Source organism: Rhinopithecus roxellana, chromosome 6, assembly GCF_007565055.1.
Source record: "Rhinopithecus roxellana isolate Shanxi Qingling chromosome 6, ASM756505v1, whole genome shotgun sequence".
In the NCBI taxonomy this organism is placed as follows: domain Eukaryota; kingdom Metazoa; phylum Chordata; class Mammalia; order Primates; family Cercopithecidae; genus Rhinopithecus; species Rhinopithecus roxellana.
The window spans coordinates 49,296,354-49,515,013 of record NC_044554.1 but is presented as its reverse complement, the minus strand read 5'-3'; the positions used below and the strand labels follow the sequence as shown (position 1 = coordinate 49,515,013).

General features: G+C 41.4%; 5 protein-coding genes, 2 long non-coding RNA genes, 1 other non-coding gene and 1 pseudogene across 13 annotated transcripts; 6 read left to right on the top strand and 3 right to left on the bottom strand.

Annotated features, from left to right (window-relative positions):
- Window positions 1–1,538: 1,538 nt before the first annotated feature.
- On the bottom strand, window positions 1,539–17,404 carry EPHA1 (EPH receptor A1). Its single transcript, XM_030931872.1, has 17 exons — window positions 17,243–17,404; window positions 16,133–16,200; window positions 9,526–9,807; window positions 7,850–8,252; window positions 7,458–7,613; window positions 6,804–7,148; window positions 6,526–6,653; window positions 6,125–6,275; window positions 5,767–5,863; window positions 5,493–5,551; window positions 4,578–4,703; window positions 3,513–3,698; window positions 3,315–3,376; window positions 3,002–3,208; window positions 2,404–2,553; window positions 1,901–2,094; window positions 1,539–1,617 (listed from the first exon to the last, which is right to left on the bottom strand). Exons 1-17 carry the CDS (start codon window positions 17,322–17,324, stop codon window positions 1,539–1,541), a joined length of 2,775 nt encoding a protein of 924 aa, XP_030787732.1. The 5' UTR covers window positions 17,325–17,404.
- A 17,703-nt stretch (window positions 17,405–35,107) lies between these two features.
- LOC115898337 lies at window positions 35,108–164,896 on the top strand. The gene is made up of 4 exons (XR_004058050.1): window positions 35,108–35,352; window positions 79,766–79,863; window positions 163,873–163,987; window positions 164,531–164,896. It is a non-coding gene; the product is annotated as an uncharacterized LOC115898337 (long non-coding RNA).
- TAS2R60 (taste 2 receptor member 60) lies at window positions 51,195–52,151 on the top strand. The gene is given in 1 exon segment (XM_010379403.1): window positions 51,195–52,151. A coding segment is annotated over 1 exon segment (957 nt).
- Window positions 99,201–100,124, top strand: TAS2R41 (taste 2 receptor member 41). The gene has a single exon (XM_010379404.1). It carries the CDS (start codon window positions 99,201–99,203, stop codon window positions 100,122–100,124), a length of 924 nt encoding a protein of 307 aa, XP_010377706.1.
- LOC104674927 (olfactory receptor 10AC1) lies at window positions 156,364–157,495 on the bottom strand. The gene has a single exon (XM_010379406.2). The coding sequence runs from the start codon at window positions 157,399–157,401 to the stop codon at window positions 156,424–156,426; it is 978 nt and encodes a 325-aa protein (XP_010377708.2). The 5' UTR covers window positions 157,402–157,495; the 3' UTR covers window positions 156,364–156,423.
- Window positions 164,897–165,367: 471 nt separating the features above from the next.
- On the top strand, window positions 165,368–170,760 carry LOC115898338. Of its 2 annotated transcripts, none has more exons than XR_004058052.1 (3): window positions 165,368–165,486; window positions 168,440–168,564; window positions 170,608–170,760. It is a non-coding gene; the product is annotated as an uncharacterized LOC115898338 (long non-coding RNA). The 2 variants fall into 2 exon arrangements; XR_004058051.1 differs by having other exon boundaries at window positions 165,374–165,486; window positions 168,477–168,564.
- Window positions 170,761–184,294: 13,534 nt separating this feature from the next.
- LOC104674950 lies at window positions 184,295–185,468 on the bottom strand (annotated as a pseudogene). The gene has a single exon (XR_004058049.1). The product of XR_004058049.1 is annotated as a multifunctional protein ADE2 pseudogene (transcript).
- Window positions 185,469–209,866: 24,398 nt separating this feature from the next.
- LOC104674928 (cTAGE family member 8-like) lies at window positions 209,867–212,206 on the top strand. Of its 4 annotated transcripts, XM_030932990.1 has the most exons (3): window positions 209,879–210,199; window positions 210,263–211,415; window positions 211,545–212,206. In XM_030932990.1, exons 1-3 carry the CDS (start codon window positions 209,879–209,881, stop codon window positions 212,204–212,206), a joined length of 2,136 nt encoding a protein of 711 aa, XP_030788850.1. The 4 variants fall into 4 exon arrangements, with proteins under 4 accessions (XP_010377710.2, XP_030788850.1, XP_030788848.1 ...); XM_030932988.1 differs by having other exon boundaries at window positions 210,263–212,206; XM_030932989.1 differs by having other exon boundaries at window positions 209,879–211,415.
- A 585-nt stretch (window positions 212,207–212,791) lies between these two features.
- On the top strand, window positions 212,792–212,894 carry LOC115898432. The gene has a single exon (XR_004058166.1). It is a non-coding gene; the product is annotated as a U6 spliceosomal RNA (small nuclear RNA).
- Window positions 212,895–218,660: the final 5,766 nt, after the last annotated feature.

Genomic DNA, 218,660 nt, shown 5'->3' with positions numbered 1-218,660 from the left:
TGGGATATGGGCTCGTCAGTGACACGGGAGTACAGGGGCTGATCTGGTTGGCCTTAGCCTCTGAGCATCAGCGGCCAGCACTGAAGTTCGGTGTCTGGGCACAGAGATCATCTAGACTGTGGATTGACCCCACCATTATCTCTGAGCCCATTTCCTGGCCTGTTTCCTGGTGTGCTCACAACAGTGGACTGGCTGACAGTTCTGCTATGTCGACAGACCTATGGAAAGGGACTGCCCTGGAAGCCCCAACAGAAGTGGATCACCAGCCTGTCTCCTACTGGAGTGGCCGGTTCTGGGCACCTGACTGGGGGCTGGTTAAGACATGGAAGTCTCCTGTCTGAGAGGAAGCTGAAGGTAGAACAGAGGCCCTGGCACCCGGGCGTGGTCCTGCCTTTTTTCATAGTGGCTGCTTGAGTTCTGGGAGCAGTCCTTCCTCACCACCTTCAACTTCGGTTGTTATTCTTGCACCCACAATACAATGAATGTTCCTGTACTAAAGCTCACCAGAGCCAAAAACCATTAGCAAAGTAAATCTGCTGGGGGAAAAAATATCCAGCATTCCAGAAAGATTAGCACATGCAGTCTCCAGTGTATGAGGGAGTTGCGCTCCAAAAGATAGTTTCAAAAGTTGGAACTTAGAGCATGTTTTCTCCCAGAAACAAGGTTATATATGGTGGTTGGATACAGAGGTCATTTGGCCACGCTGGCTACCCAATAAAGCACGTGTACAGCCTTGCCTGTCTCTCTGACCTGAGTGCCCCACCTACCCCTGCCCATCAGTTCGTTCTCTACATTCAGGCCATATTTTTGGTAAAATACAACTCTGACCATGTCCCCTCCTGTGGAGAGTTTTTAAGAATTCGTTCTCTAGGCCAGGCCAGGTGGCTCACACCTGTAATCCCAGCACTTTGGGAGGCTGAGGCGGGCGGATCACAAGGTCAGGAGTTCAAGACCAGCCTGGCCAACATGGTGAAACCGTGTCTCTACTGAAAGTACAAAAATTAGCCGGGCGTGGTGGTATGTGCCAGTAACCCTAGCTACTCAGGAGGCTGAGTCAGGAGAATCACTTTAACCCTGGAGGTGGAGGTTGCAGTGAGCTGAGATTGTGCCATGTTACTCCTGCTTGGGTGACAGAGCAAGAACCCCATCTCGGGGGAAAAAGAAAAAAAGAATTGGTTCTTTGTACTCAAGGTAAAGTCCAAACTTCTCAACAGGGTTGGTCCTCTTTGTGTTGACTCTGGTTGTCTCTCCAGCCTCATGGATGCTATTTCTAAAGACGATGCTGCAGTCATCCTGCACTATCTGCAACCTACCAGCCCTCAGCTCCCCACAAACTAGCCATGTGATCCAGGAGCATTCCCAAACCCTGCAAGGCTGCTCCTGCCTACCCTACCCCAGCCTGGCTGCCCAAGCTCCCTGGAGCAGGTACCAGGTCATAAGTGCAGCTGTATCTCCAATGTCCAGCAAACACCTTGCACCAGTCAGTCCTCCAAACCTTCGTGAATGGATGACCCTTTCCTCCACATGCAGAAATATTTCTATGGGGAAGAGGATGCATCCCAAGACTGGGCCACAGTACAACGCAGTGGGATTGGCAAGGATGACTCCGGGAGTGTCCTAGGTGAAGCAACCAGAGAAGGGAAAAGATGGGACCCCCCAACCTCGAGCCCAGGTGAAGTGAGGGAACCGGGGCCCAGATGTAACTGATTTTCTGCAAATATGCATGATCTAAAGCTGACCTCTTGGACTTTTCTCCAAGGGCACGTCTGTGGTCTTGCCTCATACACTGGACTTGGTCCAGAGCTCCCCAGGCCCAGCACTCGGAGGATGTGGCTGAATGCCCATTTCCACTCTCCTAGCACTGCTTCTGGGTTCCCTAGTCCTTCCCCCACATGGTTACCTGGGGTCAAAGTTGGCAATGGTCCGCAGGGAGTGGGGGTTGGCATGCATTTGCTCCAGATGTGCCTGAAGCTTCTGGAAGTGTGGCCGGCGGGCACGGTCATATGCCCAGCAGTTCTTCATGAGCTCATACAGAGGGGCAGGGCAGTCCACAGGAGGGGGCAACCGGTACCCATCCTCAATGCTCTTCATAACCTGCACGGCAGGACAGGAGGATGCTCTAGAGTAGCAAGCTAACCTGGAGGCCCATGAGAAACCGAGGGTCACACAAGATAATTGCAGTGGAGATTTTAGGCAGGATGGGAGGATCACAGTGGGAGGATCAGGGTGGGAGCAGTAAAGAGAACAGGGCATGAGGTAAAGGACCAGAGGAGCCAGGAGTACAGAAAAACCAAGGGTCATCAATAAATAAAGACATTTGCAGGAAAAGGCCATGGGAGGACCTTGGGAGGGAATAAGAGGTGTGAGTTGGAGATGAGATGAGGAAGGATATTCTGGGCTCACCTCCTGATTGCTCATCTCCCCATAAGGCTTGTCCCCAAAGCTCAGCACCTCCCACATCACAATCCCAAAGCTCCACACATCGCTGGCCGTGGTGAAGATCCTATGGGCAATGGCTTCAGGGGCTGTCCAACGGATAGGGATCTTTCCTCCCTAAGAAGGCACATGGGTCAGGGACGGAAAGTTATGGTGTCCACCTGAGCACGAGTCTTTTGCTTATTTTATTTTAATTTTTATTTTTGAGACGGAGTCTCCCTCTGTTGCTAGGCTGCTGTGCAGTGGCACAATCTCGGTTCACTGCAACCTCCATCTCCTGGGTTCAAGTGATTCTCCGGCCTCAGCCTCCCGAGTAGCTGGGACTACAGGTGCGCGCCACCACCCCTGGCTAATTTTTTGTATTTTTAGCAGAGAGAGGGTTTCACCATGTTGGCCAGGCTGGTCTCGATCTCCTGACCTCGTGATCCACCCACCTCAGCCTTCCAAAGTGCTGAGATTACAGGTGTGAGCCACTGCGCCTGGCCAAGTCTTTATGCACGTGACTGTGTGAATGGCATGTTATGGGGCAATGTGAATGTGCATTGGGTTTGTACCGGGCTCTCACCTGAGTTTCATATGTGCCATCAAAGTCATCCAGGAGGCGAGTCAGGCCAAAGTCAGACACCTTGCAGCACAGGTCTTGATTTACCAAGATGTTCCTGGCAGCCAGGTCCCGGTGGACATAATTGTGATTACTGAGGTAGTTCATGCCAGATGCTATGCCCTGCAGCATGGCCACTAGCTGCCCAGGGACCAGCTGGTCCTCCTGCTCCTGTAGCAGGGTGAGCGGGTGAGTCAGGGAATGGGCCGGGTCTCCTCCCAGTGCCCAGGGCACCATGGTGCATCCCCCTCCCCAGCTAGTCCTCTGCCCTCCTCACCCTCAGGAAAGCATCCAGGGCTCCATTCTCCATAAATTCTGTGATGATCATGATCGGCTTTCCTGAGACACAGACACACGTATCACACTCAGAAGCAGGCTTCCTGCCCCTGGCCGCACATCCTCCCTCCACTTTCAGTGGTTTCGCCCCTCCTTCCTGCATTTCCCACCCCCAGCTGAGGGAGAGCGCTCCTCATACTCTTTGTGACGACGCCTTCCAGATGTAGAATGTGCGGGTGGCTAAACTGGCCCATGATAGTTGCCTCTCGAAGGAAGTTCCACCACTGGCCACCTGGGGATGTGTCTTTTAAGGTCTTAATGGCCACAGTCTTGCAGTCCTGGCTGGGGAGCCTCAGGGTTCCTCGATAGACTTCCCCAAACTCTCCTGGGTAGAAAGAAAATAGGCTGTGGCCCGATGCACTGCAGGGCTCCTCCAGGCGACAGGCAGCAACTCCTCCAGTCCTCTGGCCCTTTTCTTTTCTGGAGAATCAGAAGCATGGAGTGCCCTTCCTGGGACAGGGCGTGGGCTGTCCTTCCTGGGGAAGGTCAGAGTCTGGAGCTGGAGTGCAATGCTGTGACCTGTTCACCACTGTCTCCCAGTGTTTGCACAATTCTTGGCTCACAATAGGCGCTTGGTAACCGAAGGGTGAATGAACCCTGTGGAGCGGGACTAGGCCGTGCTCATGAAGAACAAGCCAGTCTGGGGCTAGTACCCAAGTGGCAGGGACGCTGGCTATGGCCGCCTCTCTTCTGTGAGCTCCTCTGGTCCCAGCTCGCCTGGCTCAGCTGCACAATTGGCAAGGACACCACCAAGCTTTGTTCTCCACTGAGACCCATTTCCTCTGGTGACCCAAGGGATCAGGGCAGCCCAAGGACACTGGGCCTCTGATAGGGTGGAATGCCAGGCTAGGGAGGGAATGGCTCCTACATTTGGGCATTATCAGAGAACATCCGGGCCCTCAGCACAGCAACACTTCTATGGATGAAACAATGTGTTCAATGCCCTTTATGAGAAACTCCAAAACCACAGAAGCAAGTGTGTAGGAGACAGGGGTTGCTCCAGGGCACCTGATGAGGGGTTTTTAACAAGAACACAATGGTTCAAAGAGGATACAGAGCAGAGCAGAGAGTGAGTCCATCTGGTAACTTTTGGACCAGAGAAGCCAGCTGGGCTCCCCAGAGAAGCGCTGGAAGGAAGGGGCCTGCTGGTGGCTCTGTGCTGCCCCACAGGGGGGGTCCTGCTGTGGTGCACAGCAGGACTCACCTTCTCCTATGACAGTGTCCACCATCAGCCATGCTGGATCGAGCTCCCGGGTAAAGTCCAAGGCTCCCTGTGCAGGGTCCTCGTATGCCTGGAGGTCCACATAGGGCTTCAGCCACAGCTTGTCCTCTATGGGCAGAACAGGGGGTTGGGGAGTACCAACATCAGGGCTCAGGAGTATGGGGATCAGGAGAAGGCCCAGCAGCAGACCACACACTTCTCCACACCTCCCTGTTTCCCAAGGTGACTCCTGTTTGGGCTGAGGTGGGAGAAAGTCTCCATTTAGCAACTAAGCCTTTCTTCTCCCTGTCTATGCTCCAAGCTCCGCTGTCCTTACTTCACAAGGTCCAGGGCGGTGGCCAGGATCCAAACCCAAAGAGCATATTTGCTGCCTGAGTTGCCCAATCTTCTCAGCGCCCGGTCCCCAACTACTCTGGTCAGTCGCACCTCGTTCACATTCCCAGACAGAGCCGTGCCTGGCTCCCACCCCAGTTGCCCAGATGGACCACTCACTCTCCCCTTTGTGGGTCACCTAATGAGGTGACAAGCAGGAAGCTCACAAGCCTCTGAGGACATCAATCCTCCTCCCGCCTGGCCTCGGCCCACAGGCCTGGCCTCCAGGATGGGGAGGGCTGTCCAGAGCCCAAGGTGACAAGACAGCCGCACCAGCAGCGAACGGACGCTAACAGAAAATTGCATCAGAGCCACTGGGGGGCATCAGTACAAAGTTAATTAACCAAAGTTAATTAGGTAGCAAAACACAAGAGCTCCGGGGACAACAAACCCCACATGTCCCCCCAGAGTTGGCCTAGCAACTATGTCCCTTGATCCCTTCCCAGTGGCACCTCCCAACACACACACACACACACACAGGTGTGCACACACATGTGGGGACATACGCAGGTGCACCCAGCTCACCTCGATCCACATCAGTGGCGTGGTCACGGTGCCTCTGCTGCCTCTGCTGCTGGGCTCTCCTGCGGGGGTTGGGGACCAGCTCCTTCAGGGCCCCAGGACCACCTCAGGGGTCCGAGGGACTCTGGCTGAATCTTCCCCAGAAATGGGGTGGGAGTGCAGGATGGGTGTGAGGACTCACTGAGCTTTGGTACTAGGGGATGGGAGGGTCGTTAGGGCTGCAGTCAGGGGCTTCTGACCCAGGGTTGGTGGTTGGGGAGGGGGCAGAAGCTGGCACCTGGACCGGAAAACGAGAATCCCCAGCAGCAAGGCTGCACCAAGCAGCAGCCCAAAGATGACAGCTACGATCTCTCCTCCAGACAGGCCCCTGGACACTGTAGGCACAAAGGGGTGAGGAAGTGTTGGGACTCACAGTCCGTAGAAATGAGGGGGGTTAAAGGACAGGGCCCTGGGTACACCTAGGGTCAGATCTTTCAGTATGCATCAGATCGGTGTCTGTCCCCTACCCCGGGAGAAGGGAATGTGTGTGCATGTGTGTAGAGGAAGAGGAAGGGTCACTATGTGGAACAGGAGCTGAGTTGCCTCAGTGGGGCAACAGGTGTATGTGTGTTGGGGCAGAACACAGGATACCCCACCTGGTGGGCTGGTCCGAAATTCATGATCAGGGGAGAAAGGGCCAGGACCCAGTGGGGTCAGCATTCGGACTCTGACGATGTATGTGGTGTCGGGCTGCAGCTCTGTCAGCAAGACCCTGGGTTCTAGAACCATTTGGTACCGTTCTTCATCCTGTGGGTTGGAGTTGCATTAAGCGGGCAGTGTTGAACCAGAGCCGGGTGGATGTGATGGACAGCATCAGAGCACATGGGGAGGGGCTGGAGAGCAGAATGGTTAGGACAGGGTTCTTCACAGCCTTTTGTCCTGAGAAAGCCACACAGTGGACTTCGGGTGGATTCCTCCCACCCCACACCCCAGGCTAGGAATGTTGGGGTGTGCCTGGGCACGGACACTGAAGACCGTCTCTCAGTAGCATCCTGACCTGGTTCAGCACGTGCAGCTCATAGCTCAGGTTCCCCCCAGGGCTTCGGGGCCGGGATCCCGCCCAGGTCAGCTCTAGTTGCCTCGGTTCTTTCTTCACCAGTCTCAGAGACAGGCCCGACAGTGACTCTGGGGGTCCGGAGGAATAAGGTTGGATATGTAAGGAAAAAGGAAATAACCTTAGTAACTTTTCTATGGCTTCTTGCCCACCAATCTGTCCCTGTGGTCTTAAGCCCTTCTTAAGCCAGGTCCCTGTCCCAGCCCCTCTCAGCCTCTCACCTGCATGCCCCATGCTGATGCTGACTGAGGTGCTGGCATGGCCAGAGCTGCCCAGCCCTGACACTCCATTTTGGGCTTCCACGTTAAAGGTGTAGTTGGCGTAAGGTTCAAGGCCACTGACATGCACTGCAGATGTGATGAGCCCCCGGGCCCCTGGCGAGAAGTGCACGCCTACCCCACAGGGCTGGCAGGGCCCCCCGTCCTGTGCTGTGCCCTGACACTGGGAACACCTCACACTGTATCTGACATCCTGGCGTCCCCCCATATCTGCTGGGGGTTCCCAGCGCAGGGAGAGTTGAGTCCCTGATGCCGAGGAGCTCAGGTTTTGGGGGGCCGAGGGCGGACCTGTGGGAGAAGAGGAGCCATCAGTAGAAGCCAACCACGCTGTCACCCAAGCTGCTGGTCCCCGGCCTCCACCACCCAATCCTCGATGTCCTCTGAAGTCCTCCTAGGGAGATTTGATTTCTACTGGGTTTGACTACATCTCTGCATTCTTCTAGGGAGAGCAGGGTGCCAGGGCAGGGGCTAAAAGTGCCTGACACCCTGGACCATCTCCAATATCTGACAGACTCTGGAAAAATCCAACCCTGACAAAATCTCAGCGAAGATCCAGCCCCTCCCTCCAGATGGTCACGCCCCACCCCCTGGACTCACGTGTGCATGCCACCTGGGGGCCCTCCCCGGGAGCTCTGTAATGGCCGCTCTCACAGGTACAGATGGTGGCCCCCTCAGACTCAGCTGTGCTGTGCTGGGGGCACGTGAGACAATGGGGTGTGTCCATGTTCGTCCGGTAGGAGCCGCTAGGGCAGGCTGGAGAGAGAACGCAGCAGAGCAGTGGTTCTGTAAATGTTTTTACAGGCAGACCACCACTACCCCTTCCTGCCCCAATCCCTTCTACTGGAAACATCTCTGCATGTGTGTGTCTGCAGCTCTGGGACACTCAGGTTAAAAACCCACTGAGGCAGAGCACTGGCCTCCTTCTCTGCCGGGGTACTCCTGCAATCCTCCCGAGTGGTTCCTCAGGTTCTCACCGCCTCCATTCTTACCAACACATCCCTTGCCACTGCCACCTTCCTCATAGCCAGGCTCACAGTGGCACCGTCCTACAGGCACCAGCCACTCGCCATCAGGGCTGCAGTGCATTCGGGGTGCACCTGAGGGCCTGGGGCTGGCCTGCGCGTGGGGCAAGCAGGTCCCTGCCACTTCCACCAACCCAGCGGGGCCAGGCAGAGTGTCAGGGAACTGGGCCAAGCCATTCAGGGTCTCAGGACAGCGCTGGTAGAAGACCCGGACAGACACCAGGGCCACACAGGCACCTGGGTTGTGGAAAGCGAGGTAGAGGCCACGGCGGGTCAGGTGGCCCAGGGAGCAGCGCTCCACATTCAGCTTCATGGAGCCAGATGCGAGGTCTCGAATGGTGAAGCTCTGGTCTGCAGCCACTGTGGTTACCTGGGTAGAGGGTGGGGAAGAAAGGGGAACAATGGCAAAGTCCTGCTTCTTTCCCACATAACAGAAACAATTGTTTGCTTAATACTTTACACAACCATGAACAATGAGCTTTGTATGTGTGAGGTGCCAGGCTAAGCAGTTATGTGCATTATGCTATTTAGCTCATGCAATCCTCTTATGAGGCAGGATGGCTTATTGTCTCTATTTAATAGATGAGGAAACCAAGGCTAATAGAAGTTAAAGACCTTGTATAAGATCACACAGTGACCACATCATGGGGCTAGGACTGGAATCCAGGCATTGGGACTCTACAGTCCATAACATTTTTACTATTCAGAGGCATTCCCTAAACCCAGTGCCAATAACATGATGAGTTATAGAGCATGTCATTATCAGTTTCTTACTAGTAACAAATTTTACAACATTTTCTCTTTGGAAAGAAACAAGAGCACATCATATCATAAAATGCTCCTTCCTCTTCTGCATCCCAGGATGTTTTTTTGAGTAGGAAAGAAAGAGATGTGTTAGAGAGTACTAGCCTGCAGGGAATTGTCTTGCTACGTGACTCCAGTGATACTAACGGAGTAGGTTGCTCATGAACATCACGGGTATCGATAGGAAAAGGCTGAATAACTCTGTGCTACACTTCCCCCCTCCACCATGGCATCCTGTGATCTCAGTGGATGCTTATAAAAGCCTATAAAATAGATATAGCTAGCCCTATTACTGTCACTATTTTATGACTAGGCAACAAAAGCTGGAGAGGTTAAATGACATCCCCGAAGTCAGGGCACAGCAGAGAAGGTACTCAAAATTCAGCCCTTCTGATTTCCAATGCCACATTGTTCTTTGTTTCTTTAGAGACAGGATCTTGCTCTGTTGCCCATGCTGGAGTGCAGTGGCACAGTCACAGATCACTGCAGCCTCAAACTCCTGGGTTCAAGTGATCCTCCTGCCTCAGTCTCCTGAGTAGCTGGAACTACAGGTATGGACCACCATGCCCAGGTGATTTTTAATTTTTTGCAGAGATGAAGTTTTGCCATGTTGCCCAGGCTGGTCTCAAGCTCCTGGCCTCAAGTGATCTTCCCACATCGGTTTCCCAAAGCACTGGAATTACAGGCACAAGCCACCATCCCCAGGCCTCAAGTGCCAAATGCTTTTCATGATTCTACCTCTGCACCTTCTTCCTGTCTCTGCAACCTTCTCTGGCACCCAATAAGAAGCCTGGCAGGGATCTGCACCAGGACCCAGATGGCATGGAGGGAAGCAGCACCTTCTGGAACAAGGGCCGTCGGAGCTGAATGCCCACATCCTGGTCACTCTCCATGTACAGAAGGTTGAAGGTCTCCTTGCAGCCCAGAGGCCCGGCTCCCCCAGGGAAACTCTTGCAGTCCCGCAAGGTGAACTGCAGCTCCACGTGGACCCGGGAAGCCTCCTCCCCACGGTAGATCCAGTTGGAGCGAAGCCAGTGGTCAGTGTCTCTGCGTCCTTGCACTGGGCAGTCCTGGTACATGTACAGGGGTGTCCCATTCAGTATCTGTTGCCGTTCACTCCACTGCAAGGAGGGAATCAGAGTCAGGGACTAGACTTGGTTTAAAAACCCTTGGTTTTAGAGCTGATGGAGAAGCAGCTGTGTCAGAGCCCCTCAGGTTTATGCTACTTGTCCTGCCTCTCCCCACCCCTCAGCTCTAGGATAGTAGACTGAGTGTTTAGGGTTGGGGATTTATTTGATTATAAGATGGGTAAGACAAGAGTCTCTTAACATCCCCAGTTGATCCTGGTCCCTTCAGTTAGTCTGGTCCCTTATTTCATCAGCAGAGCTGTCAGGTACCCCCAAGGCAAAGCTCATTTACAAAACCCTTCTGTTTGTTCAAGAGCATATTGATGAGTTTTTTTGTTTTTCAGAGACAGGGTCTCGTTCTGTTGGCCATGCAGTAGCATAATCAAAGCTCACTATAGCGTCAGACTCCTGGGCTCAGTCTCCCAAGCAGCTGGGACTACAGGTGTCTGCCAACACACTGGGTTATTTCATTTTATTTATTTATTTATTTATTTATTTATTTATTTATTTATTTATTTTTGAGACGGAGTCTTGCTCTGTCGCCCAGGCTGGAGTGCAGTGGCCGGATCTCAGCTCACTGCAAGCTCTGCCTCCCGGGTTCACGCCATTCTCCTGCCTCAGCCTCCTGAGTAGCTGGGACTACAGGCGCCCGCCACCACGCCCGGCTCGTTTTTTGTATTTTTTTAGTAGAGACGGGGTTTCACCGTGTTAGCCAGGATGGTCTTGATCTCCTGACCTCATGATCCGCCCATCTCGGCCTCCCAAAGTGCTGGGATTACAGGCTTGAGCCACCGCGCCCGGCCTTTTATTTTATTTTTTTAAGTAGAGATGAGGTCTTACTACGTTGTCCAAGCTGATCTCAAACACCAGGACTCAGATGATCCTCCTGCTTGGCCTGCCAAAGTGTGTGAGCTACCACACGCAGGCCAAGATTTATTTTTAATTATTAAAACCCCTTAGATTTGGAGGGTAAGAACAAGCACGGAACTGTAAGGGGATTCTCACCTTCTCCAATATTTCAATTATAGCCATCATCAAAATCAACAATTGACAGATTTGGCTGGACTTCTTGATACTCCCCTTAACTTTTTGTTTGTTTGTTCGAGGCAAAGGTCTCACTCTGTCGCCCAGGCTGGAGTGCAGTGGCATAATCTTGGCTCACTGTAACCTCTGCTACTCAGGTTCAAGCGATTCTCCCACCTCAGGCTCCTGAGTAGTTGGGATTATAGGCATGCACCACCACACCCAGCTAATTTTTTGTATTTTTAGTGGAGACAAGGTTTTGCCATGTTGGCCAGGCTGTTAGCTTCTTCTATCTGAAAAGAACTTTTAAACTTAGTAATATTAATGGCTAGCACTAACATAGTGCTTACTGTGGCCCAGTCACCAGTTTAAACACTTTCCACGAGGAAACTGAGGCACAGGGAGGTCGAGTGACTTGCCAAGGTATTCAGCTAGGAGAGGCAGAGCTGGAAAATAAGCCAGGCATTCTGGGCTCCAGAATTCATGCTCTTAATCATTATACCTCTGTGTGCTTATTGTGAAAAGTCAAAAAGTAAAGACTTACACAGAAAAAAGTTTAATTCCCTCACCCTCATCCTTCCACTCTCATTCTCAGAGGAAGCCACTCTCAACAATTTTTAGCAAAACTTTCCAGACCATTTTCAATGCCTCCAGAGAACTGCTTGAATGTTTCTGAGTTTTGCTTTCAACACGGGATCACACAAGTGTTATTTTGTAACCTACTTTCTGTTTTCACAAATAGTAAGTATTTGAGGGCCGGGAGTGGTGGCTCACGCCTGTAATCCTAGCACTTTGGGAGGCCGAGGCAGGCAGATTCCCTGAGGTCAGGAATTCAAGACCAGCCTGGCCAACAGGGTGAAACCCCCCCCCGTCTCTACTAAAAATACAAAAAAATTACCCGGGTATGGTGGCACCTGCCTGTAATTCCAGCTACTTGGGAGGCTGAGGCAGGAGAATTGCTTGAACCCAGGAGGTGGAGGTTGCAGTGAGCCAAGATCTTGCCACTGTACTCCAGCATGGGCGACAAAGCGAGACTACCTCTCAAAAAAGTCTTTGAAAGACAGCCACAAAAGTGTATGTAGAGCTATCTTACTTTTTTTTTTTCTTTAGCAAACGATAAGTAATACTCCATTGTAGAGAAGGCCATAATTTATTTAGTCATTCACCTATTGTTGGATATTTAGACATCTTCTAGTTTTTTTTTCTTTTTAAAGAAATCATGTACAGATTGATGTAAGATTTCCATGGAACTGCCATATCAAAGGGTAGACATACTAGAAGTTTTACAAGATACTGTCAAATTGTCTTCCAAAAAAGGTTTATCAATTTACACTTCCACCAGCAACACAAGAGGGCTCATTTTCTCAAAACTTCATCAACAAAGAATATTAATAACCTTTTTGCTTTCTGCCAATCCTAGGGTCAAAATACAGCTTCTTAGCATGTTAATTTACATTTCTTAGAGGAGGAAGTTGTATATTTCTCTTTTGTTCATTGGCTGTTGGCATGTTTATGCAATTATCTGTCTATAACCTTTGCATGAGATTCTATTGTCTTTTTTTTTTTTTTTTTTGACATTCTATTGTCTTTTGATTATTCATTTGGATGAGTTTTTTTTTAAACATATTATAGACATGAATCATTTCCTTCAAATGTATGTTGCTAATATTTTCTCCCTGTCTGCCATACCAGTTAGCTTTGCTAATGATGTTTTGATGTGGACATACATTCTAAATTTCTTCCATAATCACATCTACAGTATTTCCCTTCATGATTTCTGGGTTGTATATTTTACTTGGGAAGTTTTCCTATCTCAAGATTATAATGATCTATGTTTTCTCCTAAGGTTTGTGTAGGTTGGCTTTTAGGTTTAGATTTTAGCTTTCTTAGAATGAATTTTGTGTATAATGGAGAGATATATCTTTATATTTTTATTTAAAAATGATGCATATTTAACTATCAGTTTATTGACTAGTTGTTACTTTCCATATTGATTTGCAATTCCAATGCTATCACATACTAAAATCTCATATATGTCGGCTTGTTTTTGGACTTTCTATTCTGTCCCATTAACCTGAGTGACCTTATGCAAGCCATATGTTTTAGTTATAGCTGATGGTTCTGATATCTGCTTGTCAGACAAGTCTCCCATTTCATTCTTCAAAAACTCTTCTCAACCATTCTTTTTTTTTTTTTTTTTTTGAGACAGAGTCTCGCTCTGTCGCCCAAACTGGAGTGCAGTGGCCGGATCTCAGCTCACTCTAAGCTCTGCCTTTCGGGTTCACGCCATTCTCCTGCCTCAGCCTCCCGAGTAGCTGGGACTATAGGCGCCCGCCACCTCGCCCGGCTAGTTTTTTGTATTTTTTAGCAGAGACGGGGTTTCACCGGGTTAGCCAGGATGGTCTCGATCTCCTGACCTTGTGATCTGCCCGTCTCGGCCTCCCAAAGTGCTGGGATTACAGGCTTGAGCCACCGTGCCCAGCCCTCGACCTTCTTAAGTATTTCCTCTGTCAGATAAATTTTCAAAAGCTCTCAAATTCTATAAAGTATTCTATTGATATTTTTGTTGCAACCCTGTAATTTAATGCAGAATAGATTGAGGCCCTTAGAAAGTTCACTTTCCCCAGGTTTTTACTCCATTATAATACAGGGGCCCTCATCTCTACCCTCAGCTCTGGGAAAAGGCAAAAAAAATCACTAATCAAAAATTTGGGGTGAGGTGGGGCAGAAACAGAAGCTGCTATGAAGCACACATTTCTGCATTATGTTAGGGTGTTCAAAGATTGGGCAAGGGGTATCTAAAAGGCAAGGAAGCTGGAATGAAAAAGGCACCAAGAGTCTGCTCCTAAGGAAGGCTGTGCTGGGACAGCCCAAGTGGAAGGCACTGGCGGGGGTCAGGTGGACAGGGTGGCGGGTGGTTAATGTGCAGCTCATTAGCCAGATTGCCGCGGCTGCAGCTGGAGCCAGGAGAAGCAGATGTTCCCAGCTGTGACTTCCCTCTCCCAGTTCCAAGAGTGACAGATGGGCGAGAGCCAGCTGTCCAGGGTCAGCAGTAAGGATCCTTTTGCTTATCACTCAGGCGCTGCTGGCTGCCACATGGGTGCATTCTGGACCTGAACGCCTGCATGTGCATGTGTGTGTGTGTGTTTTGAAAAGATGGGGAGAAGGAGGGGGACAAGGTAGATAGTGGGAGTGTGTGACTGCTGGCTGTCTCTTTGCCCTCCCAGCATGCAGGACTATTTTGTCTGAGCTGAGAAAGGGGCCTTGCTGCCATTCCAGTCAAATTAGGAAAGAGTTATTTGGGTGGAGGCGTCAACGGCCCACGGAAGGCCCATGGGAGCCAGCAGATGGACCTGCAGCTATCACTGTGGGTGATTAGCTGGTTTATGAGGTAAGTCACCTAATAGGGCTGGATCTTCCAAACAGCCCCTCCTGGAGGATCCACTATGGTTTAGTCTATTAGCTCTAATTACAGGCTACTCTGTGGGAGAACAGAGAACAGAGAATGGAGCCAGGACTGTAGGACCCAGAGGGAAAGAAAGCAAGTAACCCTGACCCCAGAAACAGAGGCTGGATTGAAGTCTCAAGTACTGGGGTAAGGAAGGAAACCCTGAGAGAAGGGGTTCCAGAGCCAGAGTTGTAGATGCTCCAGTAACTTAGGCAGCCCCCTGTGGTTCTGTGGCCAGCTGTGCTGCTGGCAGAAAGGGCGCTGTGAATTGTAAAATATATATTTGGTCTTTGTTCTCATTTCCTGGCAAACAACCCCTAAAACGCTCAAAATCCCCAAAGCGACAAATGTCTTTTTATATGCTAATGAGCTGACTGACGGGGATGGGAACTAGACTGGGGTCGGGGAGGCCTGGGTGGCAGAAGCAACCTTGTGATTGGAGTTGGGACTTTCAACCCCACCCCCAACTTGCAGGAAAGGTAGAGGCTGAAGGTTGAGCTGATAACCAAGGGCCAATGATCTAATCAATCACGCCTATGTAATGAAGCCTCCATAAAAGCCCCTAAGGACAGGGTTTGGAGGGCTTCTGGACAGCCAAAGATGATTAGGTTGCTGCAGGGTGGCTCTCCTCCTTCACATATACCTTACCCCATGCAGCTATTCCATCTGGTGTTCACGGTATCATTTGTAATATCCGTTATCATAAGCCAGTAAACGTAAGTCAATGTTTCCCTGAGTTCTGAGAGCCATCCTAGCAAACTAATTGAACCCGAGGAGGGTGGTCAGGTAAACCTGATTACATCTGATGGAACAGAAGTATAGGGGGCAACCTGTTACTTGTGATTGGTGTCTAGAGGGGGGCAGTTTTGTGGGGCTGGGCCCTCAACCTGAGGCTATCTCCAGGTAGATAGAGTAAGAACTGAATAAGATTAGAGGACACTTAGCTACTGTCCAGTGAAGAATCTGCCAGAGAACTCACTGCAGGCAGGAGGAATCCCTCCACGCATTTTGGTGACCACAGGTCACCGAAGTGATCTGTGTTGAGAGTGCAGTAGGAAAAAACTGAGTTTGAGTTTTCGTACATCATCAGAGGTGCTCTCTGCATTTGAGTCTGAATATGCTGTCTCGGACTCACCCCACAACCTGTTCACTGAGTCTTAGGAACATCCAAGGAAGGAAGGGAATTGGAAAAAGCTCTGACCCTTTCGAACAGCTGGAATGCATGGTGTGCATGGAGTCAGCCTGAGGAGGTGTGGAGGATGAGTTAAGGGCTCAGAAACGTTTAGGGGAGCAGCTTTTAACTTTGGAGGAGTCAAAGACCCTTTGAAGAATCTGATGAAAGTTTTGGCTGGCCTCTCTAGGGAAAAAAAATGCCCGCTTACATATACAGAATTTAGAGTACACTTTCATGGGGTTTCCCCAGCCCCTGAAACCTATCAATGCAACTTCATTGGGATGAATGGATCTCAGATTGAGGATGCTTTTCTGCCTTTTCTGTCCCTCCCCAAGCAAAGCACTGGTCTCAGTCTTCAACTGTCCCCAGCATGGTGCATTCTCTCCCTGGGTATGTGAGCTCCTCTCCCCCTCACAAGTATCAACTTGCATTCACAATATTCCGAAGTATTCACTGGAGGAGCCAGGCCATTCAAGCGTTCATCTTGGGGTGAAGTCTGACCCCCCCACCCCTTGTCCCATTCAGGAGGCTCTGACTCAGCCTCCTCTCCCCCTCCCTGAGGAGACACTTCCAGTTTTTCCTGCTCTTTTCTCTGTTCCTCCACCCACCTCTCCACCCCATTTCCCACTGGCCTTCAGGAGTCTTCCAAGATCCTTCCCTCCCCTGACACTTACCCCATCTTTTGGGGGATCCAGCAGCCAGCCCAGCTCTCCCTGTGCCTTGCTTGTGTCCATCAGAGTAACTGAAAGTGGGAGAAAAGAAGTCTGTCACCTCTGGGGGAGGAGGTGCCCCTGCAGCTCACATTCCTCATTCTGGGGCCCCAGCCCCAGGCTGCAACATCCTGTTCCTAAAAGCTGTGACTTCCTGAGACTTAGGGGAGAAAAAGGGGTCAGGACTGAGGAGTGAAGAGCTCCAGGGATTTCACTCTTTCTGTGTGTGAAGGAAGGAAGGCAGAGTGGGACAAGGTTTGGAGGGCTGGGTCTTTCACCAAAGTCAATGCATTAAGAGCAGCCCCACAAAACTCTTAGTTACCCAGGCTGCTGCGGCCTGGGGCACCCATCAGCTGCAGGATTGGAACGGGTGCAGGGCAGGAGGAGCTCACCTATGCTAGCCAGGAGTGGGTAGGGTGGACCGGGACCTCGGAAGTGGTTTCGTGGGTAGGGAGGCTCACCTCCAGTGTCCGAAGCCTGCTTTGGCCTGACCTGGCCAGTGATCAGAACCGTGAAGTGGGGAGAAGAGGCACAGCTCCCTGCCTGGGAAGTGGTGGGGAGTAGGGCCGGAGAGGGTGTTCCAGCTTTCACATGGAATATTCGACTCGGACAACTGGGAACCCCTGTGGCGTCAGTCCTAACCCTTCCCCCGGAGGCGGGTCCCTCTGTCCCTGGCCTAGGTTGGCAGAAGGCGACTTGCCACCTTCAACTTCCAAGGGCTCAGAACTCTGGGGTGGACACCTGAAGCTGGAACTATCTGGGAATGCAGGCAGCGGTGCGGGTGCAGGTGCTGCTTTCTGGCAAGGGTCAGGAACTCCCTCCTCACTTCCAGGCGCCGATTGCTGGCCTGCGGGAGTTGGGGTGACTGACCCGGGAGAGCAGCCGCTTGGGGTTAAAGACCAAAGATGGGCCTGGCCAGTCGATAGCCCGGCGGTCGGGCGCAGCGAGAGAGCTGGCGAGGGTCGCTGGGAACAGGGCCTCCTGAGGAATGCCGGCTTCTGCAGGGGGGTGCTGGCCTGGCCCCGGGAGGGGGTGGGGACGCGGGGGCGGGGTCGCGAGGGCGGGGGTCGGTACCTTCCTTGGTGCGCGCCCCCGGGGGCAGCGGGGTGCAGAGCAGCAGCACCAGCCCGAGCCTCAGGGACCAGCGCCGCTCCATGGCTCCGGGCCGGGACCTGGGACAGCGGCCTGGACGGCAGGGTCTGGTCGCAAGGGACTGGGGGAGCCGGGCGGGCCGGGCGGGGGAGGGGGGCGGGGCCAGTGCCGGGGGCGGAGTCCCGGCCTCACCTGGTTCACCTTCTTAAAGGGACAGCAGGGCAGGAAAAAAACTTGCTAGACTGGTAATCAAATTCAAGAACCGGAGGCGTCTTGACCCTAATGAGACTGCGGGCGCCGCCTAGTAGGTGGGATTAAGAATTGATGAACCTTTTCCCAATTCTAATCCTAAACTCAACCCAGTCTTGATCCAGCTTTTAACCTAATTCTACCTCTGACTTGAATTACACTCCTATATTCCTCTTTCTCTCTTTCTGCAGACCCCAGAGCTGGGTAATAGGACCGGAGAAGGCAGGGGTAAGAGTCACATCTTCACCCTCTAGCAGGGGAGGCTTGGATGACCACAGTGCAAAGTGGGATACAACCCGCAGTGAAGCATCTGGAGGTTAGAAGAGGAAGCAAGCCCAGTCATCGGAGCACGTTAGTTGAGTCTTCAGGGAGAGCTGGTGTGACCTGGGTTTTCAGTGGCAGAGATTGGGAAAGGCACTAGCAAGGGCCTGAAGGCAGGGAGCCTCAAGGTGCGCCCAGGGAGTGGTGAATGGACCAGTTTGACTGCTGGAGCGCAGGATTTGTCTTGGGAATCAGGGCAGAAAGGCAGGTGCGGGCCAGGGCTAGGTAAACAAGAAAAGGAGTTTGAACCTTGCCATGCACTTCCACAGCAGACATGAATATCTGGTTAAGGTTCCAGCCACAGGTGGCAGGGAAGAATATTTTAACCCATCTTAGTGGTGTCAAGCCACTAAGAAGGTGCCCTCTAACCTTCTTGCAGACTTTCTTACATTCTTTTTCTTTTTTGAGATGGAATCTCGCTCTGTGGCCCAGGCTGGAGTGCAGTGGCGCGATGTTGACTCACTGCAACCTCTGCCTCCCGGGTTCAAACGATCCTCCTGCCTCAGCCTCCCGAGTAATTGGGATTACAAGCGTCAAGTGTGCACCATCACACCCAGCTAATTTGTCTATTTTTAGTAGAGACGGTGTTTCACCATGTTGGCCAGGCTGGTCTCGAACTCCTGACCTCAAGTGTTCCTCCTGACCTCAAGTGATCTCCCTGCCTCTGCCTCCCAACGTGTTGGAATTACAGGCCTGACTTACTGCGCTCTGCTGAGACTTCCTTATGTTCTATTTAGTAAATATTTGTTCAGTTTCTACTATGCATGTAGGAAGCTCTAGAAGCACCTAAGAACAGGACAATGTCTGCCCTATATAAGCTATTACTTTGGGGATGCTGGGAGTTGAGACATAAATAATTGCACAGATGATTGAAATGGCAGGCAGGAGTGGACCCCAAGCAAGGTACACACAGGAGCCACAGTGGCTCAAAGGGGAGTGATGCATTTACTAAAGAGGCTAGGAGTCCACTCCTGGCCCCTCCTTCTTTCACTCCTCCTTGGCTCCATCCCATTTGGGTAAATTGTTCATAATTTTTCGATCATTTACATTGTTGCACATTTCGGTACTGTGAATGAAGGGAGGTGGTGGATTATAGGTGCTTTTTCTCATTTCCAAAATTTAATGCTTCTCAGGTTTTTTTTTTCTTTCTTTCTTATGCAGGTACGCATATGACAAACACAGCCCACCAGTTCTTGGCTCAGACTATCTTTATTTGCATAAATAAATGTAATTCATGTGCATGGGTTAGGAAATTCATGTTGAACATACAGAAACAAAATGGAAAGTAGAACCCTCTGCCCTCCAACCCTCTAATTTCTGTTCCCCAAGTTAACCACCATCAACTGTTTCTTGTAAGTCCTCCTAGGATTCCTTCCTCACGTGTGTCAGGCCTCTGAGCCCAAGCCAAGCCATCACATCCCCTGTGACATGCACGTATATGCCCAGATGGCCTGAAGTAACTGAAGAATCACAAAAGAAGTGCAAATGCCCTGCCCCGCCTTAACTGATGACATTCCACCACAAATGAAGTGAAAATGGCCGGTCCTTGCCTTAAGTGATGACATTACCTTGTGAAATTCCTTTTCCTGGCTCATCCTGGCTCAAAAAGCTCCCCCACTGAGCACCTTGTGACCCCCACTCCTGCCCGCCAGAGAACAACCCCCTTTGACTGTAATTTTCCTTTACCTACCGAAATCCTACAAAATGGCCCTACCCTTATCTCCCTTCGCTGACTCTCTTTTCGGACTCAGCCCGCCTGCACCCAGGTAATTGAAAAGCTTTATTGCTCACACAAAACTTGTTTGGTGGTCTCTTCACATGGACGCGCATGACACTGTGTACACACCATCGTGTATTTTTCCCTCTCTCTTTCCCTCTACTCCCACACTTACATGCTTTTAAAATGTGTATACAGAGGGGCCATCTGATACACATTGCTCTGCACCAGAAGCCTCTTTTCTAATGTTAAGGACTCCAGGAAGGAGGAGGAGGCTCACACTGGCTGGCAGGGGTCAGAGCTTTGTGATTTCAGCAGGGAGGAATGGGCGAAGGGTGCAAAGCCAACAGAAGGGGGGAAATGGAGCAAGCTTTGGACAATTGCTGCTAGGAAATAAGCCAGACTGTGGTGAGGTAATGCGTGTGCTTGCTGCTGCAGTTTGTTAAAGTTACAAGACCCTTGGGACTCCAGGGGGTGGGTGGGTGGGTGGAGTGGGGGAGACTGCTCCGTGCAGTGAGACATGGAGTCTAGAGCCCTGGAAAAAAAGGTCTTGCTTTTTGTTTTAGGATTGGCTCTTTATCCTGGTCTGAAAGTCTCTGCATATGGGGAATGAATGCCCACTTTCTGTTTCCTTTCAGGATTATCTTGATTTGACATTTTCTGGTTGGTTTGTCATGAGAGGAGGCACACCTTCAAGTTTAGTATGTGTTCTTAACTAGCAGTACAACTTTTGTCAAATTATTTATGCTCTCTGGACCATGGTTTCAGTTTCCCTAGACCTGGATGATTTCTGAGGCTATATTCAGGGGTGGTCTCAGAAAATAAAAAGATAGCAGGATTTTGAGTCAGGAGACTTTGGCCAGTTCCCTTAGCCATAATGTGCCTCAGCTTCCTTAGCTATGAAATGAGATTAATCATGTCCAGCCCACAGAGTCGGTGTAATGATCAAAAGAGGAGAAAGTACTTTATTAACTGTAAGGTACTGAGCAAACATTAATTGGCTAGGAGAATGGTGGAGGCTGGGAATTGCTGGAGTTCTCCTGCAGGCCTCCCAGCTTGCTCCCAGAGCAGAACAACCTCAACGACTGAGACATCATTATTTTTCCATTCCAAAATCAACTTTATTGAGGGATAACTTGCATAAAATAAATTGCAGTCATTCCAAGTGTATGGTTTAATGGGCTTTCACAAATGTAGATGCACCACCACCTCAGTCAAGATGCAGAGCACTTTCATCATCTAAAAACATTCCCTGGTGCTCCTGTGAATCAATCCCAACTCCAGCCTTAGGGTGTCTGTCCATTTGGGTAAGTTTTGTCCTTTCCAGAATTTTCTGCAGTCTCTGGACTCTGGGTCTTTCTCTTTAGCATGATGCTCCCAAGATCCATCCTTCTAAGATTCATCCTTCTACAATCCATCTTTCTTGTTGCCTCCATCAGCAGTTTCTCTTTTTCGATGCTGGGCAGTATTCCCTATAGAGATACCCTAAGACATCATTTAACAGTACAAAATCAAACCCCAAAACTGTGCTCTGATCCCCTAGGAACCATAGGCCTCGCAGCAGACGGGGCCTCCCAGAGGGACACCTCTTTCCCCTTCTGACGTCTGGCCCTGTTCTTCTTCTGCAGTCAGAAAGGAAAGCCTGCAGAGTCCCTGCAGCCCAGGTTGTGGCTTGTTCTTGCAACCTTGACCTTAACATTACCCTGTTCATATTATTCACCTTCGACTCCCTACCCAGCTCCTTTCTGACTGAGGATAAGGTGAAATTACACCCAGCCTAGGTCATGGTCTTGTATGTCCACAGGCTCTGGTTAAAATGCAACCAACATCACCAGCAGCGTAACCCAGTATGTTGCTAGCAGCTACTGTGAGAGAATTAGTACAAATTAATTTCTTGGACTAGTATTGTCAGAGGCATATGAACCAGAGCAACTCCATCTTGAGTAGGGGCTGGTTGAAATGAGGCTGAGATCTACTGGGCTGCATTCCCAGACAGTGAAGGCATTCTAAGTGACAGGATGAGATAGGAGGTCGGCACAAGGTACAGGTCATAAAAACCTTGCTTATAAAACAGGTTGTGGTAAAGAAGTTGGCCAAAACCCACCAAAACCAATATGGCCACAAGAGTGTCCTAGTGTCGTCTTCACTGCTACACTCCGCCCAGAACCAACGACAGTTTACAAATGCCATGGCAACTTGAGGAAGTTACCCTATATGGTCTAAAAAGGAGAGACATGAATAACCCACCCCTTGTTTAGCATATAATCAATAAATAATCATAAAAATGGGCAACCAGCAGCCCTCGGGGCTGCTCTGTCTACTCTGTCTATGGAGTAGCCATTCTTTATTCCTTTACTTTCTTTTTTTTTTGAGATGGAGTCTCGCTCTGCCCCCTGGGCTGGAATGCAGTGGCCGGATCTCAGCTCACTTCAGCTCACTGCAAGCTCCGCCTCCCGGGTTCACGCCATTCTCCTGCCTCAGCCTCCCGAGTAGCTGGGACTACAGGCGCCCGCCACCACGCCCGGCTAGTTTTTTGTATTTTTTAGTAGAGACGGGGTCTCACCGTGTTAGCCAGGATAGTCTCGATCTCCTGACCTCGTGATCCACCCGTCTCAGCCTCCCAAAGTGCTGGGATTACAGGCTTGAGCCACCGCGCCCGGCCCCTTTACTTTCTTAATAAGCTTGCTTTTACTTTACTCTATGGACTCGCCCTGAATTCTTTCTTGTGTGAGATCTAATAACCCTGTCTTGGGATCTGGATCCAGACCCCTTTCCTGTAACAGTATCAGGGCCCCTAGCAAGGGCCCGCATGGATGGGACCCAACCGACTTTGGTTGACTGTTTTGGGCCAGCCCAAACTTGCAGGCAGCAAAATCCAGGAGACCTTGTGGGCTGTGGGAGGGAGGAAATGGCACTCGCCAGGACAGCCTTCTGGTGGATTCTGCACATCTTTAATCATAAGTCTAGTTAGGTCCTTCCCTTTCCTTCTTGTCTGTGCTCTTACCTATCTGTTCTCTGATCCCATTTACCACCAGGCAACAGGGGTGGGGATAATAACAGTTACCACTTATTACAGCACCTACGCAGGCTGCCGCACTTCACATACATGACTTTCATTGACTTCTCACACCAACCCTTGGAGGAAGGTATCATTAGTCTCATTTTATAGGTGGAAAAATCTGAGACACAGGGAATTAAAGTAGTTCAAAGACACTCAACTGCAGAACCAGGATTTAAACCTAGTTCTGTCTGACTCCCAGTCCTGTGTCCTAACCTCTATTTGGAGTTTCAAGAAGCAGAGATGTTAGCAAACACCTCACTTTTGTTTTACTATCCCGCCCCCCACCTGACTTAAAACACTATGGAGTAGATTTGCCTGTTTTTAAACTTTATAAAATGGAATCATCTGATATGCATTCTTTGGTGTCTGAGTTCTTTACCATTACATTTGGAAGATGTATTCCTTGGCTGTGTGTGGATTCATTCTCATTGCTGTATGGTATCCCACTGTATAAAGAACACCTTAGTTTTAAAAACCTGTTGACCTGTGGTTAAACGGGTTCAGGTTCTACCCTTGAATTGCTACATTGGACGACTTCCATGGTTTGTACAGCTTGTCTGTGTGTCTCTGAGAGGCTTAATCTTTCCAAACAAAACGTACTTCCTTTTTTAAAGTAGACTTTTGCTAACCCAAATGACTCTCTCTCTCTTTTTTCTTTTTTGAGATGGAGTCTCACTCTGTTGCCCAGGCTGAAGTGCAGTGGCATGATCTCGGCTCACTGCAACTTCCGCCTCCCAGGTTCAAGCGATTCTCCGGCTTCAGCCTCCTGAGTAGCTGGGATTATAGGTACCTGCGACCATGCCCAGCTAATTTTTGTATTTTTAGTAGAGATGGGGTTTCACCATGTTGGCCAGGCTGGTCTCAAACTCCTGACCTCAAGTAATTCCCCCGCCTTGGCCTCCCTAAGTGCTGAAATTACAGGAGTGAGCCATGACACCCAGCCTCCTAACGACTCTTTAATTGATTAAAAGTATGCAGAGGCGGTCTGTGAGCAGTGCCACAGGTCCCAATCATCCACCCTCCCCCTGAAACCCTGCGTGTCCTTCCTTCTTCCAGTCAGTTTGCTAAGAGGAAGACACCTGATACAGTTTAGGAAGCTGTCTCCTTGCTAGAAATAGAACTGTTTTGAGATAGAGGTGGTTGGAAGTTTTCTCTGAAGTGTCAAAGGCAAAGCTATCTTTTAGAAGATTTTAATATCGTCACTTCACAGCCAAGTGGTCTTGGGCAAATCACCTAGCTGTTTCGAGCCTTTGCTTCTTCATCTGCAAAATGGGGGAAATGATGATAATGTGGTTGGTCACAGTATATGAGGAAAGTACAAACATGAGAACGTGTACAAGCAAAAGCTTCTGGTGGCACCATGCAATTTAAGGATACATGTTTTTTATTTTTGTGTCCTCCTGTACAGGTTTATTTGCAAGACGGGTTTGAGGGAAGTAAGGATAAAGTCTGCTGAAAGTAGCACCAGCCCCTGGATTAAAAGGGATGTTTGGATGAAGCTTCGATCTCAAGAAGAGGCAAGAGAAAACTAAAGAAAAAGCTAAGAGAGCCGGGTGTGGTAGCGGGCGCCTATAATCCTAGCTACTAAGGAGGCTGAGGCAGGATAATTGCTTGAACCTGGAAGGTGGAGGCTGCAGTGAGCCGAGATCGTGCCACTGCACTCCAGCCTGGGCAACAAGAGCAAAACTCCGTCTCGAAAAAAAAAAAAAAAGAAAGAAAAAGAAAAAATTGCTAAGAGAGATCACTTTCCATCCATTTACATTATGATGCAATATGAAAATAAATACCACTCTAACACTTTCAGGACATATGGCAATTCTCCCTGCGCTGATTTTTTTTTTTTTAATCCAGTATCTACCTCTGCAATATTAACATCCTCTTCTCAATACCTTCTTTACCCCCATTCTGCACAGATCTCATACCAAAGTACAAGTAAAACCATTCCCAATTGTCCTAATATTTCATTTGATTTCTTGAGTCATGAAATGAAAATGTGGAGGGGTTAGTCATGTGAAGTGGCTGTGACTCAAGTATCTTACGATGATATTTGTCCGTGTCTCATGAGAAAGCATTGTGTTTCTACCTGAACTTGTTTGCTTGACTGCCTGAGAAGATAGTGTTGCTAACCTGAGAAGTTAATATGCTGCCTTAATGCTTGGGCAGGTAGAAGCGAGGGAGGGAAAGGAAGAGAACAAATGTGTCTCAGTGAACTAGGGCATGTCAGAAATTTAATAAGAACAGGTTGAGACAAGTGTTAAATACCGGAATCCCCCGGGAGCACAGCGATAGCTTGGTCCTTGTCAAAAAGTTTACTTGTTGGAGCTCGGGAGGGGAAGAGAAAGTGATAAACCAGCCATGTCTTGAAGTCCATTTTAGTTTAGCAAGCCTGGGAGAAGAGGGCGCTGAAATAAATTATCAGCTTTGTCTTCTGGATTAAGCAAGCATAATTTATTTGAAAAACATTCAGTGTTATTTCTAGCTAGGCTAGGAGTTCTTGTAACTTCTACAGAGGGTTGGGAAGAAGACGGGCATAACCCATATTTACTATTTGAAGTTACTTGTTCTGTTGTCAGGAGGTACTATTATATCGTTGTCTTACAAAAGAAGCCTTTGGGCCAGGTACGGTGGCTCATGCCTGTAATCCCAGCACTTTGGGATGCCGAGGCAAGCGGATCACCTGAGGTCAGGAGTTCGAGACCAGCCTGACCAACATGGAGAAACTCGTCTCTACTAAAAATACAAAATTAGCTAGGCATGGTGGTGCATGCCTATAATCCCAGCTACTCTGGAGGCGGAGGCAGGAGAATCGCTTGAACCTGGGAGGTGGAGGTTGCGATGAGCTGAGATTGTGCCATTGCACTCCAGCACTCCAGCCTGGGCAACAAGAGCAAAACTCTGTCTCAAAAATAAATAAATAAATAAATAAATAAATAAATAAATAAATAATAAAGAATTTGATAAATATGGGACCTCTTAATTGGGCACAGACTGGATTTCTTTTACATTTCGCTTTGAAGAAGTTATTTATAAAGGGATTGGTAATAGGATAATTTATATGTTTTTCTAACAAGTTCTAGTTAGAAAGTATTATAAATCTACTTACCCAGACACAGACACATTTGAACATATAGATAACAACCACCTCTGATATTTGCAAATCTATCCCTGAGTTTAGGAGACCCAGGCCATGCATGGTTCATAAAATATGAGAGCCACCTAGTGGGAAAATTTGATAGTTGCACCTATATCTTCAAATTCCGGGTGTGAGAACCACAGATAATTTCTGTTTATACAATCTTAGAATACTATGGGAATATTTATCAACATGATATGAAAGTGACAGCGATTTTTATATATTCCTATTATTATAAAGATGGTAGGCTCTTAGGCTAGAAAGTAGCTTTCTTAACTTGACGTAGTCATCACAGTAATAATAGCCTTTTGACCAGGTGAGGCAGGGAGGGAGGGGTGTGCCACCATGTTGTCTCACTTTTGGGCTTTCTGCTTCGGATATGTACAAAAAACCAGAAACCAAGTCATCTAGGAGGCGCTGGCTGGGAAAAAATGGTGCCCACTGTTTGTAGTGTATCTGTTAGGTTGTAAGCGAGAGAGATATACTTACACTCTGATAAACTTTTTCTTTTTTTCTTTTCTTTTTTTTTTTTTTTTTTTTTTGAGACGGAGTCTCGCTCTGTCTCCCAGGCTGGAGTGCAGTGGCCGGATCTCAGCTCACTGCAAGCTCCGCCTCCCAGGTTTACGCCATTCTCCTGCCTCAGCCTCCCGAGTAGCTGGGACTACATTAGCTGGGACTACAGGCGCCCGCCACCTTGCCCGGCTAGTTTTTTGTATTTTTTAGTAGAGACGGGGTTTCACCGTGTTAGCCAGGATGGTCTTCATCTCCTGACCCCGTGATCCGCCCGTCTCAGCCTCCCAAAGTGCTGGGATTACAGGCTTGAGCCACCGCGCCCGGCCCTAACTTTTTTTCTTAAGAGATGAGCTGTCACTATGTTGCCAGGCTGGTCTCCAACTCCTGGCTTTAAGCAATCTTTTTTTTTTTTTTTTTTGAGACAGAGTTTCACTCTTGTTGCCCAGGCTGGAGTGCAATGGCACCATCTCGGCTCACTGAAACCTCCGCCTCCCAGGTTCAAGCGATTGTCCTGTCTCAGCCTCCCAAGTAGCTGGGATTACAGGCATGTGCCACCATGCCTGGCTACTTTTTTGTATTTTTAGTAGAGATTGGGTTTCTCCATGTAGGTCAGGCTGGTCTGGTCAGGCTGCTCTGCAAACTTCCGACCTCAGGTGATCCGCCTGCCTCGGCCTCCCAAAGTGCTGGGATTACAGGTATGAGCCACCGCACCTGGCCCTGATTAAGTCTTCTTACACTGAAACTGCTGTGTTTTCTGAACAGAGCCTCAATTAAGAAGTGACTGAAGCTTTTCCCCTCCCTCACTCCCTCCCTTTCTTTCTTCCTTCTTTTCTTCTTTCTTTCAACAGGTCTGGGGAAGTACTAAATATTAGACTAAAATTAAAACCTGACACCCACTGTACTGAGTGTTTGCTTCGAAAGTTCTTGTTTGTTTTTGAGAAGCACTAGGAGTTAATGGAATGGGTATTTAGTAGCCTTTGGATTCTGTAGACTCCTAGCTTTCTGTCTCCTATGTGTAAGACCTTGGACATTTCTCTTAACCTCACTGAGACTGAGCTTCTTCACAGGCAAATGGGCTCATTTACCTTCCAGGAGCACCTCTGTGGGAGGGGGATGCACTGTGTGAAAGGGGTGAGCCCTAAGGTGGAGGCAGAAGCAAGTGGCCAAGAAATACAGTAGGCTAATTTTGACAGGAACAGTATGGGAGAAGGTGGCCTTTGTGTTGAGCCTATAGAATGACTTCAACAGGCAGTTTTTATTCATTCATTCAACAAAAATTTATTGAGATCCTATTATGAGTCAGGCACTGTTCTAAGTGCTGGGGATATACCAGCAAACAACAAAATTGAAAAAAACAAAAAAAAAAAACCAAAAAAACACAAAACCCAAACCCCACCCTCCCTGAGCGTACATTCTAGGGGGAGGAGCCAGATGGTACATAAATGAATAACAAAATGCATTCTTCAGATGGTGAGACATACTGGGAGAAAAATTAAAACAGGGTAAGGGGAATGGGAATTGCAAAAGGAGGGCTCTATTATACAGATATGGTAACTCTTGAGCAAAGAATTGAAGGAGGGAAAGAATGGGCTACAAAAGTCATCGGAGAGAAGAGCAATCCAGGCCAAGGAAACAGCCCTAAAGCCCAAGGCAGGCATGCGTGGGGTTCATGGAAAGACAGGGAGGCCAGAGCTTTAGGAGGGAGATGGTCATAGGTGTTGGATGGGGAGCAGCACACCTAAGGTCTCCCAGGCCATTTCACAGATTTTTGCTTTGACTTTGAGTGAGATGGAAACCATTAGAGGGAGTCCAGTAAAACAAGATGCATATTCTCTGACTTACCTTTGAAGAGATCAACCTGCCCAGCGTGCAGAACACAGATGGGGCAAGGCGGGGGAGGGCTGAGGGCAGAAGCATGGGTAGGTTAGGAGGCTGTTGTCTTGGTCCAAATAAGAGATGAGAGGGCTTGAAGCAGGTTGTCTAGGACTGTGCAGGGGCTGGGAAGGGTCAGCTGTGCAGCAAATGTTTCAGGCCCACACAAGCATCAGCTCAATACCTGTATGAAATGGGAAAATGGCCTCTGTCCAAGGAATGGCATGCAGGGTGGTGTGACCAGCTGGATTGGGGTAAAGAGGGGAAATTGGGAGATAGGCTAAGGCTGGAGTCAGCATTGGTGACCAGACTAGACTCTGAACTTTCCTCCCTATCTAACCTGGAACCAGGAAAAGTTTTGAATATAGGAGACACGTGCTCAGAGGAGCATTTTGGGCTCTGGTGGCTGAACGGGGGAAGAGCTGGAAGAGGCAGCAACTGAAATCAGAGAGATAATTGTCCAGGGAAGAAACAGTAAGGGCTCAAACTTGGTCAATGAGTGGATGAGTGACATTTTACTTGTAGTATGACAGAGTGTGTTGGCTGCTTAGACATGGAGGTGAGAGAAATTAACCGATACTCATATTCAGATTGGTAGTTATATTTTTGGTTCAAAAAAATCTCATCTCAGTGTGAACGTAGAGGTGCTGGAAATAAATTTCTGCCCTCTGGGAAAATGCTTTAGAGACAATGGTGACAAATTAGGGTTTTGTTTGGCGGATGGGAGACTTTGAGTGATGGGGTTGGCAATGGAAACCTAGAGGCAGGGAACCAGAAAAGCCTGGATGAGGATTGTTGAGAAAAACCCAGGAAGCAGGCAGAGACATGTCAGATGCTCAGGAGGAGAGCATTGGTCAAAAACAGCCAAGATGCGGAAGGGGCATTTATGAAGATTTGCAGTGGGTTGTGGGAGGGAATGCATCCTCTGTCTCTGTCCCCCAGCAATACCTTCTATAAAAACTATATCATCATGCAGTGCTTTTGGATTTAGAGTCTTGATTTTCTTGGAAGGATGGGATTCCAAAGACTAAGTACAGTTACCCATGACTAAGACAGTCTTTTTGTTTTCCTCTGCTGCTTGTCACCTGGTAGGAGAACAAAATGAATGAAAATTTTAGTGAAGTCCTGATATTTTTCTTTCCTTTCCTCTGTTGATATGTTCTCTTCCTGCTGTCTGCTCTTCTAATCCTCCTATTTTGCTCTATGCTTCTGCTCTGTGACGTGAATTTCACATTGTGTCTCTCAATAGTCTAGCGGGATTAAATATAAAAGTCACTTTCTGATGGTGCCTTTGCTCTCCAGTTCTCTCCAGCAGCACCAACACCTCCCGCCGTCCTCCCTGAGGGTCTGGCCTTCTGCCAAAAGGTTGTATTTGTTCAGAAGGGGCTCTGAGGTTCACTCAGTTCTTTCTTCAGTTCTTCACTGGCCTTTTATTTCCTTGTGAGGATTTGTTCTGTTTTTCTTCATTGCTCTTATTCCAGCTTGAAATGCATCCCTCACTGCCTTTTTGCAACTTTCAGAACTAAAATACCTAAATAAAACAAACAATAGGATAATAGAAAAATGGCCCTTGTTATTACCATATTTAGTGTTACCTTTATCACCAAGTCTTTATGCAGCACCTAATTGTAAGTGGCTGGTGAGGAGAGCAACGGACAAACATAACTACTTTAAGAAACTCTCGTGGCACTTAAGGAGTTAAGAGTCCATCACCAAGAACCATGGACACTCACATGCAATGGAAATGGCCACAAGTCCCAACATTCTTGGGTAAATCAAAGCCTTTTGGCTTTGATCCTTCATCTTTTACTGGGCATGCAATCTTAGGCAATTCTGTTGATTTCATTTGGCTTTGAATGGGGATAATAAGATCTTCTCTAGGCCGGGCGCAGTGGCTCAAGCCTGTAATCCCAGCACTTTGGGAGGCCGAGACGGGTGGATCACGAGGTCAGGAGATCGAGACCATCCTGGCTAACACGGTGAAACCCCGTCTCTACTAAAAAATACAAAAAACTAGCCGGGCGACGTGGCGGCGCCTGTAGTCCCAGCTACCCGGGAGGCTGAGACAGGAGAATGGCGTAAACTCGGGAGGCGGAGCTTGCAGTGAGCTGAGATCCGGCCACTGCACTCCAGCCTGGGCGATAGAGCGAGACTCCATCTCAAAAAAAAAAAAAAAAAAAAAAAAAAAGATCTTATCTAAAGTCATGGGCAGGACTACATAATCTCCCAAGGGCCCTTTAACGTTAAGATCTAAAATTTTGTGAATGCCATTGTATTAGTCTGTTTTCATGCTGCTGATAAAGACATACCCAAGACTGGGCAATTTACAAAAGAACAAGGTTTATTGGACTTACAGTTCCACATGGCTGGGAAGGCCTCACAATCATGGCAGAAGGTGAAAGGCAAGGAGGAGCAAGTCAGATCTTACATGGATGGCAGCAGGCACAGAGAGCTTGTGCAGGGAAACTCCCCCTTATAATACCATCAGATCTTGTGAGACTTATTTGCTATTCTGAAAACAGCATGGGAAAGACCTACCCCCATGATTTGATTGCCTCCCACTGGGTCTCTCCCACAACACATGGAAATTCAAGATGAGATTTGGGTGGGGACACAGTCAAACCATATCAGCTGTTTACTTGAAGTTCTCAGAAACAAAGTCACAATTGATCCAATATAATTTTTTTCTTTCTTTTTTTTTTTGAGATGGAGTTTCACTCTTGTTGCCCAGGCTGGAGTGCAATGGCACAATCTTGGCTCACCACAACCTCTGCCTCCTGGGTTCAAGTGATTCTCCTGCCTCAGCCTCCTGAGTAGCTGGGATTACAGGCATGTACCACCACACCAGGCAATTTTGTATTTTTAATAGAGATGGGGTTTCTTCATGTTGGTCAGGCTGGTCTTGAACTCCCAACCTCAGGTGATCCACCCTCCTCGGCCTCCCCAAGTGCTGGGATTACAGGCATGAGCCACTGAGCCTGGCCAGATCCAATATAATTTTAGAATTCTTACTCTGAAGAAGAGTTCAGAGATAAAAAGGCAATACTAACATGAAGCAGTATATAGGGCATAATACAGCCTTTAAGATGCACATTGCTGTGTGGAAAAGTTGGAACAGGGCCTTTATCTGTACGTCTCTCTAGGTGGCTCTGGGACAGAACACTGACAGCTGTTTTGCAGTTCTTATATGAACTAGCACCATGTCAAGCCCTTCACATACATTGCCATTCAATCTTATGAGAACTCATGTGGTTTGCTCATTTTACTGATAAATAAACTGAAATCAAGGTCATTCAGCTAGGAATAGTCAAGGTGACCTTCAAACCCAGAAGGTCGGACACCAGAACTCACACTCAATTGCTGCATTTAACTCTCACCACTCTGTGTAGACACCAGGAATCTTATTTATGCAAAGGCCTTGGTAGCGATGGCTACGTTCTGAAGACTCTGGGATTTAAATGGTGTACAAAGTAAAGGAGCATTAAAGAATGTTGCCTCATTGGATGCCTGGAAGGCAGGAAACTTGAATCCAGAGTTGGAGAGAATGCAGATATGTGAGCTAAAATGGGACACTGACCTTGTCATCCAGGAAGTTTCCTCAGAGTGTCTGCTTTCTGAGATACCCATTGAAAGTATGTCTTCTATGGGGAAAAAAGGTCTGTGTGATCCCTTAAAGACTCGACTACCTAAAGCTAATGGAAAGAGCACAGTTCTCAGAGTTAAGACCACTCCTCTAAGGCTGAGAGCTGCAGGAGGTTGGTGGCAGGTCACGGGCAGGCCGAGCAGCGGTGGAGACGGACAGCAACAGCAGGCAGCAGAGCCGCTGTGGGAGCAGAGTCCGGGACAGCTGTGCAGGGGCTGGATGCCCATGAGAGGGCTGGATCTGGAGACCCACAGACCAAGCTGGCAGGGCGCACAGGGCCTAGTGCCATTGCGATGTGTCATTTGTCCCCCACGCTGGGGGGACCTGGGGAAATGACTGTACAAATTGATCTTTTATGTATAAAACCTCTTCCTCCAAACTGGGCTTGGGAAATATACTGGTCTGTTGCTGTAGCTGCCTTACCAGAAGGTGAGTTCTAGTTTTTCTGTTGCAGTTGATATTGACAATGAGCCCCATGAGCTTCTGTAAGGGAGTTCTTTATGCTGACCATAACCCCTGAGATGGCTATGACATAGTCATGTAGGATGCGGTGCCTCCTTCTTCCTCAGAGTGCACCAAGCCCTCCACCTTATAGCAATGGCAGGAGACCCAGGAGTTCACTCTAACTCTCCTCTGGTACTCCACCCCCGATCCTCTTATGTCTCTGGGTATCCTAATGCTTATTAGAGTCTTGATCTGGAAGAGGGTGGGAGCCCAGTTTGATGGCTGCAAAGTAATTGCTTTAAAACCCAAAAGCCAGTGAAGCTCCATGCCTTCTTTATGGCTAATGATGATAATGCAATGCTGCTCACTGGCCTGGCTCACCTCAGCACTGGACTGCTCCTTCCCCCAAGGTTATACTCAGTGGAGGGCGCCACCCGGACTAAGCTGGGTTTTAAGTCAAAGGGCAGTGTGCACAAGAATGCAGGGGTCTGATATGGCTGCCCAGTGCTGTGGGGCATCAGGGTGCTGTGGGCTGGGCTCAGAGAGGCTCAAGAATGCCAGGCTCGGTGAGCTCCCTCCAGTAACCAGGAGATGCTGGGACCAGCATCTTCTGGTAGACACTATGCCAAGAGGCTGTTCCTATAGAAAGCCACTCTTCAGTGGGACTGTTTCCGTCACCCAGGAATACTGAGTGACAACCATGAAAGCTTGAGCACAGCTTTTTTTTCCTGGCAATTCTTTTCAACATTTCTGTTTTACCAGTTTTTTTTTTTTTTTTCACTTATGTAATGAATACCTGCATACGTTCTCTTTGTACACATTCCAGCATTACAAATAAAGCAGAAATTCACCTTAACTACCATTCCTGATTCAATCCCCTGGGTATCAGTTTATTTTTAAACTTTCAGACTTCCCCCCATGCTTTTTCTTTGTCTCTTTCTCTCTAATTACGCATAGTGTGTTTTTATATGTATAGATTTTTATATAATTGATATCAGCTGTACACGCTGTATACATTTTTCTGAAACAACTTTTCTTAATTTGACTGTCTTGGAGCTTTCTCCACATCAGTATATATAGATTTAGCTAATCCTTTTAACTGTGGCAGGGTATTCCACAGTATAACGTATCATATTTTATGTAATTAAACATAATGTGTCTGAGCCGGGTGTGGTGGCTCACACCTGTATTCCTAGCACTTTGGGAGGCGGAGGTGGGTGGATGGCCTGAGGTCAGGAGTTCGAGACCAGCCTGGCCAACATGGCGAAACCCCATCTCTACTAAAAATACAAAAATTAGCCAGGCATGGTGGTGGGCACATGTAGTCTCAGCTACTCAGGAGGCGGAGGCTTGAGAATTGCTTGAACCTGGGAGGCAGAGGTTGCAGTGAGCTGAGATGGTGCCACTGTACTCCAGCCTGGGTGACAAAGCAAGACTCCATCTCAAAAAAAAAAAAAAAAAAAGTTACTGTGTCTGGACCAATGCCTCCTTTTACAAAAATGTTGGGGGAGCTGGGCGTGGTGGCTCAAGCCTGTAATCCCAGCACTTTGGGAGGCCGAGACGGGCGGATCACAAGGTCAGGAGATCGAGACCATCCTGGCTAACACGGTGAAACCCCCTCTCTACTAAAAAATACAAAAAACTAGCCGGGCGAGGTGGCAGGCGCCTGTAGTCCCAGCTACTCAGGAGGCTGAGGCAGGAGAATGGCGTAAACCCGGGAGGCGGAGCTTGCAGTGAGCTGAGATCCGGCCACTGCACTCCAGCCTGGGCGACAGAGCGAGACTCTGTCTCACAAAAAAAAAAAAAAAAAAAATGTTGGGGGAATGACCCCCATACTATGGTGAACTGAAATTCATAAACTCTATTAATTTACCTAAAATGATTAAAACTCAATATGATGTCCTAATTGAATATAAGAATATAAAGGAAAGCAATTTATAATAAAAATAATTTGCGTTTTGATATATAAATAGTTCACATATGATAGGTAAGTGGTACACTGTAGTAGATAACATAATGAAATAGACAGGTGCTTGCCCCTATAGGGAGATGCAAGGGAATGTGACAGATCCAAATCTAGACAGATTTAGGTGTGTTTTGTTACTGATTTAAATAATGTGTGTGGTGTTGCCATCAACTTCATGATTTTTCTGAGATGATAAATAACTCATGGTAAAGATTCAAATTAAAGTTCCAGAGTCTTTCAATTTATTTGATGGTTTCATCTTTAGGAGAGTCATTGTATATTAAAAGTGTGCAAGAATTACTTTATATATAGTGTAGTTAAATTCTTGGCTCAGATGTTTTTCACCCACATGAATGCCTGGCAGGACACCCAAAGTCCTTGCTGGATGGGGTAAAATTCTTCGTTTTGTGGTGCATCCTGGCTGCAACCAATAACTGTCAATAGTAATCCCGAAGACGGTGACCACCACAAACACTCACATAAATTTCCTAAATACCTTTTAGGGGGAGGCACTATTCACATTAAGAACCAATGATTTAATGATCATGCTTACGCTCTTTTCCCCCTCTAGAGGATTGCGGCAAGGAGCACCCTTCTCTATGCCTTTTTGTGTGCATGTCAGGACAATTCCTCAGGGAAGAATATTGTTTCAACTTAGGGGCTCTCACTAGGCGGAGGCATGAAGTGTGACTTCTCCAGAGGATGGCTGTTTCATTTTCTGTTTCTCTTCTCTATGTGATCTCCAGACCTGGGATGGAGCAAATTCCAGTTCACTCAGAAAACCCAGAGTTATGACCTTTCTTTTATCTCTGGGAATCCAGCCTTCCTTAGGGGAGGTCACGCTGACTGGGCCTTCTCAGAGGAGTGTCTCACTCATGATCTCAAAGAGCTCACCCTACTCTTCCAAGAAGGGCCTCCTCAGCTAGTCTGACTTGTTTGTAAACTAAACACACTGTGAGATTTAATCTCTGGTAAGACAGCTTTTGGATGGGGATGCCACTACTTAGACAAATGTCAGGTTCAGAATAGGAACAAAATAAGCAGAAGCTATTATTATTAGATTCATTGATTAGCAAGGTATTTTAATTTAAAATTGTCAGTAGCTTGAAGGCATTTCTTGAAGAGATGGTAAAGCTGGACTTCGTCCCAGAGAGACTGATGAAAAGGAAAGAGGTAAGTACTTAGACAGTGATTGAGAAAGAGAAAGTCGGAATCCTGGAATCTTAGGCTGGCAGGGAACTTGGAAGATATTTAGCTCAAAGTCTTTGATGCCCATTGCAGGATTCAAAATATTAAGACAATGCTGTTACCAGATTTGAGATATGTTTGTTAGTAAGAAATAAGAATACCTCCTTCTTTATTTATTATTTATTATTTTTATTTGAGATGGAGTCATGCTGTGTCACCCAGGCTGGAGTACAGTGACGTGATCTCGGCTCATGCAACCTCTTCTTCCAGGGTTCAAGCAATTCTCCTCAGTCTCCTGAGTAGTTAGGACTACAGGCATGTGCCACCACGCCCGGCTAACTTTTTTTTTTTTTTTTGTATTTTTAGTAGGGTCAGGATTTTGCCACGTTTGCCAGGCTGGTCTCGAACTCTTCCTGACCTCAGCTTATCCCCCAGCCTTGGCCTCCCAAGGTGCTGGGATTACAGGCGTGAGCCACCGCGCCCGGGCCCGCTTTATTTTTATTTTTATTTTATTTTTTTGAGACGGAGTCTCACTCTGTCGCCCAGGCTGGAGTAGTGGAGTAATCTCGGCTCACTGCAACCTTCGCCTCCTGGATTCAAGTGATTCTCCTGCCTCAGCCTCCTGAGTAGCTGGGATTACAAGCACATGCCACCATGCCTGGCTACTTTTTGTATTTTTAATAGAGATGGGGTTTCACCACGTTGGCCAGGCTGGTCTTGAACTCCTGACCTCAGGTGATACACCCGTCTCAGCCTCCCAAAGGGCTGGGATTACAGACATGAGCCGCTGTGCCTGGCTACACACATATCTTTATGTATCTTGCCTTATCAAATGTTCCTGACGTTGCCAAGTACTTCTTATTACATTTGTACACATAAAATTTGAAAACAAGGGAGAGATTTATCCTAGGTTACATCTTGAGAAAGTGAAAAAGTATAACTGAAGCCCAGTTCTTCTGAATCTAAATTATATGCACTTTTTAACAGACCAATGCTAAATTAATTTAAAATGGTAGAATGTCGTGATGAACATTTTATTTTTGCAACTTTCCTTGCAATGTCACCCTATTTTCTGATTCTTTTAAATATTTGCCTGCATGGGCGTATTTACTCATTGCCACCTGGTGATATAATTATGAAATATTATGGGAAAAAGGAAAAACAGGGAAGGTGAGAAAACACTTGTTAGTTATTCAGAACAGCAATCTTGGTTCCGAAGTTTGAGGTTTAATCACTGAGAAGTGGCACAGAAACAAAGCTGGTTTCTTTGGGTTCCATCAGGCAATGTGAAATATCGTGAAGCGTGGTGGTATCATGGAGTTCCATCCAGGGCAAATGTAGAATGGCGGCAGCGTCACTACATTTTTCTGAGAAAAACAGAGGCATAGACAGTGTATCTCATAAAAAAGAGCAAATCCTGGAGTGCATACGATATCCTTAAACAAGATTACATGCAAAAATGATGGATGTGAATGTGTTTAGCACAATGTCAGCTTCATATTAGATTTTTATTTAATGTTGGCTTAATTTGAGGTTGTATCTTTTTTCTGGAACTACTTAATGTCTTGTGGTTTTTTATTTCTTTCTTTTTTTTTTTTTTTGAGACGGAGTCTTGCTCTGTAGCCCGGGCTGGAGTGCAGTGGCCGGATCTCAGCTCACTGCAAGCTCCGCCTCCCGGGTTTACGCCATTCTCCTGCCTCAGCCTCCCGAGTAGCTGGGACTACAGGCGCCTGCCACCTCGCCCGGCTAGTTTTTTGTATTTTTTAGTAGAGACGGGGTTTCACCGTGTTAGCCAGGATGGTCTCAATCTCCTGACCTCGTGATCCACCCATCTTGGCCTCCCAAAGTGCTGGGATTACAGGCATGAGCCACCGCGACCGGCCAGCCTTGTGATTTTTTTAAAAAACATTTTTTTCTTACTTTTGTTCCCATTATCTGATGGAGGAAGAAAATGAACTCATCTATCAACCGACTTACTGGGAGCCTGGTGCTCATTTCCTATTGGTTCCACATTCACTCCTTAGTGCTCCTGCAGCCACTCTGAAATCCCTTCCTAGTTTTACCCCGCTGGAAATGCCACCACCTTAGCCACACTGAAGTTCCTCTACATTCTTCATTTCTGCACGTGCAGGCAAGTGAAACGATAGGGATTTCTGTGGGCGTTGTCAGGAGCTGAAAGATTGGGAATGCTTTTTAAAACTCCTTCTCCATTGAGTTTAAGAGGAAATGGGCTAGTTTTCCCATTATTTTGGAAAGACAGCGGATGCCTCTTCATTTACCTCTTTATTTTACCCTCCCATGCCCAGTTCTGTCCTACCACTAAGAGTGAGTATGTAGGTTGCCGCATTCTGGCCTTGCCCTAAGAAGAATTGTTTCATAATCTACCACCACCAATACTCCCCTCACCCCTGGTGCCTTAAGGAAGGGCTGGGCTGCTGAGTGGCGGGTGGGGTCTGTCTGAGGATGGGAGGGGGAAATAAGATGGAACAGGGTGGAGATAAAAAGAATCAGGAGAAAAATTATTATTTGAGAAATGGAAATCTTGGATTAGGATTTTTTTTTTGCAAGATGATTAAGCCATTTTAGAAACATGACTCATATTGTCTTCTGCCCTTTCTTCCTTCAAGTAATTATGAAGAACACACACTTGGAAGATTCTAATAAAATTATGAGCAATATTAGATCACTTTAATTCCTGTTTACAGAGGACAGCAGTCCAGTATCTAACTGTGAGAGGAAAATGAATCTTTGCTTCTAGGAGGCACCATCATTTACGAAAACCAAAGAGGACCAATTTGACTGTTTTTACTTGTACCCCTTTCCTTTTTGACTTTTCTCATTTTTTTCCTTAAGATTTTATCAAAGTGATATATGCATCTAGACTAAAGAGCCAGGTATTTCTACTTAAAGCGCCAGATATTTCTCTGTTTATTTTTTTAAAAATAGAGGCTTTAGTTTCCATCCTCCTCCAATTCCTGTTTCCCAAGGCAACTACTTTCAACTCTTTTACCTGGTGTGTGTGTGTGTGTTTATGTGTGTGTGCATGTGCACGTGTGTGTGTGCATGTGTGCTTTCCACTGTGGAATATGAACCCTTAGTTCTTCCTCACCTTCATTCCCCTGGCAAACCCCTTCTGTCTCCCACTTTTCAGTATAGTTTTATTGTAATGGTAAAATCAATATTTAGTGTTTAAAGTATTATGCCAATGCAAATGCTATTCGTGGTGAAATCATGTATTAAACTGCAATTAATTTTTCTTTCCTGTACACATTTTTGTTTCCATTGATTTAACAATTACCTTGTTTTGTTTGCTTTTTGTTCTCAATTCCATCATCAAGTATCCTCAAATTTTACTTGCCTGAGAAAGTTTCTCCTGGAGGTTCATATCCTGCTCCAGTCTGGACTTACACTCAGGCTTGATGCACCTCCCTCCATCCTGGGTCTGCCTTTACAGTCCTCATGGTGGTCTCCTCTGCCTGTCTGTCACCTTTCACCTCATGTTGCCTGGACTCATGTCTTCCTTTATCGTGCCTACCCTCCCACTTTGGAAGGACATATTCTCCAGCATCCTCCTGAAAAACAGAACATAGAAAATTAACTTTATTTGGAGACTTTGCTTGTCTGAAAAGTCTTTATGTTGTCCTTGTACTTGAGTATCCAGATAGAGAATTCCAAGGTAGAGATAATTTTCCTTCTGCATATTGAAGACATTGCTCTGTTGCCTTCTAGCTTCCAAAATTACTATGGAAAAGTCTAAAATAACTTGAATTCCTAATATTATATTTTGAATTTAGTATTTTTCCTCTCCTGTTTTTTCCTCTCTAAAAGCTTGTAGGAACTTCTCTTTGTGCTCAGTTTTCTAAAAGTATATGAAAAGAGACAGAAACTTGGTGAGTCTTTCTAATATGAAGAGTCATGTTCTTTAGCTTTGGGAACTTTTCTTCTATTTTGTTGATTTTTTTTCGCCCATTTATGACATCTCTCTGTTTAGAACTCCTATTTCTTGGTTATTAGACATCCCGGATTGGCATTCTCTTTTGTTTTTAACCTATGGGTTTATTTCCTCTCTTTTCTGAGATATTTAATAAATTTTAGCTTTCACCTCTTCTATTGACATTTAATCTCAGATATTGTCATTTTAATTCCAAGAACTTTCTTTTAAAAAATTTTGAGGCCGGGCGCAGTGGCTCACGCCTGTAATCCCAGCACTTTGGGAGGCCAAGGTGGGCGGATCACGAGGTCAGGAGATCGATACCATCCTGGCTAACACAGTAAAACCCCATCTCTACTAAAAATACAAAAAATTAGCCGGGCGTGGTGGCGGGCGCCTGTAGTCCCAGCTACTTGGGAGGCTGAGGCAGGAGAATGGCGTGAACCCAGGAGGCAGAGCTTGCAGTGAGCCGAGATTGCACCACTGCATTCCAGCCTGAGTGACAGAGCGAGACTCCATCTCAAAAAAAAAAATTTTTTTTTGAGTAATTTTAAACAGTAATCTGTTGTTTTGTATGTTATTATTATATTCTCATAAACCTAAGAATACTGATATCATTTTGGGAAAGCGTTCTTCTTCTTGCATTGTTTTCTTCCTCCAAATACCTGTTTTGTTTTGGTCTTATTTTCCATGCTAGGTGCCATTCTCAGATGTCGCAAGCTCCTTGTTGCCTGCTCCTGTTGCAAAAGAGATGGAAAGGCTGACTGGAAACTCTGAACTCATGAATGGGACTTGTTAACTATGGGCTTCACTATAAAGTGATTGGCTAGACCAATTATTTGAGGAATATCTGATATTGTCTTTATGTCTTCCTTTTAGAATGTTTGAGTTCTTGGAAAAGACTATACTCATCTGCCTGTAGGGTAAAAGCCTGGGTTCCAGGTTCTAAAAACCACGTGAGAGGAGAGCATTTGCTCACCTAATGTCCCTGTTTCAGTATAGTACCCTTGTCTCAACTGTGCTATAGATGTATCCAGCTCAGTGATCCTGTTTTATCCTTTCCAGAGAATACTAGGGTGAAAGAGTGGTGGTTGCCCAGGTATACAAAAGGGGAACAGTGATTTGGGAATCTGAATCTTAAAACTGACTTTTAACAAATTTTTCTCTAGAGGAACCTGGTATGGCAAATCTTGGGTAAAACTCAGGTTCATTCTTGACTTTTCCTTCTGCTTGGATAGGATTCTGTTTTCATAGGGCTGTTGTATCTTTGATCACTCTTCCAACTATTTTATTTGGATTTATGCCTTAATTTCAATTTTTTTTTTTTTTTTTTTTGAGACGGAGTCTCTCTCTGTAGGTCAAGCTGGAATGTGGCGTGATCTTGGCTCACTGCAACCTCTGCCTCCCAGGTTCTGGTTCAAGCAATTCTCCTGCCTCAGCCTCCCGAGTAGCTGGGATTACAGGCACACGCCACCATGCCCAGCTGATTTTTTTTTGTATTTTTAGTAGAGACAGGATTTCACCATGTTAGCCAGGCTGATCTTGAATGCCTGACCTTGTGATCCACCCGCCTTGGCCTCCCAAAGTGTTGGGATTACAGGCGTGAGCCACTGTACCCGGCCTCAAAAATCTTTCACAGTTAATTTAGAAGAGTTTTGGGGAGGAAAGGAAAGAAGGTGCGTTGATGCAATCTGTCCTTACCGCTCATGTTGACTTTGGATCTATCTATGGCAGCAGTTTAAATTTGTTTCTTGCAATGGAGTTCTTTCTTTGAAATAGTATGTAGAAGCTCAGTATATAAAATACATATAAGCAGGACTGCTCTGTTTGAAAAGGAAATGAGGGTTTGTGGTTCTACTTTCTCAGTTCTCCTCTTACCCTTTCCCTACCATGAGAACTCCCTGGAAAGCATAATTTGTAAACCACTGATTTAAAAGTTACTGGACATAACTTATCCCTCCAGTAGATGTTAGACATTGAGTGAAGTTCATGGCATTATGGAAAGAACATTCGATTTATTCCTTTAGATATTAATATTATTGTTTCTAAATGCTCGAATGGAGCGAGGCAAAGAGAAAGATTCATTCTAAAGATCTTTTAGTTGAAATAGAATTGGACTCAACTTCCTTGCAGGCTAACTTTATGATGATAAAAAATAACTATCAAATGCTATTTTTATCTGAGAGGAAAGTCTGTAGATTTACCTGAGTATTAAACAATATTTAACTATACAATCACATTTTGATAATGGAAGATGTTAGAAATTCCCAAATTTACTTTCAGAAAGCTAAAATTCTCTTTTATGCTGGATTGCTATTAGAGCCAATGTTTATTCTAAATTACTTACTTAAATATAAGAGTCAGATGAGGTCTTCAGGGTGTGAAAAAATATTTAGGACTTGTCCTGCAGGGAAATCATTATTAAATTTGTGCATAGTTTAGCTTAACATTTATGCACAGCCTAGCCATTAAAAACATTGTTATTTCCTTCTTCTTCCACTTTTCCTGGAGTGGGCCATCAGTTACCTGATAATGCCATGCAAATATGTGGAAGTATTTATGCAATGCACGTCACTCAAAGGTCCAGTTGGGAATGGGTACCAAGATTGAGAAACCTTGTCAAATGAAATGTATTTTTGTATGTCTCTAAGATGAACCAATGTATTCTTGAATGTGATAAGAAAATAAAAACAAAAAACAAATGAATCAACAGAAACCAAAAAGCACTTTACTAGTGTCGAGGGCTAACGTGAGGGAAGTGCTAGTAGCTCTTTGCAGAATCTTCCATTTTAATCCAGTCTTCTGCTGTTACTTGTTTACTATTACTGCCATTTCACAGAAGACTCAGGCTTCATCCTAAAAAAAAAATCTCCAATCATGCTGCAGAAAAGAATTCGTTAGCTTCAGCTGTAGGAATGAGACACCTTTAAAAAAAAAGAAATGTGACCCAAACTTTTGTGAGAAACAACTTGTATTTTGATTGCTATTTCATATTTGGAGGAGTCTTGAAAAACTGAGAAAACTTAAAACATCGTCTTGCTTATGACCTCTTTTGGTTGCAGACTATGAATGGTACATGGGACCCCCATAAGATATATCTAGCGAAGCATTGAGAGATAGATAAACAGGTGCCTGTGGGAAAGGTACTCTGTCAGCCTTCTTATAGAAGAGTATTGAAACAGGAGAAAATGTTTACTTTCTAGAGCTATCAACTGTAGGAAAGGGAAAGTCCTGGGGAAGACTTGTTCTGGCAAAGTGCACACTTTGGCACCTCTGCAGAGAACATGAACGTTGCCCGCAAACATTGAATGTCTACTTGGTTACACGCAACAGGGCGTGTGTACCATGGCCTCAGCTCGCTTCTTGATGACATCATGAAGCTGGGCTCTGGCCAAAGGATTTTGAGACGAGCCAAAATGTTGTGGAGCATGCAGAAGCCACTCATTGCTGTTGTCTTCAAGAAGCCAGAGGAAGACATGCAAATAATTAAATAAAGACACTGAAGCTGTGTTACAAAACAGTTGATCAGGTTGAATTATCTGCTCTCTAACAATCTTTTGAGAGTTCAATAAAAACTAGCAGCTCTTCAACTAGTCGGGCGTGGTGGCAGCACCTGTAATCCTAGCTACTCCGGAGGTTGAGGCAGGAGAATGGCATGAACCCAGGAGGTGGAGCTTGCAGTGAGGCAAGATCGAACCACTGCGCTCCAGCCTGGGCAACAGAGCGAGACTCCGTCTCAAAACAAACACACAAACAAACAAACAAACAGCTCTTCAAGCAATTGCTGTATTCAAGAACTGAACCTCTTTTTCTTGAAGTTGCCATCATAAATGTTTGTACTTGTTTTTATTTCTCTTTAATCTTTCAGACACAGGCCTGTCTCACCTGTAGAATCTTGAGTGAGACCATGGGAAGTAGGCAAGGCCATTTTCTATGACTCATCTTGGTGGAGAGCCCTGACTCCAAGATCTGAGACATTTGCCGGGGGAGTCCCTTCCCTGTTTTTCTACCCACACCTGTGCTTTCTTCTACCCTCCTTCTCTCTCTTCCCTCTTAACCTTTTTGTTTTTACTTTTTCCATGTTCATAGGCATTCTTTCCTCAGTTGAACCTGTCCTCATGGCTCCCTGAGCCTTGGTTGGCTGATCTGAACCAGTGTCATTTTGTGTGGTTGTTAGTAAAGGCGAAATGTAACATGTGTGAAATCACTTTTAAAATGACAAGGTGGGGCCGTGTGCAGTGGCTCACACCTGTAATCCCAGCACTTTGGGAGGCCAAGTTGGGCAGATCGCAAGGTCAAGAGATCGAGACCATCCTGGCCAACATGATGAAACCCTGTCTCTACTAAAAATACAAAAATTAGCCAGGTGTGGTGGTGCATGCCTGTAGTCCCAGCTACTCAGGAGGCTCAGGAGAATTGCTTGAACCCGGGAGGCGGAGGTTGCAGTGAGCCGAGATCACATCACTGCACTCCAGTCTGGCGACAGAGCGAGACTCTATCTCAAAAAAAAGAGACAAGGTGTTCCAGCAGGATGGTTTTTACTATTATATCTTCAGGATTGTTATAGGACAGGGCTCAGTCCACATAAAGCAGAACTTACTGTGTGGCCCAGCTTTGCCCTGAGCTCCTCTTGTCATTCCACCAACTCTTGCTTCCCCCAGCTCCTATGGTGATGTCCTCTCTGGGTCAGTTTCCCTTCTCTGTCTTTCTTGTCTTCTCATTATGACTTATCTACTCTCTCTCATTTCCTCAGAGGCTTCTTAGGAACTGATTACTTTTGGTTGATCAAGCACACTGGAGCCAAGGGGATAACAGTTAATAGATTTGATGGTAACACATCAGAGAAATCCACATTTTAATTGGAGATTTCATGAACTCCAATATGGAGCTTGACAGTGAAATTTTAGGCAACATGAGAGGTCAGTGGTTAGGGAGCCTTTTCTTGGTAATCTGAAGCCTTGTGCATGTGAATGATTTTTCTGTTCCACCCATTCAGGAGGTGAGCTAAGGCAGTGTATAGAGGCTACTGAATAAAATATTAAGGCAGGATGCGAAGGGAAGATTTGTGGTTTGGGGAGAACAATAAGAGTAACAAAGTCTTTTAAAGAAGAGTTAGGAAAGAAATAGTACAGTTAAGACATAATGTACAAAATGTGAGTATTTTCAGTCACCCCGGCAGCCTCTATTCTGTTAACATTTCCCTGTATCTGGCTCTGAGAAAGGATAGGCAAATACAGGTTATGCAAATAGAGACGGTGTCATTTAGCTGGTAGTGGTTTGCATGCCAAAGGAGATTGCAGAAATTATCTTTTCAAATGTTGGGGACTGGGGGTGTTTGCTGGTGGCTGGGATTTTCTATGAATCCAGGGACAAGGGCTTCTGAGTCTCTGGTGTCAACAGGGTGGCTTGACTTGGCCAGGGAGGCTGTTTTTCCCTGCAGATGTGTCCCAGTCCTCTGCAGTAGGAGCCGAGACTTAGCAGAACCTCCCTGGAGAAGATGCCCTCCTCGCTCACATTGATCTTCATGGCCATCTTTTGCCTGGAGTCATTGGCTGCAATGGTGCAGAATGGCTTCTTGGTCACAGTGCTGGGCAGGGAGTGGGTAAGGTGCCGGACGCTGTCCACAAGTGACATGATTGTGGCCTGTCTCGCTGCCTCCCGGTTCTGCCTACATGGGGTAGCCATGGCGAACAACTTCCTGGCCTCCCTAGATTTTTGGCGCACAGCTCCCTATGTGAACACCTTCTGGGACCTTTTCAATGCCCTCACTTTGTGGTTTACTGCCTTGCTTGCTGCTTTCTACTGTGTGAAGATCTCATCTTTCTCCCACCCCACCTTCGCCTGGCTGAAGTGGAGGATCTCTCGATTAGTGCCCAGGCTGATCCAGGTCTCCCTGATCATCTGTGGCCTGGAAGTCATCTCATCAGCCACTGGGAATATACTGTTTCGTCCAAGGAAGGTCTCCCTGAATTCCTACGGAAACGAAACTCTAGTTTATACAGTGCAGGCTTCATATGAGCTCTACTTTTTCCTTTATGAAGGGTTTGTGTTGTCGATTCCATTCCTCCTGTTCCTAGTGTCCACTGTCTTGCTCATAGTCTCACTGTGCTGGCACTTGGGGCAGATGAGGGACCACAGGTCCGGGCCCTGTCATCCCAGCACCCAGGCTTACACCATGGCTCTAAAGTCACTCACCTTTTCCCTCATTTTCTGTACACTGTACTTCCTGTTCTTGTTTGTTTCTGCTTTGAAAATCGTAAACTTTCAGAATCACTGGCACTGGGCCTGGGAAGTGCTAATCTATGCCAACATCTGTCTGCACTCTACCTTCCTGGTGCTGAGGAGCCCCAAACTGAAAAAGGGCCTGAAGACATGGCCTCAGCTGCAGTGCCCACGTGCTGCTGGCTCATAGGGCTTTGGAAGGTGCTGGCCATAGGGTGGTTCTGCTCCTGAGTTATCTGTGTCAATAACCAGTCCTGTGACGAATGATCCTGGTTCTGGCAGGAATGCATATGGTTTGGGTTCTTTTTCTTTCCGGTTTCTTCTTTCTCTCCCACTTTGTCTATGCTTCAGAATCCCTTTTCCATCTTGCTGTCTGTGTTCTTACCATCCCCTCCACTGCTGTGAGTCTCTAGTCCTATCCTTCAATCACCTTGGCCTTTGCTGGTGGCCTCATTTCCTCATGGAGCCCCACGAATCTACAAGTAAGCAACCCTAATATTTGCCAAGCATCATTTTGGTCTGTATGCCCTTTATAGAGAACTGTAACTGTCAGCAGTTGTCTTTGTTGGCAAACTGAAGCTTGTTTTTAATATATTTTATTTTACTTCTGAGATGGAGTCTTACTCTGTTGCCCAGGCTGTAGTGCAGTGGCGTGATCTCATCGCGCCTCCATCTCCCGTGTTCAAGCAATTCTCCTGCCTCAGCCTCCCGAGTAGCTGAGACTACAGGCATGCACCATCACACCTGGCTAATTTTTGTATTTTTAGTAGAGACGGAGTTTCACCATGTTGGCCAGGCTGCTGTCAATCTCCTCATCTCGAGTGATTCACCCACCTCTGGGATTACAGGTGTGAGCCACCGCGCCCTGCCCTTGAAGCTTATTTTTTTTATAGTGACATGGATTGTCTAGCATCATCCACTTGACATCGCCTGCCCTTCTGCTCCACGCCTGTGCTCTCAGCCTCGTCTCTCCACTTCAGCCCAATAAATCTTCCCCTCTTCCCCCAAGTCCTTTTCTTCCTCATGTGCTTCTTGGGCCCACGCAATACTTCCTTCTTTCCTTTCTCTGCCAGTCTCCACCATTTCCTTCCTTTGTGCTCTGCTTAAGACTGATTCCACCCAAGGAACTTTTCCAGCTGGATCTCACAGAAGGCTAAGGACACATAGTAGTTTGGTGCCACTGTCTGTCACATCCATAACTTCATGTGTTCATGTCAAATGAAAAGGAATTGTCTGATGTAAAAATGCTTTTAGGTTTTGGCCAACAGAAGATAGATGGAAAACAAAGGAAATGTCCTACGGTTCTTAATTTTGATGATCCTACTCTTCCTGTCTGCTCACCCAGGAGGTGGATCCCAGATGCTGCTGCTGAGGGTGGGAATCTCCAGATTGGGATGTCTGCATCCCAGGGCTTGTGCAAGATGATCCACTAGGCTTGTAGCAATTTCAGTTTCAATTTATATCTTTCTTTTCCTTTTAGTCCCTATTTTTGGGGGGTATTTTATGATGCACATAACGTATTAGTAAATTATACACGCATATAATTAAAAGTAAACATGCATATGGTAGTGTCTTAGCCTAGGCTGCTGTGACAGAATACCATAAACTGGGTGTTTTTGCAACAGACATTTATTTCTCACAGTTCTGGAGCCTGAAACTGAGGGTGCCAGCATGGCTGGGTTCTGGTGAGGGCCCTCTTCTGGGTTGCAGACAGATATCTTCTTGTTGTGTTCTCACATGGCAGACAGACTTATCTGTCTTGTGTTTCTTCTTATAAGGACACTAATCCCATTCATGAGGGCTTCACCCATATGAACTAATTACCTCCTGAAAGCCTTATCTCTAAATGTTATCACATTGAGGGTTAAGGTTTTAGTGTATGAATTTTGGGAGGACACAAACATTCAATTCATAGCTAGTGGGTTGCATGTTCATATGTATATATATTTTACTGATGGAATTTATGATAAAAAAAGTATGGAGACCAATAGACTAAAAGAGATTGGGAAAAACTCTACACATAGTTAAGAGAGATTCATAGATTTGAACTAGTCAAACTAGAAGCAGTAAATAACAGGACAGAACCGAGGTTACAAAGAATTTTCAAATAGATAAATGCATTTATAGTCAAATGTCCAATAATACTGGGAAGCTGAGGCCCCAAAACATTATGCTACAATGCTAGCTGGAGGCCAGGATATGGCAAGAGAAGAGAGAGGGATGACCAGAGGCAAGATAACAAGATCAAGAATTTTCTCTTGCAAGAAGATGATTAAAGGTTTAAAAGAGGAGATTCTCAAGTTGCTGGTGAGGAACCCAGGGGGATTTCCCCAGAGGGTAGAGCGAGGGTGAGGCAGGATGGAGGAACCTGTGGGAAGCTGGCACTTATGGCCGGGCTTTAAATTAAATAGACACCTAAAGTCTATGAATTATCCCACCTCGAGAACAGGTATTATTCTCATCATCAATCATGAAGACTTTTTCTTTTTCTTTGTAGCAACATGAGCGAGTTAATGACTTCCTACAGGTAGATTAATAATAAATTAAGGGGCTGAGCCTTGGGGCTCAAGCCACAAGTTGGTTGGAGGCAGGGAAGGCAGGAGCACGGCGAGGGTGGGGAGATCTTTCTCCTGTATCACTTCTACTCAATTGTGAGCACCTGGAAGAATGCCCTTCCCTTGGGCAGAGCTCCAGAAGTTTACCGAAGGTGTTTGGACGGGGAGTGGGTGGTGATTCAACGCTCATGTTCTACTCCATCTTCACAGCTGAGTGATACCAGGTTAAGTGGACTTGTCTCAGGAGTTCCTAATTGATTGATGTTCTCAGTCTCCTTTTTTAAACTCTAGCTCATAAAAGCCCCAAAACACTTGGTGGCTCTATCTTGACTAAAGATACAATCTAATATCTCATCAAGGCTTCCAAAAATTTCTGTGATCTCGCTCCAGCCTACCTTTTTGGCTTGATATGCCATCTTCTCTGTGTAAGTCCTCTGTTGTGGCTAAATGTATCTAATTTTTCTGGATATAATCATGTACCCCTCCTCCTTTACTGATGCCTCATCTTTTTCCTTCCAACATACAAGACAGCATCTTTGTTGTCTCACAATTATGGGGCTGTTACTGCTAAACTCTTCTGAGAAATCTTGGGATGGGAATAGCGTGATCCCTAACACACAGAGCCACAGACTGGGAGTCACTTGTTGAGAGTACTGAGTTGAAGGTATTCCATATAGAGAGCCAACTCAGAATCCCTATCCTACTATCCTCATGATTACACTTGTAAAGACTGATTATGAAAAGTTAAAAACTCTCAGACTTGGCTTTTACCTAAGAAGATAAATCTAGACATGAGAAAGCCAAATGCAACAGACAAACAACAAAAGAATCACCACGAAACACATTGCATATTTAAATTCAAATGATTATTCCCTCTTTTGAATTAACTTACTCTGCACATAGTATACATCCAGTAAATGTTTGTAGTTTATGTTTAGCCCATAAAAATGCTTTGAGGGCAGATATCTGATTCATTGTTGTAGCCCAATGTCTTTCAAAGGGTTATCATGGCATGTAGGATATGCTTAATAAATTATTATTAAATGAACTGAAGGTTAAATGCACATCTTTATCATTGAAGGTGTGGGAGGTGGATGAAAAAGATTCAAGTTTTCCACATGGGAGGTTTGTAGGTGGCCATACTCCAGAACTATAAGCCTGGAGTTTGCCCCGTGTCTCCAAGTTCCAAGAGAAGATAGCCAAATGTCAGCCAGAAGAAAAAGGGCAAGGAAGAGAGCAGTTGGGAACTCTATCTCCTGGAAATTTGCATCTTCACAGAAAGGCAGAGTGAGTTACCTTAGTTCATCTGCTTTCATTTACCCAGAAGAACTGTGTCCACTATGGTTGGCCTATCTGTTAAAGAAACAATTTCATCTGGAAGTGGACTGGGAACTGGGAAGTGGACTGAGAACTGGAAAGAGATGCTGACATGCATTTTATTCCCTTTTTGTGGGGGTCCTATATACGGAACTGGTAGGTTGTGGTGCCAGCCAGAAGATGTGTATTCTATTAAAAACCCCCTTACTGTCATGTTACTTGATCCTGAGCCTTCAATATTGCTGTATTTGACCCAGAACAATTTCTGCTTTTCTGTCTCCCTGTGACACATTAACCTACTTACACTCACCTGGGTGTTGATTGCTGATTTTTTTTTGACTCTTTGAAGCTCATTTCCATAACGAATGAGGTCTTTTTTTACTCTGCCCTTCTCTGGTTGATGTCAATGGTCTGACATTTGGTGCCCTGAACTTCTGTTGCATTCCTGATGCTCTCCTGAATTCTCCTTATGCTACTTATTATGCCACAGGATGGATGGAATAGAAGACAGCCATTCTAATAAAGTCATTGTCATCATCATCATTGCTGCTTTTCCATATGCAGAGATCCATAGTTTCCAATATATTTACCATATTCATAGTCATATTTATTTGTGATCCATATTTTTTATAGGTGAAGAAAGGTGGGTGTTCAGAGAGGTTAACCGCTTGAAGATCTGTAGTGATTGTGACAAGACTCAAAACTTTGGGCTTCTGAGTTCAGCTAGGGATGAAGAAGGTGGAGATGTAACATGTATTGCTAATCATGGCAGAGATTCCTGGTCCTGGAATCAGTTTGGATCTTGTTCTTTCCTCTGCATAACTGTGACTTTAGGTGGGAGTCTTAATATATAATTTGGGGCCTTATTTCTTTTATCTGTAAGATTATCTTTAATATCTTCTTTTATTCTAAGCTGAGATTCTAAGACATCTTTGTGAATTAGAACATAGGATACTTTTCATATTTTATAGATGGACAAAATGAGGGGCAGAGGGGCTGACATATCCAACAACTCACAATAAGGGGTGAAGCTTGGACTAAAGGCTGTCTTGACTCCTAGTACAGGGCTCATTCTGCCATATCCCATGGGCTTATCGCTACTGGGGGTTCCTCTGTGAATTGCTATTTTAGAGGCCACCAGTTATAAAATATGTATTTTTAAATTTTGAAAAAAGTTGCCTGCCTCATAATGTATAATTGTCTCCTGTGTTCTTTTTTATGATGATGGTCACTGTAATAAGACTTGAATTAACCTTTCTCTGTAAAGGTTTGCTCAGTTTTCTCTCTGTCTTGGTTAAAGGGGTCTTGCCATACCACTTCCCTCATAGAGTTGTTGTGAGAACTAAGGAGAGCACTCAGAACAATGTCTGCAACATAACAATCAGCCCCCTCTGTGGATGTGAGCGCTGTCTCAGTAGTGGGTGTGTCCTACTGAGCCAGCAGGTGCATGGTCCTGTCTTAGGTGTCAGCTTAGAGAAGTATAACCTCCTGTGTAAGGACACTAAATGCCAGGGCCTGATATATTATCCACTTTGATGTTGACCTGGGCAGAGAATAGGCAGAAGAGCAGGCAAATTTTTGGGCAGGTATGGGGACTTTGAAAATTGAGCCTTGACAATATTTGCATCTACTCTGAGAAGAAAAAACGTCTCCACCCTCTGCTGATAGCCTGTGTCCTCTACTCTGGCCTAGCCTCTGCACTCGGGGCAGGTGGAGGGACAACCATATCCTACAAGACCTTCCAGGGCAACCCAACAGAAAGAGCCCTTGAAGCTTTGGGACCCATCTTGTCCACCGGAGAGATGAATGGAGACCACATGGTTCTAGGATCTTCGGTGACTGATGAGAAGGCCATCATCTTGGTTATCATTTTACTCCTTTTGTGCCTGGTAGCAATAGCAGGCAATGGCTTCATCACTGCTGCTTTGGGTATGGAGTGGGTGCTACGGAGAACGTTGTTGCCTTGTGATAAGTTACTGGTTAGCCTAGGGTCCTTTAGCTTTTGTCTGCAGTAGGTGGTAATGGGCAAGACCATTTATGTTTTGCTGTATCCGATGGCCTTCCCATACAACCCTGTACTGCAGTTTCTAGCTTTCCAGTGGGACTTCCTGAATGCTGCCACCCTGTGGTTCTCTAGCTGGCTCAGTGTCTTCTATTGTGTGAAAATTGCCACCTTCACCCACCCTGTCTTCCTCTGGCTAAAGCACAAGTTGTTTGAGTGGGTACCATGGATGCTCTTCAGCTCTGTAGGGCTCTCCAGCTTCACCACCATTCTATTTTTCATAGGCAACCACAGAATATATCAGAATTATTTAAGGAACCATCTGCAACCTTGGAATGTCACTGGCAATAGCATATGGAGCTACTGTGAGAAATTCTACCTTTTCCCTCTAAAAATGATTACTTGGACAATGTCCACTGCTGTCTTTTTCATTTGCATGATTTTGCTCATCACGTCCCTGGGAAAACACATGGAGAAGGCTCTCCTTACAACCTCAGGATTCCGAGAACCCAGTGTGCAGGCACACGTAAAGGCTCTGCTGGCTCTCCTTTCTTTTGCCATGCTCTTCATCTCATATTTCCTGTCACTGGTGTTCAGTGCCGCAGGTATTTTTCCACCTCTGGACTTTAAATTCTGGGTAGGGGAGTCAGTGATTTATCTGTGTGCAGCAGTTCACCCCATCATTCTGCTCTTCAGCAACTGCAGGCTGAGAGCTGTGCTGGAGAGGTGCCGTTCCTCAAGGTGCGGGACACCTTGAGCCACAGCTGGTGAAAAACTTCAAGGAGATTCCTGTGGAGAAGGCATGGACTCAAAGGGTCATAGCTTCTCTCTTTGCCACATTGAATGTTTTCTCCCTGTTGCTATAGTTAACGATTAGAAAAATGACTTCAATGAAATAGGATTCAAGGTGAGAGTAAAGGTCCTGAAATATGGGCTAGTGTCACGTTATGTACTCAGCAAGTGTGTAGTTCACATGTCCATGGTTCCTGTGGGACTTGATGTGGAGCCTTTATTTTTCCTGTGATCGATCTCTTGGTGTTTAAAATAGTCATTCTGGGAACTGGATACAAAGATCCTCAAACATCATGCAATATTTTACCTGTTGAATCGAACTGGGGCATAGTTTTGGAATGCAGTTTTCTCAGGCTTTGTCCTGTGAACCATCTTTCCCTTCTCATCAATTCACAGTTTTCCGGCCATCTACTGTGATGCCGCTCTCCTTTCCATGGAAGAGTTTCTGGTGTTTAAACTCTGTACACAGAGCATAGTGTAATTGGTGCATGTGTGCAGCAGAGTGTGTTGTCAGGGGTGTGTGTATTCTCCGACGACCTTTGGAGATCCCTCTGAGTGCTAGGGGTCTATGATTTTTATGTGGTTCATGTTCTCTATAATAGCCCAGCCTGTTAGTCTCTTCTGTATTTGTTAAGGTCTGTGGGTTCAGATGTAACTTCTTTTGGTTGATATTGGGGCCTATTGTAATTCCCCTACTCACATGGGGAAATTTATCTACATCTGCCTAAGACCTAAGATTTAAGAAGAAAAAGCCTTTGTGTTTGCTGAACAATGTGCAGGCTGCCTTTCTGCTTTCCCCAGCTCCTCTCACACGTTCCTTAAGTTCAGCTATCCCTTGAATCATTCATACCGGACAACCCTCAACTCTCCTCCATTCACTTTAAAATCTCTCGGCCTCCTTTCCTAGTTTTTACCTCACCACACTCCTCTACATTAGAGGACTGGTCTCTGTTTTTGGCTTTTCAAGGCTGACATCTGTGCTCCTAGCCCACCTGCTCCTGCCCGTTTTCTCTCTGCTGCTAGGTCAAGAATTTCTACTTCTACACAAATCTTCGAACTTTTCCTCTTTATTGTCCTTCCCTTCTTCAACAAATATGCCTCTAAACTTTTTCCCTGAAAACAATCCCCTTATATGTCTCGCTCCTCCCCGACCCTGTGCCCCTGTGCCCCTGTGCCCCTTTGCTCCTGTGCCCCGTGCCCTGTGCCCCTATGCTCCTGTGCCCCTGTGCTCCTGTGCCCCTGTGCTCCTGTGCCCTGTGCCCCTGTGCCCCTGTGCCCCGTGCCCCGTGCCCCTGTGCCCCGTGCCCCTGTGCCCCCATGCCCCTGTGCCCCCGTGCCTCTGTGCTGCCAATGAGTCACTTGCAGGATCCTCCCGTGTGCCTTCCAATCCTCTCCTGCTTCCCTGTTCTGCTGAAACATGTTTATTTCTACAGGGGCACACATGATCTCTTTGTCACTAAATGTGATATTGTCCCCAGCTCTTCTCCTCCCATATCTCTGTGGTATTTGCCTCTGTAGATAACAAATGATTTCTTTAAAATAAACTGATTAAAAATATTTTTACAAAAGTACTACTGGTTTTGGTGAAAGATTTTTTTAAAAAAAGGAAAATAGGCCGGGCGCAGTGGCTCACGCCTGTAATCCCAGCACTTTGGGAGGCCAAGGCTGGCGGATTACCTGAGGTTGGAAGTTGGATACCAGCCTGACCAACATGGTGAAACCTCGTCTCTACTAAAAATACAAAATTAGCTGGGTGTGGTGGCGTATGCCTGTAATCTCAGCTACTCGGGAGGCTGAGGCAGGAGAATCGCTTGAACCCGGGAGGCGGAGGTTGCGGTGAGCCAAGATCGTGCCATTGCACTCCAGCCTGGGCAACAAGAACAAACCTCTGTCTCAAAAAAAAAAAAAAAAAAAAAGGGAAACCTCACCCTATAATTGCCCATCTGCACATCTTTCTAAAAGTTGTTCTCTTGGCAATGGATACCAGGATCTCCTTCCAGTTCCCACTGCTTCTTTTTGTGTCCCCTTCACTGACTACTCATCCTCCTGCCTCTTGGTTCTGTCCTTAGCCAGCCCTCTTCTTCTTTTAAGATGATATCTCATCTCTTTCCTTTGTGTTTGAATCTACTCACATGCCTTCAATTATGCCCTTCATTTGACCTTTCTCTAAACTCCAATCCTATATTTTCTTCCACTTATTGGACATTACCACCTGATAGTACCATGAGCAAATTTAGCAAGTTCAAAGTATTTCCTTCTTCTTCATTTCCTCCTCCTCTTCTTTTCCCTCCCTCCTCTTCTCACCAGCACGTCCCCTGCTCAGATGAATCCGTCCATCTATTACAGCTATTCAGTAAATCAGGCTATCAACCTCTGAGTTAATTTTCACCCCCTTCTCTCTGCTGAGCCCTTGTACCTAATAGGTAACCATTTTCAAATTTTACCTCTGTGATGTCCCCATCATCTGTCTGCTTCTTCCCATTCCTGATCCTTGTTGAGATTAGACTATCTTCCTCTTCGGCCTGCACTGCTGAGATTTCTTCTTCCCTACTTGCTTCATTTCATGGCTTGCTGCCACTCCAGTCAGAACTATCATTTCCAGATTAATCTCCTGAAGGTGTATCACCTGAATCATCTCTCAGTGCCTTTTTTTTTTTTTTTTTTAAAGACACAGCCTTGCTCTGTCACCCAGGCTGGCATGCAGTGGCATGATCTTGGCTCACTGCTACCCGATTTTGGTTCACTGCAACCTTCACCTCCTGGGTTCAAGTGATTCTCTTGCCTCAGCCTCCTTAGTAGCTGGAATTATGGTGCATACCGCCATGTCTAGCTGGTTTTTGTATTTTTAGTAGAGACAGCGTTTTGCCATGTTGGCCAGGCTGGTTTCAAACTCCTGACCTCAAGTGACCTACCTGCCTCAGCCTCTCAAAGTGCTGGGATTACAGGCATAAGCCACCACACCCAGCCTCTCAGTGCCTATTAAATGAAGCACAGGCCCCCTAAATGTGGCATTCAAGAACCTCCACAGTCTGGCAGCAACTTCATCTTTCACTGTCATTCTAGTAGAATCCTATCTTGCAGCAAATTTGGATTATTGTTCTGGGCATGTCTAAAACTTCCTTCCTGATATCCTAAAAAGCACTCCCTATTCCCCCATGCACCTGTCAAAAATCTGACTTAACATTTTTCTTTTCTGTTTAACTCTTATTAATTCAAATGGTGTCTCTTCAGTGAAGCTTTCCTGGATGCCCCGCAAGCCTTAATCCTTCCCACCTTTGAGGACATATAAGTTGCAGTTCCTCAGTTGTGACATTAGTCCTGCCTGTGATGTTGCTGTTTGCATAGTTGTCTCTCCCACCCTAGAAGATCTTAAACTTCTTAACGGCATGGGCTGCCTCATACTCTTCCATGCATCCTCTGAAGCACTTACAAGTACTTGCTGCACTGAGCAGAATGGTTCTATAAGCTGGAATCCAGCTAGAAGCACATGTACTTCTATCTGTACATTTATCTCTGGGGTACCTACTATATTTTTATGCCTATGTTTGAGCTGCATTTCCTTTACTGTCTGGCTGGCTTATTTTTTGGCAGTCACACTTTGACTTATGCACAACGTAGAAATAATAAATGGGTGAGTGAGAGAGTAAAATTTGCCTGATTTTATGATGTCTTTGACTTCTTTCTTGTACATTTGCCTGTTGCTAAGCAACTGTGAACAGCAGGCTTTCAGTCTTTCCTATGGGAAACTTAGTGGAGTGCCAGCTCTCCTCTTTGTTACTGACCCAATCTCCCTTTCCATAGCGTCCTACATAAGCTACTCTTTGTTCCTTCCGCTGTTCACACCATTAGCCTAGGAGAACAGAGCATCTTCCAGAATCTGAATGATCTCTTCACAGGGACAAGTTCCCTTGGAGCTTGAACACACAGGGAGAAGTAAAAGAGAAGCAAGGGTAGTTGTATTTTGAAAATATTTGGTAACTTATTATCGTAAATTTTTGCCATCTAATCTCATCATGAATTATGAGTTGTAATAAAAATTATGAATTATAATTCATTATTACCTTCATTATATAATTATGAATTATAATATAATTCATTATCTTCATTATATAAGTATGCATTATAATATAATTCATTATTACCTTCATTATATAATTATGAATTATAATTCTTTATTACCTCCATTATATAATTATGAAATATAGTAACAGCCATTTATTGAATGTCTATTTTGTGTGAGGAACAGGACTAGAACACTGATTTACTGAGTCTTTTATGTAATGTTTCTTAAAACAACAATGTAAAAAAATGAGACTTAGAGAGGTTTACTGAGATCTCATGGTCAGTGAGTGGTAGAATTTGGGACACTTTAGTGCTGTAGTATTTAAAACAGTGTGATACTGATGTAGACAATAAGGTAATAGAATATAATAAAGGAAGTGAATAGACAAGCACATCAACAGACAGCCCAGACAACAGTTACATGAAATCTATATATATATGATAAATAAAGCTTTTTTTTTTTTTTGAGACAGAGTCTCGCTCTGTGGCCCAGGTTGGAGTGCAGTGGCAGGATCTCGGCTCACTGCAAGCTCCGCCTCCCGGGTTCACACCATTCTCCTGCCTCAGCCTCCTAAGTAGCTGGGACTACAGGCGCCCCCTACCGCGCCCGGCTAATTTTTTGTATTTTTAGTAGAGATGGGGTTTCACCGTGGTCTCGATCTCCTGACCTTGTGATCTGCCCGCCTCAGTCTCCCAAAGTGCTGGGATTACAGGCCTGAGCCACCACGCCCTGCCATGAAGCATTTTAAATCAGTGAGGAAAAGATGGTCATTTAGTGTTGTGGTATACTGGTACTCCAACTGGAAAACCAAAATGTTAGAACTAGCATTTAATCATAAATTCCAGATGGATAATCTTTTTTAAAAATTTAAAATTAAAAAAAATTTTTTGAGACAGGGTCTTGCTCTGTTGCCCAGGCTGGGGGGCAGTGGTGTGATCTCAGCTCACTGCAATCCCTGCCTCCCGAGTGCAAGTGATTCTCCTGCCTCAGCCTCTGGAGTAGCTGGGACTATAGGTTGGTTCCACCACACCTGGCTAATTGTGTTTTCTGTAGAGACGGGGTTTCACCATGTTGCCCAGGCTGGTCTCAAACTCCTGGACTCAAGAGATCCACCCACCTAGGCCTCCCAAAGTGCTGGGAATACAGGTGTGAGCTGCTTCCAGCCTTTTTTTTTTTTTTTTTTAATTGCTGGGTGTAAGAAGGCATACATTTTAACTTTTGGTGGGTACTACCAAATCGTCCTTGGAAAAGATGTTGGTCCAGTTTATGTTGATGTCAGCAATGGATGAAAATGAATGCTTATTTTCTCACCTCCTCCTCATTTCTAGATTTTATCCATTTTTATGATAAATGAAAATAGCATCTTTTATTTTTATTTCCTTTGATTTTGTTTAACTAAGATCAATATTTTTAACCATTTTCTATAAGGAGATTATAAACTAGTGGTTTTCTTTGCATTTAAACTTCACTTTCAAATTGATTTTAATAGGCAGTTTCTTGTGGCAAGTAATCCTTCTCTGGTATAGGTAGATGATCTTTAATCTAAATATTAATTTTTAAAAATCCTTTTTAACTTTTAAGAATAATTCAATTTTTGTATATTTTATTCTATGAAATACAACCTTTCAATGTTAAAGGAATGTTTCCTTTGCTCTCCCATCTTCTTGGATGTCATTGTAGAATGTGTACACACTCTTCCACAAACCAGAGAAGCTCTATTTTTTCAAGGCCTTCTTAAGCAAGTCCAGAAATATCAAGTCATAATAAAATAATTAGCAACTGTGAGTACAGAAGGGTTAAACACTTTTTTAAAATGAAAAAAACAAAACAAAACAAAACAAAAAACACTATGTAAGTAGTAACCACCAAAGTCCTTTTAAAAGACAAGCAATAGACTTCCAGAAAATATTAAAGAAACAGACTTCCAGAAAATATTTACAAACATTTTTAAAAGATAAAAGCTAATGTCTGTAATATACAAAGAGCTCCTACAAACCAATAAAAAACTCAGCAAATTAATAGAATGGTGGTTAAATGACAAAAGTAGATAATTCACAGAGAAGGAAATACAAATTGCCAAGTAAACTTGGAAAAGAAACTTTAATCAGGGAAGTTCAAATTAAAAGATTAATAAATGTTCTGCTGTAAACACAGATATGTAAGTCGGTAGTTTTTCCCTTCTTTCACTAGAAATCACATAAGAGAAACAAGAAGGTTGAAAAAGATCCTGGAAGCTCTATTTTAATGAAGCTGCAAGACAGGTAATTCACAAATTCCAAATTATGTGAAATCACTATCAATCACAGATGGGATCAGATAGAATCAAGAAAGAAAGTGAAAAGAAGTAGAAAGAGAAGTGAGAGAGCCTAGTGGGGACAGAGCTAAGAAAAATCCAGCAAAAATATACTTTCTGCAGAAAAGAGGCTCATCCTGAAATGTAAATCCCCTTAGTAAGCATGCATTAGTTTTCTATTGCTGTATAACAAATTGCCTCAACACTTAGTGGCTTATAACATTTATCAACTCAGTTTCTGTGGATCAGGAAAGCAGGTGTGCCTCACCATGTCTTCTGGCTCTGGGCCTCACATGGCTGCAGTCATGTCCAGGCTCAGCTGGGAAGGGTCCACTTCCCCGCTCACTCATGTGGTTATTGGCAGAATTCAGTTCCTCCTGGGTTGTTGGACAGAGGCCTCAGTTCCTTATGAGCTATGGGCTGAGCCTCCTTTATCTCCTTGCCAAGTGGCCCTCTCCTCAATGTCTCACTTCCTCAGAGTGAACAATTAACAGAGCATCAGAGAGTGCTAGCAAGATGGAAAGGCACAGACTTTTACAATCTAGTCAATTATTATTTTCTCATCATATTGGACATACAATTAAATAAACATATGTCCAACATATTGGACATACAATTAAATAAAAATGGGCTTTATACCTAAAACAGGACAGTCTTCAGATTGCCTCTAAAGACAAAACACAACTGTAATATTTATAAGCCATAAATAAAACAAAGTTATAGAAAGGCTAAAAATAAAATAACAAAAAACAATGTTAGTTAAATGTGAAAAAGGAATTCATGACAAAATCATTAAATGAGCTAACAAGATAAATTTTTAATATTAAGAGGTAAAATACAAAATAAAGACAAAAGTGGTATGAATACCTATGTGTGCTAAATAGTATAGCATCCATAATGATGAAACAGAAATTACAAGAAATAGTAAAACATATAGGCAGAAACACCAAAAGCAAATGGCTTCAATTATCTTTGCCAAGAAGACAAAAAGTAAGTACAGTAAGTAACCTCATCTACAGGTTCTTAGAAACCTTGACTTTAAGTGAAACCACGTATAATGAAACCAGTTCTATCACAGGCTAATTGACATAAACAAGAGTTAAGTTTCTACAGGATATTTCTGGTCACAAAAACAACACCAAATTTCTAAATAAAGACCCAAAACACTCCTAATATTAAAATGGAAATAAATGTGAGATACACACACATTTAAGAAAAATAAAAACTGGTAAGATAGTTCTTTTCCTAATTTTTGGTGCATCAGTGAGTGGTGGTGGGTTAAATCAAGGGATAAATGTTGGCAAAGCAAAAATTGTAAGGAGCACCTCCTACCACCACAGTTTAAAATAAAGCAGTAACAAGTAGGGCAGGCTCACTGAGTGCTCTCATACTGCATCGTTTATTGTCATGCATTTGTACAATTATCATACACTTTACAAATTTTTATTTTACAATGATTTTAGTTCACTCCTTTATTTGTCAACCCACTTATTCCAGGTCGGGGGTGGGGGAGGTGGGTGGCTGGAGCCTCTACTGGTAGCTCAGAGCGCAAGGCAGGACCCAACTCTGGACAGGACACCATTCCACCGCAGGGCGCACTCACACTCACACACCCACACTCACTCAGACTGAGACTGTGCTGACACAGCGGTTAACCTAATATGCCTCCGGGAGGAAATCCCAGCACCCAGAGACCCACCTGCGCAGACATTAGGAGAACTTGCAAACCCTACAACTGGTGGCCCCGCCAGGGATCAACATTTTTTTTCCTCATCAATGTTATAACAAACGACATTATTCAAGGACCTGCTGTATAAACAAATAAGTTAGCTCTTATTGATAGTTATTAAACTTTGCACGTGCCCAGAAAATACAACTTCCTTGCAAATATCAATGAAATGGTCATGAAAACTGAGAAAATGAAAATTGCATAAAAGAGAAAACTACAACCTAATCTCACTAATGTATGGAAAATCCTAAATAAAATATTAGAAAACACAGTCCAACAGTGCATTACACATTATATCATTTCCAAGCAGAATTTAATCTAAGAATTTAAGGATGATTCAATATTAGAAAAGTCATTAACATAACATATTGATACTTGTAAAAGAAATGTAACATAATCACCTCCAAAGATGCTAAAAGGCAATTAAAAATTTAATACTAAGTTTGGATAAAGTGCTCAATAATATAAATATTTAATAACATGAAAAAATATATCCACCTTACCCAAAAACCTGCAGCCTATATAATGTATCCAGAGACATTCTTACACAACTCAAGAATATGAAAGGAAGGAGGATTATCACCACAATTTGTATCTTAATGGTGAAAACATTTGATTTAATTAAGAGAAATAAATTTTAGTTATAAACATCAGAAAGGAGAGCTATATATATTCTTGTATAGTTGGAAAATCCAAACAATTAACATCAACATAAAAGCTACTACAGACCGATATGAACTTAGTAAGGTGGTGGGATGCAAAACAAAGATACAGAAATGAGCATTTTCTAATATACAAAAGTAACCACCAGTTAGGATAGAATGAAAGAAAAGATTTTATTGCAATAAGAACAAAAAAGATAAAATACTAGAATTAAATTTTACAAAAAGTGTATTAGGTCGACCTGAAGGAAACTTAAAAATACTCAGAAAGACTTGAAAGTCGACATGAACTAATGAAATCCTACATTGCCTTCTTAGATAAGAAGATTTTGTACCATAAAGATGTTAAGTATTCTTTCCTCTCTCCTTTCTTCCTCTCTTTCTTTCTCTCTCTCTTTCTCTCTTTCTTTACTCCCTCCCTCCCTCCCTCCCTCCCTCCCTTCCTTCCTTCCTTCCTACCTTCCTTCCTACCTTCCTTCCTTTTCTTCTTCTTTCTTTCCTTCTGTCTTTCTATAGTCTTTCTCTGTTGCCTAGGCTGGAGTGCAGTGGCGTGATCTTGGCTCAATGCAACCTCTGCCTCCCAGGTTCAAGTGATTCTCATGTCTGAGTGTATCAAGTAGCTGGGACTACAGGCATGGACCACCATGCCCGGCTAATTTTTGTATTTTTAGTAGAGACAAGGTTTCACCATGTTGCCCAGGCTGGTCTAGAACTCCTGGCCTCAAGTGATTCCTCTGCCTCAGCCTCCCAAAGTGCTGAGATTACAGGTGTGAGCCATGGTGCCTAGCAAGATGTTAATTATTCTTAAGTTAATTTGCTAATTTAGTATAAGACCTACAAAGTACTCTTTTCTTCTTTTTAAACCTATAAAAATAAGACTAACATATTTTAAGCTTATTATAGAAATTGAACGAAGTCAGAAAAGGTAGGCAGGCTCTATTATATCTTAAAATATAGCATGAGCCTCAAAATTTAGAAGTGTGTGTGAATATACACCATAGAAGAGATAGTCCAGAAAATGAATTCATGTACATATGGTAATTTAATATAAATTCAGTATAGATAAAAGTAATATTTCATATGAGAGAAAAATTCAATAACTGATGTTGAGGTAACAATAGTCATCTAAAAAATGTTGCCATATTTTAAATCCTATGCCAGGATAAAGTCCAAACGTATCAATGTTAAAGGTTAAAATGAAACAATACAATTGCTGGGAATAAATGGGAGAAGAGGGATTCTTTTAATATCTTGGGATGTGGAAAGTCTTTTAAGCTCATAAAGAAAAAGATTAATTTTAATTTTAAAAATTCTGTGTGGCAAAAATTTATAAGAAAATTACAAAAAAAAAAACAAGCTGGGAAAATACTTGCAACCCATATTATAATAAAGATTTAATTTCCAACCTATAAAGAGCTCTTAGAAATGATAGGTAAAGGATCAATCCAAAGGAAAAGGAGAAAAGGCAATAAATATGAATATGAACTTCACAGAAAAGGAAATACAAATGGCTTCTTAAACACAGGAAAGATACTCAACTGGATTTATAATAAGAGAAATGCAAATTAAAACTCTGTTGGGCTACATTGTTTAAACTATCCACTTGGCAAAACTTTGAAAACATGCTCTTTTGCCAAGTGATTGGAGAAACATGCTCTTTTCCACATTGCTGATGGAGCATAATTAGTGTACTTTGTAGGGAAATTTAGCAATATACATCAAATTTACTAATGCATGCACCCTTGGATGCAGCCATCCTCCTTGGGATTTTGGTGCATAGAACACCCTCCATGTGGGTCACAATATGGCCTCACTCTCTTGGACCAGCTGGGACATGAGACTGGTCATAGGTCTAGAAATGACGTGGGGTGGAAGTATGATCATTTCAGGATCCGCAGTGCCTTGCAAAGAAACTGCTTGAAGTAAGTCCCTTACAGGCCTTCTGGAGGAAAGAAGTGATCTATCTCCTCAGATAGAGTAGAAAGGGCTGCTTCTATCAGTAAAGAAAATTTGGCAGAATTTAGGAGTTCATGTTTCTAGTTTTACTGGAATCTGCCCATTTCTCTCCACACCAGTTTTCTGGGCCAGACCCCTAGCTGATGAATACCCTAACTTTTTCAAGAGACCCTGCAAGGTTGGAAGTTAATGTGACATTGTAATTCATCCACCCACACAACAGATTTTTTTTTTTTTTTTTTTTTTTTTTGAGACGGAGTCTCGCTCTGTCACCCGGGTTGGAGTGCAGTGGCCGGATCTCAGCTCACTGCAAGCTCCGCCTCCCGGGTTTACGCCATTCTCCTGCCTCAGCCTCCCGAGTAGCTGGGACTACAGGCGCCCACCACCTCGCCTGGCTAGTTTTTTTTTTGTATTTTTTTAGTAGAGACGGGGTTTCACCATGTTAGCCAGGATGGTCTCGATCTCCTGACCTCGTGATCCGCCCGTCTCGGCCTCCCAAAGTGCTGGGATTACAGGCTTGAGCCACCGCGCCCGGCCACACAACAGATTTTAGGTTTGTTTTTCAAAAATCTCAACTCCACGATCAGAAGTGAAAAGGGATTTTTTTTTGTCACAGTCATAGAAATTTTCTGGTTCTTTGCTGGATCTTGAGCTGGGAATACCAAGCCCTGAACCACCATTTTCTCTCTGCCATATTCTCTAGTATACTTGCAGGCACCAGCCACACCAGCTGGAAACTGCCTGTTTCTGAAAGAGCTGGAATGACCTTTGGAATGTGTAGCTGAGGCACCAACTTTGAGATGACATTTTTTGTGGAGGTGAGTTGTTGCCCTTAAAATGTGGAATATACTGCAAATGAATGGCCATTATTTTGTGCTGTGTCTCCAACACAGACCACATGGGTCTAGGACTCAAGGAATGGAAGTAGAGGTGGCCCTGCTCACCATATCTCCTGGAGACCCTCTTGGAGAATTTGTGCTTCCCATGCTTTTAGCTTTATGCTTTGTGTGTATAGAGGCTGGTTCCCAGAGTCTGAACTCTTGGTTCTCAGAGTGGGGAGCATTTCCAAAGGGGGACACAAGAAAAGTCCTAATAAAATTATAGCTGCCACCTGGTCATTTTGAGCTCCTGATCCCAGAATACCAGGAGGCTAGGAAAAGAGTTACCAACTCGCAGGAATAATTGGCTATGATCATAATGTGGAAATAGGGGCTGGGAAGAGTATGTGAAGCACTCATGTGACCATTAGGTCATCTCTTAGCACTTCCATGGCTAATTCTACTACAAATAGGCAGATACAGCAAGCACTGCTGATAAGGACATGGCAGTCAGGACTTAGATCTCTCAGGGATGAGGGTTTGGGACTCCTCATCAGGACAGCCACCTATACTGCATTAAGTGCTAGTCAAGAGTAAAAGATATTTGGAGTGGGTGGTAGACGAAGACAGTGATGTGTATTAGTCATGGCCTCATGATCAGCTGCAGCAGTTGGAGCTATATATGGTTTGCATCACTAAATCTCTGTCAGTTTCTCCAGAAATTTCAGCTGGCCAGAATCCTGGAGAAGCTTTGACCAGGTGGAGTGAACCTAATGTGAGAGTATGCTAAAACTGAGTGGTACAAGGGGTAGATTACAACAGATGCTCTTGGTGCACCCTCCCTCCAACCGAATCCACTGAATTTACAGGGTTGGTATACCCATTGTTACCTGCCAGATGTTGGCTGCTAATGACTGCTAATGGTTCCCAAGGGTTGCCTTTGATTGATGGAAGCCAGTCCACCCAAAGAAGTCTGATTGTTACATCCCCGTCTTTCTGCAGTTCTTGGCTAATGACTGTCTAATGCAGGCTTATAACAGCTCCGCTTCTTTGCCTTCAAATGGGACAACCTTTGGGGTCAAACTGCACTCCAAATCTCCCCATGGGATCAAAGTGACTACATATTGATCTAGAAACCACTTTTTTTTTTTTTTTTTTTTTTTTTTTTTTTTTTTTTTTTGAGACGGAGTCTTGCTCTGTCGCCCGGGCTGGAGTGCAGTGGCCGGATCTCAGCTCACTGCAAGCTCCGCCTCCCGGGTTTATGCCATTCTCCTGCCTCAGCCTCCGGAGTAGCTGGGACTACAGGCGCCCGCCACCTCGCCCGGCTATTTTTTTGTATTTTTAGTAGAGACGGGGTTTCACCGTGTTAGCCAGGATGGTCTCGATCTCCTGACCTCGTGATCCGCCCGTCTCGGCCTCCCAAAGTGCTGGGATTACAGGCTTGAGCCACCGCGCCCGGCCTAGAAACCACTTTAAAAAAAAAATTTAGTTTCTTCTCTTCTCCTATTCTGTGTCTCTTATTTTCCTACAGTTTTTTTTTTTCTCCTAGTTTCTTCTCTTCTCCTATTCTGTGTCTCTTATTTTCCTACAGTTTTTTTTTTTCTCCTGAAAGCAACAACTCAAAATAGAACTTGCACAAGAATCTCCATCTCAGACTCTGCTTCTGTAAAGTGTTATCTCAGACATAAAGATAGGAACACTGGACACTAGGGAGTTCAAAAGGAGGGAAGGAGTGGGGGCAAGGGCTGAAAAACTTGCTGTTGAGTACTATGTTCACTATCTGGGTGACAGGATCAACAGGAGCCCAAACCTCAGCATCATACATTATACCCTCATAACAAACCTGTACATTTACTCCCTGAATCTAAAATAAAAATTAAAATTAAAATAAGAGACATATACAGAGCTTTACAGAGTCTCACTTGAACCCCTCCTGGAGGCTAAAAGACATGCAAAGCAAAAGACCACTCACACACACACAAATTAAAATTAAAAGTTAAATTAAAAAATAAAAGTGTGATCTAAGTGGTCTGATTTTCAGGCTATATCTCTCTGATTCACACTTGTATCGCCCTTTTTACATATGTACATACATGTCTGATTTTAAAACTTATATCTAAAACTGAACTCCTGATACTCTCTGACCTCCCACTCCAACATGCTTCTCTCACTGTTTTTTCTGGTTCTGCCACTCCATTCTTCCAATCTCTTTGGACAAAACCTTTTGTATTCCATGTACAATCATTCAGGAATCCTGATGCTAGACCATTTAACCTAGAGCTAAAGCATTGGTAGATGACCTGCTTCTGGGTTGTAGTTTCATATGGAGAAAGCTGTTCTTTCACTCCAATCTTTTGAAAGCCAGACCTTGACACAAGGGTTTGAAAAAGTCAGGGTTAGAGTTGAGTTTGTTCACTCAACCTTCAAAATGAACCTGTAACTCTACTACTTATCATTACCTCCATTGCTACTGCTTTGATGCAAGCCACTCTTAACTCTAGCTTGAATTATTGCAATGGCTTCCTAACTGGTTTTGCAGCTTCTGCTCTTGTTTGCCTTTGGTCTATTTCCAATACAACAGCCAGCAGGATCCCTGAAAAATATAAATCATATGTCACATCTCTTTCATAATCCTGGATTTGCTTTTCATCCTAGAGTAAAAGCTTAAGACTTCATAATGAACTAAAATGCTCTCTATAATCTATGTCGCCCATCTCATGTTTCTGAACTCATCTGTTGCTGTTCTACCCTCCTGTCACACTGAGCTCATCCCTTTGGCTTTCTTGACGTTCCTTGAATTTGTCCAAAGTCTTTGCATTTTCTGTACTTGGAATGCTATTCCCAGATACTGGCATGGCTCACTCCCTCACTTATTTCAGGAATTGTCATGGCCACTGTATCTAAATTGCAATACCCCATACTACTATTCCCTGTCCTGTTTTTTTCTCCTTAGCATTACCACTATCTCTTTTACTTACTTATTTTTTTTATGGTTTATTTCCCCAACTCTAATATAAGCTTCTCAAAGACAGGGATTTGTGTCTGCTTTGTTTTTACTGGCAAATTGTAGGCACTCAATAAATATTTGCTGAACACATAGACACATTATTTTATTATAATTAATTAGACTACTATTGTTATGCAACAGGTCATCATTTCTATGCTTGGAGAAATGAGTGTGGCTGCTAGAAGCTGGATCATCAATTGACATTCTCTTACACATTCAGAAACTTTGGTGATTTTGCCGGTTCGCTGATAAAACACTGAGCTTCCACATTTTTTACAGTTGTTGTTAGAGAGGAGTAATTGCTTCCATATTCATATACATCTTAACAAGCATTTATTGATCACCTTGATATGGAGGTCTAGGTGTACATCTCTGCTAAGTGCAATGGGGTTATAGAAGTAGGATCTTAGCATTCAAGAAATTTACCATGCAACATATATACACCAGTTAAAGGAGTATGAAGCAGTGAAGAGCTAAAGTGACCACTAATGAAGTATAATAGTTCATATTTGACTCTAGTAACGAGAGAATTATAAAATGGAAACTAATCGGATATAGTCCATTATTTAGTATTACCTATTTGCAATATTTTGCTGCAAATTTTGTACTTTTCAAATACTTGATATTGGGGTTTCTGTTTATCTTTGATAGCAATCTATTAGATTTGACATTTCTTAAAGTCACGCATGGCCTCCTTTTCTGAACTCTTGTCTACTTAGGCCCGTATCGCTGGCCACTCTATTGTGATTCTCTCAGGTGAATGGGGGTAATCTTGAGATTAAAAAAGTCACAAGAACAAGACCTCAGGTAGGATGAGAGTTGCGAGGGAAACTGAATCTTTGAAGTGAAATCAGAATTGTGAGGCAGAGAGGGAGCTTCTGCGCATGGGGTTGGCCTCTGTCACAGGCTTGTAATGAATCTGAGTGTCAGTGGTTTGGATGGCTGGCCTTGGTGACAGATAAAAGCTTTCAAAACTGGGCTTTAGCAGTAGGCAGCTGAATGCATTTGGGACTTTAGTTAGCTGAGCTGACGGATGCATCTTTTAACTATAAATAATACTTGTTCCGGACTATAGTGATGGAAATCGAAGGCTAGGTGGGGGTAGGGGACTGTGTGTGGGGACAGTTCTTTTTGAAAACTTTGATTTCTCTTTCAGTAAGTCGAACAATTTTTAAAAAGAGGTTGAATAAATGATTTAAAATACACTATTTACATAATACTTTCATTATCTATTTTGCTCAAGGTGATATATTATTTTTAATATGAAACTGCTCTTATGTCCTCAGATTTTTATACCTTTTACATCAAAACTAAATTGCAATAGCTTGTTTGGTCGTTTGGTTTTCAGACAAGGTCTCACTCTGTTCCCCAGGCTGAGCATAGTGGTGCCATTGTGGCTTACTGCAGCTTCAAACTCCTGGGCTCAAAGGATCCTCCCACCTCAGCCTCCTTGAGTAGCTGAGACTATAGGCGCATACCACCACGCCCTACTACTTATTTTTTATTTTTTGTAGAGATGTAGTTTTGCCCTGTTGTGCAGGCTGTCTCAAACTCCTGGTCTTAAGTGATCCACCTGCCTCAATCTCTCAAAGTACTGAGATTACAGGCATGAACCACCATGCCCGACCAAGTGCAATAGTTTTTGAGGACAAGATAGATTTCTGCCTCCAGTGGCACTATAATTTTCTTTTTTTTTTTTTTTTGAGACGGAGTCTGGCTCTGTCTCCCAGGCTGGAGTGCAGTGGCCGGATCTCAGCTCACTGCAAGCTCCGCCTCCCGGGTTTACGCCATTCTCCTGCCTCAGCCTCCCGAGTAGCTGGGACTACAGGCGCCCGCCACTCGCCCGGCTAGTTTTTTGTATCTTTTAGTAGAGACAGGGTTTCACCGTGTTAGCCAGGATGGTCTCGATCTCCTGACCTTGTGATCCGCCCGTCTCGGCCTCCCAAAGTGCTGGGATTATAGGCTTGAGCCACCGCGCCCGGCCTAATTTTCATAAAATAAGGGATTAGGACTTTACTTTTAAAAGTTGGTGACTTCCAGCTCTGCTGACAGACTCATTGAGGGGCTATGATTTGGGTCCACACCAAAAACAGCATCTGTTTAATTCTGTAGAGATCAAGTACAAGAAGACTATCTTCTTTATTGTTGGAAAGTTTCAAATGGAGAAGAAAAGTAGCTGATCCAAATTGGTTGAAATTGGACCAGCTACTTTAGAAGCGGGAAGCACTTAAATTTTAACTCCTCTGTACTATAATTGAGGAATCTGTAAGAAAGTTGGGGGAAAAGCTGCATTTCTCAAGTTAAAGTCAATGGCTTATATTTATCTGAGTCAATAACATTACATTTTTCCATTATCTGTGTTTGGGAGTTTTTATTACAGGTCTTCTTATGGTGAGTTTTTACTGATCCATTATTTTTTAATTTTAGTTTTGAAAAACGTCACCACCAACGTGTGGTGATGGGACCAGATATATTCAGGGGTTCCAACAAGTAAGAGCGAAAATGTCTTTGTATGTACAACCTACTCTGCAGACATTCCAATAGCCCATGGCTTTAGGTGAGGAGGATCATGAAGATGAAAATGTACACATGTTTCTTCTCAACCTATCCAAGCTAAATGCAAGCTTTACTGCTTCTACCATAGCATCTATTTAAAGTTTTGCCAACTCAGTCTCCTTGAATAACCAAATATTGAAAGCATCTGTACCAAAATATGTAGTGACACATCAAGATTATTTTAAAAAGGAAAAGCAACTAACCTCATTCATTCAACAAATATTTCCTTTGTGCCACTATGTGGGGGATGCAGGGATTGAAGAAGATCCTTGTCCCTTGAGAGAACGACATGTGTCTCCCTATAAAACAAAGAGAAATCTCTGAAATTAAAGCATGTATTTAAATGATTAAGACTTTATACTGTGTTCAGCAAACATTCCTTGAGCAAATCCTTTTGAGAATCCGAAGATGAGTGATCATGAACACTTTGTGAGGAAGAATCAGTGAGGCACAGAGGCTGATGAGTGAAAGAATCATAAACTTTATGAATACTTAAATATTTTTACTAGAGCAGTGAAAGAGAGAAATATTGCATAGTCTTGGCTATAAAGAATGTATAGTCCTTCAGATACAGGGAGCAGCTCAGTAGTTGCTTAGTTGCTCGTGGAACGTTTTAGAACTACAGAATGACCCAGAGGCAGAGCCACATGCCTTGCTGCAGTTTCAGGTACATGCACCCAACAGCATGTCCACGGACCCTGCTCTCTTCCGGAGGGTCCATGTAGCAGAAGCTCTGGTTCTGTCACATCAAGAAGGACCTTAAATTCTGGAGGAATGGCTCATGCCTATAATCTCAGCACTTTGAGAGGCTGATGCAGGCAGATCACTTGAGTCCAGGAGTTCCAGCCCAGCCTGGGCAACATAGCAAAACCCTGTCTCTACAAAAAGTACAATTAGCCAGGCATGGTGGCATGTGCCTGTGGTCCCAGCTACTCAGGAGGCTGAGATGGGAGGATTGCTTGAGCTCAGGGAGGTCAAGGCTGCAGTGAGCTGTGATCACACCATTGTACTCCAGTCTGGGTGAGAGAGTGCAGTTCCTGTCCTAAAATTAACAGCATTCTCATTTGGGTAAAAAATAATTAAATCTTGAGATGTTTTCCTGTGCTTTCCTATGCTCTCCATTCACATTTCTTTGCTGAGTTTAAACTGTGGACTCTAAATTCTGCTTAAGTTCTACTGTCTTATAGATAATCTGAAAAGTGAAGTGGTTTCCCAAGGAGGACTCTGCTCCTGGGCTGTTTGCTCCAGCTTGGTCTAGCCCTATTATTGTTGTCTTTGACTCTCTCCTTGACTTGCCGTATTGATCTACATTGGTCTGTGCTTGTTTTTGACATCATCATACTTTATGAACTAGCATGGTTTCTGTTCCCGTTTCTCTGGACCAGCCCAGTCCTGCAGCAACCGGTAGTAACCCAGCTCTGAGAAGTGAAATTGCAAAAGCCTCAAAGAAACTTCCTTTCTTTTGCCTTGATTTGAAATTTGTAAATGGCTTTCCTGAACTTAAGAGAATCCTGAGTCAGAACCCAGAAATTTGGAATAAGTTAGTCTAGTGCCCTAATCACAGTCAGATGCCCTTCTAATCACTAATTCCCAAGATCAAATGAAGGTCAAACACTTTCTTGCACCACCCCTGTCATTATACTGTAGGCACCCTCGTCCTTGCCATACACTAGCAGAGATTTGGGAAGGGGAGGCTATCAGGGTTCTAATTTTGGCCCTTATCTTCAAAATTAAAAGGCTTCCCAGGCATGAAATTGGTGATGAAAAGAACTAAACCAGATGACACAAGGACCCTTAAAGAATGCGTTAGTGTCTTCGAGTCAAGACCTAAGTTTAAGTGTTCATTCTCTTCTGCCTCTTATTTTGTGGCTTTGGAAAGTAATTACCCTTACAGGGTCTCATTTTTTGTGTCTGTAGGATGGGAATGGGGGCTGAATTCCTTAGGTTATGATGGTGGTGGCAACATGGTCCTGCTGGTACTAGCAGTGGCAGCATGTGTTTGCAGGAAAAGGCAGGGCAGACGTGCTGAAAGGTTTAATTGGATCAATTAGTCAAACATTCAATATTTATAGAGACAGTTCTCCAGAAGACAACAGTAATTACGTCTTTAGAAGATTAATATACAACTCTGTGTAATGGTGAGACTTTAAATACTGTGACCAGTTCTGTCTTGCTCTGCCCTTCCTCCAACTAGATATCCTTCAAGCCAGATAAATCAGTTCTTAATAGCCTCAAATCTAGTCTTGCAGGTTAAGGCTAATGGAGAGATACAGTTATTTAGATTTCCTTAAAAACATTTGTCTTAGTCTCTTCTTGCTGTTATAACAAAATACTTGAGACTGAGTTACTTAGAAACAACAGTAATTTATTTTTTCATCATTCTGAGGCTGGGAAGTCTAAGATCAAGGCACTGGCAAGTTCAGTGTCTGGTGAGGAACTGCTCTATGGATGGCATCATCTCTTGGTGCCATTCTCACCCGGCAGAAGCGATGGGAGAGCAAAAAGGCAAAAGAGCAAAAGGTATGTGGACACTCCCTTCAATTTCTTTTGTAAGTACACTGATCTGTTCATGAGGCTCCACCCTCATGAATGGATTAGTGCTCTTCTAAAACCCATTCATGGCTTTATCACTTCCCCAAAGGCCCAGTCTCTTAATGTGATCGCATTGGTGATTACATTTCAACATGTGCATTTTGAGGGACACATTTAAACCATAGCAATATCACAAAGCATTCATTAGTTTTAAAACTTAAATATTATTTTTGATAGTATGTGATTCTTGCAGAAAATATGGAAAACACACCATTATTAAAAAGTTAAAAATCCCTCACGTTCACTATACAGAGATAATCACAGTTGGCACTCATGGCTCCTTCCAGATATATTTTCTCACCCTGAATTATGCTCATTGTACAAAAACATACAATGCCAACATATCAACCATAAAAACATACTTTTACAAAATTAGAATACTAACTTTATATTTTTTCATATATTGTGACTATTTCCTTTATCTATAATGACAGACACAAGGCCTTTCCAAAGTATAAAAAGAGACTCTGAAATACAAAATAGACGAAAAAGCATGAACAATATAAAATGATGAATAAGCAAAGGAATTCTTACCATTTCACATGAGGAATCATCATTAGTTTTCATGGACTGCAAACTTCTAGAATACCCACATATAGAAAAGTATGAAACAGAACAAAAAGAATAAACCTTAAGAGTAAAATATTTGATTAAATTAGTTACTAAGCAGAATTTTATTCTAGGTCCTTCACAGCAATTTTAAATGGACCACGATAAAATAGATTCGGTGATGTTGTTTCAGAATTATTCTACCATGGTGATGTTCCCCTCTCCTAGGTCCAGCAGGATAGTCTGGACAGGGATAGAATCTAAACATTTTGTTTCTGGCAAAATCTTTATGTGTTTGCTCATTGTTTTCCTATCTATGTTGTAACAACTGTTGTTATAAACATTCCATCCTTTTCTCTTTGAGGCAGAAATCATAGGCCAGTCCTACCCAAGGTTCTCAGCCAACACTATTCTGCATTACAACATTATCTTCCAAGGAGCATGCTTTCAATATATTGACTTTTTACATTTACTATTTTTAACTACTATGGACAAATGTTATATTATGTAAGACTGTCTCAGTTACGATATTTGTTGATTCTTAGTCACTTTGGGGAAATTTATTATAACCATTTTATTTTGCATAGTTTTGCATAGTTTCAGTGGTTTCCTTTTTTTCCCTCACACACATACACACACACACAGAGCTGGCAGATTACATGAGATTGAAATGGCATCATTCATCTGGGGTAATACCTGAGGTTCGTTGTCTCACAGCCACAGAAAACTAGGACGTGGACACACAAAGAGTGAGGTTCAGAGTGGAAATTTAATAGACCAAAGAAAGAGAAGTGCTCTCTGCTGCAGAGATGGGTCCCAAAAAATGGGTTGTCAGTCCTGCAGTGAAATGTAGGGGGTTTTATAGATGAGCTTGAGGAGGTGGTGTCCGATTTACATAGGGCACAAAAGGTTGGTCAGACCTGGTGTGCCACTTTCACAGGGCACAAAACACTGGTTAAGGCTGCCTGGCTGGCATCACGTTGCCTGTGTCTTCATTGTACATGTGGTAACAAAGAAAAGGGAAGATAGAGCCTCCATGTTGGACAGGCCTGGCCCCCGGGTAACCCTTTTCTCTGGGCATAGCTGCTAGCAGTTCCCCCATGCAAGCTTCCAATGTGCTTATCTATGTTTGCAATTCGATTTTTCCCTTTGTTAGAAACAAATAATTTATTGGGCTGCTTTTTGTTAAAGGGGAAGCTCTGCTGAGGACTTTTCTACCCTCACTATCTGCTTAATAATTTCTTTCTACCTCCTGTATCAATATTGATGTGTAGAGGACAGAGCACAGGACTCAGAATAACATCTTATTCAGAAAATCTTCCTTAACCATCTTGAATAAGTCACTTAAACTCTGAGCATACATTTTCTGTTATATAATTATGATAATTCTTATTTTGCTCTTGGTTGTGAGAATAAAATGTGATGATCGTGATGAGACGCTTAGCATAGTGCTTGATTGATATAAGCACTTTGTGAATTCTTAGAATCTAGAGGATGAGGTTTCCAAATTAAGGTATGCCTGTGTCAATACCATACCAAAGCATCTAAATAAAAATATTTGCAAAATTTACTTAAATTTTAATCTAAATATTGGGGGTAACAGGCAACCAATATACTCTTTTTTGTACATTCTTAGAACGAATCAGGGGTAAAATTAAGAACTGTAGTTAATTCTGCAATGGGTTATTCTTGCCCACTTCCCAGAAAAGTCAGTACACTGAGAACAGCAGATTTTTTTTCAGTAGAGGAAATTTACTTAACATAGAGCTAGCCAAATGAAAGGACAGAAGTTTGTTAATCAAATCAGCCTCCCTGAGAACTCAGAGGCTGGGGATTTATGAATCTGGTGGGCAGGGGGCTAGAGAATGGGTGCTGCTGATTGTTAGAGATGAAATCATAGAGGTGTGGAAAATAGTCCTCATGTGTTAAGCCCACCTCTGGATGGGGGCCACAGGACCAGTTGAGTCATGAGTCATTCCTAGAGGTGTCAATCAGTTGCCAGAATGCAAAAGTCTGAAAAAATAAAACATCTCAAAAAGCCAATCTTAGGCTGTACAGTAGTGATGTTATCTATAGCAGCAATAGGGCAAGTCACAAATATTGTGACCTTTGGCCACATGAGTCCCCAGCTGTGAGGGATTATAAAAACTACGCCTATATGTTAGCAGAACTCAGGCCCCCTCCCTTAGTTATAATCTCATGGCCTTTTGTGTCCGGAATTGGTGGGTTCTTGGTCTTGCTGACTTCAAGAATGAAGCCGCCGACCCTGGTGGTGAGTGTTACAGTTCTTAAAGATGGTGTGTCTGAAGTTTGTTCCTTCAAATGTTCAGACGTGTCTGGAGCTTCTTCCTTCTGGTAGGCTGGTGGTCTCGCTGACAGGAATGAAACTGCAGATCTGTGCGGTGAGTGTTACAGCTCTTAAACCCAGCATGAACCCAGAGAAAGAGAAACAACAAGATTTATTGCAAAGCCTGAAAGAATAAACCTTCCACAGTGTGAAAGTGAACCTCAGTGCTTTACCGCTGGCTTGCTCAGGCAGCCTGCTTTTATTCCCTTATCTGGCCCCACCCACATCCTGCTGATTGATCCATTTTACAGAGAGCTGATTGGTCCATTTTACAGAGAACTGATTGGTTTGTTCTGACAGAGTGCTGATTGGTGCATTTACAATCCCTGAGCTAGACACAGAGTGCTAGACAGAAACGTTCTCCAAGTCCCCACTAGGTTAGCTAGATACAGAGTACTGATTGGTGTATTTACAAACCTTGAGCTAGACACAGAGTGCTGACTGGTGTATTTGCAATCCGTTAACTAGACATAAAAGTTCTCCAAGTCCCCACTAGACTCCGGAGCCCAATTGGCTTCATCTAGTGGATCCAGCACCAGGGCTGCAGGCAGAGCTGCCTGCCAGTCCTGCGCCATGCACCTGCACTCTTCAGTCCCTGGGCGGTTGATGGGACGGGGGGAGGGGGGGCACCACAGAACAGGGGGCCGTGCTCTTCGGGGAGGCTTGGGCCTCTCAGGAGCCAACTGCGCGGGGTCCGGGGAGTGGGGAGGCGTTGGGGCATGGCGGGCTGCAGGTCCTGAGCCCTGCCCCGCAGGGAGGCAGCTGAGGCCTGGCGAGAACTGGAGCGCAGTGCCAGCGGCCCGGCACTGCTGGGGGACCCGGCACACCCTCTGCAGCTGCTGGCCCGGGTGCTAAGCCTGTCACTGCCCTGGGCTGGTGGCTCCAGCAGGCCGCTCCAAGTGCGGGGCCCCCCGAGCACGTGCCCCCACCCTCACCCGCCGGAACTCGCGCTGACTGTGAGCGTTGGGTGCAGCCGCGGTTCCCACCTGTGCCTCTCCCTCCACACCTCCCTACAAGCAGAGGGAGCCGGCTTCCGCCTCCGCCAACCCAGAGAGGGGCTCCCACAGTGCAGTGGCGGGCTGAAGGGCTGCTCAACCACCACCAGAGTGGACACCGAGGTAGAGGAGGCGCCGAGAGCGAGGGCTGCTAGCATGTTGTCACCTCTCACTTTAATTAGTTTTACAAAGGTTGTTTTGGTCCCTGAGCAAGGAGGGGACCACTTTTTAGGGAGGGACAATTATCATCCTTACTTCAAAGTTAAACTATAAACAACGTTCCTGCCACGGTTAGCTTGACCCACACTCAGGAATGAGCCAGGACAGCCAGCTTGTGAGACTAGAAGCAAGATGGAATCAGTCATGCTAGACTTCTCTCTGTCATAATCTTTGCAAGGGTGGTTTCAATTGGCTTCAGAGAACTGGTAAGGAGACTGTATTAGTCTAATATAGCTGTATAACAAATTTCTACAAAATTTAATGGCTTAAATAGCACTAATATTATTAGCTCACGTTTCTGTCAGTCAGAAGTTAAGGTCCTGCTTGACTAGAAGCCCTGCTTTAGAATCTCTCTGGATTGAAATTAAAGTGTTGGCTGGAATTATGTTTTTGTTTTTTTTTTCAAGGAATTTTATTTTATTTTTCATCTTTTAGTTTCCGGGCGCACATGTGTAAGTTTGTTACCTGAATAAATTGTGTGTTGCTGGGGTCTGGTGTACAATTGATTTTGTCACTCAGGTAATGCGCACAGTACCTGATAGGTAGTTTTTCAATCCTTACCCTCCTCCCCTCCTCCCACCCTCCACTCTCAAGTAAGCCCCAGGATCTATTGTTCCCCTCTTTGTGTCTACTCAATATTTACCTCCCACTTATAAGTAAAAACATGTGGTATTTGGTTTTCTGTTTCTGTGTTAATTTGCTTAGGATAATGGCCTCTAGCTGCATCCATGTTGCTGCAAAGAACATAACTGCATTCTGTTTTTATGGCTGCATAGTATCCCATGTATATGTATCACATTTTCTTTATCCAGTCCACCATTGATGGGCATCTAGGTTGATCTCATGTATTTGCTATTGTGAAAAGTGTTGTGATGAACATATGCATGCGTGTGTCTTTATGGTAGAACAATTTTTATTCTTTATATAACCAGCAACGGAATTTCTGGGTTGAATGGTAGTCTGTTGTAAGTTCTTTGAGAAATCCCTAAACTGCTCCCATGGCAGCTGAACTAATTTACATTCCTGCAGCAGTGCATGAGTGTTCTCTTTTCTTCACAACCTTGCCAACATTTGCTATTTTTTTTTTTTTTTTTTTGCTTATTAGTAATATTGGCTGGGAATTTGATTCTTATTTGGGACTTGCAGTTCTCTTCCTAATCTCACTGATTATTGGAAGAATTTATTTCCTCAGTTGTAAGACCAAGGTCCCCATTTTTTGATAGCTGTTGGCCAGAAATTGCTCTAAGCGTTTAGAAGCCACCCTCAATTCCCTGAAACTTGGCTGTCATGGGCAAGTTACAACATAAATGCTTGCTTTATTGCAGGCCAGACTGAGTGTGTCTTTCTTACTTCCTCTTCTGCCACCCGTTGGAGAAGATTCTCTGCTTTTAAAAGGCAAGTGTGATTAAGCCATGCCACTTTGATAATCCTATTTTAAGGTCAATTGATTTGGATATTTGATTACATCTGCAAAATTCCTTCACAGCAGTACCTAGATTTGTGCTTGACTGAATAACTGAGAGAAGGTCTGTGCAAATCAGGAGCTAGAAATCTTGGGGTCATCTTAGAATTGTGTTTACTGTAGAAGCATAATCTTACTCTTTTTTTCCCACATGTTCTACTGTTTTTCTCTGGGTAAATTTAGAGAAATTTTTTTTTCCTTGGGTATTAGCCAGGGGTCTTTTAGACACAAGTGGCAAAAGAATTCCACCTCAAGAAAGCAAGGGAATTTTTGGACATTCATAGATAGGAAATCTAGACATGTCATTCTGTTATGAACATGACACTATCTAGTGGTTCACACAGTGTCTTCAGGGCTTTGCCCTTGCCTTTTCTTTGCATTTGGTTTTTGTCAAACGCATCTTGCAGATGCATTATTCCATGGGGCTAGGGAAGATGGTAGCTGGCAGCTAGAACTCACACTCTCAAAGGGAGAGAAACCTTCTCTCTCAGCAGGACTAATACAGCAAATTATAGGGAAGCTCTAGATTGGCCCAGTATGGAATAGATGCCCTTTCCTGATCCAGTATCTCTGACCTGGGGCTAAAATACTCTGACTGGCCAGCCTGGGTCATTGTGCAGCCAGAGTTATGATTGGAATGTGAGGCATAGTGGTAGAATTCTCAAAACCAGATGGAGGGGAGGGGAGTTTCCCAAAGGCAAAGCAGAATACTGTAATCTTGGAACTCAAATTGGGCACTTGTGAGAAGGTTATCAGGGTGAGAACCATCAATATGATAGTGGCTTTTCTGAAGTAGAAATTATTTCAATTCCTACAAATGATGGATCCATCGTGGTTGGAATAGTCTTGGAAATTATAAACATAACTGGTAGATCTAGAGTTGGCAAATGTATGACTATAAAATAAACTGTCATTAACTATTATGCCCAAATTATAATGGCTAATGTAGCCATCCTTAATTTCTGGTCCTCAGTGCTCCTGCCCTCTCTCCTCTGTAAACTATTTCCCCAGTTACTTTTGTAATGGTGGTGGTTAGAAGTGGCTCCAATCGTCTATATTTCATGTTTTCTTGCAACGGGTACCATATGGCTTATTCTTCCTCTCCAAGTCTGCCTCTCTGGTTGATGTCTGTGTCCATAAGCTCCCTAAAGGGGAGCTGTCCCTATGGGACATCCACTTGTAAGACCACCAGCATCCATATCACAGGGGCTGTGTCGCAACGTACCTGTATCACCAGTTCCCAGGATACTAGAGCAGTGCTGGCTCTGTGCAGCTGTAGCAAAATGACCCCGTTGAACTAGACCCCAAACCACCCTTCCCTTGACTGTGTTGAGAGAGTTACAAATGCAAGAGTTGGCTTCAAATCAAAATTTTCTTCCTTTGATTGATCATGTTTCCAAAAATGATTTTCTGTAAACTTCAAACACGTGATAACAGCATGCCAGGAACTTTGCGATCTGGCCCCTGCCTGCCTCTCTGGCATCACCTCTTGACATCTGCTCCCTTCTTCTCCCTTTTCATATAATTCACCTCCTGTCATTCTGAATTACCTTGATATCTCTCCCTCTCTGCGCTTTTTCCTATCATGATCCTTTTCCCTTAGCTTACCTCCTTTCCTTTCCATCCTCAGTTGCCTCGCTAAATATGTGAAATTCAAGATTCATGTCAAGCATTATACTTTCCTGCAATACCTCACCAACATCCACCTTCTCTTACCGTTTCCCCTCCACATCCTACCAGATTTTGTGCACTTTTTTAAGGCTTTCAGAGCTAAGACAGGATATTGCAATGGTGAAAAAATACAGGCTTTGTAGCTAGACTGCCTGAATTGAAATCCTAGTTCTGCCATTTATTATGGGTATGACTATGAAAAGTTACTTCTCACTTACCTGTGTTTCCTTATTTGTAAAATGAGGACAGGAATAGTACCTGTCCCACTTGATTTCTTTTATATGCATTATTTTAAATTTCAATGCTCAATTTTCCCCAAATTTGATCAGCAGGCAGACTCCCTGTGTCTTTGAAATATGTCCATCAGTTTTTAAAAGCCGTTTTATTGAGATGTAACTTACATATAATGCAATGCATCCATCAGCATTTCATTTCTTTTTCTTGCCAAATAATATTCTATTACATGAATGTACACCTTTTTTTGTCCGTTCATTGGTTGATGAACATGTCCGTTGTTTCCACTTTGGAGATTTTGTGAATAATGCTTCTGTGAACATCAACGTACAAGTTTCTATGTGGAAATATGTTTTCATTTTTCTTGAGAGTATACCTACAAATGGAATTTTTGAATCATGTGGTAACTCTGTTTAACATTTGCAGGAGCTGCACCCAAACAGCTTTCCAGAGCAGCAGCACCATTCCATAATCCCGCCAACAGTCTGTTAGGGATCTGATTTCTCCCATCCTTGCCAACTCTTGTAAGTATCTGTCTTTTTGGTTTTAACTACCACAGTGGGTGAGAAATGGTATCTTGTGGTTTTTATTTGCGTTTTCCTAATGACAATCTGGAACATTTTTTCAGGTGCTTATTGGGTGTTTTTTTTAGCATCTTTGGAGAAATGTCTATTCAAATCCTTTGCCTATTTCTTAATTGGGTTACTTCCCTTTTTGTTTGGAATGTTAAGTGTTCTTTGTATTTTTGGATGCAAATTCCTTACCAGATACATAATTTGTAAATATTTTCTCCCACTATGTGGTTGTTTCTCACTTTATCAATAATGTCCTTTGATGCACGTTTTTAATTTTTATGAAGTCCAATTTCTCCATTTTTTCCTTTAGAAATTTGTACTTTCAGTATCATATCTAAGAAGGCTTTGTCTAACCCAAGATCATGAAGATTTACTATTATGATTTCTTCTAAGAGTTTTGGAATTTTAGCTCTTACATTTAGATTTATGATCCACTTTATTTTTTATGTATGTTGTGAGGAAGCAACTTCATTATTTCATATGTAGATATCTAATTGTCTCAGAATCACCTTTGAAATTCATTTTTTTGTGAGAATAACAATATTAACGCATTTAAAGCACTTAGAATAACACATGAGGATGCATAGCAACACTGAGTATATATTAGTTATTATTTTATCATTTATTACACTAAGTTGTCATTATATGTATACTTGTCTTTCTTCCTCAAGACACTATTTTAATCTTTGTACTTATGTGCCTGGTCTAATGTCTGACAGATAGTATTATATATGGTGAGTAGGTTTTGTTGAATGAATGGGTGATGAATAGTCCTTCTTTGCTGAGGCAAGCAGTGGTAAGCACAGGGCAGATGCCAATCTTAATGCTGATATGCTACTGTGCTAAATTTGGGTTGCAACCCAAGGATCTCTCAAACATTAGAACATGTTAATATTGTCTAATTTCCCCAGTGAGCATAGCACACAACTCCTGGCTGCAGATCATCCTGGAGATCTAGAATTTTTTCAGTATGTTTTTCATTCCAGTGTTGCCATGCTTACGTTTTTATTTTCTCTTTCCCTTGTCCCTGAGTATGAGCTCAGGGAATGGAATTCCTCTCTAGTATCAGTCTCAGCCAAATCTCCTTTGCAGGGAGGGTCTCCTGGTTTTCAACCCCCAAAAGTTGAAGGTGCAAGACTTGCTCTCAGCGTTTTTGCAGTCTCCATCTATGTTCTTTCCCTAGATGATCTCATCTAGTTTAATGGCTTTAAATACCATGTAAGTGTAGATGACTCCAAAACCTGTTCCTCCAGCTTTAACTCTTCACTGGAATCCAGATTTACATTTCAGTTGTCTACTTCATGTCACAACTTAGAAATCTGATAGACATCTTAAACTTAATATGACCAAAACAGATTTCGCCCATCAATATATTCCTCTCTCAGTCTTCCTCATCTCCATAAATGGCTCCATAAAATTCTTCAGGTTACTGAAATTAAAAATGTAGAATCTGTCCTTGATTCCTCTTTCTCTCACCTCTCTTTATCGTGTAAATTCTATTGAATTCACCTTCAAAATATGTCAGCATCTTATCACTTTTCATGACCTCTAGCGCTTCCACCAGAAGACAAGCTACCATCTCCTTGTACATGGGCTAATGCAGTAGGCTCTACTGTTCTCTTCCACCTTTACCTCTCCCTAGTTCTATTCTCTATATAGACAATAGAAGATATGCTTAAAACCATAAATTATATCATGTTACTCCTTACGGTGGCTTATGCCTGTAATCCCAGCACTTTGGGAGGCTGAGGTGGGCAGATCACAAGGTCAGGAGTTTGAGACAAGTCTGGCCAACACAGTGAAACCCCATCTCTACTAAAAATACAAAAACTTAGCTGGGTGTGGTGGTGTGCACCTGTAATCCCAGCTACTCGGGAGGCTGAGGCAGCAGAATTGCATGAACCTGGGAGGCAGAGGTTGCAGTGAGCTGATATCACACCATTGCTCTCCAACCCAGGTGACAGTGTGAGACTCTGTCTCAAACAAAACAAAACAAAACACCCCAAAACAACAACAAAAAACCCTCCAATACTTTCCATTACATTACACTAGAATAATATCCAAATTTCTTTCTTTCTTTTCTTTTTTTTTTTTTGAGACGGAGTCTTACTCTGTTACTTATGCCAGAGTGCAGCAGCACGATCTTGGCTCACTGCAATCTCCGCCTCCTGGGTTCAGACAATTAATTCTCTGCCTCAGCCTCCCGAGTAGCTGGGATTACAGGTGTCCACCACCACGCCTGGCTAATTTTTTTTTTTTTTTTGTATTTTTAGTAGAAATGGGGTTTCACTATCTTGGCCAGGCTAGTTTTGAACTCCTGACCTTGTGACCCACTGCCTCAGCCTCCCAAAGTGCTGGGATTACAGGGGCACACCCCACACCTGTAACAGCCCAGAATATCCACATTTCTCATCATGATCAACATGACTTGGTTGATCTTTCCCTTTAAGTAAAAGATTTTTTTTAAAACTAAGTACAGCTATTTAATGATACGAGATTTCAAGCTGAGCTGCCAGTTCCCTATATTCAGATTTTCAAAGGAAATGGACATAAACCTGTTTTATAACTTTTGAAACTCTTTGATAAAGTGAAAGAGTTTAGACAGTTGAGAATTTTATGAGAATAAGTATTTAGAAAAATTCATGCTGTGTGTCCCATCTGATATTCCACTGAGGAGGATGAGAAATCTTTTCCCCTCACCTCAGGAGCTTCAGTGAGGCCACTCACGAAGCTTACCATGCTATTTCTTTAGTTGAGAGGTATAGTAAACTGGCATCTTGCTTCTTCCTGGCAGATGTAGAGGATGAAAGGCAGACTGACCAGCTAACTTTTGGGAAGAGGCAAAAGAATGTGGCTACATTAGGATTGTTGGAGCAAGGTGAGGAGACGAGCTGTGGGCCATTAGAGGGTGCTATGATCTGAATATCCCCACAAATTCATGTACTGAAACTTAATCATCAATGTGATAGTACTGAGATGGGGCATTTAGGAGGTGATTATGTCACAAGGGCTCCACCCTGTTAGGTGACATTAATCACATATAAAAGGGCTGGAGAAAACTAGATAGAACATTTTTTGCCCTTCTGCCTTCTACAATGTAAGACTGCAGCAAAGAGCATCATCTTTGAAGCAGAGAGTAGCCCTCAACAGACACCAAATCTGTTGGCACTATAATCTTGGATTCCGCAGCCTCCAGAACTGTGAGAAAAATACATTTCTGTTCCTTATAAATTATCCAGTCTCAGATATTTTGTCACAGAAGCACAAATAGACAAAGGCAGGGAGAGAGCGTGTGTGAGAGGCTGTCTTGAGACTTGACTGATAGAAATGCTGGTGGAGTGTGAAAGCTCCAGCAGCAAAAATTTCGTGGCATATGCCTAGGGGCTGAGAAAGGAGTCACAAAGGATCACCCCAAATAGAGATGCTTTCTCTCTAATGAATAGAACTGCAGGAGAGAGGGCCCAGCAGGAATCATCCAGAGCTCTGAAAATTTCACATGAAGGAGAAAGTCAGCACTAAATAATTACCAGGCCCAGAAAGCACAAAGCCAGATTCTTTTTGTACTAGTCCAAGTGAGACCTTTCCTACCCCTTTTCCAATCTCCGTATGCATTAGCCAATCTCAGAGTGGTTGAAGCTATTGTTATCTTGTTATTTTGTATGCATAAACTGGACTGGAATCTCTAATTTTTGATTTGAGGCTGTTTTGTTACTTGAAGTGATCTTGTGGCTTGAAGTACTCTTGTAACAATCTATTTGATAAGAGTGAAAAAGCATCACTCATCCTGCTGAAATTCTTAGTCTTTAGCCTGAGCAGTTTCCCCTGTGAATAAAGTTTGGTGGAGGAGAATGAATAAAATTTTGATTTGATAATATTATCAGGGATATACATACAAGGCAAAGGCTCTAATTGCTTGGGCTCCTCAACCCACATGTCACCTCCTGAGAAAGCTGCTTTCGGCTCTCAGGTGTATGGTGGCAACATTTTCTTTTCCAGTCAGTCTCCAGAAATCTAACCCTTCTATTGTCTTCATAGAATTGATTATTATCTGAAAGTATTTTGCTTTTGTTTTTGCTTATTGTCACTTACCTTCTATTGGACTGCAAGTTCCATAAAAGCTGGGATCCTGTCTGCCTAGTGACTAGAATAGTGTCCAGCAAATATAAATGCTCAATAAATATTTGATGAATGAATGAGTGAATGAATGAAAACAGTAAAAGAAATATACACCTGAAGTCAGAAAAATGCATATATATTCAACATCAATGAGATCTCTCTCTCTCTCTCTCTCTCTCTCTCTCTTTTTTTGATGGAGTTTCACTCTTGTTGCCCAGGCTGGAGTACAATGGCATGATCTCGGCTCCCGCAACCTCCACCTCCTGGGTTCAAGCGATTCTCCTGCTTCAGCCTCCCAAGTAGCTGGCACTACAGGCATGCGCCACCACGTCTGGCTAATTTTTGTATTTTTAGTAGATGGGGTTTCATCATCTTGGCCAAGCTGGTCTCGAACTTCTGACCTCACGATCCACCTGCCTCGGCTTCCCGAAGTGCTGGATTACAAGCATGAGCCACCACATCTGGCAGATCACTCTCTTTTTTTTTGCTATGTGTTATTAATTTTAATACGACTATACATTTCTGCTGTGGTAGTAACAACTTCCACGTTATTTGTATGACTAATTTTCTCAGTTGACTCTTTTATAACAAAGGCACAGTTCAAAAGGATACACCAACTTTAAAAACAGTTTTAAACAAATGTGGAGAAAGAATATATTTGAAGTATTAAGTAGAAAACATTTAAATGTGGATCAACTTGAATGTATTTTCATTCGAGAAAATATTTTTGGAGCAAGATGGTCAACCAGGAGTCCCAATTTGTGTCTCCCTACGAAACAATTTAAAAACTATCCACTGATGAAAACAGGAGAGCTCTGGAATACTATGAAGAAAATGCAGCAACCTAGTAGAGCATAAATGACTAGGATGGCTACATAGAAAAGCACAGGAATCATTTTATCTTGTCAATCCTTCCCACTGCTTGGCATGGCGCAGTGCCAAAAGGGACACATTTACCTGCAATCTTTCCCCACTGGGGTAAAGGAGGGAAGGAGGATCTCAGCAACCTTCAACACTGAGGACTCCAGCAGCTTTTGCTGTAACCACAGACACCTGCAGCTTTTCCCACCAAAGACCCTTGCAGTTTTTGCCAATGACGATTCCAGCTGATGGAGCTATTCAGAGTCCATACCATGTGATACTCCGCTCTTACACTGGGCACAAATTTACCATACTACCTTGAAGCTGGAGCTACCATTTCTCCTACACCCATGTGGGAGCTGTTGCATGCCACCCTGCCAGCACCCTAAAACCCACCCATATATAAAATTCTTTCTCCACCTAAACCAGTTTTTAGAGTTTAGAAAAGGTTATTGCTCCTTCAAGTGTGCAGTCATCAACACGAGGCTAAAAGGAACATAAAAAACCAAGGAAACATGACATCACGAAAGAAACACAATAAATTTCCAGTAACCAACCTCAAATAATTGGATATATACAACCTACCTGACAAAGAATTCAAAATAATTATTTGAAAGAAGCTCAGTGAGCCACAAGATAACACAGACAATGCAACAATATCAGGAAAATAATACATAAACAAGTTCAAAAAAGATCCAGGAATCATAAAAAGGAACCATGCAAGAATTCTAGAGTTGAAGAATATAATTAATGAAATGAAAAATGTAATGGAGAGCCTCAACAGCAGACTTAATTGTGGGAAAGAGAGTTTCTGGGGTGCCAGTTGAGTTGGTCTCCCCTGTGTGAGACACCCATGGGAAGCCATGGGCTGCCTCTGAGGAGAAAAGTCTCCTTATTGCCTTCATGTCTTTATGCCCTGAGAGCATAACTGCTCAGCGGCATTCCACAGGTTTCTCAGGGAGATAACACTCCCTTGAAGCAGTGGAGTATAATCAAACGTCCTGGCTCCTCCTGAAATCTGCTCCCACCTGTTTCAGTCCTGATAAGTTAAAGATCTTAAGTAGTTTAGAGACACGCCTTTGCTCAAGGAAATTCACAGAAACCGCCACTGCTATACATCTTATCGAATGACTCACAAGTTCTCCTTCACTGATTAATCCTTTTCCTCATCACTTCCTCCCCCTCCCATCTGTCCTAAGAACAAAGAGCTTGTAAACCAATAAATTGGGCCAAGCCGAGAGCTCTGGGCGGTGAGCAAGCCTCCAACTGAGCAAGCCTCCGATGCTCCGGTCCGTCCCCTGGACCTGCCTTTTAAATGCTTATTCTGTCTCTTTCTAACTCCCTTGTCTCTGCCGGACTTGGGGTACCTGCTGGGTAGTGTGGGGCTGGCTTCCCCAACACTTAATCAAGCAGAAGTCTGCAAACTTGACAGATCATTTGAAATTATCCAATCATAGAAGAATATAGAAAAAAGGAATGAAAAAGAGTAAAGAAAACCTATGAGATTTATGGAACACCATCAGGTAAACAAATATATACAGAATGGTAGTCTTGGTAGGAAAATAGAGAGAAAGAGAGAGATGACAGAAAACATATTTAAGTAAAGAATGGCTGAAAACACCCCAAATCTTGGGAAGGAAACAGACATCTGGATTCACAAAACTCAAAGAACACTAAAAAATTTTCACCCAAAGAGGACTACATGAAGACAAATTATAATCAAATTGTTAAAAGTCAAGGACAAAGAGAATTTTGAAAGCAGCAAGAGAAAAGCTATCATACTTAACAGTACACCCATAAAACTATCAACAATTTTCTTAGCAAAGGTCTTGCCAGAAGAGAGTTGGGTATGTTCCATACACTGGAGAAAAATTCCAACTAAGAGTACTACATCCCACAAGACTATTTTGTTTTGTTTTAAATGAAGAAGAGGTAAAGTCTTTCTCAGACAAATACAAACTGCGAAGGTTCATCACCACCAGATCTGCCATACAGTAAATGCCTAAAAGAGTTCTTCAAATTGAAATAAAAATGTGCTATACAGCAATGAAAAAATATATGAAAGCATAGATAGCACCAGTAAGGGCAAATATGTAGACAAATACAGAATAATGTAACACTGCAATAATGGTATAGAAATTACTTTTAATTCTAATATAATAGTTAAAAGATAAAAATTTGTTAATGGATACACAATATAAAAAGAAGCAGGCCGGACGCGGTGGCTCATGCCTGTAATCCCAGCACTTTGGGAGGCCGAGACGGGCGGATTACGAGGTCAGGAGATCGAGACCATCCTGGGTAACACGGTGAAACCCCGTCTCTACTAAAAATACAAAAATTAGCCGGGCGCGGTGGTGGGTGCCTGTCGTCCCAGCTACATGGGAGCCTGAGGCAGCAGAATGGTGTGAACCCAGGAGGCGGAGCTTGCAGTGAGTGGAGATCACACCACTGCACTCCAGCCTGGGTGACAGAGCGAGACACTGTCTCAAAAAAAATAAAATAAAATAAAATAAAAAACAAAAAGAAGCACACTGACTACAAAGGCACAAAGTATGGGTGGGGGAAAGTAAAAATGTAGAATTTTAATATGCAATTGAAGTTAAGTTGTTAACATAAAATAGATACTTAAAACTACAAGGTATTTTATATAAACCTCGAGTTAGCCACAAAGAAAAAAACCTATGAAAGATACACAAATATAAAGGGAACATAAAAAATGAAGAGTTAAAGCAAATCACTACAAAAATCATCAAATGACAAAGCAAGACAGCAAAAGAGGAAGAGAGTAACAAAATAACAGTAAAACAAAGAACAATTATTGCTGTATTTGACATTATTGCAAAAGGGTACTCAGCTATCAATAATTGCTTTAAATAAAAATGGATTAAACTACCCAATAAAAAGGCAAAGAGTGGGAAATAAATTAAAAACAACAAGATCCAGAGATAACGCTGTTTATAAGATATCACTTTAAGACACACATAAGATGAAACTGAAGGGATAGAAAAGATATTTCATGCAAATAGTAACCAAAAGAAATCAGGAGTGGTTATATTTATACCCAACAAAATAGAATTTAACTAAAAAACTGTCTCTAGAGACAAATAAGTCATTATATAATAATAAAAGGGCCAACTCAACAGGAAGATAAGATAATGATAAAAATATATGTGCTCAACTTCAGAATATATAAAGCAAATATTGACAGTTCAGACAATATTAATAGCAACACAATAATAGTAGGAGACTTCAATAACTGACTTAACATAATGAATAGAACATTCAGACAAAAATGAATAAAGAGTTTGCTTGAACAACACTACAGACTAAGTATACCTTTTCACCCAAGAACAGCAGAACACCCATTCTTCTCAAGGGACATGCAACATTCTCCAGGATAGGTCCCGTGTTAGGTCACAAAATAAGTCTTAACACATTTAAGAAGATTGAAATTATTCCAACTATCTGTTCTGACCACAAAAATTAAACTAGAGGTCAATAACAGTAAGACAACAAAAAAATTCAGAAATGCATGGAAACTAAACACATTTTGAATAATTATTGAGTCGAAGAGAAAATCAAAAGGTAATCTGAGAAGTATTTCAAGACAGATGAAAACAAAAACACAACATACCAACACTTAGAGGAATGCAGTAGTAGAGGGAAATTTATAGTGATAAATACATTAAAAGAAGAAATAACTCAAATAAACAACCTAATTTTACACCTCAAGGAACTAGGAAAAGAACAAACTAAGCCCAAAGTTAGCAGAAGGAAGGAAATAATAAAGACTAGAATATAAATAAATGATGTAGCAATAAAAAAACAATGGAAAAATGAAATAAAACTCATTGTCAGGTGTTTTAAAAAGAAAACACAATTGCTAAGCCCTTAGCTAGACTACCTCAAAAAAGAGAGAGGATTCAAATGAATAAAATCAGAAAGGAAGGAGGAAACATTACAACAATTCATCAGAAATGAAAAGGATGGTGGAATTGCATTACCATCGTGGTGGAACAGAAAGTTCCTGACTCTCCCTCCACCCTGGATGCACCAAGTACACTTCTATTCACAGATCAGTTTCCTCTGAGAGAAAGTCAGACACCAGTTGAGTGACTTCTGTCCACTGGACAACTGAGAAAACATTCATATTGAACAGGTAGAAAAGCTGTAGGTACACTTGAGCACGGACCCCAACCAGGCACTGTGCCACACAATCAAGAAAGGAATCCCCAACACCCAGCTGCTTTCTGTGCAGAGAAGGGTTTAGACTTCATATATGACACCTTAACTCTAAAGTTCTCTGTGGTTTGATTCTTAATTCACCAACTCTGTGAGCAGAGGGGACTAGACACACATGAGTCTCTCTAACCATGCGTTGATTTGATATGGATACGCAGACATTCCAAGGGGCTTTACTCCCTGGGAACAGTGCAGACTGGGCTTTAAAAAATGCAGTTTTCCTTTTCTTGTTAGGAGTGGTTTACAACATATTCTTTCAGTGGCTACTTGTTGGCCTGGCTTCTAACTAACTTGCACTGGGGAGTTAAAAATGGAGACAAATATTAACCCACTGCTGCCAACCTGAGAAGTAGATATGTACTTGCTTCCAGAGTCTTCTCTCCTGGTTCACATCAGTGATAACTCCAGGTCTATTAGTCCTTCCTGGAAGAAATGTGTGTCTGTCCACACATTGAGTGTCCCAGCTTTTATAGATTCCATCCAAGGGACTACATTCCTAGCTCTGGGAGCAAAGGAGATGGTCATATGCATGTTTGTGTAGACCACAGGAAAGAAGTAGCAGTTTTATGTGGATGCACAAACACTTACAGGCACTTCTTTCCTCAGGAGCAGTACAGAGAAGAGGCTTGAAAAATGCAGCCCCATTTCTCCCTGAAAGGGGCTTATGATAGTCTTTCAGTGGCTACTTGCTGGCCTGGCTTCTAACTAACCTGCACTGGGGAGTTACAGAGGAGCCAAATGTTATTCCTCTGGCAGTCTGAGAAGCAGTTTGGTACTTCCTACAGGTCATCCGAGGGATAACTCCAGGTCTATTGATGTCTTCTGGAAGGAGTTTGTCCATACATTGAACACCCCAACTTTTACAGCTTCTAACCAAGGGATTGCATCCTAAACCTCTTAGCTCTAGGAGAGGAAGGGACTAGGCATATATGAGTATCCCTAGATTACAAAACAGAGGTGGCTTTAAACAGGCATACAAACACTTCCAGGAGCTACGCCCCCTTGGAACAATGCAGAAAAGGAGCAGGAATGTGCAGCTTTCATTTTCTCTCCAGAAGGGGCTTATGAAACACATTTCCAGTGGCTATTTGATAGCTTAGCTTCTAAAAAAATTGTATTGAGGAAGTAACAAGAAACACTAAAATAGCCCTCCTGCAGCTGGAGCCAGAGCTTCACAGGCTTCTCTCTGGCTCTCCCACTCCAGTAATAAATCCAGACTTACACATTCTTCCTGGAAGAAGTTTGATCTTACACTGAGTGCCACAACTTATATAGTTCTCACCTAAGGGACTGTCTTTTTAACAACCTCACTTTGAAATTTGATGGAGCTTTGCATTTCTGAGTGACATTAGACCACAGAAAACAAGGAAGTGGACATACATATGATGGACCTGTTTCCAGCAGCTATCTTCGCGGGATCAGAGGGTGCAGCTTGAATGTGAGTACCGGCATTTGCCACAGATTCTGTCCTTGACTTACTGCAGAAAGAGTGGGAGATAAATGCCTGTGCTTAGCTTCACCATGAAGATAGAAAGAACTGAAACACACACCCAATAGCCCAACCTTTCCAGCTACATCTAGAGAGTTTGGCTCCTACTTTACTGATCTCGGGCTATAACAGGATGTGGTTCATTCTAAGCCCCAGGGGCCCACCAAACACAGAGATTTAAGAAATAGCTTAAAATATCTCTCCAGATGGATTGGTGTTGCACTTCTACACAAGGCTTTTGTGATATTTCTACACAAGATACTTTTGACAAGACTTGGAGAGGTAGTTATCTTATCTAACGCATAGAAACCAACAGAGAGTCATTGACAATGAAGAAACAAGGAAGTATATTCTAAATAAAAGAACAAAATAAATCTCCAGAAACTGACAATGAATGAAGGGAAATAAGTGATTTACTCAACAGGAAGTTGAAAATAATGGTCACAAAAATAGTCACCAAGATCAAGAGAGCAATATAAGGACAAACTGAGAATTTTAACGAAGAGATAAAAACTATTGAAAAAAATCAAACAGAAATTGTGGAGCTGAAGAATAGGGTAACTAAACTGAAAATTTCAGTAGAGGAGTTCAACAACAGAATAGCACAAACAGAAGACAGGATCAGTGAACTTAAAGATAGATCATCAGAAATCATACAATCTGAGGTGGAAAAAGAAAAAAAGAGTAAAAAAGGGTGAGGATAGTTTAAGAAACTTGTGGGACACCATCAAGTGTAACAACTTTTGCATTACTAGTGATTCAGAAAGAGCAGAGAGAGACAAAGAGACAGAAAACATATTTAAAAAATAATGGCAGAAAACTTTCCAAGCCTCAGGAAGAAAATAGAAATCCAGATTATGGAAGCCCACAGGATACCAAATGAATCTAAATAATGGAGCAATATGGAGACATACCATAATAAAATTGTTGAGTCAAAGACAAAGTGTGTTTTGAAAGCTGCAAGGAAAAAGCAAATTTTTATGTGCAAGGAAATCCCCATATGATTATCAGTAGATTTTTCAGCAGATATGTCACAGACCAGAAGACAGTGAAATAATATATTCAAAATCCCAAAAGAAAATAATTGGCAACCCAAAATACTATACCCAGCAATATTAGCTTTCACAAGTGAAGGGGTGATAATAACTTTCTCAGACAAACAAAAGCTGAGAGATTTTATTACCACTTGCTCTGCCTTATAAGAAATGCTAAAGGGAGCTCTTTGAGCTGAAAAAAAGTGGGCACTAATTAGCTACATAAAAACATATAAAAGTATAAAATTCACTGGTAAATATATGTACATTGTCAAATTGAGAACACTGTAATACTGAAATGGCAGTGGGAAAATAAAATATGTCTCTATTATAATGGTTAAAAATCAAATATATTAAAAATAAAGCTGTAATAATTTGTAAAGGATGCAGATTATTTTAAAAATTTAAATTGTCCACCAAAACACAAAATGTGAAAGGAGGAGTAAAAGTGTAGAGTTTGTGTGTGAAATTGAAATTAAGTTGTCACCACCTTAAACTAGCCAGTTATCAGTATAAGATGTTTTATGTAAGCCTCAGGGTAACCACAAAGCAAAAGCCTGTAATAGATATAGAAAAGATAAAAATAAAAGGATACCACTAAAGAAAGTTATCAAATCCAAAGGAAAAAAGCAATAGAGAAAGAAAGGAACAAATGATCTACAAAACAAAACAAAAAAATATAAAAAATAATACTAGTAAGTTCTTACCTATCAATAATTACTTTGAATGTAAATGGTTTAAATTGTCTAATGAAAAGGCAGAGAGTGAGTGAATGGATTTAAAAAAGATCCAACTATATGCAGCCTACAAGAGACTCACTTCACCTTAAAGGAAACTCCTAGACTGAAAGTGAAGGTGTAAAAAAAGATATTCCAGCTGGGCACTGTGGCTCACACCTGTAATCCCAGCACTTTGGGAGGCCAAGATGGGCAGATCACAAGACCAGGAGATCGAGACCATCCTGGCCAATATGATGAAACCCTGTCTCTATTAAAATACAAAAAATTAGCCAGGCATGGTGGTGCATGCCTGTAGTCCCAGCTACTCGGGAGACTGAGACAGAGGAATCTGTTGAACCCAGGAGGTGGAGATTGCAGTGAGCCAAGATAGCACCACTGCATTCCAACCTGGCAACAGAGTAAGACTGCATCTCAATATATATATATATATATATATATGTATATATATGTGTGTATATATATATGTGTATATATATGTGTGTATATATATATATATGTATTCCATGCAAATGGAAACAAACAAAAACAACTGGAGTAGCTATACTTATTTCAGAGAAAATAGACTAACTTTAGGTCAAAAACTATATAAAGAAACAAAAAAAGTCATTATATAGTGGTAAAGAGATCAATTTGTTGAGAGTATCTAACAAGAGTAAATATATATACATCCAACACTGAAACACCTAAATATATGAAGCAAACATTAATAAATCTTGAGGAGACATATAGCAGAACACAATAATAGTAGGAGATTTCAATAACCCACTTTCAACATTGGAAAGATTAGCCAGACAGAAAATCAAAAAGGAAACATTAGACTTGAACTGCACTTCAGATCAAATGGACCTAACAGATATACAGAACTTTCTACCCAACAACAATAGAATACACATTCTTTTCAACTGCACACAGAAGATTCTCCAGGAGAGACTGGATTGTATGTTAAGCCACAAAACAAGTCTTAACAAATTTAAGAAGATTGAAATTATATCAGGTATCTTTTCTTACCCCAATGGTATGAAGCTAGAAATAAATAACAGGAACAATCATGGAAAATTAACAAATACGTGGAAATAAAACAATGTGCTCCTGAATAATTATTGGGTCAAAGAATAAATTAAAGGGGAAATTCAAAAATGAGAGAAATAAACATGGAAACACAACATACCAAAATTTATGGAATGCAGAAAAAGCAATTCTAAGAGGGAAGTTTTTAGCAATAAATGCCTATATCAAAAAAAGAAAAAGAGTCAGGTGGTGATGATGTGTGCCTATCATCCTAGTCACTGTAGAGGCATGGGTGGGAGCATTGCTTGAGTCCAGGAGTTTGAGACTAGCATAAACAACATAGCAAGACTCCATTTCAAAAAGAAAAAGAAGACAGATGTCGAATAAACACTTTATTAGTCTGTTTTCACACTGCTATGAAGAACTACCTGAGACTGGGTAAATTATGAAGAAAAGAGGTTTAATTGACTCACACTTCCCCAGGCTTAATAGGAAATACGACTGGGAAGCCTCAGGAAACTTACAATCATGGTAGAAGGTGAAGGGGAAGCAAGCACATCTTACCATGATAGAGCAGGAGAGAGAGAGAGAGAGAAGAAAGGAAGTGCCACACACTTTCAAACAACCAGGTATCGTGAGAACTCACTCACTATCATGAGAACAGCAAGGTGGGCAGTCCGGGGTTGATGATTCAATCACCTCCCATCAGGCCCCTCCCCTGACATGTGGGAATTACAATTTGAGATGAGATTTGGGTGGGGGCACAGAGCCATAGCATATCCACAACCTGATGTTACACCTCAAGGAACTAGAAACAGAATAACAAACGAATCCTAAAGTTAGCAGAATGAAGGAAAGAAAATAACAAAGATCAGAGCAGAAATAAATAAATAGAGAATAGAAAAGATCAATGGAACTAAGAATTGGTTTTTTAAAAGGTAAACAGCTGGGCGTGGTAGTTTATGCCTGTAATCCCAGAACTTTGGGAGGCTAAGGTGGGTGGATTACTTGAGGTCAGGAGTTTGAGACCAGCCTGGCCAACACGGTGAAATCCTGTCTCCACTCAAAATACAAAAATTAGCTTGACATGGCAGCATGTGCCTATAATCTCAGCTACTTGGGAGGCTGAAGCAGGAGAGTTGCTTGAACCCAGGAGACAGAGGTTCCAGTGAACCGAGATTGCACCATGGCACTCCAGCCTGGGCGACACAGTAAGTCTTCATCTCAAAAAACAAAAACAAAAAACAAAAACAAACAATAAATTTCCAAACCCTTCTCTAGACTAAGAAAAAAAGAGAAAAGAGTCAGATAAATAAAAGCAGGGATAAGAGTCATCACCATTAATAACATAGAAATACAAAGGATCATAAAAGACTACTATAAACAATATATTCCAATGAATTGAGCAACCTAGAAGAAATGGATAAATTCCTAGAAACATATAACATAACAAGACTGAGTCATAAATAAATTGGAAATTTGAACAGGCCAATAATGAGTAAGAAGATCGAGTCATTATTAAAAGTGTCCTGTCAGAGAAAAGCCCAGGGCCATATGGCTTCACATCAGAATTCTACCAAATATTTAAGGAGAGCTTTTAACAATCCTTCTCAAGTTTATTCAAAAAATTGAAGAGGAGGAAATACTTCCAAATTCCCTTTGCAAGGTGAGCATTACCCTAGTACCAAAACTAGACAAAGACAATACAAAAAACCACAGGCCAATATCACTAATGAACATAGATGCAAAAATTCTCAAAAAATCCTAGCCAATCATATTCAACAGCATATTCCAAGGATCATTCACCATGATGAAGTGGGATTTATCCTTGGGATGTATGGTTGGTTTAAAATACAGAAATCAATACATGTAATTCACCAGATTAATACAATGAAGGATAAAAATCTTATGACCATTTCAGTAGTGAGTCAGACAAGGCATTTGATAAAATTTAACATCCTTTCATGGTAAAAACTGTCAACAAATTAGGTTTAGAAGGAATGCTCTCTCGCCCGGCTAATTAGCCAGGCATGGTGGCAGGCACCTGTAGTCCCAGCTACTTGGGAGGCTGAGGCAGGAGAATGGCATGAACCCGGGGGGCAGAGCTTGCAGTGAGCGGAGATTGCGCCACTGCCCTCCAGCCTGGGCGACAGAGTGAGACTCTGTCTCAAAAAAAAAAAAAAAAAAAAAAAAAAAAAAAAAGAGATGGAATGCTCCTCAACACAATAAAGACCCTATATTATAAGCCCACTACTAATGTCGTACTCAACTGTGAAAAGTTGAAGGCTTTTCTTCTTATATCAGGAATAAGACACGAATGTCTTCTCTTACCATTTTTGTTCCACATGATACCGGATACCCTAACCAGATCAATTAGACTAGAGAAACATAAAAAGCATTGAAATAGGAATGGATGAAGTAAAATTTTCTCTGTTTGCTGATGATACAATCTTATGTATAAAAAATCCTGCAGATACCACCAAAAACTATTAAAATGGAATGAATTTAGTAAAGTTGCAGGATATGAAGTTAGCTTACAAAAATCAGAAGCATTTCTATGCACTAGCAATAAACTGAAAAAGAAATTAAGAAAAAATCCTATTTATAATAGCATAAAAAATAAAATACTTAGGAGTAAAGTTAACCGGGGAAGTGAAAGATCTGTATACTGAAACATAAAACACTGATGAAAGAAATTGAAGAGGACACAAATAAATGGAAAAATATCTTATGTTCATGGATTGGAAAAATAAATATTGTCAAAATATCCAAACTATCCAAAGTAATCTACGGATTTCATGTAACTCCTATAAGAATTCCAATATCACTCTTCACAGAAATAGAAATAAAATCCTAAAATTCATGTGGAATCACAAAGGACCCTGAATAACTAAAGCCATTTTGACTGAAAAGAACACAGCTGTATGTATCACACTACTGGATTTCAAAATATATTACAAAACGATAGCAATCAAAACAGCATGGTTCTGGCAAAAAAAAAAAAAAAAAAACAGACACATTGACCAATGGAGTAGGATTGAAAGCCCATATATAAAACTACACATCTGTGGTCAATTGATTTTTGACAAAGTGACAAGAATACACAGTGGGGAAAAGATAGTCTCCTCAATAAATGAGGTTGGAAAAACTGGGTATCCACATGCAGAAGAATGAAATTTGATCCTCTTCTTACACCATATGTAAAGTTAAATCAAAATATATTAAATATTTAAATGCAAGACCTGAAATCATAAAACTCTTAGAAGGACACATAGGAAAAGAGCTTCTTGACACTGGTTTGGGTAATGACTTATAGAAAATTACACCAAAAGCACAGGCAAGAATTCAGCTAAATAAAAATAGACAAATGGGATTGCATCAAAATAAAAAGCTGCAAAGCAAAGAAAACAACCAGCAGAATGGAAATTGGGAGAATTCCATTCTCTCAAATTCATAAACCACATATGTAATAAGTGTTTATTTCCAAAATATATAAGGAACTTTGGCTGGGTGCCCTGGCTCACGCCTGTAATCTCGACATTTGAGGATGCCAAGGCAGAAAGATTGCATGAGCCCAGTAGTTTGAGACTAGCCTGGGCAACATAGTGAAACTCTGTCTGTACAAAAAATAAAAAAAAATCTAACTGGGTGTGGCAGTGCATGCCTGTAGTCCCAGCTACCCGGAAGGCTGAGGTGGGAAGATTGGATCATCCTTCCTACTTTGAGGCTCCAGTGAGCTGTAATGGTGCTACTGCACTCCAGCCTGGGTGACATAGTGAGACCCCATCTGAAAAAATAAATAAATAAATAAAACAAATAATAAAAATATAAGGAACTTATTCAACTATATTGCAAAAACAAACAAAAAACCCAAATAACCTGATTTTAAAATGGGCAAAGGACCTGAATAACATCTCTCAAAATAATACAAAAAGTGTATGAAAATATGTTTAATATCACAAATCAACTGAGAAATGCAAATCAAAACCACAATGAGATATCACCTTACATGTGTTAGAATGGCTGTTACCAAAAAGATGAAGGATAACAAGTGTTGGCAAAAATACAGAAAAAAGCAACTCTTTCACTCTGTTGACAGGAATATAAATTACAGAAAACAGTATAAAGATTTCTCAGAAAATTAAAAACACACCTACCTTATGTTCCAGTAATTCCACTTTTAGGTGGATATTCAAAGGAAATGAAATTAGTATCCTGAAGAGATATCTGCACTCCCACGTTCATTGAAAATTATTCACAATAGCCAGGACATGAAAACAATCTAAAACCCCATTAACAGATGAATGAACAAAGAAAATGTGGTGTGCATACACAATGGAATATGATTCAGTCTTAGAAAAGGTGATTCTGCCATTTGCAACAACATAGACAGAACTGGAGGACATTATACTATGTGAAATACTCCAGACAGAAATACATGTATTATATGATCTTACTTACTTGTGGAATCTAAAAAAACAAACCCACAGAAGTAGAGAGTAGATTGGTGGTTGCCAGGGTTCGGGAAGGGGAAATGGGGAGATATTGGTCAAGGGGTATGAAGTTTCAGTTATGCTAAGTGAACATGCTTTGGAAACCTAATGTATGGTAGTATGAGTATAGTAAACAATACTGCACTGTATACTTGAACTTTCATCAGAGGGTAGATCTTAAGTGTTCTCACTATACATGAAAAAACTGAAAATAGGAACTATGTGAGGTGGTAGATATATTTTAAAAGGAAATATTTTTACTTTCAACATGGTCTTATAGGGACCTCTTTTTGATGTTGGTGTTAGACTCACATATGCCTTGGGTACCTCGGGGTGGCAGACAGACTGTAAAGTGGCCCTGCCTGTCCCTCAACCCTGGTATTGGGCCTTTGTGTAACCTCCTTCTTCTGAGTGTTGTTGGTGACTGTGACTTGCTGCTAGCCAATAGAATATGGCAAAGGTGATAGGCTGTCACTCCAATGATTGTGTTATGTTATTTAAGACCCCGTCTTGTTAGCAGACTCCCTGTAGAGACTGCTGACTTGACGTGAGTGGCCATGCTGAAACAGCTCACTTGGCAGAGACTGTGAGAGGCCTCTAGGACCAGAGAGCAGCCTCCCACCAACACCCAGCAAGAAACAGGGGCTCTCAGTCCTGCTTCGGAAGGCCCCTCAACCACAGGATAAGGAATTCTCTCACTGGAAATACAAAACCCGCTTAAACAATTATCATTTACATCTTGGGATTCATGGAGGATCTAAGTAGAGATTTGGATGGAGAGGTAGAAAAGGTATTTGATTTTGAAGGGATTTGTGCGCAAAGGCAGCAAGGTAAGCGTGGATGTGTGACAGGGAAGTGCTGACACAGAATTCTTTGGTGTCACTATTTTTCCTAGGTATCTCCTATACTTGTCTCTGCATTTAAAGTTTTGAGAATGTTCTGATGGGAAGAGGAGCATTCATATGGCCTGAGGATAGAACTCAGTCACAGAGACCCAGACAAATCATAGACATTGATACTAACCATGGCAGCATGCAGGCAAAACTGGACAAGGCAAATTAGAGTAGTTTGCAGGCCTAATGGTAACTGACACTAGGAGAAATTTGCATCCTGTCTGAGCCAAGAGCACACCTCTCCTCTTTAGCCTGAGCATCCTCCTCTTTAAGTGAGCTCTGGTTCAGATGCAGAGCCTGACCACTCTTTAGCACTCCTAGGAAAGATTAAAAGCAGGACTGTGGCTAGGGGCAGGGAGGAGGCCAGGGACCAAGGCACTCAAGTGGGGACTGCAGGAGGGGTCAGAATGCAAGCAGCACTGAGGGTCTTCTTCATGTTGCTCTTTAGCCTGCTGAGTCTTCTGGGGATTGCAGCAAATGGCTTCATTGTGCTGGTGCTGGGCAGGGAGTGGCTGCGATATGGCAGGCTGCTACCCTTGGACATGATCCTCATTAGCTTGGGTGACTTCCGCTTCTACCTGCAGTTGGTTGGGACAGGGTGCAACTTCTATTACTCTGCCCATGTGGTCAAGCACTCTGGGGGTCTCAGCCAACAGTTCTTCTATCTACACTGGCACTTCCTGAACTCAGTCACCTTCTGGTTTTGCAGCTGGCTCAGCGTCCTGTTCTGTGTGAAGATTGCTAACATCACCCACCCCATCTTCCTGTGGCTGAAGTGGAGGTTCCCAGGGTGGGTGCCCTGGCTCCTGTTGGGCTCTGTCCTGATCTCCTTCATCATAGCCCTGCTGTTGTTTTGGGTGAACTACTCTGCATATCAACAATTTTTAATTAGAAAATTTTCTGGGAACATGACCTACGAGTGGAATACAACGACAGAAATTTACTATTTCCCGTTCGTGCAACTGGTCATCTGGTCAATTCCTTGTTCTGTTTTTCTGGTCTCAATTATGCTGCTAATTAATTCTCTGAGGAGGCATACTTGGAGAATGCAGCACAACGGCCACAGCCTGCAGGACCCCAGCACCCAGGCTCACACCAGAGCTCTGAAGTTCCTCATCTCCTTTCTCATTCTTTATGTTCTGTCCTTTCTGTCCCTGATCATTAATGCCACAAAATTTATCTCCATGCAGAACAACTTTTACTGGCCATGGCAAATTGCAGTCTACCTGAGCGTATCTGTCCATCCCTTCATTCTCATCTTCAACAACCTCAAGCTTCAAAGTGTGTTCTGGCAGCTCCTGCTGTTGGCAAGGGGCTTCTGGGTGGCCTAGATGGCATGGTCTCCTTATCTAGATTCCCGGAAAAGAAAGGTGAGGATGGCAGAGCTGTGGCCCACCGACATGGAGGTGTTTTCATAGGTAGATGAATACTGGGTCGTGCTATGGGGTGCCTCCTCTGGGAAGCGGAGGAGACAAGGAATTCTGGGAACTCTCAGCATGCTTCCCTTCTGTGGAATATTATTAAGATGCAATCCCATGGATTCCAGAGAGCCAGTCTTGCTCAGAAGTTCAGAAGATGTTAATACCATGCCATGCTATCTTTATGTTTGTACCCCTTTGTTATGTGGAAGGCTTCGGTTAAAAGTGTTGATTAACTGTGCCGTTCCATCTCCACTGCCTTTCAGAAAGTTAAGAGCAAGTATTTGTCTCTATGGCTGAACTGAGATGTGGATAGGGAAGCGACAGCCTTCTTGAGGACAAATGTCATGGTTACTATGAGAGCCCCAAGGGACAGGCAGTTGTGGCAGGCGGTGGCCTGGGCTGTGAGTTCTGATTGCCCTTTACTGCATGAAGATACTTTGTCTCCACACAAACTGGGATAATCTGGTTTTAATTTTATTAAGTGTACTGGAAGATTTCTTTACACCACCCGGTCTGTTTTCTCATGAACATTTCTGACTTCAATTTTCTCTTCTCTGAAGTCTGAGTAGTAGCCAGACTTTTTTCTTGTTTATCATTCCTTTAGAGAAAAGACACATTGTGGCTTTCTTTTCTTCCTTAAGCATATGTCACAGAGTCACATCTGCATGGAATAAACATGTACTTTTCAATCTGAAAAAGACTTAGGAATTTCATTAGACTGAAAGTGGTGATGTCTGTAATCCTAACACTTTGGGAGGCTGAGGCAGGCAGACTGCTCAAGCTCAGGAGTTCAAGAGCAGCCTGGGCAAGATAGTGAGACCTCCTCTCTACTAAAAATTCAAAAAAAAAAAAAAAAAAAGATCACCCAGGTGTGGTGGTGTACACCTGTGGTCCTAGATACTCGTGAGTCTGAGGTGGGAGGATCACTTGAGCCCAGGAGATAGAGGCTGCAATGAGCTGTGATCGCAACAATGTACTCCAGCCTGGGCAACAGAGTGAGACCCTGTCTTAAAAAAAATCATTAGTTTGTATCTAAACACTACTTAAATGTCGTTTTAAAAGGAACCACCCTGTTCAAAATTTTATGTTTAAATACTGTTTTAAAATAACTTGCTCCAATTACTATGCAAATGATTTTAGAAATAATTTTGGAAAAAAATTTATTTAGAGATGAGTGCCTCTAAGATAGCTTAAACGTTTTTGCTAAAGGGCATCAATGTGCAAATTTCAGAGACTAGCTTGCAGCTGAATTCCTGTTAGAAAGAAAGTGTAATTTCCTCTAAGAGTGAAGGTTTCCTTATTGATTAGGGGATGCACCGATGAGTGGATGAATACTCACGAACAGTAATCTTTGGGCACATGGCTCTACATTTTTAATTTAAGCATTTATTTTTAAAAATAGGTAATATATTTTCATGGCTGAAAATTCAAAACCTATTGAAGAGTATGTATAGAAAATCTCCTTCCTATCTGTTCCATCCTGAGGCATTCTTACCAGTTTTATGTCTATCCTTGCAGAGATATTTTATTCTATACCGAAAGCCCCTAATACTTAATGAACCAGTCAACTAACTTACACACTGGTATATTCTATACTAGTACCTAACTAGCTACCAGTCAAATAACTTATAATGTCTCCATCTTTCCACACAATGGTTGCAGAATACACACATTGCCTTGCTCCTTGCTCTTTTCACCTTATAACATATCTTGGAGAGCTATGTATGTGGACATGCATAGTATTTCCTCACTTTAAAAATTTTGCACTGATGTATCACAATTTCTTTAGCCATGTGTTTGTGGTCATTTAGGTTACTTCCTGTTTTTTGTTGTTATAATAATGCTATAATGAATAATCTTCTGCATATGTAATTTTGCACATGTGCAAAGTAATTACAGGATAAGTCTCATGAAATGGAATTACTCAGTTAAATGGAACGTGCATTTCTAATTTTGACAGATATCACCCTTTATTGGTTTGCATCAATTTACTTTTCCACCAGCAATTTATTAGAGAACTTTTTTCACACTTTTTGTTTTTTCTAATCTGTTAGGCTAAAAAAAAAAAAAACACATTAGCTGTCATTTGCATGACTCTTACTATGAGTGAGTGTTTATAATTATTTTATTTGGTTAGAGCCATTTATGTTTATTTCCTGAGAACAGTCTGTATCTTTTTTGGATTTGATTTTGGCCTTTTTCTTATTGGTTTTGAGGAGCCCTTTATATCCTAGAGGAATTAGCTCTTTATTTGTGATATAAACAGCAAAGCAATTCCCTACTCCCAGTGTTTTTTATTTCATTTTTTCTTAATTCTAATGTTAGTTTTAAAAGCTGTTTTATTTTGAAATAATGATAGACTCACATGAAGTTGCAAAAATAGCATAAATCTTCATCCAGCTTCCCCCAGTGGTGACATCTTATATAGCTGTGGTATAACAAAACTAGAAAATTGACATTGCTACAATTACTGTTAGTCTACGGAACTTATTCAATTTTCACTACTTTAAAAACTTATATTTGTGTGCTTGTGTGCTTGTGTGTGTAGTTTTGTGCAATTTTATCCTATTTAGAGACTTGTGTAATTACAATCAAGATACAGAACCATTCCATCAACATAAAAGAACTCCTTCATGCTTTGCATTTGTACCTACTTCCTTTGTGGTTTGTCCCCACCCAAATTTCGTCTCCAATTGTAATCCCCTTGCATTGAGAGAGAGACCTGGTGGTATGTTATTGAATCATGGGGGTTGTTTCTCCTGTGATATTCTCATGATAGTGAATTCTCACAAGATCTGATGGTTTAAAACTGTGGTACTTCCTTCTTTGCTGTCTCTCTCCTGCTGTCATGTGAAGAAGGTACTTTCCTCCCTTTCACCTTCTGCCATGACTAAGTTTCCTGAGGCTTCCCAGCCATATGGAACTGTGAGTCAATTAAACCTCTTTCCTTTATAAATTACCCAGTCTCAGGTAGTTCTTTATAGCAGTGTGAAGATGGACTAATACAGATAATTGGTACCAGGAGTGGAGTACTGCTCTAAAGATAACCTGAAAATTTGGAATCGACTTAGGACCTGCATAGCAGGCAGAGGCTGGGACAGTTTGAAGGGCTCAGAAGAAGACAGGAAGATGTGGGAGAGTTTAGAACTTCCTAGAAGCTTGTTGAATGGTTTTAACCAAATTGCTAACGGTGATATGGACAATGAAGTCCAGGCTGACATTGTCTCAGATGGAGATGAGGAAATTATTGGGAATTGGAGTAAAGGTCACTCATGCTATGCTTTAGCAAAGAGAGTTGGTGGTATTTTGGCCCTGCCCTAGAGATCTGTGGAACTTTGAACTTGAGGGAGATAATTTAGGGTATATGCTGGAAAAAATTTCTAAGCAGCAAAGCATTCAAGAGGTGACCTGGCTGATTCTGAAAGCATTTCGTCATATGCATTCATGGAGATTATCTTAAACTGAAACTTTTATTTAAAAGGCAAACACAGCATAAAAGTTTGGAAAATTTGCAGCCTGATCATGAGGTAGAAAATAAAAATCCATTTTCTGGGAGAAATTCAAGCTGGCTGCAGAAATTTGCATAAGTAATGAGGAGCTGAATGTTAATAGCCAAAACAATAGGGAAAATGTCTCCAAGGCATGTCAGAGATTTTTGTGGCAGCCCTTCCCATCACAAGCCTGGAGGCCTAGGAGGATGATATGGTTTCATGGGCTAGCCCTACGGCCCTGCTGCTGCTCTGTGCAGCCTCAGGACTTGGTGCCCTGCATCCCAACTGCCCCAGTTCCAGCCATGGCTAAAAGAGGCCAAGGTACAGCTTGGACTGTTACTTCAGAGCATGCAAGCCCCAACCCTTGGCAGCTTCCACATGGTGTTGAGTGTGTAGGTGCACAGAAAGCAAGAATTGAGGATTGAGAACTTTTGCCTAGATTTCAGAGGATGTATGAAAATAACTGGATGTCCAGGCATAGGTCTGCTGCATGGGAAAAGCCCTCTACTAGGGCAGTGCAAAGGGAAAATGTGGGGTTGGAGTCCCCAAAGAGAGTCCCCACTGGGCCACTGCCTAGTGGAGCTGTGACAAGAGGGCCACTGTCCTCCAGACTCCAGAATGTCCTCCAGTCTCCAGAATCCACCAACAGCTTGTGCTATGGGCCTGGAGAAGCTATAGGCACTTGATGCCAGCCCATGAAATCAGCCACAGGGCCTGTACCCTGCAGAGCCACAGAGGTGGATCTGCCCAAGGCTATGGGAGCCTACCACTTGCATCAGCGTGCCCTGGATGTGAGACATGGAGTCAAAGAAAATCATTTTGGACTTTTAAGATTTAATGACAGCCTGCTGTGCTTTGGACTTGCATGAGGCCTGTGGCTCCTTTGTTTTGGAAAATTTCACCCATTTGAAATGGGAACATTTACCCAATGCCTGTACCTACTCTGTATCTTGGAAGTAACTCACTTGTTTTTGAATTTACAGGCTCATAGGCAGAAGGGACTTGCCTTGTCTCAGATGAGACTTTGGAATTGGACTTTTGAGTTAATGCTATAATGAGTTAAGACCCTGGGGGACTGTTGCGAAGGTGCGGTTGGTTTTGAAATGTGAAAGGGACATGAGATTTGGGAAGAGCCAGAGGTGGAATGATATGGTTTGGCTCTGTGTTCCCACCCAAATCTCATCTCAAATTGTAATACCCATATGTCAAAGGAGGGACCTGGTGGGAAGTGATTGAATCATGAGGGTGATTTCCCCCTGGTGTTCTCATAATAGTTAGTGAGTTCTCATAAGATATGATGGTTTAAAAGCGTTGCACTTCCTCCTTCACTCACTCTCTCTTTCCTGCCACCATGTGAAGAAGGTACTTGCTTTCCCTTCACCTTCTGCCATGATTGTCATAAGTTTCCTGAGGCCTCCTGGCCATGTGGAACTGTGAGTAAATTAAACCCCTTTCCTTTATAAATTACCCAGTGTCAGGTAGTTCTTTATAGAAGTGTGAAAACTACTATATAGTAGTGTGAAAACTATAGTAGTGTGAAGACTAATACGCCATCTGTATTTTTGTTTGTTTTTACTTTTACAGTAATGGCTTGTGATATACAGAAATTTTAGCTGATTTCATCCAAAAAAGTTTAATGACTTCTGGGATTTTGCCTCATAATTAGCAGGCAGTCCTCATGTTCTTATCATAAATATTCTCTTTTATTTTCTTCTTGTACTTTTACATTTTCATTCTTACACTTAAATATTTTAAATCCTGATATAAGGTATATTTTTTTGATAAATTTTATTTTTTCAGATTATTAACTTGTTGTCTTAATGCTATTTATTGGATTTTTTTCTCCACTGATCTAAAGTGCTACTTTTTATGATGTATTAAATTATTGTGTATTTTGGCTTATTTCTAGACTGTCTGTTCTGTTTCACTGCCTTGGTGTAAGCATGTGCTTTGACTATAGCATTTTAATTGTTTTAGGTTTAAAATATGTTTTAAATATCTGGTGAACTAGTCCTTCTTCATTAATCTTTTTCAGAAATGTTTTGATTATTATTTCTAGAATAATTTTGTGTGGTCTCAAAAATAAATTTCTTTTAAAAAATTAATTGGGATCCTGTTATATATGCAATTTAACATAAGGAGATGTATATCTCCATTATGTTGGCTCTTCCTATGTAAGAATTGGTCTGCCTTTCCATTTTTTCAGATTTCTTTTTTTATTACTTTCAGTAGGTTTTAATTCTTTAAAAATGTAGATCTTGTAATGTGTATCCTTATAGGTATACATCATGCCTTAGTTTCCTGATATGTTAAGTGGAGTAGCAGCTGTGAGGATGAAATAAATAATATATGTACATGACACATAAGTAGTACTCATTATAACTTTTTAATAGTAATTGTAACTGAATATTATTATTATTTTCCATCTCTGCATCAATATGAAGGGAGCAAAGAAACCACAGTTAGGCAATAGCTTTTCTAGTTATTCTAGACTAGGCTAGCAAAGACTAGTTATTCTTTTACTTTTTCTTTCTCTGATATATTTTTTCCCCAATTTTTTCAGCATTTTCTGCTTTTTTTCAGTTGTCAAACAAGGCAAATATACTGTATATGACTGAGATAAACAAAAACCACTCATGATGGATGAGTAATCATTGGGCAGGATTTCTGACACTGAAATCAGCCTGGAGCTCAGTAGAGATTTACTTGAGGGTGTGGTTCTACGAGAAAAGTTCACTTAAGTCACATTTTTATATCAGCTGATGGATGTGAGAGAAAAGAGCCAAGGTGGTGGTTTATTTATTTATTTTTTCTTTGAAGGAAGGGGAAAGGAAGAAATAATAGGAATATTATGAGAGTTATTAAATTTCACCTAGCTATTATCTTTAAACTTTATTCTCTGTCATGTTTTGTGAGGTTGCTATATTGAATGGTTATATTTAGGAAAGAAATGAAAAGACTAAAAATGCATTGGAAATCACATTAGATCAATGGTAAATCAGGTTTACCGATGGACCTCTGACCATGGGCTAGAAGCTCCACTGCCCTCTTCTGGTAGAGTTGCCTAATGGCAAGTCCATTTCCTGGGTGTCTGGAAAGCTTATCTAAAACACGTGTCTTATCAATCAACACCAAGTATCACAGTTGGCTACTAAAGGTTTTCAAAAAGACATTTTATAGGATATGAACAGACACTTCTCAAAAGAAGACATTCATACAGCCAACAGACACATGAAAAAATGCTCTTCATCACTTGCCATCAGAGAAATGCAAATCAAAACCACAATGAGATACCATCTCACACCAGTTAGAATGGCAATCATTAAAAAATCAGGAAACAACAGGTGCTGGAGAGGATGTGGAGAAATAGGAACACTTTTACACTGTTAGTGGGACTGTAAACTAGTTCAACCATTGTGGAAAACAGTGTGGCGATTCCTCAAGGATCTAGAACTAGAAATACCATCTGACCCAGCCATCCCATTACTGGTATATACCCAAAGGATTATAAATCATACTGCTATAAAGACACTTGCACACGTATGTTTATTGCGGCACTATTCACAATAGCAAAGACCTGGAATCAACCTAAATGTCCTCAGTGACAGACTGGATTAAGAAAATGTGGCACATATACACCATGGAATACTATGCAGCTATAAAAAAGGATGAGTTTGTGTCCTTTGTAGGGACATGGATGCAGCTGCAAACCATCATTCTCAGCAAACTGTCGCAAGAACAGAAAACCAAACACCGCATGTTTTCACTCATAGGTGGGAATTGAACAATGAGATCACTTGGACACAGGAAGGGGAACATCACACACTGGGTCCTATTGTGGGGAGGGGGTAGAGGGGAGGGATAGCATTAGGAGATATACCTAATGTAAATGACGAGTTAATGGGTGCAGCACACCACCATGGCACATATATATATATGTAACAAACTTGCACGTTGTGCACATGTACCCTAGAACTTAAAGTATAATAATAATAAAAAAAAATTTATAAAATGTAAAAAAACATATTCATACAGACCAGTTTGTAAATCAGAAGGTGTTCACCACAGATTGTTTGAGAACTGATTAAGTTAACAGTACATTTAAAAAAGAATTTCAATAGGGTTTTGGGGAACAGGCAGTGTTTGGTCACATGGATAAGTTCTTCAGTGGTGATTTCTGAGATTTTGGTGCACCCATCACCCAAGCAGTGTACACTGTACCCAATGTGTAGTCTTTTATCCCTCGCCTCCCTCCCACCCTTCCCCTTAAGTCTCCAAAGTCCGTTATCTCATTCTTATGTTTTTGCATCCTTATAGTTTAGCTCCCACTTATAAGTGAGAACATACAATATTTGATTTTCCATTCTTGAGTTACTTCACTTAGAATAATGCTCTCCAACTCCATCCAGGTTGCTGCTGGGGTTTTGAGTGATTATGTGAGGGCAATTCTCTATGCTGGAAATAAAGCGGTGATCATCACAGGCACAGCCTCGACCCTCCTGGAGTTTGCAGTCTTGTGGGGAGTCAGGGATGACGCATCTAGTCATACTGGTAAGCCTATTGTTACAAACTGGGAAGAGTCTATGAAGGGTAAACAGCGAGGTCTATCAGTGTGTATAACAGGAAGCAATAGTGTTATTTGGCAGAATCTTGGAGTGAGGACATCAGAGTCGTATTCCCTTAGGAAGTGGTGAAACTGTAGATGAGGTAACATTTTAAAACATAATTTCCGTAATCCATATGCTGAAACCTATGAATAGCTCTAGGCCAAGAATCCCTGCTCTCTGTAGTGGCATTTTTTTGGGCCTGTGATTTATGTGGAACCAAGTGTGCTATGTGGGGAGATTTTGCTTTGGATAGAAGAGGTTGGGTTGATGCTCTCCTGCTCTTCTGGAGGAGCAGTGGGGTCCTGCTGTCAGAGGGCCCCTACATGTGTGTTCCCAGGCATGTTCAGAACAGCCACGGGATGTGGTTTTGTCATATCCATTTGCTTTCTGCCTCATCTCTAAGATTCTAGAGCCGCTCTCCTAATTCTACTTCCTATTCCCTCCCTTCTCTTCCTTTATTCTTCAGAGGACTGAGCCATTACTCACTGTGTGAACTTGGACCCTGAGTTTTGCTCTCAGCGGTATCATGCATTGATTTATTCTTCATTTAAAAAGAAAAAAGTTTCGAAGGCTTTCCCAGGCTAGTGCCTTTGGTGAGGTTTAGACTTTGTTTTATGATTCAGTATCAGAAAAGCCAACTCAGAGTCCCTCCCTAACCAGGATGGGACCTGTCCAACCAGGAGTTTGCCTTTTGAGATGTGGCAAGAGATCAGACATGGGTTGATATCACAGATGACACTTACAGAACACACCAAGTAAACTGTTTATTTTTGAGGAGTTATCAGAGTGTTACTCAGATGGCATGGCATCCTCTTGCCTTCAAAACAACAGCAACAAAAAATGAAACAGGAAAGTAAAAGGCACTTTGTCTACAGTTATACCCTTTGTCCAATTCTCAACCTCAGTATCTGTTCATTCATTTTTACTTCTAACATTTCTCCATGTTCTAAATAACTTCCCTTGTAGATACTCTGGCTTCCAGCTCTTTAGGCTTTGAACCCTACCTTAAGCTCTGCCTGGTCTACAAAGTCTGCCTTAATTACGGAAAGCTGCATTATAAATAGTTGATTCCCTTACTCCTTCCATTTATGCATGAATTAGTTAATTTTTGTCTCAATTAGTCTAATAGGTCTGGTAGAGAGAAAGAGGATAGCTTCTAGAACGCTGTATTCAATGTTCTATTCCCCGTATAAAAAACCCTGCTCTCTTGCCATTGTAGCTTCCTTGACTTTGTTTTCAAGCCCTCTTTCCAGACAGCTCATTTTCATAATGCCTCAAAACAAAATCTTTGTTCTAACCAAACTAGTTTGCTTACTCTCCCTCAGATATACTTTCCTTTTTTTTCTGCCTCCTCCTGGGTTATGTCATTCTCCCATTTACCAAGAATGAATTCTTTCTTTCTACTCTCTCACCTATCCAAATTTTACCATTTTTAAAGACACAATTTAATTTTTTTCTTCCCCTTTAATTCCTTTGCAAACCATATTGATTTCTCCCCTCTGTAGGATAATTCTATGAATTCAATAAGGCTTCTAATCTGTTTCATATTTGGAGATTAATCAAATTTTGCAAACACTGTACTGTTTTGCATTGTTGGAGTATGTCATAATTTTTTTTTTTAGTTTTTGGTATTTAGCTCTTATTTTTCCAAACAATCTCTTGGTTGTGGGGAAGGATCTCCTATTAGATGTCTTGTGTCTCTTGAAGCACCTGTCACAGTGTATTGCTTCATGGGACTCGACACAATTTGTTTACTGATTGTTACTTCTTTCCAAAATCTGCATGATGTCTCAGCCTCTAAGATGCTTTCAATACTTACAAAGAAGGCAGTTTACACTGGAGATAATGGGAAACAGGGTTGAGTATAGAAAAAAATGTTCATTAAATGTGATATTTGATTGATTTCAGATGATGAAACTGATACTTAGGACAATGATAGCAATGATTATGATAAACATGCTTATGTTCACTCAGTCAACAAACACTTAACATTTCTGATAGGCGTAGATTGCTATTGAGTCTTGTTGGAACAAGGCTGGTGCCACCAATAATATTCCAGAATCATAAACAAAGTCTAAGACATTATTTATTAATGCCTTCAAAAGCAAAGAGTACATCTTTCCAACATGGGCACAGAGACAGACATATACACACACATACACACACACACACACACACACAGATGTACACTTGTACAAACACTTTATCTCTTAGTATATTTTTCAATGTACTGCTATGTACTATAAGGGAAAAACCTTCTCTTTTCACTTCTGAGTTCTTATGTATTTTTCTCCTTCTAAAACTGAGTTATTATCCAGCATTCAGCTCAGGGCACAAGCAGCCACTACTACACTGGAACCCACCATGACAACCTGGTGAGCATGACATGCTCACAGGCTATATAGTTCTGCACGTTGTGCCTGCAGGTGGGCAGGTGCATGGTGACTGCTGTCTCTGTAGCAGAATTAGCTAGGCTCACTAGCCAAGAGACAGCTGCCAGTGCCATGCGGAGCCTTGGACTCATCACTGCCATGTAATGCAGGGGGTCACAAACGGCCACATAGTGGTCATAGGCCACTGAGGCAAGCAGCAGGAACTCGGCCCCCCCGAAGGCCAGGGAGAAGAAGAACCGGGTCCCACATTGGACAAAGATGGTCTTCTACTTTAGGAGGAAGTACACCAACTCTGAGGGACCTGCTGGAGGTGTAGCAGATGTCCATGAGTGAGAGGTCGCAGAGGAAGATGTACATATGTAGATGGAGCTGCACATCCAGCCAGATCAGGAGCAAGATGAGCCCATTTCCCAGTAGGGTCAGCAGGTAGGTGGCCCCAGATAAGACAGAGTCCAGCCTGGGTCTGCCCGTCATTGGAGAGACCGATTAGTGTGAACTCATTTACCCACATCACCTTGTTTCTTCCCATGGAGGAGGTGAGTCAGGCTGCTAGGGAAAAAGGTGGGTTACAGAAGCCTAATCAGAATCAGAATTCACACTGAACAAAGGGCTGTAAAGAGGACTGCAAGTACTTGTATACTGTCTCCATTAGATTGTGAGCTCCTTGAAGTCAGACATCTCTTCTGATTTTTAAAATATGAAGATTCCTAACAAGTGTTTCACAAATAATGTTTGTTGGGTCCATAAATATAAATGTTTAAAGTGTTTTTGAGGATTATTCTCTGATCCCAATATGTAAATGTGTGTCCGGGAATTCACCCTCGTTCTTATTACTCAGCCTGGGGCCAGTGGCTCTTCCTGCTTCTCCCGTAATCCAGGTTGGACCAATGATAGAGAGAATTGCTCACTTGGTTCTCAGCATACTGATCAATCAGGTTTAGTTTTAGGTTAATAAAATCAGGACCTCATTGTAGAACATTATGTCATCTATAATTATGTCCCCACTTCATAAGATAATGCTGCTTCTTTGGTGAAATGTTGGCATTTGTTTGAATTTTAAAGTAAGTAATTAATAAAAGATGAATGCACACATCACTTATTTGCAGTGGCAACACTTGGAAACTGATGTCGCCCACGGATGAAGTCAGTAAGAGAGTGCCTGCGCAATCCTTTGAGCTTTGTTCTGGGTAAACCCTTCTGTCACAGCAAAGACATGTTTGCCTTTGGAGCACCTCCCTGTTTACTTCGCTTGTCTGCAGCCCCTCTTGAAAGATATAGATGTCATTTTTTTTTCATGCGCTAAGAAATTTTATAGTTTTTATTTCTTTATGAATAGTAAGCTCCCATAGCCCCATTTCAGTATTCACCTTGTTTCTTTGCAACATGGTGGGAGAAAGTAGTGCTGATGATTATCACGAGAATAAAGAGAGACCACAGGGATGCAGAGAAGGGTCTGACAGGTGGAATAGCCCATTTGGATGCTCATTAGGGGAGGATTGAAAGAGAAGGAAAAAAAATCCAGAAATTAGGGTCGCCTCTGAAAATCCCAATATGGATACCAGATCAGAGCTTTCAACATTGGTTGCACATTAAAATCACCTGGGAAGCTTTGAAAATTTTAGATGCCCAGATTACAGTCCAGAGACATTAAGCCACCATCTCAGGTGGGTAAAACCCAGATATTAGCATATTTGTAACTTTTAATGTTTCTCGGGCAATTATGATGTGAAGCTAAGTTAGAGGATCACTGCTTTATTTTAATCTTCAATTTTTGAAGCAGCCTCGCGCTTTCTGGTGTGGAGAGAATCACTGCTTTTGAGGGAACACTTAACCTTATTTTTGAAGGCTTAAGACATGGTTTTTTGAGAGAGGAATATGTGTTGAGATAAAGCTAGAAGAGTCTTTGAGAAGGAATGATCTTTTGGACTGAACTCCTCATTCTTCATTTGAAAAAGTTGAGGCCAAGAGAATTTAGATAATCTGCCTCAAATTACATTGTAAATCGGTGAAAAAATTATTCTGTGTATCTTGCCTTTGTGTGCTGGGAACCTCTTAGCCTTAGTTACTTAAAAAAATTGTTTTTTCAACTTTTATTTTAAGTTCATTGGGACATGTGCAGGATGTGCAGGTTTCTTACACAGGTAAGCATGTGCCATGGTGGTTTGCTGTACAGATCATCCCATCACCCAGGTATTAAGCTCAGCATCCATTAGGTATTCTTCCTAATGCTGTCCCTCCTCCAACCCTCCACCCTCCAACAGGCCCCAGCGTGTGTTGTTCCCTACCATGTGTCCATGTGTTCTCATCATTCAACTCCCACTTGTAAGTGAGAACATGTGGTATTTGGTTTTCTGCTCCTGCATTAGTTTGCCAAGGATAATGGCCTCCAGTTCCATCCATGTCCCTGCAAAGGACATGATCACATTCCTTTTTATGTCTGCATAGTATTCCATGGTATATATGTACCACATTTTCTTTATCCAGTTTATCATTGATGGACAGTTAGATTGATTCCATGTCTTTGCTATTGTGAATAGTGCCCTGCAAAGGATATAATCGCATTCCTTTTTATGGCTGCATAGTATTCCATGGTGTATATGTACCACATTTTCTTTATCTAGTTTATCATTGATGGGCATTTAGATTGATTCCATGTTTTTGCTATTGTGAATAGTGCTACAATGAACATATGCGTGTATGTATATTTATAGTAAAATGATTTACATACTTTGGGTATGTACCCAGTAATGGGATTGTTGGGTCAAATGGTATTTCTGCTTCTAGGTCTTTGAAGAATTGCCACACTATCTTCCACAAGGGTTGAACTAATTTACACTCCCATCCACATTGTAAAATCATTCATTTTTCTCTACAACCTCACCAGCATCTGTTGTTTTTTGACTTTTTAGTAATAGCCATTCTTAATGGTATGAGATGGTATCACATTGTGGTTTTGATTTGCATTTCTCTAATCATTAGTGATGTTGAGCTATATATATATATATATATATATATATATATATATATATATAGCTGGATGTATGTCTTCTTTTGAGAAGTGTCTGTTTGTGTCCTTTGCCCACTTTTTAGTAAAATTGGTTATTTTTCTTGTCAATTTAAGTTCCTTATAGATGCTGGATATTAGACCTTTGTCAGATGGATAGATTGCAAATTTTTCTCCTATTATGTAGGTTGTCTGTTTACTCTGTTGATAGCTTCTTTTGCTGTGTAGAAGCTTTTTAGTTTGGTTAGATCTCATTTGTCAATTTTCGCTTTTGTTCCGATTGCTTTTGGTGTCTTTGTCATGAAATCTTTGCCCATGCCTATGTCCTGAATGACATTGCCTAGGTTTTCTTCTAGGGTTTGTATAGTTTGGAGTTTTACATTTACATATTTAATGTATCTTGAGTTGATTTTTGTATATGGTGTAAGGAAGGAGTCCAGTTTCAATTTTCTGCATGTGGCTAGCCAGTTCTTCCCACACCATTTATTAAATAGGGAATTCTTTCCCTGTTGCTTGTTTTTGTCAGGTTTGTCAAAGATCAGATGGTTGTAGGTATGTGGCCTTATTTCTGGGTTCTCTATTCTGCTTCATTGGTCCATGTGTCTGTTCTTGTACTAGTATCATGATGTTTTGGTTACTGTAGCCCTGTAGTGTAGTTTGAGGTCAGGTAGCCTGATACCTTTACCTTTGTTCTTTTTGCTTAGAGTTGCCTTGGCTATTCAGGCTGTTTTTTGGTTCCATATGAATTAAAATTTTTTTTTTCTAATTCCATGAAGAGTGTCAATGGTAGTTTAATGGGAATAGCGTTGAATCTATAAATTGCTTTGGGCAGTGTGACCATTTTCACCATATTGCTTCTTCCTATCCATGAGAATGGAATGTTTTTCTATTGGTTTGGATAATTTCTGATTTGAGCAGTGGTTTGTAGTTCTTCTTGAAGAGGTCCTTTGCTTCTCTTATTAGCTGCCTTCCTAGGCATTTTATTCTTTTTGTGGCAATTGTGAATGGGAGTTCATTCATGATTTGGCTCTCAGCTTGCCTGTTGTTGGTGTGTAGGAATGCTAGTGATTTTTCCATATTGATTTTGTATCTTGAGACTTTGCTGAAGTTACTTACCCTTCAGAAGCTTTTGGGTTGAGACAAGGGGGTTTTCTAGATATAGGATCATGTCATCTGCAAACAAAGATAGTTTGACTTCCTCTCTTCCTATTTGGATAGTGATATGGTTTGGCTGTGTCTCCACCCAAATCTCATCTTGAATTGTAGCTCCCACAATTCTCATGTGTTGTGGGAGGGACCTGGTGGGAGGTAATTGAGTCATGGGAGTGGGTCTTTCCCATGCTGCTCTTATGATAGGGAATGAGTCTTATGAGATCTGATGGTTTTATAAGCAGGAGTTTCCCTGCACAAGCTCTCTCTTTGCCTGCTACCATCCATGTAAGACATGACTTGCTTCTCTTTACCTTCCACTATGATTGTGAGGCCTCCCCAGTCATGTGGAACTGTGAATCCATTAAACCTATTTCCTGTATACATTACCCAGTCTTGGGTATGTCTTTATTAGCAGCATAAAAAGGGGCCAATGCAAATATCTTTTATTTCTTTCTCTTGCCTGACTGCCCGGGCAAGAACTTCCAATACTACATTGAATAGGAATAGTGAGAGAGGACAACCTTGTCTTGTGCTGGTTTTCAAGGGAAATGCTTCCAGTTTTTGTCCATTCAGTATGATATTGGTTGTGGGTTTGTCATCTATGGCTCTTATTATTTTGAGGTATGTTCCTTCAATACCTGGTTTATTGAGAGTTTTTAACATGAAGGGATGTTGAATTTTACCAAAGGCTTTTTTTTTTGCATTTATTGAGATAATCATGTGGTTTTTGTTTTTAGTTCTGTTTATGTGATAAATCACATTTCTTGATTTGGGTATGTTGAACCAGCCTTGCATCCTGAGGATGAAGTCTACTTGATCATGGTGGATAAGCTTTTTGATGTGCTGCTGGATTTGGTTTTCCAGTATTTTGTTGAAAATTTTTGCATCAATGTTGATTAAGTATATTGGCCTAAAGTTTTCTTTTTTTGTTGAATCTCTGCCAGGTTTTGGTATGAGGACTATATTGGCCTCATAGAATGAGTTAGGGAGGAGTCCCTCCTTTTCAATTTTTTGGAATAGTTTCAGTAGGAATGGCACCACCTCTTCTTGGTATCTCTGGTAGAATTCAGCTGTGACTCTGTCTGGTTCTGGGCTTTCTTTTGGTTGGTAGGCTATTTATTACTACCTCAATTTCAGAACTCATTGATCTATTCAGGAATTCAGATTCTTACTGGTTCACTCTTCAGAGGGTGTATGTGTCCAGGAAATTATCGATTTCTTCTGGATTATCTAGTTTATGTGCATAGAGGTGTTTATAGTATTCTCTGATGATTGTTTGTATTTCTGTGGAGTCAGTGGTGATATCCTCCTTATCATTTCTGATTGGGTCTATTTGATTGTTCTCTCTTTTCTTCTTTATTAGTCTACCAAGTGGTCTATTTTATTAATTTTTTAAGAAAACCAGCCCCTGAATTAGTTGATTTTTTGAAGGGCTTTTTGTGTCTCTCCTTCAGTTTATCTCTGATCTTGGTTATTTCTTGTTTTCTGTTAGTTTTAGCGTTTGTTTGCTCTTGGTTTTCTCGTTATTTTCGTTGTGATGTTAGGTTGTTAACTCTAGATCTTTCTAGCTTTATGATATGGGCATTTAGTGCTATAAATTCACCTCTTAACACTGCTTTAGCTGCATCCAAGAGATTCTGGTATGTTATATCTTTGTTTTCATTTGTTTCAAAAAACAAATGATTTCTGCCTTAATTTTATTATTTACCCAAAAGTCATTCAGGAGCAGGTTGTTCAATTTGCATGTACTTGTATGATTTTGAATGAATTTTTAAATCTTGAGTTCTAATTTGATTGCACTGTGGTATGAGAGAATGCTTGTTATGACCTCAGTTCTTTTGCATTTGCTGGAGGAGTGTTTTACTTCCAATTATGTGATCAATTTTAGAGTAAGAGCCATGTGGCAATGAGGAGAATGTATATTCTGTAGTTTTTGGGCAGAGAGTTTTGTAGATATCTGTCAGGTCCACTTGATCCAGAGCTGAGTTCAGATCTTGAATATCTTTGTTAATTTTCTGTCTTGATGATCTATCTAATATTGTCTGTGGGGTGTTACAGTCTCCTACTATTATTATGTGGGAGTTTATAAGTCTTTAGGTATCTAGGAACTTGCTTTATGAATCTTTATGTATTGGGGGCATATATATTTAGGACAGTTAACTCTTCTTGTTGAATTGAACCTTCTACCATTATGTAATGCCCTTCTTTGTCTTTTTTGATCTTTGTTGACTTAAAGTCTGTTTTATCAGCAACTAGGATTGTACCCTGCTTTTTTCTGTTTCCCATTTGCTTGGTAAATTTTCCTCCATCCCTTTATTTTGAGCTTATGCATGTCTTTGCATATGAAATGGGTCTCTTGAGGGCAGCATAGTGATGGGTCTTGGTTCTTTATCCAGCTTGCTATTCTGTGTCTTTTAATTGGGGCATTTGGTCCATTTACATTTAAAGTTAGTATTGTTATGTGTGGATTTGATCCTGTCATCATAATGCTAGATGGTTATTTTGTAGACTTGTTTATGTGGTTGCTTTATAGTGCTACTTGTTTGTATACTTCAGCATGTTTTTGTAGTGGCTGGTAATGGATTTTCCTCTCCATATTTAGTGGTTCTTTCAGGAGCTCTTGTAAGGCAAGTCTGGTGGTCATGAATTCCCTCAGCATTTGCTTGTCTGAAAAGGTTCTTATTTCTCCTTCGCTTATGAGGCTTAGTTTGATTAGATATGAAATTCTGTGTTGGAAATTACTTTCTTTAATAACATTGAATATTGGCCCCCAATATTTTCTTGCTAGTAGGACTTCTACTGAGAGGTCCATGGTTAGTCTGAGGGGCTTCCCTTTGTAGGTGACCTGGCTTTTCTCTCTGTTTGCTCTTAATATATATTTTTTTCTTTCATTTTGATCTTGGAGAATCTGATGATGATTATGTGTCTTGGGGATGATCTTTTTGTGGAGTATCTTATTGGGGTTCTCAGCATTTCCTGAATTTGAATATTGGCCTATCTTGCTAGGTTGAAAAAGTTCTCCTGGATGGTATGTTTCCCAACTTGGTTCTGTTCTTCCCATCTCTTTCAGGTACCCCAATCTGTCACAGATTGTGTCTTTACATACTATCGTATTTTCAGAGGTTTTATTCATTTCTTTTCATTCTTTTTTTCCATTCTTGTCTGCCTGTCTTAATTCAGAAAGCCAGTCTTCAAGCTCTGAGATTCTTTCCTCCACTTGGTCTATTCTGCTATTAATACTTGTGATTGAATTGTGAAGTTATTGTGGGGTGTTTTTCAGCTCTAACAAGTGAGTTATGTTCTCTCCAAACTGGCTATTTTGACTGTCAGCTCCTGCATTGTTTTATCATGGTTTTCAACTTCTTTGCATTGGGTTATGACATGCTCCTTTAGCTCAGCGAAGTTCATTTTTATCCACATCCTGAAGCCTAATTATGTCATTTCAGCCATCTCAGCCTCAGCTTAGTTCTGAACCCTTGCTGAAGAGGTGTTGCAGTCGTTTGGAGGAAAAGGGCTGCTCTGGCTTTTTGAGTTTTCATCATTTGTGTTGATTATTTCTCATCTTGCTGGGCTTTCCTACATTCAATCTTTGAGGTTGCTGACATTTGGATGGGTTTTTTTGTGGGTTTTCTTTGTTGTTATTGCTTTCTGTTTGCTTGTTTTAACAATTTGGCCACTCTTCTGCAAGCCTGCTGTGGTTTGCTGGGGGTCTGTCCAGCTGCTAGTCACCTCAGCTTTTCCTGTACCTGGAGGTATCACCAGTGAAAGCTGTGAAACATCAAAGATGGTAGCCTGCCCTCTCCTCTCTGGAAGCTCCATCCCAGTGGAGTACTGACCTGTTGCAGGCCCTGAACGCACCTGTAGGAGGTGGCTGGAGATTGCAGTTGAAAGGTGTCACTCAGTCACAATGAACAGGATCAGGGACCCACTTAAAGGAGCAGTCTGACTGCTTTTTGGTACAGCAGCTGTGTTGTTTTGGGGATCCCTTCAGCCCCAAGTTGGTTTGGGCTCTCCAAGGCACACAGGCTGGACTGGTTGAGATGCCCAAAAGCCAAGGTGAAGGCCTTCCCCAACTCATGGGCACTCCATCCCAGGGAGAAATTAGAACTCTGTCAGCTATAGAATATGGGTGAGGGTGGCTGGAGGCTTCAGCTAGGAGGTCTCCCCCCGTGAAGAGAAATGGATTGGGGTTCTATGTAAAGAAGCAGTCTGGCCACACCTCAACAAAATAGTGTGTGGTGTGAAGAACCACCTCTGCCCTGTCAGCTTGGACTCTCCAAAGTCTGCAGGCTAGAGTCTGAGTCTTCCAAACAGCAAAGATAGTGGCCCTCCCCTTCCCCTGGGGGCGCTGTCTTAGGGAGACAGCAGAGCTCTTTCCATAGAATATGGGTAGGAGAGTTGGCTGGAGTCCTGGGTGGGAGTGACTGGAGGCCCCAGCAGGGAGGTCCTCCCCATTGTGGAGGAATGGATCAGGGTCCCACTTAAAGAAGCAGTCTAGCCACCTTCTGGCAAAGCAGCTGTGCTGTGCTGGGGGGACCCTTCCTCCCAGACCATTTTGGCTCTCCAAAGCTCACAGGCTGGAATGGCTGAGTTGATCAAACAGCAGAGATGATGGCTTGCCCCTCTCTTGGGTCCTCCATCCCATCTCAGGCAGACACTACCCTGTTGCTGGTGGTTGGCTGGAATTCCAAGCCTGTAAGTCTTATCTTATGAGGTGCTGTGGAAGCGAGGCCTACAGACTGATGTTGCTCGGCTCCCTGAATTCAGCCCCCTTCCTAGGGGTATGCACTGGCCTCTGGCCTTACCTGAGCTGCACACACCCTTGTCAGGGATCCCAGGGCTGGAGTATGTAAAGCTCTTGGGTCTTTGTGTGTGCCTGAGCAGCTGCTCTGCAGAGACTTCACACACCTCTGGGTTTGGACCCAAGGCCCACATTGCATGGGCCCATGAGGGGGCCTCCTGATCCATGTGTTACAAAGATCCATGGGAGAAGTGCGGTTTCTCAGAATCACACAACCACTCACTGATTCCCTTGGCTGGTGGTGGGCAGTTATTTTCAGTCTGGTCCAAAAATGATGTTTTAATATATCTTAGACTGAAGGTAAGAACATTGTAAACATTAGTGAGTATCAAATGAAGTAATGTGTAAAAAAACCCTTCATAAACACATTATCCAAATGAAAAAGCTTTGTATGAAGGATATGAGAGATGGAACACAGAATCTAATGAAACACACATGACAACAATTTAACCCAAGTCTTTCTAATGGGTTTGGGAGGATGTGACTGCAGGGCAGAGCAGTTGGATGCCATCCTCTGGCTCTCTGGTTGGAACCCTATCCTTCTCTTTTTTTCATTTCTTCTGTGGCCAAAAGGAGGCACTGTAGAAATTGCCAAGAACAGAAGCTGGCTCTGGTACCTACCTAGCTGTTGAGTTCCTGAGCTCTGCACCTGGGAGCCCATGACTTTCCACAGAGCCTGTATCTTTGGTTAGCACTGTCAAGAACCAAACTTTGGTGACTCCTGAGTGCTCCTGATAGTCTCACAACTGAAAGGAGTAAAATGCAAAAGAGAATCATAGGAAAGAATAAAACCTGGATGGAACTTTTAGGATTATCATTTCAACCTTGTCATCTTCCTCAAGAAATGAGGAAATTGAGGCTCAGAGAGCAAGGGTGATTGACTAAGGGTTATTGGCTAGTTAGGAGCAGGACTGGAAATTCTCTGGAATCTGAGGATCACAAGACCCATTTTCTTCCTGCGACATCCCACTAGGTGATCACTCATGGGCATGGGGAATGCGTCACGGTGGCTAGTGAGGGCAGCACGGGACAGGTTTGACTTTTGGATGGGGAGGAGGATGTCAAGAAAGGCTTAGTGTTTGGGATGTCTTTCCAGGGGGTCCAGTGGGAGGCCTTGGACTGACACCACACTTTGTGGGAAACCAGGTTGAAGAGTGCTTGGTAATGGCCGGTGGCCTGGAGGTCCAGTTCACCGAATCAGCTTTCCTCTTTTAGTTTTATCTGCAAAAGGGAAACATCCACCCCATAGTTTTAGTAAGGGTATGAATCTCACACACCCGGACTTTCCACTTTTTCTGCAGCCGGGAGGTAGAACTGGAAAAAAAAATCTCTACCAAGTCAGACTCCTTTGCTTCTCTTTTCTTACTTCTAACAAACTAACTGAAAGGTAGAGAGGGCGTTTTCTCTTTTTATTGTACCCTTTTCTAGTTTCTAAACTGAGCCTGATATCTAGACTTGGGGGACTAACTGACTGACTGAACATCACACTGAGTAGTGGCTTCTTAAAATTCATCCTCTCATCTAGGTGGTGAGGGAAGCCAAAGAGCTATAATTTGTGAGGGAAACAGGGGTGGGAATCCTCAGGAAATCCTTTCCCTTATTGGCCCCCACCTTATCTGTTCCCAGGGTTTGCATTCCCTTGTGCTGAGATCTCATTCTGAAAGAAGTGTCAGCCAGCACATTCTACAGAACATATATTTTAAAAGTTTATTCTTATTTTTATGAAAGTAGTATAATGTTATTTTAAAAAATTATAAACAGTACACAAAAATTTAAGGAAAAATAAAATGCCTCCGTCTTTCTTCATTCTTCTCTCCATTATATATTTTACCAGACATAATCAATGTTAATATTAGTAATTGGTTAATATTAGTTAATTGGTAATATATGGTACAATCATCCATATATTAACATATGCTTTATGGGATGGGATTTACACAATTTTTTTTCTTTTATGGTTCATGATTTTATATCTACCTTAAGAAATCTTTGCCATCCTAAGATCACAAAGATTTTCTTGTTGTTTTTCTAGAAGCTTTATGGTTTTACCTCTTACATTTAGGTTTTTTATCCATTTCATGTTAATTTCATATATGAAGTGACGTAAGGGTTGAGGTTCATTTTCGCCCTTTATGTATATACAAATGTTTTAGCACTGTTTGTTGAAAAGACATACCACAAATTTTGATAGACAGTGTTGTGTTTTCATTTTTATTTAGTTCAAATGATTTTCCAATTTCCCTTTTCATTTTTGCTTTGGCCAATGGGTTAATCAAAGAAGTGGTGTTTAATATCTAAATATTTGTGAGATCTTCCAGTTATCTTTCTGGCATTAATTTCAAATTTAATTCTATTGTGATTAGAGAACATAGTCTGCATGATTTCAGTCTTTTAACATTTCTTGAGATTTGCTTCATGGCCCAGTGGATTATCAGTCCTGATGAATGCTCCATGTGCACTTGAAAAGAATGTGTGTTCTGCTGATGTTGGATGGAGTGTTCTATAAATGTCAGCTAGGTCAGTAGTTGATAGCATTGTTCAGGTCTTCTACATGCTCTGTATCCTTATGGATTTTCTGTCTAGTTGTTCTTTTACTGAGAGGCAAGTGTTGAATTATTCTACTCTAATTGTGTATTTTTTTATTTTAATTTTAATTTTTAGACAGAGTCTGGCTCTGTCATGCAGGCTACAGTGCAGTGGCTCAATCACAGCTCACCGCAACCTCTGCCTCCCGGGCTCAAGCAATCCTCCCACCTCAGCCTTTGGAGTAGCTGGGACCACAGGCATGCACCACCATGCCGGGCTGATTTTTTAATTTTTTGTAGAGACAGTGTCTCACAATGTTGCCCAGACTAGTTTCAAACTCCTAAGCTCAAGTGATCCACCTGCTTTGGCTACCCAAAGTGCTGAGATCACAGCATTTTGGGCCATTGGGACTGGCCTGATACCTTTTTAAATTTCTGTCCTTTTTTTGCTGCATATGTTTTGACACTCTGCTGTTGGAAGCTTATACATTCAGGAGGTCAAGCTTACTGTTATTTTATTTTACAGTGCCTAAACTATTGTTAATTCCATCTAGTGAAATTTAAGTTTTATGTATTTTATTCTTCATCTTTACAAGTCCTATTTAGTTTCTTCTGTTTCTAGGCCTGTGTTTGTTGACTGATCTGTTGCAGGTTATGAATCTTATTTTCCTGTTTTTTTTAAGGTCTAGTAATTTTTTAATTGAATGTTATATATTAGAAATCTTAAGTCATTTAATACTTGGTTCTGTTGTATTCTATTGAAACGTTGTAGACTTTTTCTGACAGTTACTTGTAAGTTAGTTTGATGCTTTTGATTTTTTAAAAAGTGAATTTAGGGTAGGTCTATGGTAGTCTTTTTCTAGGACTAATTTTGCTCAACTTCTAAGACATAGCATCTTTGCAACTCATATGGAGTGCTTTGTATATTCAGTAACGTTTCTTCACTCTGGCCAAAGAGTGCTAAAATGAATCCTGGCCCCGGAGGAGTTCTGGGAATTGTTTGTTTTATAGCACTCCAGCAATTTTTCTTTCTTTGGAGGTTGTTTTTTTCTCAGTCTTACAGAGTTTCACGCTACTTACATACGGATTGGTGTTTAGCCAAGGACTCAAAGACTGATTTCTGGAACCATTTTCCTGTGTAGCTTATTTTTCCCTCTAATCTCTGGATCCTTCACTGAGCAAGATTTCCAGGTCTGTTTAAATTCCCTCTCTTTGTGCTACAGTCTGGATATTGCCTCCTGGCAGAAAGTCTGGCTGATTGTAAGAAGCACCTCATTATTTTTCCTTCTCACAGGAATCACGGTTTTGCCCTGTCTGTTTTTTAATATCTGAAAACAACGTTTTAAAACTGTTTTCCAGTTTTCTAGTTGCTTGTGGTAGCTGGGTAATTCTGTCCTGTTACTTCTTCACGTCTGGGAGTAGAAGGGCTGTATTATTTTTAAATCCCTATTATTCTATACTCTTAGAGAGTTCTTTCACTTTATCTTTCAACCATCTTACTGATTTTTAAAAAAAGGTTTCAGCAATAAGAATGTCCTGTTTAGCCGGGTGCGGTGGCTCACGCCTGTAATCCCAGCACTTTGGGAGGCCGAGGTGGGTGGATCACGAGGTCAGGATATGGAGACCATCCTGGCTAACACGGTGAAACCCCGTCTCTACTAAAAATACAAAAAATTAGTCGGGCGTGGTGGTGGACGCCTGTAGTCCCAGCTACTCAGGAGGCTGAGACAGGAGAATGGCCTGAACCCAGCAGGCAGAGCTTGCGGTGAGCCGAGATCGCGCCACTGCACTCCAGCCTGGGCGACAGAGCGAGACTCCATCTCAAATAAATAAATAAGTAAAATACATTTAAAAAAAAAAAGGAAAGAAAAGAAGAATGTCCTGTTTACATGTAAGAAGGAAGGACTGTGTAGTAACTGTGGATTTACTCTGCAATTGTGTAGGTAGGACTATGTTGGGATGAGTTTTTGTCTTGGATGAGCAGTCTTACCAGCACTGTATGCATTTAAATTGAGGATAAATTATATCAAGTGGTAGAGTTCACTTTAGGATGAGCAGGGAGGGAATTGATAAGAAAACTACTAGTTTCTACAGCACCATAATAGGTGATATTTACTTGGTGAAAACAACACCAATACTACACTACAGGTTCTAGCATTTCCCAGAAATTTCATCTTATGTGTTAGAGAAAAAAAAAAAAAAAAGCCTCTGCTCCTTTTTTTTTTTTTTTTTCAGAGGATAAAGGCTGAGGTGTTGATTCTGGTGGCAGAGAGTGGTAGAGGAGCTGATCTGTGCAGCTAAGCGCCTTCTATCATAAATGCCAAATCAGAATTTGTAACATCTCTCGAGTTCTAATAATTAATCAATTGCTCATTCAACTATAGCATTCTGTTTCTATATTCTAGTTGTGACAACCTCCTTTTTATCAATATAGTTTAACCTTATATTCAGGCATTTGTTGAACTCTCTAATCCAACATAATCCCTTGCATTCCCTTCAATTTTATATTTTTAATTTGTTTTTATTTTCCTATCCTTTAAAGAAGTACAAAATTGACTCAACACAGTTGAGCCGTGCATATAAGAAAGTGTCTGCTTGTTTAGGTCATACTTTCAGGACCGTTTGGCTGGATGTAATATTTTTGGATTATACTTTCTTGCCCTCAAAACCTAGTAGAAAATTATTTCATTACTTTCCTGTCATTCCTTATTGTGCATTATTGTAGAGGAAACGTTCCACACCAGCCTGACTGTTGGTTTTCCTTGGGGAATCTACTATTCTTACATGTTTGCTCTTGGATTTTTTCATATATACTTAAAATTTAAAATTGGTTCAGGATGTGTTCACATGTGAGTCACTTTGAATGATTATATTTTTCTAAAACCTCTGGTGAGCCCTTTCCTTTTTCTTTTCTTACGTTCTTTTTCTTTTTCTTTCTTTCTTTCTTTTTTTTTTTTTTTTGGAAGCCGAGTCACTCTAGCCCCTGCTGGAGTGTAGTGGCACCATCTTGACTCAGGAAACAACAGGTGCTGGAGAGGATGTGGAGAAATAGGAACACTTTTACACTGTTGGTGGGACTGTAAACTAGTTCAACCATTGTGGAAAACAGTGTGGCGATTCTTCAAGGATCTAGAACTAGAAATACCATTTGACCCAGCCATCCCATTACTGGGTATATACCCAAAGGATTATAAATCATGCTGCTATAAAGACACATGCACATGTATGTTTATTGTGGCACTGTTCACAATAGTAAAGACTTGGAACCAACCCAAATGTCCATCAACGATAGACTGGATTAAGAAAATGTGCCACATATACACCATGGAATACTATGCAGCCATAAAAAAGAATGAGTTCATGTCCTGTTGTGGGTTGGGGGTAGGGGGGAGGGATATCATTAGGAGATATATCTAATGTAAATGACGAGTTAATGGGTGCAGCACACCAACATGACACATGTATAAATATGTAACAAACCTGCACATTGTGCACGTGTACCCTAGAACATAAAGTATAATAATATTTTTTAAAAAAACAACGAACAATGAAATACCCAAGATCAACTCTCACCTCTTCTACCTTCTGGTAGTATGGCCTTTCTCAGAATAGTTAAATGCACCATGTTATACTATCACCCCTCTTCTCTTATTCTTGACTGCCCTATTAGTCTCTTGAGAATTGCTTTCTGCAGTTGTTTATGAGATGCAGTCTGTAGAGCAATGTCTCAGCTGCCTCAAAAAGCAGAAGTCCAAAGTAGAAGGACAAGTGTTATGTTCTTTGATAGTAGTATCCTTGGGTTTCTGTGAATTATTTGGCTATTAGGAAAAAGTCTTCTCAGGATATAGTAATTCACTGGATGATTATCTTTTAAACATTTTTAGAAGTGCTTATCTTTCTTGGCATTATCACATAGCTTGTATTAGAGTTAAGATCTTTCTGGGGGATCAGATGCCATTTTAATCAAAAGTCGGAGCATGAATTTTTTTAAGATTAGTTTTGAGTCAAGGTCTAGCTATGCAGCCCTGGCTCAAGCTCAGTGGCATGACTGCAGCTGACTGTAGTTTGAACTCCCGAGTCAGGCAGTCCTCTTTCTCAGCCTCCTGAGTAGCTGGGACTGCAAGTACACTATAACACCTGGCTATTTTTTTTTTTTTTTAGACCAGGTCTCACTCTGTCGCCAGGCTGGAGTGCAGTGGCACAATCTCAGGTCACTGCAATCTCTGCCTCCCAGATTCAAGTCATTCTCCTGCCTCAGCCTGTCAAGGAGCTGGGACCACAGGCACTTGTCACCACACCCAGCTAATATTTGTATTTTTAGTGGAGACAGGGTTTCACCATGTTGGCCAGGATGGTCTCGATTCATCTGTATCAGCCTCCAAACTGGCTAATTTTTAAACTTTTTATTTTTAGAGACAGGATCTTGCTATGGCATTACGGTGTCCAAGCTAGTCTAAGGCTTTTGATAAGTATAATTAAAGTATCCACTGTCAATATTTTCTTTGCAAATTAAATAGCTTAATATAGCTTATTATTTTAGTTTGTATTTCTTTGTTGTTGAGACTATTTTTTTCATATGCTAAATGTTATAAAACAAGTTCTACCTTTGTATTTATTTTATTTCTCCATTTTTCTGTTTGCATGTTCACCATTTTCCTATTGATTGGTAAGTGCCCTTTAAATTAACATATAGTGAAATTGACTTTTTGGGGTATATTAGTTCATTTTCATGTTGCTGATAAAGACATATCCGAGACTGGGAAGAAAAAGAGGTTTTATTGGACCTACAGTTCCATTTGGCTGGGGAAGTCTCAGAATCATGGCGGGAGGCGAAAGGCACTTCTTACATGGCGGCAGGGAAAATTAGGAAGAAGTAAAAGCAGAAACCCCTGATAAACCCATCAGATCTTGTGAGTCTTATTAACTACCATGAGAACAGCATGGGAAAGACCAGCTACAGTCAACAGAACTGAAATAGTAAGTTTGGTGAGACTGTGAAGAAACTGGAATCCTTGTTCATCGCTGGTTCTTGTGCTAGTGGGAATGTAAAATGGTTCGGCTGTGGTGGAGAACAGTTTGGCAGCTTCTTTAAAAAGTTGAACATACAATTATCATATGACCTAGTGCTTCCACTCCTGGGTAAATATTCAAAAGAATTGAAAACAGGTATTCAAACAAAAATTTGTACATGAATGTTCATAGTAGCACTATTCACAATAGCAAAAAGGTAGAAACAATTCAAATGTCTGCTATCTGATGATCGAATAAACAAATGTGTTATATCCATACAATAGAATATTATTCAACCATAAGAAGAAGCGAAAGCACTACTACATACTACAATATGGAAAGACCTCAAAAACATGCTAAGTGAGAAGTTAGACACAAAAGGCCACATATTGCATGATTCCCTTTATATGAAATGTCCAAAACTGGCATATCCATAGAGACAGAAAGCAGGATAGTGGTGGTCAGGACTGCTTAATGAACGTGGGGTATGCTTTTGGGGTGTTGAATGTGTTTGGGGGCAGATAGAGATGAGGTTGCACAACACTGTGAATTCATTGACTAGATGTCAATGAAATGTCCGCTTTAAAATGGCAAAAACTGTGAATCATGTGATATGTGAGCTGTACCTCAAAATGTTTTAATAGCAATTTTAAAGGGTGCTCTTCATTTCCTGTTTTTCAACCCTTTAGCTTTGTTGCAATAGATTGAGTAAAAGTTTGAACTGTTCTCAATTTATGTTTTTTTTGTTGTTGTTGTTTCTTTGCTTGTTTTGGTTTGTTTGTTTTCTTTTGTGGTCAAGACAAACCAGAGATTCATAATATTTAGTTAAGGAGATGTTTTATTTAGTCTGACTTTAAAAGATTATTTTAAACACTTTTCAGAATAAATTATCACTGCTTTGCTTTATAATCTAGGATTTTAGAGCTCAAAAATTTGTGTATTAAAAGGGCAGAACAAAACTATCCCCAATGAGGAAGCAGGATTCTTTCTTGGCTGAATCCCATGGCTCACGCTAAGCATGCATAGCATGGCCTCCCAGTCAGGATGAGCTCTGAGCACAGCCCTCAGTGTTCACAAGAGGATATCCTTAGATCTGATTGTGTACAAGATGTTTGTTTGAGGTCCTGCACATCTGACTTTCTGGCCAGCAATTTGCCACCACTGCAACTTTGAAAGGGAAACAAGCAGAGGGACACTCATGTGACTGGCACACAGCCCAGTCATACTTATCAGAACTGAGAGATCATTACTGTGACTTTGGCTCCAAACCCATGGGTGAATCCCCCACCCTAGTGAGCCGGGCTGGACCATGTGTGAGTTACTGGGGTGGCCTTTGCATCTCTGACCTAAGGCCTGTTTGATCCCATGGGCACAGTGAACTTTGTAACTTAAAGCACAGTGAACTTTGTAACTTAATCCCTCCTTTTCTCACTTACTACAGAAACATATATTTAAATATTTTTACCAAGAAATAGACTTTTGGAATATGTTTTGTGCACTGCCCTGACTTCTAATTTAATCTTTCTTCCTAATTCATGTACACTGGTATATCTTTTCTCCTCCCTCCCCCTTCCTTTCATTTAAGAAAACGAATATATTTCATTTAACTTTCTGTAGGGTGCATGTATTTTTAAGTTGTTGTAATTCACATTGGGAATAAGGCATGGGCCAAAGATAAAGTCCGGATAAAATCCATTTTTCTATTACCTCAAAAGAGAGTGGTACAGATTCCCTTACACACACACATACACATACACACACATGCAGATGCACACACGTACACACACATGCGTACACACGTTATACTGGAGAGCACAGTCCAATGCCCACTGTCTCCAGAGTGAGGCCCTCTCGTTACCCAAACCACTCTCTAATGTTTTAATTCAGAGCTCATCATCAGAACTCGACTCAGAGCTGCCTTCACATCCTTGTTCTGCAGACTGTATATGAGAGGATTCAACATGGGGGTCGCCACAGTATAAAAGAGCACCACTACCTTTTCCTGCTCAGCTGAGGCCATGGAACAAGGCTGCATGTAGGTGAAGAGGGCCATCCCATAGGATATTGAGACCACAGTGAGGTGGGAGGCACAGGTCCCGAAGGCCTTGTGGCACCCCTGGGTGGAGCGGATCCGCAGGATGGCAACTATGATGTGGGTGTAGGAGAGTGAGACCAGGCAGCCGGGCACCAGCAGCACCACCACACTGGAGGCCACTATGACCACCTGATTGAAGGTGACGTCCACACAGGCCAACCTGACCAGTGCCAGTGTCTCACAGGCCACATGGTTCAACACGTTGTGCCCACAGGTGGGCAGGTGCATGGTCAGTGCCGTCTCCATAGCAGAATTAGCCAGGCCCACTAGCCAAGAGACAGCTGCCAGTGCCATGCAGAGCCTTGGGCTCATCACTGCTATGTAACACAGGGGGTCGCAGACAGCCACGTAGCGGTCATAGGCCATTGTGGCCAGCAGCAAAAACTCAGTCCCTCCGAGGGCCAGGGAGAAAAAGAGCTGGGTCCCACATCGGGCAAAGGAGATGGTCTTCTTCTCCAGGAGGAAGTGCACCAGCATCTGAGGGACCCCGCTGGAGGTGTAGCAGATGTCCACGAGTGAGAGGTGGCAGAGGAAGAAATACATGGGCAGGTGGAGTCTCACATCCAACCAGATCAGGAGCAGGATGAGCCCGTTGCCCAGCAGGGTCAGCAGGTAGGTGGCCCCAAATAAGACAAAGAGTCCAGCCTGGGTTTGCCTGTCACTGGAGAGACCCATTAGGATGAACTCACTCACCCAGATCACGTTGTCCCTTCCCAATTGGGACATTGAACCTCACTTCTTCAATCTAGGTGGTTAGGACGGAATGCAAAGGTCTTGGCAGAAAGAACATTTGGTTTCTGACACTAAACCAAATTCTGAGAGATTCTGAAGGACAAAGTCCCCGTTTTGGCCATTCTTTCACGTCTAGGACTGAGCAGTTACAGTTGTGTAGGAGGTAATCTATCAATGTAGAAAGAATGATATAGAAGAAAGGATGAGAGAAGGAAAGAAAAACTAAGGAAAGACAATAGAAAAATGGAAAAGGAGAGAAGGAACGTGGAAGATAGGAAAGAAAGGAAGGATTCTTCACTGTGGGGTAGCAATGGGTAAAGTATTGTAATCAGACACTTGAGAACCATAGGGATGTCCTGGGCTTTCTCAGCTCATTTCTTAACTCTGGACTGGGCTGCTGTTCATGCTTCTTCTAGGGCCTACCAAGTCCAGACAGGAATCCTCTCACATCCTTTTCATTTCTCCCACAAGTCCAGATAAAGCTGAAGTCCTTGAAACCAATATCTACTAATCCCCAGCTGGTGTGCCAGGGTCTGTGCCAGGCATTGGTTACCTGCCTGTGAGCAAGAAAGATAGAAACATGGGCCCTTGCTTTCTTGGTTCTTATAATTTATCTAGGGACATACAGATTACATCCACAATTACAAACAATTAATTAAGTATAATTGTGCTAAGTGCTATGAAGGAGAAGAAGAACAAGGTTAGTATTTGGCTAATTAAATTTGGAGCTTTGTAATTAAATTACTGTGGTAGTTATGTCTTACTCCTTAATAACATGCAATTTATATAGTGAGTTTCAGGCATTTAGATGTTTAAACAAGTGATTAACAAAGTAATGTGATGCAAGTGTTTGAAAACCAATGATAGTCATGTGTTACTACTGAGTATGAGGTCATGGAAACCCCCTGAAACTTTTCAGAGTGAATTCTCTCTTGTCAGCTAAGGTTGTACCAGGTCCTCTCTCTTCTACCATGCTGACTGGTCCTCTTGAAAAATAGAATTAAGTGCCATCACTTTTTCTTAATAGAAATATAATCTCCAGGTATATTTCCTGCTCTTAAAAATATTTAATTAATAAACTAATTCATTTATTAGCACATTATTGAGTATATCAGGCACTATGCTTTCAACCAACCTCTAGGAAATTCCACCTTTCAATATTAGGAATTTGTGTTTAGAAAATCAGCAGTGCCAGAGGATCAAATAATAAATAAAAAAAAATGGATTTTGGTCAAATCTGAGAATCTAATGAGAGCGTGTTTGTGCAAGCCACTACAGCCAGAGAACAAATGCTGTACATCAGCATTAAGAAAACCAGAGCAGAAACGTAGAATAAAATGCAAGAGAGCTGAAATGCATAATTCAATTTATATTTCTTTTGGCTGGAAACATTGGTGGAGGGAGAGAGCAGAGAGGACCTGGATGGAGTTGGCATCTTGTCTCCATTCAGCCCTGGCCCTGCAGTGGGCAGAAGGTGTCACTGTAGAAACTGCTAAGAATAGAAACTGGCCTTGGGTTTGCAAGGTTGGAGGTCAGTTTCTAGGGTCAGAGCCAGGGGCTGGAATTTTGACTACTGCCCCAGGGAGATGGTTCCCTTGCATCAACAGAAGAAGTAACTCAATGCTGATCTACTGTGATCGGTAGGCTGCTTGTTACTACAGAGAGAATCTTCACCTTCAGAGCTGGCTTCATGGATTGAGATACCCTCCAGAAGGTAACCACAACTTTTTAAAAAGAAAAGAAATATAGAGGCTAAGTGTTTCATTCCTTTCATTTTACAAACAAGGAAACCAAGGAATAGGGCTAAGGTGATTTACCCAGGTCTCAGATCTACCTGGAGACTACGCTGGAACAAGGGTCAGGGCTGCCCTGCACATCTAGCTCTCTCCAAGCCTGTGAGTGAAAGGCGGGAAGGAGTTCTGAAAAGCTGTGGTCTAGGAAGGGAGGCACCTGAGGAACCTCAGTCGGGAAGCTCAGGACAGCCATCTGTCCTTGAAGAGAAAAACATGTGGTGTGTGGGTAAAGCTTTAAATGAGAAGTCAAGGGGTCTGAGTTTGAGTTTGCCTCTTCCATTAGTCTGCTACGTGCACCTTACTAGACCTCTCTGAGCCACAGTTTCTTCATTTGAAATGCATGAATGATAATAATGCTTATCTCACAATATCTTAAGATCAGATGAACAAATGAATATGAATGTGCTTTGTAAAGTGCTAAGTAAACATAAGTGGCTGTTACTATGCTCAACAAGTCCAAATTACAGAGGTAAAGTCTACCCAGTGCCATGGGGACGAGAAACAATATGAATATGTGCTATAAAGGTCAGAAAGTTAACAGAATGTGGGTCATAAAGCCCCTTGAAATGTATTATATTCTTAAACCACCTAAATACGGAGAGCTTGTTAAATATAGTGAAGAATCAAAGTAGAGGATTCACCTGTACTCAACGGGTAGGTAGTGCATGCTCTGCACACAGTGTGAGCTTAGTACTATTTTATTCCAATACATTTTGGTGATGTCTTTAGATGATGAAAAACTATTTTTATGGATCAGTGGCCCTGTTCTTAGCTTTTTGGGACAGAGAATTTTATTCCACTTTTCTCACCTTGGTAAACATGTACGGAGCACTGATCAGTGCCTGGTCCAGTGGAAGGTACTGGGATAACAAATCAATCGGTCTGGTCTCCCTCTTAGGAACTCAGCCTGCAGGGAGAATAGAAAGAGTGAGTCATCATGACCTTATCAGAGAGTTTTCAGAGGAAGCTTGATGAAGACATCTGGTGAGAGGAGACATAGAGTCTGGCTATGTAATCAGCTTAGCAGATCTGTGGAAATAATAAAATAGAAATAAAAAACAAAACAAAAACAAGAAATAGTGCTCTTCCCTCTTGAAAAAGTAGAAGAGGTTTAAGGCATGCTAAGATTCATATAAGGAGGCCTGGGCTTCAAGCTGTATCAGTAAACCATCTACATATCCATTGGGTACATTACTACATTTTAAAGTCACAGTTTCTTCATCTACAGAATGAGCAAGTTAGATTAGGTTAGATTTCTTCCAGCTCTAAAGATTTGTGATAAGTGAATATACATAATCTGTGGTTTAAAACAGTATAGAAGGGAAAAATAGATCCTTTGGTTTTTGGTTGCTCTAAGCATGCATAGCTAGTGGGACTGTAGGCAATGAGATATGAGTTAATGGGTTTTGGGTTCAAAGGATTCAGATCGCACACATAGCTGATTGGGGAGGTGTCAGTGAACGGGACTAATTGACTCAAAACCAGAGACTAAGGAAACGGGGAAGAGGACTACACCAGTAGAAATGGCAAAACTACTTGGGCCAAGGCTGAAAGGCTAGTAGCCTTCTGATATGTAAGCCTCCTTCCAAAGTTTGTCCCTAAGTGCTATGAAGGAGAAGAAGAACAAGGTTAGTATTTGGCTAATTAAATTTGGAGCTTTGTAATTAAATTACTGTGGTAGTTATGTCTTACTCCTTAATAACATGCAATTTATATAGTGAGTTTCAGGCATTTATTTAGATGTTTAAACAAGTGATTAACAAAGTAATGTGATGCAAGTGTTTGAAAACCAATGATAGTCATGTGTTACTACTGAGTATGAGGTCATGGAAACCCCCTGAAACTTTTCAGAGTGAATTCCCTCTTGTCAGCTAAGGTTGTACCAGGTCCTCTCTCTTCTACCATGCTGACTGGTCCTCTTGAAAAATAGAATTAAGTGCCATCACTTTTTCTTAATAGAAATATAATCTCCAAGTATATTTCCTGCTCTTAAAAATATTTAATTAATAAACTAATTGATTTGATGACTGACAAGAACTAGGATTCTATCAAGTGGCTTGAAAACACTGATATGTGTCATCTAGGTCCTGGGAAGAATTCAAAGAGCCTCCAACTACAACCAGTGAGAAAAACACAGTGGAGGATCACAAAACAGTCCCGGATGCTCCCAGGGATTTGGGCTTTATCCTTCCACCACCTTCTCTTAGCCTTCCTTGTGGGTGACTCACCAAGGCTGAGTGCTCAAGTGCTCACTTCATGCACAGGACATATTGAGTGTGGAGATGTACATCTCTTGGAAAGTCCTTGATACAGTTGTTCATCCTCTTCTTGGGGATGCAGGTTTTACTTTGTCAGTTTTAGCTGATAACTTTTCAGAATTTAGGCTTCCCCAGAGGGCAATTACTTGCTCTTGGTGTGTTTCTTAGTCATTCTTCCCCACAGCTACTTCTCTGCAACCACAGCTCCCCTCTCTGCTGAGTTCCCTGTGGAATACATATTCTAAAAACATTTTATTCCAACTTTTAATTGTCCTTCTAGTTCCTAGCATAATGAGCCATTCTCTGACTCTTTTATATCTTTTACTTCCCTTCAGTGCTGTAGCATCACTGAGGACTTTTGGTAGAAGTCAAGAGACAGAAACATTTACTTTCCTGATCTGGTGGAAGGGACTGAAAGTAATTGAGAAAGAAAAGAGAAAGTAAAATTTTAGAACCCGGTCCCCTTCCTAAAGGAAGAAAATGAAAGCACCTTCGCTCCTCCTCCCACACACCAAGTTTTAGTGACAGTGACATCTAGTTTTAGAGTGGTGAGGATGCATTCCAATAGTAAGTAAGTTCTCACAAGATCTGGATGTTTGAAAGTGTGTGGCACCTCCCTACTCTCTCTCTCTTCCTCCTGCTCCGGCTGTGTAAGACGAGCCTGCTTTGCCTTCGCCTTCCACCATGATTATAAGTTTCCTGAGGCCTCCGCTCCATGCTTCCTGAACAGCCTGTGGACTGTGAGTCAATTAAACCTCTTTTCATTATAAATTACCAGTCTCAAGTAGTTCTTTATAGCAATGCAAGAACAAGCTAATACAAATATTTTTAAATGTTTATAATAAGCACATATTTTCCTCTAATAGGAATCCAAATGAAATTTTTAAAAGTCACATATCTGATAGAGACATAGCACACTGAGATTGTGATATTAGGAAATCAACTTGCTGTCTTAATGCCTGGCACTACTAAATAGCCTTTGGCAACATACGTGAGCGTTCAAGGGTAGAGAAAATATACAATTAAAATTGTATCTCAGCAAAGTAGATGTAACTATAGGTTTTGGACTATTTATATCATAAAAGATAAATCTGTAAATATCCTCTAGTGGCAAACACCCTGGACTAGAGGCAGGACAACGGGTTTTACTATGGCTTTAGTACAAATAGCTCTGTGACTTTTGACAAGTCACCTAATCTCCCTGGGTCTTAGTTTCTTAGTTTGTAAAACAAAGTAGTTGGTTTGGACCTAAAGGTCCTGCAGTTTTGGAAGTCTGTATTTTTCAGTGTGTACATTACAACATTTTCCTTTCGTTCTAGATTCTAGATTCTGAGGTCTAATACTAAAGTCATTCGACCACGAGTTCCAAACTGGACTTAAGGAGACAGGAAGAATCATTTCCTTTGAGATTGACCAATATCAGGAGTTTCATTGAAGAAGGCAATGAAAGACCCACAGCCTTGGACATAATTGATTTCCTGTGATATCTCTGTGGGCCCAGGCCTGCTACTTACCTGGATCTTTGCCCTCTTTCACTCCTTTGGAACTGCCCCACCACTACCTACTTTCCCACTCTCTCCTTCCCCACCCCAATATCTCCTTGCCAGAAGACTTTCCTGTTTCTAGCAATAGTTTAGTTCACTCCCAGGGAACTACTATATCTGGTTCTCAGTTACTAACCTTTCCATTCAGTTCTTTCCATTCCATTTTTTTACCAGAATTAATGTTTCTTTATCTTTCCCCAGTGAAATGTAAAAGGTACCTTCTGGGAAGCATTTTGCTGGAACTGATGACTGCTGTGCTTGACAGCAGCTTCAACAGCCTCAGATACAACTCATCATGAATTCGCTCTGCCATGACTGGGTTAGAATACTGTTCTGTTTCCTATCTCTACATGTAGGAAAAATTTAAAGTGGAGTTTCTATGCTTTGGTCTTTTCTCTGTACATACCCAATAATGACTTAGGGGAAAGCACTTAAGTGACAGTGATGGGGATGAGTAACTAAAATTCAATGAACACTAAAAGCTTTATAAGAATCATCTCATTGAAACTTTACGTAATTTCCTTATTATGTATTAACATTGAATAGGCACTATACATTCCATTCCTAGAAAAGAAGTCTTTCCATAATAAATTACAAGTGCAAACATGAAGTCCAGGACAATTTTTACTTCAAGATCAACTTGTCTATATGCTAGGATAATGAATTTGAATACTCTTTACTGGTATTCCCTGAAGACGTAGCTATTTTTTTTTTTCTATAATGATCTTACCTTCTTGAGTCTCCATTCTGTTGGGTACTGTAGAAAGAAGACAAAAAGCAAACCATATAATATACCAATTAAAGCGTATCTTAGGTTTTTTTTTTTTTTTTTTACAGTGTAAATGGTCTCTATTAACTTAAAATGATCTTTCCAGGTAAATATTTAATTAATTTGAAGTTCTACCTTATATCAGAGTGGTTTATTTCTTTTTCTTCTTTATCAACAGGGCTTCTGGGTATGAGACAAAACCTGATAGTACTGACTCGTGGGGCTTTGGATGGATATGTAGAATCACTCTTATTCAATGCGGGTCCTGGTGCTGGTTTCTGCAACTGGACAACCACTCTTATCTTTGCATATTCACTTGGCAGGTTTCTGTTGAGACACAGTTTTTGTGGATCCAGCCTGTGTCATCCACTGTTGGAGGCTGTGGCCAAGGAACCCATGGAGTGTATGTTGTCTTGGCTTTGTCAGGGCTTGGTGGCCATCTTCTTGTTGAAATGATCCCACTTCTGGTTTTCCAATGCTGTGATGCCCCCAAACACACATACATCACCTCCCAGACATGACTGATTTCTTCTGGAACCCTGAGTTGGGAAGTCCATTCTGTAGCCCTCAGTGATATGGCCACATTTTCTCCACCAAATTGATCCCATCTGGCACGTTCTTTGATTGAGCTTCCAGCTGCTTTCTGTATCTGCACCTCACATTTGAGGCAAACAGGAGCTTGAGGCCTGCATTCCATAGTCTAGGGAGCCAGGAGCATGCTCAGATTGACTTGCCTGCCACCCTCCTTCACTGCTGCTTTTCTATCATCCCTCAACACCTTTGGAGTTTCTGGGTCACCCTGAACAACAGTCTCTTGGTAGGACTCTGAATGGTGATCAGGAAAGTATTTCTACCTTTGGCCTTTTCTTATCCTACCTCTTCATCCTTAGGGCCTCAGTCCCTTGGAGGGCTGGTTAGAACACATATATTTGATTGTCTGCTTCTTCTACTTTTCTCTTCCTTTATTTATTCCCAAGTCTGTGTCAGAAAGAGAAGGTTTTGCCCCCTAATGAAATGGAAGATTTCCCTTATGTCATATCCTAAATTCCCTAGTTTATCAAAATCTCAATGTTCAAATTCAAAGCTTGTGGGTTTTGAGGTAGGTGCCTCAGGACTTCAGAAATTTGGAATTAATAAAGAAAAAATAGATTGATCTATTTTTCTCTAAGTGTTATCCTTGTGCCTGCAATTCTCCATATGGTGTCCATCTTGGACAGGGAATTGGGCATCTCTTCTTTTTGTTATTTAACTTGTCCTGCTGAAACTCAGCCAGGACAGGGCACAGTGCAGCACCAAGTGGCTACAAGGTAATCAGATTCTGAGCACTAAACACAAGGCACATATTTTCCTTTCCTTTTCTTTCTTTTCTTTTCTTTTTTTTTAAATTAATTAATTTTTTTGAGACAGAGTCTTCAACCAGGCTGGAATGCAGTGATGCAATCTCGGCTCACTGCAGCCTCCGCCTCCTGGGTTCAAGTGATTATCCTGCCTCAGCCTCCTGAGTAGTTGGGATTACAGGCACCTGCCACCACGCCTGGATAATTTGTTTTTATTATTATACTTTAAGTTCTAGGTTTCTTACATATGTATACATATGCCATGTTGGTGTGCTGCACCCATTAAGTTGTCATTTACATTAGGTGTATCTCCTAATGCCATCCCTCCCCCCTCCCCCCACCCCACTACAGGCCCCAGTGTGTAATGTTCTCCTTCCTGTGTCCAAGTGTTCTCTTCGTTCAATTCCCACCTATAAGTGAGAACATGCAGTGTTTGGTTTTTTGTCTTTGTGATAGTTTGCTGAGAATGATGGTTTCCAGCTTCATCCATGTCACTACAAAGGACATGAACTCATCCTTTTTTATGGCTGCATAGTATTCCATGGTGTATATGTGGCACATTTTCTTAATCCAGTCTATCGTTGATGGACATTTGGGTTGGTTCCAAGTCTTTGCTATTGTGAACAGTGCCACAATAAACATACGTGTGCATGTGTCTTGATAGCAGCATGATTTATAATCCTTTGGGTATATTCCCAGCAATGGGATGGCTGGGTCAACTGGTATTTCTAGTTCTAGATCCTTGAGGAATTGCCACACTGTCTTCCACAATGGTTGAACTAGTTTACAGTCCCACCAACAGTGTAAAAGTGTTCCTATTTCTCCACATCCTCTCTAGCACCTGTTGTTTCCTGACTTTTTAATGATTGCCATTCTAACTGCTGTGAGATGGTATCTCATTGTGGTTTTGATATGCATTTCTCTGATGGCCAGTGATGATGAGCATTTTTTCATGTGTCTGTTGGCTGTATGAATGTCTTCTTTTGAGAAGTGTCTGTTCATATCCTTTGCCCACTTTTTAATGGGGTTGTTTGTTTTTTTTTTTTTCTTGTACATTTGTTTGAGTTCTTTGTAGATTTTGGATATTAGCCCTCTGTCAGATGAGTAGATTGCAAAAATTTTCTCCCATTCTGTAGGTTGCCAGTTCACTCTGATGGTAGTTTCTTTTGCTGTGCAGAAGCTCTTTAGTTTAATTAGGTCCCATTTGTCAATTTTGGCTTTTGTTGCCATTGCTTTTGGTGTTTTAGACATGAAGTCCTTGCCCATGCCTATGTCCTGAATGGTATTGCCTAGGTTTTCTTCTATGGTTTTTATAGTTTTAGGTCTAACATTTAAGTCTTTAATCCATCTTGAATTACACCTGGATAATTTTTGTCTATTTAGTAGAGATGGGGTTTCATCATGTTGGCCCCGCTGGTCTTGAACTCCTGACCTCAGGTGATCGGCCCATCTTGGCCTCCCAAAGTGCTGGGATTATAGGCTTGAGCCACCACACCTGGCCGACATGGAATATTTTTCTAAAGCAGACTGTTTGATGCTTTTTGAAAGGTCCTTCTCAGTTTCCCCAGCCTGATATGGGCTCATTTCTAAAGACAGGACAGAGTCTGTGTCATGTCTCAAGAGTGAGGAAAGGAAAACGTTGTTCTGTCACATTCAGAACAATTCTACAAGGTGGACAGAGACTGGGCCAGAGGTAGATAGCTGGTAAAGAGCCAGTCAAGATGGGATATGCCTGATGTCAAATTTCAAATATTGGACATTTTTCACTAGACCATGGTGCCTCTCACATTGCTTTATAAAAGAAAGTGGTTGCAAACAGCTAGGCACGGTTCCTGACACCTGTAATCCCAGCACTTTGGGAGGCCAAGGTGGGCATATCATGAGGTCAGGAGATCGAGACCATTCTGGCTAACATGGTGAAATCCCGTCTCTACTAAGAATACAAAAAAATAGCTGGGTGTGGTGGCATGCGCCTGCTGTAGTCCTAGCTACTTGGGAGTCTGAGGCAGGAGAATCACTTGAACCCAGGAGGTGGAGGTTGCAGTGACCTGAGATCATGTCACTGCACTCCAGCCTGGGAGACAGAGTGAGACTCCATGTCAAAAAAAAAAAAAAAATGTTTGCAGTGGAAGAAGGCGAAGGTCTCTTCATGCTCTGGCATTGTGGAATTCCACACAGAGGTTTGCAAAAGCAGAAGCAGTGTCTTTCTGCTGTCAAGATCTTTTCCATGACTGAATTAAGCAAAATGACATGTCTTAATATTCAAAAGGAGTAGAGAAAAGAGTTCTGGCTGGGTGTTTCCTGCTCTTTAGATGCAGTTTGCTTCCTGGCCTTAAGTTAAGGAAGCTGACTCGCTTTTATTTCTAGAGCCTTCTGGCTCCCCTCCAGGCCTAAGCATTTGCCTCAATTATTTCCTAACATTTTGGACCTGGTGATAGGCTGAATAATGGCCCTGCACGTGTGTCCACCTTCTGTCCTAATCTCCCAAGTCTATGACTGTTACCTTCTATAGCAAAAGGGATTTTGCAGAGGTGATTAAGTATTTTGAGATGGGGAGATTATCCTGGGTTAGCCAGGTTTGCCCAATATAATCAGGAGGGTCTTCAGAGAGAGAGGCAGGAACATCAGCATCAGATCTTTCTGCCTCTGTCTCCTCTTTAGAGCCAAGCCCATATCAAGCTGGGGATATTGTGAAGGGCCTTTTACAAAGAATCAAACAGGCTGCTTCAGAAAACTACTCCACATGCTTTCTGTTTAATGCTTGCAGTCTGATTATGTTGTAGCTGCTTGGTGCTGCGGTGTGCCCTATCCTGGCTGCATTTCTTCACTCCCTTCCCTGCTCACATAGATCCACAGCCCCAGTCGACTGTATCCATGAAAGAACTGAATGGAACAGGATGACTGGCAACCCATGCCAAAGGTCAAGAGATGTGAAGATAGAAGCAAGAAGTTAGAATGACATGAGGAAGAGGTCACAAGCCCAGGAATGCAGGCAGCCACTAAAAGCTGAAAAAGGCAAGGAAATGAGTTTTCCTCTAAAGCTGCCAGAAGGAACAAGCCCAGCCAATGCCTTGACCCTAGCCCAGTAAAATTGACTTGGAACTTCTGACTTCCAGAACTGTGAGAGAATAAATTTATGTTGTTTTAAGTCACAAATGTATGGCAATTTGCTGTAGCAGCAATGGGAAACTAACACAGATTCTAACCTCTTTTCTTACTCCCATCCCAGGTTGCCCCGTGGTTAATTCATGATTAAAGATCCTCCAGCTTTGTTCTCTATACTTTCTCTTGTCTTCTCGAGTCTGATCTCCTTCTTGCTCTCCAAGTGCTTCTAGGTTGCACCACTGCACATCAACAAGAACGTTTCTGCTTTTTACCTGTCTCTGTTCCCTGCTCTAACCCATGAGGAGTCAGAAGCAGTCTAGTGGGCGTCAGGCAGGGGAGGGACGTGAGGAAGCTAGGAAGGCTAGAGAAGAGAGAAGAAGCCAATATCCCCCACTTTAAACTTTTGGGGTTGGGAGTCAGAAAAAGCTTTATCTTGAAACAAGGTTTAGAGTTTTGATTTTACCTTGGGCTGGATATTTTTAAGACTGCAATGAGAATGTTTTGGGGACTTAAAGTGAATGAAAATGTTTTGATTTTCTGGAAGGAACCAGAACATTTATGCTAGCTGTTATGGATTTAGTCCAAGGCAAGGGGAAGGACTAGCCCCATGATGCAGGTTTGAGGATATGGAGATGAGAAAGAACACAGCTCTTTTCTGATTACCCTTTGTGAATTCATCTTGTTCAATAAACCAGCTCCCCTTAGTTTCTACAATAGATTTGAGGTCTTGTGGTCTGGGACCTGGGAATTCCATCCTGGCTGTGACATATTCCCAAGATTTTCAAATCTTTTCCAGTATCAGATGCACTCTGTGTAGTGGAGGTTGTTTCATCTACTTAGCCCACCAAGACTCCTCTGGAGGCAGCATAGCCTGGTGGCTAAAGGTATAGGTTCTAGACCCTGAATGTGCAAGTCTGAATCTTGGTTCCTACCTTGTGCATTTGCAGCAATGGGCAAGTTAAAGTCTCTACTGCCTCAGTTTCTTCTGATGTAAAATGGGGAGGACGGTAATACCTGACTCACGGGCTTTTGTGAAGATTAAATGAGATGATCCATCCAGAGCACTTAGCACAGTGTCCAGTTCTTGATAAGCCCTCAATGAATAGTAGGTATTACTCTGTTGAAATGCTTTGAAGAGTTTGGAAGAAAGGTGCTAGTCAAGCCAATGCTAGAAACAGAGATTAATTTTTATTTCCTCACACATTTGCTTCTATCCTGCTGTGCCTTGTAAACTGAACATTTTCACATTTTTCTCCTTTGCAAAATACAAACTGTTCCAACAGTTCTCTGCCTGGGACCTGAAGTGTTTTATGCCATCCTTGGGAGGTTGTGAGAGATATTTTGGAAGCACCTTTTTAGAAACTCTGTTAGTTGAAACTGTTCCTCAAGCTTTGCAATAAATGCAGAAAGTTTCAGTGCTGCCTCACATCCTGGAAGCTGACTGTAGCCTGTAGAGGGCTACCGGGTTAAGCCCAAAGGTGACGATAAAGTCCAGTTCAGGAAGCCATCTTCTGGCCAGGTAGGGTGGACATGGGCACACTGGAGCCAGAGGAAGGCCAAAAGAGGGTAGTGAGTGTAGGGGCTGGAAATGATGATCCAAGAGTAACCTGAGGTCCGGAAGCTGTTCAGACGCACAGGAGCTGTTTTTCATCTTGCCTTTGTTCCTGTTGATAGTGAACATACAGCAACTGTCTTGAAGATGGAGTGGGAGAGTGAGGGGTGCTGACTGAGAAACTGCCTTACAGACCTCCTTCCTCTCTCCATCTACCTCCAAGTCAAACGGAAAGGAATCCAGTGAAATGCTCCCAGCTCCCGTCATAAAGGTGACTCTCCAGCTCTTGTCTTGCTAGGAGAGTGTTCCACTTTTCCTTTTTCCATGAAAAGAAAAATATTTATGTTTGTACAGTGCTTAATTTCAAGAAGTTTCATAGATATTATTTCATTTGAGGAAGGAACATATTAGGGCTGGGTTAGGCCACAGAAGCCCGGCCCAATTTCAAGTAGTTCCTAAATGGAGCCAGAGGTCTGACTCTAAGCTTTATATATGATACTGGTTAGATTTTAGAGTTTTTTAGTTTTTTGAGTTGTGGTGGGAGAAGCACTGTAATCATTATTAATATGGCCACCACGAAACATAGATTTAAAATTCCACTCTGCTAGTTTGAGGTAGCATTAAGATCAGTAGAATGATTTTGAAGGCTCCTGCTTATCAAAGAAATGTTTAAAGAAGAAGCAGCCTGGGTGCAGTGGCTCACACCTGTAATCCCAGCACTTTGGGAGGCTGAGGCACGTGGATCACCTGAGGTCAGGAGTTTGAGACCAGCCTGGCCAACGTGGTGAAATCCCCTCTCTACTAAAAATACAAAAATTAGCCAGGTGTGGTGGTACATACTTGTAGTCCTAGCTGCTTGGGAACCTGAAGCAGGAAGATCACTTGAATCCAGGAGGAAGAGGTTGCAGTGAACTGAGATCATACCACTGTACCCCAGCCTGGTTGACAGAGTAGACAGAGGAAGAAGAAGAAGAAGAAGGAGAAGGAGAGGGAGGGGGAGGGGGAGGGGGAGGGGAGGGGGAGGGGAGGGGAGGGGGAGGGGAGGGGGAGGAAGGGGAATGGGAAGGGGAAGAAGAAGAAGAGGAATAAATCTATTTCAAACATCTTTAAAAAAACAATTTTAAGATATCTAGGTTGTCTAAACATGTATTCTAAAGTTCTATCTACGAAAAACAATCTAGATTTTATAAAAGGTTACTAAAGCTAACCTATTATAGAAACAGTTAAGTTTATAATAAATATCAAGTTATAATATATGTACTTTTTATGATTGGGACACTTGCATTAAGAATAGTACTGTTTATACAGATTTTGTTAAAGAATTAGACTTATTTCACTACTTTATTTCAAAGACTGATAATACTTTTATTTTGGTGTCTTTTTGGCCATATAGAGGATTAATTTAATGGTAATTTTTAGTCAGAGAACCAACCTTCTATCATATTGTCCTTATAGGAAAATACAGTGAACTATATATATCATGTTGTACTCTTTGATAATACAGTTTTCCAGGAATATTCTGGGTAAAATGGTTTAGATAATTTGGGAGTAAATTTCTTTTGCTGACGCTTTTAATTTCGACTACCCATGCAGCAAAATATTTTGCCAAAGACAAATAACTTTCAAGTCTAACAGCAACATTAGGTAAAGCTGAAAACAGGCCTATATTTTGCGAACATAATCACATTGTGACTGAACCCCCTTAGACTTCCTTCTCTAGCCTTGTGGCCAGGATATAATTGCATCCTTCATGGGCCATAGGTCCCAGTGCAATGACAGGTCATTGATTTTGGTGTGGAGGTTGAGGGGTGAGAGAGGGAGGGCTCCTCCCTCACCACATTGCAAGCCTTCCTAAAAAATTCACCCAAACGTCTTTGATGTCCTGAAATCCCCTTCCCCATTACAGCCGACTCCTTCCCAGTAACTCAGGCTTCCTCAGTCAGATGTCCATGCGTGATTCTGCTTCTGAATAGGGTCATGTGATGAGACAGGCATCTTATGGAGAGAAGGATGTGAGGGAGCACTCAGCTTCTCAGGGCTGAGGGTCTGGTATCCGACTCCCCAGCATGATGTATGTATGGTTGGTCACTAGCAGCAGAACTGTGGTGTCTTCACTGGAGCAGTCCCGCTATGTGCTGTGCATTGGTTCCTGGCTTCATCCTTGCCCAACTCCATTGCCCTCGTACAGATTCTGTGGGTCTTTCCCTAATAAATGACTTTTTTTTCTGTTTAAATAACTGGGAGGGGATGTAAGTTTTAAAAATGCCACCAAAATTCTCACTGGTCTACTCTGTTAACCTCAACTTCACTTCTAAGCCAGTTCTTAGCCTTTCCAAGTACTTTACTAGTCTTCCCATCTCAGAATTTCCTTATGTACAGAAAAGAGAGCCAGAGGGCAGTTCAGCAAAACAAAATCACAACCTCCTCAGCACCCCCAATTTGTCCAGGGACAACAACAGTAGGAAAGATACAAGATCTTGTAGAGAAACCTGCCCAGAACCTACACAAGCAGAGGTGGAAAAGGTAGACTGAAAACCTGGTTTCTCCTTTTCCTGCTGTTCCAACTAGCAAGCCCCTTGCCCAGCCCCTACAAAATATACACTCATTTTTCTTCCAAGGTATCCTTTCAAGGTATGAGGCCTGCAGCATAAAGCGAGTGATTTTTTTTGCCTAGAACAGCTCCGGGACTTCCGCACTGATCCTGCCTACCAGAAAATATCTGCCATTAATAATGCCCTACTAATAATAGCTAATAGTGCCAGGCACTGTTCTAAGCATATTTTGTATATTAGCTGTGATTATCATAACCCTGTGAGGCAGGTGCTAATGTCAACTCCAGCTTATCCACTAAAGACTCAGAGGCCCGGAGAAGTTAGAGGAACTTGTCCAAGGTCACAGTCAGGAACTTGAGGGGTCAGAATCCAGATCCAGGTAGCCTGGCTCAACACCCCTGTGCTACAGCACTGCCACTTTTCTCTCCGAGGCCCAGCCCTGCCTCTATAGGTGCTGTGCTCCAGCAACGTTCAGGTGAAACACTTTACTTTTCCTTTCGTGATGTGTGCTTTAATTATAATGAGACAAGATGGATTAAATTCACTTTCATGATTGTTTCCTAGAAGGCAGCAACTGCTTTAGGGAGTAGCTGAGGGCTGGAGATAACATGGACCTCCATGGTGAGTCAGTAAGACCCATCAATCAGGCGCAGCCCAGGGAGGAGGCAGACACTGCAAGGAAAATGGCCACCAGGAGCAGCTGAAGGAGCCAACTGCTGGATTAAGGGAGATTGTATGGCCTCCCCTCCCATTGTAAGATGAAGGAGGTACAATGTCAGGAGGATCATAGAAATCTTAATCTCCACTCTGTGGGACTGGTACTTCAGAAGCTCTAGGCAAATACTTAAGTCATTAATAGGCTTAATATAAAAGCTTAGCTATTACCTACAACTCAAATATCTTGGAGAAATGTTGCCCCGCAAAGGGCTACACAATATTACTTCTCTAAGTGAGCTTTAGCTTAGATGAGGGAAATGGTCTTATATGCAGAGAAATTTCATTCAAGTTTTAATAAGTATTTTTCCACATTTATTTCACCTTTTCTTTTTTCCTTCTGGATAGTGGTATTCTGGTTCCCTCCCTACAGTCCCCTTTTAACTGTCCACTTGTCCAGTTACCCACCTTCTGTAGGAAGTATTCATTGACTGGGAACTGCAAACTCAGTGATTTAGCGACTTCCCCTCAGTTGAAAGTTGCTATGTCAAGAAAAAGAACCTGTGCAATTAGAATAATTGGAACTTTCCTACCTTAAAGATGTTCGCATACCTGGGTTCTAAGCATGGGAGAGAGTGGTGGTAAGTAATGTATGAGCTTTTTGAGGAGGTAGGTGAAGATGAGATCTGGAACTCAAGAAGGAGGGTTAAATTTAAGCAGAAGGAGGGTAACCTCTTCCACTGTGAAGGACTGGAGTAATGATTAGAGGGCAGTGGCTCTCAACCTTGACTACACCTTAGAATCACCTAAAGTGAGTTGTTGAAAACCCCAATGACTGACTTACACCAAGACCAAGTGATACAATTAGGCTTCGTGTCCCCACCCAAATCTCATCTCGAATTGTAATCCCCCAAATCCGTATAACCTCCCCAAGGGAGAGACCAGATGGAGGTAATTGAACCATAGGGGCAGTTTCCCCCATGCTGTTCTCGTGATAGTGAGTGTGTTCTTACAAGATCTGATGGTTTCATAAGGGACTCTTTCCTCTTCTCTCGGCACTTCTTCCTGCCGCCTTATGAAGAAGGTGCCTGCTTCCCCTTCACCTTCCACCATGATTGCAAGTTTCCTGAGGCCTCTCCAGCCATGCTGGACTGTGAGTCAACTAAACCTCTTTTTTTTTTTTTTTTTTTTTTTTTTGCATATTACCCAGTCTTGGGCAGTTCTTTATAGCAGTATGAAAATGGAATAATACACCAAGCAAATCAGAATCTCTGGTATCAGAGCAGACATTCGTATTTTTAAAGGTCTTTGGGTGCTTCCAGTATGCAGCCAAGGAAGAAGCCCACTGATACAGCAGTATAGCAAGGCAACAGAAGATAAGGCCCATCTGAGTTTGGATCCTACAGAATTACAGTGGTCATGTTATAAAGAGTAATGAGATTTGTCTTCAGTAGTATTAAGCACTCACAGATTTGTATTAGAGATATCAGAAAATTGGATTGAAGTTTGTAAATGTGGTGTGTAGAATGCAGACAATGGAGTTGAGAGTGTTGGCTCAAGTAATTAAACGTTAGTCCAAGAGATCTTGATTTTGAAGCAAAGTGAAGGAGCTTCCTTTTGGTGGCAGACAGGTGGAGAGAACCTGTAGGCCAAAGGATTGAAGCTGTTGATGAAGGTAGCAAGGGATGGTCTCAGAGCAAATAAATGAGAGCTGGGAAGTAAGAAGCTGTGGTGGAGAGAGGATTTGGTGAGGCATTGGTTTCAGACCCATGAAGGGATTTGTTATAGAAAGACAGCTGGAATCAATGATGGTCCAGTTGAAGAGTTACAGAAAAATTTTATTCCATGCACACTATCTTAGGTATCATTTTGGGAGTATGTGTATTGATTATGTTTTTTATTTTCTATGTGTTATGATGCTTCAACATCTTGGAGGCCTTGCTGGCCTGGGAGAGACTGCTCCTCTCAGTGCTAACTAATTTCTAGGTATGCAAACATCTTTAAGATGGGAAAGTTCCCATTGCTGTAATTGCATAGTTTCTGTCCCTATGAAGTGGCAACTTTCAGCTGAAGGAAAGTGGCTAGATCACCAAGAGTTTGCAGTTCCTGGTAAATGAATACATTCCGAGGCTTTGGGGTAACTGGACAAGTGGAAATTTAGAAGAAGGGGCAAATGTTTCCCCTGTGGGAATGTCATTAAGATGCAAACCAACCAATCCAGAGCTCGTATCCTCAATCACCTCCTTTATCTAACTCTCGCATGCCAACTCAACATTTTCCCCACCCTAATCACCCCAGGGCAAGGTCTTGGACTACTAGATACCACCCATGTCATCCAGAGCCTGCTGAAGTTATTCAAACTATCCTATCTTAAACTTCCTCAAGCTTTCTACTCTACTCACTCATTTCTTCCCATAGAAACCACAATCAGGTCTCTCAGCCATGGTCTTCCCTTTCTCTTTCTGTCTCCTGACAAACCTGTGTACCTGTCAATGTGGCCCTGCATGACACAGCATGTCTCCTTCTCTTAGGAGCTGTGAGTAATAAACTCTTCTTTCAAAGGCAGCTGTTTCTGTGTCTGTCACTTTACCCTACCTGATTAAAACAAATCTGGGTACAAATCTTGAAACAGTGTTAAACATTTCAGCATTTAAAATGAAAGACAGTGTTGTTTCCCATTCCAGCAGTTGATTACACATGATTTGAATGGGTTCTTTGTGTTCTTTCAACAGTGTATGGGGCCTTGTAGTCATTATGTGACCTCTGGTTAGACAGCATTTCTGTATGTATGTTTTGTTGTTTGGTCAGTAGATCTTCGCACATGCACTGCTGAGGTTTGTACGGGTGAATTCAGTACTTTCTGGGTTGGAGTAGGCATCTTGAAAGCCATCTTTGGCTCCAGTCATACTATTCTAGAAATCATAGTATCATTTTGGCACTGTTGATTACTCCATCCTTGAAATTCCCTTTCTTGGTTTCCATGACACCACAATATGTTGGATTTTCTTCTACTCTGATTGCTCTTTTAAAAAAACTCCGTTGGGCATTCCTCTTCCTCTGCCTATCCTGTATTTTTATTTGAAAAGCATTTATTGAATAACTGACACATACACATATGTAAGGAAGGTATTCAACGAAAAATGTAGGTTTTTCCCACCTCTATTCCCCAGTCCCTAGACTTTTACTTTGGCAGAAATATGTGTGTCTGTATCTGTGTGTGTATATGCACACATAGAAAACACATAGGAAATATACACATACATGCACATATAATTACATATATATGCAATATATATAATATATATGTAATATGTGTATGTATAATATATGTAATATATATGTGTATAATATATATGTAACATATATGTGTGTGTATATATATGTTTGTTTGAGATGGAGTTTCACTCTTGTTTCCCAGGCTAGAGTGCAATGGCTCAATCTTGGTTCACCGCAACCTCCATCTCCCAGGTTCAAGTGATTCTCCTGCCTCAGCCTCCTGAGTAGCTGGGATTACATGCATGTGTCCCCATGCCCGGCTAATTTCGTATTTTTAGTAGAGACAGGGTTTCTCCATGTTGGTGAGGCTGGTCTTGAACTCCCGACCTCAGGTGATCAGACCGTCTTGGCCTCCCAAAGTGCTGGGATTACAGGTGTGAGCCACCGTGCCCAGCTACAATTAAATATTTTTGCTCATAAATGCTAGCATACCATAAACCTCGATTTATTTACTCATTCATTCAACAATTTATTAAGCATCTATTCCATGCCAGACACTGATAGGAACTGGGAATACCGTGGTGAGTGAAGCAGATGGCCTTTCACAGAGTTTATGTTGGAAGGAATGGGCAATAAAACAGTATAAAGGCAAGTAAGATAATTTCCAATGACAGATGATTAGAAATTAAAGCATGATAATGTGAGAGGGTGGGGAGGAAACATTACATGGGGTGGTCAACGAATGCCTCTTTGAGGAGTCAGTATTTGAGTTGAGACAGCATCTGAATGACAAAAAGCCAGGTTGGGAAGATCTATGGGAAGAGCATTCCAGGAATGGAAATAACGAGGGAAAAGGTGAGATGTGCCAGAAAAGAGCAGAATCAAGGATGACTCCTTAATACATATAATCACATGCTTTGCTTTTTTCATTTAACAACTTATATGAGACCTGGTTCCACACCTGCCATAGATAAAACTGTTTCATTCTTTTCAGCAGCTGCATAGAATTCCATCACAGGGATAAACCAAAATGCATTTAATTGGTCACATATTGATTGATATTTAAGAAAGTACTAGATTTTTGATAATCCAAGTCATGCTGACATGAATATTTTTGAACATTCATATTTTCCCACAAGCAAATAAATTTGTAGGGTCAAATCCTGGAAATAAAATAATTGAAACAAATAATATATGCCATCTATTTTAATTAATATCATCCACTTTCCCTGTATAGAAATTGTATAAATTTATACTGTCATTAATAACATGCAAGAGGGTCTGTTTCACCCTCCTGCTCTATGTTAGTCATCTTTCAATGTTGTTAATTTGACAACTTCATAATTTTATTTTGCATTTCTCTTATGAATGAGATTGAAACCTTTCCACTAAGGGCTATTTATATTTCCTTTCTTATAAACAGTCCGTTCATAACTTTGCCCATTTTTTGGAGTTATTTACCTTTTCCTTATTAATTGGCAAGAGCTCTTTATGTATTAATGAAATGAGCCTCTTTCATTCATTACATGTGAATTTCCAAGTTTCTCTTTTCTCTTTTCTGTTTGCTTAAAGTGGCGTCCCATGGAGAAAGCTTTGGATTATTTTTTACATAATAAATTTCATGTTTTGTGTTATGCTTAGAAAGTCAGTTCATTTTTTTCCCCCCTTTTTTTAGTGTTAATGCCCCTCAGGGTCTTATGTTGAAGCCACTCTTCTAACTGCACTTACTCATTCTGGGAGATCTTAGCCATGCAAATCTCAAATATGCTGGTGACTTCTACCAGCTATGCCAGTTTTTAACATGCTGGTGACTTCTACCAGCTATGGCAGTTTTTTAACATGCTAGTGACTTCTACCAGCTATGCCAATCTCTAACATGCTGGTGACTTCTGACAGCCACGTCAGTCTCTAACATGGGCATTTCTCTACCCAGATTCTCCTGATGCACATCACATAGACTGCTGACTGTGCTACCCCTTGTCAACATGATCAACAGCGAACATATCACCTCCACCTTGTCCTTCCCTCACACTGGTTGCTTTCCTTGTGCTCTCCATCTCAGTGAGCCCAATCTGTCATCTTTTCCAGGACAGAAACCTATCTGTCATCCCTTGCAAGGCTTGTAAGATCTGGTTTCTATCTGTTCCTCTAGCACAACCTCTTAATATTTGCAACACACACAACATCTCTCCCAACCACCTCATCACTACCAATAAGAACCAATCATATTGACTAGTTTCCATGTTCTCTTTGGCCTTGGGGCACTTGCACATACTGTTCCCCTGCCTGGACTCTCCTCTTTCAGCTTTCTTTGTCTGGCTCTAGTTATTCCTACTTACTTTAGATCTTACACCTTACTTATTCCATAAGCTTTTCCTGATGCTTCCACTACCCAAATTTTGCCTAGTTTTTCTGCATAATCTTCTATTTCCCGCCTTCATAGTGCTTATTTCACAGCAATGTAATTGCCTGTTTATTTGCCTGAATCTCCTAGATTTTCAGACTCTGTATAAACCTCACTTTCATTTCTTCAATAATTTGCATAGGTGCTAGGAATACAGTGGCATCTTGATCACTGTTGAATTCTTAACTGTTTAGGTCTTGGCGTGGAATTCAATCAACATGTATATATTGCAAATATGGATGAAAAAATAAATTCTGGAATTTTCCTAGTGTAACTTACATTTGTACTTAAGTTTTGTGCCAATTTGTGCTCTTTGACATACTAGCCTATGTTAGTGTAACATTGTTTAGAAACAGTTACGTCAAGTGAATTTATTTACTCATTAATTTTTTACAAGACAGTGTGGATTGTTATTTTTCCTCTTAGTGTCTCTTTACTTTATCAATGACAAGGTTTCCTTCAAGCTAGTGGGGGATTAAAATACTTTGTGTAATGCTATTCTTTTTTTTTTCGAGAGGGAGTTTCGTTCTTGTTGCCTGGGCTGGAGTGTGCAGTGGCACAATCTCAGCTCACCGCAACCTCTGTCTCCTGGATTCAAGCAATCCTTGTGCCTCAGCCTCCCGAGTAGCTGGGATTACAGGCGCCCACCACTACGCCCAGGTAATTTTTGTATTTTTAGTAGAGATGCAGTTTCATTATGTTGGTCAGGCTAGTCTCAAACTCCTGACCTCAGGCGATCCACCCACCTTGGCCTCCCAAAGTATTGGGATTACAGGCGTGAGCCACCGTGCCTGGCCAGTGTAATGCTATTCTTATACCACATATAGCCCTCAAGCCACTCCTCTAAAGCTCGCTCTAGTTCCCCTTCACATAAGTCCAGAGCTATTGGTGAGAAGACTGTTTTCAGGAAAGTGGGATTCAGACCTGTATCCTGGTGATAAGAAGTCTCTGATTCATTGACAGGGATCCAATGAATAATAATTTTTAAAAATATATAAAAGTAATATACTTTGAAAATAATTACGCAAAATTTGAAAAATTTACACTAAAGAAAATAAAAATTACCCATAGCCTTATCACATAGAGATGGAAATTATAAACGTTTTGGTGCTTTTAAAAATCCAGTCTTCTATATATTTGTGTATATGTGTACATACATATACTTGTTTTTTGGGGGTCATTAGTTCTACCTCTTGAAAGTTGTATTCAGCAGTACATCATGGATATTTTATCGGTGAAAAATACATCATGAGAAACCTTTTCTGCATAGATTTTAAGTGTTCCATTATATTTATTTAATTATTATCCCAATATTGAACCTGTACATTGCTTTGCATTTTTAACTAATATTAGGATACTGCAATTAATGTCCTGATATGGTTAGGCCGTGTCCCCACCCAAATCTCATCTTGCATTGTAGCTTCCATAATTCCCATATGTTGTGAGAGGGACCAAGTGGGAGATAATTGAATCATGGGATCAGTTTCCCCCATACTGTTGTCATGGTAGTGAATAAGTCTCACGAGTTCTGATGGTTTTATAAGGGGTTTTCCCTTTCACTTGGCTCTCTTTCTCCTTGCCTGTTGCCATGTAAGATGTGACTTTGCCCCTCATTCACCTTCCGCCATGACTGTGAGTCCTCCCCAGCCATGTGGAACTGTGACTTAATTAAACTTCTTTCCTTATAAATTACCTAGTCCTGGGTATGACTTTATTAGCAGCGTGAGAACAGATTAATACCTGCCCCTTACAAAAATATTTATTCATATCTCTGATTATTTTCTCAGTATAACCGTCAAGAAATGGAATTAGTGGATCTGAGAGGACCATACTTAGTAAGGACCATGATTAAAAAAAGAAATGGAGCTTCTCAAAGACTGTCTTATACTGGCCATCTAAGAGTGCTCTTCACATCCTAACTTTGCTGACACTGAAAATTGTTTGAGGAATTCTTTGTAAGTTTGATAGGAACCAAATTATATTTTATTGTCTGAATTTTTTGTTACTAATGAAGTTGAAACAAAAAGTATTTCATAAAGTCATCCTGTAAATTGTTTGTTCGTCTCTCTTACCCATTCTAAAAATTGTGATGTTCATATTTTTCTTTTCTTTTGTTTGGTAAGAATAATAACATTAGCCATTTTGTTGTTATATTTGTTGGAATTACAGATCTCTAGTTTGTCACTTGCATATATATATAATGTTTGTATTTTTAGTAGAGATGGGATTTCATTTTATATATATATATTATATATATATAATGTTTGTATTTTTAGTAGAGATGGGGTTTCATTATTTTGGTCAGGCTGGTCTCGAACTCTTGACCTCAGGCGATCCACATACATATATATGTGTGTGTGTGTGTGTGTGTGTATATGTGGACACTACAGGACCTTGATTTTATATATATATATATACACACACACACACACATATATATATACACACACCATATATCCTTTTTTGGTGGGGGGGACAGGGTGTTACTATGTTGCGCAGGCTGGCCTTAAATCCTGGCCTCATGCAGTTATCTTACACAGCCTCCTGAGTAGCTGGAACTACAGGCATATGCCATCATGCCTGGAAACACATCCTTTTTTTTTTTTTTTTTTTTTCTGAGATGGAGTCTTGCTCTGTTACCTAGGCTGGAGTACAATGGCATGATCTTGGCTCACTGCAACCTCCGTCTCCTGGGTTTAAGCAATTCTCCTGCCTCAGCCTTCCAAATAGCTGGTATTACAGGCACCCACCACCATGCCCAGGTAATTTTTGTATTTTTAGTAGAGACTGGTTTCGTAATATTGGCTAAGCTGGTCTTGAACTCCTGACCTCATGATCTGCCTGCCTTGGACTCCCAAAGTGTTGGGATTACAGGCGTGAGCCGACATGCCTGGCCGACATATACTTTTTATTAAACACAAGAATTAAATTTTTCTGCAATCAAACCCATGAGACTTTTTTTTTTTCCTGTGACTCCTTTTGCCTTTGTGCTTAGATCATCTCTTCTCAATTCAGAGACAAGTTATATTTTTATTTTTAATATACATTTTTCAAAATTTTAAAAATGGTTTTGTATTTTACATTTAAATGTTTGATGCATGTGACATTTACTTTGATGCATATCTTAAGGTGAATGCTCAAGTTTATTCTAAATCATGATTTTGTCCTTCCCACTTGGTTTGCGTTAATGTCTTCACCACATCCTGCCTCACTCCTCCTTTCCCTTCTGCATCCCAGAGACACCTCTGGCTAAGAACCTTGCATTCTTATCTGCGGACTTTTGCCACAATCCTTTACCAGCCCCATCATCTTTACTCTGTCTTCCAGTGCTATTGTCAGTTCACCTTCCTAGTGTATCACTCTGTTAGTATTATGCTTCTTTCCCCCAAACCAAGAGAAAGAAAGCCAAAATGCAATTCAAAGTCCCCTGCGTATCTTCCCAAAGTCACTGTCCATTAGTGTTACCATATCAGTTACCTGAGAAAAGCATCAGTCATTCTAATAGCGAGTTTATATGCTCATTACCTCTACAAAGCATCTTTCACATCACGTCCCAAAAAAGTGGCTCCTTATGGGAGAGAGTGTCTAGAAAATCCTGTGGCCCAGACCTTCTATCATCTGACTTTCTGCATTCACAGACATTAATTACCCAGAGTCAAATTAGTGAATAGGTCTTTCAGTTGACTTCCAGACGATTTAAGTCAAGGCAAATCAACCACTGTCTCCAAGTCATTTCAGATAACCTAGCCTCATCCAGCAAACCTTCCCCATTAATGCCACCTATGTCAATTCCCCATTTGACATTCCTCATGCATTTAGTTGGCACTAGATTATTGACACATATTTCCTCTTGTACCCTTTTCAGTGATCCTATGTATCCTTGCATGTTCCATCTTAAGAGATCAGAGAGCAGGAAGGAACCTTACAGATCATGGAGTCTTGCCCTCATTTTACAGTTGAGGTCACAGGCTGGAGAGGCAAAGGAAGGAATGGCCCAAGGCCATGGACCTCAGCAACTCTCAAGTCTCCTGGAGTCTCCTTTCCTGTACTCCCTTTCCTGTTAGCCTTCCTCTGGGCTCTAGCTGGGACCTCTTTTCTTGTCCCTGTATACAATTTCCCAGGTGATATTGCCCACCTTTAAGGTCTCAGCAGCCAACTATAATTCCAAATCTATCCCCCCTCTTTAATCTCTCTCCTGAGTTCTGGATGGGTGTGTCTGCCTCCTCAAGCAGCATCTTCACTGCTTTGTCTTAGCAGCATTTCAACTGGACATGTTCAAAACAGAACCTACCACCACTCCTTTCTCCCCACTTGCTCCTGCTCCTGTATTCTCAGCAACAGCACCACCATCCACCAAATAACTTAGATTAGAAGTGATCCTTAACTCCTCTTTCTTCCTCACCCCCATTCCAATCAAGGGCCTGTAGCGTCCACTTCCAGCACATCTCTGGACTCTTTCCATGTGGCTTGATCCCCTGTGCTGACACCCTGGTCCAGGTTCCACCACCTCTCTCGGACTATGCCAACAGTTTCCTAAACAGGTCTTCACCTCTCCGGTCCATGTGCCACCCTGCAGCCTCAGTGACCATGCAATGGAGGCAGGCCATCACAGCCCTCCCTGAATACAGATTCCTCAGCTGTGTCCAAGGTCCTTCCCAACATGCCCCAGCCCCTGTGAAGCGCTTTTGCTTGGAGCATTCTGCCTCCTTCTCTTCACCTGGTTAACCCCTACTTATCTTACAGTTCTCCGGGTAGCTGTCTTTCTCCCTAAAATACTTCCCCTGACTCCCCTCAGCTCTCAAAAAGTCTAGCATGGATAACGTGTCTTATGAACCACTCCACCCATCTCTGGTTTACTCCTCACATCTGGCCTTCTCACCTATGGGTCTAGGAGCCTCATGAGGCCAGAAGCTGTGCCGTCTTTATCACCACCAGCCCCGCACCTTGCACGGGCTCCAACACACAGGAAGAAACTCAACAAGTATTTAGGGAGCCACTAAACCCAGGTCTAGGGTTCTAGGCCACAGTGTCTTGGCAATTCAAAGGAAGAGTGGAGGATGGGGCAACAGCTGGGAGGCTGTCCTTGTGACATTTCCGAGCTCTTTCCTGAATACAGTCTTTGAGTCCCGTTGGTGGCTTTCCCCATGCAGACCCCTCTTGATGGAGAAAACTCTACAGAGTGGAGCCGCCCCCTCTGCCTGGTCCGGGCCTGTATTCAGAGCTCGCGCAGATCCCTGCTTGGGGCTTGGCCTGGCCGCTGGCGCCCCAGCACCCTGCGCAGGGCGGCGGTGATCTCGCGGTTGCGCAGGCTGTAGATGAGCGGGTACAGCAGCGGCGTGACGTTGGTGTAGACCAGCGCCAGGGTGCGGTCCAGGCGCGGGGAGTAGCTGGCCCTGGGCCGCACGTACATGAAGGTGGCGCAGCCGTAGTGCAGGAAGGTGACTGTCAGATGCAAGGCGCAGGTGGAGGAGGCCTTGCCCCGGCCTTCGCGGCAGCGCAGGCGGCGCAGGGCGGCGGCGATGGCGCCGTAGGAAGCCAGGATGAGCACTGAGGGCAGCAGCAGCAGCACCAGGCAGGCGCCCAGCAGGGGCAGCTCGTCGGCATAACTCCGCGTGCAGGCCAGGTGCAGCAGCGCCGTGATGTCGCAGAAGAAGTGCACCAGCAGGCAGGAGCCACAGAAAGGCAGGTGGAAGATGGCCACCGTGAGCCCCACGGACACCGCCAGTCCCCCGAGGCAGCAGGCCAGAGCCAGTCGCGCGCACAGCCCGGGGGTCACCACTACCGCGTAGCGCAGCGGGTGGCAGATGGCCACGTAGCGGTCATAGGCCATGGCGGCCAGCAGGAAGCACTCGGCCCCGCCCAGAGCCACAAACATCTGCATCTGAAAGGCGCAGCCCAGGAAGGAGATGGGGCTGCCCCTGCGGTGGCCCGGAGTGCTCAGGTCGACCAGGGAGCGGGGCACGACCACGAGCGTGTAGCAGAGCTCGATGGCTGACAGCTGGCACAGGAAGAGCAGCATGGGCTGCCGGCTGGGCATCGAGGCCACGGCCACCAGGATGAGTAGGTTCCCGCCCAGGGTGGCCAGGTGCACCCCCAGCAGCAAAAGGAAGAGCACGGGTCTCAGGTGCGGGAACTCGGAGAAGCCTTGAAGGAGAAAGTCGCAGGGCACGGTGGCATTGCTGGGGCTGTCCATGCACGAGCCCGCCCACAGGCACCTGCGGGAGAGAGTCACAGGAGTGGAGAGCTTGTCGGGTACGCATGTTCTGGCCCTGCGTGTGGAGGAGGAGTCGGGTGGAAGGTAGAGGCTGGACCAGGAATGGCGGCTGCAGAGAGGTCGCAAAAGTTCGTGGGTCCATTCCCAGTCCACCACCACACTCCTTCTCACAAGGAAGTCTTAGGGACTTGTTCAGAAAAATAGTGCAGTTTTTGCTGCCTCCTGGACAAGAATTCCTATAGCTGCTTTCTCAACATGCTCTTTCAAAAGAAGCCTGCATTTTAACTCCTTTCCTTGCAATCATCACTCCTGACCTCTACTGACAAAGAATTCATGTGCCTCTATAGTCCAGTTATTATTTTGTGAGTCCTGTAGGGCTGTGAGTATTGTGTCTGCTGCAGCCTGAGACATTTCCTTCCCCATGGCAGGAAATGTATTTAGTTTCCGCTTCTGTCTCCTCCTGCCTGCCCTATTCGGTCATTTCTCAGTTGCCTTCTGTGGTGTATCACAGAATCACAAAAACATAATGCAGGTGAGGGCCTTAGGGATCATCTCATGTAGCTTCATAATTTTAAGGAGAAAAATAAAGTTCGGGTTGGCGAGAAAGGGGATTGTCGAAGGACGTATTGCTCACAGGAAGTTAGGAACAGAATCTGCATTCTGAGGCTGAATCTAGAACTTTCTATGACCCAGGTCCTGAAAAACGGTCACTCAGGTCAAGGCAATCCATATTTATTTAGTTTTAAGTAGAGACCCAGATCTGTGCCAGGCTCTGGGGCAGGCACTAAGGCAGCAGAACACACTTTGTGAGAAGACTTCCCTGGGGGCATCAGGAACGACATGTCCCTAACATTTTTATTAATGCTTTGTCAACATGAGAAAAGGTGACGTGTATTTGTTCTAACTTGACTTTTAGTTAGCAGTACATTCCAAATTAGCCATCGGAACACAGTCTCATTCTAAGCATTATACGGTGACTCATTTGCAAGTAACATTTGGAAACCAGTGACAGTGTACAGGTCAGCTGCATTTCTCATAATCTTCCCGGATGAAGAACCAGGAGGTAGAAAGAGATTTGAGGCCATGCAAGCTGAAGGAGGAGGTTTAATTTTTCCAATAGATACTAATGAGCTATCTCTTTTATTAATTTTTAATTTTAAGTGTAAGCTCAACTATTTGCTCTTAAAATCACGGCTAATCAATGTTGGAAGTGGAATTTCTTCATAGTTGTTATATCCTAGAGTAAAAGAGTAATAAAGCTGGGTCAAAGGGCAACAGGAAAATCAGATGAAAGAACTGGAAGGAATGCAAAGAGTTGGGCTCTTGCTATCTAATACTTTTCTTTTCTTTTCTTTTTGAGACAAGGTCTTAGACTGTTGCCCAGGCTGGAGTGCGATGGCACTATGATGGCTCACTGCAGCCTCGAACCCCCCGGGCTAAAGGAATCCTCCCACTCCGGTCTCCTGAGTAGCTGGGACTACAGGCACACACCACCATGCCCAGCTAACACGATGGGGTTTCACCCTCTTGCCCATACTGGTCTCAAACTACTGAGCTCAAGCAATCCATCTGCCTTGGCCTCGTAAAGTGCTGGGATTACAGATGTGAGGCAACATGCCCTGCAAAATACCTGTTTTTGAGAGGAGAATTCTAAGGGTTTTTATTTCTCTGTGTCACCCTGTGCTCTTCCTCATGGTATCTGAGGGCAGCACTTTCAAATGGATGTTTTCCATTTGAAAGAAGAAGTCTTCCACTAGAAAGAAGACTTTCTAATGGAAGAGCAGGGTTGGGTTTTGGGTAGGTCTGAGGGAGGTGGATTCATTTCTCATCTGTTTTAGATCATTCACTTTTCAGTTTTTGGCCACCCTTCATGCTATTGAGCAAATGTAACACACCTGTGTTACGTGCCTCCTCTTCACCAATTGTTGTTTGCTATGAACACGAGAGAGAGGCCTGGCTGTCTTGGAGGTTTCCTGAAGTGCCAGTACAGCTCTCTTCTCTCCGCCTCTGCTCTGTCCTCTACTTCTTCCTCTCCATCTCCTTAGAGAAGTGTGATGAGTACAGGGGAGTGCATAAGAAAAGAAACAGAAAATTGCAGTTCTTCCTCCATGTTCATACCACACAGAAATGTAGATGACAAGCAAGGCCCGTTGATGGCACCAATACCTAGCAGCTCAAGGTACATCATGTTTTAAAAACACTCATGTGGAAGTTAAAACAAGTTGATCTCAGAAGAAGTTAAAAGCAGAAAAGAGGATAGTAGAGGCTGGGAATGGTAGGGGGAGGGGGGCTAGGGACAGATCATTTGTTAAAGGATACAAAATTACAGCTAGATAGAATTTCTTATGTTCTATAGCATTGGAGGATGACTGTGATTAACAATTTTATATAGTTTCAAATAGTTGGAAGGAGGATATTGAATGTTTGCAATGCAAAGAAATGATACATGCTTGAGATGATGGATATACAATATCACTATACATTGTACTTTTCAAAACGTCACTAAGTTCTCCATAAATATGTGTAATTATTATTTGTTAACTACACGATAAAATTTAAAAAATCAAGGTGCTGTAAAGCAAGTCAAAGTGGCTAATGAAATGGAAAAGAGACTAAGGGGTGTTTTTGCTCTTAGAGTTTTTAAGAGGAATTGTCACAAATTCTAGGAATATATGTTCAAGAATCTTTTCTCTGGGAGAGGGAGGGAGAACAGATACTTTCAAAGCTTCAGTGATTCAAATCCAACTCTACCCTTGCAGGAGAAGCTACAGAGAGAGAAGGAAACACCACAAGGCCTGCCTAAGCCACCTTCCTCCCCCAGAGAGAGGGCAGATGTTCTCAGTCTTCTGAGTGACAAATAACATCAGCTATAACAGCTAACATTTAAGAGAGTGCCAGGCAATGCTCACAAGGCCTTTGCAAATTTAATTTACTTATTCTTAGTGACAGCGCAATAAGGTAAGTGGACTCTCTGCATACCCACGTTATAGATGAGGAAATTGAGGCCTAAGGAAATGAAACATCATGTAGCTAATGAATGGTATAGCCAGATTTATACCCAAGCAATCTAGTCCCCAATAGTGCATAGTCTTATCCATATATAGTTGCCCTTATTTATACTTTTTCCAAAACATCATTCCCTCATGAGACATATCTTACCCTTTTTTTCATATCTCCCACCTTCTGCAGAAGAGAAATTACCCACAGTCTGTAGGCATTTCTGTCCTCAGATTTCCCTTTGTTGACATTTTTCTTGAGGACATGTAGATGTGAGCAGCAATGCAGATAATCTAAGATAGCAAATCTAAAAATAATTTCTCCTTAGCTTTGACATTCATTGCTGCTGTTGTTATTGTTCCGGCAGATTCACTTTTTTAATTGGATAAGACTCCATGGAGCACCCACAGAGTCATGGCTGGCTGGTTGCCCAGGACATCTGGATGTGGCTGAGAGCCTCGCTGGGCTGGAGATGCAGATCTGGGATTTGATTTTTTGCTGTATAGAATAATTAAAATTATCTGCAATCATGATGTTTTTAATCGACCATTTCAACAGTTAGTGGAAGCACCCCTAATGGGTGGATGTGAGATGGGAGATGTGAGACCAGACCAGTCAGCCCCTTTGAGGTTTTGAGGATTCCATAGAATGCTGAACTGGAATGGAGCTTAAAGGTCAAACATTCTAGGCCTTCATGTGAGGTCCAGAGATGTCACTAATCAGACTTGGATCTCACCATGGTCTTTTAGCAGCAAAACTGGATTAGAGCCTGGTTCTCATACCTCTGGCTGAATGGTTCTATTTCTGTAAGAATTGTCTTCCAGAGTAGACCTGAGCTTACTGATCTAGTATTGTAGTTTACAAAAGCACCAAAGGAGAGGTCACAGCAGAATTTTATCATTGTCCTATAATATTTTAGGATAAAATTGTATCATTTCCCTGATCTTGTAAGAAGTTAAACTTAGAAGATTATGAATATGCCTGGATTTCTTAGCCTCATTTAATAACTCTTCATGGGCTTCGGGTCTATGAATTTACATAAGTTATTCTGGAACCCATTTTTATCCAGTGCTTCCTTTTAGGAATAACACACTGTACATTCATTTATTTATTTTTTAATTTTGTTTAGCCTTAGTCCTTAGTGAAGTAAAAGGAGTCTCCATAGTTTATATTTCTGCTTTGTTGTTTTCTGAATACTTGATTTGGGGAAGGGGCAAGGTAATAAACTCTTCCAAAGCCTCAGACTCCTCACTGATTCAATGGGGTCAAAAGAGAGGCTCGATGATGATTCCATGGAAATAACATGTCCACATTTCTGGTACAGACCTGATACATAGTAGGTGCACAAAAACACTGAAAGCATTTGTGCTTTTATCGTTTATTACTTGACAGGCTTAGGTCATATTTTCTCTGAGTATTCATCCTCCCACTGTGGAACTCTCTGTCAGTGTGCTGTTTCAGGGGATTTCCTAATGACTTTTCTCTTTCTGAGGTGCAAGAAGCAAAGTGAGTGTATTCTGGGTGTGGGAACCTTATGGGGAGATGAGTAGACATAGATGTAGGGAAGTCTGTCTGTCTGACTATCTGTCTGTCTATCTTCTATCTATCCCCCTATTTCTATTCTTTCTACTTTTTTATCCTCTTACACTTCCTACTGTCTTTCTGAGACTGTACAGGCTGTGGAAGAATTCATCACTAGATTAAAATCCTGGCTTAATCACTTATGTGCCACATTGACTTTCATTGATGTACTCAATTTCCCTGATCCTCAGTCTCTATATCTAAATGGAGATAATGACGCCTAATTGCTGTGAGAATCAGGCATATTATAAAGAAAGCCCATTACACAGTGCCAGGCACAAAGAAGCTAACAAAAGGTGGTTTCTAATCATTTCATGTGACAACTCTCACTTCTACAATGTCATGTCAGACTTTGTGCTCCCTTTGCATAGTAGCTGACAACTGCAATTACTGTAATGCCTCCTTTCCCTACATCATACAGGCCTTTTCCTTGGTTTATGACAGATAACCTGAAAATCATTAATTTATATATATTTGCATTATATATGTTAAATTCAAATTTATTTTATAAAATAAAATATTTTGAAATAAAACTCATTTACTGTTCTTTTTTTTTTTTTTTTTTTTTTTTTTTTTTTGGCTGTCATGCAAACTTCCACATATTTTAGTGGTTTTTTTCCCTCATCAATTTGGTAATTCCTTTACTGAAAGGAGCTAAATGTCATCTCTGGATTTATTGATTTCATTGTGTTGTCCCTCCCCAAGCTTTTATGATCTCAGCCTCCATCCCTGGGATATGTGTTATTTGCCTGCATGGTGTTTCTGTCTTGTGAGCCAGTTCCTTTTACATGATAAAGCCGCCTACTGAATCTGTGATGACTAAATTTGGTATGAGATCTTGTCAAGGTCTTTTGCAAGTCTAAATAAAAGAGACCCTCTCTTAGTTTCTTGTTGGCTTCTTTCTCTCTCAAAAGCATTTAACAATTAACAGATTCAATAGGGAATGTTTCCCTCACACAAACATTCTTGCTTTCCCCCCTTTATGGTGTTTTCTGAAGTGTTTAGTGATTCTGCATGTTATACAAATGAGATATCCTGGGTAGTTGTGGCATCGGCCCTGGAGCCCTTCTTTAACATGATGGTTATATGGTCAGTCTTTTAGTCTGCTAGTTCTGGGTCAATATGCGACCTTTGTTTTTGCCTTTTGAACAACATGTTCCCCTCAAGCTTCCAGACAAGTCATAATTACCAGTCCCGACAATACGACAATACGTGTACCTGTGTTTAGACCTCCTGAATAGTTGCCACTGTTAGTTCTCTTTTCTGCAAAGTCGATGGTGGGATCAGGGCTTGGAGGAAAGCATCATTTCAGGCTCCCTGCTTTCTTTCATTTTCATCTGGAGAAGAGCTTTGATCCAGGAAAATCTAGGAGTCCTGCTGATATTAGAGCTGACTTTGATGCTTTAAAAAAAAAATTCCCTACTTCAATGAGGCAGCACCCGTTTTAACTAATGTCTGTCACTCAGGCTTCTGCCAGAGGACGAGGGATAAGCTTCAAAAATGAGGACTTTAATGTTCCACATCAAAATTATCTGGTGGAGAGACTGTCCCAGTTCTGGTGCTGTGAAGGTCAACTTCATCACACACAAATGTATGATATTGTACTTTCACATTCTGAAAACGACCCTAGGCCTGAGGATTAGTTACTTTATCTACTTGAAAAATATTAGTGTTTAATAGGGAAGCTAGTTTGTTTTCAAAATTTGTTTCTAAAAATAACTATCATTTTCCATGAAGTTGGTTGTAGTAGGCTTGAACATACTTTAAACTTCTGAACATCATTTCATGCTACAAAACAGCAAGAGATCTCCCTCAAAAACCCAGCAAGACCCTCCTTCTAAAAGATGCTTTTCTGTTTCTTGCTGACCATAGACTGAGAGCTGGAATGAAGTACCAGGGCAAGGGAGCTGCTTGGATGAGGAAACCAAGGCTATCTCAGCACTGCCAAGATGTTTTCATGATTCATCAAAATGTAAAAGAAAACACGGTGAGAAAAACACTGTTGATCTCCCAGGCAAGTCACTTTCCAGGAGTGTGGCTGATTATTTTCCAATGCTGCATCAGAAAGTTGCAGGCCCCTTGGAAAATCTGTCACCCCTGAGAGTGATGCGAGTGATTTTGTGATTTTGGCTTCGGGGGTTCTTTACAATGGGACCATTTCCCTGCCATCCAATTGCCTGCCTTAGGGTTTCCAGAATAGATCCCTGTGGTTGCTGATAAACAGCAGTAAGTGACTAAATGATTCAGGAGGCCCGAGGCTGGGCTTTGAGGGGGCCCAGTCTCTTCAGTGGGGAGTCTTCTCAGTGGTGGACCCTGTTATTGATGTGGTCTGGGGCCTGGGGATTTTGTTCTTTGACGAAGGAATGTTGAGGTAATACATGGAGCCTTTCCTTCCTAGGCTTTGTCTGAGGTCAAATATTTGTTCTCCCATGGAACTGAAAAATAATCAAGGATATCATCTTCTTAAATATTCTCTATTCTGCTTCTAAGAGTTGAAGAAATAATATTTTCCTCAATTCTATTTTTACAGATTATTCTATGGAAACAACACATCACTGGATGCCTCTCACCATGCAATCCTCTGTGCACTTGAGAAGAAGACAAGACTTTCCTATTTTTAGATGGGAAAGCTGAGGCAAAACGGATGCACTTGGGCAAAATCATTTGATAAAAATGGAAGCAGAACCTCCAAGTCCTGGCATCGGTAGCTGCCTCATGTTCCTCCCACCTCACTCCACCTCAGTGTACCCGCGACTGGAGGTGCCACAGGCTGGAGCACACAAAACACTGTGTGCTTCGTGATTTCTGATGTGGGGCGCCAGATCCGGTGGAAGGAAGGTGGCTGCGTGGGAACAGATGCTCGTGTCACAAGGAGTTGTCTCTTGTGGGCAAAGCAAGCTAGAAAGTGTTTTGATTTCTTTATTTTCATGCTCTACTCTTGGTGCTTCCTTCTCCTCTGCCCACCAATCCCCCCAGTGCCAGGCTTCTCCTTACCTGGGTGCAGAGAGAGGAACAACTTGGAGGTGGGCGGAGAGGAGACTCAGTTCATGGTACTTGGAGGTGGGAGAGCTCCCAGGCAAAACAGAGAGGAGACTGTGGAGATGCCGTGGGCAGGTGGGGAGGAGAGGGAGAGCTTGAACAGTGAAAAACGAGAGATGGAGAGGCTGGGAGGAGGGTGAGCAGCCAAAGTGGGGATTTCCACAGTAGCTTCTGATGAGCTATGTCTGGTCAGAACTATAACCTTAGCTTGCTTTATTTCCCTGGAGGGGTGGGGAGATAGGAAGGAGAGGAGTACGCTAGTCTCTTCCAAAGGGAGGGCCAGAGCAAAAGCATCCTGTGATTAATTACTCACCACAAAATCCCTCCTCAAGGTTGGAGACCTAGGAGGGGCTTGGCACACAGACAACTCCTCTGCAGCTGTCCAAAGAAAAACAGCTCTTCCCATCTCAAGCTGCCCACCTGCCCAGTGTGCTGTCTGTCCCACAGGTGACACACTTTCCCTAGAGTGCTTCTTGCTTCTCTCATAGCAATTCCCATTTTGCATGCTGGACCAGGCGGCCCCCTCCAGATCCCATGGTGAAGTATCAGGTGCCGACAGGTCTAAGATGTCTTCATTTGTTCAATGGCTAGAGTAGGGAGCTGGCTGTCCAGATGCATGAATGCATTCCCTAACTCTCACATGTGTGCAGGAAACTGCCGTAGGAAGCCTGTACCAGTGGATTGCCATTCGGGCAGATCCCATCAAGTTTGAGAGCTTAAGGCTTGCTTTTGAGTGTCTGATTATGATCCTGCCTGTGTATATTCATGTCAGAATCATAGAACTCTAGAGGTCATCTGTTTTAATTAATTAACTCATTGATTCATTAACAAATGCTTATTGAGTACCTACTATGTGTCAGACTGTGATCTGGATACTGAGGCACAGATCAGTAAGCAAAACAGACCAAAAGCTCTGTCTTCATGAAGCTTATATTCTACAGAGAAGAGATATACCATCATCAAATTAAGTCAATTATGTAGCATATTAGAAAGTGATAAGTCCAGTGGGGAAAAATAAAGGAGGATAATGGGGAATGTGAGGGGCGGCATGCAATTTTAAATAGAATGTTTGAGGAAGGCTTTCACGGGAAAGTGATTATTTGGTACAAAACGTGAAGGAGGTAAAGAGGTGAATTATTTGGCTATGTGGGGGATGGACATTCCAGGCAGAAGAATTAGCTAGTCGAGGCTCTGACCAGGGAGTAGATCTGGCATTTTGTCATCCCAGCGAGGAGGCCAGTGTGGCTCTGGTGGAGTGAGTGAGGATGGAATTGCGGCAGGTGAGTCTAGAAGAGTGATAATGGACAGCCAGTTGGGGGTGCCTTCCAGGTGATTGTGGGAACTTGGCTTTATTCTGAGTGTGATGGGGAGCCACATGGGGCTTTCAGGACATGATGGTTAAAAAAAGGATGATGTTGATTGCTGTGTTGGGAACAGACTGTATGGGACCAGTTAAAAGTGAAGCAGTCAGTCTCACAATAATTCAGGTGAGGGAAAATGTGACTTGAATCAGATTCGCTGTAGAAGTGGTGAGATATAAGTGGATTCTGGATATAATAAAAATATAGAGCCAGCAGGATTGCCTGATGGATTTGCTAAGGAGTGTAAAGAAAGAGAAGAGTCAGAGTGACTTTTTCCCCTGAGCAACAGGAAGTAGAGAGGTATCATTTCCTGAAAGGAGGAAAGCCTCAGGTGGAGAAAGTTTTAGAGGAGGTAAGATCAGTGGTTTAGTGCAAGACATGCTAAGTTTGAGATGTCTATTAGATACCCAAATGGATCTGTCTAATGGGTATTTGGGCAGATCCACTTAGACATCTGTCTCAATGGACATGTGATCTACATGTAGTTCACAGGATAAGTCCAGTGTAGTTCACAGGATAAGTCCAGTCATCAAATGTAGGTGGCATTTAAAGTGATAAAACTGGACTGAGCGCAGTGGCTCACACCTGTAATCCCTGCACTTTGGGAGACCAAGGCAGGTGGATCACTTGAGGTCAGGGGTTTGAGACCAGCCTGGCCAACATGGTGAAGCCCTGTCTCTACTAAAAATGCAAAAAATTAGCCAGGCATGGTGGCACATGCCTGTAATCTCAGCCTTTTGGGAGGCTGAGGCAGGAGAATTGCATGAACCCAGGAGGCAGAGGTTGCAGTGAGGCAAGATCGTGCCACTGCACTCCAGCCTGGGTGACAGAGTTAGACTCTGTCTCAAAAAAAAAGTAAAAATAAATAAAAATAAAAAATAAAGTTATAAAACTGGAGGAGATCACTATGAGACTGAGGATAGCTAGAGAAAGAAGGGGTCCAGAAGGTTATCCCTGCTGTGCTCCAAGGTGCTGAGTTTGGAAAGATAAGACAAAACCAGAAACAGAGACCCTGGGAGAGTCTCTGGTCTCAGTTTTTCCGCTGAGCAAACCATAGGCTTGTGTTCTGCCTATCTCCCACTTTGCACATGTATAGCATTGTAGAATATTTACATGGAAAAGGATTCTATGGTATAGTAGACTGACTTCCCCTATTGATAATAAACAATTATGTCAGTCCCTACACAACTCTATGCTAAAGGTGATGGGGAGGGTTGAATGGTATTCGTATGGGCAGCTGAGGATCCTACTTTTCTCCATCTCCCCAAACCCCTAGAAGAAGGTAAGGGTTGGAACAAACTTCTGGGTTGTAAAATTCTAGAGTTTTATACGGTCTTATCTTACATTTCTTTTTCTTTTTTGGCTGTGTATACTTTCGGAAAGAATTTACCTCGCCTAAGCCTTAGATCACGTGACTAAAATATAAGAATAATGATACCCGCTGTGTCTAATTGGCAGGTTGTTTTGAGGTTTTAAATGAGATCTATTTATGAAAACATGTTGTTAATCCTAAAGCACCACACCAATATTACCTATTATATTGTAGAGCCATGATCAATACAATTTCCAATATAGAAGTCCCTCTCAACTTTTCCTGGGACTGAGCTTTCAGGACGTAGAGTTCCTTCCCCTTCTCATTCTTTTTCTGCACATAGTCTCCCTGTAAAGTGAAAACCAGCTGAGAAAAGATTTGGTCTGGACAGGCCTCCTTGGTGATTAAGAGTCACAAATGTGATGATATCATTCGCAAACAGCAGTGTAGTCATGGTTCAGAATTTTGGAAACAGTGCCAGGAGGATCTTGGACATAATTTTCAGGATGTATAAGCCCTGAACTAAAGCAAAGTTTACCAGTGCCAAGAGTTTGACGTTTTCTTCTTCATGTTTTCTTTGGCTGGAGGCTGGCTTTAGTTCAAGAGAACTGTCAACAAATGGAATTCTCTATTTGGGGCTGGGATTCTTCAGATTGGTGGTACTTCTGTCTCCTCTTGCTGTGAGTTTCCTCAAACTTAGAGTCCTGTGGGATCTGTGTTTAAACAGAGACTGGAAATACTTACATCATCTCCACATTCCTTAGCCATTTGTCACCAGACTGAAGATTGACTGGTGGGATGCCTGCTTCTAGAGAGAAGATACTGCTTTTCTCTGACTCCAGCTGAGAAGAGGTTGGTTAAATTACGAATTTGATGACTATCTGTGAACCTAAGGAGGAAAAGTTAATTTCTTTTGAAGGTTTGAATAATGTTTTAAAACAAATTTATAGAAATATAGATGATGGAAAAAACCAATAGGGTAAACCTAAATTATTAAAAATAAATAATACATAAGGAAATAAACAGCATAGAAAATAAACAAAAAAAAGATTGTTACCAAAAATCGTAAGTTGTTTATTTTTGAAAATTCTAAGAAGGTGGATAAATTTCTGGAATTTTCAATGAGCAAAAAAGTGAAAAGATACAAATGAATAAAAAATGAAAAGGTAGAAATTAAAATAGGTCTAGTAGAGATTAAAAATAATAAAAAAGAATATTATTAAAAAGTATTTGTGGATAAAATAGGCACATATCTGAAGATAAAAGCTGAATGGACCCCATAAAAAGCAGAAAACTTAGAATAATAATCATTAATGACATTAAATTGCTATGAAAAAGATAACATCTCTGCCCTTTTCACTACTCCCATGGAAAATAATTTTACAGGTAGATCTTACCAAAGTTTCAAGAGACACATGATTCCCAAATATTATGTAAGTTTTTTCAGAGAATGAAAAAAAAGAGAAAATATTGACAACTAATTTGATAAAATTTGCATAATTTAGAAAATGCATACACCAATTTTACAGATAAAAACATTTAAAAATATTATCCAACCAGCTTCAACATTTTAAAAAGCAGCATATTTTCACAATTTTCCCAGGAACAGTAAGATAGTTCAACTCCAGAAAATCTAAAACAGAGTCATCTCAATATACATGAAAAAAATGATGAAAATTATTAGAAAGCTAGAAATAGACAGAAATTTTATAATCTAATAAACCATATGTACAAATATTCTACAACAAATTTCATATTTAATGGATAAATCTGAGGCACTTATTTTCAAGTCAGGAACTAGATATATATACTTTGTATAAGTGATACCTATCAGCACAGTACTAACAATTTTAGTCAATACAGTGAAAAAGAAAATAATTGTTATAAATCATACATTGTAATTATTTGCTGATGATATGATCATTTACATTTAAAATGCAAGAGAATTAATGGCAAACTAGTCACACCAATAAGAAAGTTCAGAAAAATTTTCTAGCATAAGATCAACATATAAAAGTAAATAAGGTTTCTCTATATCAACAATATTGTATTAGAAACCATAATAAAAAGAAGCAACACACTCATAAAATATATAGAAATTAATTTTTTAATGCATAGGATTTTAAAAAAGAATTATAAAGCCCTAGTAAAGCACAAGAAAGAAAGTTCAAATAAATGGAGGAATATACTATGTTCATGAATGGGGAGCCTTTATCTTGTAAATCCATCAGTTTTTCTAAGTTTGGAATATGGTTAATGCATTTCCAATAATAACTACAACAAGAATCATGGGGAAAATTCCATATTAATTTAAAATACATAGAAAAAAATAAAGGTCCTACAATAGTTAATACAGATTTTAACTTTTGAATTAAGGTGGAGAGAAGAAAGGATGACTAATCCTTCTAGATATTAACAAATACTGCAAAGCAGCAATTAGTAAAATATATTCATTTTTTGTATAAGAATAAGTAGATATACAGTACGAGATTGTCAGTGCAGAAACAGACTGATACCTCTACATGAACTTGGTAAATGATGGTGATGGCATCATAAATCAGTGGAAAATGCCTTAAGTTTAAAATACATGTTTTATGGAAAGTAGGCTAATCATATGAGAAATAATCAGTTAAATGCTCCAGATATACCACGAAGATATAAAATGCATAGTACTTTTCAAGAAAAATTGATGAATTTGACTCTAAAAATAAATAGTTTGGCTAACACAGGACAACATAAGTCAGAATAATAGTCCAGGAAGTGATACCTATATCATTAATGACAAAAATTCTAGAGTTAAATAAGGAAATATCACTAATTAATTTAAAAATTAGACAAAGGATGCGATTAAACTGTGCAACATGCTTCCCATTCTTGACTGTTTCTATTCCTCAGCTTGTAGCAAGGAGATCGTTAAGCCCCCTGACCGATCGTCACTAACCTTCCTCTAAGATATCTCCTGGGCCCGGCACGGTGACTCAAGCCTGTAATCCCAGCACTTTGGACGGCCGAGACGGGAGGATCACGAGGTCAGGAAATCGAGACCATCCTGGCTAACACGGTGAAACCAGGTGTCTACTAAAAATACAAAAAAAAAAAAAAAAAAGCCGGGCGTGGTGGCTGGAGCCTATAGTCCAAGCTACTTGGGAGGCTGGGGCAGGAGAATGGCGGGAACCCGGGAGGCGGAGCTTGCAGTGGGCCGGAGCTTGCAGTGAGCCGAGATCGCGCCACTGCACTCCAGCCTGGGGGACAGAGCGAGACTCAAAAAAAAAAAAAAAAAAAAAAAAAAAAAAACTCCTGAAACTTTTAACTATAAGCCCTTGTTTATATAGTGAGACTACCCACTTATAATTTCAGCCACTCCACTAGCCCTTCTTCTGACCAGACACTTAGCAACTTTTTCCAATACCAATGTCTGGCCAAACTTCACGTGGGTTCCTATACATGCTTAATAATTGTCTGCTCAGTTGCTGATGAAATCTCCGTATCTCTGCCAATCAACACTCTGCTTTTCTCAAGTCTACTCCTGCTCACTTTATTCTCAGACAGATGTTTTTTATTTATTATTGCTACTCCTCCTCCTTCTCCCTCTATCACTACCACTACAATAGCTTAAGAAAGCTCCTGGAACATACTAAACACTCAATAAATGTTCCCTGCTGTTCTGACTAATGCTACCACACCACTGTTAAGTCTTCTGGGACCACCAAATGGTGAACATTTATTATGTGTCAAGCCTTGTGCCAAGTATTTCACACATATCATCTCATATAATTTAATACATTTTTACTGAGAACATTGAAATCATTCAAAAAGTAAACTTTAGCTTTTTTCAAAATTGATTTCCTTAAAAGGTAATACCTTTTAATCTCACAAAAGAGGTCTGCTCACCCTGTCCAAGACCAACACTTTGATATATATTTTCATCCTCTGTCTTTTCTATCACTTCCAAGACCCTGTTTTGTTGCCTTCTGACTTCTAGATTCTTCAGTCTCTTCCACTGGCTCCTTTTTTGGCCTTTCAATATGCTTAGGTCTAACTTGTCTTGAAAACCACCAGGTCTGAATGTTTTTCTGTAAAAGATTCTTTCATATTTTTCTCCTTCCTACCATTGTGCACATACACATTAGGTATGTTACCAGTCTTTGCTATGACTTCTTCTTGACTGAATTATGTGCACTTGGAATCCATTTCTATTCTTTCTGAACTAATCATTGGTGATGATTTCCTAGTTACCACAGTCTTCTTCTAACTACTTCATCTCTATAGGTTTTTCTAATGCATGTTGCCCCTTTGATCACTGTATCCTTGAATCTCTTTCTTCTTTGGCTTTTATGATAGGACAAGTTCATTTCTCTTACATGCTCCCCTGCCTCTTTAAGGCCAGACGATGTGTATCATGAGGCACCATCTGAAGGATCTTGGAAGTAACTATGCACAGAAGGTTGGGAATGGGGCAGCAGTGGAGTCAGGATTTACATTGTCAGAAAGAATCAAAAGGACACAAGAAGGCAGAGAAAAGCAGAAGATTTGTCTTCCTGGCATCAATTAATAACAAAGGTTTTAGGAGAAATATTAATGTTAGTCAAAGAGTTGACAAAAACTTATGGATAGCTGAGATACCTGAAGAAGTTTTAGGTGAAATATTATGAAGGTCGGGGCAGAGTTGGCTAAAGAGTTTGGCTAGTTCAAAAACTGATGGAGCCGGAGCAAGGAAGGGCAGCAGATGTGCAGGTGGGCAGTTGGGTGGGCTGACAGGGAGGGAGATAGGTTGGTGGACAGAAGAACACATAGAAAACAGGAAAAAAAGGCCTGGCACGGTAGCTCACGCCTATAATCCCAGCACTTTGGGATGCTGTGGTGGGTGGATCACATGAAGTCAGGGGTTTGAGACCAGTCTGGCCACGTGGTTAAACCCCATTTCTACTAAAGATACAAAGATTAGCTGGGCATGGTGGCGTGTGCCTGTAGTCTTAGCTACTCGGGAGGCTGAGGCACGAGAATCACTTGAATGTGGGAGGCAGACATTGCAGTGAGCCAAGATTGTACCACTGCACAACAGCCTGGGTGACAGAGCAAGACTCTGTCTCAAAACAAAAATAAAAAACAAACAAAAAACAAGAAAAAAGATAAAGCGAAAGAGACCTAGCTCCATTTACTTACCTTCTCTTGATGGAAGTTACTCCTTGGTTGTTTTTGCTCAGAGGCCTGAGGGTAGTGACAGCAGTCTGGGTGACTGTGGGATTAAATGAGGAGCTGGGTTGAGCTGACCATTGGCAGTGAAATGAGTAGAACCTCATAGGGGTACAGATCTGATGGGAAAAACACTCGGACCATCATCATCCTCCCTGTTTAATAAGCATCAGTCACCTATACATTTTTAGAGCTTTTTATTACAGAAATTTTCAAACATACACAAACATAGTACACTGAGCTAAGGCCTCATGTATTTATTGTCCAATTCAATACCTATCAACATTTTTTCAATTACGTTTAATCTGTGTTTGCTCCACCACCCTTTGTTGTTTTTGTTTTTGCTGCAGTGTTTTAAGGCAAATCCACAATATCTTATTATATCACCCACAAATAATTTAGTATCCACAGTTGTTTTATATTGAAGCACCTGTATGCACTGGTGCATTTTCTGCTTTTGCAAAATTATTGATGCGACTATTCAACTATGATACTTGAGTACTGGGTAAGTTTTTAAAAGAAGCAGTAGCTGAAAGCCCAGAGGGCTCTGGAAGTGGATGGAGTAGGAACTTTGGTACTAGTGCTTTTGGTTTCCTTTAAGTTTTGTGGCTTTGAGATGCCCAAGGACTAGACCTTATTCCTTAAATTAAAGCAGGGTTTTCATTTCTTAGGCAGTCAGCTTGTTCTTTAAAACTGAAATTTTTATTTTGGGTAAAAAGGACTTTGCCATTTGAATGTCTGTGATAGGTAACCATAGAACCATTATTGTAATCAATGTAAATTCTCATTCTGAGAGATAAATAAGTACTAGAGAAAAATAGACTAACTTAGTAGGAGAGATCTGAAAAGACAGAAAACAGAATTAACAATGTAGTGCTACATAGAGTGCCTCAAATCAGCAATACAAAAAATAGGTGTACTCAATGACACTAAGCTAATTATATAAATTGGAAATTGGGATATGTAATTTAGGAAAGGATTCCTTTTCTAATGTGCAACTTATTACAATCAGTGATGGATGCACTAATAAGCTTAATTGTAATTATTTCACTTTATATGTATATAAAATTGTCACCTTGTACACTTTAAGCATATACAATTTTTTTGTAAATTGTAACTCAATAAAAAAGTTTTAAATCAAAATAAATCTCTCAAAATAAAAAGTTCATTTCATGCTATGTTTGAATCATCTTTATTAAGAAGGACAAATTACATAAAACCAGGACCATGTAGAAAACCTGGAACATGTGTTCCACACTGCAGTGAGTTGAATTTGGGACACTTTATGCCTCAGGTGGTCAGAGAAGGGTGGTGTCAAACTTAAAGGTAGGACTTAGTTCAATTTGCTTAGCAACCAATTTAAAGACAGAAAGGATTTGTATAAGGTAGTAGTGGAAACTAAGTTTAGAAAGAGACAGGGAGGTGAGGAGGTGAATATCTTAAACCGTTTTGTGGAATGTTAATGCCAAGCGAATATTCACAGTTTTCACTGAAGAAAGTGCTCTGTGGTCCAATACATTTTGAAAATGTTGGCTTAAAAACATTTCCAGTGTCTTGATGGTATATTCAGGTTTTTAGTGAATGTGCATGTACATGGAGAAGTGGTGATAGCAGGTAGCATTTCTTTTTTTCCTTTTTTTTTTTTTAAATGAAGCGTCTATTAATATTCAGGGACTCTAGTGTCTCTCAGCACATGGTTTAGGAAACAGCATGTTAAGAAATTGAGAATTTATCCTAAAGGAAGTGCAGAACCACAGAAAGCTTTTCAGTGAGAGATGAAGTGGCATGTTACCAAGATTAATTTGGTGTAGTTTTCAGATGAAATGAAAACGGAGAAAATGAACACAAGGAGAAGACTATGGGAATAGTTCAAGGGTGAAGTGATGAGGACCTGAATTGGAGCAGTGGGTGTGTGACTGCGAAGAAGAAACATATGGGAGACAACACAAAGGAAGAATCTTCAGCTTCAATTGATAACAGAATGTGATGGGTGAGGGTGAGGCAGGAGTCAAATATTATTCTGAGGTGTTGAGTCAAGGAAACCCTTGAGACCATTGATGGAAATGGACCCACACACATAGACAGCGCTAGTGAGCTAGAAAGGATGCTGAGGCCAGGCGCGGTGGCTCAAGCCTGTAATCCCAACACTTTGGGAGGCCGAGACGGGCGGATCACGAGGTCAGGAGATCGAGACCATCCTGGCTAACATGGTGAAACCCCGTCTCTACTAAAAATACAAAAAACTAGCCGGGCGAGGTGGCGGGCGCCTGTAGTCCCCGCTACTCGGGAGGCTGAGGCAGGAGAATGGCGTGAACCCGGGAGGCGGAGCTTGCAGTGAGCCGAGATTGCGCCACTGCACTCCAGTCTGGGCGACAGAGCGAGACTCCGGCTCAAAAAAAAAAAAAAAAAAAAAAAAAGAAAGGATGCTGAGCTTCACGTGGCTGTGCAGGTGATTATGTACAACAGCTGCTGATGTAGGTACAAAAGTTGAGGTGAGAGTCAAGGTTGGGCATATCGGCTTGGGAATTTTTATAGCTGGGCTTTGGGTGGTGGAGGGCTGGTATGAAGAGTGTGCAAACCTTATAGGCAGATTGGAATTTCAAAAGAATACAGTGTGTGTAGTCAGAAGACTTGATTTCTAGTTTTATCTCTGTCAGTAACTCTTTGCAGTTGTGGTCAAATTATTTTTCTTGTCTGAACCTCCTTATATATTTAGGAACAATAAAAATGCCTGCCTCAAAGGATTATTGTCAAGGTTGAATTAGGTAATGTCTGTGGAGTTGCTTTGTAAATTGTAAAGGGCTGTACCAGTTTTAGTTCTACTATGAGAGATAGGTCAATAGAGATGCAAACCTAAAATATAAATCTCAGGTTCAGAGTTTAGTCCCAGAGTAAGTAGGCAGTGAGTAAAAAATCACTCTAGTTCATGCCAACAGACGTGCCAGCATCCATGGACCTGAACTACTATGGAGGAGGGAAGGAAAGGTCAAAGTGGTAAGTGGTTTGTAACAAGGACTTCTGAGAGCAATTATTAGGGATCTACTTTTTGGGAATCTGAGGCAGGAGGCAGTGAGCCACAGGTTGCTCAAAATGAGGTAAGAAACCAGATCAGTAGGTCTGGGGCGGAAGATAAAGACATAAATTCCTGAGGCTTAGAATGCCAACAGCAGAACAGAAACAAAAGCAAGCCTCCTGTCAAGGCCAAGCAGGTGAACACAGAGCAAGAATTCGCCACAGAACTGGGAGGAGAACATACTTCAGGAAGTCCTTAATTAATAAAAACACATTTTATAGTCAATGCTAGCACTTAGTGTGTGTGTCAGGAATTATTTAATACAAGCTCTTCTTGCAACAACTTATGACTATGACTAAATGACTAAATGACTAAATCACTTAATCCTCTAACAATGCCGTTATCATTAACATTTTTCAGATCAAGAAACTGAAACCCAGAAAAGCAAAGTAATTTGCCCAAGCTTACATAACTAGTAAGCAGCAGAGCCAGGATTTGCAGGCAGTGTCATTGGCCTCAGAGTCCAGCCCCTGTACCACTATGCTGCAGTTGCCAGCGTTGAGAGGGGGCTAGGAAAATGCAGGTCACCCATCCCACCATCCACATTGCCATGGTTTGGGGGTGGTTTTCTGTTAATCTCTGTTCTCTCTATCTCTATACTCCTGATACCCTTCTATGCCATTGATCAGTGTATTCGTTATCACCGAGTATTACTTCTAACACAAAGGATGGCTTATTTTCTTATTCTATTGGAATTAGAATTTTCCTTTATTATGGAGGCAGTATGATAGATAAATGTAGGGTGTACTTTGGGTTCAGAGAAGGTTGGGTTTGAGTGCTGGCTCTACTCCCTTGCGGCTGTGTGCCCTTGGTCTTGTTACTTCAATCCTCCAAGCCCAAGTTCTGTCATCTGTTGCGATAAGCTAGTGTTGTATGTGAGGAGTCTATGCACAGGCTTTGGAACTAGACACTTCGAGTCCTGGCTTGACCCGTTTTTAGCTATGGGAGTTTGGGCAAATTTGAACTTTTCTGTTTTTCAGTATCCCCATCTATAAAACAGGATAATAGCAATTATACCTCTACCAGGGAGTTGTCACGAAGATTTAATGGAATATTGGCGCAATGCCTGAGACATGGTGAGTACTCAACCATTCTTCTCTACAATTTATTTTTATAGGGTTATGAATTTATAACACGGTTTATATAGGGCTATAGTGAGGATGCAAAGTGGTAATTCTGTGTAGTGGTGAGTACAATGCAAGGCACAGAGCAGGTCTACACTAAACACCATGCATTATTATTAACTTCTTCTTCTTTTTTATTTTATTTTATTTTATTTTTTGAGACATGGTCTTACTTTGTTACCCAGGCTGTGCAGTGCAGTGGCCTGATCACAGCTCACTGTAGCCTCAATGTCCCAGGCTCAAGCAGTCCTCCCACCTCAGTCTCCCCAGCAGCTGGGCCCACAGACATGTCACCATGCCTGGCTATTGTTTTCTTCTTCATTTCAAGTTTTAATGAAAGCTTGTATGTAAGATTCCTTTATTCCTTTATCCAATTGTTTCTTCCTTGTATTTGCCCTTTTCCCTTCCTACTTGGTGAGATTTGGCTTTCTCTTCAATAATCTTTTTGTAGTCTTTGTCCAATTTTAGCCTAGTGCTAACCACCTACATGGTACCTACATGGACAGTTGTGCCATTAGCCTTTTCCTGCTGCATCTGTTCAATGTAGGTGACATATTTCTTCCTGCAAACCTGGACTGCTTTGCCAATTTGCTGACCTTTATAGTGCCTGTGTACAACCTGAACTTCATCATCCTTTCAGATGGTCATGGATTGAACATTGTACTTCTGTCTCAGCTCTTTGCAAAGAGAGGAAGACCTAATATTCCTGAGAATGTGGGAAAGTGCATTGAAATGCCTTTTGTGGTACTTGCTTCGATCAGAAGTCACCAAGGGATTGAACTTCACTTTGGCCACTGCCACTTTGGTGATGGCCACAAAAGGGAAGAGATTTTTTTTTTATTTTTTATTTTTATGTAGAGACAAGGGTCTCCTTTTGGTGCCTAGGCTGGTCTTGAACTCCTGGGCTCAAGTAATCCTCCCACCTTGACCTCCCAGAGTGTTGAGACTAAAGGCGTGAGCCACTGTGCCCGGCCTATTATCTTATTTATCCTGACGCACAGAGCGACAGCAGTCTGCGATCTGCATTCTTCCCCCTGATGGCCAATCCTCTGCATCCATCCTCAGGATCAACCCTCAGGGTTATGTCTCTTAAATTAAAAGACTGCTATGTATGCTTGAATCTAAAATTCAATCTTGTTACTGATTCCAAGATACTTAGAGAAAGTTTCCTAATAGAGCTGTTGGCTGCAGGGCAGCATCTGCTCATTCCTTTCTGTTTGTTTTCTCATCTGAGGAATCTTCCTGCCCTTGCACTCCATGAGGATTTCCACAGCTGACCTCATTCCGCAGGAGGAGCTTGAGGAGGCACGGTTCTGTTGGACACCTCTCCTTGCTGCTAGCTGGGTGATTCTTTGTAAGCCCCTCTCCTGAATATTACTACATACCCTACTTCATCCTCAAGCTCCGGGCAAGATAATACACTTCTTTTGTAGTTGACTTAAATTTTTATCAAAATTAAAAAATAATTAGGTAAGATTAAAAAAAGTCATCAGCCCTATCCTGCCATTCCCCACTTCTGACTTCTCAATTTAACTGTTTGAGCTGTATCTCTGCATTTTATTTAAAAACTAGTCAATCTATTACTAGTTTATTTTTTCCAGTTTTATACATGTATTGTTTCTTGATGTTTTACTGTGGAAGAGGATAATTTGACTCTTTTAGACCTCTTCTCTTCAACACAAATACATACAAGATAAACACACATGTATTTCCTTTCTCCATATAATAATTACATCATAATTTTGGTATAGAGCAATATTCACTATGAACATGATTATATCTATGTTAACATTAATTATGACTGAGTCATAGATTATTCTCTATCACCAATTATTAAGTTTCCTTTTTTTCTTTTTTTTTTTGAGACAGAGTCTTGCTCTGTCGCCCAGGCTGGAGTACAGTGGCGTGATCTTGGCTCACTGGGTTCAAAGGATTCTCCTGCCTCAGCCTCCTGAGTAGCTGGAATTACAGGTACGTACCACCATGCCCAGCTGATTTTTGTACTTTCAGTAGAGACAGGGTTTCACCATGTTGGTCAGGCTGGTCTTGAACTCCTGACCTCATGATCCATCCACCTTGGCCTCCCAAAATGCTGGGATTACAGGTGTGAACCACAGCGACCGGCCATTCCTCTATGATTTTTTTAAGCGTATAGTTTCTGCAGTTTTTCTTCTCTTTTTGTGTTACTCATTGGAGATATTCTATATCTCTCAACATTTTCATTAAAATTTTCATTTCTACTCTCAAATTTCTTATTTTAAAGAACATTTTATTCTCTGATGTTCCTTTTTCTTGTATGATGTGATGTTCTATTTGTTCTTATTTTATAGGTGCAATGTCTTTTCTAATTTCTCTGAGGAAATGCATTATGTGTATTTTGTAATCTTTCCCTTGAGATTTCTTTTTGTGTGTTTATTTTTCTAATATTAGAGGTTTTTAAAATGACTGGTGCTTCTTAGCTCTTTGTTCACATTCATAAATGAATCAAGAAAAATTATTTAGAAGCACAGCATTCACAGACAAAGCTTTGATTGGCGGGCTTCAACATTTGGGTGGGACCTCAGCTACTTCACTGGGCCATCTCTAAATATCAGGACTCATAAGTCTCTTCTGTTGATATGTCAGTATACTCAGAAAGAGACCTCCTAGTCCCTAGCCTGTCAGGTGTAGGCTGGCTGCCAACGTCCTGGGAAACTCAGAGAGGATGGGGTCTGGAGGCGGGAGGGGGAAGGAGTCAATGCCCCTGTTTTCACAGGACTCTTGGTCTTGGATACATGTGTCATCCCTGAGTACAGAGTGCTCTAGGTCAACTTTCCCTGGTTCCCGCTGAAGATAGAGTAATGGCAGCTCATTGACTTCAGGGATCTAACTGCTTCTGTGCAGACATTTTAACCAACCTTTATTCAGCCTTCTAATCTCGACTGTTTTTGAGTTCCTGAGGCTTCCTAATAATCTGTAGTATAAATGTGGGCATTAGGGCTACTGCACTTCCAGTTTAGGTTTCTGTTTTCCTTGGTCTGCTAAGTCAGTTACCCATCCATCTGTTTTGCAAAACAGCACTTTGTTGCTGTCATCTCCATTCTCTTTTTGATTCTTGAAGGTTATGTCTTTTGCAATTTCTTAGTTATCGTTGTAGTGAGGCTTGGGAAGAAGCAAGTGTAAACTCACATGATAAAGCTCATGGGTAAATGGAAGTTCTTTGGGAAGTACTTCGTCACCATTCTCTGAGGGGCATGTGTAGGTTTACCAAGCACAGAAGACAGTTCTTTTCTTCTTTACATACATTTTCCTTCCTGAGAGCAGCCAGATTTTTTTTCCCAGGATTTAACTCTTTTTTTTTTTTTTTTTTTTTTTTTTTTTTTTTTTTTAGCTGGATGAAACTGTAACCAGGGATCCTCTATTCAGGTCCTTTTCTCTCATGCTAAAGAACGAGTTTGATTCTTTCCTCTTGAGATCTGAATCTTCAGAAGAAGTAAAAACAAGTCTGAAAGTATTTGGAAGTTATCCATCTCCCATCCACGGCATCCCAACCAGATTCCTTCTTCTATTAGACCATTCCTGGTTTTCTTGCCTTCTAGACTCCAGAAACTGTCTTGGTTCCTATTGATTTCCAGTCTGATTCTTCAGGCTTCCAGTCAATTCCATTAACTTCTGATAATGTTTAAATGAATGTCTCTTTTGTTTAAGTTAGCTGTAATGATGTACAACCAAAGAACCACAACTGATGCAGGAACTCAGTAGTTTATCTGATTTTGAAACAATTTATGTTTTGTAGTTTCAAGGCTGAGAAACAACAACAACAGAAAAAAACAAATTTAGGTGTTTTCTTTTTCCACCAAAGTAATGGATTACTTCATGATATAAATTCACATTTTCATGAAATAAATTTTGTGAAAGAATTAGGGGACTAGGATCCCAATATTAGTAAACTATTGCTGCAAAAAGCTATTGTGACAAAAAATCACAATGTATCAGTGGCAAGTGATAAGCATTTATTTCTTGCTCATGTATCTGTGGGTGACTGAAGTGGCTCTTCTTCAAACTGCAGATTTGCAGATTGGCTGGAGCTGTTCTGTTCAATGCATTTAATTCTGGAGCCAAGCTAGAAGGGCAGAAGCTATTCAGGTTATATTCTTATTAAAATAATGGCAAAAAATGATGTAGGGAAAGCCCAACTGCATATATTAATTTCAAGCCTTTGCTCATGTCTCATCAAATATTGCATTGGCCAAAGCAAGTCACCTAGCCAAACTCACAGTGAGAAGACAGGGAACTGTACCTACCATGAGGCCATGTGATATGTGATGTGAGATACCATTGCAGGGAAGTGAAGAATTTGGACAAATACTTCAATCTACCGGTCTTCCCTATTAATCATGATTATTCACATGCTTATATTCCCTCCATCTTCATCTAACCCTGATATCAGGCCAGAAAGTCCAGAATTTTGTGATATAAAGCAAATCTAGATGTGCTTTCCTTTGAGTCAGAGATCTATGAATAATAAAGACAATTTTACTGCTTACACTTAACGTACAATTGTGGTGTGAGGGCACAGTAACAGAAATAAACACTTTCATTAGAAAGAGAAAGAGTGGTAGGCATATAGCTGTTACTGCTCAACAGTTGTTCCCAAAGCCTGCTGTACAAATATTTCTGGGTCGTTCTATCCTGGGGCAAGGAATGTTTCGTGGTTAAGTCTTAGTTATTTTCGTTAGGAGTTGCATCTTAATTTATTATTCTTCAAGCTCTTGTTTCTGCATACTGGAAGTCCCTTACTTTTCCATCCTTACCCAGCTTCTTAATTCTAGAAGACTGAAGACTCAGAGGTCATTTTATATCTCATACAGCCTCAGCTTTTTCAAGTCCAGGCTGCTGACACTTTTGCCAATATAATTCTCTCAGAAACGTGATGTGTTTTCTATGTATTTGATTCCACTTAACTTCATGTGCCAAAAACACACCACAGTTCTGGGTCTTAAAAAAATGAAATAGGCTGGGTGCGGTGGCTTATGCCTGTAATCCCAGCACTTAGGGAGGCCAAGGTGGGCAAATCTCCTGAGGTCAGGAGTTCGAGACCAGCCAGGCCAACATGGTGAAACCCTGTCTCTAGTAAAAATACAAAAATTAGCTGGGCGTGGTGGCACATACCTGCAGTCCCAACTACTCGGTAGGCTGAAACAGGAGAATCGCTTGAACCTGTTGAACCTGGGAGGTGGAGGTTGCAGTGAGCTGACATTGTGTCACTGCACTCCAGCCTAGACAACAGAGTGAGACTCAGTCTAAAAAAAAAAAAGAAAAAAGAAAAAAAAAGATAGGCATACCATTAGAGTCTTGCTATATTTTTAGAACACATAAGAGTTCCAATGAACAGTAGTCTGTTGAGCCACAGAGAATCATGACCATTTACCTAATTCCCAGAAATGATTCCATCAGACCCAGATCCCTCCAATAAAGGAGACTATGTTCCTTCAGGGATAAATACTGCTATAATAACCACAAATGAGGTACATGAATCTTCTTTCAAGCCTTTACCAAAGGGTTCTAGTACTACTTACTTGGTTTAAATAGCTGTGAAAAAAATGCCCCAGACTTTCAGGAACTACTTGATGCTGGCTCTGAGGAAATACTATTTCCCGAGGAATACCAATTACCACTGCTTCCCCCTATCAGAGAAAGGGCTCCTGAGACTCAAGAAACAAATTAGATCCTGTCCAGTTTGCCTCAAAATAGGTCAAACAGTTCCTGGAACCCATATGGTTGTCATTCTCCTGGTTCTTGAATGTTTATTTGGCAATGATATTCTTAACAATTGATAGAGCTCCATTTTCTGATAATTCAGAGAAGACATTCTCTTTCTTTTAAATGCCAGCCTCAAAAGTATTTAGAGAATATCTTCATATTTTTCCTTAGACTTTGATGCCTTAGAGTTTCTGATATCACATGCTTTCCTGAGTATTCACCTTGGGCCTTTTCCTCTGGGTGAACTTGACCTGGTCAACTTGCTTGTTGAAATGGTGCCCAGAATAGCATGGATTATTTCAGAAATGATATGAAAAGGGAATATGCTTGGGGATTATTAGTTCCTGGGAAAGAAGCATTATTAATGTAGCTAACATGGAAGTTTGTGTTTAAAGATATATCACATTACTCATTTTCAACTTATGAACAACTAAAAGTACAAAGATTTTTCATTTCATTTATTAACAAGAGAGTTTTCCTACCCCATGCTTGTAAAATTGATTTTTTAAACATTTTTTAAGGATAAAAAGTAGCATATGTTCACTAAATGAAAGTTGAAAATGTGAAAAAATGAAAAAAAAACCCATCGTCCATAAAAATAGGTGTATTTTCTCAGCAATGTTTGCTCTCCATGATTTAAATGATTTAAAAAATACAAGCATGATTATAAAATTGACCAAACTAATACTAAAATTATTTTTTCTGATAGAAGTAATATACAATACTACTAATAGTAGAAAAAAATTGAATACAGGAAAGTATAAAGAAGATAATTTTTACCACAAATGATACTGAGTGTTTCTGCCTGTGTTTATTTGCCATCTGCATATCTTCTTTGGTGCAATGTCTAATAACATATTTTGACCATCTTAAAAATCAAATCGTTCATTTTATGATTGAGTGTTGTTGTTGTTACATAGCCAAGTAAGATTCACTAAATCTTTCATTTGGCATGGCAAAGGTAACTCTACTGTTTACATGGAAAATTGCTCTAACAACCAGCAGAGAAGGTCTCAGAAAAGTCCCCTTTCCATGGGCACAACAGTGCTCCTCTACCTTGTTTTCTACCCAATCTCAACTTTTCTTTAAAAGAAAATCAGAGCTTATCTACAGATGTACATGTAAATAGAAATCACTTTCTGAAATACTAACTGAAAATTTAGAACTATACCCTTAGAATTTTGTGAAGACAATAGAGTGAATGAGAACGACATTGCTCTTATTACCTAAAATATAGCCAGTTTTACCTCCTAAAACTTATGGATTGACATATAGGTCAGGTAATAACTCTAGAGCTTTATAATAGAACATTATTAGCATTTATGAAAGATATTTCTTTAATTATATTATCAATTGACAATGACCATACAGTGGATAAGAGAGTAATTTGAAAATGTCCTTATAGTAACTTCTCTGCCTATAAGGAGATATTAGTAAATATGAACAGCAGCCTGCCCCACAGCAAATGGTTGTTTAGCCCAAATATCTGAGCAGCAAACCGAGCTGATCTTTCTGAATAAAGGGTGGTTGAGCAGCTGAGACCACTGGGTAGTCGAAGAGAAGACCACACATCCTGAGCTCCCCAGTCTGCATGAGAAGAGGGCAGCTGATAAGTGGACATGCAGTGTTCCCAGACATCACTGGTCCTAAACCATTTCTTCTGCCTGCCACTGCCACAAATAGAGTGGGAATGCCATCCTCTTCACACTCAGCTTTAATCCCCAGAGTTTTATCTGGTCCTTTATGCACAGATGTAACTTGAAGTTCACACGGAATGCCAAGATTTCCACAGGACTTCTTGATTTTTTCACAGTGGCCAAGATCAGAAGTATAGCCTACCAATACTGCCATCCTGCGTGGACTTTCTAATTTCAAAAGCAACTCTTCTCTCTCTGAAACCCACTCTAAGTTTTTCCTTACCATCTTGAGCCCTTCAGGAGTTACTTCTTTGAGGTCCTGATGAGGCTGTTTGTCTTTCTGTTGGCTTCAATCTACTGATGGCCAGAGTCTCCAGGAATCATTATCAATATCATCAGCAAGAACAATTTCTTTGGGGGTTATATCAACACCAAATTTGATCATCATGTCAACCAGTATACAGTTCTGGAGCAACCAAGATTTCTCCAATATTTAAAAAAAAAAAAAGCCTGTGTAAAATGACACGATACCCACTTCAGTTTGGCCTATGAGAAGTCTGCCAAAGCAAAATTTTGGAGCAATTAGCTGTTCCTTAGATGACTGTGGGTTGTTACTGGCATCATCCTTGAAAAACATCTCCAGTTTAGGTGGGTAAAACTTATATCCTGCCTTGTCATCAGGATTTCTTTTGAGAAAAGAATCAGTTGCTATTCTTCTGCAAACCCATTCAGTTGGAATCATTTCACACTCGGGAGCAGCAAAAGCTGTCTGTCTCCCCACATATTCTGGTGAAAGCAGTTTTGACACTTGCCTCCTGTAACAACTGAAAAATACAACTGGTAATTTTATTTGAGATTCCAGCTTTTACTTCCAGGTGATTCTTTCTAACTGCATTTCCTGCTGTTATCTGGTCCTTGGACTGCGGGAGGATTTTTTTTTTTCTGGACTATCTAATAATTCATGGACTTTGTTTTACCCTCATTCAGTTTTTTTTTTTTTTTTTTTTTTTACCAATACTTAGTGCCTGAGCTGTTGACAATATCCTGAGCGGGCTGAGGGAACCCCACTGGGAAGAGAGGCAGAAATCTCAGATACAGGTTTTTCATCAGAAATGCCTTTTGCAAATATTTTCTCCCAGTGTATAGCTTGTCTTCTAAGGTTCTGAACAGTGTCTTACAAAGAGCAGAAGTTCTTAACTTTGATGAATCACTATCAATTTTATCTTCATGACTGAGATTAGATTTCATATCTAATAAGTCTTTGTTTAATCCAAGGTATCAATTTGTGGTCTTATGATTTCTTCTGAATTTTTATTTTTTTACACTTCAGTTTATGATTCATTTTGATTTAATTTTTACATGTGGTATGAGGTATGGGTCAAGATTTTAAAAGTTTTGCAAATGGATGTTCAAGTTTTTCAGATCATTTGTTGAAAAAATTCTCTTTTCTGCACTGAGTTTTCTTTGTACCTTTATCAAATATTAATTGATAATTTATATGTGAGTCTTTATCTGGACTTTGTTTTGTTACAGTGATTTATGTGTCTGTCCTTTCACCAATACTACGTTGTTTTGATTAATGTAGTGTTATACTTTAATCTTGATCTATACATCTTGATTAATGTGTCTTAAAATGAAACAATTAAGTCCTCAGGCTTTGTTCTTTTTAAAATTATATCAGCTCTTGTACTTCCTTTGATTTTTTTCCATATAAATTTTAGAATTAGCTTGTTGATTTCTCCAAAAAGAATATTGCTGGGATTTTCTACTAAGGTTGCATGGAATCTATGGAAGGTTAATTTATGATTAACATTAATAAATTAACATAACAATGTTGAGACTTGCAAATCTTGAATAAGGAACATCTCATATTTGTTTAGATCTTTGATTTATTTCATTGGCGTTTTAAGTTCTCAATATGCAGATCATAACACCTGTATAAACATATTTTGTTAAATTTTTACCAAAGTATTTCTTATTTTTGTTATCGTTACAATAGCACTGCTTGAAAATTTTCAGTTTCTATTGGTAGTATATAGAATGTAGACAGAAACGTGATTTTGTGTATTAAATTTACATTGGCCTTGTAACTATTGACCTTGCTAAATTTACTTATTAGTTCTAATACCTTTCTTGTAGATTCTTAATAATTTTCTAAATATATAATCATGTCATCTGCAAAGAGAAACATTTCTACTTCTTCCATTCCAGTCTGTCTGTCTTTTTATTTTTTTTAAAATTTCTTCTCTTATTGCACTTAGAATTTTCAGTGTGTCTAAAAAGAGTAGTAAGAATGGACTTCTCATCCTTATTCCTGATCTTAGGACCAAAGCATTTGGTCTTTTAGCATTAACTCTGATGTTTACTCAGCAATGTTAAATTGCTGAGGATTTTCATTATGGTTGGATTTCAAATTTCGTCCAATGATTTTCTGCATCTCTTGAGATGAGCAATGTTTTTCTTTTTTTGTCTACTGATGTGATGAACTAATTTAATTAACTTTTGAATGCTTAACTATCTTTTCATGATGAAATAAACCTCACTTGGTAATGACATGTTATCTTTTTATGTATTGTTGGATTGCAATTGCTAGCATTCTATTGAATATTTTCATATCTATGCTGTGGGGGATATTTGGTCTGTAATTTTCTTGTAATGTCTTTGTTTTTAATATCACGTAATGCTGAGTTTATAAAACGAGCTGGGTGTCATTCCCTCCCCTTTTATTTTATGGAAAAAAATTGTATATAATTATATTACATTTTTCTGAAATGTTAGGAAAAACTTGTTAGTACAGCCATCTGGACTTGAAGATTTTTCTTTGAGAATTTTAAACCACAAATTCAATTTCTTTAATGTATAGTAGATTATTCAAGATACCTATTTCTTCTTGAGTGAGTTTTGCTGCTGTGTCATGTATGACACATGTATGATTTATTTTTATGTTTATAAATAACTAGGATCTGAAAAAATTTTCCATCCTTTATTCCTAAAATTGATAATTTGTGTCTTCTCTCTTTTTATCTTGGCCAATATGGCTAGTCACTATTAATTTATGAACTTTTTTCAAGGAACAACTCTTTGGTCATTGATTCTCTCTTTGCTTCTCTTTCATTGTTTTTCCAATTCGTTGTTTTCTTCTGTTATTTTTATTTCCTGGAAATTCTGGGTGGATTCCTGAGGATCAACATTGTAGGCCATTGTTTTTTTAAAAAAACACTGTGACCTATAATAACAAATACTTTTTATATCATATTTCATTATGTGCTCAAAAAGCCCATTTACATACGATTAAAACAAACTTTCACAAAACAACACTCAGCCTTATTACATGCAATAAAGGTGTTTTTTTTTTTTTTTTTTTTCCAATTCAATTATATTCTGTTCCAGCCTGGATGAATTCTCATTTGTTAACAAAAGGCTGTTCACAACCTGCTAAACTATCTTCACAGACTAGTAATGGTTAATGACCTGCGGTTTGAAAAGCATTGCTGAATATAATTCTGATAACAAGTTATGTGTATAACACTTGTGAGACTCTCTACTATTTCTTTTTTCCTTTTATTGATACATAGTGTTTTGCACATTTGTGGGGGTACGTGTGAGCATTTTTAATGTGCATCAAATGTGTAAGATCAACTCAGGGTATTTGGGGTATCCATCATATTGAGTATTTGTCATTTCTATATGTTGGTAACATTACAAGTTCTTTCTTCCAGCTACTTTGAAATATACAATATATTGTTGTTAACCATAGTCACCGCAGTCTGCTATTGAAAATTAGAACTTATTTCCTCTATCTAACTGTAAGTTTGTGCTTCTTCACGAACCTCTTTTCATTTCTCCCCCCGCCTACCCTCACACCCTCCCAAACTCTGGTATTGGAGAGCAAGGTTTTTAGCTCCTGCGCATGAGTGAGAGCATGTGGTATTTTGTCTTTCTGTGCCTGGACTATTTCACTTAACACAATGACCTTTATTTCCATCCGTGTTGCTGCAGATGACATGATTTCATTCTTTCTTATGAATGAATAGTATTTCATTGTGTATCTATACCGCATTTTCTTTATCCATTCATCCATTGATGAACACTTACATTGAGTCCATATCTTTGCTATTGTTAAGTATTCCCTTTTCTATACATCCTTGCCAGCATCTGTTTTTTTTTTTTTTTTTTTTTTTTTTTTTTTTTGTCTTTTTAGGAATAACCATTCTAATTAGGGTGAGATAATGTCTCATCATGGTTTTGATTTGCATTTCTCTGATGATTGGAGATGTTGAGCATTTTAAAAAACATGTTTGTTGGCTATTTGTGTGTCTTCCTTTGAAAATTGTCTATTCATGTCATTTGCCCACTTTTTAATTGAATCTTATTTTTTTATTGTTGAATTGTTTGTGTTCCTTACATATTCTAGATATTAGTCCCTTGTTGGATGAATAGTTTGCAACTATTTCCTCCCATTCAGCAGTTCGTCTCTTCACTTTGTTAATTGCTTCTTTCACTGTGCAAAAACTTTTTAGTTTACTATAGTGCCATTTGTCTATTTTTGTTTTAGTTGTCTCTGCTTTTGAGGTCTCAGCCATAAAATATTTGCCTAAACCAATATCCTGGAGTGTTTTCCCTTTGTTTTCTTCTAGTGGTTTTATAGTTTCAAGTCTTACTTTTAAGTCTTTGATCCACTTTGAACTGATTTTTATGTAAGGTGAAAGAGAGGGGTCCAGTTGCATTCTTCTGCATGTGAATATCCCTTTTTTTTTTTTTTTGAGACGGAGTCTCGCTCTGTCGCCCAGGCTGGAGTGCAGTGGGGCGATCTCAGCTCACTGCAAGCTCCGCCTCCCGGGTTCCCGCCATTCTCCTGCCTCAGCCTCCCGAGTAGCTGGGACTACAGGCGCCGCCACCTCGCCCAGCTAGTTTTTTGTATTTTTTAGTAGAGACGGGTTTCACCGTGTTAGCCAGGATGGTCTGATCTCCTGACCTCGTGATCCGCCCGTCTCGGCCTCCCAAAGTGCTGGGATTACAGGCTTGAGCCACCGCGCCCGGCCGAATATCCCATTTTTTCAGCACTATTTATTGAAGAAGGTATCCTTTCCTCAATGTATGTTCTGGGCACCTTTGTTGAAAGTCTGTTGGCTGTAAATGTGTAGATTTATTTTTGGGTTTTCTATTCTGTTCCATTGGTTTTTGTGTCTATTTCTATATCAATACCATGCCTTTTGGTTACTATAACCTTGTAATATATTTTGAAGTCAGGTAGTGTGATGACTCCTGCTTTGTACTTTTTGCTCAGGATTGTTTTGGTTATACTGGCTCTTTTTCCTATTCTATATGAATTTTAGAATTTTGTCTTCTATTTCTGTAAAAAATGACTTTGGTATTTTGATAAGGGTTTCATTGAATCTGGATATTTCTTTGGTCATTTTGACAATATTGATTCTTCTGATCCATGAGCATGGGATGTCTATTTGTTTATGTCTTCTTTAATTCATTTTATCAGTGTTTTATAGTTTTTATTGTAGATATCTTTTATCCCCTTGGTTAAATTTACTCCTAGATATTTTATTTTATTTTTTTTTGTAGCAATTGTAAATGGGATTGTCTTCTTGATTTTTCTTTTGGCTGTTTTATTATTGGTGTATAGAAATGCTACTGATTTTTGTATGTTAATTTTGTATCTTGCAACTTTATTGAATTTGCTTATCGGTTTGAGGAGTTTTTGGTGGAATCTTTTTTTTTCTAAATATAAGATTATTTCATGTGCAAAGAGAGACAATTTGACTCCCTCTTTTCCAATTTGAATGCCTTTTATTTTTTACTCTTGTCTGATTGCTCTGGCTAGGGGAAATAGTATTTTTAGTGGTATTTTAAGCATTATGTTGAATAGGAGTAGTGAAAGTGAGCAACTTTGTCTTATTCTAGTTCTTAGAGAAAAGGTTTTCAACTTTTCCTCATTCATTATGATGTTGGCTGTGGGTTTGTCATATACGGCCATTATTATTTTGAGGTATGTGCCTCTATGCCTAGTTTGTTGAGAGTTTTTATAATGAAATGATGTTGAATTTTATTAAATCCCTTTTCTGAATCTGTTGGAATGATCATATAGTTTTTGCCCTTCTTTCTGTTCATGTGATGTGAAACATTTATTGATTTGTATATGTTAAACCATCCTTGTATCCCTGGGATGAAACCCGCTTGCTCATGGAGTATTATCTTTTTGACATTCTGTTAAATTCATTTTGCTAGTATTTTGTGGAGAATTTATGTGTCTGTGTTCATTAGGGGTATTGGTCTGTAGTTTTCTTTTTGTGTGTGTGTTCTTGTTTGGTTTGGTATCAGGGCAATGTTGACCTCCTAGAGTAAATTAGGGAGAATTCCCTGTTCTTCGATTTTTTGGAATAGTTGAAGAGGATTGATATTAGTTCTTTATATGTTTGTTAGAATTTGAAAGTGAGTTTATCTGGTCCTGGGCTTTTCTTTGTTGGGAGACTTTTTATTGCTAATTTAATCTCACTACTCATTATTAGTTTGTTCAAGTTTTCTATGTTTTCCTGATTCAATCTTGGTAGTTTGTATGTTTCCAGGAATTTATCCATTTTATCTAGGCTTTCCAGTTTGTTATTGTATAGTTATTCATAATAATCTCTGATGCTCTTTTATGTTTCTTTGGTATCAGTTGTAATGTCTCCTTTTTTATTTCTGATTTTGTTATTTGGTCCTCTCTTATTTTCTTGGTTAGTCTAGTTACAGGTTTGTCAGTTTTGTTTATCTTTCTGAAGAACTAACTTTTTGCTTTAATGATCCTTTTCTTTTAGTCTCTTATTTTATTTAGTTCTCATCTTATCTTTATTGCTTCTTTTCTTCTGCTAATTTTGGGTTTAGTCTGTTCTTCCTTTTCTATAATAATCTTTGAGGTGCATTGTTTATTTTAAAACTTTCTACTTCTTTTGGTGCAGATGTTTATTGGTGTAAACTTCCCTCTTAGTACTGCATTAGTTGTATTCCACAGATTTTGGCGTCCTGTGTTTCAATTTTTATTTGTTTCAATAAATGTTTTTATTTCCATTTTAAATTCTTCAGTCAGGACCATGTTGTTTTATTTTTATGTATCTGTATAGCTTCCAAAGTTGTTCTTTGTATTAATTTTTGGTTTTATTCCACTGTTGTATGGGAAAATACTTAATATAATTTCAAGTTTTAAGAATTTTTTTGAGACTTCTTTTGTGGCTGAAAATATGATCTATCCTGAAAAATGTTCCACAGGCTGAGTAGAAAAAAATGTGTATTCTGCAGTTGTTGAATAAAATGTTCTGTAGGTGTCTGTTAGGTCCATTTGTTCTATAGTCCATTAAATTCAATATTTTTTAGTTGATTTTACATCTAGATGATCTGTCTAATGCTTAGAGTGAGGTGTTGAAGTTCCTCACTATTGTTGTATTGGAATTTATCTTTCTCTTTAGATCTAGTAATATTTGCTTTATGAATCTGGGTACCGCAGTGCTAGGTGCATAGGTATTTACAATTATTATATCCTCTTGATGAATTGATCCCTTTATCATTATATAATGACCTCTTTTGCCTTTTCTTACTATTTTTGACTTAAAGTCTCTTTTATCGGATATAAATAAATCAACTTCTGTTCACTTTCGGTTTTTGTTTGCATGGTATATCTTTTTTAATCCTTTTTCTTTCAGTCTATGTGTGTCTTTACAAGTAAAATGTGTTTCTTGTAGGCAGCACATAGTTGGATCGTATATACTTCTTTTAATCAATTAAGTCAGTCTATATCTTTTAAGTGGAGAATTTAATCAATTTACATTTAAGGTTATTATTGGTATGTGAAGGTTTTTTTTTTTTTTTTTTTTTTTTTTTTTTTGACAAGAGTCTCACTCCGTTGCCCAGGCTGGAGTGAAGTAGCATGGTATTGGCTCACTGCAACCTTCACCTCCCAGGTTCAAGTGATTCTTCTGCCTCAGCCACCCACGTAGCTGGGATTACAGGCACCTGCCACCATGCCTGGCTAATTTCTGTATTTTTTTTTTAGTAGAGATGGGGTTTCACCATGTTGGCCAGCCTGGTCTCAAACTCCAGACCTCAGGTGATCTGCCTGCCTTGGCCTCCCAAAGTGCTGGGATTACAAGCCTGACCCGGCCCTATGTGAAGTATTGTTTCTGTCATATTGTTCATTGTTTTCTGGTTGTTTTGTATATTCTTTGTTCCTTTCTTTTTCTTTTAATGTTTGTCATTGCAGTTTGGTAGTTTTCTCTGGTGGTACAGTGTGAGTTCTTTCTCTTCCTCATTTGTGTGTTTGTTTTACCAATGAGTTTTATACTTTGACGTGTTTTTGCGATGGTAAATGCTATCTTTTTCTTTCAGGTTTGGGACTGCCTTGAGCATTTCTTGGAGGACAAGTTGAGTGGTGATGAATTTTCTCAGCTTTTGCTTCTTTGGGAAAGACTTTTTTATTTCTCCTTCATTTATGAAGAATAATTTGCTGGAAGTCGATCTTTCGCTGGCAGTATTTTTTTTTTTTTCTTAGCTCTTTGAATATATCATCTCATTCTTCCCTGGCAGAAAGGCTTCTACTGAGAAATTCACTGTTAGTCTGATGGGGGTTCCTTTAAAGGTGACTATATGTTTTCTCTCACTGTTTGCAGAATTATTTCTGTGTATTTTACTGTAGACATCTGACTGTAATGTTTCATGAAAACTTTTTTGCATTGTATCTGTTTGGGGATCTCAGAGCCTCTTGTATCTAGATGCCTAAATCTCTTGCTAGACTTGGGAAGTTGTTATGTATTGTTATGTTGAATAGTTTTCTAATCCTTTTGTTCTCTCTCTGCCTTCTGAGACCCCAGTAATTCAAATATTTGGCCACTTTTTGGTGTTTCATATGCTATGGAGAATTTGCTTATTCTTTTGTCTTTAGTTTTGTAAGGCTGTGTTATTTCGATAGACTTATTTTCAAGTTCTGAGATTCTTTCTTCTGCTTGATCTAGTCTATTTTTGTTAAAGCTTTTGAATATATTTTGTATTTCATTAAATGAATTTTTCATTTTCAGAATTTCTGCTTGTTTTTTTTTTTTTATTATCTCTCTCTTTGGCAAATTACCATTCATATCCTGAATTGTTTTTCCGATTTCTTTGTAAGTTTTTCAGAAGTTTCTTGTGTTCCACTGAGCTTCTTTAATATTCAGGTTTTGAATTCTTTTCCCATGATTTCATTGATTTGTTTTTTATTGGAATCTGTTGTTCGAGAGTTATTGTGTTCCTTTGGAGGTGTATTATTTCCTTGCTTTTTCATGTTTCTTGTGTTCTTACATTGATATTGACATATCTGAAATAATATTAGCTTCTTCCAACTTGTTGAATTTGCTTTTATAGAGGAAAACTTTCTTGAAGATGTATCTGTGGTGTTTGTTGGGTAGAACATTTGGCTTTGATTCTGGGTGCATGGAGTAGTGTGGCTTTAAACAACATCAGTGGTATCTGTGATTTCCTTAGGGTACAGCTGGAAACTGTAGTGAAGTTCTGCTGGGGACTGGGAAGCCAAGTAGGCCAGTTTTCCAGCCCCATTGGTACCAGTGTTGGGCTGAGAATGCCTGTTCTTGGGCACTGGGAGGCAGTGTAAACTGGCACTAGTATTAGCGGGTCCAGGCAGGCTAACCCTTGGGCCTTCTGGTAGCTTACTCACACGCTGGTAGTGGCAATTTTGGGCAAGGTGGGTGGCAGGTTCTTGGACCTCTGGACAACCAGTATGGCATGGGCAATGGTAGAGTCAGTAGCAGAACAATCCTCTGGGTCTTGAGAAGTATGTGCTAGTGTTGGTGGTGGCCACAATGGACTGCGTGGGCTAGTCTTTAGGCCCGGGGACGGCACATGCAGATAAGTGCCAGTTGTGTTGTTCTCATTTTGGTGAGTAGGTCCCTGGGAGGGGTGTTTAGGTTCCGATGGTGGTGAACTGAGTTGGGAAATCCCCTGGCCCCTAGACTATGTGCTCTTATATGGGAAGGGGGTAAATCTGGGTCAGGTGGGCTTGCCCTCAGGCCTCCAATGGCGTGTGGAGGAGCCACCCATGGTACGAAGGAGTTGGGTGATCCGCAGGCCACTGGTGGAATGCTTGCATGCGGGAAGCAACAACTGTGCTGTTATCCTGCCACTGGGGAGGGTAGTGCTGCCTTCAGTGGCAACAGCCTAGGCCAAAGAATGGGGAATGTGTGCACCACTTGCACCTCAGCCCCAGCAGCACTGCACCTTTGCCCCAGGTATGATAGCCCAGGGTCACTCACGCCTAGATCTTGGGGACGCAGCCTGCACTTCTCTTGAGCCTCAGTTCCAGCACTGCTGGACTCCAAGACAGCATACAGTTTGTTGGGCCTCTACTATTTCCTGATCTATGACATCGATAAAAATTAAAAACAAGTTGAATAGGACACACGTGGTCTAGACTCACAGCATATTCCAAGAAATTTCTCACCAGCTTCAAACAAAGTCATTAATTTCTTCATTAATTCAACAAATAGTGAGCCATTACCTATGTGCCAGATATCAATTTAGATACTGGGGATATAGCAGTGAACAGCACAGATAAAGTATTTGATCCATGAAATTTCTATTTTAGTGGGTAAAAACAGTCAATAAACAAAATATACAAATAAATATGTCAGGAGACAATAAGTGCCATGAAGAGAAAGAAAGTAGGATAAAGAGAGACATGGGAATGCCATACTATTTTATTTGGGATGGTTAGTGACTATTTCTATGAAAAGGTAATATTTGAGCAAAGAACTGAAGGAGTGAGAAATATATGGGGAAACTATATTCCAAACGGAGGATACAGCAAGTGCAAAGGCACTGAGGAAGGGTCATGCTTGAAATCGGAAAGGATTGCAGCCGGGGAGGGGAATGGTAGAGACGGGTTTAGAGATGTAGCAGTGTTCAGGCCACAGATTATTCTACAAGCCATGGAAATGACAGATTTTACACTGAGAGAGAAGTGAGCTATTGGAAGTGTTCTGCAGCTGAATTATATGACTTGACTTACACTTTAAAAGAATCATTCTGACTGCTGTGGGGAGAACAGACTATGGGGGTGGGGCGGTAATGTGGTAGCAGGGAGATCAATTAGGAAACTCTTGCAAAAGTCCAGGCAAAGGATGTTGGTGACCTGGATTAGGGAGATAACAATACAGATGTAGAGAAGATATTAAGTTCTGTACGTACTTAGAAGGTAAAGCTGACCAATGTTCCTGATAAATTGTATGGGCTACAAAAGAAGGACAGAAGCCAACCCCTATTCCCTATCATTCCATTTTATATATTTTTATAGCTTTTGTTACCATTTATAATTATATTATGTATTTTTTGCCCACTTATTGATTGTCTTCCTTAACCAGTAGAGTAGGTATTCCATGATATCAGAAACCTCACCTATCTCATTCACAACGAAATTTCAGCACCTAGAAGCAGGTGCTCAATAAATATTTGTTTGTATGAATGAGTGAAAAGAAAGGGATTTGGCATCTATGATGAACCCTTAATATATTTCTACTCTTTCCCACTCTAATTCTACTTCCGGGAATCTATTTTGAAGAAATTTCACAAAGGCAAAAACTTATCCCGATAGATACTCATCAAAGCAACCTATTCTTATAGTGGAAAATTAAACACATTCTAACAGTTCAACAGGAGCAAAATTTGGGACACTTCCCAAAAGGTTCAGGAAGCCTTCACTTCAAGATATTTCACAGTGGAGGACCCCAGTGTTTCCCTTTGTCACTTTATAGGATTAGTTTGGTCTACGGTCATTCAGCTAAAATGCCTTGTATCTCTGGTTAATGTGAAGTCCATAACTAAGCCCACTTTTGGGACAGGATGGTCAATGGTTAGAAACAGTCAGAAACAGCCTGTTCTGCCAGGGCCTAAGCACCCAGAGATCAGCAGACCCATGGGCACCGGGTTATGCCAGCTAGATGGCAGGGTTATGTTAGTTCATTTCAAACCATGCATTCTAATTATAAATTCTTAAAATCTCAAGGGTTTAATTTAAAAAGTTTTACAGCAGGCTTTCAACCAGTTCCTGGGGCCTCATTATTGTCAGCTCTCCTCATCACAGGCCTACGTGGCAGGAGTTTAGGGAAAATAGAGAGAAGACTATGGGGAAAAGAGGGGAAAGAGAAGTATATATGATTGAAAAGCCCAAAGGAAAGTGGGAGTAGAAGTTTAATTATAACCCAGCTGGGCAATTTGCATCAGTGAGTTTAACCCTGAGAAGGAAAACAGGCTTAGGAAATGCCATGCAAATGTGGGTATGCTTGCTCCCCGAAGAGCTAACATTTACAGTAGACATTGCACTGCAGCCATAGCATGTACTCAGCACCTTTCTGTGTGCAAACATGAACATATTGAAATGTACAATTTTACCAGTTAAGGACCCCCTTTATTCTACTGAGTATAAAAAATAAATAAAATATAACCCCATTTTTTCTCCCCAAAGATAGAATTATTTTTTAACTTGCACAGCAATATTCTGAATTCTAGTACTCGATCTTAAGTATATTTACTCTCAAAGCAATGAATTTCTGAACTCAAAGGTACTTAACGCATTTTGACTCTTCATTTTTCAAATAAGGAAAATAATACTCAGAGAGTATTTCAACACAGTGAAGAAAGGAAGAAGATGCTTTATCTTTCCTGATAAAAGATATTTAAGCTCTCTCTTCATTATTCTGCACTATTTTCCAGTTATTTCTGGGATTGTTTATTCAACAAACACTGAGCCTTCTAGTGCAATGCACTGGTTAATCATGGGGGAAAAGTGCACACAAAGATGAAACAGGAATAAATTCTATCTTCTGGAGTTATATACTCTGGATGTAAATGTTCTTATATTCATTCTTTCTCTCTTTTCCTCTGCCTGCTTCTAAAAAGAACTTGAGGTGGTCAAGGTTTAGACCATTATATATTTAAGATGTTGAAAAGATTTCATTCAACAATGCTTTTTGCATCAATAACAATTTTATTCACTATTAGTCAGACATATTTTTTCTTCAATTTAAGTCTTCTCCTTGACTTTCTGTAACTACCTTAGAAATTTCCAAGTAAGTGTCATTTGCTTTGCCTATTGAAGTCAAATTATGTTATGCGTTTGAATTACAACTTGAAGGGGGCTATGCTTTTAGTAACTCATTTTTTGTGTTCAAATGCAAAAATTATTGAAATTATTCTATGCTTGTAGTCTATGATTGCTTATGCTGAGTTCCATTTGCCTCTTCTTATGAAATCGTTGTTGTCTAGAAAATGAAAAAAGACAGGTCATATTAGTAAATCAGTATTTATATTCAAGAAAAAGATCTAACATATTTTTAGAAGAACTATTCTCACATAAAAATAAATCATCTCTGATAATATGTTTTCTAAAAGAGTTTGGCTTTTATGTTTATGCAAGACTGACTTCCTGCCAAGCCTTCACTTCAAGATATTTCACAGTGGAGGGCCCCAGTGTTTCCCTTTGTCACTTTACAGGATTAGTTTTGTCCACTGTCATTCAGCTAAAATGCCTTATATCTCTGGTTAGTGTGAAGTCCATAACTAAGCCCAAGTATTTGTTCTTTAAACTTTATAAAGTGGCTCTTCCATTCACTCTCAGGATGTGCCATTCATCATACCTTCAATGGCTGGGGAAAACATACTGTCTCTTTATGGCCTTTATAATGCTCTGAAAAATGATTTGTTAAAGGAAGGGTTTTGAAAGAAGTATTGTTCTTTTGGCTTAAAGTTTATAATTTGTCAGCACTTACTGTAAAAGGAACACATTCACAACCACTTTTTTTTTTCTAAAGGTAAAGGAATGGAAAGTTTAGTCTGAAAGCTTAGAAGGAAGATGAGACACAACATGAAAACAAAAGCAAAATCGAAAAGCTAAAACAGTAAGAAAGGAGAGAAAAATCCGAGATGAATTGTAGCAAAGTGATATATTTATCATTATCCCAGAATATATAAATGTCTTTTTTTAACCAAAATATTAAGTCTTTTGAAATGTTCCAAAAGCATGAGAATCTAAAACTGATTCTCACTCTTGATTTCAACAATTAATATTTCATGAGTTTCTGCCTCCTCTTGGTGAATTTTTTCATACTAACATTAGTTACACATGACACTTTTTCATAGCATGCAGGGATCACAGCACAGGCACCTTTATCTTCACAATAAACGGATATTGACCTTTGAAAAATAATTTAGACCGTTGTGAGCTAAGTAGGACCCAATATAAAGGGGAAAATGCAGGTACTATTTGGGCTTCCAGAAATTTCAAGAATTGGGTGGCATTTTTGGAGAAAAAGACTGTCAGGTTGTCCTGAGGATACTGCAGGTGTGTTATATCTGGTATATCATCCAGGGTTCTTGTTGGCAATCAACAAAAAAGAAAGCCTCAGTTAACTCTGCAAGGTAGGAATTTATTAGATGTGATTTGGATTGCTCTCATAATTGGTAGAGTATGTGGAGAACCAAGCCTGAATCCACCAGGAACGAGGATCCAGATGTTCAGAAATACAATCAAAATTATGCCACCAGAATTGGTTATAATGCTATTGCTGTGGCCACTGGCCACTAAATGCCACTAACATAGTTATTCCATACACTCACACTTTCCTAGTGTCATCTATGGAGGAGTCAATGGCCTCGTAGACTTGAACTGACTACACTCTAGCTACAAGGGTTAAGGGGAAGGAATATATGTATTTGGCATTTTTAGCTCGTGCACTGGCTAAAAATAGGAAGGGCCTGTCTTCCACTAAGACTGACTGTTTTAGGAGGCCCCCAAACAGAATTAGGATCCAAATGCTGAGCAGCCAAAAAAGAAAAAGAAAACTAAAAATGCCCCCTTGTCTGGTTAAAATTCAACTGAATCAAGTGAGTTGAGAGCAGATAGGCAGTCTGTATTTTTCTAGTCAAATCTGCACTTTTTCATTCGTAGAAAGTTTTGAACTATGAATTATTAATAATAAGCCTTTTTAAAATTATACTTTAAGTTCTAGGGTACATGTGCACAATGTGCAGGTTTGTTACATATGTATACATGTGCCATGGTGGTGTGCTGCACCCATTAACTCGTCATTTACATTAGTTATATCTCCTAATGCTATCCCTCCCCCCTACCTCCTCCCCACAATAGGACCCAGTGTGTGATGTTCCCCTTCCTGTGTCCAAGTGATCTCATTGTTTAGTTCCCACCTATGAGTGAAAACATGCGGTATTTGGTTTTCTGTTCTTGCGATAGTTTGCTGAGAATGATGGTTTGCAGCTGCATCCATGTCCCTACAAAGGACATGGATTCATCCTTTTTTATGGCTGCATAGTATTCCATGGTGTACATGTGCCACATTTTCTTAATCCAGTCTGTCACTGATGGACATTTGGGTTGATTCCAAGTCTTTGCTATTGTGAATAGTGCTGCAACAAACATACGTGTGCATGTGTCTTTATAGCAGCATGACTTATAATCCTTTGGGTATATACCCAGTAATGGGATGGCTGGGTCAGATGGTATTTCTAGTTCTAGATCCTTGAGGAATTGCCACACTGTTTTCCACAATGGTTGAACTAGTTTACAGTCTCACCAACAGTGTAAAAGTGTTCCTATTTCTCCACATCCTCTCCAGCACCCCTGTTGTTTCCTGACTTTTTAATGATTGCCATTCTAACTGGTGTGAGATGGCATCTCATTGTGGTTTTGATTTGCATTTCTCTGATGGCAAGTGATGATGAGCATTTTTTCATGTGTCTGTTGGCTGTATAAATGTCTTCTTTCGAGAAGTGTCTGTTCATATCCTTTGCCCACTTTTTGATGGGGTTGTTTGTTTTTTCTTGTAAATTTGTTTGAGTTCTTTGTAGGTTCTGGATATTTGCCCTTTGTCAGATGAGTAGATTGCAAAAACTTTCTCCCATTCTATAGGTTGCCTGTTCACTCTGATGGTAGTTTCTTTTGCTGTGCAGAAGCTCTTTAGTTTAATTAGATCCCATTTGTCAATTTTGGCTTTTGTTGCCGTTGCTTTTGGTGTTTTAGACATGAAGTCCTTGCCCATGCCTATGTCCTGAATGGTACTACCTAGGTTTTCTTCTAGGGTTTTTATGGTTTTAGGTCTAACATTTAAGTCTTTAATCCATCTTGAATTAATTTTTGTATAAGGAGTAAGGAAAGGATCCAGTTTCAGCTTTCTACTTATGGCTAACCAATTTTCCCCGCACCCTTTTAATAATAAGTCTTTTGTTAATATAGGTGCATCCCAGATACCAAAGACATATTCAGAAGTAAGGTGCCATTACTGGGGGAAAACCCCAGATATTCTACTATTTAAAAACAACCTCAGGCTGGGTATGGTGAGTCATGCCTGTAATCCCAGCACTTCCGGAGGCCAAGGCAAGTTCATCACTTGAGCTCAGGAGTTTGAGACCAGCCTAGGCAACATGGTGAAACCCTGTCTCTACCAAAAACAGGAAAATTCGTCAGTCATGGTGGCATGTGCCTGTAGTCCCAGCTCCTCAGGATGCTGAGGTAGGAGGGTCACTGAAGCCTGGGAGGTCAAGGCTGCAGATATCTGTGGTCACACCACTGCATTCCAGCCTTGGTGACAGAGAGAGACCCTGTCTCAAAACAAAACAAAAACACCAAAAAACTCTGAACTAATCAAATTTCTTTGAAAGAAACGTATTTTTTTTTTTACACATAAGTTTCTTAAAAGTCAAGCATAGAACAAACTTCAAATCCAAATGAGTTGATAGAAACTTAGTTTGCCAGGCTGACTTATGGATCACGTTCTATCCAACTGGTTTCCCTTGTAAACTACTTTATAATTTTATATAATACTAAATTTAATTTACTTCCCCCACTTTCCAACACATAAGTCATAATCTCTCTCCCCATACTGGATTATTTACATCGATGTAAAAATACTCTCTATTATCTCATCACCTTAAAAAATAAGCTCTTCTCTGGGTCCTTTATCCCTCCAGTTATCCCTTGATTTCTTTGCTTCCTTATCAAGAACAATGTATCAAAAGCATTTTGAATATGAGATTTCTCAAGTTCCTTATTTCCCTGATCTCCTCAACCCACCCTAGCTGGCTTTCTGACTCATCTGCCATGTAACGTGTCAAGGTTCCCATATGGATAGATCTCAAGATTACTTTTTCATCTTTATTTACATGATTTTGCTATCAGCTTTCAACAACATATGACTGTTGACATCTTGCTCCTCTTCCCCTTAAAAAAAAATCTTCTTTCCCACAGCTCTGTGATCCTGTAATAAATTTGGGCTTTCCTCTTATCTCATGGGGCTAGTCTTTCCAAATCTCTCTCTCTCTCTCTCTTTTATTTTGACTCTAAATGTTAGTTTGCAGCATTTTCAATGTTCTTCTCTTGAGAACTCAATTTGGCCTAAAACTTTGAATACCATCTATTTTCTGATGACTTCAAAATTTATATTTGCAGACCTGACCTCTGCTCTGAAGTCTAGACTCATTATTAAACTGCCTATCTAATATCTGCCTATCTAATATCTTCTCTTCATTCTGTACCCCAAACCTCTAAAGTCTAGACTCATATCTCAAACTGTCTAGCTGATATTTTCTCTTCATCCCATACCCTCATTTTCCATTATCTCAGTTAAAGTTCTAAAAAACACTGATGGCTCAAGCCAGAAGCCTAGGTATCATACTTGATCTTTCTTTACCTGCCCCTATCACATCCAATTCGTCCACTAAGTCTATTAGATCCACCCTCAAATTATAAAGGATCATATTTTCCAAATATTATGACTTTTATTTATTTCTGTCCAGTTTGTTTATTTTTACTGTCTTAATGCACTGATAAGGACCTCTAGTCCGAGTATGTTGAAGGTAACACTGAGAGTAAACATTCTTCTTTTGTTTATGAATTTAATGTGAATGCATCTGACTTTTTACAACTGAGTATAATGCTTGCTGAAGGTTTCTGGTAGATACACTACTTCTTAGAGGAAGTTTCTTTCTACTTTACTGTGCTGCTAATGTTTAACCATCATCAGGACTTGGATTTTTTCAATTTATTTTTTGGCATGAGCATAAAGGGTTTTTTCTTGTAATCTGTGAATTCAGAGAACGAATAGATGTATTAGGAATACATTATCCTTGCATTCCTGAGACTTATCTGTTTCCCCCATCTGCTCCCTCTGGACTTGCAAGACCTCTTGTGGCCATTCCTGTTCTTTGCAGCACTTTGTTCTGGGTGAATTCTTGGTTTTCTTTTACCATGTGATACCATCTCTCTGGATCTTCTACAGGGAGCCTGCCTTCTGTTTTTTTAATGCTGTGTTAGAGTTTTAGAAAAGATCTGTCTTTCTAGTAATGTACAGCGAAGTTGAAGGGGCTGGAGCCTGTGCTTAGGGTGCCATCTTGAGGAAAGTCAGGAAAAGACTCGAATTATATAAAGACACTTGGGAATCTTCCAATTTAGAGAAATGCCTTTGATCCAGAATGTAGTGACACAAAGCAGGACAAGGTGAGATGATAATTCAGAGAAGAGTGTCTCCAAAATTAATATTGGCTGACGTTCAAGTGAGAAGAGAGAAGAAACAGGCATGGTAAGAGGTGAAGACAAGGACCGTACAATGTCAAGGGCCGAGAAATTTAATTAAAAGCTAATTATTTCCTTTGAAAGTTTTCATCATCGTCCCCCACAAAAATATTGCTAAAAATATTCCCATAAGTTCTGATTCTTGCATATATAAAAGGAGAAAATGAGATCATTGCAAGTTTCCTCTTATTCAATCTGATGACCAGTATTACCCAAAGTTTGATAGCCTGTTACAAGACAGAAAAAAATTGGGGAGATATTAAAGTCATATTGCAACTTCTTTCTAGAATAATAAAAGGATTTCTTTGATTTCAGTAAATATCATAGGCCTCTGTAAGATATTAAACAGGGACAGGAGCTAGAAATCCTTGATCAGACTTGTAAAATTGTATTCAGTCTGTGAAAACCTATGGAAAGCTTTTGATGTGTCAGGTACTGTGACTGGTATTGGGGATACATCTCTGAGAAATATAGACATCAGTCATCATGAAACATATTGTCTGGTGGGGTGAGAGAATACCAAATAAACATTAACCGTAAATGTGATGACAAGTATTGAACGAAGCATGGGTGGTCTGACTGCAGGAAAGCAGTGTGCATAGTCACAATACAGCTGGGTATAGAGTTTTCTCGAAGAAATTATCTTTAAATTGAGGGAGCAAAGAATCATTAGTCAGTCTTTCCAGCTGTCTTCTGAAAGCTGGAAATAAAACCTGGATTTTTAGGGTCTAACTTACGTTTCCAAAGACATCTTTAAAATTAGGAGAGTGTGTGGTCTCTGAATTCTTGAATTCTAGGGCCCCAGGCCTTGGTAACCATTGGCCGTCTTTAGCATCAACAGTAAACTGGCAACTGGGTTGCATCATCACTGTCCTGATTCCTGCTGAGCTGTGGGCACCCATCATGAGTAGATGAAAAGAAATATAAAACCAGTAGGGTCTGTTCCAGGGCAACTCCTCTGTGAGAAAAGACAGGTGTCACATTGCTCTAAGAGCAAGCTGGAAAGGAGTTGAGGAAGGGAAAACGTTTTAGTTGGAATTTCCTGATAACAGGTGCTAGAAGCTAAATTGAAATAGGTAGAAGAAAAAAAAAAAAGCCGTTTATTGATTAAGGAAACAAAAAGGCTAGGTGTTGACCTGGAACTTTAATCAGTACTATAGCTAGATTCTTTAACAATATCCCTAGGGGTATTGCTCTTTGCCTTTGATTTGTCATTTATGTGCATGCGTATGGTAGGGGGTGACGGTGCTTATTGTCCACCAAGCTCTCTTTGTGTGAAGATAATATTACAAGGCAATTCCAGGCTTAAATGGTTTGTAGAAACCATGATCTCAGAAGGAAAGAAATTCTTTCTCCATTAATGCCTTTATCACACTCATCTGGACACTGACTGGCTATACTTGGGTCATTTGAACATTCATAGTCAAGTCACGAGGTCCAGGGCACGGAATGCTCAGACTGGCCTTCTGTAGTCATGACTACTCTGATGATGACAATGCTGGGGTCCCTTGGTTGTCAGCCCCGTTTCAATCAGAGAGAAAGTAAAGGCAGCCCTCAGAATAAAGATTCATAGAACAGATGAAAAAGCAAAAAGGGCCACTAAAGAAAAGTAAATTTTTATGGTGTTTTTTTCCACTTTAAGCATATCTTGGGATCTTGCAATTAGGAAAAGAGTAGCTATGATGCTATGTTCTCTCCGTTAAGGACACTGATTCTGGAATTTAATGATCTGTTTCACATTCTTGCTCTACCACTTACTCATTTTTCATTTTGAAATTTAGTTTTCTTCACGTGTCACTGAGGATGAATTATGGGCTTAGTAATGGGCTTAGTAATGCCCATTCATCATGGATTTGCAGTGGCATCGATCCTTCAGCACAGAAGATCCTAGCACACGTTCCTGACCAAAAAGCAGCCATTTTTGTGGCACAAGCCAATATTTATTGCATTTTCTTGCCTTGGTCTATCTTTCTGACATTAACACCAAATTTTCTAGGACAGAAGACTTCTTACTCTCAGCAAGTAGTTTGTTTCTCAAACAAAATCATGGTGTGTTCAGTGGCTGCTCCCATCTGTAGAGGTGAGGTGGATGTACGTAGTCTTCTATGCTGAGAGAACAATTCTAAAGAATGCTTTGAAGGTAAACATATAAATCAGTACACTCCTCCAACTCAATACCTTCATGAAATGTATCTTTATGAAGTCTGCCTATTATATTAAAGTTTGGTCAGTAATTTGGAAGTGGCTTTAAAGTTTTTTTTTTTTGTTTTGTTTTTTTTGACAGAATTTCGCTCTTTTTGCGCAGGCTGGAGTACAATGGTGTGATCCTGGCTCACTGCAAACTCTGACTCCTGGGTTCAAGCGATTCTCCTGCCTCAATCTCCTGAGCAGCTGGAATTACAGGTACCTGCCACCACACCTGGCTAATTTTGAATTTTTAGTAGAGACAGGGTTTGTGCAAGTTGGTCAGGCAGGTCTTGAACTCCCGACCTCAGGTGATCTGCCCGCCTCGCCCTCCCAAAGTGCTGGGATTACAGGTGTGAGCCACCGAGCTCGGCCTACATTAAAGCTTTAATTTCCAGGAAGACACTCCAACTTGAAGCAGAGTGATACAGTTTGGATATGTCCCCACCAAATCTAATGTTAAATTATAATCCCCAATGTTGGAAGCAGGGCCCGATGGTAGGTGTTTGGGTCATGAGGGTGGATTGCTCATGGCTTGGTGCTATCCTCACCATAGTGAGTGAGTTCTCAGGAGATCTGGTCATTTATAAATATGTGTAGCAGTTTCCCTGCAATGCTCTCTTTATTGATTTTGCTCTTCCTTGTGAGATGTCTGTCTGCTCCCACTTTGACTTCTGCCATGAGTAAAACCTTCCTGAGGTCTCATCAGAGGCCAAGAAGATGCTCCCTGTACAGTCTGTAGAACCATAAGCCTATTAAACTTCTTTTCATTGTAAATTACCCAGTATCAGGTATTTCCTTCTTCCTTTTTTCTTTTTTTCTTTTTTTTGGAGGGAGTTGGGGGGGGGGTACAAGGTGCTGATTTTAACAGATAAACAGTTTTCCTGTTATAGAAAGAAGTCAAAACCATTTCAGGAAGCTTTGTTAATAGAAAGAAAGGAAAACCATTTCAGGAAGAAAGAGTAGTATTTGTAAATGCACAGAAATATGAATCATGGTGAAATGTTCTGGAAACAATCATCAGTTTGGACTTGCAGGAGAAGGGGTACAAAGGTGGGAACCTGGAACTTGAGGCAGGAGAAGGCAGACCCAGATGAGGAGAAGGTTGGCGACAGGAATTTACTGAAGAGTTCTACCTGAAGGCAACAGGAATTTACTGAAAGGTTTTAAGCTGAAATTTATGGTTAATTTGGCAGCATTCTGGGAGACAGCTCAGTTGGGATTGTGGGTAGGGGTAGGGAAACTAGTGAGGAGGCTACTGGAACAGTCCAGGTGAAAGGTGCTGAGGACTTGAACATTGACCATGGGGATAAGAATAGATGATGAGGAGTTAGGGAAGTGTTTGCCTGGTGTGGACTCAAGTCTCAGAACCCAGCGTAATGGACGTCTACACAGAAGGCAGTGAAGACAGTCTGTTTCCAGGGGCTTTGAAATGAGCTTGGATGTCAGACTTCTGGCTGACACTAATGAAAATGGTATAGTCTGAAAGTAATCTCAGGCTCTTTGGAATTATGAAGACAGGGCAAAAGTCAAGGGATGGTGTATTTTTGTGCCAAAGATACGGAGGTCTAATGCTGAACCTGAGTTTTAGGTCTGTCCCTTTCTAATTAATTGTAAGGTCAACTTCGAATTGTTTTTGTCTTTTAACCTCAAGGTTCTGAATCTGCCAAATGGGGGATCGAATAATACTTCCTGCAATCTATTTCACACAGTTAGCAAGAAAATACTTGTAAGGCATACTTTACATTCCTGACTGAGTCTCTTTCCTCATGAAATAAAATCATTAAGAAATTTTTAGTAATATTTTAGTTAAAAATTTAAGTATAGAAAGAAGATTGTATAGCTCTGCATTAAAAATAAATTAGTACATGACTTGGCTAATTGACACCAAAGTAGCTGGTGTCAGATTCACCCTCCCACCATAAAAAACTATACAATCTGGACAAAACATAGAAAAAAATTATTGGCAGGTGTATTAGTCTGTTCTCATGCTGCTAATAAAGACAAACCCAAGACTAGGTAATTCATAAAAGAAAGCAGTTTAGTGGACTCACAGTTCCACATGGCTGGGGAGAACTCACAATCATGATAGAAGGCAAAGGAAAAGCAAAGTCACATCCTACATGGCAGACAAGAGAGAGGGCATGTGCTGGGGAGCTCCCCTTTGTAAAACCATCAGATCTCTTGAGACTTATTCACTATCACAAGAACAGCACGGGAAAGACCCGCCCCCATGATTCAATTACCTCTCACCAGGTCCTAAGCATGGTTCAGGTGGGCAAGGCTACATGTGGGAATTATGGGAGCTACAATTCAAGATGGGATCTGGGTAGGGACACAGCCAAACCATATCAGCAGGCATAGAAGAACATTGTTGTACCAAGTCAGGTATGAGATCTTTAAGGAAGGTGAGGCACATGAGGTTACTATCACATTTGCCAGGATTTCCCAGAAAGGCATCTTTCTGAACTTGGTACAGGAAAATGGGACTCAACCAAGGATTAGTGGTCTTGGTAACCAAAAGAAGCAATGAATAGAGTTGAAAGCTGCTAAGCTGGTTGGGGATTGGGGGTTAATGTACCATATGGGAGAGAGAGAGAACCATAGAAATAGGTGTGTAAATGTCATTTTGGTCCTTCTGTGACTCTTTAGCTATGTGACAGTTGGCTAAGAGGAGGAGAGACATAGGAGAAAGCAACTGCTGGCATACAGAAAGCAGAAGAGATTATCAGGACTGAAAACTTCCTGGACAACTACTGGAGTTCAGATCCAGCCAGATGGGGAAATGTTGGTAAACAACTGAGAAACTTAGTTGGGACTCTTAAAAATTCTCTTAGGAGAGGTGCAATATCCTAGGACTGAGGCATATGTCCTAAGAGGAAAATAAAATGTCATTACCATAACACAGCTTAGAACTAGGTCTTGAGAGCAGCAAGGTGATCTACAAGTAATATAGAAAACAGAAAAACAATTCAAAATTTTTGAGTATCTCTATATCATATTATCCATAAATTCAGCACACTTTTAAAAAATTACCACATATACAAAAAATGCAAGAAAAACAGACTGATAAGAAATAAATCAGTTATTAAAAACAAATTCACAGATAATCCAGATATTGGAGTTAATAAATAGGGCATCATAATATCTATGATCAATATAAAGGAAAGAAAGAAAAAATGAAAGACAAAACAGGTTGTGTCAGATTTCTTTCTGGCAGCTCTAAAATGCTCACTTTATTTATATTCATAGATTTCAATTTCCTAAATTATGTCTGATGTTTCAAGCAAAAATCGTAGCATTGTCTAGTGTTATTCTAAATGTATGTAAGACAATTATACTATAAATTTGAGAGGGTAAAGAGACACAAAATGACGTAGGGTTGCTAAACTTCACTCAAACTGGAATACAGATGACACCAATTGACTGTGATAATGTATATATAAAGGAATATCTAGAACAACCACTAAGTTATAAGATGCAGCCAGAAAACTATAAAAAAGAAGATACACCATAAACACTATGAATAACAAAATGGAATTCTAAAGCAAATGTTCAAATAACCCACAGAAAGTCATGAAAAATAAGCAGAGAAACAAGAGTTGATAGAGAAAAGAAAAAATGTCAGGCTTATGCACTAAAGTATCAGCAATTCGTTTAATTATGAATGGTCTGCCAATTGAGAGACATATAATGGAAGAGTATACTTAAAAGTATGACCCTTTCGTATAGGTTTCTTGTGTGCTGTGTACAAGAAACTCACTTGAAATTCATCAATACAGGGCAGGACAAATTAAAAGGATGAATAAAGATATATTATGCAAACATTAATGCAAGGAAAGCAAGAGTGCCTGTATGTGTATCAGCTAAAGCAAAGAAAATTACCAGAAACAGAGAGATTACATAATGATCAAAGGTTTAATCCCTGAAGAAGACAGCAATTTTAAAAGTGTATTCACCAAACAACAGAGCTTCAAAATATGTGATGTAAGGCAGGCGGATCACGAGGTCAGGAGCTCGAGACCATCCTGGCTTACATGGTGAAACCCCGTCTCACTAAACACACACACACACACACACACACACACACACACACACACACACACACACACAATTAGCCGGGGGCGGTGATGGGCACCTGTAGTCCCAGCTACTCCGGAGGCTGAGGCAGAAGAATGGTGTGAACCCAGGAGGCCGCGCTTGCAGTGAGCCAAGATCGTGCCACTGCACTCCATCCTGGGCAATAGAGCGAGACTTGACCTCAAAACACACACACACACACACACACACACACACACACACACACACGCACCACAAAACAAAATATGTGATGTAAAAACTGCCAGAACTAAGGCAGGTCAGGCTGGGACCTGCGCTGCCTCAGGATGTCAAGTGTAACAGGGGGCAGGGGTATGCGGGGGGCAGCATGGGCCTGTGAGGCCTGTGGGGTGCCCGCGATCCCCAGATCCCCCCGCAGCCAACTCCGCAGTGGTCCGCTCCGCTTGGTGGCCACGTGCGGATTCGGATTCCAGATCCCAGGCTGCGTGTTCTCCACCGCTTGTTGTGGCCAGTGTTACTGCGGAGACCCCAGAGCAGCCTTGGCGCTATGGAGGAGCCCGGCGCTACGCCTCAGCCCTATCTGGGGCTGGTCCTGGAGGAGCTACGCAGGGTTGTGGCAGCACTGCCTGAAAGTAGGAGACCATATTCGAATCCTTATGGTTTTCCGTGGGAACTGGTGGTATGTGCAGCTGTCGTTGGATTTTTTGCCGTTCTCCTTTTTCTGTGGAGAGGTTTTAGATCCGTTAGGAGTCGCCTTTATATGAGAAGAGAAAAACAACTTGCTGCAACGCTTTCTGGACTAATTGAAGAAAAATGTAAACTACTTGAAAAATTTAGCCTTATTCAAAAAGAGCACGAAGCCTGTGAAGTAGAGTCATCTTTAGAGGATGCCAGCTTTGAGAAGGCGGCAGCAGAAGCACGAAGTTTGGAGGCAACCTGTGAAAAGCTGAACAGGTCCAATTCTGAACTTGAGGATGAAATCCTCTGTCTAGAAAAAGACTTCAAAGAAGAGAAATCTAAACATTCTCAACGAGATGAATTGATGGCGGATATTTCAAAAAGGATACAGGCTCTAGAAGATGAGTCAAAATCCCTCAAATCACAAATAGCAGAAGCCAAAATCATCTGCAAGATCTTTAACATGAGTGAAGAACGACGCGAGATAGCAATAAAAGATGCTTTGAATGAAAATTCTCAACTTCTGGAAAGCCAGAAGCAGCTTTTGCAAGAAGCTGAAGTATGGAAAGAACAAGTGAGTGAACTTAATGAACAGAAAACAACATTTGAAGACTCCAAAGCACACGCAGAACAAGTTCTAAATGATAAAGAAAATCACATCAAGACTCTGACTGGACGCTTGCTAAAGATGAAAGATCAGGCTGCTGTGCTTGGAGAAGACATAAGGGATGATGATAACTTGGAATTAGAAGTGAATGGTGAATCGGAAAATGGTACTTACTTAGATGATCCTCCAACAAGAGCTTTGAAGAAACTGATTCATGCTGCTGAGTTAAATGTTTCTTTAAAAATCTTAGAAGGAGAAAGAAACCACATTATTTTTGAGTTATCTGAAGTTGATAAAACAAAGGAAGAGCTTACAGAGCATATTAAAAATCTTCAGACTCAACAAGCATCTTTGCAGTCAGAAACCATGTATTTTGAACGTGAGAATCAGAAGCTTCAACAGAAACTTAAAATAATGACTGAATTCTATCAAGAAAATGAAGTGAAACTCCACAGGGAATTGACAGTAGAGGAAAATTCCCGGATACAGCAAGAAGAGAAACTTTCTAAAGTGGAAAAAAAGATCAGCCACACCACTGAAGGGCTGGAGGCCTATGGAAAGCTAGGCAAAGATCTTGAAGAAGAATTGAAGAGAACTATTAATTTTTATCAAAGGCAGGTTATTTCCTATGAGAAAAAAGGACATGATAATTGGTTGGCAGCTCGGACTGCTGAAAGAAACCTCAATGATTTAAGGAAAGAAAATGCTCACAACAGAAAAAGATTAACTGAAACAGAGTTTAAATTTGAACTTTTAGAAAAAGATCCTTGTGCACCTGATGTTTCAAATACAGCATTTGGCAGAGAGCATTCCCCATGTGGTCCCTCACCATTGGGTCAGCCTCCATCTGAAACGAGAGCTTTTCTCTCTCCTCAAACTGTGTTGGAGGGTCCACTGAGACCCTCACCTGTGCTTCCGGGGAGAGGAGGAAGAGGCCCAAGAGGCCCAGGGAATCCTCTGGACCATCAGATTACCAATGAAAGAGAAGAACCAGGCTGCGATACGTTAACCGATCCTCACAGGGCTCCTTCTGACACTGGGTCCCTGTCGTCCTCATGGGAACAGGACCGTAGGATGACGTTTCCTCTACCAGGACAATCATACCCTGATTCAGCTCCTCCTCCACAAAGGGAAGACGGATATTCTAATTCTGATGGACTGTCTGGGCCAGCAGAACTCAGAAGTTTTAATGTGCCTTCTTTGGATCAAATGGATGGGTCAATGCCTTCAGAAATGGAATCCAGTAGAAATGATGCCAAAGATCATCCTGGTAATTTAAATGTGCCTGATTCATCTCTCCCTGCTAAAAATGAAGCAACTGGCACCGGCTTCGTTCCTCCACCTCTGGCTCCAATCAGAGGTCCACTGTTTCCAGTGAATACGAGGGGACCGTTCATGAGAAGAGGACCGCCTTTCCCCCCACCTCCTCCAGGAACCATGTTTGGAGTGTCTCGAGGTTATTACTATCCACCAAGGGATTTCCCAGGTCCACCACATGCTCCATTTGCAATGAGAAACATCTGTCCACCGAGGGCTTTTCCTCCTTACCTTCACCCAAGACCTGGATTTTACCCCAACCCCACATTCTGAAGGTAGAAGCGAGTTCCCTTCAGGGTTGATTCTGCCTTCCAAGGAGCCTGCTACTGAACAACCAGAAACCCGACAATATTTTTGCTCTCTTCAAAAGTAATTTAGACTGATCTCATTTTCAGTTTAAGTAACGGCTGTTACTTAAGTGATGACACTTTTCTCAAATTAAAGTTTAAGGAATTATAGTTCTTAGTATAGTAGTTTATAAATAAAGATGATTTAAATACAAATCTATGAGTAAATCATTTCCATTTTATTATCTTCTAGATAGTATAAGTACTTTAATTTGGTGAACTAATCCACTTTTATAGAAACAATAGTGGGAGTTTTATATATGTAATCTTGCAGGTGGGGAGGCTTTAAATTCTAAAGGTTGTGTCTTCATGCCAAGAACTGTATTCACTGTGTTTGTAGATATATGAGAAAGTAACTTTATGCTCAATTACATACATTTTAGTTGATTTTTTTAAGAAAGAAAACTGCCAGAACTGAAAGGAGATATAGACGAATCCACAATTATAGTTAGAAATTTCCTCATGCCGTTTTCAATAATTGATAGAACTAGACAGAAAATCAGCAAGGAGTGTTGGCTTTGGCAGCACTTTCTAAAATTAGAATGATGCAGACAAGATTAACACGGCTCCTGCATATAGATTACACAAAATTTTGTGAAACATTTCTTATTTTTAAAAGAGGAAAAAAAATCAACAAGAATATAAAACAACTCAAAATGCCATTAACCAAAGGAATCAATTTGGAATTTACAGAATATTCCACACAACAACAGCAGAATACACATTTTTTCTTGAGTGCTGACAAAACACATGGCAAGATAGAGCTATCCGAGGCCCTAAAACTTGCCACAATCAATTTAAAAGAGGCAGTAATCATCCAGAGCAAGGGAAAACCACAAATCATTGTAGGGAATCCAATTGGAAATCAGCATAAGAAAGATATGAAAATCCCTAAACGTTTGGAAGTTTAAAAACACACTTCACAATAATCTATTCGTCAACAAAGAAGTCTCAAGGAAAAATTTAAAAATACATTGGACAGGATAAACATGAAACTGTGACATATCAAAGTGCTGAGAAGGAAACTTATAGCAATAAATGCATACATTAGGAAAGAGGAAAAGTGTCGAGTGAGCAGTAGATTTCCACCTTAGGAACCTAGAAAAAGAAGAGCAGAATAAACTGAAAGCAAGTAGACGGTGGGGATTAATGAAGATAAGAACAGAAAACACTTAACATTTAAAAGAGAAAAACAATAGTTAAATCGATGAAATAAAGAGATAGCTCTGTTAAAAGATTTAAAAAAATTTAGCAAACTCAAGCAGAAATTAAAAGGAAAAGAAAAGACATACATTTTAAATATCATAATGAAACAGGTGATATCACTACAGACACCGCACATCACAAAGGACAATAAAGGAATATTACAAACCACTCCACACACATAAATTAGACAACTTAGACAAAATGGACAAAATGCCGTGTTCCTGCTGCAACACAAACTAACTCAACTCACCATGCAGGAATAGATCATCTGAGTAACTCTGTAACCACTAAGAAAATAGAATTCATAATTTTAAAACTACCAAATAAGAAATCTCTAGGTTTAGATGGTTTCACTGGAGAATTCTAACATGTTTTAAAGAAATTAACACCAATGCTACACAATCATTTCCAGAAAATAGAAAAAGAGAGAACACTCCCCAATTTATTTTCCGAAGTTATTATTACACTGATACCAAAACCAGGAGAGAGAGGGTGTGTGTGCATATGTAAAGGTATGTATAACTTAATATTAACAAATAGAGTTCTACAGTTTATTTAAAAAAATGTACCCCATGTTCAAGGGGAGTTGTTTCCAGAAATACAAGGCTGATTTAATATCAAAAAGTCAATCAAAATAATCCACCATGTTAACAAACAAAAGAAGGAGAGTTACATTGTATCAGTTGATACATAATAAACATTTAACACATTTTGATATCCATTCATGATAAAAGTTCTCTATAAAGTGGGATTAGAGGAAACTTTATCCACTTGATAAAAAGCATCTACAAAAAGCTAGCATTATACAGTCATGTGTTGTTTAACGATGCGGATAGGTTCTGAGAAATGTGCTGTAAAGCGATTTTGTCATTGTGCAAATGTGGTAGAGTGTACTTACACAAACCTAGATGGTAGATAGAGTAGCTGCTGTACATCTAGGCTATATGGAATAGCTCATCGTCCCTAGGTGACAAACCTGTACAGCATATTAGTGTACTGAATACTACAGGGAATTGTAACACAGTAAGTGCTACATTTATGTGCTTGAAACCCAGGGCCCTGCTGGCATAGGCACCCGGGCAATCTCCTGGTCTGCGGGTTGCGAAGAACGTGGGAAAAGCGCAGTATCTGGGCCAGAGTGCATCATTCCTCATGGCACAGTCCCTGGAAGCTTCCCTTGGCTAGGGGAGGGAGTTCCTTGACTCCTTGTGCTTCCTGGGTGAGGCAACGCCACACCCTCCTTCAGCTCACCCTCCATGGGCTGCACCCACTGTCTAGCCAGTCTCAATGAGATGGCCAGGTACCTCAGCTGGAAATGCAGAAATTACCCACCTTCTGCATTGATTTCGCTGGGAGCTGCAGACCAGAGCTGTTCCCTTTCGGCCAGTCACAACTTTATTTCTTATTTTCTAAAATATTTTATTGAATACACTTTGAGTATAATAAAAAGTATTTTTTCAAATAGTGAAATAATCATTTTTTCCCTTTTTCATCTGCTGATATGAGTGGATTCATAAATTAATTTTCTAATGCTGAACCAATATTGAGTCCTGGTATTATGCGCATTATGATACGTGCAAGTTATTGTTTATAAGTTTAATATTGTTCGGGGGATTCTTATATCCATATTTAGGAATTAGACTGGCCTGTAGGTTTCTCTTTCACTGTACTTGTTATCTTTTGATATCAAAGTTATATCTTTCCTCATAAAATATATTTATTGAATGCTCCCTCTTTTTTTTTGGAAGTTGTCATAAATATTAAAATTACTTGTTCCCTAAATATTTGAAAGAAGTCACCCAACATTGTGTCTGAAAATTTCTTTATAAGAAGTTTTTAACCAGCTAGGGATGCTGAGACAGGCGGGTCATGAGGTCAGGCTTTCGAGACCAGCCTGACCAACATGGTGAAACCCTGTCTCTGCTAAAAATACAAAAATTACCCAGGTGTGGTGGTGCTCGCCTGTAATCCCAGCTACTCAGGAGGCTGAGGCAGGAGAATCACTTGAACCCAGGAGGTGGAGGTTGCAGTGAGCCGAGATTGCACCACTGCACTCTAGCCTGGGCAACAGACTGAGACTCCATCTCAAGACAAAAACAAAACAAAAACAAAAACAAAGCAACAACAAAAAAACGTTATTACCTACTGCCAGCATTCCCTCAGTAGTTACAGAACTATTGGTAAACTTCTCAGTTCAGTTTTAAAAATGATGCTTTTCAACAATTTGTGTATTTTACCTAAATTTTCAAATGCATTGGCTTAAAGTTGTTTATTGATTTCTGTATTATTATTTAGTAATCGCATCATCTGGCATTTTCTTTCCCTTTCATTCCTGATGTTAGTTATTGGTACTTTGTGTCACTCCTCTCTTCTCCTTACTCGGTCTCACTAGAGATTTGTCTTTTCAAAGAACCAATTTTGAGTTTAGTTCTTGCCACTTTCTATTTAAATCATATCTGTTCTTAGTTTTATTATTTCCTTTCTTCTGCTTTTTGAGGTAGGTGTTATTTCACTATTATTATCTAACTTCCTAATATGATGTTTAGCTCCATTTATTTTCAGTGTTTTTTCTTATGTAATATTAACTTTTAAAAATACACATTATTTGAAGCACTTTGTACCAAATGAACAGTATACATATACGTCATACAAATAGCTGAAAGGAACAAATAAATTCTGCAAATTAAGCACTATGCACACAAGTAAATGGACTAGTGAATGGGTTCCAGTGAATGAGTGCGTGAAATACTCACTCTTGGTGAATCAAATTCCAGAGGTTTGGCTCTTCCCGAATCATCAGCACAGACCCAGGAGCCTCTTCCAAGGAGACGCTCCCCAATGGAACAGGCCCAGAGTAGTCATAGACCTCACTGTTTCTGCTCATTTTAAAAACAATTTTACCTCTGACAACCACCATTTCCTGTAATATTTATCAGCGTTCCTCACTACACATGGTAGAGGCTTTGCAGAGATTCCCTTGCTCACCACAGAGGAATGCTTTCAGGCAGAGCATAAGGCCAATCACTGGAAAAAAACTTGAAGAAGGAAAATCTCAGAGCCTACATCGCTGCCGTCTGGGATGCACACCCAAACTCCATGAGAAATAGCCCAGGAACTTATGAGAAGCACCAGCTGAGTGTGCTTTAGGTATTCAGAGAAGCCTCCCAGCCAACATCAACCTTTCAAAAGGAAGCAGGAAGAAAGATATTCCCAAAGAGAGTCACTCGTTCTCCCTATAGATAGCATCTCCAGATCATCCACTTGTTATTTCCACATAGATGTCTCTTCTTCCCACGGGATCTGAGCCATCCACAGGACATCCAGACATCCAGGTGAGCTCCTCCGACTGTTTCTGGAATACAAATGTTCCTGCTCTGCAGGCATGGAGGCAGGTGTGACCACTGTTCTTTGTGTGTTGAAGCTGGCAGTGGTCGGCCTGGGGCTTCTGGTGACCCTGAGGAGATTGAGCTGTTAAGCTTTTGGGTTAGTGAAAGACAACACGTGTGTTTGAATTGAAGCCTCCAGGTGCCCAAAGTGCATTCCTTGCTGTTCATCTATTCTCTGTTTCTGATTTTCTTTCTACTCTGATTCTTTCTTTGGAACTAGCCGCATTTATCCTTCTTTGGTCTTATCATACACGAGTCTGATTTTTGTCTGTTTTGCTGCCATAGGAAGCCAGAGAATCAGGGCTGAGGGAAATTTACTATCCATGCCATGTTATACTGCAGGTGAGAAAACTATGACTTGAGAAATGAAAGAACTTGCTCTGTGTCACCAGAGATCCGGCGGGTGAGCCACAACAGCCGCAGAGAAGATGCCTCAACAACAAAAATAAAATAATTTCCAAAGGAATTTTTCTATTTGATATTGCAAGAAGGAAATTGAAGTAGTCACCAAAAGAAAAATCAGGATTTTGTTTTTCTTTTCTAGCTGAGTGTATGGTTTGGTTTTTAATTACATATGGAATGTGTGAAGGGGACACCGCCATCAGTCAGAGCTTTAGGCTCCAAGGTGATTGAATTGGTTCAAAGTGTCATGCAAGTGGTGACAAGGCGCCATCTGTTTTTGTTCTCATGATCCTTACTCCACAACCTCAAGAGGGAAAGAAATGTTACCTACTATATCTTCTTTCAATTACATTCAATTCTACTACTTGGAGCCTACTTCCTATTGAACTAGTAGGCAAATTGCTGTCCAGCAGTTAAACACTGGAAGTGAATCTCTCAAATCAAGCTCAGAATCTTGTAAAAGTGCTGAAGTGAAGCAGAGACATTTAGGAAGGTTTCTCTAGTCTTCGGTCAACACTAGCCACAGCTTAGAGGCCCACTGTTGACAACTCCATGGTCCCTTGAAATCAAATGGTTCTGCTGCTGCCTCAAGCTGGGACATATTCACAGACATCTCCAGTGACTGGTACCAGTTTCTCTAAACATAGCACATAAGTCCTTTCTCATAATTCCCTGAAATCTCTGTCCTCAGATCCTTCCACCTCCTCTGGGACACTTCACAGAGGCTGGCTACATCCTGTCCGCACAGAACCCACACAATCGCTTTGCCTTCTCACTGTCAGGGAATCTCACGCCTCATTCTCACTGATTCCACTCATGTCTCTCCCTCCTCCCACCACTGGGGAGCTCAAACTTTGGTCAAGTAACCAGGATGGGGGCTGTCTGCAGATAGTTTCATTTTTTCGTTTTGCAACTAAACCTCCTCCTTAGCTTTAAGGCAGCTACATCATGGCTGGCTTTTGAATAGAAATGTGTACTATTCCCCAACCTGAATCTTCACCCTTGCCTCTTCATCCTGAGAGTTCTTGCCCTCACCCCCACCCCCCACCCCACAGTCATAGATGCTCAGGCTGGTATGTTGAGTGGAAAGATACCTGTTCTGTATATGGACAGCCCTATGCTCACCTGGTATCTATCACCAGCTTGGTGATCCATCATGTTCCTCTGTCCCCTTACGGATCCTGATAAAGGGAAAGGAAAATGGATGCCAACTACACCTAAAACCTCTGATGAAACTACAATAGCCATATTGCCCTGTACCTGTCTGTTCTCCCAACACCTTCTCCAGCCAAGCATACCTCTGCTTCTCCTCAAGCAAAGCTAAGAGATGAATTTTTATCCTTCTCTAAATACTTAACTGTTGTCTCTAAAGTAGTTTCTTTGGAG

Bases quoted from the DNA above. Each gene is read 5' to 3' on its own strand.
- EPHA1 (XM_030931872.1), bottom strand. From the start codon at position 17,324: ATGGAGCGGCGCTGGTCCCTGAGGCTCGGGCTGGTGCTGCTGCTCTGC. The intron at 5,864-6,124 runs GTGGGGTATCCT...TTGTGCCTACAG, and splicing joins ATTTCGGACCAGCCCACCAG to TGTCCAGGGGCCTGTCTGGA. The intron at 3,209-3,314 runs GTGAGGAGGGCA...ACCCTGCTACAG, and splicing joins CCCTGGATGCTTTCCTGAGG to GAGCAGGAGGACCAGCTGGT.
- TAS2R41 (XM_010379404.1), top strand. From the start codon at position 99,201: ATGCAAGCAGCACTGAGGGTCTTCTTCATGTTGCTCTTTAGCCTGCTG.
- LOC104674928 (XM_010379408.2), top strand. From the start codon at position 209,879: ATGGAGGAGCCCGGCGCTACGCCTCAGCCCTATCTGGGGCTGGTCCTG.
- LOC104674927 (XM_010379406.2), bottom strand. From the start codon at position 157,401: ATGGACAGCCCCAGCAATGCCACCGTGCCCTGCGACTTTCTCCTTCAA.